This window comes from Hyperoodon ampullatus (genome assembly GCF_949752795.1).
Source record: "Hyperoodon ampullatus genome assembly, chromosome: 15".
Classification (NCBI taxonomy): Eukaryota; Metazoa; Chordata; class Mammalia; order Artiodactyla; family Ziphiidae; genus Hyperoodon; species Hyperoodon ampullatus.
The window spans coordinates 17,678,251-17,894,736 of NC_136928.1; the positions used below are offsets into that span (position 1 = coordinate 17,678,251).

The 216,486-nt window shown below is 39.9% G+C and overlaps 3 protein-coding genes across 4 annotated transcripts; 1 reads left to right on the plus strand and 2 right to left on the minus strand.

Moving 5' to 3' along the window:
• Window positions 1-36,685: 36,685 nt before the first annotated feature.
• Window positions 36,686-47,710, minus strand: TXNDC9 (thioredoxin domain containing 9). Its single transcript, XM_079721445.1, has 5 exons — window positions 47,624-47,710; window positions 44,535-44,753; window positions 42,509-42,627; window positions 39,571-39,825; window positions 36,686-37,268 (listed from the first exon to the last, which is right to left on the minus strand). Exons 2-5 carry the CDS (start codon window positions 44,721-44,723, stop codon window positions 37,151-37,153), a joined length of 681 nt encoding a protein of 226 aa, XP_079577571.1. The 5' UTR covers window positions 44,724-44,753; window positions 47,624-47,710; the 3' UTR covers window positions 36,686-37,150.
• Window positions 47,711-48,773: 1,063 nt separating this feature from the next.
• Window positions 48,774-118,614, plus strand: EIF5B (eukaryotic translation initiation factor 5B). The gene is made up of 24 exons (XM_079720395.1): window positions 48,774-48,956; window positions 72,178-72,303; window positions 72,405-72,489; window positions 73,160-73,835; window positions 75,179-75,396; window positions 75,805-75,955; window positions 81,903-81,998; window positions 82,491-82,580; window positions 84,165-84,239; window positions 88,655-88,941; window positions 99,359-99,466; window positions 99,645-99,755; window positions 102,170-102,237; window positions 102,799-102,940; window positions 109,969-110,100; window positions 110,517-110,699; window positions 110,835-110,996; window positions 111,506-111,637; window positions 112,704-112,835; window positions 112,943-113,019; window positions 113,141-113,305; window positions 114,743-114,881; window positions 116,599-116,760; window positions 117,135-118,614. The coding sequence occupies exons 1-24, from the start codon at window positions 48,922-48,924 to the stop codon at window positions 117,240-117,242; spliced, it is 3,660 nt and encodes a 1,219-aa protein (XP_079576521.1). The 5' UTR covers window positions 48,774-48,921; the 3' UTR covers window positions 117,243-118,614.
• A 73-nt stretch (window positions 118,615-118,687) lies between these two features.
• On the minus strand, window positions 118,688-179,881 carry REV1 (REV1 DNA directed polymerase; the record flags this gene model as incomplete). Of its 2 annotated transcripts, none has more annotated exons than XM_079720778.1 (22): window positions 118,688-119,210; window positions 119,555-119,657; window positions 119,942-120,098; window positions 120,205-120,425; window positions 121,063-121,183; window positions 121,872-122,105; window positions 123,297-123,502; window positions 123,730-123,892; window positions 125,016-125,118; window positions 129,712-129,884; window positions 130,400-130,620; window positions 136,163-136,282; window positions 138,478-138,632; window positions 141,101-141,229; window positions 146,578-146,686; window positions 151,061-151,173; window positions 152,564-152,675; window positions 154,835-155,538; window positions 158,288-158,440; window positions 165,305-165,473; window positions 178,343-178,469; window positions 179,811-179,881. In XM_079720778.1, 22 exons carry the CDS (start codon window positions 179,859-179,861, stop codon window positions 119,099-119,101), a joined length of 3,756 nt encoding a protein of 1,251 aa, XP_079576904.1. In that variant the 3' UTR covers window positions 118,688-119,098. The 2 variants fall into 2 exon arrangements, with proteins under 2 accessions (XP_079576904.1, XP_079576903.1); XM_079720777.1 differs by having other exon boundaries at window positions 146,578-146,683; window positions 179,811-179,861.
• Between the last annotated feature and the right edge of the window lie 36,605 nt (window positions 179,882-216,486).

Consider the following 216,486-nt stretch of genomic DNA (forward strand, 5'->3'; position numbering starts at 1 on the left):
GAAAAGCTCATAGTTTCATCGAAGTGTATATTTACAGAGGCTTCTCACTGGCTTTATGGAAAGGACCCATCAGAAAAAAGGACTGCTTGCATCCAGATGCAAAACCCAGAGCATTTTACTCTTTATACTGCTTTTCCAGGGAAAAAAATACTTCTTGGAAACACAAGTGGAAAAACTTAGCTTTTATTGCAACACGAAAGCTCATTTCATTTTCCAAGCATGGAACTAAATGTCTGTGTTGCGTAAGCACTTGAATGAAAAGAGTCTGTGTAAATACATGTGCCAATGACTTAGGAACACAGAGTTACTTTGGTTTTTTTTTTTTCAGTTACATCAGGAAAGAGCAAGAAGTGACAATAAGACATCAACATAGCATATTGAAGGAACCCAAACTCTGTGACCCAACTTTCCAGGTGCCAAAAAGGAGTCTATGTTCAGAAGGGAGTGTTGAGGCGTCACTGGAGTGTGTGTGGGGAGAGTCCATTGGTCACCCAGGACTGATCCAGTCAAACCCCTGTGGCTCCAGACACTTGGAACCATTATCAAAATGTCAGGTCAGTCCAGCACTGTGTTCATGATGCCAAGCACAGCATCCACTGCAGCATCCCTCTTCTCCCTTTCTGGAGAGCAAAACTGTGACAGACAGCATGGGGGTGTCAAGGTGTAGGGCTCGTTGGACACTGACAATCTGAATACCATTTGGGGCCAATCCAGGTTCCTAGTGGCCTCCACTCACCCTTCCTCCACTGAGCACTTTTAATTCTCAAAGCAGTGTTTAGATTTGTAAGGTGTCATGGACCATTTCCTCGTCAGTTAAACAATGTTTCTGGAAAGATGGAAATAAAGGTCTTTGGTCTTTGTAGTTCTCTCACAAGACAACCCCCGTTCCCTTTCCATGAATGTTCTCCCAGATTTTCCCCACTAACCTTGAACCATAGGCATCCCAGGTCCTTAGAGTCCTCCAACCAACCTGGAAAAGGTGCCGTGTTAACAGCCTAAGGTGCCGGGAAATGGAGGTGGCCCTGCCCCGTCGTGCCCCACCCCACGTGGTCCTGGAAGGACTGAGAACTGCTCTCTACACACACACCAGGCAGGTCTCCTCTGCTTCACGTTGTACTGTCACCCTGACCCCGCTTTTATTGCTAACTCAGCTTTCTTGCTTGCTGCCTATGGACTGAAAGGCCTTTCCAGTAGCATCACATCTTAGCCATATTCCCTCTCGCTCTCCCTCCTCACACACACCCTAGCATTGCCCCACAGGCTGCTGTGCACCAACAGGCCTTAAATGAAAATAACAGCAATGACAGTCACATACATAAAATGTTTCTGCCACTAGGACCACATTTTCTTGAGAAAAATCTAACTTTCTAGAGTCAGATATAAGGCTCCTTTTAAACTCACTTTTTGCAGAGTTGCATTTTCACATGGTCCATGAAAATACATATTTACTGAATTTGGATTGTGAACAAGGATCGCCAGCCTGGAAGGTTCGATCACTTCTCTTCACTCTCTGCAGGCAAATCCTTTCCTGGTTGAGAGAAACCTGGGAAGGAGTTCCTTCTCTCCCTTCGGCCTCTGTGCCTGCTTTCCTCACTTTGCCCATCTGGGATTCCCAGAGTTGGGAACTCCAGGAAGGCTCCTCCCCCAGTGCGAAGGACTGTCCCAGGAATATCCCGTTCTGAACAAAGATCAAATCTAAGAGACTGTGGTCTCTCTTCCATCCAAGGCTCTTGAAGCCTGTCTAGCCTTTGACTCTGCCAAGTTTAAGCTGTTAGACTTGTTGGCCCTAGATCTTTCACAGCCTCCAGAGAAGATAGGAGTTTGTTATCAAAGCGTCACTTAAGGTGGGTGGGGTTAATGAAATAGGAGGGAGCCTGAGGGTGGGGGAGAGGTTACATCTGGAAAAATACAAACACCTCTGTCCTTTGGCTTTGAATTCACAAAAAACACATCTCACATTGCCTATAACAGTTCCCATTAAATGCACACATATTTCTGTTCTCCCATTCTTTGTTTCGCCCATGCTTACAAATCCAAAAGTAACTATATACTTAAATTAAAAGAAATCTAAACATGTATAAGTATTGTAAAAAAAATCATTCTATCATCTACATAATCTTTTATAACTTGCATTTTCCTTGCAAAGTTCTTGAGTTTTCTCTGACTCCAACTTTTCTTATTTATTTAGCAGCAGAGACACAGTCATTATCAGTTGATCACCATATCCTGGATTTTTCATGCTAAATAGAGCTGAGCAGAGTTCCACCTCTCACCTGTTTTCAGTGAGCTCTTGTCCTTAGCCCATCACCCCTTATATAGAGTCCCTGGCCTGCTGCCTCTTTCAAAAAGTGTTGACTTCACCCTCTTACTAAGAGATTTATGGCTAAGTCTTACAAATTATAGTAATCATCAAAGAATTAGAAAGACCTTGAACTTATATAGGGCCTTTTATTCAAGGACGTCCTGACATTTTGCAAACATTAAGCAATATTATTTCCTGCCACACCTCAGAGGGCAGATCCTAGTTCTATTCATTTTGACATTTCTGGTCCTACACTTGTTTTTATTTGCACCAGTTTCTGGGAATGGGGCCAGGTAGGAAGGAAGGAAGGGAGGAAGGGAGGGAGGGCGGAAGGAACTGAATCTGGAGTGTTAGAAACTCTTATTCTTGGTGTGTATTTCAGGCAAGCAGAGCCACACCTTAGGCTGAATGATGCTCTTCTATACACATCTAATACCTACAGTTTGTTCCTAAATGTCTACCTCAATAGATACTTCAAGAGGGTTTATATGAAATTTCCAGGAAGGACTCCTTGCCCCAGATTGCCCAAGGGATGAGTTCCATAACTAAATGAAGGAGCCTCCTCCACGACCATGCCCTATGCCGCAGCTCTACTGAATGGCTTGATCTCCCCCAAGCAGCCCCATCATTTGCTCTCTGCCTATGGACAGGCTCCTCCCTCTGGCAGAAAAGCCCTCGGGGACAGGACTGTGTGTCATTTGTCTTTACAACCCTAGCACCTAACACCCTGCCCAACACATATGAGATACTCAATAAAACCCATGGAATAAATGGGTTGCGTTTTGGCTGACTTGTTGCTAATCTGTCTCCTCTGCATCCCCTGCCTTCTCCTGGGTCCCCTGCCCTGCCACTCCTGGAATGTGTGAGAGCAGTGAACTTGGCGGCTTCATTCATGACTGAGTCCTCAGAGACCAGATCAGAGTCTAGCACATTGTGTGTATTCGGTAAATATTTGTTGAATCAGTCAATGCATGAAGAATCTTCAATCTCACCCAGCAAGGCTCAGATTGGGCCTCCAACCTCGCATTCCAGGTTGGTTTCCATGCTGCCTGGTAGGTATTTCAGCCTGAAAACAACTTGAGAGCAAGGACTGGGTCTTTTTTCCTGTATCCCCTAAATGGCACATAAGAGGTATTCGGTAGATGTTGATAGAATGAATAAATGAACCAAAGGATATTTATGACTTGGGGAAGTCACTGACTCCGTATTTGCAGCTCAGACTTTGGGGACTGGGATTTCCTAGTTCACTCCCCATGGCGGAGATGGTGAGGCTACGAGAAGACAGGGCACTCTGAGCAAGGATCCAGACCCAGAGACCAGGAGTTCCTGAACTTTACATTTGGGGCGAGGGTGTGAGAATGCTGGTCTCCTCTCTGTTGTTGGCAGAGTTGGGATAAAAAGCAGATAAATAATGTACCCCACTAGAAGCCATATCCCTACCAAACAATGGAATCCTTTCTCTTTATTTTGTCTACCAAGGTCTAGCACACACCAATGACAACTCAAATTTATTAGAGTGTGTGAAAATTCGGGAAGGCCCTGGCCCCATCTGCAAAAACACCACGTCACCAGGGCCAATCAAACCCAGTGCCGAGGATGCACATCAGCATCCTGGAAGTTTCTCCTCTGGTTGGCAGCCAGCATGTTGCCTGGCAACAGCTCCACGGAAATGATGCACACCAATGCCCTCAGGCTCATTCAGTCCTCAGCTACTCTGTATGGACAACCTCCCTTTCACAGACCTGGCGGACACTCAGTGGGGAAGCTGGGGCGGAGTGCGGGTAAGGACAGGTATTGAAAAGAAAGCTTGTTGCACCTGTTCTTAAGTGAGACTAAATATTAGAAACAGCTGAAGATATTCCCTGCCATGCCCCATACAATTCTGACACCAGTTCTGAGGTGTGTGTTTTTTTCCATCCCAAGCAGTTCTGTGACACCAGCTGAGTCCTATAATTTAACTCAATTCTGACACTATCTACCTGGAAATCGTATCAGATCCCAAACATTAAGGTCTCAGTCCTATAAGACTGCCCTCCACCCCCATCTCCAACTTCAGAAGCCAATTTTTTTTTTTTTTTTTTTTTTTTTTGCGGTACGCGGGCCTCTCACTGTTGTGGCCTCTCCCGTTGTGGAGCACAGGCTCCGGACGCGCAGGCTCAGCGGCCATGGCTCACGGGCCCAGCCGCTCCGTGACATGTGGGATCTTCCCAGACCGGGGCACGAACCCATGTCCCCTGCATCGGCAGGCAGATTCTCAACCACTGCACCACCAGGGAAGCCCAGAAGCCAATTTTAAGTCCAGGTTGCACCTGGTCTTCTGACCTACCGGCTGTAGATCAGAAGTTCCAACGACCTCTCCTTGGGTTCCATTAATTTGCTAGAATGGGTCACAGAACTCAAGAGAACCTTATACTTACTAGATTACCTATTTATTTCAAAGGCTATAACTCAGGAGCAGCCAGATGGAAGAGAGGCTGTAGGGCAAGGGATGGGGAAGGGGTACAGAGCTCCCATGACCTCTCTGGGACCACTCTCCCCACATCCCCACATGTTCACCAACTCAGAAGCTCTCTGAACCCTCTCCTTTTGGGTTTTATGGAGGCTTCATTGCAGAGGCAGGATTGATTAAATCATTGGTTATTGGTGACTGAACTCAAGCTTCAGCCTCTCTCCCCTCCCAAGTAGAGGGGTGGGATTGAAAGTTCCAGCCCTAGAATCACCAGATTGGCTCCATTGGCAACCAGCCCCCATCCTTAGGGGCTTTCATTAAAATAGCAAAAGACAACTTTATGGTTCTCATCACTTAGGAAATTCTGAGGGTTTTAGAAGCTCCGTGCCAGGAAGGGGACAAATGGAGGGACCAAGCTAGGAACCCAGGCTTAGGCTAAGAGCCAAACATGTTTCCCCCTAGATGCGGCTCCAGGTGGCATTTGGTCCTGAAGTTATGGACAGTCTCTTTTAGGCAGGGGCTTCCTGGACTCTTCTATTCAGTCACTGCCCTACTCAGTGTTTGACCTTTCCACCACTGTCAGTCCTGAGTGGAGCTTCTGTCTTTGGTTGCTATTCATGTCTCTGGGAAATGGCTTCTCACGGACCCTGCTGATTCTTCGATGACTTCTAATTCCTCCCACCCTAAGAATCCTCGTGACCTAAGAGGGCATTTTCCAAAAAGCCTCCAGGACACTGCAGAAAAAATGACAGATATGTACTATTGTACACGTCAGAGTCCAGGAATGCTCCTTGTGGCATTTTATAAGAGGTGGCTGGCTGGATAGGGCAGGTGCTGTGTTGTGCTCTGCTAATATTACCGGGGGGAAGACTTGGCAGCTCTTCTTGCCCTCCCCTGAGGAAGGACACACAGGCTGGTCCCAGACACAGGCTTGAGGTGCAGTCTAACAGAAAGTACCCCATAGATACCGGGTGTGGCCTACACTCACTTGGTGGGCAAGCTGAAGAGGGCTTTCCTGTTTCCACATCCTGGAAAGCTCTTGTTAGTGTTTTTCTAAGAACAAAGGAAGGAACTGATCTGATCTGATGTGCACCTATAGAACCTTTATACTCATTTCAAGAGACCCTACAGTCATATAAGCCTTATCACTGCTCTTTATCATAGATTATTCAAAACACCAGGAACAATAAAATCTATGCGATTTTTTTCATACATTGAACGCAGAATTTGTGGATGATTCTTTTCTATTTCTTTTCACAGTCTATGATGCCATCCTCAGAAACAGAAGTCTACATGTAGTCGAGCATTCTCATTGCAAAAGACCATATCTTCTAGTTTTCAATAAGGTCAATGTGACAGTGGAAAGATACGATTGAATTTTCAGCATGGTAAAAGTTTGACTACCTAAAACTATCAGACGGAAAAAGGTGCCATGTCTAAATATACTGCTGGTTGCTGAAAGGAAAGCTCAAAACCTTGCTGCTTTTCTTAGTGATCGCCAGAAGAAGAGGAGTATTTTTATCAATCTTGCTCACAAGACACCTCCTGCCAGCTCTGGGGTTCAGAAAGAATTGACTTATTCTTTTTTTTTTTTTTTTTAATTTTATTTATTTATTTATTTATTTATTTATTTATTTATGTATTTATTTATGGCTGTGTTGGGTCCTCGCCTCCGCGCGTGGGCCCCCTCCAGCTGCGGCGAGCGGGGCCACTCTTCATCGTGGTGCGCAGGCCTCTCACTGTCACGGCCTCTCTTGTGGTGGAGCACAAGCTCCAGACACGCAGGCTCAGCAGTTGTGGCTCACGGGCCTAGTTGCTCCGCAACATGTGGGATCCTCCCAGACCAGGGCTCGAACCCGTGTCCCCTGCATTGGCAGGCAGATTCACAACCACTGCGCCACCAGGGAAGCCCTGACTTATTCTTAATAGTCAAACCCCAGTTCATTGAGAGGTTCTACCATGTTTGCTTTTTTGGGGGCGAAAAATCTTCTATTTTGCATTCCTCCTTTTTAATCTTTGGCTTGGCACATCCCTAAATTGTGAACTCTCCTTGTGTGTTAAGAACAGTGTTTTAATACCAATTTATAAACATGCGAGTACTCATATAAATTTAGACATGTAAATGCATGTCTTTTATTGGCTTTCCTCTTACACCTAATAAAATCTCCAAGAGAAATACTTTTCAATTGTCAAAAACTTCTATTACATGGACCTGAAACTACTTTTGCCTGAAAGTATTAGGGAGATGATCTATGAATGAAGGCTGGATCTTTAATTTGTTTCAGATTACTTCTAGTTTACATGAAGAAAAAGAATGATTGGGGATTTGAATTATGAACCAGACGTAGGTACTTTTGTACATTTTCTATTTATATTCATATGATGCCTTTTCTCCAATAAGTGTGAAATAAAATATGACCCCGTGTAACAAATACAATACAAAAACAAGGCAAATAATAAATGCCTAGGCTGACTATGGAGAAAAGCAATTCCAGGAAGCAAGTAACAACTGTATTCCTTTTAAAATATTTCTGTCCATCCATTAAATAAGTATTTACTTAGGTTAGTACCCACATTGTGCCAACCACTGGGTTTATGCCAGGAATAAAGAGTTGAATAAGACACAATCTCTGCCCTCAAGAAGCTCACTGCCAGGTGTTTACTGATATTTTTCTGACTTCTGTTGAGCCAAGGGGCTAAATTGCTGGTTCCCCCAGAGCAAACATCCAACCTCTCATGTACAGACCATAAAACTCCATAGGCTCCATTAGCCACCCTGAAACAAACTGATGAAGTAAATCTAAGTAAAGTTCTTTATTGTCCACAGGCATAGAAGTGTGAGACCAATAAAACTGTCTTATTCAGGAACCAATAAAATTCTTTTTGTGACTCATGCAGTTTGTCTCAAATATCCCAAATGTGGAAACCTGCCCAAGGGATCACCCGGTCAGACCTCACAGTGGTGGATCACCTCCCAGGGTATCAGATACTTTCACACATGCTATAGTAGCACCCTTATGATGTATAAAGCAGGTATAATCATTACCCATATTTTACAGTTGAGGAAACTGTGATCCTCAATAATAAAATGACTTAGATGACCAAAGCAGCAAGGAGCCAAAGGTCAGGTTAGGTAGACTTGTTTGCCTACAATTTTATGTCCTGTAACTCCCCAGAGAGGATAGAGTTCCTCTCTTTAATGGGATCTCTGGGAGTACCGTGATTTGGGAATCCGCATCAGTCAAGGCCACAGAAGTTTGCCTGTTATGTGGGGAACAATGGCCCACCATGATTGTATAGAGGTGATTGTCCTCCGGTGGTGGCTGGGATCCCAGGGGTATGATGCTTCCCTAGCAAGGCTGAGGAGATTGCCATTGGTCAGGGAATGCCATTGGTCAGGTGAGGGAATGAAGCACTGTGTTCTGTGCCTTGGGGATTTGCATTCAGGAATGGAGGATATTGGATGTTCTGTACAGTCTCTATAGAAGAGCATGGAGCTCCCAGGGGTTATTACCCAAAATCAGATCATGGAGGAAGCCCAGGTCATGGAGTCACCAATATCAGGTCCGAGGTGACCCTGGAAAATCTGAGATGGAGGCTTCTCTAAGTAGTAGGATTTGTTGACTTGAGAAATGAAGACCTGAGTCTTGGGCCCTCCTCATTAGCAGCCAATAATTCCAAGCCATCTAGGGCTTCTGTAATAGTGGCCACATGAGTAACCAGAGGGAATAAGAAGGTCCTATGGTCTGCAGATAATCCCTTGAGAATAACTGCCTTGTGTCTGCATCAAAAGGAGTGTGCTCAAAGCTGGCTAGGGCTTCCCATCCACTGGTTCTGAATTAACTTTAACTTAGGCTGAGATGCACGAATTGGCTGTTCTATCTTGTGATTCCCCCAAATAATATATAATGGGATCCACTAGACTTGTGGAAATGAGTGTGTAATTGTGTTCAATTCTACAATTTCTATTTGATTCTTGGTATCTTTAAAAAAATTTTTCTTTTGCTGAGACTTTCTATTTATCTGCTGAGACTCTAATTTTTTGTTTGTTTCAAGTGTGTTTGTAATTGTTTGTTGAAGGATTTAGAAATCTTTGTCAGATAAATCTAACATCTCTGTCTTCTGGGTATGGGCATCTACTGATTGTCTTCTTTCATTCATTTGGAGATCTTACTGGTTTTTGGTATGAGTGATTTTTAGTTGAAACCTGGACATTTGAGGTATTATGTTATGAGACTCTAGATCTTATTTAAACCTTCTATTTTAGCTAGCTCCCTCTGACACTGGTCCAACAGGGGAAGAGAGAGGTGCCATGTCCTTTTTTTCTTTTTTCTTTTTTTTTTTTTTTTTTTTTTTTGCGGTACGCGGGCCTCTCACTGTTGCGGCCTCTGCTGTTGCGGAGCACAGGCTCCGAACGCGCAGGCCCAGCGGCCACAGCTCACGGGCCCAGCCGCTCCACGGCATGTGGGACCTTCCCGGACCGGGGCACGAACCCGCGTCCCCTGCATCGGCAGGCGGACTCTCAACCACTGCGCCACCAGGGAAGCCCTCTTTTTTCTTTTTGGCCATGCCGTGGCATGCGGGATCTTAGTTCCCCTGACCAGGGATTGAACCCGTGCCAACTGCAGTGGAAGCTCGGAGTCTTAACCACTGGACTGCCAGGGAAGTCCCAGAGAGGTGCCATGTCTTTCCTGCTAGGTGGGAATGAAGGTTCAGGCTCTCTACTCAGTTCCATTGACACCTGGTGGGTGTTACTACTGCTGTGCAGGGGTGGAGGGTTGGTTCCCAACCAGGCCTCTGTTGACATCTCCCCAGCTGGGCAAATTAAGAGTGCCCTGCTGCTCCCCTGGCATTGGGTGCGCATGGCCTCATTACCTCTGGATAGTAAAGTCCTGATTCTCCATTAGACCTGCTCAGAATCACCTCTGTTGGAGAGAGGTGCTCATTACTGCCAGGTGGTAGTGGAAGTCCAGGTTCCTCACTTGGTCCCCAGTGACACTGTGGTGAGATCAGGACATTCATTAGCTGCATTGGGATGAAAGTACCAGCTCCCTTCCTGACACCACAGCATAGGGAGGAATTGGGGCCCCTTGTTACAGCCTGGCGATGGGGGAAGGCTAAGCTCCCCGTTCAGCCTCTGCTGCTGGGGGTGGGGCCACAGTTTTGCCTCTGGTGTTTGGATAGACTAGAGCGGTGATTGTCTAAAAGTTGTCTGTCTTGCTAGGCTTCTCCTTTCCTGGTCCTTTGGTTAGACACAGCAGGCTTCTGTTGAGGTCTCTTGAGGGAGGGGAGGGAGTTTTTCTGGGCCCTTAGGTGTTTCCAGGTTAGTGGCTTCTTCAACTTCAAGTCTGGCATATATGAAGCAAAAAACAAACAGACAAAATGGGGAAAAAAACAAAGCAAGAGAAAGCAAACGAAACCCAGGGAACTCACGGCCATGTCATTCTTCAGGTCCTGAGCCAGTCTGCCTTCTTCTCTCAACCTTACAGTTTTCTTATGGCTTATTTTGTTTGTTTGTTTATTGGTTTTTTTAACTGAAGTAGAGTTGATTTACAATATTGTGTTAGTTTCAGGTGTACAGCAAAGTGATTCACACACACACACACGCATATATATTTATTTATTTATTTAGCTGAATATATATATAAAAGAATATATATAAAGATCCTTTTCTCTTAAAGGTTGTTAAGATATTGACTATAGTTCCCTGTGCTATACAGTAGGTCATTGTTGGTTATCCATTTTATATATAGTGGTGTGTATATGTTAATCCTAACCTCTTAATTTATCCCTCCCCCCAACTTTCTCCTTTGATAACCATAAGATTGTTTTCTATGTCTGTGAGTCTACCTCTGTTGAGTAGATAATTCCATTTGTATCACTTGTTTAGGTTCCACATGTAAGTGATATCATATGATGGTTGTCTTTGTCTGGCTCACTTCACTTGGTATGATAATCTCTAGTTCCATCCATGTTGCTGCAAAATGTTTTTTAAAATATATAAGGTCCTGGGTTTTTTTTTTTTGTTTTTTTTTTTTGTGGTACGCGGGCCTCTCACCGTTGTGGCCTCTCCCGTTGCGGAGCACAGGCTCCGGACGCGCAGGCTCAGCAGCCATGGCTCACGGGCCTAGCCGCTCTGCGGCATGTGGGATCTTCCCGGACCGGGGCACGAACCTGTGTCCCCTGCATCGGCAGGCGGACTCTCAACCACTGCACCACCAGAGAAGCCCAGTCCTGGGTTTTTAGTTGTACTTAGGGGGAAAAGTAGGGAGCAGAGTGTCTATTCTACCTTCCCTGAAGTAAAGTTCTTCATTCACTTGCTTTTGAAAGAAAGGAAATTTTTTTCACATTAATATATTTTCCAAAAGGTACTTTATTTATTTATTCCTTCATTCATTCATTCATTATTTGGCCATGCCACAGGGCTTGCAGGATCTTAGTTCCAGACCAGGGATCAAACTCAGGCCCCAGCAATGAAAGTACTGAGTTCTAACCACTGGACTGCCAGGGAATTCCCAAAAGGTACTTTTCTAAAGCTTATTTTCACACTTAATATTATATTGCTACGACCCATCCACATTGTGTATAGCTGCATTCCAGGCTTGGATGATTTCCAGTGCCGACTCGTGGTCAGTGCCCTGTACTGCCAGTGTAAGGCTGCCAGGTTCATTTAACTGGCCACCTTGCCCAGTCCTCGCAGCCATGGGCCCTCCAGAGATGATCCATGACCACACAGCACAAACCCCATCGGTGGTGTTTTCGTGGTCGCTCATTCCCCTTTTCCTTCAAAGATGGAGATCTGGGGAACCTTGGGTGCCCACAGTGTTAAAGACGCAATAAGCCATGAATGTGGTCACTGGGGTGTTTGGAAATGACTTAGAAGGGTCGGGCCTTCCCAGTAAGGCCTGGAGAATCTTCTAAATTCTCTCAAAGAAAACTGCCAAAAGATGATAAGTGTTGCTTTACTGGGAAATTAAGCTACAGTTTGGCTGGTTTTATGATGTGGATCCCTAACAAAAATCAGGGAAGCTCTATTTTTTTGTGTGTGTGTGTGGTACGCGGGCCTCTCACTGTCGTGGCCTCTCCCGTTGCGGAGCACAGGCTCCAGACGCACAGACTCAGCGGCCATGGCTCACGGGCCCAGCCGCTCCGCGGCATGTGGGATCCTCCCGGACCGGGGCACGAACTCGTGTTCCCTGCATCGGCAGGCAGACTCTCAAACACTGCGCCACCAGGGAAGCCCAGGGAGGCTCTATTTTTAAAGGAGTAAAGATATGTGTGTATATGTGTGTGTGTATATATATATATATATATATATATATATATGTATATATGTTTTCTGTTTGATTTTAAATGCACAAAAAAGTAGTTAAGCTCAGTATTGGCTTATAAATCATGAAATGTAACCTGGCCCATCCACACTAAAGACCATTTAAAAGTACCTGGTTATGAACCTATTTCTACTTCTCTAAACACAGACCCTCTGTATCAAGACTCCTCAGGTCATATCTATACCTTCTAGAGTTCATCACAAGTTTATAGCCCTCCTGGAATTTAGATGTTAAAAATCTGATTAACACCTTTTGCTTGTGAGTCTAAACTCTAAATGCTCTTTTACCTCTATTATCCAGAAGCAAAATGATGCAGGTGTTACAAGTCAGACAGAACTGGGATTCACTCCTTGATCTACTGCTTTCTACCACATGATCTTGGGCAAATTTCTGAGTCTGTTTCCTTGTCTGTAAAATGGGGATAAAATCAGTACCCGTTTCCTAGGGTTGTTGTGGGGATTGCTTGAGAGAAAATATCTGTAAAATGTCAGCACAGTATTAGCACAATTAATTTATCACAATGCCCGACATATAGATGTTAGTTGTCATAAAGGAAAAATCCAACCGTCATAAATTTTGAGAGATCTAATTGGCTTTATTCAACAATTCATGAAGCAATTCACGAATCGGGCAGTCTCCAGTCTAGCAGATAGAAAGGAGCTCCGAAGAACCGTACAAGGTGAGAGATTTTTATAGACCAAAGTAAACAGGAACAAGGAAGTTATCCTGGGCATTTGCTGATTGGTAAAAGCAGGGCTATTCCCTTATATGGAGCAAAGGAATGTCTTGGAGCAGGTTAGCTAACTTGTGCTGAGCAGGCAAGCACTAATTGGGTGACCTGACCTTTCCTTTTATGGGAGAGCTGAACATAGAAAAGTAGCATGAACCACTCCATCTTGGGCCTAATCAGGTTACTTTAACAGTTGTTAAGTCAAAACAGGTTGTTGGGAAGGTTAAATGGTATATAAATAATAAAAACATCTAGGACAATGCTAGATGCATATGTATATTCTATTTCTTTAGAGCAGTGGCTTTCAATGGCAGGTCGTTAGAGCCTCTTGGAGAGCTTTAAAAACATCAAGATGCCTGTGCCATATTCCAGGCCAATTACCTCAGAATCTCTGGGGGTTGGGCCCAGGCATCATTACTTTTTGAAGCGCCCCAGGTGTGGTGGGCAGAGCAATGGCCTCCCAAAGAAGGCCACGTCTTAATCCCCGGAACCTGTGACCTGTTTTCTGGAGGTATGTTACCCAGCAGAAGGGAATCAAGGCAGCAGATGGAATTAAGTTTGCTCATCAACTGACCTTAAAATAGGCAGAATATTCTGGATTATCCAGGTGGATCCAGTATTCACAGGGGCTTTAAATGTGACAGTGGGAGGCAGATGAGTCAGTGTCAGAGACTCTGTCAGGCCTTGACGCTCATGAAGACAGAGAGAAAGGGGCCCCGAGCCAAAGGAATGAGGCAGCATCTAGAGGCTGGGAAAGACAAGAAAATGGATTCCCTATAGAGCGTCCAGAAAGACCACAGCCTTGCTGACACTTCAATTTGAGCGCAGTGAGAGCCCCGGACTTCTGACCTCCAGAACTGTAAGGTAATACATTTCTGTTATTTTAGGCCACCAAGTGTGTGGTAATTTTTACAACAGCAACAAGAAACTGATACATGCAACCAAAGTTAAGAACCACTGCAAAAAGCAAACAAACGAAAAGCCTCACTGCTGCAGGGTTTCTGTGGACTCTCAGCCGTCATTTGCCGAAATCTTTCTAGGAGTGTGGCTTTGCCTGAGAGGAAGGGGCTTGTCTCGACTGTTTCGCTGTTTCCGGTTCTTCTTTTTTATTTCTAAATTTTAAAACTTGAGATATGATTTATGTATAATATGGGAATTCCCTGGTGGTCCAGTGGTTAGGACTTTGCACTTTCCCTGCTGAGGGTGTGGGTTAGGGAACTAAGATCCCGCATGCTACATGACCAAAACAAAAGAAACAAACAAACAAAAAATTATGTGTAATATCGTGTAAGTTTAAGGTGTATGTGTCGATTTGATACAATTATATGAGGCAATTTGATTACCACCATAGTTTTAGCTAACATCTGTATCATGTCACATACTCAGCACTTCTTTTTTTGTGCTAAGAACAATTCAGATCTAGTCTCTTAGGAACTTTCATGTAATACGGAATTGTTGACTATAATCCCTGTACTGTGTATTAGAGCACCAGAGCTTATTCAGCTTCTACTTCCAGGATTATACCCTTTAACATCTCCCAGATTCCCCCACCCACTAGCCCTTGGTAACCACCATTCTACTCTTTTTTTTTTTTATAAGTTTGGCTTTTTTAGAGTGCACATGTAAGTGATATCATATATTATAATATTTGTCTTTGGCTTATTTCACTCAGCATAATGCCCTCAAGATCCATCCATGTTGTTGAAATGGCAGGATTTCCTTATTTCTCTTGGCTGAGTAATATTCCATTGTGTGTTTGTATACATAGTATATAAGGTATATGTGTATATCTCATCTTCTTTATCCATTGGCGGACACTTAGGTTGCTTTCATATCCTGGCTATTGTGAATAATGCTGCAATAAGCATGAGAGTACAGATATGTTTTTGATACCCTGTTTTCATTTCCTTTGGATCTATACCTAGAAGTGGGATTGCTGGATCATATGGTAGTTCTATATTTATTTTTTTGAGAAAACTCCATACTGTTTTCCATAGTGGCTGCACCAATTTACATTCCTACCAAGAGTGCAAGAGCGTTCCCTTATCTCTACATCTTTGCCAACATTTGTTATCTCTTGTCTCCTTGGTGATAGCCATTTTAACAGGTATAAGGTGATACCTCATTGTGATTTTGATTTGCATTTCCCTGATGATTAGTGATGAGCACCTTTTCATGTGCCTCTTGGCCACCTCAGATGTCTTCTTTGGACATTTGGGAAAATGTCTATTCAGTTCCTCTACCCATTTTTTAAATTGGATAGTTTGTTTTCTTGTTATGGAGTTGTATGATTTTTTAAATATATTTTGGATATTAACCCCTTATCTGATATATGGTTTGTAAATGTTTTCTCCTACTCCATAGGTTGTTTTTTCATTTTGTTGATGGTTTCTTTTGCTGTGCAGAAGCTTTTTATTTTATTTTATTTTAACATTTTTATTTATTTATTTTTGGCTGTGTTGGGTCTTCGTTGCTGCACGCAGGCTTTTCTCTGGTTGCGGCAAACGGGGGCTACTCTTCGTTGTGGTGTGTGGGTTTCTCATTGCGGCAGCTTCTCTTGTTGTGGAGCTCTGGGCACACACGCTTCAGTAGTTGTGGCACACAGTCTCAGTAGTTGTGACTCGTGGGCTCTAGAGTGCAGGCTCAGTAGTTGTGGTGCACGGGCTTAGCTGCTCCACAGCATATGGGATCTTCCCGGACCAGGGCTCAAACCCGTGTCGCCTGCATTGGCAGGCGGATTCTTAACCACTGCGCCACTAGGGAAGCCCCTATGCAGAAGCTTTTTAATTTGATGTAGTCCCACTTCTTGATTTTTGCCTTTGTTTTTTGTGCTTTTGGTGTCCTCTCCAAAAAAATCGTTGCCAAGACTAATGTCAAGGACCTTCTGCCCTGTGTTTTCTTCTAGGAGTTTTACAGTATCAGATCTTATGTTTAAGTCTTTAATCCTACATACAAACAAGTTCCATTCCAAGAGTTCGTAAAGTCCAATTTGTTTGTAAGTCTAACAAATTAGCCAAAGGTACCCAACTAACACAATCAGCTATATAGTACTGTACTCTAATAGGTTTCTAATACTTTTCACGCAAATAATACATAAAAGAAAAACACAAAAAATAAAACATTTAAAATCTTACAATGCAGTACCTTGAAAAGTACAGTAGTACAGTACAACAGCGGGCATCCAGGGGCTGGCATCGAGGGAACAGACAAGAAGAGTTACTGACTGAAGGAGGGAGAGGAGGTGGGAGATGGTAGAGCTGAAGGATTGTCAGCAATAGGAGACGGAGGGCAAGCTGCAAGTTCACTCACGCCTGACTTTGATGGCACAGGTTCTGGTTTCTTGTTGGATTCAATTCTATCTACCCTCTTGAAAAAACAATCCAGTGATGTCTGAGTAGTAGCTTTTTTTTTCTCATCATAGATGACACGGTAGCACTGGATTGCATTCTGAACGGCTGCTGCAACCTTCGTATGCCGTTCTACATCGGGTTCCTGTGCCTCAAAAACTAACAGGGCCTCCTCAAATAAAGAAAATCCCCTTGCCATTTTCTGTGTCATGAATCTCTTCGGTTCTTCAGTTACTTCTTCTTCCTCTTGTCTCTCTTTGTCCTTTCTCTGGGCACATTCCCATCTTTGAAAGTTCACAACTTGAAGGTTCATCTGTAGGGGACTTAACAGTATTTCAAGTTTATTTTGGTGAGTTATGTAAGGTGAGGATCCAATGTCATTTTTTTGCATGTTTTTGAAACACCATTTGTTGAAGGGATTATCCTTTCCCCACTCAGTGTTCTGACCCCCTGTCAAGTAGTTGACTGTACATGCAGGGGTTTATTTTTGAGCTCTCTATTCAATTCCATTGGTTTATGTGTCTGTTTTTTATGCTAGCACCATACTGATATAATTCTTATAGCTTTGTAGAATAGTTTGAAATGAGGAAGCATGATACCTCCAGTTTTCTTCTTTCTCAGGGTTGCTTTGGCTATTCAGAGTCTTATGTGGTTCCATAAAATTTTAAGATTGTTGTTTGTATTTTTGTGAAATATACCATTGGAATTTTGATAGAATTGCATTAAATCTATAGATGGCTTTGGGTGGTATGGACACTTTAACAATATTATTTCCTCTGATCTATGAGCACATTATCTCTTTCCATTTTTCACATTGTCTTCAATTTCTTTTATCAAAGTCTTGGGTTTTTGCTGTCCAGCTCTTTCATTTCCTTAAATTTATTCCTAGGTATTGTTTTTTTTTTTTTTTTTTTTTTTTGGTGGTACGCGGGCCTCTCACCGCTGTGGCCTCTCCCGTTGCGGAGCACAGGCTCCGGACGTGCAGGCTCAGTGGCCACGGCTCACGGGCCAAGCCTCTCCACAGCATGTGGGATCTTCCCGGACTGGGGCACAAACCCATGTCCCCTGCACCGGCAGGCGGACTCTCAACCACTGTGCCACCAGGGAAGCCCCCTAGGTATTGTTTTTGATACTGTTGTAACTGGGATAATCTTCTTTATTTCTTATTCACATATTTCAATGTTAGTATAAAGAAACATAACTGACTTTTTAATATTATTTATTGAAGTATAGTTGATTTACAATATTGTGTTAGTTTCAGGTGTACAGCAAAGTGATTTTGTTTTCTTTATATAGACAGAGATAGATACATGTATGTGTGTGTCTATTTCTTGGATTCATTTCCATTCTAGGTTATTACAAGATGTTGAATACAGTTCCCTGTTCTATACAGTGAATACTTGTTTATCTATTTATTTATGGTAGTGTGTATCGGTTAATTCCATCCTCCTAATTTTTCCCTGCCCCCTTCCCCTTTGGTAACCATAAGTTTGTTTTCCATGTCTGTGAGTCTGTTTCTGCTTCATAAATAAATTCATTTGTACTGTTTTTTTTTAAGATTCCACATATAAGCGATCTCATATAATATTTTCTTTGTCTGACTTCACTTAGTATAATAATCTCTAGGTCCATCCATGTTGCTGCAAATGGCATTATTTCATTTTTTTATGACTGAGTAATATTCCATTGTATACATATACACCACATCTTCTTTATTCATTCATCTATTGATGGACATTTAGGTTGCTTCCTTGTCTTGGCTATTATAAATAGTGCTGCTATGAACACTGGGGTGCGTGTATCTTTTCAAAGTATAATTTTCTCTGGATTTATGCACAGGAGTGAGATTCCTGGATCATATGTTAACTCTATTTTTAGTTTTTTAAGGAACCTCCATACTCTTTTCCACAGTGGCTGCACCAATTTACATTCCCACCAACAGTGTAGGAGAGTTTCCTTTTCTCTAGCATTTATTATTTGTAGACTTTTTGATGATGGCCATTCTGACTGGTGTGAGGTGATACCCCACTGTAGTTTTGATGTGCATTTCTCTAATAATTAGAGATATTAAGCATCTTTTTATGTGCTTGTTGGCTATCTGTATGTCTTCTTTGGAGAAATGTCTATTGAGGTCTTCTGCCCATTTTTTGATTGGGTTCTTTGTTTTTTTGTTTTGTTTTGTTTTGTTTTGCGGTAAGTGGGCCTCTCACTGTTGCGGCCTCTCCTGTTGCAGAGCACCGGCTCCGGGCGCACAGGCTCAGCGGCCATGGCTCACGGGCCCAGCCGCTCTGCGGCATGTGGGATCCTCCCAGACTGGTGCACGAACCCACGTCCCCTGCATTGGCAGGCGGACTCTCAACCACTGTGCCACCAGGGAAGCCCTGGTTTTTTGATATTGAGTTGTGTGAGCTATTTGTGTATTTTGGAAATTAAGTCCTTGTCAGTTGCACTGTTTGCAAATATTTTCTCCCAGTTCATAGAATGTCTTTTTGTTTTCCTTTGCTGTGCAAAAGCTTCTAAGTTTGATTAGTTCCCATTTGTTTATTTTTTCTTTTATTTCTTCTGCCTTGGGAGATTGACCTAAGAATATATTGCTATGATTTATGTCAAAGAATGTTTTGCATATGTTCTCGTCTAGGAGTTTTATGGTGTCCTGTCTTATATTTAAGCCATTTTGAGTTTATTTTTGTGTATGGTGTGAGGGAGTATTCTAACTTTATTGATTTACATGTGACTGTCCAGCTTTCCCAACATTACTTGCTGAAGAGACTGTCTTTTCTCCATTGTATATTCTTGCCTCCTTTGTCAAAGATTAATTGACCATAGGTGTTTGGGTTTATTTCTGGGCTCTCTATTCTGTTCCATTGATCTGTATGTCTGTTCTTGTGCTAATGCCGTGCTGTCTTGATTACTCTGAAGTCTGGAAGGGTTATGCCTCCAGACTTTATCCTTTTTTTCCTCAGGATTGCTTTGGCAATTCTGGGTCTTTTGTGGTTTTATGTAAATGCTAGGATTATTTGATCTAGTTCTGTGAAAAATGTGATGGGTAATTTGATAAGGATCACATTAAATCTGTAGATTGCTTTGGGTAGTATGCCATTTTAACTATATTAATTCTTCCAATCCAAGAGCATGGGATATCTTTCCATTCCTTTGAATAATCTTTGATTTCCTTTATCAGTGGAAACATAACTGATCTCTGCATGTTGGGTTTTTTTGTTTTTGTTTGTTTGTTTGTTTTGTATCCTGCAGTGTTACTGATTTCATATAGTTCCAACAGTTTTTTGGTTGACTCTTTAGGATTTTTTTTTTGGCCACACCGCAGCATACGGGATCTTGGTTCCCCAACCAGGGATCGAACTAGTGCCCCCTGCAGTGGAAGCATGAAGTCTTAACCACTGGACTGCCAGGGGAGTCCCAGGATTTTCTTTATAAGAGATCATACATATCATCTATAAATGATGACAATTTTACTTCTTCCTTTTTCTTTCTTTTTTTTTGGAATTTTTGAATTTTATTTTATTTTTTTTATATAGCAGGTTCTTATTAGTTATCCATTTTATACATGTTAGTGTATATATGTCAATCCCAATATCCCAATTCATCCCACTATCACCACCAACCCCCTGCCCCCGCTTTCCCTCCTTGGTGTCCATATGTTTGTTCTCTACATCTGTGTCTCAATTTCTGCCCTGCAAACCGGTTCATCTGTACCATTTTTCTAGGTTCCACCTATATGCATTAATATACGATATTTGTTTTTCTCTTTCTGACTTACTTCACTCTGTATGACGGTCTCTAGATTCATCCATGTCTCTACAAATGACCCAATTTCTTTCCTTTTTATGGCTGAGTAATATTCCATTGTATATATGTACCACATCTTCTATATCCATTCATCTCTTGATGGGCATTTAGGTTGCTTCCATGACCTGGCTATTGTAAATAGTGCTGCAATGAACATTGGGGTGCATGTGTCTTTTTGAATTATGGTTTTCTCTAGGTATATGCCCAGTAGTGAGATTGCTGGATCATATGGTAATTCTATGTTTAGTTTTTTAAGGAACCTCCATACTGTTCTCCATAGTGGCTGTATCAATTTACATTCCCACCAACAGTGCAAGAGGCTTCCCTTTTCTCCACATCCTCTCCAGCATTTGTTGTTTGTAGATTTTCTGATGATGCCCATTCTTACTGGCGTGAGGTGATACCTCATTGTAGTTTTGATTTGTATTTCTCTAATAATTAGTGATGTTGAGAAGCTTTTCATGTGCTTCTTGGCTATCTGTATGTCCTCTTTGGAGAAATGTCTGTTTAAGTCTTCTGCCCATTTTTGGATTAGGTTGTTTGTTTTTTTAATATTGAGCTCCATGAGCTGTTTATATATTTTGGAGATTAATCCTTTGTCCGTTGTTTCATTTGCAAATATTTTTTCCCATTCTGAGGGTTGTATTTTCATCTTGTTTGTAGTTTCCTTTGATTTGCAAAAGCTTTTAAGTTTCATTAGGTCCCATTTGTTTATTTTTGTTTTTATTTCCATTACTGTAGGAGGTGGATCAAAGAAGATCTTGCTGTGATTTATTTATTTATTTATTTATTTATTTATTTTTTGCGGTACGCGGGCCTCTCACTGTTGTGGCCTCTCCCATTGCAGAGCACAGGCTCCGGACGCGCAGGCTCAGCGGCCATGGCTCACGGGCCCAGTCGCTCCGCAGCATGTGGGATCTTCCCGGACCGGGGCACGAACCCGTGTCCCCGGCATCGGCAGGCGTCCTCTCAACCACTGCGCCACCAAGAAAGCCCCTTGCTGTGATTTATGTCAAAGAGTGTTCTTCCTATGTTTTCCTCTAAGAGTTTTATAGTGTCTTGTCTTACATTTAGGTCTCTAATCCATTTTGAGTTTATTTTTGTGTATGGTGTTAGGGAGTGTCCTAATTTCATTCTTGTACATGTAGCTGTCCAGTTTTCCCAGCACCACTTATTGAAGAGACTGTCTTCTCTCCATTGTACATCCTCGCCTCCTTTGTCATGGACTAGTTGACCATAGGTGCGTGGGGTTATCTCTGGGCTTTCTATCCTGTTCCATTAATCTATATTTCTGTTTTTGTGCCAGTACCATACTGTCTTGATTGCTGTAGCTTTGTAGTATAATCTGAAGTCAGGGAGTCTGATTCCTCCAGCTCCATTTTTCTTTCTCAAAACTGCTTTGGCTATTCAGGGTCTTTTGTGTCTCCATACAAATTTATAAATTTTTTGTTCTAGTTCTGTGAAAAATGCCATTGGTAATTTGATAGGGATTGCATTCAATCTGTAGATTACTTTGGGTAGTATAGTCATTTTCACAATATTGATTCTTCCAATCCAAGAACATGGTATATCTCTCCATCTGTTTGTAACATCTTTGATTCCTTTCATCAGTGTCTTTTCATTTTCTTCAAACAGATCTTTTGTCTCACTAGGTAGGTTTATTCCTAGGTATTTTATTCTTTTTGTGGCAGTGGTAAATGGGAGTCTTTCCTTAATTTCTCTTCCAGATTTTTCATCATTGGTGTATAGGAATGCAAGAGATTTCTGTGCATTAATTTTGTATCCTGCAACTTTACCAAATTCATTGATTTGCTCTAGTAGCATCTTCAGAATTCTCTATGTATAATATCATGTCATCTGTGAACAGTGACAGTTTTACTTCTTCTTTTCCAATATGTATTCCTTTTATTTCTTTTTCTTCTCTGCTTGCCATGGCTAGGACTTCCAAAACTATGTTGAATAACATTGGTAAGAGTGCACGTCCTCATCTTGTTCCTGATCTTAGAGAAAATGCTTTCAGTTTTTCACCATTGAGAATGATGTTTGCTGTGGGTTTGTCGTATATGGCCTTTATTATGTTGAGGTAGGTTCCCTCTATGCCCACTTTCTGGGGAGTTTTTATAATAAGTTGGTGTTGAATTTTGTCAAAAGCTTTTTCTGCATCTATTGAGATGATCATATGGTTTTTTTTTTATTTATTATTTTTTTTTTTTAGTTTCTGCTTTATAACAAAGTGAATCAGTCATACACATACATCTGTTCCCACATCCCTTCCCTCATGCATCTCCCTCCCTCCCACCCTCCCCATCCCACCCCTCCAGGCAGTCACAAAGCACCGAGCTGATCTTCCCGTGCTCTGCGGCTGCTTCCCACTATCTATCCACCCTGCATTCGGTAGTGTACATATGTCCATGCCTCTCCCTCGCCCCGTCACAGCCCACCCTTCCCCCTCCCCATATCCTCAAGTCCATTCTCAAGTAGGTTTGTGTCTTTATTCCCATTTTACCCCTAAGTTCTTCATGACATTTTTTTTTAATTCCATATATATGTGTTAGCGTACGGTATTTGTCTTTCTCTTTCTGACTTACTTCACTCTGTATGACAGACTCTAGGTCTATCCACCTCATTACAAATAGCTCAGTTTCGTTTCTTTTTATGGCTGAGTAATATTCCATTGTATATATGTGCCACATCTTCTTTATCCATTCATCCGATGATGGACACTTAGGTTGTTTCCAGCTCCGGGCTATTGTGAATAGAGCTGCAATGAACATTTTGGTACATGTCTCTTTTTGAATTATGGTTTTCTCAGGGTATGATCATATGGTTTTTATTCTTCAATTTGTTAATATGGTGTATCACATTGATTGACTTGTGTATATTGAAGAATCCTTGCATCCTTGGAATAAATTCCACTTGATCATGGTGTATGACCTTTTAATGTGTTGTTGGATTCTGTTTGCTAGCATTTTGTTTAGGATATTTGCATCTATGTTCATCAGTGATATTGGTCTGTAGTTTTCTTTTTTTGTAGTATCTTTGTCTCGTTTTGGTATCAGGGTGATGGTGGCCTCATAGAATGAGCTTGGGAGTGTTCCTTCCTCTGCAATTTTTGGAAGAGTTTGAGAAGGATGTGCGTTAGCTCTTCTCTGAATGTTTTATAGAATTCACCTGTGAAGCCATCTGGTCCTGGACTTTTGTTTGTTGGAAGATTTTTTTAAATTAATTAATTTATTATTTTTGGCTGTATTGTGTCTTTGTTATTGTGCGTGGGCTTTCTCTAGTTGCGGTGAATGGGGGCTACTCTTCATTGCTGTGCGTGGGCTTCTCACTGCAGTGGCTTCTCTTGTTGTGGAGCACAGGCTCTAGGCACACGGGCTTCAGTAGTTGTGGTGCGCAGGCTTCAGCAGTTATGGCTCACAGGCTCTAGAGCGCAGGCTCAGTAGTTGTGGTGCACGGGCTTAGCTGTTCCACGGCATGTGGTATCTTCCTGGACCAGCGCTAGAACCTGTGTCCCCTGCATTGGCAGGAGGATTCTTAACCACGGCGCAACCAGGGAAGCTCTGTTGGGAGATTTTTATCACAGTTTCAATTTCATTACTTGTGATTGGTCTGTATATATTTTCTATTTCTTTCTGGTTCAGTCTTAAAGGGCTATACCTTTCTAAGAACTTGTCCATTTCTTCCAGGTTGTCCATTTTATTGGCATACAGTTGCTTGTAGTAGTCTCTTAGGATGCTTTGTATTTCTGCAGTGTCTGTTGTAACTTCTCCTTTTTCATTTCTAATTTTATTGATTTGAGTCCTCTCCCTCTTTTTCTTGATGAGTCTGGCTAATGTTTTATCAATTTTGTTTATCTTCTCAAAGAACCAGCTTTTAGTTTTATTGATCTTTGCTATTGTTTTCTTAGTTTCTATTTCATTTATTTCTGCTCTGATCTTTATGGTTTCTTGCCTTCTGCTAACTTTGGGTTTTGTTTGTTCTTCTTTCTCTAGTTGCTTTAGGTGTAAGGTTAGCTTGTTTATTTGAGATTTTTCTTGTTTCTTGAGGTAGGCTTGTATTGCTATAAACTTCCCTCTTAGAATTGCTTTTGCTGCATCCCATAGGTTTTCGATCATTGTATTTTCATTGTCCTTTGTTTCTAGGTATTTTTTGATTTCCTCTTGATTTCTTCGGTGATCTCTTGGTTATTTAGTAATGTATTGTTTAGCTTCCATGTGTTTGTGTTTTTTACGTTTTTTTCCCTGTAATTGTTTTCTAATCTCATAATGTTGTTGTCAGAAAAGATGCTTGATATGATTTCAATTTTCTTAAATTTACTGAGGCTTGATTTGTGACCCAAGATATAATCTATCCTGGAGAATGTTCCATGTGCACTTGAGAAGAAAGTGTAATATGCTGTTTTTGGATGGAATATCCTATAAATGTCAGTTAAATCTATCTTGTCTATTGTGACATTTAAAGCTTGTGTTTCCTTATTAATTTTATGTTTGGATGATCTGTCCATTGGTGTGAGGTGTTAAAATTCCCCCACTATTATTGTGTTACTGTCAATTTCCTCTTTTATATCTGTTAGAAGTTGTCTTATGTATTGAGGTGCTCCTATGTTGGGTGCATATATATTTATAATTGTTATATCTTCTTCTTGGATTGATCCCTTGATCATTATGTAATGTCCTTCCTTGTCCCTTGTAGCATCCTTTATTTTAAAGTCTCTTTTATGTGATATGAATATTGCTACTCCAGCTTTCTTTTGATTTACATTTGCATGGAATATCTTTTTTCATCCCCTCACTTTCAGTCTGTATGTGTCCCTAGGTCTGAAGTTGATCTCTTGTAGGCGGCATATATATGGGTCTTGTTTTTGTATCCATTCAGCAAGCCTGTGTCTTTTGGTTGGAGCATTTAATCCATTCACATTTAAAGTAATTATCAATATGTATATTCCTATTACCATTTTCTTAATTGTTTGCGGTTTTTTTTTGTAAGTCTTTTTCTTCTCTTGTGTTTCCCACTTAGAGAAGTTCCTTTAGCATTTGTTGTAGATCTGGTTTGGTGGTGCTGAATTCTCTTAGCTTTTGCTTGTCTGTAAAGCTTTTGATTTCTCCATTGAGAAATGAGATCCTTGCTGGGTAGAGTAATCTTGGTTGTAGGTTCTTCCCTTTCATCACTTTAAGTATATCATGCCACTCCCTTCTGGCTTGTAGAGTTTCTGCTGAGAAATCAGCTGTTAACCTTTTGGGAGTTCCCTTGTATGTTATTTGTCATTTTTCCCTTGCTGCTTTCAATAATTTTTCTTTGTCTTTAATTTTTGCCAAGTTGATTACTATGTGTCTCAGCGTGTTTCTCCTTGGGTTTATCCTGTATGGTACTCTCTGTGCTTCCTGGACTTCGGTGGCTATTTCCTTTCCCATGTTAGGGAAGTTTTCGACTATAATCTCTTCAAATATTTTCTCGGGTCCTTTCTCTCTCTCTTCTCCTTCTGGGACCCCTATAATGCAACTGTTGTTGCATTTAATGTTGTCTCAGAGGTCTCTTAGGCTGTCTCCATTTCTTTTCATTCTCTTTTCTTTATTCTGTTCCGCAGCAGTGAATTCCACCATTCTGTCTTCCAGGTCACTTATCCATTCTTCTGCCTCAGTTATTCTGCTATTGCTTCCTTCTAGTGTAGTTTTCATTTCAGTTATTGTATTGTTCATCTCTGTTTGTCTGTTCTTTAATTCTTCTAGGTCTTTGTTAAGCATTTCTTGCTTCTTCTTGCTCTTTGCCTCCATTCTTTTTCCAAGGTCCTGAATCATCTTCACTATCATTATTCTGAATTCTTTTTCTGGAGGGTTGCCTATCTCAACTTCATTTAGTTGTTTTTCTGGGGTTTTATCTTGTTCCTTCTTCTGGTACATAGCCCTCTGCCTTTTCATTTTGTCTGTCTTTCTGTGAATGTGGTTTTTGTTCCACAGCCTGCAGGACTGTAGTTCTTGCTTCTGCTGTCTGCCCTCTGGTGGATGAGGCTATCTAAGAGGTTTGTGCAAGTTTCCTGATGGGAGGACTGGAGGTGGGTAAAGCTGGCTGTTGTTCTTGTGGGCAGAGCTCAGTAAAAATTTAATCCCCTTGTCTGCTGATGTGTGGGGCTGAGTTCCCTCCCTGTTTGTTGTTTGGCCTGAAGTGACCCAACACTGGAGCCTACCCAGGCTGTTTGGTGGGGCTAATGGCAGACGCTGGGAGGGCTCATGCCAAGGAGTACTTCCCAGAACTTTTGCTGCCAGTGTCCTTGTCCTCACTGTGAGACACAGCCACTTCCCACCTCTGCAGGAGACCCTCCAACACTAGCAGGCAGGTCTGGCTCAGTCTCCCTTGGGGTCACTACTCCTTCCCCTGGGTCCCAATGCACACACTACTTTGTGTGTGCCCCCCAAGAGTGGAATCTCTGTTTCCCCCAGTCCTGTCAAAGTCCTGCAATCAAATCCAACTAGCCTTCAAAGTCTGATTCTCTAGGATTTCCTCCTTCCATTGCTGGACCCCCAGGTTGGGAAGCCTGATGTGGGGCTCAGAACCTTCACTCCAGTGGGTGGACTTACGTGATATAAGTGTTCTCCAGTTTGTGAGTCACCCACCCAGCAGTTATGGGATTTGATTTGATTGTGATTGTGCCCCTCCTACCATCTCATTGTGACTTCTCCTTTGTCTTTGGATGTGGGGTATCTTTTTGGTGAGTTCCAGTGTGTTCCTGTTTATGACTGTTCAGCAGTTAGTTGTGATTCTGGTGCTCTCGCAGGAGGGAATGAGAGCACGTCCTTCTATTCCGCCATCTTCAACCAATCTCGGCACTTCCTTTTTCAATGAATGCCTTTTTATTTCTTGCATAATTGCTCTAGCTGGGACTTCTAGTACTATGTTGAATAAGAGTGGTGAGTGTGGGCATCCTTGTCTTGTTCCTGATCTCACAGGAAAAACTTTCCATCTTCCACCACGGATTATGATGTTGGCTGTTGGCTTGTCATATATGGCCTTTATTATGTTGAGGTACATTTCTTCTATAAATAATTTGTGGAGATTTTATCTTGAAAAAAATATATTCTGTTGAATGCTTTTTCTGCATCAATTGAGATGATCATGATTTTTATCTTTCATTCTATTAATGTGGTATATCACATTTATTGATTTACATATGTTGAACCATCCTTGCATCCCAGGGATAAATCCCACTTGGTCATGGTGTATGACCCTTTTAATGTGTTGTTGAATTAGATTTCTTAATACTTTGTTGAGAATTTTTGCATGTATATTTATAAGGGATATTGGTTTGTAGTTTTTTCTTGTAGTGCCCTTATCTGGCTTTGGTATCAGGGTAATGGTAGCTTCATAAAATGAGTTTGGAAGTGATTCTTCTTTGATTTTATTTTTTGAAAAGTTTGAGAAAGATTGGCATTAATTCTCCTTTATATGTTTGGTAGAATTCACCAGTAGAGCTATTTGGTCCTATATTTGTCTGTGTTGGACGGCTCTTGATTACTGATTCAATTGCCTTACTTGCATTATTGGTCTGTTCAGCTTTTCTATTTCCTGATTGTCTTGGTTGTATGTTTCTAAAAATTTATCTGTTTCTTCTAGGTACCCAATTTATTGGCATATAAGTATTCAAAATAGTCTCTTAGTCTAGTTAAAAGTTTGTCAGTTTCATTTTTCTTATCAAAAACTGAGTTCTTAGTTTTGTTAATCTTTTCTATTCTCTACTTCATTATTTTCCACCCTGATCTTTATTTCCCTCCTTCGGCTAACTTTGGGCTTCCTTTGTTCTTTTTCTAGTTCCTTGAAGTGTGAAGTTAGGTTGTTTATTTGAGAGCTTTCTATCTTCTTAATATATGCATTTATTACTATAAAATTCTCTCTCAGAACTGCTTTTGTAACATCCCATAGATTTTGATGTGTTGTGTTGTCATTTTCATTTGTTTTGAGATTTTTTTTTTCTTTATAACCCATTTCTTGTTCAGGAATGTGTTGTTTCCACATGCTTATAAACATTCCAGTTGTCCTCTTGTTTTTTTCCCTAGTTTCATCCATTGTGTTTGAAAAGATAGTTGGTATGATTTTAATCTTCTTAAGTTTGCTAGTATTCGTTTTGTAACCTATCATATTATCTATCCTGGAGAATATTTCTTGTGCTCTTTAGTAGAATATGTATTCTGCTACTGTTGGATGGAATGTCCTATAAATGTTTTGTAGGTCCATTTCATCTAATATATGAGTCAAGTCCAATGTTTTCTTTCTGTTTTCTGTCTGGATTATCTTTCCATTGCTGAGAGTAGGGTATTGAAGTCTGCTGCTATTATTGTATTGTCTATTTCTCCTTTCTGATCTGTCAGTATTTGATTAATATATTCAGATGCTCCAATGTTGGGTGCATATATATTTATGATCTTGATGAATTGACCCTTTTATCATATATGATGACCTTCTATATCTCTTATTACCTCTTTTGGCTTAAAGTCTATTTTGTGTGATAGAGGGGTAGGTAGCTACCCCTGCTTTCTTTTGGTTTCCACTTGCATGGAATACTTTTTACTGTCTCTTCATTTTGATCCTATGTGTGTCCTTGACCCTGAAGTGAGTCTCTTATAGGCAGCTTATAGTTGGGTCATATATTTTTTTAAATCCATCCAGCCACTTTGTACCTTTCTGATGGGTAAATTCAATCCATTTACACTTAGAGTAATTATTGATATGTAAGGACTTACTAATGCCATCTTAATAACTTCTCGCAGTTTTGTAGTTCCAATGTTTTTTTTTTTTTCTTGTTTCTGCCTACTTTTGTCAACTGGTCATTCCATGGTGATATGCTGTGTTTCCCCTTTCTTTATCTTTTGTGAATCTCCTATAGGTTTTTGCTTTGTGGTTACCATGAGGCTTACGTAAAACATAAATAAAGCAGTTCAGTGAAAGCTGATAGCAACTTAACTTCAATCACACACAGAAGTTCCAAAATTTTACTCCCTCCCTTTACATTTTTGACATCACAATTTACCTCTTTCTATATTTTGTGTTCGTTAACAAATTATAGTAGATACAGCTACAAAAATATATAACTATATATTTTAAAATAATCTTTTCCTATAATCTTTGTACTATAAGTAACTGGTTAACATACCACCCTATTACAGAATTAGAGTTTTCTAAATATGACTGTATATCTACCAGTGTGCTGTATACTTTCATATGTTTTCATGTCACTAATTAGCATATTTTCATTTCAGCTTGAATAATTCCTTTTGGCATTTCTTGCAAGGCAGGTCTAGTGGTGATAACTCCCTCAGTTTTTGTTTATCTAGAAAAGCCTTTATTTTTTCCTTCACGTCTGAAGTGTAACTTTGGATAAATTATCTTGGTTGGAAATTTTTTCTTCCAACATTTTGAATATGCCATTTCACTCTCTCCTGGTCTGTAGGATTTTTCTTTTTTTTTTTTTTTTTTTTTTTTTGCGGTACGCGGGCCTCTCACTGCTGTGGCCTCTCCCGTTGCGGAGCACAGGCTCCAGACGTGCAGGCTCAGTGGCCATGGCTCATGGGCCCAGCCGCTCCGTGGCATGTAGGATCCTCCCGGACCGGGGCACGAACCCGTGTCCCCTGTATCGGCAGGCGGACTCTCAACCACTGCGCCACCAGGGAAGCCCTGTAGGGTTTCTTTTGAGAAATACACTGATAGCCTAATGGGGGGTTCCTTGTAGGTTATAATTTTTTCCCCTTCTGGCTGCTTTTAAGATTCTCTTTGATATTTGACATTTTCATTATAGTGTATCTTACAGAAGTACTTTTTTTTTCATTGAAAAAATAAGGTGATCTATTAGCTTCATGAATTGGATGCCCAGGTCTTTCCAAAGTTTGAGAATTTTTCAGCTATTACTTTAAATAAACTTTTTACCCCTTTCTCCCTCTCTTCTCCTTCTGAAATACTAATTATTTTAATATTTGTACATTTGATGGATTCCCATGGATCATGTAGGCTTTCTTCATTCTTCTTCATTTTTGTTCTCCCCTAACTGCATTATTTCAAAATTCCTATCCTCTAGCTCACTTATTCTACCTTCTATTTGGTCTACTTTGCTGTAGATATTTTATATTGCATTTCTCATTTTATTCATTGAATTCTTCAGCTCCAGAATTTGTTTGGTCCTTTTTTATGATTCCTATCTCTTTGTTAAATTTCTCATTTTTTCATGTGTTTTCCTCATTTCATTGAGTTGTCTTTATGTGTTTTCTTGTAGTTCACTTGAGTTTCCTCAAAACTGCTATTTCAAACTCTTTATCAGCTAGATCTCAAAATTCCATGTCATTGAGTTCAGTTATTGGAGGATTGTTTTCTTTTGGTGATGATATTTCTCATGTTCCTTGGAGTTTTGCATTGTGGCTTTTGCACTGAAGTAGTGGAACCCCTCAAATCTGTACCAGTTGCCTTCAGGTGGGTTCATTGGTCCTGTTACATCTAGATTTTCTCTGACGTTGTATGGGTACATCTGCTCCACACTCCTTATTCCTTCTTGTGGTGGAATTTTTAAGCTTTCATGCCTTCTCTGGTTCTTACAACTCATCAGGTTGACCTTTGGAAACCTCTTTGTTTGCCAGAAAGTGGCACTACCACTCAAGTTTGTGGTTTCTCTCTTGCCAACAGGCCCTGGTCTGATTTTTCTGAGAATACTCTGGCCATTGCACTCAGAAACACACACAAAGAGTCACCTGCAGTCTTGGGGGTGGGGGGAAGTGTGGGTTTAGCACTCAGGGCATTGGGGGATGCCTGCGGGCCCAGTGGAAAGATCTTCAGATGAGCCTCCCAGAGGCTCATGGGCTGACTTCCTGCTGAAGTCCTGAGTGCAGTCAGTGGGAATTTTCATTCCCAGCCTCTGACTTCTCAGTGGGAATGGTATATTCAGTAATGTTTTTTATCAGACAGTTAAAAAGTTAAGATAGTTCTCAAGACTATTTCACAATGTGTAATCTGTGCTTTACATTTTATGAGCTCAGAGAACCTGGTACTTTGCTCAATATTGTTTGTTTTTACTTGGAGATCTCATTTAGAGATTTGGTTTCCTCTTCTTTTATGAAAGAGAAAAAAAAGAACATTGCTGAGGTTGCTGGCCCAGAGCAGTCCACATTTTATTTCTTGTGGAACTGATGACACAGGGAAAGTCCTTCATAAAATAAGGATTTGGGGGTGTGTTAAAAAGAAAGGGGAGTCCATGGGACTTCCCTGGTGGCGCAGTGGTTAAGACTCTGTGTTCCCAATGCAGGGGGCCCGGGTTCAATCCCTGGTCAGGGAACTAGATCCCACATGCATGCTGCAACTAAGAGTTCACATGCCACAACTAAGGAGCCCACAAGCCGCAACTAAGGAGCCCGCCTGCTACAACTAAGACCCGGTGCAACCAAATATATAAATAAATATTTTAAAAACAAAAAAAGAGAGAGGGGAGTCCAGAGGGTTTTCTCTTTCACATGTGCCTGATTAGGAAACATTTTCATATGAAACATCTGTACAATAGAATACTTTGCACTCATTAAAGAGAGAGGTAGCTCTGTATGTACTGATATGGGGAAATGTTCAAGCTATGTAGCTAAGTGGTGGGGAAAACAGAGTCCATGTTAGAGGCTGTCCTGACTTCTGCAGGTTACCTCAGATTCTCATCAACGAAAACAGTCCAGCCTGCTACTGACAACCTGAAGAGTGGCTTTCCTGTCCCTTTTAAGTTTTTCTAAAAGTATTCATATCCCCTACTTTTCCCCTTCTGTCTCATTTCATTCCTAAAATCCCCTAATATTCAGCTTCTGTCCCAATAAGAATGGGTTTTCCAGTATAGTTCCTTTTTATTATATATATTTTTGTTCAGTAATGATTCAATTTTTAAAAAGTAAAAAAAAAAATTGTCAAAAAGGATTCAACACAGAGTCGCAAAAGATACAAGGAAAAAATAAGGAAAAATAAATGGTAGATAAGGGTCTCTTTTTCCACCATCTCACAACTACCAATCTGCTCTATGGATTTACCTATTCTGGATACTTCATATAAATGGAATCATAAAATATGTAGCTTTGTGTTTGTCTTCTTTCACTTAGAATAATGCTTTTGAGGTTCATTCATGTTGTTTCATGTGTTAGTACTTCATTCTTTTTTCGTGTCTGAGTAATATTGCATTGTATGCATGTATCACAACTTGTTTATCCATTCATCCAGTGACGGACATTTGGGTTGTTTCCACCTTTTGGCTGTTATGAATAATACTGCTATGAACATGCATTTACATTTGTTTGCATAGCTGTTTTAAATTATTTGGGGAATATACTTAAGAGTTCAATTGCTGGGTCATATGGTATTTCTATGTTTAATGCTTTGAGGAACCAACAAACTGTTTTCCATGGCAGCTACACTATTTTACATTTCACCAATGATTTACAAGGGTTTCAATCCACACCCATCCTAGCACTTGTTCTCTTTTAATTTTAATTATAGTCATTCTAGTGGGTATGAAGTGGTATCTCATTGTGATTTTGATTTACATTTCCCTAATGACTAACGATGGTGAACATATTTAATGTGCTTGTTGGCTATTTGTGTATCTTCTTTGAGGAAATATCTATTCAAGTCCCTTGCCCATTTATAAATTGGTTGTTTGCCTTTTGTTGTTGAGTTGTAATTTCATGTGAATTTGAATTGGTTTTTTCCATTTGTGCAAAAAAGGCCATTGGAATTTTTATAGGGATTATTTTTAATCTCTAGATTGCTTTTGATAGTATTGCCATCTTAACAATATTGTATAATTCATGAACTTGAGATGTATTTCAATTTTTTAAATAAATATCAATTTACTTCAGTGATGTTACTTCCATCCTAACAAGTATGGAATGGTGACTTCCAAGCTTCTTACATGCTGGACCAGAAACTGGAAGTCTCCCTCTTTTTAAAATGTGTTTGCTACTATAAATCTCCCATTTACCAGTATTTTAAGGTGGAAGATCATTGACTTGAGATCTTATCTTAATATAGGTGTTTACTGCTATTAATTTCCCTGAAAATGGTGCTTTAGTGGCAGCCCATAAGTTTTGGTATGTTGCATTTTTATTTTCATATATCTCAAAGGATTTTCTAATTTATCTTGTGAACTTTCCCTTTGACTCACTGGTTATTTAAGAGTTCATTAAATTCTACATATTTTTGAATTTCTCAGTTTTGTCTTTATTTCATTCCATTGTGGTCAGAGAACATACCTTTTACGACTTTAATATTTTTTCAATTTATTGAGGCTTTTTTATGGTCTGACATATGGTCTATCTTGGAGAATGTTCCACGTGATCTTGAGAATTGTCTATTGTGTGAATGTTCTATAGATGTGTTAAGTGTAGTTGGTTTATAGTGCTGTTCAAGTCTTATTTCCCTGTGGATCTTCTAACTAGTTTTTCTATTCATTATTTAAAGGGGAGGCAGGGTCATGTCTCTGACTAGTATTGCTGAATAGTCTATTTTCCCCTCAATTGTATCAAGTTCTGCTTCAGAATTCTTGCAGCAAAATACAGAATTGTCAAGAACATGAGCTCTGTTGTGAGGTGCAGAGATGTTTATGTTGTTATAGTTTCCTGACAGGTTCTTTTCTATCATAAAATTACCCTCTTTATCTGTAATAAGCTTTTATTTTCAAGTCTATTAGTTTAGCCACTCCAGTTCTCTGACTGGTGCTTGCATGGTATAGCTTTTTCATTGTAGTTTTACCTTTGATTTTAAAGTGTGTCTCCTGTGGACAGAATATAGTTGAGTCTTGTTTCTGTTATCCAGTCTGACAACCTTTGCCTAATCATTGTTAGGCATGAGTAATAATTCACCCACATGTATTGTTACTATGTATATGGTTGGGTTTACATGTCCTTTTACCTTTTTGTCTTCTATACATGTTACATCTTCTTTGTTCCTTTGTTCTCCTTTTTCTGTTTTAAGTGAATATTTTCTAGTGTAATATTTTATGTTCTTTAATAATATTTTTCTGTATATTTTGGGAATTATTTTCTTAGTGGATACTCTAGGACTTACAGTATACATCTTGTCAGAATCTACTTTAGCTGTAGAGCAATTTAATTCTAATGAAATGTTACTCCTATAAAGCTCTATCACTTCTTCCCTTTGTTACACACATTGCATCACTATATGTTAAACATATAATACTTTCTATAATTTTGTTTTAAAGTAGCTGAACAAATATATTTTTAGATTTTTTAAATTAACCTTTTAATTCACAATTTCTTGTTAGCTTTCTGTTGTTTCATTATTGAAGTATGAAATATTTGCTCCCACCTGCTTTATGGTGTTATATGCAAATATACGTTTCCATGTTATAGGTGCAACACCACAATTATATATATATATGTATACTGTTATACAATTGCTTTTATATCAGCTGAAAGAAGGGAAAATAAGTTGTTACAATGTCTTTTATAATTTCTTACATTTTAATTGGCATTGTTTTTTGGTAAGGGTTTGAATTGTGGGGTCTCACTTCCTTTCAGATGGAAAAACATCATTTAGCATTTCTTGTAAGGCGGGTTTCCTGGGAATGAATTCTTAAAATCTGTGTGTCATTTTGCCTCCACTTCTGAAAGACTTTTGTTAGATATAAACTCTTTGGTTTTTTCCTTTGAGCACTTTGCATGTCCTTCCACTGCCTTAGGTTCTCGTTGTTTCTGATAAGTGAACTGTTAATGTGGTTTCCTTGTACATGATTAGTGGTTTTTCTTTCTGTTTTCAAGATTCTTCTGTCTTTTAACATTTTTATTCTGGTATGCCTGGGTGTGGATCCTTTTATTTTCAGAACCTGACCTTCTTGGATTAATGCTTTTCATCAAATTTGAGATTTTTAGGCACTGTTTCTTCTAATAACTTTTCTACTCGTTTCTCCTCTCTTTGTGGCACTTCCATGACATATATGTTGATGTTCCATATGTCTCTGAAGCTGTTTTTTTTCCTTTTTCCTGTTCTTCTGATTGCATTATCTATATTGATTAATCCCCACATTGGCTTTCTACTGCAAAGCTACTGTTGAGTCCCTCTAATGAATCTTTCATTGCAGTTATTATACTTTTTAAGTCCAGAGATCTCCATTTGGTTCTTTAAAAATAATTTCTATCTCCATTAATATTCTTTGAGGGAATATTATACCTTCCTTTACCTTCAGCATGGTTTTAGCATGTGTATGTATGTGTGTATATGTATCTTGATGCTTTGAGGTTTTTGTCTGCTTCCAATACCTGGACCCACTCAAAGGCAATTAAAAAAAATTTTTTTTTATTGCTTTTCTCCCCACCATGTATGAGTCACACTTTCCTGTTTATTTGTAGATCTTATTTTTTTGGTTCAAAACTGGACATTTTACATAATAGCAGTTCTGGAGACTCACAGTCCCCTCTCCAGGGCTTGTTTGCTTATATGGTTAGTGACTTAGCTGGACCATTTTGGCTAAGTCCACTTACCCTGAATTGTATGGCCTCTGATGTTGCACTACGTCACCTGGGTATATGCAGTGTTGCTGACACCTCCCCTCAACCCCAAGGACAGTAGTTTTAGCAGGGCTCTCTTGCTGTTTCTTTCCCTGCCGTCCCTGTAAGAGTTCTAGTTGGTCTGTCTCCATTGTTATCACGCTGTGCTGTTAACATCCACTAATTTCTGGTGGACCTATTATTTGACAATGCCCTGGGACATAAATTGCCACACAGTTCTAATTGAAGTTAGGTTTTTCGAGTTGCTGAGGTTTGTTCCAACTGTAGGGCTGCTCTAAACTTCCTCTTTCATTCTCTGTTGAAATTCTCACTGGCCTTCCTTTCTGCTTGTTTTGCTAACCTGGAGATCCCAGGCTCCTCTTACTTCACCCCCAACCCCACCTGAAATCTCCTTTGTCTGCAGCAGCATCCTTATGCTTCAACTTCTCTCACTCTGTTCTAAATAAAGTCAGTCCCTTCAGGGAATGCTATAGAAGCTGTTTTTACAGCCCGCTTCTCCCACTGGGCAGAACCTCTGTGCTACTCCCCCAGCATTGGGGATAGGGAGAGTAGCTGGCTTTGCTAGGAGTAGTCTGTAAGTAGAGCAGTGGGTGGTAGCCCTTGATCTTCTCTGCTTGCCTCTCCTTCCATGGAACCTCCACCCTAATCACTATTGCTCTAGTTTATGAGTATGCCAGGGCAACAGTGATTAGAAAACAGTATTCCTGGGGTAGATATTCTGTGCTACAAGTGGGGACTGGGTGGAGGAAGGAAGGCTCAGACCTCTTTAATACTGCTGCTTGGAACAGAGCTTCTGCAACACAGACCTTGAGGGAATGAGAGATGCTAGCAGTCTGCTCCTCCTAGGGATAAATTGTAGGCCAAGACTGGGAGATGAGGGGAGGAAGGGTGCAGGGTCATGGTTCAAATACCACAGAGACTCACTATTCTTACCAAGGTTGAGTATTTTCTTGGATAAATGTTTCTGTTTGCTGTGTGCTCTTATGACAATTTCCAGAGACTTTAATTTCTAAAAAAAAATTGACCAGTTATGATTGTTTCACTAGGGGTCTGTATGTCTCATGTTGCCATTTCGAAAGTGCTTCTTGATTGTTTAATACATGTCTTAAAATACAAGCAATCAAGACCCTTTAAATAAGGCAGTATGTTCACAACCTGAAAAAGCTTTCTGTTGCCATCAGTTGACTCAACAACACCATGCAGCATACAGAATACAGTTCTTTAATAGTTACTTAAATATATTCCAGAAGAGTGTTTCTAATCAATTACAAGTGCAGTCTGTTACACCAGTAAATGTTACTTGACCTCTTTATAAAGTAAATAATGCTAGGTAAGAATTAGTCCTGGAATAGTGTGCTGTATTTCTATTTCCAATCCAGTAGATTAAAAACACAATTGTGAATGGTATAAAAATGTAAGAATCATATTGTGATAAAACCAATCTCAAAAATAGAGAATCCAGACCCTACTCAGATAATTTTAGAACTCAGAAGTTTTCCTCAACTTAAACACAAACTCCACACAGAAAATATCACAGATGTTTTTCAATGTGATGCAACTGCATAAAACTCTAGAATGTGACCATTAGGAGACGAATGTACTGAAATCAACAGAATTTAGAAAACACATCGAATTCTGAAGTCAGGAGACGATTTACAAAGAATTAATCATCATCAGAGTCAGAATCATATTTCTTTCCTCGAATAGTTTTCTTTTCCAGCTTTGTGAAGTTTGTTCCAAATTTCTTTTGGCTCTGAAATGGTGGCTCCGTTAAATTTCCACTAAAAAGAAAGCAAATTTGAAAAACACTTATTCTGTATGGTTTAGTACAGCTGGTATACTAAACTGCACAAAAACCTATCCTCACTGTAACATAATAGAGTAAAATTTTCTTTAAAATGTTGGTGTCAAGGAAGAGGTATATTATTTACACTGATAGTTAATAGTTTTAAACCTTACTATGTACTACTAAATGCTTTAGATCAGCGTTTTATTTTATCATTAATTACTGATTAACATTTCACGGGATGCACCAACAAAATTTCTGACTAAAAAGCATACAAGGAAATCAGTTATTTTTATCTGTTTTGGGTATGCTGAATCTGTATTAGATTCTCTCCTGAGAATGACACAGGAAAACCATGCTCTATTTTTGATAGCCTGTTATGACTGGTTTGATTCTATTTAACATCTTTTAATGCTTAGATCTCTATAGACATCAACAAAACTCATGGAATTCATTATCATTAACTCAGAATTGGAATGGAACTCTTTTCATGACGCCTCAAGATATTCCTAGCAGCTAGATCTTGGTTTTGAAATATCATTTGCCACTGAAAGGAACCATGGAATCTTGGAGAAAAAGCCAATTCCTGTGGAGAGTATAACACGAGGCCCCCTAAAAGACCTTAAGTGCACCAGAAGGTGCTCAAAGAATTATGGGGATGTGTCAAAAGGACAGAGAAGCCAGTATGAAAGGCTCTCACTGGCCAAATCTGAGGCAATCTGAGCTTCAAAGTAAACAATAACAGCAACAGACTATAACCCACTGAATAAAAGAATCCACAGCCCATTCTAATACAGATAAATGAAGAAGTAAGTTAATGTGGGGTCTGGAGAAGTTCTTCCTTAAATCACCAGTTGGCTTGGTAGACAACTGGTTAACCAGTGCACAGTTACCACCACCAGCAATGAGACAAACCATCATATATCTCCTGATATGGTACACTGAGAAGAAAGAATACAACATCACTTCCATAATATACCTGTGGAAAACATGCAGAATCTGAATCTAATTTTGAAACAAACTGGGAGATGCTCTATAAAATAACTAGTTTGTACTCTTCAAAAATGTTAAAGTATTGAAAAACAAAGGAGGGGAACAAGTTGCTACAGGTTAATGGAAACTAAAAATACATAGTAAGTACACAGAACCCATTTTTCCAGTATGGAGGACATTATTGGGACAATGGTGGAATTTGAATAAGGTCTGTAAACTATGTATTTTGTGTTTTAATAAATTGTACTGTGGTTGTATAAAATGTTCCTGTTCTTAGGAAATGCATACAGAAATATTTAGGAGTAAAGGGACAATATATCTACAACGTCCAATCAAATGGTTCTGAAAAAAAGTTTATATATATCTAGAAAGAGAACGATAAAGCAAATATAAAATGTTGAAAATTGAGGGACATGGGTGAATGATATACAAGATTTCAAGAATTCTTTGTACTAGTTTCCACCTTATTTAAAGTTTGAAATCACTTCAAAATAATTTTATTTAATATTAACATTTTACTTAATATTAAGAAAATAAAACCTAAAACTCCAAAATCAATCACTACAATGTAGGAATGATTTATGCATGTGGAGGAAAGATTCAGAGATAAAGGAAGAAGGGAAGTAAAAAGATGAGAGAACTTTCTACTTATCAAAAGGCACTCTGACTGGAATAACTGGAAAATTTTACCTGTTATTTTTGCAAATCAAAAACAGGCACAAAACGTAAGATGATATGCTCTGATTTGTGGAATTAGATAAATTATTTGTCTAGAGAAGTGGACAAAGAGATAAGTGGAAAATGGAAGTTGGATTTTATCAACAGATGGTTTTCTGAGACTGTTTCCCAGAGTAGTAATTTAAGCTAAGCATAGAGATGAGATTTTATATGTTTTATCAGATTCTACAAGTGATACAGGAATATCTACTTTCAAACATTAGATTTTTAATGTAAGTCATTATCAATTTGATTAATCTCGTTTAAATCAGGAAGGAGTCAATTCTTCTGGAGTGTCATTTTGGGTTTCCAGATTAACAGAGAATTAGATTCCATAGGATCTGTTAGTTTGAAAACTTTTATAGTTAGATGGACTCCAAGATCCAAGGTCAATTTTATTTATAACTCTGATTTTGCTGTAAGATCATGCTAATGTACACTTTAAGAAATATGCTTTTCCTTTGTGAAAATTTTTCTACATCTCAGCTTAAAGATCTTAGTTCCATAAAATAAATGTTAACATAAATTCTCTAAAAAATCAACTGGATATGTGAATTAATATAAATTGATAGTTTACTAAAAGTTACCTGTAATTGAGAATATCAGAACAACCCAGCCTCCATTCTAAAGTTTCTGTGGTGAAGTCATCTGTATTTCCTAGGTCAGAAAATCCAACAACAAAATCTTGTGTTTTTCCATCTTTCACCAGTGCTAGCGTGGGAATGACTTTGATATGCAGTCTCTCACAAAGGAAAGGTGCTTTTTCCACATTCAGCTTCAAAAATTTGGTCTCAAGATGTTTCTTGGACAGTATCACCAAATGTCTGTCTAGTATGTTACACCTATAGATAACAACACATAGAAAATCAAAAGCTAAAAACAACAGATTTCTTTTTCAAAATAAATATTAAGGCACATCTAAGTTTTTAGTTTTTCTGAATCTCATAATTTGGCAGCCAATCTATGCTTCTATCAGATAATCTCATTTCCATTTCATAGGTTAGGTACCTCTTTTTCTACCTCTCATATCATATTCTAGAAAGTCAGATCTCCCTTAACGATACTTATAAAAAATGAAGTATTCAACTTATGCCTTAAGTAGTTCACAAAGTTGTCATGTTCATGGTTAAGAATAAAAAATTGTCATTTCCCTTATGCATGTTTCCTGGCATCTCATAGGTGACAAATCTGAACTTGACAGAACTGGGAAGACAGTTCTCAGAATTAGAAATGAACATGTGGTGCCATATTTGGAAGTCACTAAGAAAGACTGAATGGTGTCACTGAGGAACCCTTCCAACTGTGCGACTCTGTTAGTGAGAAGCATATCAAGGTTAAGGGCTACAAACATGGTCATTACGGTTCTAAAGAAATGAAAAATACCAGCAGTAACCTTTATTAAGCCACCTGAACAGTGGAAAGCGATATTTTCTTTAAATTATATTTTAAATTGGCCAGCCTTCTAGTGTTTCTGAAAGACTACTGTAATAATCTTTTGAGCAGTAGTTCTTACCCAGAGGTGATTATTACAGTCAACTTTTAAAATATGCAAATGAATGAAAATTCTCTGGGAGTTGAGCTGAGAAACATGCAAGTGATTCTCATGCCCAGCAAAGTTTGAGAACTACTGCTTTCCATGACTAAGAAACCGAATGCTTCATAGCTGGTTTTACTAGTAGGCTTTTTGGGTACTTCTTGGTATAGTTTTTCCTGAGTTAGGTTTGGGTCCACGGAGTTTCTTATAACCTTGATGCATCATCACCTCTGAGTGATTCTTTTTATATACCACCCACGTACTGCAGCAATGGGATTTTAGTGAAAAATGGTAGGGGAATAAGTGGTTTTTGAATGAAGTTCCAAACAAGGACAAATCATTTTGAGAAATACGTTCTTGAAGATTTGTACAAAAATCAACTCCATTGTTTTACTGGAGTAATACAGAATCTATTTTAAATAGGTCTGTGTCCCACTTGTCAATTAATCCATTTTTTAAAAATCTAGAAGTAGTAGTTATGGTGTAGTTAAAACAGCATTAGGCTTAAAACCTGGGTTCAAATCCTCTTTTATCATTTAGTAGCTGAGTGACATTAGGTAGGTCACTTAATCTCTCCAAGTCTTTGGTTTCCACGCATGAAGCACAGGAATTATACGTACTTACCTCAAACAGTGATTGTGAATGCTCCAGGATTTTATACAACATGAAGTATCTAGCGTACTATGTGCTAGAAACTTTGATATCTACCTATCTATATCTCTATCACCTCATTTCAATCTTGACTTTTCAGTTCTGTTTTAAGGTAAGTACTGCTGGTGCTGCATTGTTTATAAATCCATCAAGTATACTTACTGAGTACCTACTATGTGTAGTCAATGCTGCTCTATGGCTAGGAACCCAGAGCACAGTGGGCCACGACACAAAGGCAAACCCTCTGCCTTCACAAAACTTACAATCTAGTGGGCAGAGACATCTAATAAATAAGTGGACAAATAATATCAATCTTCTATTTACCTTCCTAATCCCTTTCCCACTTTCCCTTATAGGAGATTTCATCGTCTCAGTTATTTTCTTTCATCTTTATTTTCTTAGTCAATAAATCCCAAGCAATCAGTCCCTGAAAGGTGTTAACTAATAGCCACGTTGTTGGGTGATGAGGCAAAGACAAGGGCCAGGCAGGCTATGGAAATGCGAGAAGAGGGCAGGGCTGGGATCCCAGGGAATAACAGAGACTCTGCATTGGAGTGTGTGTCTAAGGGGGGCAGGAGCTACTCGGCATCAGTGAATTGCTTTCATACAATTCTAGGTCTGTTATCAAGTTATCTGATACTTAAAAAAAAAATTCTACAATCTGATTAGTTGCCAACATTTAAAAGTTTTCTTGCCAACACTTAAATGTTGGCAAGTATTCAAATTTGGGGGCTAAAAAAAAAAAGGCTTGAGTCCTCTGGTTTAAGATATAACCTCTTCTGGGGCTATTTTCACTTTGAGGGATCTGCCTCCAAAGAGAGGTTGGCAGACCTGGGTTCGTCTAATAGAAATCACTTTATTTTCCTTCCAGCCATGCCTGGTGCCCCAACTCTGCTTCAGGTGAAAGGCTTGATCAAGCCACTGTCTCCCGGTGAATTGAAGTTGAGAAGAAGTGACTGAATTCAAAGCTAGTGTTCAGGTGTTGGCCCCATTTCCAACACTGTGGCTGTATCATAATAGTAGGGACAAAAGTAGAATTCTTTTGGCATTGATAAAAAAATTAAAGTGTTCATTTCTAAGATGTTTAAAAATTAGCTAGTGAAAATGTAGTTCAGGAAATAGCCATTTCTATGGAAATACTGATCTTCTATAATTTGTACTTTTGTATGTCACTGGTTTTTAAGTTAATCTTTAATGACTGCTTAACTTTAATTCTAGTATAAAGAGACAACTTAGGGATTACTTCCTTTTATATTTTTCTTAATTCTCTATGAAGTCAGTGTATCTCTATTCAACAATCTCATCATGTTCAAGAACAGTCACTGAGGGAAACAAATTACCTCAATGTGGAGTCTCTGTAGAAATGGCAAACCACTTTTTTACTCTCCTTGACTTCTTGAAAAAAGTCTCTCTCACTAGGGATTTCTCTGTATTCCCCATGTCCTTTTGAAAGCCATTCCTGATTTGGAGAAAAGGGAAAATATCACACATTTGAAATACCTCTTTCAATATCACTTTGTATTTTATGTCCAAACCACTATAATATTTTGTAATCAAGCTGATTTTATCTTAGAGAGAAATGAATTCCTTTCGGTGATGTACTTTCCTATGTTGCTAGTGTCAATGCAAATACAGTCTGTGGGCCATGACTATCTCCACAGCATGGCTCATATTTAAGATGATTATCCGTCTTGGTAACTTAAAACATACGTTTTCTTAGAACTTCGAAAGTAAAAATTTAGACTACAAAGAGACTTAGAATGTAACCATCTACTTAATTTCCTTGCACTGAAACTATTAAAATCAGAAGCATTTGATCCAAGTTACTACATAGCTTTAAAAAATAATGCTTGTGAGATAAAGCCAATCTGTCTTTGGGGAGGGGGCGGGTACTGCAGCTCTGAAGCTCGGGAGCCCTGTATGCTTTTGATGACTAACTCAGAGACAGCAAACCTCTTCTGTACTGGCCACCAATGGGTAGTATCCTGGGAAGAAAAAGATGTTTGTCTTCACATGGTGTCCAGAAACAAAGATCCCGCAAGTCACCTAATCCAACTTCCCAAATCAATAAATCAACCCTTATCATCCATGTCAGACAGACATTTCAGCTTCTTGAACCTTTCCTGTGGCAGGAAGCTGGTCCCCTCAACTGGAAGCTTGTTTCCTTTCTCAGGAGCTGGTTTTAATAAAAGGGAGGACTGGATGTGCAGGCAGAAGGCATGGGCTTGAATCACTGCTCTACCACTTATCAGGCTATGAACTGTAATAACCTTTCTGAGTCTCACTTTCCTCACCTGTAATGTGGAGATCATAAAGTAACTATCTCATTGAGTTACTGTGAATGGACAATGTGAAAATAACTACAACAGTGTCTGGCGGGTGTGCTTAAAAAGCATTTGTATATGTACTCTCTATTCTTAGAAAAGTCTTCTCACACTGAATCACAGTATATCCAGAACAATGGGCTGTGGATCCCAGCTTGGACCTCAGATAAGAAACAGAAATTCTAATCTCCTTCACGTCAGCCCTTCAAATATCCTACATCGCCTATGTCCTGCCTGCTTCACACTGAACATTTCCACTTGCTTTTGACTTTCTCATATGAAATGACTTCTAGACTTCTTCGTCTTCTGGCTGTCCTCCTCTGAACAGTCTTCCAGAAGTGGTCCACCTAGAAAGGGGCAGGAGTGCCATCCCTGGCCTTACACTAACACAGCCGAGACTGCGTCACCAGTTTTGGTATCTATACATTTCATGCTGGCGTACACTGAGCTGAGACCTACCGGAGGCCCTGATATTTTTCTCCTTATTTCTTTGGTAAAGCTTCCATAAAGAGTTTCAACTCTCAAATACACTCCTTAATGACGCATTTGCTTTGCACACAGCTAAGTTATGACAGGCTTTCTCATAACTCCACCTGAAAGGGAACCCACTGATCCCTATTCCTCCCAGGGTTCTTCCTCATCCACTCTCTCAACCACACAAATCTGAGCTCGGAAGATGATCCTGGGCACGTGTTTCTTGTACTTGACTGTGGATTAATATACTGATCAGGCTAATTCTGAATGTGTCTTTTTTTTATGGCTCACAGGCCCAGCCGCTCCACGGCATGTGGGATCTTCCCAGACCAGGGCACGAGCCCGTGTCCCCTGCATCGGCAGGCGGACTCTCAACCACTGCACCACCAGGGAAGCCCTGAATGTGTCTTTAAAACTAATCTTTTTTCTGGGCAAATTTTTAATGGCATTAGGTACTTTGAGGTCAAACCACCCTAAAAACTACAAGTGACTACTGCAGCACAGGTATATATAAGTTGTTAGAAGCATACTGTTAGAGCAATTTCAGAAAGCAGGGCAGAGAGGTTACTTGTTTCTGCTGTTGAGCTTTCTTCAGTGCCTTGAGTCTCTTTTCTTTGAGGTGTTCCAATTCATCCTCATCCATCTGATCCAGTTTCTGAATTTCCGAATCCAAATGTTCTTCCACTTGTTTGGTGGTCTGAAGCAACTGATTCTCTAGGACTTTTGAAAACATTTCAACAGGTGCATTCGCTTCCATTCTTCTAAATGGTACAGTTCACCCTTGATGCTGAGGAGAAGGTTTACAAAGTTAGAAAAAAAAAAATAAGACAGTTTTCTCTTAGTTTCAAAAATGCTAGCAAGTATATCATTTGTAGTCCACAAAGTGTTCTGCTGACAACCAAGCACGTCATGTTAAGAATTTTTATTTAAATGTTTTAAAATTTAATTTTCAATGGATTAGAGTTACACTACTCAAAAACGATTTAGACCAAAGTTTAGGTGCTTTTGATTTAGTTTGTGTTTTACTACCCTAAAGCAAAGACAAATCTTTAAGACCATCGCCAGACCAGAAAGAAATGAATGACGAAATTAAACCTAGTGCTGTATACTGACAGTGTTCTTTACCAAAGGAAAAAGGAAGAAAAGCAGAAATGACTGTGAACAAGATAAAGTTTAACTGCAGTGAGGTTTTACACACACATACACACACCAAACTTTGCTTCAACATAGAGCAGAGTTGAGCAAAAGACATATTTTTCATCTCTGCCTAAATGATTTTCGTTTAACTCTGAAGAGAGCTCATTACAACTTATGTAAAGAACTCTGCCTGATGTTCCCTAAGCTTTAGTTTCCATTCCTGTTCTCCCATTACCTAATAAGGTCTATGAGGCCACAAAGATTGATACTGGTATTGATTTACTGACACTCAGTGTTCTTAACTTTGAGGTCAAACAATATAACACTACAAATATTTTAAAAAATATCGATTTTTTTCCCATCAATCCTCTATGTAAGATAAGAGTTTAAAAATAGAATCTAGGGACTTCCCTGGTGGGCCAGTGGCAAAGAAACCAACTCCCAATGCAGGGGACGTGGGTTCGATCCCTGGTCGAGGAACTAAGATCCCACATGCTGCGGGGCAACTAAGCCCTCGAGTCGCAACTACTGAGCCTACACGCCTCAACTAGACAGCCTGTGTGCCACAAACTATAAAGCCCACATGCTCTGGAGCCTGAGCGCCACAACTAGAGAAAAGGCTGTGCTGCAGTGAAGAGCCCGCATGCCACAACGAAAGATCCCGCGTGTTGCAACTACTAAGACCTAACACAGCGATAAATAAATAAAGAAATATAAAAAAATAGAATCTAATTCAGATTAGAAAGGAAGATCTCTCTCAATTATATATTTATTTTATATTGGCATCTAGTTGATTTATAATGTTAATTTCAGGTATACAGCAAAGTTATTCACTTATACATATACATGTATCCTTTTCCAAATTCTTTTCCCATTTAAGTTACTACGAATATTGAGTAGAGTTCCCTGTGCTATACAGTAGGTCCTTGTTATCTATTTCAATTACATATTTTAGAAGAAATGTATTATTGTTGCTGGTAGAAAATCAAATGTTTTATGGGTACCCCTGAATTTCAATTTATAATTTGCTTATCAAAGCAGGAGGCTGTTGCATCTCAATTAGTTATGTGATACATTTGCAACCACTACTGAAGCACTTTCAAAAATCTGAATAAACTTGTGAGCTTATTCACCCAGCTTCATACACGCAGCCTGGCCCACCAGACCCTCTATAAATGTTGAAGTGAAGAGAAATAGTCTTCTTGCAAACTTCGCTTCTGATTCCATTTTTCTACACATGAAAAGAAGCTTTTGAAAAGCATACTGGGGACTTCCCTGGTGGCGCAGTACTTAAGAATCCACCTTCCAATGCAGGGGACATGGGTTGGATCCCTGGTCCGGGAAGATCCCATATGCCTCGCAGCAACTAAGCCTGTGCGCCACAACTACTGAACCTGCGCTCTGGAGCCCACATACTACAACTACTGAAGCCTGCGTGCCTAGAGCCCGTGCTCCGCAGCAAGAGAAGCCACCGCAGTGAGAAGCCCATGCCCCGCAACGAAGAGTAGCCCCCGCTCGCCGGGACTAGAGAAACCCTGCATGCAGCAACGAAGACCAAACGCATAAATAAATTTAAAAAAAAGCATACTCGATTTCACCTTGTATTCCTGGAGCTAGCAGTGCTGAGAACACTGCAGATGCACAAAAAATGTTTGTCAACTGTTGAAGGAACGTGCGCGTAGCTTTTGTTCAAATTATCGTTAAGTTTCAAAAGTATTTCCGGGTTTTAAAAAAAACCAATAAATAAATAAATAAAACCAAAATGTAACTTCCTCATAAACGCTATAAAATTTTAAAGGAGTATTTAAAATTGAAAGGAGTATTTCAAATATAGCAAGTGAATTTCACACTCCCTACCTCCCAAGAAAAACGTAAGGCTGTGACTCTCAGGATTGGGGCTGGATGAGGCAGAAAACTCGACATTAAACATTGACTTGCATGTCAGACCCTGTTCTTTACCAGGGGCGTAGCGGTTGCTTATCCCTGGAGGTTTATAGGCTGAGCTCAGAATTCAAGTCTTGGATAACTGGGAGGAGAAACGATTAACAAGGGCTGCTCTGGGGACAGGTGGTGCTACCGCATTCAGAAAGGGGGAAAGGAGACGGTGCAGGTATTCTGGGAACTTGATTCTCCAAACAAGCTTCTTTTTTTCAGTTCAACTGAATGGTGGGCAGGGACTTGTCCTCAAATTACCTAACCATTTCCTTGATCCCCCGGCATGCACCCGCCAAAACAACCATGGGGCCTCACCCTTAACTGCACGCCAGCCGCTTCCCAAAAGTACCCTCGCCACTCCCTGCGCCCCCGGAGACAGATGAGGGCAGAGTTGAGGTGGTCCCGGCTTCTACGCCTCCCGGGGCGCATGCGCCAAAGCTTCCTCCGCGGCGCGGACACCCTCGCCCGAGCCGCGCCCTTCCCCCGCCCAGGCAGGAGGCTGAGCAGCCGGGTGTCCATTAGCACCGAGGTGCATGGCCGGCTTTTTCACACCACTCTCTGCCTCACTTGAGCTCTCGGTGATACCTGAGAAGTGAGGAACCAGCTTCTCCAGAAGAGCAATCCACTCCGGCTTCAGGCTCGTAGCAGCGGCGGGGTGCTGCGAAGCGACCGTCACTTCCGCCTCCTCATTGGCCGCGGCTCTCACGCGATACAATCTGCGACGCCCCAGGAAGTGGAGGGGGGAAGGGAGGGGACGTGCGTGCGGTGAGCGCTTCTGCGCGTGCGCTCCTCCCCCACCCTCCCCCGCCCCACCGCCCGGAACCGAGGTGGCCCAACCTCTCCCTTCGTCCGTGTAAACAGCCCAGAGAGCGAGGGAGCGAAGTATGCTGGAGTTTGTAGTTTCTTAGTGCTCAGCCTGGAGTTGAGGTTCTTACGCTCTGACATAATGTTACATCAGAAATGAAATAGCTACTGTCTTCCTCAGGAGTGACACTCCAATTTCGTTTCCATTCTGTTTATTGAACGTTTCCCCCTTTTTAAAAAAAGTTGAAATATAACCTATACGCCATAGTTTTTACATAGTTAACACTCGTAGTGTCATCGTCCAGATCCGGATATAGAACACTTTCACAACCCTAGTAGGTTCCCTCGCGACTTCCCTGACACACATTTTTAGAAATTGCTCTCGCTTTGAATGTAAAGATTATGATCTATTTTGCAGAATTAATGGGTGTGTCCTTGTTTTATGATTTCTGGTTTGTTTGGTTTTTTTGTTTTGTTTTTTTGGTAAGTCATGGACTCATGTTCTGGATTTCTCTATCTCCCTTGGCAACACCTAGACAGCTCACCAGGGGTTCATTGTGGTTCTTTACTGAACTTCACGCAGCTCAGAGTACAAAGGGACAGAGGTTAAAGGTGGAAGGGAAACCGAAAGTCTACTCCTGAACTGAGATCCGATTCCCCAAGTCGGCATTCCCCACAGGGAGAAGGCTGACGGTGGAATTTTCAGCCTCATTGTCCGCCTCCGGGTTCTAGAATCTGGAAACCGCACGGGCGTCGGTGCACGGCTGACGCTTGCGGGAAGGAGGCGCTCGGGCTCCTGCCTGGCGGGCGGGTCAACTGGAGACGCTCTAGCCGAGGCGCGGCTCTCAATGAGCCGCGCCCTGCGTCCACACGCCGAGGCGGCGGGGCGATGCGCTTGCGCACTCGGAGCTCACACCATATGTGCCCTGTCCCAGTGCGCGGGTCTGTGGAGAGCCGGGTGCGAGAGGCGGTACCGCCGTGGGGGACGGAGCCGAGCGGAGACCGAAGTCGGCCGGGGGACAGTGGGTCTGTGAGAGACCGAATAGAGGGGCTGGGGCTACGAGCCCCGCTGACACACGATGGGAAAGAAGCAGAAAAACAAGAGCGAAGACAGGTAGCCAGTGTCGGCGTCCCAACGGCGGTGGCCGGCGCGGCTGAGGGGGTCGCGCGGGTCCCGTGGGCGCGCGGCGGACCGGGGTCGAGGCTCGAGAGCGGCCCCGCGGGGCACCGGCCGGGGCCTGCAGTGGGTGGCGCGAGCCCGAGACCCCAGTTCCGGGCGGGCGGGGAGGGCCTCCGCGGCGGGCGGGTTCCCAGCCGAGACTCCGTCCCTTTGCCGCCCTTCGCCCGGCCCGGGAGAAGGGGTGTCCGGCCTGAGGAGCGGGGCAGTCGTTTGGGGTTCGAGGCCCCGCGGGCCAGGGCTCGCGGCCTCGCGGGGCCGGGGGCGGCTCAGCCCGCGTGGCCCGGAGGTTGGGAGTTGTTTTCGTGGCGTTACTCTTGCTGGGGGTCAGGAAGAGTTCTTTTTATGTCTTTGTACCTGTGAATTCTTGGCGAGAGAGGGAGTTGGGATCTGCTGTGTCTCCAGCCAGGTGTTCCCACTCTCTGAGCCGCTCAGGTGCGTTGGAGTTACCGGGAGGAGCGTAGCAGCAATCTCCCTTTAACTTCATTTAATTTGGGTACAGCTTTCAATTACTTAAGGGCTGATTGTCCAGACTCCATGCTTTTCGCGTTCCTTCTTCCGGCCTTTTGGTCATTTCTTTGCTCTCTAGCACCTCCCCTAAGAAAGGAGGAGGAGATGAAACAAACCAACCAGGGTCGGTCTTTTCTAACCATTTAAAAGACTTCTGGGGCGAGGGAGCGTAAGGGTGTATGTAGAGTTGCGTACCCCGAGATTATTGGAACATTTCTGGGTGTCATATTCGGTTGAGTTCTTTACCCCTTTTCATTGAAAGGGTTTTACTTCCTGGGAGTGAACAACATTTGTTACTTTTCACCTTTCTGTACTACTCACCAAACTTAGTTCAAATACTGGGGATAGTAAGAGAAATTCAAAAGACAAAAACAACCTGTGATAGTTCATTTTGACTCAAAACGGATATGTGGTCTTGAAGTTAAAATCAGATTACCAGTTGTGAGTTGGAATCCTGGGTTGTGTCCTCACTGGCCTTCACCTATCTGATGAATGGCGTTAAAAAGACACCAAGGTGAGTCTTGTGTTTCAGTTACAGGTCTATTGGAGGAAGTTAATTGGTTTCAAGAATAGAACTTATTGTTAATCAAAGCAGATAAATAAGAAAGAAGCAGAATTCTGGGGTGATTTAGTGGGAGAGAAATTTCTGTGCTTTTGACAGGATGTTTTGGTGCCTAGGATACTTTTTTTCTTCGACCTTATACAAGAAATAGAGATGAGTGTAATAAAGCTTCCAGTACCAGTTACCCAGCTTCGACCATTGTTGTCACATGACTGGCCCTGTTTCATCTCTGCTGGATATGGTAAAGCAACTCTCAAAATCCTTTCATGTGTAAATCCTTCAGGTGTATCTGAAAGATAAATACTTGAGGGAAAAAAAACAACCACAGGAACACAACATAAAACACAATCACAATGTCATCATTAAGCCTAAGGAATACTAGCAGTAATTTCTTAAATATTATCAATTGTCTAGTCAGTTTTCTGATTTCACTGATTCTAATTAAAATTATGTTTTGTGTTTTTTTTTTTCGTTTTGTGTTTTACAATTGGTTTGTTTGGATCAGAATTACAGAAGTTTGTTTTTTAGATTAAAAAATATTTATGTATATGTTATTTTAGCTACAGTTCTTTTTCAAGCTCTTTCACATTGGAAAAAAGCTCTCTCCTATAGAGGAGAGATTTATTTTTGTGCGTGTATTTTTAGAGAAAAGTGAACGTCTTTTCCTAATTCATAAAGATTTTCATGGATGACATAATGCTTAAATTGCAGACACTAGATCCTGCTAAATGATTGGTTTGATAGTATAGAAGGAATGCTACTGGGTTTTTTTCCTCTCTGACTAAATCTGCAGTGTTTACTTTTTGGCTCGTATTGAAGGAAAAATGGTGGCAGTGTAATGGAAAAACACACTTTCTCATAAGCCAATATCAAGTTTTCTTGTTTGTTTTTTAATGCTTCATGGACTCCTCCCACCTCTCCTTCCCTTCCGAGCTGTCCTAAGCCAGACATGTTTCTGCTCAGGAAGAACTGGGTGAGAAATGAGCACCTGCTTATTAGCTATCAAGTTAAGGCCTTGAGCCACTTTTCAGTTCTTGGAAAGAACATAAAATACTTGAGTGTTTTAATCCTTATATTGTTATTTTAAATTCTTAGCCACTCAGTGTTCATTTAAATTTAGATTTTACTGTCTAATCTGAGTAATTTTATTCGGATTACATATGTTTTATTGGTGACTGACCTTTGTTTAAACACTGAGTTCTAGAATCTTGTTTCAGCTTGTGAAATTCTGAGAATAAGATTTTGATAGGTGTTCAGCAAGTTTTCTTGCCTTTTTCAGTTGACTGGGGTAGGATTCCATCACAGATCATATAGACAAAATATAAGGGCAATATTTTCATTTCTTCCTGTAACCTTCCCAGTTATCAGCTTACATAATGGGACCATATCTTATGGGATCTTGTGTGCTGTAGCAATGTGTTACCATTTCCATTTATACAACACGATGAATGTTCTCTTACTGATGTGTGCAGAGAAAAAATGATCCTGATTATCTAGTTTTTCACAATTAGCCTCCAATTCTTCATTCTGATCCTTTTTTTTTAATCCCCCAAGTGTGGTAGTTATATTTTTCAGGTTGTAAGGAATGTGGTAGGTTGTAAGGAATGTGGTATGTTACCTTAATAAATGGGATTAATACATTTATACCCCCTCACAAAGGATATAGAGAGAAGGAACATCTTTATTTCACCTATTTCACAGTCAGACATGAAGGTGGGGATGTCATTCAGGAATTAGGAGGTCTTTCAGGATTGAGTACAGGTATCTTCAGCTATGATTCTCTATGCTGGTGGTGAGCTAGTATAGTAGCCCTTTGTTTTTAACTACACATAATGCTCCTGGCAAAATTCCTCCTTTTGGGGGAGTTCTGGCTATCTCTGAGACAGTTGCCTACATTTTAGATTTTTGTCCTGGTGTCAGATATTCATCCTAGCCAGGTATGATCAGGGTGTCGGGTCCCTCTCCTGTGATAGAAAGCATGGTGATCTGCTTAAGGAACCTGTCCAGAGGAGCTGTGAGCATAGCAGGTACTCTAAAACATCCCAGAGAGGAAGTAATCCAAGTGGCAAATAGTTCAAATAGTCTAGTTCAACAAAGGAATTTATTTCTCATTTGAATATATTTGAATTAATAATAAACTATCTGCATACATTAGATCAAAAAAAAAGATGTATAATCTGAGAGTTCTCTTGGCTTACCTTGTTCCTACATTGATACTTTAGGTAATCAATATGTGGAAGGACGGGAGGAAGTCCTAGTTTGCCATAAATGAATAATAAGAAAGCAGATGATAAACTTGTTAGCTTACAGAAACCTCTTCTGCCTTCTCTACTGGTGATCTCTGGGGAGCTGATGTAGCTACTTTTTTTTTTTTTTTCTTTTTTGCAGTACACGGGTCTCTCACTGCTGTGGCCTCTCCCGTTGCGGAGCACAGGCTCCGGACGCGCAGGCTCAGCGGCCATGGCTCACGGGCCCAGTTGCTCCGCGGCATGTGGGATCTTCCCGGACCAGGGCACGACCCCGTGTCCCCTGCATCGGCAGGCAGACTCTCAACCACTGCGCCACCAGGGGAGCCCGATGTAGCTACTTTTGATGTTACTTGCCTACTAATTGTGCTTTACTTAGCCTTTTAAGTTTATTCCAATCTGGCAGTTGATCTATACGTTGGGCAAAGCATTATTTAACTGAGGAACTGAGTGTCTGCTTAGCTTAGAAAAGCAGTTCTCAAACTTTTTGGTCCTAGGACCCCCTTACACTCTTAAATTACTAAGGAACCCAGAAGGCTTTTGTTTATGTGGGTTAGGTCAATCAATACTTACCATATTACAAATTAAAACTGAAAAGTTCTTTAAATATATTGATTTAAAAGTAAAAATAACATCACATTAACATAAATAACACTGTTAAATAATCATTTTCAAAAATTTATGGAAAGAGTGGTGGTAAACATTTTGTAAACGTTTACTTTCTGGCTTAGAAGATAGCTTGATTCTTGTCTGCTTGTGCATTCAATCTGTAGCAATATCACACATCGTGTGGCCTCTGGAAAACACCACTGTACAGTTGTGAGGAAATGAGAATGAAAAAAAGGTTAATAGCCTCGTAGTACTATGTTGAAAATAGTTTTGACCCCTTGAATTAGTTTAGACCCCCTGATGGTGTTGGGGGGAACTACTCTGAGAACTGTTTATTTAGGGATTCCTAAACCAGATTTAGGCATTTGTGAGACATTTCCCAAGCCTTTTGACTTCCATTCATGTTTGTCCAACAGGTGCTTAGAATGTTTGAGAAGCACTCAGAGGACAACTTAAGACATTTGTGGGTATGTTCATGCTCTTGATATTTTACCCACTTATGATTTTTTTTAATTTTTTTATGTAATAGGTGAGTTTATCAAGGTCTATTAAAAGTCTATTGGGACTGATTTTAATTGGGAGTCCCATTAAGTTTTTAGATTATTTGGTACACTTACATCTTTATGGTATTGAATCATTCCCTTCAAGAAATATATTGTCTGTTTAAGCAGTTAAGTGCCAGCTGTTGTTCTAGGTGCTGAAATGTAGTGATGAACAAATTAGTAACATGACATGCTTCTTTATTTGGTTAATTATCAGTAAAACTTTATTATTTTCTTCAGTTGAACCTTTAGGATATTTCTTGTTTGGTTTATTCCTAGGTGTCTTATAGTTTTGGTTGCTGTTAATGTAGGAAAACTTTTTCAAGATGGTCTGACCAACTTAACTCTCTCTTATTATTAAAAGTAGCTGTTATTAAAGGATGAGACCTTAATTGCAATTTGGTTATTAGTTTGTGATAATATATAACAGAGGGGGAGACCAGGGAGAAAAATTAAAGACATTACAGCAGCATTCAAATGTTTTAGTTAGTGACACACAAATGACTCCTTTTTCCCTCCCTTTCTAATTTATGCCTTGTGTCAAATATGTACTGTTAAGAAATTTCAAATCAGGTATTTTGAACTATTGAAATAATCACAGTATACTACTTGCTCTAGCAGTAATCGCAGTATTTACATAATTTTAATAATGACACTTAATGTAGAAGAAATAACTATGCTGTAACCAGTTTGAGAATCTGGAGGAAGGGAAAGGTATAAACATAAAAGAACTACTTTATAACGTATAGAAGAGGAAACAGATTTAGCATAATAATGTGCTTGAGGCTTAGAGCCTCTCAGCTGTTAAGCCAAACCAGACCCCAGAACCTGTGGGGTGTTTTTTTTGTTTTTTTTTTTTAACTGTGCTGTACTAGCTGATTTAAGAAATCCTGCTATTCCAAAATGTAGACTTTCCAAAGGATCTTTACTGGTGAAGCAACTGTTAAATAGGAACAGTTTAACAAAGGAGGGAGAATAGAAGAATGACAGCCGTTGTCCATAGGTCAATCAGTGCCAGAATTTCTTTAAAAAATGTTTCTCACTTAACCTTAGTTGAATAACTGCCTGTCTCATAGCCTTTCTGTTTAAAGTGAAAACAGTGATGATTTAATGGTTTCATTCCTTCCCATTTCAGACATGGTATATAAAATTTCAGGTATATTTTTTCAGAGGAATCCCTACTTTTCACCCAGGTAGCAGTCATTGTTTAGAATCATTGGTTTTCAAATCTCCCTTTGGTGATAGAAAGATACTTTCTATTGAGATTTAAAATAGTGTTTGGTTTTTCTGTTTTTGAAACTTCCTTCATACTGTAAACTTTATATAAACAGTCTCTGAAAATACAATAAGTACTGTGTTAATTAAATTTGTGTCATTAGGTTTCAGGTACTGAGCTCTGATGAAAGTAATAGATGTGATTGATGATACCATAGTAGTTGGAATTTTTTCTAAGTCTAGAATCACATGTTCTAAGAATTCATTGTATGGGTGTGCCACATTTTATTTACCCGTCCATACGTCAGTTAATGGATTCAAGGTCGTTCCACTTTTTGGCTGTTACGAATAATACTGCTAAAAAAATCGTGTATAAGTTTTTGTGTGGACTTGTGTTTTCAGTTCTTTGGGGTATATACCTAGGAGTGAAATTGCTGGGTCGTAGAGTAACTCTATGTTTAACTTTTTTAGGAACTGCCAAGTAGTTTTACTTTTTTTTCCAGGAACTGCCAAAGCTGCTGCTCCATTTGATATTCCAGCCAACAGTGTGTTAGAGTTTCAGTTTCTCTGCATCCTCATCGACACTCGTTATCATCTGACTTTTTGATTATAGCCATTCTAGTAGGTGTGAAGTGGGATCTTATTGTGACTTTTGGTTGGTCTGCACTTCATGATGGCTTAAGATGTTGAGTATCTTTTCATGTGTTTATTGGACATTTGTATGTCTTGTTTGGAGAACTGTCTATTCAGATCCTTTGCCCATTTTAAAATTGAGTTCTGTATTATTGAGGAATACGTTCTTTATATACTCTAGATACAAATCCTTTATCAGATATGATTTGCAAATATTTTCTCCCATTCTGTGGGCTGTCATTATTTTCTTCCATAGGAGGTTGTTGTTTCACTTTCTTGGTGGTGTCGTTTGTAGAACAAAAGTTTCTAAAAAGTCTGATTTATCTATTTTTTCTTTGGTTGCTTGTGCTTTTGGTGTCAGATCTAAGAAATCATCACCAAATCTAAGGTCATGAAGATTTACTATGTTTTCTTCTAGCTTTACAGTTTTAATTATTACATTTAGACCTTTGAGCCATTTGGGGTTAATTTTTTTATATTGTCTGAGGTAGGGGTCCAACTTCATTCTTCGCGTGTGGATATTCAATTGTCCCAGCACCATTAAAAAAAAAAAGACTATTACTCCTCTAATTCCTTGATCAGATCAATTGACCATATGTGTAGTATTTTATTTCTGGACTCTCAGCTCTGTTCCATTGATCTGTATGTCTGTCCTGATGGCAGTATCACACTGTCTTGATTACTACAGCTTTGGTATTAAGTTTTGAAATTGGGAAGTGTGATTTCTCTTTGTTCTTTTTTGAGATTGTTTTGGCTATTCTGGGTTCCTTGCATTTCCATACAGATTTTACAATTAGATTCTCTCAATTACTGCAAAAAAGGGGGGGCAGCTAGGATTTTGATTGAGATTGGATTTCTTCTGTAGATTAATTTTGGGAGTATTGCCAATGTTCTGCCTTGAGATCCATGAACATGGAATGTCTTTCCACTTATTTAGGTCTTCAGGTTTTCTTTCAGTGATTTTTTGTAGTTCTCAGAGTACAACATTTGCAACTCTTGTAAAAATTATTCTGAGGCATTTAATTTTTTTTATGCTATCATAAGTGGAATTATTTTTTAATTTCATTTTCAGATTGTTTATTGCTAGTGCACAGTTTGAATACAGTTGATTTTTATATATTGATCTGTTCTGCAATCTGCAATATATTAACTTGAATGTTTTTTTGTTGTGTATGTGGATTCCTTAGGATTTTCCATGTACATGGTCCTGCCACTGCAAGTTCAGATAGTTTTCTCCTTCTTTTCCAATCTAAATGGTTTTTATTTCTTTATCTTACCTTAAGCTCTGGCTAGATCCTGCTGTATAGTGTTGTATTGAATGGGGAGAATGGACATTCTTTTCTGGTTTCTGATCATGGGGTGGGGGGGAAGCTTTCAGTTTTTTGCATTAAGTGTGTTAGGTGTGTCCCCCCCCCGTCCCGTGAATGGGTGTTGGATTTTGTTACATTGCTGTCTCTTCATCTGTGAGATGATTATGTGGTTTTTGTGTCTTATACTATTTATATATGGTGGATTACATTAATCAGTTTTCATATGTTGAACCAACTTTGCAATCCTTGGATATATCCCAGTTGGTCATGGTGTGCAATCCTTGTTATATGTTCTTGGATTTGGTTTGCTAGTGTTTTGTTGAGGATTTAATTTTTTTTTTTTTAACTTTTAACCTTTCTATGTACTTGTTTGAGGTCTTTGGATAAACTGCATTAAATTGAATTCTTACTAAATCAATTTGATAACATCTTTAAGAGTTTAAAGTTACTTACACATTGCTTGTGATTAATGATATATTTGGTCTTATTTCAGCCATCCTGGTTTGTTTTTTATTTGTGCCAATTCTGCAATGCTTTGTTTCTATTTTTCCCCCTTCTTATCTTGGGTTAGAGTTTATACATGCTGTTTCTATTTTTTTTTAAGTGGTTTGACTTAAAATTTTACCTTGCATATACAAAGTCAATATTTAAAGTCCTGTAAAACAGTACAAGGTCAGTAGTACTATTGTCTGGTATTTTGTTTTATAATCCCCCACTTCAGGTCAGTGACCTTTTACTTAAGGTTGGATGTTACTTAAAGGCATTACTTGTCAGGAATGAACCTGGGGGGGGGGGGGGGGGGGAAGGCACATACTTACTGGATTATGCATTGTTCTCTTAAGAATTTAAGAGAACAAAACAACTATGAAAAGTGATTTTCTCTTTCAGACATGTTAGTAGCTAATAAGTCTTAAAAAATGAAATGTTGAGATTAAAGTTTAAAATTTTCACTTTTTATTATAAAAATTTCAAGCACACAGAAAAGTTGAAGGAATAGTATAATGAACTCATATATTCATCACCTAGATTTAATCATTACTAGTATTTTGTCCTCATTTTTGCTTTATGTATTTTATTTTATAGACATCTTGACATTTTCTCTCTAAATGTTTCCTTATGTAACCATAATACCCTTATCCCACCTAGTGCAGTTAACACAAATTCTCTTATATTTAATATCCAGTTCATACTTCAGATTTCCAACTCCACAATGGCTTTTCAAACCAGCTTGCAGAGGAGGTTCACCCTGCATTTCATTTTGGTGTAGCTCACAATGTTTAAAAGTCATACTTTCATTATAGGTATCTGGCTAAAGTTATTCTTTTTTTTTTTTTTTTTTTTCTGTGTAAGTCTTCTTTTCACGTTCTCACTCTGAACTTAGAATTGTCACGACTTGGTTATCTCAGACTATTGGTAATTAGAATGGAGGGGAATTATTAGAGAGACTTGTAAGTAGCAGGTGCATTCTGTGCTGTTGTTTGGCTTAAGAACAAAATCCTTTTGCAGGCCTACAAACTTGTCACTCCTGAATGATGACTGAAGTGCTAAATTATATTAGTTCACTCCCATTCAGGTTGGTATGAAACATGTAATCCGTTTTTTGAATTTTTTTTTTTTTTTTTTTGCGGTACGCGGGCCTCTCACTGCTGCGGCCTCTCCCGTTGCGGAGCACAGGCTCTGGACGCACAGGCCCAGCGGCCATGGCCCACGGGCCCAACTGCTCCGCGGCATGTGGGATCCTCCCGGACCGGGGCACAAACCTGCGTCCCCTGCATCGGCAGGCGGACTCCCAACCACTGCACCACCAGGGAAGCCCTTGTGAAATTTTTTTGAGGCTAAATTCATATAACATAAAAGTAACCATTTTAAATGTACAATTCTGTGAGATTTAGTACATTCACAGTGTTGTGCAGTCTTCTCTGTCTAGTTCCAAAACATTTTCATCACCCCCAAAGGAGTTCCTGTATCCACTAAGCAGTTACTTTCCCTTTTTGTCCTCCTCTGAGCCCTTAGCAACCACAAATATGCTGTCTTTTGATTTACCTATTCTGGATATTTCATATAAATGGAATCATACCGTGTATAACCTTTTGTGTGTGGGTTCTTTCATTTTGCATGTTTTCGAGGTTCATCTATGTGCAGAATATATCAGTACTTCATTTTGTTTTTATGGCTGAATGCTGAATAGTATTCCACTGTGTATATATTACCACATAATGTTTATCCATTCATCCGATGATGGATGTTTCAGTTGTTTCCACCTTTTGGCTGTTGTGAAAAGTGCTGCTATGAACATTTGTGTCTAGATGTTTGAGTACCAGTTTTCAGTTCTTTTGAGTATGGTATATACCTAAGGAGTGGAAGTGGTAGATCATCCTATGTTTAACTTTTTGAGGAGCCACCAAACTTTTTTACAGCGGCTGCACCATTTTACAGCACCACCAGAATGTACAAGGGTTCTGATTTCTTCATATCTTTGCCAACAATTCTGTTCCTTTTTTTTTCCATTAATAGCCACCCTAGCGATTGTGAAGTGGTGTCTCATTGTCGTTTTGATTGGCATTTCCCTGGTTACTAATGATGTTGAACATCTTTTTATGTACTCATTGGTCATTTGTATATCTTTGGACAAATGTCTGTGCAAGTCCTTTACTCATTTTTAAATTAGCTTGTTTCGCTTGAGTTTTAAGAGTTCTTTATATATTCAGGATACTTGATCCTTATAAGGTACATGATTTGTAAATATATTCTCCCATTATGTGGGTTGTCTTTTCACTGTCTTGACATAGTATCATTTTTACAAAAGTTTTTAAATTTTGATACAATCCAGCTTACCTAATTTTTGTTATTGTTGCTTGTGCTTTGGGTACTGTATCTAAAAATCTACTGTTAAGTCATGCCAGGCTGTGAAGATTCACCTATGTTTTCTTCTTAAGAGTTTTATTGTTTTAGCTCTAACATTTAGGTTATAACCCACTTTGAGTTAATTTTTTTTTTTTTTTTTTTGTGGTACGCAGGCCTCTCACTGTTGTGGCCTCTCCCGTTGCGGAGCACAGGCTCCGGATGTGCAGGCCCAGCGGCCATGGCTCACGGGCCCAGCCGCTCTGCGGCATGTGGGATCTTCCCGGACCGGGGCACGAACCCGTGTCCCCTGCATCGGCAGGCGGACTCTCAACCACTGCGCCACCAGGGAAGCCCTGAGTTAATTTTTGTATATAGTGTGGGGTAGGGGTCCAAAGCTTCATTCTTTTACGTGTGGAGATATAGTCCCAGCACCATTTGTTGAAGAGACTATTTCCTCCCCTATTGATTGGTTTTGGCACCACTGTCAAATCAATTGGCCATGGATGAATGGATTTATTTTTGGACAGTTTTATTCTTTTGATGTTTATGTTTATCCTTATACCAGTACCACATTGTTTTGGTTATTATAGTGTAAATTTTCTTAAATAAAAAATTTCAAACGTATACAGAAGTAGAATAGTTTAATGAACACACCTGTCCATCACCCAGATATTACTGATTCACAGATAACCTTGTTTCATCTGCATCCTACCCACTCTCGTCTTCCCTCTCCCCGTTGTATTGAAACAACCCCAGACATTTATAAATATTTCAGGAGGTTACATAATCAATTATAAGAAAGATTTACATTTTAAATGTAAATTTTAAAGAATGGTACACTTCCATTCACTTGGAAAATTCACATACAAAGGATCCTTGTCTATGTTAGGTAAATAAAATGTAGTTGTAGTTTTCTCTCAGTGGGATTTTTAAACTGGTGTTTGAATTTATTATTTCAGAAAATTCAATTTGGAAGTTTTACTACGATCAAAATATAGTAATTGTTATGGTGGTACACAAGGTTTTCATTAAGCCTCAGTGATGAAACTGGTGAGCCTTTCTAATTGTATGAAAATTGTGGTTGCCATTCTAAAATAGGGCTTTTTCTTTAGTAGTGCCTGTTAAGAATGTGTTACCTTCCCTGCTGGTTGCTAGTTGTAAAAGGTAGGGAGGTGGGGACTTCCCTGGTGGTGCAGTCGTTGGGAATCTGCCTGCCAGTGTAGGGGACACGGGTTCAAACCCTGGTCCGGGAAGATCCCACATGCTGCGGAGTGACTGGGCCTGTGTGCCACAACTACTGAGCCCGTGTGCCACAACTACTGAGGCCTAGAGCTCATGCTCCACAGCGGGAGAGGCCACTGCAATAAGAAGCCCGCGCACTGCAGTGAGGAGTAGCCCCCCCCACCCCACTCACCATAACTGGAGAAATCCCGTGTGCAGCAACGAGGGCCCAGTGCAGCCAAAAATAAATATTTATTTTTAAAAAAGGGAGGTGAGTGCTTCCCTGGTGGCGCAGTGGTTGGGAGTCCGCCTGCCGATGCAGGAGACATGGGTTTGTGCCCCGGTCCGGGAAGATCCCACATGCCGCATAGCGGCTCGGATCTGGGTGAGCCATGGCCGCTGGGCCTGCGCGTCCGGAGCCTGTACTCCGCAATGGGAGAGACCACAGCGGTGAGAGGCCTGTGTACCGCAAAAAAAAAAAAAAAAAAAAGGGAGGTGAATTGAGCACACAAAAAGGAGTTTTCTGTTCTCAAAGGAGCTTACATTTTAATGTAGCAAATAGGCATATGCACAGATAATACAGTGAGGAGATGAAGGGAGAATGTGAAGTTTAGGTTAAGTATGGGAGTGCTACCCTTGAGATTTCAAATTTGCCTCCTAAAGTTATTACATATGTCTTCCAGATCCCTTTCTAATTAAATCTGCCATCAGGAGAGCAAGCCAGATTGGAAGGAATGGGAGTGTGCTGTATGTTTCTGTCCCTTGAGTAGCAAGGGTTGATGATAAAGAGTATCCAAGATCTTCAGTTGCTTAGCTATTGCCTGCACACAGGTGCAGTCAGACCATTCTAATGATGGTGTCGTTCAGCAAGTGAGAAGTACCCTCTCCTGAGAGTAGTTACCTGCATCAGAATTTTATTAATATTTGTTTGGTTATGCCAGGTGTTACAAAAGGAAATTAGGTGGGAAGAATCCTTTAACAGTGATTAAGGACCAGAGTTACTTTTACGGAATACAAAGATTATGAGTTCACTATCTGTGAGTGCCGAAAGTACACAATTTAATCAATTAATTTAGAACATAACTTGTGTCCTTAAGGTGTTAATTGAGAATGTTGACTTAAATTATTAATATTGCTTATATATATATATCTTCAGGCCCAAAACTAAGTATAAACTTACCTCTTATGCAGTTATGAAACCCTAAATACACTTATATCAAACAGTAAAAAATATAAAAATTCTTGAAGTTCAAATTTGCAGCATTGATGTGAATGATAGTGTTTTGTTGATTCTAAACCAGTGCTTCTCATATTTTAATGTGCATGTGATTCACCTGTGGGTCTTGTTGAAATGGGGATTTTGATGTAGTAAGTCTTGGGTGGGACCTAAGATTTTGCATTTCTAACAAGGTGATACTAATGCTGCTTATCTTGGAATTATTATTTTGAGTAGCAGGATCTAAATCACCATTTTATTGTGAAAGTATTGCCTCCTGTAATGGACTTCTTTTGAGTTCAGCATGCATATACTAGTAAGAACTCAGTTTTTCTAATCTTTTTCAGTATGAACTAATGATTTTCACCTTTGTTTTATAGCACCTCTCTTGGCTAAAACGTTTAATTTATATATTAAGTCTGCTTCTGATCTTTTTTGTCAATGTGAAACAACTTAGTGGAGGTTTGTAAACAAAAGCTTTGGTTGATATTCTATGACAGTGAACTGTGGTAAAGTGTCTATCCATATGATTCATGGAATTTTCATCTTAAATCTTTATTATCATATTAAAATTAAAACAAATTAAACAGATAAAAGTTACTGGGGAGAATTTTGAGTCTTCTGAAATTACCCACAACCCTGCGTTTCCCCCTCCTAACCCATCTCACCTGCCCCCTTCGAGGGTACTCGTTCCGGTTTGAAAAAGCTGCCCTAAACTGATTTTATAGTTAAACACATTGGAATCCATAAAAATGTGTGAACTTAGATTATGTATATTTGGAGGTCTACAAGATGATGCTTATACTTGCTTTTTTATTCTTACCGCTTCAACTATGAGGTATTTAGAAAGTGGAGAATTAGGCTGAATTTTGTGGAAGGTAATAAGTACATTCTGTTTGCTTGCATTGTACAATGCAGTATGGTTTCACATGCCTTTTAAAGACATCAAGACCCAGTTCATAAGGAAATTTTAAGCTCGGAGGGCTTTTTTTTTTTTTTTTAAAGACATGATTGGGTACCTCTGAATTTATTAATGGGTTGTGGTGCTTAAGATAGAACTCCATTGAGGGAGTGGGGAGTGAGAACTGTTGGGTTCTGTGGTTGTGCAAATGGTGAGAGCTAGTGAGGAGCAATGACTGCTGGGCTTTTCCCTCTTTTGTCTTGTTTTTCCTGTTTGTATATGTAACTGTTGTCAAGGAGTGCTGGGTAAAAAGAGATGGAGGTTGGAGGAAAGAGATGCCAAAAGGCATCTTATGGAGAAGGCAGGACTAGATTTCCCTGTTTCCTTTATTGCTACTGGCACGGCTGGGATAGAGTTAGGAGTATAGAATGGGATTCCTCCTTATGTTTTTCCTCTTGTTTGGTCTTATTGAGCCTGTTTCAGGGGGAGGAGCAGAAACCAAAGTAAAGTGAAAACAGTTAGATATCACCATGTCTTCCCTCAGTACTTATAGATTACGAACAATGTTTTTGTTTTTTTCTTTTTGGTCAAGTTGGGGGTGGGGAGAGGAGAAGGACTGGTGTGGTTTCTACTTCTGTAGGCCCTGGTATCCGTTAGGAACAGAAAGAAATATGTGAGTGCTTCAGTTATTATTGTATCATAACAGGTCATCCCAAACTTAGTTGTTTAAAACAACAAAAATCATCGTCTCTCGGTTCTGAGAGTTGACTGAGCTCAGATTGGTCTTGCTTGGAGGTCTCCATGTGGTTGCAGGTTAAATGATGACTGTGATGGAGTCATCTTAAAGGCTACCTCACTTGCACATCACTCACTTCTGGTGGTTGATAGTCGCTGTTGGTTGGCACGTCAGCTGGAACACCTATCCTTGGCCTCTCTATGTGGCCTGGACATCCTCATTAGCTTGGCAGTGAATGTCTCAAGAGCCCGGAAGTAGAAGGCCTGGGCTTAGAAACTGTAACATCATTTCTGCCATATTCTGTTGAGTAAACAGTCACACAGTCTCATATTAAAGGGGAGGGGCATAGACCCCCACCTCTCAGAGTCAGAGAAATTTTGAGCCAGGATGTAAGACCTACTCAGAGGGTAAAAATAAAGAGACATTGGAGAAGAGGGGTTGGTAGGAGAGAATCCTAGGAAGCTTGGAGATTTTGAATTGTGGAATAATTTGGGAAAGGGTTGGATTTCCTATGTTCTTGTAGAACTTAAATCAGACAACTTTTTAGTGGAAAATGTCTGTCATTAATGAATGAAATTTGCCAAGTTCAGAATTGAGAGGAGATTTGTAAACAAGTTTATTTTTCTTTTACTTCTTTACAGTGAACTTTTTTTTGTTATATTATGTGTATTTAAAAGGCTTTAGTGTATTGATCTCAAAGTGAAGTGTCTCATTTTTTATTTTATTTTATTTTATTTTATTATTATTATTATTTTTATTAGTTTCTGCTTTATAACAAAGTGAATCAGTCATACATATACATCTGTTCCCACATCCCTTCCCTCATGCATCTCCCTCCCTCCCACCCTCCCCATCCCACCCCTCCAGGCGGTCTCATTTTTTATTTTTATATATGATTTTTGATTATTCCAAAAAGCCAAGCACCAAAGTTGATCATCATGCCTTTTACATACAATTAATAAAGAAATACCATGTTTTTAAAAGATTCCTTCATAGTAATGTCATTTTAGTTACATATTACATTGTGTTAATAGAAATTAAGGTAGTATAAAAATATTATATGTTGATTCTTATTTTCATAACTTATAAAAATGGGTAAAATGACTTATATTAGGTATATGTAATTTTAACCTTAACTGTTTTCAGTAAACTGATAAATCCATTCTGTAACCTCTCATCCGTTTTTATAGTATCCCTAGAAATTTAAATTCTCTTCTTTGAAGTGTAATTGACATAAAATACACTAAGTTAAAGTGTGGAGTTAATAAGCATTGATAAATTATACAGTTGTGCTTCTTTCACCACAATCATGATATTGAATATTTCCATTAAACCAAAAAGTTCCCTCATGACCCTTTGTAGGCAGTCCTTTCTGGCCAAAAATCACCATAGCTTTTGTGTTTTGTGGGGGGTCACTGTAGTTTTCACTTTTCTAAAAATTCCTATAACTAAAATCATAGAGAATGTAGCCTTTATTGGCTGCCTGGGTTTCACGTAAAATAATCTCTTTTGAGATTCATCCATGTTGGTGTGTGTAACATTCTTTACTTTTATCATTGAGTAGTATCCTTTTGTGTGGGTAGATGACAATTTGTTTATGAATTATCTGGTGGTTGGATATTTAGGGTTTTTTTTTCCCAGCTTCTTGTGATAATGAATAAAGCTGCTGTGAACATTTGAGTACAAGTCTTTGTGTGGACATATGTTTTCGTTTCTCTTAGGTAAATACCTGGGAGTGGGATTGCTGGGTCATATGGTAAGTGTGTATGTTTAACTTGAAGAAACTGCCAAACTGTCTCTTCCAAAGTGGCTGTGCCAGTTTTGCATTCCCTCTAGAGGTGTGTTCCAGTTGCTCCACATCCTCTCTTAATATTATCCAACACTTAATATTATCAGCCCTTCATTTTAGTCATTCTGGTGGCTATGTAGTGGCATCTCATTGTGATTTTGTTTACATTTCCTTATTAGTTAGTGATACTGACCATCTTGTCATGTGTTTATTTCCCAACATTGTATCTCATTTGGTTAAGTGTTGAAATCATTTGTCCATTTAAAAATTGTGTTCTTTAATGTTGGGTCATAGGAATTTTTTTTATATATTATAGACAAATCTTTCATCAGATATATGTATTGCAAAAAAATTTTTTTTCTCAGTTTGAGGTTTGCCTTCTCCTTTAAACAGTGTTCAGTTTTGTTAATTAAACTTCTAAGATCATTATAGATTCACACGCAGTTGTAAGAATTAATACAGAGTGATTCCTGTGTCTTTTATTCGGTTTCCTCTAATGATAACATCTTGTAAAACTGTACAGCATCACAACTTGGATATTGACACCGATACAGTTCACTGATCATATTCAAATTTTCCGAGTTTCACTTGCACTAGCACACGTGTATGTTTGTGTTTAGTGTTATACCGTATTATGACATGTGCAGATTTGTATATTCACTACCAGTCAAAATACAGACCATCATTGCAAGGATCTCTCATGTTGTTCATTTGTAACCGTAATCATCTCCTTTCTGTGCACCTCCCCTCACTAAACCCTAGTAACCATGAATCTTTACTTATATGAATTTTTGAAAATAAAAAATTTTATAAGTGGAATCATGTATGTATATAACCTCTGGGAATTGGCTTCTTTCCAGTCAGTCTGATTTTCTTGCGATCCATCCAAGTTGTTGCATGTATCAATAGTTCATTCCATTTTATTGCTGAATATTATTCCATGGAATGGGGATGAACCACAGTTTATTTAACCATTCACCCATTGTGAAGGACGTGTGGGTTGTTTCCAGTTTTTGGCTGTTGCAAATGAAGCTGCTACAAGCATTTGTCTACAAGTTTCTGCATGAGATAAATTTTTTATTACCCTGGGATAAATGTGCATGAGTGCAATTGCTGGGTCATATGGTAAGTACGTTGTTAGTTTTCCAGGAAAATGATAGACTGTTTTCCAGAGTGGCTGTACCAGCTTACATTTTCACTAGCAATGTGTGTGTGATCCAGGTCCTCTTCATCTGCAACAAACACTGGTTATTATCACTGTTGTTTGGGGAGAGGATATTCTGATGGTGTAGTGATATCCCATTGTGATTTTAATTTGCATTTCCCAAATGGCTATTGATGTGGAACATCCGTTATTTGCCATCTGTAAATACTCTTTAGTGAAGTGTCTTTTCATGCCTTTTGTCCATTTTCTAATTGGATTGTTTGGGTTTTTACTGATGTGTTTTGAGAGTTCTTTACATAGTCTAGATACTAGTTTTTTTTTTCCAGATATGTAGTTTTCAGATATTTTCTTCCACTTTGTGGCTTGTTTTTTAAATTCCCTTCATATGGTCTTTTGCACAGCAAATATTCTAAATTTTGATGAAGTCTAGTTTTTTTTGGGGGGGGGTTGTACCTTTAATTTCAAATCATAACTCCTTGCTTAGTGCAAAGAACTAATAAGTGGGTTCAACAAGGTTGCAGTATACCAGATCAACATAAAAAAATTCAGTCACATTTTTGTATATTAGAAATGAGTATTTGGAAACAGAAATTAAAAATACCACTTCATATTACTTTAAAAATTAAATACGAATTTTGTGAAAATTGCAAAACACTGATGAAAGAAATCAAAGAAGATCTAAATAAATGGAGAAATATGGTGTTCATGGATTGGAAAACTCAACATAATAAAGATGTTGGTTTTCTTTAAATTCACATACAGTTAATGCAATTGCTATTAAAACTACAGCAAGACGGACTTCCCTGGTTGCGCAGCGGTTAAGAATCCGCCTGCCAGTGCAGGGGACACGGGTTCGAGCCCTGGTCTGGGAAGTTCCCACATGCTGCGGAGCAACTAAGCCTGTGTGCCACAGCTGCTGAGCCCGTGCTCCACAACTACTGAAGCCCACGCACCTAGAGCCTGTGCTCTGCAACAAGAGAAGCCACGGCAATGAGAAGCCCATGGACCACAACGAAGAGTAGCCCCCACTCACCACAACTAGAGAAGACCCGTGCACAGCAACAAAGACCCAACGCAGCCAAAAAGTTAAAAAATAATAATAAAATTAAAAAAAATTACAGCGAGATTCTTTTTGTAAATTCACACAAGAATATTCTAAAATTTATTTGAAAAGTTTAAAGGAATTAATAATAGATAAAACAATTCTGATAATGAAGAATAAAAGGAATCACTCTGGTTTCAAGACTTTTTGTATAGCTACCTTAATCATGACAGTTTATTAGTGTCAGAAGGAAAGACATAAATCAATAGAGCAGAATAGAGGACTGAGAAGTAGCCCCATACAAGTATAGCCAAGTGGATTTTGATAAAGGTGCAAAAGCAATTTTATGTATATAGGATGGGTAGTTGAAATGTTGCTGGAGCAGTTGGATAACCATAGGCAAAAGATCAAAATACAAAACATTAAAATACCCAACTTTTGGAATATTACATAGTTAAAAATCTTCATGGGCTTCTCTGGTGACGCAGTGGTTGAGAGTCTGCCTGCCGATGCAGGGGACGCGGGTTCGTGCCCCGGTCCGGGAAAATCCCACATGCCGCGGAGCGGCTGCGCCCGTGAGCCGTGGCCGCTGAGCCTGCGCGTCCGGAGCCTGTGCTCCGCAACAGGAGAGGCCACAACAGTGAGAGGCCCGCGTACCGCTAAAAAAAAAAAAAAAATCTTCAGGACCTATGAGTTGGTGCAAAGTTCTTTTTCATGACACCAAAAGCATAAAGAAAAAAACTTGATAAATGGTACCTTATGAAAATTCAAAATTTTTGCTCTGGTTAAAAAACCCTGTTAAGTGGATGAAAAGGCAAGCTACAAATTGGAAGAAAGTATACGTAAACCACATATCTGACTGATGACTCATAAAGGGCATATAAAGAGTTCTCAAAACTCAACATTAAAAGAAAATCCAATTAGAAAAGGGTAAAAGATATGAAGACACATTTCACAGAATGTATATGAATGGCAAAGTACACGAAAAAATGTTTAACTTCACTAGCCTGTAAGGAAATGAAAAGGAAGACCTTGATATCACCACACATCTATTAGAACAGCTTAAAGGAAAAGTAGCCGTAATGCTAAATACCAGCTGGATGTGGAAAAATACTAAATACTGGATGTGGGAAAAAAACACATCTCCATTCATTGTTGGTGTGAATATTAAATGGTGAAGCCACTTTAGAAAGTAGTTTGGCTGTTTCTTAAAAAAACTACATATGCAATATTTTTAATAGCTTCATTTAAAAAAAATTTTTATTTTTGGCTGCATTGGGTCTTTGTTGATGCGCATGGGCTTTCTCTAGTTGCAGCGAGCAGGGGCTACTCTTTGTTGTGGTGCATCGGCTTCTCACTGCGGTGGCTTCTCTTGCTGCAGAGCACGGGCTCTAGGCGTGTGGGCTTCAGTAGTTGTGATGTGCGGGCTCTAGAGCACAGGCTCAGTAGTTGTGGCGCACGGGCTTAGTTGCTCCGTGGCATGTGGGATCTTCTCGGACCAGGGATCAAACCCATGTCCCCTGCATTGGCAGGCAGATTTTTAAACACTGCGCCACCAGGGAAGTCCCAATAGCTTCATTTTTTAAAGGCCATTAAGTTATAACATTTTTTCTGTCCTGATTATGGAGGAATGTGGCCTATGAAAACACTGAGTTGAATACCATAGAAAATTGCCTTTTACTTCTGGAAGTCTGCAGTAAGTTTAGAATAAAGGATTGGGGCTGGAAGGGCAAATATTAGTAAGAATACTGTAGCTTTGATAAAGGAAAAATGATCTGCAGAAAGATGTACCTACATAGAAATACTCTTACACATTCCTTAAAGGTTTTAAAGCTTTCATTATCAGCATGACTGGATTGTAGATTTGACTCTTGGTTTACTGAAATCTTTAAGCTGTAGTATGTAATGGGTAGGTAGAAAAGTAGGGCTGAAATGTAGGTAGAGTATAGTTTAAAGTCTCAAGTTAAATAACATGTTATGTGTCACTTTCATGACCTTTTGTAATATGGTTGACATTTTAGGACATTCTCTTGAATCGGGTAGGAAGTTCAGTACACATTGAAAGAGCACTTTAGAAACCATGGTAGGTAAGACTGTTAAGCATGTTGTTATATCATTGATATATTTTGTAGCTGTGTCAAATAATTTTCAGAAACTTGATTACTGTATTTCCCATTTTCTAGGAAGTCAGTACAATTTTGGTGTCAGATTTGGGCTTGAGTTCCTGGTATGTAACTTTCTAGCTGGATGCCTTTTATAAAGTATCATCATCTTTAAGTTTAATTTAATAGAGTTGTTATGAGGATTAAATAACATATAGTATGTCTAGTAATTGGTCAGCACAATGCCTGATAAACAGTAAGCACTCAGAAGTTGTTAATTTCTATTACTAGCCATAAGAGCTTTTCAAACTCAGCAGCATACAGATGTAGTCCAATGTTTTGTTATTCTGGAGATGTTTGTTAGTGAATACTGTGGCAGTATAGCAAATCACAAACTATTTTGATGAGATGAATATAGTCAGATGAGGGCTGGCAAGTTTTTGGAGGTGAGGTGCCAAGCATCGATCATTAACCACCTTCCCTTGTCACCCTATCTCGGAATCTGCTGTAGTGTGGAATATTGGCAGAGCTGCCTTTGGAGATGGTACTGGTTGATCTCGTGCTGCTGGGCCGGATGGTTGATGCTGGGCTAGACTAAGGTTTCTGTTACCTGATGAGACCTAAGAATTATCCTTGATTCTTCCCTCCCCCTTTCTATATACAACCAGTTGGTCATTTGTGTTGCTGATTGATCTCCTTAGTATTTATCTGACTCATATATCTTCATCTTGCCTGCCACTGCTGCAAGTCAGATGTGTGTTTGTCATCCCAATTAGCTAGAAAAGCTTCCTACCTTTTCCTGCTTCTTAACTAGTTGGGATTCTGCCCTATCATTTATACCAGAAGTAGCTTTCTAAAATGCAAATTTGATTATGCCAGCAGGGTTACTATCTTTGACTTCGGAATCAGAACTTCTGGGTTCAAATCCCATCTCTGCCTTGTGTGATCCTGGACAAGTTCTCTGTGCCTCAGTTTCTTCATTTACAAAAAAAAGCAAAACCATTCAAATCTGACCTGGAAAGATTGCTAAAAATACGCTGCCTACCTCCCACCCCCAGTTTCTGGTTCCCTAGATCTTGAGTGGGCTCAAGAAATCAATAACCTACAAAAAGCTTCTCAGTTGATTCAGATACCTTTTTGTGAGTCCTCTTGAGGCACCATGCATGTTATTACCTTTAGGTTTTTGTGCTCGTTGTGTCTGATATATGCACCCTCTTTGCCTGGTTAACTTCTTTTTCTCCGTCAGTAACTTGGGTCTAGGTTTCTCCTCTGCTAGGAAGTGTCTGACTTTCTCATTCTGGATTTGGTGCTTTGGGAAGTCACCACCAGTACAGTGGTTCAGTGTTCTATGATCCCCCTCAAATACACTGTCTAAAACGTAGGACAGAATGGAACACATTTCAATTCTGGTCACCTCTAAAAGCATTAAATTCCTTTAATTCATGGCATTTAGCATTTTGCAATTCCTGGTTTTTTACTCGTTTGCGCTCTCTCTCTCTCTTCTGTGAAGCTCCTTGAGGATAAATTCTGTGTCCTCGGTGTCTTGTTACATAATCTTTATATTTATCATATTAGGAATTATCTTTATTGAAGTGAAGCATCTTCACAACAAGGCATCCACCAGTGGAGGCCCTGTTGCGTGAGGTCTTTGTTTTCTGATTGTATCATTTATTTGAATTCATATACCTTTTCTACTTGTACATCTCAGACTGACCTCCTTTGTTTTCTGTAGGTTTTAACTGGAACTTAGGTTGGTTTATTACTCCAAGTAATATTGGTAGATGGAGGACATTGTGGGATGGAACCAGAAACGAAACCAGGAATGTAAAAGATTGTGACCAGGTTTGGTTCTGGATTTGGGGGTATTTTATTTACTGAATCATCCCTAATTTATTTAGATTTGGATGTGTGGTGATGTTTTGCTGAAAGCATTCAAACTTTGTGCATCTTGTTTTCCCTTTGGTAAAATGAGATAATAGACTAGATGAAAGTTCCTTTCAGCTCTAAAATTTTTGCTATTCCAAGTAAAAATGCAAAGGTTTCCAAAGATTTGGGTGTTATTGATAATCAATTAATAAGAATCTTTTTCTCTTTTAACTTCTCTTTATTTTATAAATAATTCCATTCAGACACTCAACAAAAAAAACTTTGGTATCAACAAAAGTGAATTTCCTTTTCCTTTCTTTCTTTCATTTTTTTTCTTTTTCTTTTTTAGGGTTACTTGAATACAAGCATGAATTTCCTTTTCTTGATTACCTAGATTTTCTTCCTGGAGCTGTTCATTATAGCTCTTTCTGGGTTTGAGTGTAACTCAGACTTTATTGAAGCAGATACGGAGAGGCTTATGAGTAGTTATAACTCAAGTGTTGTCATGAAAGAACTTGCCAAGTGATTTTTCTCAGTGGGCTGCTAATGCATGAAAAAGGCTAAAGTGAAAAGAAAATTCTCTGTAAGTGAATGTGACAGATTATTTTGCTCTGGAGTAACATTTAGGTCTTCTGTGTTTTCATTTAAGTGCCAAGGATGACATTGATCTCGATGCCTTGGCTGCAGAAATAGAAGGAGCTGGTGCTGCCAAGGAACAGGAACCTCAAAAGGCAAAGGGGAAAAAGAAAAAGGAGAAAAAAAAGCAAGATTTTGAGTAAGTATATTTTAAATATATTTGATTTTTATTAGCTTTGGTACTAGATTTACTTATTAAACTAATTCAGTACCTCAAAATATATTTTAATCCATTTCTAGTGAAGATGATATCCTGAAAGAACTGGAAGAATTGTCTTGGGAAGCTCAAGGCATCAAAGCTGACAGAGAAACTGCTACAGCAAAGGTGAAATACAGATTGTTGTTACCTGTTTATGCTTCTTCATAGCTCCAGTTTTAGGGACTGCTTTTGGAAACTTTTGAGCAACGTATATATGTTAGTTGAAAGTTTCCATAAAATTTGATGCCAAAGGGGGAAAACAGTTTTTAGGGAATCAATAATGCATTTTAAAACCTTTCACAGATATAAAGATGCTTTATTTGGGAATCTAAAGGTATTTTGTGATATGTTGTCTGTTTATAAAATTGGTACATTTGGAAATATAACATTTCCCAACTCTGCCTGCAGTTTTCTATATTATTGATACTTCTTTCCATCCTTTGAAATTGGATAAGCCTCAGAGTAATGAGAGAGGGATGGATATTTTTTCTTTCAATTTTCCCCTTAGACTTTTTATGCCATTTGAAGAAGGTAGTAAATGTGGACTGGTGATTAGTGTTTGCTTCAGAGCACGTGGATTCTGAAATTTACAGTGAATATGAGATGTACCTGAGGCCTAGGCTAGCTTCTGGTACTTGCTTGAGTTTTATATTCTTGTAAAAACGACCTTATTTTAAAATTATTTCGTTAGTTTTTCCATGTGTACTTAACGAAGTACCTGACTTTGAGGAGTTTCAATTATTTAAAAAAATTAAGTATAACTCTGTTAATATTTCTAACAATGGAAACTTTTTAGCCAACAGAAAATAATGAAGAGGAATCCACCTCAAAACAAGATAAAAAAAAGAAAGGCCAGAAAGGCAAAAAACAAAGTTTTGAAGATAATGATAGTGAAGAATTGGAAGATAAAGATTCAAAATCACAAAAGACTGCAAAACCCAAAGTGGAAATGTACTCTGGGAGTGATGATGATGATGATTTTAGTAAACTCTCCAAAAAAGCTAAAGGGAAAGCTCAGAAATCAAATAAGAAGCGGGATGGGTCAGAAGAGGATGAGGATAACAGTAAAAGAATTAAAGATGGTATGAGAGTACATTCTTCTGGTGAAAGTGGTGATGAATCAGATGAATTTTTGCAGTCCAGGAAAGGACAGAAAAAAAATCAGAAAAATAAGCCAGGTCCTAATGTAGAGAGTGGGAATGAAGATGACGACTCATCCTTCAAAATTAAGACAGTGGCTCAAAAGAAGGCAGAAAAGAAAGAGCGTGAGAGAAAAAAGCGGGATGAAGAAAAGGCAAAACTGCGGAAGTTGAAAGAAAAAGAAGAGCTAGAATCTGGTAAAAAGGATCAGAGTAAACCAAAAGAATCTCAAAGGAAATCTGAAGAGGAAGCTGTAAAATCCAAAGTGACTCTTGATTCTGGAGCACCTCCTGCCTCTGAAGAGAAGGGAGAGGCTCCCACAGCTGCAGAAGGTTGGTAATAATATCGAGGACAGGGGAAAAGGCTTGGATTCATCATCGGCCTAAGTTTTGATCATTATGCCCCAAAGTCATTTTGTTGTTTGTCCTTGGTTATAAAGGTACTAAATTGTAAGAAACTTAAAAAAAATTAGGTCTAAGTACTCTTTTAATTGATTTTCATTGTTAAACATTTATGTATGTAGTATAAAATATCTTTCAAATGATTTGTGCACAAACTAGGATTTTTACGGAATTTCACTGTGGAAAACAATTCTTTTGTTTGTTTTGTTTTGTTTTGTTTTGTTGAGGTACGCGGGCCTCTCACTGTTGTGGCCTCTGCTGTTGCGGAGCACAGGCTCCGGACGTACAGGCTCAGCGGCCATGGCTCATGGGCCCAGCCGCTCCGCGGCATGTGGGATCTTCCCGGACCGGGGCACGAACCCGTGTCCCCTGCATCGGCAGGCGGACTCTCAACCACTGCGCCACCAGGGAAGCCTGAAAACAATTTTTTGCTGCTGATGAAGACGGGAAGTTGCCCAATGCAAAATTTACTCTTCTTTTTGATACCTCAGTGTGAGATAATATGTGAATTCTTTCCTGCTTTTAAAAACCTAATTTGGTCTATGAAATGGAAAAGTAACATGCTGAAATTAGTTAACATCTTTTAGGCAATACTGAGGCACATTTTTGTACTGGAACCAATTAGCAAAAAAGAAGCTTTCTAGTTAAATTTCCCCCTTATTCAGAATGGAAACAAAGATCAAATGACTTAACATAATTTTTCTTTAGACTAGGAAACTTTTAATGGGAAAATGGACATAGCTTTTTAACCACTCAAATTTTTACGGTCTGGACATGTTTGAAGAGAACCATCAAGAAAGTAGCTTCATAATCTTTAATTCTTTAGCATAATGCTATAGAGTTCTTGGAATATATTTATATTTTTGTATTTTGTTCTTCTAATGTCTATCCCCTTAAGGTAGGCACCATTCTTGTCATCCCCATCTTACAGAAGCAAAACTAGCTACAGAATTTAGGAATTCAGACACCATGGATTTAGAAGATACATTAGGTACCGTATATCTTCTCCCTGATGACAGGATCCTCCTGTCTTCTTGAATCCCTCAGGACAACTCAGAGTAGCACCAGCGTTGTAGGCTTCTAAGGAGGCCAGCTGGGTTGTTCGGAGCTGTTCTGGTTACTCAAGTGCTCAGGAGGCCTTGATACCCAAAGCCCTTAGCCTGCTGCTGGCATCAGCCCTGGCCCATTATGGTTCCTGCATTCTGGGGTTTGCTTACCATTACTGTAGGAAACAACTTTAAAAATATTCTTTGCCTCTCTTCTTTTTTTGGTAGATGACAATGAAGGAGACAAAAAGAAAAAAGATAAGAAGAAAAAGAAAGGAGAAAAGGAAGAAAAAGAAAAAGAGAAGAAAAAAGGACCTAGCAAAGCCACAGTTAAGGCTATGCAGGAAGCTCTGGCTAAGTTTAAAGAAGAAGAGGAAAGACAGAAGAGAGAAGAGGAAGAACGGATAAAACGCCTTGAAGAATTGGAAGCCAAGCGTAAAGAAGAGGTATGTCATTGTGAAGTTGCTGACTTTGACTTGGTGTTTTACTTAAATCTGCTTCTCATAAAACATCTCTAGCTTTCTAATTCTAAAAATTTCTTAGTTGCATGGTAATTCAGTTACATTATTGTTCAGATATAAATAATAAGATGAAGAGGTAGAGAAAATCCTACCTTATTTCCTCAGGTACAGACAGGAGTTGCTTGTGCATCATTGCCAACACATAGTCAACTCTCATGTGATACTAATTAATACTCATTAGGTACAACATTTAAAGTACTTTCATTTGGAAGCTCCTAACATAATACTTTGCATGTATCTCAAGAGCTTTGTTAGAAATTTGGGTTGTTTATGTTTAAATTTTGTAATTCATTAAGCTAATACATTTTTTGTCTGATACATATTCTTTTATAGGAAAGATTGGAACAAGAAAAAAGAGAAAGGAAAAAGCAAAAAGAAAAGGAAAGAAAAGAACGCTTGAAAAAAGAAGGGAAACTTTTAACTAAATCCCAGAGAGAAGCCAGAGCCAGAGCCGAAGCTACCCTTAAACTTCTACAAGCTCAGGGTAGGTGGTGTTCTTAATTAACTGAGTGCTCTAGAAACTTCTCTCATGCAGTTATATCTCTATAATGGTCAAAAGGAGAATTGAATTGAATCAGAAGGAGAATTCTATGAAAATGCTGTGAAAAAGTCCAATAATAATGTAAGGAATAGGTGAGATAATTTCATTATTTAGGGAGATGACGTCTATACTGTGATAAAAATTTGTGTGTAAATGATAGTATATCTGTAAATGAAAATACAAAATAGTAAAATGAGTCCCCATGTAGACATCACTCAGTTTCAACAATTATCACCATTTACCATTCTTGTTTTGTCCCCCCTCCACCCACTTTTTTCCCCTGGAGTATTTTAAAGTGAATTCCAGATGCCATTATTATTTTACTCACATTTTACTTTAGTATGTATCTCTTAACAGATAAGGACATTTTACTTTTTAATATAAGTGTAGTATGTATTATTATATTAAACAAAGTTCCTTGATATCTTGATTTTGTCCGTGTCTAGTTTTTTCCACTTATCTCCAAAATGTCTTTTATAATTGATTTGTTCAAATCAGGATCCAGATTAGATTCATGTGTTGTATTTGGTTGATAATGTCTGTCATTGGTACCAGTACCACCCCTATTTTTGGCATGGATTTATTTGTTGAAGATACTGGATTTTTTCCTAGAATTTCTCCTATTCTGGATTTCTCTATTTGCATTCTCCTGGTGTTGGCTAACTTATTTCTCTATACCTTGTAATTTTATAGATCTAGCAGTTTGGCTACTTCTTAGTGGTGCTTTACCACCTAAAGTGCCTCATGTGAGGAGGCACGTGATCTGCTTGCCTTCTGGTGATGTCAAGATTGATCAGTGAGTTTAGCTATTGGCAGCCTTGTCCATTAGAAAAGTTCTTCATTGACTTTTCATCTAATAATTTTAGTTCCAATTGGTGATCATTGCCTATATCCAGTACTTTGTTAGGAATTGCAGAATTGTGATAATCTGTCATTCTTTCTGCATTTATTAGCTAGAATCTTTAAAGAAAAGCTTTCCCTGAAATACAGTTCATGCAGGAAAACCAGGATATATGCTTAATTCTTTCCCTTTCTTTACTAATTTGCAAAATAATAAATTGATGTCCCCTTAACCTCCAGAGGTGACCAGTGAATTTAATTTTGTTTTGGATGTATATAATTTTATCTTAATGGAGTTTTGTACAATTGATATGTTTTCATCTCCTAAAGTCATTTATGTTTTTGATACTCAAATGATACCATCTTTGGCTAGCAGGAAGTCATTCAGGTTGGTCCCTGTGAGCTTTTCACTTGACTACAGTATTCTTCGACCTCTTCCTTGCTTTCTAACACCACGAGATGTCCCAGGCTCACCTTGCACATTTTCTCCTCTAGACCTTGAAATCAACTGTTTACCCAAGGAATCTTGGTTCCTTTTAGTTTAGAGACCATAATCTGAACATTTAATCAGCTATGTTTTTGACAGGTAAGATGATTTAAAATAGTGTCTTTGCTCCTTTGAGAAGAATATTTGGGGACCTCTCTTAATGTCCTCATAATATTACTATATTATAGTAATTTTGGTGCTTATGCTATAATTAAAGTAAGAGCTACCATCTATTATTATGTATTTAGTATATACCTGATGTTACCCTTGACATTATTTCCTCATAAATATCTTCATTCCCATGATATAGATGAAAAAATGGAGACTCAGAAAACAGCTTGTCCAAGGTCCTAGAACTGAGATTTAATTGGTCTGTGTGACCAGCTCTTTGTTATGCATTATATGGTCAGCTGGGAGCAGTAAATGTAGAGAAACACAGCACTTAGATGTCAGAAAGTCTTATCCTCAGTTGGGGATAGAGCTTTTTAAAAAGCAAAAGCAAAGAACAAACTCGAATACAACTAGCACCCAAATATCAGATTTGACTTGTGGCTATCTGACAGGCTAGAAGCACTCATGGAGAAATTGGGATAGGACCACGTAGGGAGTAATTTGCCAATCTCAGAAATGCTGTTTTGTGGAGTAGTTTGACTTGTATTTACAAGATTAGATGAAAATTATTTAAAATGGTGAACTTGGCATCAATCTTTAGGACAGGCTTGGAAGAGATGGTCTCTCAAGTGGCATCTCTGGCCCTAGTCTCTTTTCTTATTCTTCATAGTGTTGCCCAGTTTTTGCCCTCTTATGGGTTCCCTATTGTCTGTTAATAAAAGTGTCCAAACTTCTTAGCCTGACATTAACGGCCCTCCACAAGTGCATTCATTGAAAAGATACTACATGCTACGTCTCACCATATCTTTAAAAGCCGCCTTGTTAGGTAAATATTATTTACCACATTCATTACCTAGAATAATATAAAACTTATTCATTGAGCTCAAAATGTGTTCTTAGTGTATGTATCTGCAGATATTTTCAGATAATTATGCTGAATTGTGTAGCAGGTTACCTTTTCAGTCCGTTCCATAGCCTTTAGCCTGTAACTACTAAGCATATAGCAAGTACACATTCCCCTAAAAGACACAAACTACCAACATGCAAAGAAATACATAACCTGGGTAGTCCTATATCTATTTTAAAAATATACTCCTATATCTATTTACATTTTATCTAAGTTAAAAAAAATTTCCAACAAAGAAAACTCCAGGCCTCTATGATTTCACTTGGGAATTCTAACAAATATTTAGGGAAGAAATATTGCTAGTTACGAACATTATCTTCCAGAACTACCCAACTCATTTTATGAGGACAGCATGCCCTTATATCATAGTCAGACAAAGACATTACGAGAAAGGAAAACTGCAGACCAATATCCCTCATGAATAAAGATGCAGAATTTTTCCACAAAATATTAGCAGTTTGATTCCAGCAATACAGTTGACCCTTGTACAATCTAGGGCTTAGGGGCAACTCGCCATGCAGGCACAAACCTGTGTATAATTTTCTAGTCGGCCCTCTGTATCCACGGTTCCGCATCCACATATTGAACCAGCAGTGGATCTTCTAGTACTATAATACATATTTAGTGAAAAAAATCTGAGTATAAGCATCTGTGTAGTTCAAACCGGTGTTATTCAAGGGTCAACTATATAAATATTTATGTGCATATATTTATGTATATTTATATTTAGGGATATTCTATCATGACCAAGTGGGTTTTATCCTGGGAATGCAGGGTTGGTTCAGTATTTAAAAATCAATAAATAGTTCACCATATTAATAGACTAAAGAAGAAAATCTACATGATCATCTCAATAGATGGAGAAGAATCATTTGACAAAATTTACCATTCACGTATAATAAAAATTCACAAACTGATACTAGAAGGGAACTTCTTTCCCTGATATAAGACATTTACAAAAAACATACAACAATTTTCAGTTACTGGTGAATGACTGAATACTAATAAACACTAATATTGTGATTAAGGCAAGGATATCCACTCTCATCACAATCATTGCACATTGCACTGGAATGTCCTAACTCAGGCAATTAGGCAAAAAGAGAAATAAAGGCATGCAGACTGGAAGGAAGAAGTAACCTGTCTATTCACAGATGACAATTGTCTACATAGAAAATCCCATGGAATCTACCCCCCACAAAATCCTACAGCTAATAAGTGAGGTTAACAAGATTATAGATAAGACCAGTATGCAAATATCAACTGTATTTCTATATGCTTGCAATTAACAGTAAAAATAAAAAATTGATGGTACCATTTACAGTACCCCCCCATAAAAGTAATTGAAACACTTAGTATTTGTGGAATCTATATGCTGAAAACTATAAAACACTGATGAAAATAATCAAAGACCTGTGTAAATGGAGAGATGTTACATTCATGGAGTGGAAGATTTGATGTTGTTAAGATACCAGTTCTCCTAAACTGATTTGTAGATTTAGTGCAATCTCAATCAAAATTGCAGCAGAATATTTTGTGGATATCTATAAGCTGTTTCTAAAATGTGTATGAAAAGATAAAGGAGTTAGAATGGCCAAAGTATTTTTGAAAAAGAACAAACCTTGGAGGACTCACTATCTGATTTCAAGACTAACTGTAAAAACAGTAATCAGTACAGTGTGATACTGACAAAAGGATAGACAGATCAATAGAACAGAATAGGGCTTCCCTGGTGGTGCAGTGGTTGAGAGTCCGCCTGCCGATGCAGGGGACACACGTTCGTGCCCCGGTCCGGGAAGATCCCACATGCCGCGGAGCGGCTGGGCCCGTGAGCCATGGCCGCTGAGCCTGCGCGTCCGGAGCCTGTGCTCTGCAACGGGGGAAACCACAACAGTGAGAGGCCCGCGTATCGCAAAAAAAAAAAAAAAAAAAAATAGAACAGAATAGAGTCTACGTATGGTCAGGTTTTTTTTTCTGTCATAGGAAAAGACAATTCAGTAGATAAAATATGATGTTTGCAACAAGTGATGGTGGAACAGTTAGACATTTATTGTGTAAAAAAAACCCTCAAAACAAAAAAACTTAGTCCTAAATCTCAATCGTTATATAAAATTTAACTCAAAATGGATTGTAGATGTACATATAAAATATACAACTAAAAAACTTTTAGAGGAAAACATAGAAGAAAGTCTTTGTGAGTTTGTGTTAGGCAGGGAGTGCTTAGTTACAACTTCAAAAGCATAATCCATAAAAGGAAAAAATTATAAAATTGAAGTCCAGTTAAAAACTTCTGCTGTGCAAAAGACACCACTGAGAGAATTCAAAGACAGTACCTGAAAGTCATACGTGATAACTGTGTGTGTGTGTGTGTGTTTGTGCGCGCGTGCATAAAAGTTGGAAGAGACACTTCACCAAGAAACTATTCAATATAAGCACATGGAAAGACTGCTCGACATCATTAGGGAAATTCAAATTAAGACCACTATGAGATATCACTACACATTTATTAGAATATGTAAATTTAAAAGAACCCAACATCTGTCTTTACCAATTGCTGGTAAGAGCAGTTGGAACTCTCATATATTACTGGTAGGAATGCAGAATTGTAAAGCCACTTTAGAAAACAGTTGGCAGTTTCTTACAAGTTTAAATACAGTTGACCCTTGAACAACATGGGTTTGAACTGTGTGGGTTTATTTATAGGTGGATTCTTTTCCAATAATAAATACTACAGTAACTCCACAATTTGTGATTGGTTGAATCCGAGGATGCGGAACCATGAATATGGAGGAAACATGGATACGGAGGGCTGACTATAAGGTATATGCAGATTTTCGGCTGCGCGGAGAGTTGGCAGCCCTGACCCCCATGTTGTTCAAGAGTCAGCTGTACATATTTATCTTAATGTCCCATCATTCCCACTCCACAATATTTACCCCAGAGAAATGTTCACAGAAAAATCTGCATGCAAATGTTCCTAACAGCTTTATTCATAATTGTCAAAAACTAGAACTCAAATGTCCTTCAGCTGTCTGTCGAATAAGGGAACTGTGGTACATCGATACAATGGAATGCTGTTCGGCAATAAAAAGAAATGAAGTACTGGTACATATAGTAACGAGGATGACTCAAATCCATTATGATGATAGCCAGACTGTAAAGTGTTATTTCTGTGACTTTCTGGAAAGAGCACATGTTTTGGGTTGGAGAACAGATCAGTAGCTGCCAGGGGCATAAGGATGTGAATAGGGTTTAACTTCCCAGAGCAGCACAGGGTGATGGAACTGTTCTGCATCTTCATTATGATGGTGGTTGCGTAACTACATGCATTTGTCAAAAGTCATAGAACTGGACACCAAAAAAAATGGAATTTAAACGTATATAAATTTTAAAATACCTTACATTAAAAAGAGGGTTTTCCATGAATGTTCTTTTATATTTTAGGGTATGTATCTCCGAGGTGAATAAAATGTTATCTTAAGTAGTATTTCTTAGGTGACAAGCAAGTAGTATAAACCCTGAAATTTTCCATTTTTATCCCTTAGGTGTTGAAGTGCCATCAAAAGACTCTTTGCCAAAGAAAAGGCCAATTTATGAAGATAAAAAGAAGAAAAAAACACCACAGCAGCTGGAAAATAAAGGTTTGCATACAAAGTAGCCCGTGATTTAGAAACAATTTTGTTTGCCTTTTCCCCCATAAGCTTCAAGACAGAAGTCTTAAAAAGAAATCAACAAATCAGAATTGCCTACTGAAACTTCCTATACCTTGTTTCTTGTTATTATCATTCTCAGCTGATTCAAATGACACATTAATGGAAAAGTACTTTCGTTTGAAGAATGTGGATCCTATGCTACGAATAACTGTTCTTAACTCTGAAAAGCACAACTGTCATTCTTATGTTTTCTGTTTCCTTCTCAACCTTCTGTAATTTTACATTCTATTCTTGAGCAGAAAGAAAAACTAGTTTCCTGTTTAACAAAACAACAACACATAGCTGATATTTAAATGTTTTCTAAACTTGCTAAAGAATTTAGGTTGTACTACTGGTTTTTATTCAGTACTTAACAGAGTATCCTAACAGAAATTATGCACTGAAAAGTATTGTTAACTTGGTTTCTGTTCCTTTTTTCAGTATGTGAACCAATGGAATTAAGTGCTGCTGTAGAAGTTGTGGAACAGGGAGTACCTGAAAAAGAAGAGACGCCACCTCCTGTTGAACCAGGTCAGTAGTGTTGACTAATTAATTCCTATTAAATATCACTGATGTGTCATAAGTTGTCTTGGTTATTGTTAGTTTGGGGAAACCAAATGTCTGGCAGGATGGCCTTCTTCATAGTTCTTTCTTTTCTCTAAGTCATTTCATTTCCACTGAAAAAAGTGTAGAGGTGAGACTTGAATCACTTTTGTTCTTTACAATAGTGTTGGTAAAATGTTTTGTAGAGAGGATAGAGAGAGGTATTTGGATTTTCTCTGATGTTTTTATTTATGGGTCAGAATTCTTAAGTGGTACCAAGAAGAACTAAAGTTCTTTATTTAATCCTTCGGAAGCAAATTGGAAGCATTTTTAATTAGAACTTTTATTAAGAGTCATAAAAATTGGCATTTTAAAATCTTTAGAGGTCAGCTTCTGTTTACTAAATTAGTAAGAGGATTCAACTTACTCATTTTGTGTGTGTGTTTTGAGATTGGAGAAGATCTCTGGATTTTTTTTTTCTTTAAGATAAACATTGTTCTAATTCATGAGATAGCTGTTGCTAGGAGAGCTAGAGGCTGGCTAAATGTATGTTTCGTAAAATCAGGAGAATCTCCAGTGTTTAAAGACAGGAATGGGAGCAGCTTTAGAGAATGTTAAGACTGACCCACGCTGGTGAAAGGTATTACTGATCCTATTCTTCTTCCCCTCCTATTCTCAGTGTAAAAAGGATCATTTTCCTGGGCACACCTCAGCTTAACAGGATGAGATTAGAGAAATTCACATTATAGACTTAACAGCAGTTCCCTATTTTAGGTGATATTTGTAGCACTAGAAAGAATTGCTAATTTAGGAGGAGTTAGGAGTATGTGTTTCTGACTCATTTCCTCCTCAAGAAGGCATATCCAAACTTGTTGGCAAATAGTAATTATGACAGGGAAACAAATACTACAGTGTCCCAATCTCATCTTCCTTTCATTTGAGAATAATTTTGCTTGATTAGATTTCAGTAAAAAGAGTCATTTTTGTTAATGAGAGTTTAAAGTCTGTAAATTCAAAATTATACCTTTCTGGCTATTTTTTGGGTTGTAAGCACAACATACTGTTCTTATTTTCAACTGGAATAGAAGTGTAGATTTGTACCTCCAACTATGTAATTTAAGTTGTATTTATATGTATTTGTAGAGGTTAAAGCAAAATAAACAATACATTCTTCTGTATAAAGTATAGGTTGAAGATCAAAAAGAAGATATATGTGAAATTTCTTTTATCCTCAAGAACTGAATGCCATCATTTACCCTTTTCAAGATCTAAAGGAACATTTCAATGAGTTGCTAATATTTTAATTACCTCAGATATGAAATCTGCGTTAAGTTTAATATAGTGTATTCAAAACACGAGGAAATTGTGAAGCGTTTAGTAATAGTAGAGGATTTAACACGCTAGGTATATTGAAAACTAGTTCCAAAGGTAATGAAATTGTGTACATACTTTTTGCATAACTAAAACATTTATTTCTTTATGTCAGGATAGTTTTCTACATATTTTTTTTTCTAAAAGCAATCTTATGTGTCTAGATATATTCTGTGTCTTTAATGAAAATTTTATTTACAGAAGAGCAAGAAGAAACTGAGGATGCTGGATTGGATGATTGGGAAGCTATGGCTAGTGATGAGGAGAGAGAAACAGGTGAGTAGCTCATAAGCACACATTGATAAGTCCAGTGGTTATTGGAGGTGTGTATATTAAAGAAATGGTCTCCCGCTAATGAAAGCTGTATGAACATTCCTGGGGATAGAGACCAGTCTTGCTCTCTCCATTGCCATGGTTCCTAAGTCCTCATATGGATCCTGATTTTATTAATAAATGGTTTTTCAGAAAGTCGTTTGTAAGATAGTTGCCTAGGCTTTAGAATACAGTTTTTCTCAGAGTGATAATGTTACAAACGGGGATAAGTTATTAAAGCTAGCCTACCAAAGAAACCCCTTGAACTTAAAATATAATACAAAGATAATACAAACGAATAGTTTAGTTCCTAATCACTGTGAATAAAGTGTTTTTGTCATTTCTTCCTATCTTTTTTAGGGTTTGATTTGCTGGCTTTTCGCTAACTTTTTGTTTTTTTTTTTTTTTTTTGCGGTACGCGGGCCTCTCACCGTTGTGGCCTCTCCCGCTGCGGAGCACAGGCTCCAGACGCTCAGCGGCCATGGCTCACAGGCCCAGCCGCTCCGCGGCATGTGGGATCCTCCCAGACTGGGGCACGAACCCGTGTCCCCTGCATCGGCAGGCAGACTCCCAAGCACTGCGCCACCAGGGAAGCCCTCGCTAACTTTTTGAAATGAATATTTGGCTCTGTTTTTTCAGTCGTTTTTTAAAACTACAAATTTTTCTTTAACCTTGGCTTTAGCCAAATTCTGTAAGGTCTGATATGTTGATATTTTAAAATTTCTATTTTGATATATTAACTTTTACCTGTGATTTATTTAGAAGTATATATATATATATTTTTTTTCTTGCGGTACGTGGGCCTCTCACTGTTGTGGCCTCTCCCGTTTTGGAGCACAGGCTCCGGACGCGCAGGCTTAGCGGCCGTGGCTCACGGGCCCAGCTGCTCCGTGGCATGTGGGATCTTCCCGGACTGGGGCACGAACCCATGTCCCCTGCATTGGCAGGTGGACTCTCAACCACTGCGCCATCAGGGAAGCCCAGAAGTATATTTCTTAATTTATGAACGTGAGGACTTTACGTATCTTTGTTACTTCATTGTGATCAGAAAAATACATGGTTCTGTCCTTTGAAATATGTCGACTTAACCAACCATTTGTTGGGTTGTAAATTATTATGAATGTTTCATATGTGATTGGAAAGAGTTTATATTCTGCATTAGTTGGGTGACTTGTTACCTATATTTTAGTTAAGTTTGCTGATCATTTTGTTCACCTCTTATGTTCTGTTCTGAGTCTTTTTTCTGGTGTGCTTTTTCTCTCTCTCACTGAGAGTTGTGTGTTCAAATCTCCCATCGTGCTTGTAGATTGTCTATTTCTCCATGAGTTATATTAATTTTTGCTTTATATATTTTGGTGCTCTATTATTAGATGGATGTACTCTTATATCTTTCTGATGAATTAACTGTTTTATTGTTTTATTTCTAGTGATGTCTTTTGCCTTAAAGTCTACCTTATCTGATATTAATAACTATACCAGCTTTAATTTACATGATCTTCTTCTGTCTTTATTACACTTTCTATATCCTTAAACAGCATATAGTTGAGGTTTTAAATCCAGTTTGTCAATTTTTATATTTTACCTAGAGTACTTAGCCCATTACATCTAACATTTGATAGTTAATAAAGTATATTGATTTTATATTTATCATCTTATTAAGTTTTTCTTATTTGTTCTGTTTCTTTTTCTCTCCTTTCTAACCATCTGTTGGATTGTTTGAATTTTTTCTCCTTTCATGAGCTTGGAAGTTTTGTACTTTTCTGCTTACTTTTATTGGTTACTCTAGAGTGTTTTCACGTGGATTTTTTTTTTTTTCCTTTCTCTCCATCCTCTCACCCAGTATTCCTCCTCCCAGTCCTTATCTCCTCTCACATCAGCCCCACTAGAAGATGAGGACTTGATTTCTCTGTTCCCTGCAATGCCTGGGGCAGTGCTTTGCACATTAGACACCCCAAACAAGGATTTGTGCAAGAATAAATGGATGGATGGGCAACTGCTCTGTGTAAGTGCCCACCCCTTCCTGATAGATGCCTTTTAAATCCTCACAAAAGCTGAGAGGGGCTGAGAGGGGCTGAGGGGGTTAGGAAAGTTGTCAGAGGGCGGGCAGCTGTCCTTACGTGGTGGAGCTGCATCTGGAGCCGCCTGGGCCTGATTCCAAAGCCTGCCTCGTCCCCTCTCCCTCTACGGATTCCATAATGACACGGCTCCTGCCCTCAAATCTGATGAGAGACAGAAACTAATGCAGAAATTTAAAAACTGTGCCTGGCAAATAACAGGCGCCAATAAACACGTTTCATTGTTGAAGGAGCGAAGCCCTAACAGTGGTGTGCAGACATTTCTGTGGGGCCCAAAGGAGACACCTACGTGTGTTGGATGAGGGGTGAGAAAGGGGCTGTAAAAGACTTCTAGAGGGGGACCTTGAAAGGTAGGTCCTTGCCAGGGGTGTGGGAACAGCACGGAGGGATGAAAAGAAAGCAATCTGAGAAAATGGAAGACCTTTAAAAGCCACAATAGGGAATACCCTTAGTGTTAAACCTCCCCCAGGCACCCCCATGGCTCCAGCCCGAGATCAGCAGATAGTGCTGGGGCCTGACAGGCTACAGAGCTGGCAGCAGGTTGGGGGACTACGGCCGCACAATGGCTGCACTCTGCCTTCCCCCGCTCTGCCCAACCTGGACCACCGCTCCTTGGCCCTCCGACTGGGCCTAACGTGGATCTTTGAACTATCACTGTCTACTATTACCTTCTTTCCAGGCAATGTAAAGACCAAAGAATGCATAAACAACATTTAACCAATTCTCAAATTATATACCATTGTTCTCATTAATTTTAATTCTCTGTTTTAAACCCCATAATAGCTTTTTTTAAAAAGCAGTCAGTATATATTTAAGTTTACCCACATTCTTAGCTTTTGTTGTGCTTCATTTTTTCCTGCACCTCTGACCTTTATTTGGGATCATTTCTTCCAGCCTGAAGAATACCTTTTAGAATTTCCTTCAGTATGAATCTGTTACTGAGACATTACATTTTTGCTTTTCTGAAAATATCTTTATCTCATCTTCATTCTTGAAGGTGACATACTGAATGAGGAATTCTTAGTCATAATTTTATTAATACTTTGAAGATATTAGTCCCTTGTCTTGGCTTTTACTGTTTCTGTTTCAAAGTCAGGTACCAGCCTAAATTTTTCATGTGTCTTTCGTTTTCATCAGTTTTATTATGATGTGGCTAGGTTTGTTTTCTTTTTTTTTATTCTGCCTATATGTTTTTATCAGTTTTGCAGTGTTATGAGCCACTATTTCTTCTCAGGGATATTAGTTAAGCCTATGATAGACCTTCTTATTCTATCACTGTATCTTTTCCTCTTTTCTGTATTTTTTACCTATTGAGTCTCCATGGTTCATTGTAGATTGTTTCTTCTGATCTGTGTTCTGGTTCATTAATTTTCTCCTCAGTTGTTTACAACTATAGAAATAATTTGATGTCAAGGTTGGTGTTTTCTTCCTCCAGAGAGAATTTATATGTACATCTACCAGGAGTCTGAGTGAACTAGCAATATAGAGTCATCTTATTCCACATGTGGAAGTTAGAGAATCTGGAGGTGATATGCCAATAATGGGGAGGCCCTGTTTACTTCTCGTTTATCCTTACTGCTATGGTACAGTTTTTTAGGATTTCACCCCACAATAAGGGTATTACCCAGTGTCCATCTCCCTCGCCCCATGGAAATCCTTGGTAGGCCTGAACACCCAATGCCTGGACCCCTAAGCTTTGAGGGGCCACTAAGAGCTGCATAGCTTTTCAGCTGCCTCCTCCAGGATCCGCAAATGACCCCACGGGGAAGAAAGTACCAGGCATCGTGTCCACCTCCCTGGGTTTCTGTCCTCTCTTGTATCCTAGCTTAGTAATGCTTTTTTTGTTTATTAGCTTAAGTATGGTTAATGCATTAAGTTTTTACTGTTAAATGGCAGTCTTCATTGTAGCAATGTAGACAGACACTTTGCATTTATGATGTATGAAAATATTAATTTGGAATTAATGCTGTATTAAAATGTTACTCCCTGGGCTTCCCTAGTGGCGCAGTGGTTGAGAGTCCACCTGCCGATGCAGGGGACACGGGTTCGTGCCCCGGTCCAGGAAGATCCCACGTGCCACGGAGCGGCTGGACCTGTGAGCCATGGCTGCTGAGCCTGCGTGTCCGGAGCCTGTGCTCTGCAACGGGAGAGGCCACAACAGTGAGAGGCCCGCGTACCAAAAAAAAGAAAAAAGTTACTCCCTTATTTAGTACATGTTCAGTATTATTTTTCCTTTAAGGTCTCTATCTTGATAGAAATCTCATTTTTAACTTTCATTTATTTCAAAATCTCTTTTCCTGAAAGTAGGAAACACGGTGCATATAGAAGTAAAAGAAAACCCTGAAGAGGAAGAGGAGGAAGAGGAGGAGGAGGAGGATGACGAAGAGAGTGAAGAAGAAGAGGAAGAAGAAGGAGACAGTGAGGGCAGTGAAGGCGACGAAGAAGATGAAAAGGTGTCCGATGAGAAGGATGTGGGGAAAACATTAGATAAAAAGCCAAGTAAAGAAGTGAGCTCAGAATCTGAGTATGACTCTGATGATGATCGAACTAAAGAAGAGCTGGCTTACGACAAAGCAAAACGGAGGATCGAGGTATTGATTTTTCCTCTTCTCTTTCCTCCTTTCCTCCCCACTCCTCTGTGAACTTAGAACTATACAACTAAAGGCTTTTATTGAGGAACACTTTTAAAAATACAGTCTCAGAGTGGTATCTTTGTCCAGTTTTTGTGGAGACATAATAGGTCTTTAACAGTGGTCTAACCCAAGGATCTCACTCTTACCTAAGACAGAATGGTGACTGCTTCATCATTTTTTTTTTCTTCCAAATTTTAATGTGCTCTTTGAGTGCCGGTTTATTGGTATACAGAGGTATTCTGAGCTTATGCCCTCTAGTTGAGTTTTTGCCTTATGTATTTAGGTTAGTCATTCTGAGGCATCTGATCCCTTTAGTTGTTTAAATCTGGTGGACTAATGAGGCTTCTGTCAATATTTAGTTAAGTTCACATACCTAGCCGGCTTACTGTTTGGCCTGCTTAATGAGGTAGACTTCTACTAGGCTTCAAGAGAAAGTTTTCTTTAGTTATGTCAGCTTAGCATAAATAATACACTAAAAACTACTTTAGTTCGCTTTGAGGATGCTAAACTATTTTAAAGCTAAAAACTGTTCTTAGCTTTCCTTTTCTTAATCTTTTCATATGTAATTCTAGTTTTTAATCTTTGTTTTAATACCTATATATCAGTATTTGCCTTTTCCTTCTGTAAAGTCTAGATAGGAATAGATTTTCTGAATCTCTAAAGGACTAACAAAGTCTATCATTTTAAACTGGGGTTTCTCAACCCCAGCACTGTTGACATTTTTGGGCTGAATAATTCTCTGCTGCGGGGGACTGTCCTCTTCATTTTAGGATGTTGAGCAGTATCTCTGGCCTCCTCCCACTAGATCCCCTCCCTTCTCCTGCACATGTCTCTGCTTCTTCCCCACAGCGTCTACTCAGGCCAACTTCCTTGTATACCTATGTGTAAGAGAGACAGTTTGTGTACTGTGTTTGATGATTTAAAAACAAACAGAATGGGTGTAATCAGAAAGTAAAAGTTCCCCCATTATCTCACTCCCCAGTAAGATAACAAGAACTACCCTTGCTAATGAATCTGTTTATGAGCCTCATGTTAAAAAAATTCATTAAAAATTAGATAATAAATTTTGTGGATGCATATTTTTTCCCACGTAACAATATGCTATGGGCCTCTTTAGCTCAACAGTTTTTAAACAGCTTGGTTGAGATATGATTTATGTACCATAAAATTGACCCATTTTAAGTGTACAGTTCAGTGACATTTTGTAAATTTACAGAGTTGTGCAACCATCACCACAACTCAACTTTAGAATATTTTCCTCACCCCAGACAAATTCCTTGTGCCAGTTTGCAGTCATTCCCCATTCCTAGCCCCATGCAACTACTAATCTGTTTTTCTGTTTCTAGAGAGCTGTCTTCTCTGGAAACTTCATTATAAATGCAATCATATAGTATGTAGTCTTTTGTGTCTGGCTTATTTCACTTAAGCCTATTCACCTGTGTTGTTGCTCTATCAGTACTTTGTTCCTTTTTACTGACAAATAGTGTTTTGTTGTACAAGTATACCACATTTTATTACTGTCCATTCACCAGTTGAAGGACATTTGAGTTTCCACTTTTTTGGCTATTATGAGTAGTACAATTATAAACATTCTGATATGAATCTTTGCATGGAAACATGTTTTTATTTCTTTTGGATATGTTCCTAGGAGTGAAATTGCTGAATCATATGGTAAATTTGTGTTTAACTTTTTCAGAAACTACTGAACCATTTTTCAGAGTGGCTCTGCAACTGAAGATTTTTATTAATTGAGGGTTCTAGTTTCTCTACATCCTCACTAATACTTGTTACTGTCTGCTTTTCCATTATAACTGTTCTAAAGAATGTGAAGTAGTATATCTTATTGCAGTTTATTTTTTTTTTTAATTTTTTTTTGCGGTATGTGGGCCTCTCACTGTTGTGGCCTCTCCTGTTGCGGAGCACAGGCTCTGGACGCGCAGGCTCAGCGGCCACGGCTCACGGGCCCAGCCGCTCCGTGGCATGTGGGATCTTCCCAGACCAGGGCATGAGCCCGTGTCCCCTGCATCGGCAGGCGGACTCTCAACCACTGCGCAACCAGGGAAGCCCTTATTGCAGTTTTAATTTGCATTTCCATGATGTTGAACATTTCTTCATATGTTTATTGGCCATCCCTATAATCTTCATTGTTGAAACATCTATTCAAATTTTTGTCCATTTTTAAATTTTGGAATTTGTCTTTTTATTATTGAGTTGTAAGAGTTCCTTTCATTTTTTAATAGTTTCTTTTGAAGTGCATAAATTTTTAATTTTGGTAACATCCAGTTTATTAAATTTTTCTTTTACTAGAGCATGCCTCTGGTGTTATATTGAAGAAATCTTTGCCTAACCCAAGATCATGAATATTTTGCCCTGTGTTTTCTTCTTAAAAATTTATACTTTTTGTTCTTGTATCTTTAACTCTATGTTAAGATAATTTTTTTGTATGGTGTGATGTAAGGGAGTAACATCATTTTTTAATGAATTTAACCAGCATCATTTGTTTAAAAGACTACTTTTCGGGCTTCCCTGGTGGCGCAGTGGTTGAGAGTCTGCCTGCCGATGCAGGGGACACGGGTTCGTGCCCCGGTCCGGGAGGATCCCACATGCCGCGGAGCGGCTGGGCCTGTGAGCCATGGCCGCTGAGCCTGCGCGTCCAGAGCCTGTGCTCCGCAACGGGAGAGGCCACGACAGTGAGAGGCCCGTGTACCGCAAAAAAAAAAAAAAAAAAAAAAAAAAAAAGACTACTTTTCCCCCATTGTGTTGCCTTGTCATTTTTGACAAATCAAGTGATCAGAAATGTGAGAGTTTATTTTTTGACTTTTGAGTTCTGTTCATTCATTTGTATATCTGTTCTTACGTCAGTACCATACTGTTTTCGATTACTATAGTTTTACGGTAAGTTTTGAAATTGGGAAATGTAAGCCTTCCAACATTATTCTTTTCCAGATAGTTTTGACTATCCTAGGTCACTTGCTTTTCCATACAGATTTTAGGGTCAGCAGTTTCTGCAAAAAGTCTACTCAGACTTTGATAGAGATTGCATTGAATCTGTAGATCAGTTTTATGGAGAATTACCATCTTATTAATATTAAATCTTCCAATCCATGGAAATAGGCTGTCTCTCCATTTATTTATATCTCTTAAAATTTCATCCAGCAGTGTTTTGTAGTTTTCAGAGTATAGGATTATTTATGATTCTTTTGTTAAATTTATTGCCAAGTATATTTATTGTTTTTGATGCTCTTGTGAATGGAGTCACTTTATTTAATCTTCCATTGTTAGTATAAAGATGCAGTTGATTTTATAGATTGATCTTGTATCCTGCAACTGTACTGAAATTTTTTTATTCCAGTAAGTTTTCATGGATTGTTTAGGACTTTCTATAATCAGTGTCATGTCATCTATCAAAGACAATTTAATTCTTCCTTTCCAATCTTACTGCTGCATATTTCTCTTTTTTTGCCCTTTTTCCCTGGCTAGACCAATACATTGTTGAATAGAAGTGGTAAGAACAGACATACTTGCCTTGTTCCCAGTATTTGGGGGGGAAATGTTCAGATTTTCACCATTAACTATGATATTAGCAGTGGGTTTTTCACAGATGTCCTTTGTCAGTTTGATGAAATTCCCTTCTTTTCCTAGTTTGTGGTGAGTTTCTGTTGGTGAGTGGATGATAGATGCTTTTTGTATATTTATTGAGATGGGTTTTTCCCTTTTTGTATTAATATATGATGTATTATGTTAATTGGTATTCAACCAACCTTGCATTCCTGGAATAAATCCCACTTGATCATAGTATATAATCCTCTTTTTTTTTTTTTTTTGCGGTACGCGGGCCTCTCACTGTTGTGGCCTCTCCTGTTGCAGAGCACAGGCTCTGGACGTGCAGGCCCAGTGGCCATGGCTCACGGGCCCAGCCGCTCTGCGGCATGTGGGATCTTCCCAGAGCGGGGCACGAACCCGTGTCCCCTGCATTGGCAGGCGGACTCTCAACCACTGCGCCACCAGGGAAGCCCTATAATCCTCTTTATATGGTACTGGATGTTGTTTGTAATATTTTGTTGAGGAATTTGTGATCTATACCTATGAGGATATGGATCAGTAACTTTCTTAAGATGTGTTTCTCTGGCTTTGATTTCAGATTAATATTAACCTCGTAGGATTAGTTGGGAAGTGTTCCATCCTTCTCTACTTTCTGCAAGAGTTTGTGAAGGATTATATTATTTCCTGTTTTTTTTTTCTTTTCTTTTTTTTTTTTTTTTTTTTACAACTTTATTGGAGTATTCATCAATATAGCATTTTTGGGGGGGAGGATTTTAAAATTACTAATTCAGTTTATTGTCTTGTCATTTTCTTTTTCATCTTGAGTCATTATCAGTAATTTTTGAGTTTCTAATTATTGTTTTTCATCTAAGTTGTGAGCATAACGTTGTTCATAGCATCCTTTTACAGTCCTTTAAGTTTCTGTAAGGTCAGTAGTGGTGTCTCTTTTGATTCTAATTTTGGTGATCTTTGTCTCTCTTTTTTTTTTTTTAATTGGTCTGTCTGGCTAAAGGTTTTCCATGTTATTGAGCATCTCAAACCAACTTTTGGTTTCATTGGTTTTTCTTTATTTTTGTTTGTTCTCTTTTTAGTTGATTTTTTATTCTGTTCTTTATTATTTTCTTTTTAGTTTGGGTTTAGCTTCCTCTTCTTTTGCTAATTTCTTAAAGTGACAACTTAGATAATTGATTTGAGACCATTCTTTTTTTTCTCCACATCATATAGGCATTTACAATTACAGATTTCCCTCTAAGGTACTGCTTTAGCTGCATCCCACAAATTTTGACTTTTTTTGGTTTTCATTCAACTCAGATTTTCTAATCTCACTTTTACTATTCTTTGATCATGCATTATTTAGAAATGTATTGTTATAATTTACAAATATTTGTGGATTTTCCTTATTTTCCTTCTGTTAATTCTAAATTCTGACCATTGTGGTCAGAGAACATACTTTGTATAGTTTCTATCATTTTAAAATAATTGACCTGTTTTATCTTCTAGCATATGGTCTCTTCTGGAGAATGTTTCTTGTGTACTTAGGAAGCATGTGGATTCTGCTGTTGGTGGGTCTGGTGTTAGTTAGGTTGGTTTTGTTGATACTTCTGTTCAAATTTTCTATACATTTGCTCATTTTATGTATAGTTTTTCTATCCATTATTGAGAGTGGGCTATTGAAGTTCCCAAATTCATTGTTGAATTTTATTTCTCCCCTCAATGTTTTCAGTTTTTTCTTTATATATTTTGGGTCTCTGTTATGTTTGTATGTGGTTATACTTGTTATATCTTCTTGAGGATACAGATATGTCTCTCTTGTCTCTAATAAAATTTTTGTCTGTTATTAACATAGCCATGAATCTCTCTTATAGTTATCATTTGCATGGTATGTCTTTTTCAGTCTTAATGCTTTCAGTTTATGTCTGTGTCTTTGACTCTAAAGTGTCTCTTGCTGACAGCATGTGCTTTAATCTTGCTATTTTATCCAGTCACACCATGTGCCTTTAAGAGCATTTAATTGATTCACATTTAAAGTTATTATGGGGAACTCCCCACCAGTCCAGTGGTTAGGACTCTGCACTTTCACTACTGAGGGCCTGGGTTAAATCCCTGGTTGGGGGACTAAGATCCCACAAGCCACTTGGTGTGGGAAAAAAAAAAAAAGGAAAAAAAAAGAAAGTTGTCATAGATGTGATGGAATTTTCTTCTCTCATTTTGCTATTTGTATTCTACATATTGCATGTCTCTCGGGTCTTTCTCTTTTTTTTTTTTTTTTTTTTTTTGCGGTACGCGGGCCTCTCACTGTTGCGGCCTCTCCCATTGCGGAGCACAGGCTCCGGACGCGCAGGCTCAGCGGCTGTGGCTCACGGGCCCAGCCGCTCCGCAGCATGTGGGATCTTCCTGGACCGGGGCATGAACCCGTGTCCCCTGCATCGGCAGGCAGACTCTCAACCACCAGGGAAGCCCTCTTTCTCTTTTTTTAAGTTATTTTCTTCATGGTTACTCTAGGCATTACAATATGTATCTTATTATTTTCTATTATTAGTAGCTTAATTCTAGTTAAAAAAAGATTTTGTTCCAATATAGATCCATTTCTTCTTCCTTTATGCTATTATTGTTACGTATATTATGTTTATAAATGTTACAAACCCAATAAAACAGTGGTGCTATTAATGTCTTATTTGATCTTATATCTTTTAAAGGAATTCAGAGAAGAAAGGAGAAAAATATTGATAGTCTTTAATATTAGCCTAAATATTAACGTTTCTAGTATTCCTTATTTCTTCCTATGAATTTGAGTTTCTGCTGGTGTCATTTCTTTGCTACAGTATAGCTCCAGTGCTTTCCTCGCCTTGCCTTGGTTCTGTCTTTGTAATATTTGTTACATCTTTATCTGTTATAAGATCAAGCATACAACTTTAGAATTATTTTTGAAGTTATCTTTTAAATCAGCCTTTAAGAGAAGAAAATAGAAAAAGGTAATTTTTACTGTCTTTTATATTTACCTGTATAATCATCTTTTACCGTCACCCTTTTTTTCTTCATGTGGCTTTTAGTTACCATCTGGTATCATTTCATTTCATCCTGATAAACTTTCTGTGATATTTCTCATCACGCTAACCTTCTAGCAGTGAATTCTCTTAGTCTTTTTAAGTATGGGAATTCTTTATTTTACCTTCATTTTTAAAGATAATATTGCTACATGCAGAATTCTTGCATGACAATTTTTTTCTCTTGTTTAGTCCTTTGAATATGTTACTTCATTGCCTCTGGCCTCCATTGCTTATGATTAAAATTAAGCTGTTACTCTTATTTGGGTTCCCTTCTACACAGTGAGTGATTTTTCTCTTGCTGTCAAGATTTTCTTTTTGATCTTGGCTTTTATCAATTTAACTAGGGTGTGTCTTGGTGTGGCTATCTTTTGTATTTATCCTACTTGGAGTTTATTGAGTTTTTTAGATGTGTAGATTGATGTTTTTTGTCAAATTCTGAACATTTTCTGCCATTATTTCTTCAGATATTCTTTCTGCCTATTTCTCTGTCTCCTCTCCTTCTGGAACTCCACTGGTGTACTTGAGGGTATCCTGCAGATCTCTCAGGGCTCTGTCCATTTTTCTTCATTCCTGTTTAATTTCTATTAATCTATCTTTAAGTTCTTTGGTTCTTTCTTCTGCCAGGTTATAACTACTGTTGAGCCCCTTCAGTGAATTTTTAAATTTGTTACTGAGCTTTTTAACTCCAAAATGTTCAAGTTTTTTTTTTTAATAATAATTTTTTTCTATTTATTGATGTCCTCTTTTGATGAGTCATCATCACACTTTTCTTTCAACATGGTTCCCTGTTTTTGAGTCTTTGCCTGATAAGTCCAAAATCTGGGTCTCTCAGAGGTAGTTTCTGTTGACCACTCTGAATTCTGTTGGCTCCTACAAATGTGGTAGTTTGGGTTTTTTTTTTATTTTTTATTTGCCTAGTGAATCAGGTGGACTAATTCTGTTATGTCTTTGGCTTCTATTGTATGCAACTGCTGATGCCTCTTCTCAGTTTTGTTTTCTTTGTTTTTGTTTGTTTTCATTTTTTAAGTTCTTGTTTTTATTTTTAAGCCTGGCTTCCTAGGGCTTGCCCTGGGTCAGTGTCTTAGTGTCAGCTGTGGTTTGTCAGTGGTTGTGCTCAAACACTTTGAGTCAGTAAGGCTTTCACCATTTGCCAGTGGATCTGGTAGTTTTCTAGTCCCTAGTGGTTTTCACAAGGCCTCTCATTGAGCCAGGAATGAGTAACTCACCAAGGACCTCTTTGGTCTCTTCTGACAACCTTGTATGGGGCACAGCCTTCTGGACCATGGAGATTAGTAGTATCTTATCAAAGCCTGGTTTGTCGGTCTTGTTCCACAGACCTCCCTGTTAAATGTCTGACTGATCTTCCTGGTTATCTCTTGTCTCACCAGTATCAAGACCTTAGTCTAGTTGTGATTTTAGTTTTATCTCTTTGTTTGCCATTGGGGTCACTCCTGTTTTGTCAGTGCCCTACGGTGTGAAATCCCCTGTCCCTCTCTCATATCACTTCTGCCCCATGGAGCTGTGGGAGTGAGAGGAGTGTGATGAGCAACTCCAGTCTTAAACTCCACAGTTGCTCTTACTGATGGTCAGTAGATTTTCTTGAATTAAATGTTTCTCAATTTGTTATATGCTGTTGGCCAATTTCTAGAGTCTTTAAGTGGCTGTTTTGACAGTTTTGTCTAGTTGTATCTTTTCTTTTTAGGGAGAGGACTTGCTGAGCCTCCTCATTCCCTCATTTAAGAAGCCCTGCCTCACAACACCTTTTAACAGCTCCATATTGTATTCCATTTTATAGAAGGATCCTAATTTAACTTTGTATCCGTCTGCTTGGGCTGCCACAATAAAATACTGCAAAAATACTGCAAACTGGGAGGCTTAAATGACAGAAATTTATTTTCTGACAGTTTTTGAGGATAGAAGTTCAAGATTCAAGAGCTAGCAGGGCTGTTTTCTGGTGAGGACTCTTTTCCTTACTTGGCAGGTGACTACCTTATTACTGAGTCCTGACATGGCCTTTCCCCTGTAAGTGCTGAGAAAGGTTTTTGATTTTCTTTTATAAGGACACCAGCTCTATTGGATTAGGGCCCCACCCTTAGGACCTCATTTAACCTTTCCATTACCTCCTTAAAGGCCTTATCTCCAAATAAGTCACATTGGGGGTTTGGACTTCAGCTTATAAATTTGGAAGAGATACAGTTCAGTCCATAACACACTTCATGGTTCTGAAACCTTGCTATATACTATAATTTTCTGACATTCACCACAGACTTCCTAAGTAAGACTCTCCATTGTGGATAGGATACCTATATGATTCTATGCAACCAGATAGGTATCAGCCCTGGGGTTTTGGAAACACTCATTAAGAAATCCTCCACTAAAGATTAAGTGGTTACTGATTCTTGCTATTATAAATACTCCAGTGAGCAAACTGTTGTACACCTGCATCTCTGTATACTTGTCATTGCTTCAGAGCAGATACTTAGAGGTAGAATTTATGAGTCCTGGTCTATATATACTATATTGCCCTCCAGAAAATTTCAGCATTTCATCAAGTATGGGAGAGAAAGGCAGTTTTCAGCCACATCAAGTTCTAACTAAGGTCCCGTTTGCTTTTGAGTCGTACATGTTGTGAAGCTGTTGTGTACTACTCTTCGCTAATAAACACTTGTGTCTCACTTTTGACATTCCAAAATGTCTTTTCATTACAGTTTCTATAGAAAGAATCAGTGTCTAGTGGTAGAAATGAAAGAGTTCTTAGAAAAATGATTTTTTAGATGGAAAATAGTGATAGTTTTATAAATGACATTGCTTCAGACTTTTTGTGGAAGTGTTATTTCATTTGAATGCCAGCTTTACTGTACTTCAAAGGCTGTCATTTTATTTATTTATTTATTTATTTATTTTTAAATTTTTTTGCGGTAGGCGGGCCTCTCACTGTTGTGGCCTCTCCCCTTGCGGAGCACAGGCTCCGGAGCACAGGCTCAGTGGCCATGGCTCACGGGCCTAGCCGCTCTGCGGCATGTGGGATCTTCCCAGACCGGGGCACGAACCCGTGTCCCCTGCATTGGCAGGCGGACTCTCAACCACTGCGCCACCAGGGAAGCCCGGCTGTCATTTTAAAGAGGAACTGCTAGCTTGTGTTTTGTTTGGTTCTCAGAAATCTGAAGTATTTAGAAGTAAATGATACAGTAAATACATTGTAGTTCAAGGACAGGCTTTCTCATGCTTAGTGGTTACTTAGGAAGGTAGGAAGTGTCATTTGGATGTGTTAGGCTGAAGCTTTCAGTAACCATGTCCTAACTGAAAAGACATAGCATTTGTACACTGGATACAGTTTTGAAATATATTGCTTTAAAATTTTTAACAATTCTTAAGTTCTAATGAAAGTGTTGGAATGCTAGTGTATACCTCTTTTTATGTAAACCTCCACGTAAGTTAGAGGTTGTACTATATAGTAAGAGTGACAAAATGATCAATTCCTTTTTCTATTCATTATATTCCATTAAATTAACCATGTACAAAAGTGTTCAGAAAGTTTGAGCCAACACTTTACACTATTCTTATTCATAATTAGTAGTGCTGCTCAGAAATCTATTATAAACAGGTGTCTCCTTGTCCAAAGGTTGTAAAGTTCACATTGTAAAATGCATTAACATGTAGTTAAAGCAGCAAAACAACGTGTATGCAGGTTGTGGCATTCCCTTGCAAAGGCAAAATAATTTAAAGGAAGATGGTACTGAGGGTTTGAAATAGTATTTAATTTTGTGTTTTTTTTTTATTCCTAGAAACGGAGGCTTGAACATAGTAAAAATGTAAATACAGAGAAGCTAAGAGCTCCTGTTATTTGTGTACTTGGACATGTGGACACAGGGAAGACAAAAATTCTAGATAAAGTAAGAAAATGTGTGCATTGATATATAACTTTTTTGAACAAGTGAATGATACCTTATAAAAAGCTAATAGAAACCATAGCACACATGGGCAGTTCTGTTTACAAGTTGCTGTTTTCTTATTGCTTTTGCTTCTTTTTGCATTTTGAAATTTGAATCTGAATCTGCCATCTTATCCCAGCTCCGTCACACGCATGTACAAGATGGTGAGGCAGGTGGTATTACACAGCAAATTGGTGCCACCAATGTTCCTCTTGAAGCTATTAATGAACAAACGAAGATGATTAAAAATGTAAGTACACTGTATTTCATGTGTTTTAATCTCTGACAAAATTAAGGTATAAATTATTTCAAACACAGAAAGAACAGAATAGTACAACAGACCCATATGCTCACCATTCATAATTAACATACGCCATCTTGCCCTTCAGATCTCTTTTTTAAAGACATAAAACATTAAATGTTGTAGGAGTCCTTCCCTCTTGCTCCAAGAGGCAGTCACTATTATGAAGTGAAGTAATCTCTAAATGTTGATATTCCAATCCCATTATCTGATTACTTCTATAGAGTCCTCATCTACTATTTGGTCATTAAGTGATGGGATGTGGAGGAAAGGCAGAATAAATGCCTGATCCTTCACCTTTATTTACCAGCTCTTAAAATAAAGAGTGATTGGTTTGGTTTGCTATTATATTATTATAAACTCATGGATTTCAACATACTTACTGTGTTTCTTCTTACCTTTTTATTTTTTTTTAATTTTTGGCTGTTGGGTCTTCATTGCTACTCATGGGCTTTCTCTAGTTGCGGCGAGCAGGGACTACTCTTCGTTGTGGTGCGTGGGCTTCTCATTACGGTGGCTTCTCTTGTGGTGGAGCACAGTCTCTAGGCGCGCGGGCTTCAGTAGTTGTGGCGCACAGTCTCAGAAGTTGTGGCTCGCAGGCCCTAGAGCACAGGCTCAGTAGTTGTGGTGCACGGGTTTAGTTGCTCCATGGCTTGTGGGATCTTCCTGGACCAGAGCTTGAACCTGTGCCCCCTGCATTGGCAGGCGGATTCTTAACCACTGCCCAACCAGGGAAGTCCCTATTTACCGTGTTTTTAATCCATTTCGGTTATTATGGTGCTGAGATAGTTCCATCTTTGCCCAATGATTGGCTTCTGAGTCTTTTTGATACAGTTCTAGCAGTCTTATTTGTGTTTGGTTACATCGTGCTGTCTGATGTAACACATAGCACATTATTACATGCTGGTATCTCTCTTCATTCCTTATTTAGTCTCAGTTCTGTGTATAGAAAGGGTCTGTGAGCTTATCAGTCAGTTTTTGTTTTGTGTGTTTGAAATTATTTTTTGCAGCTTGTTTTCTGGTAGATTGCTGAAGAAGGAGTAATGGGAATAATATTACTTGAGTTTTTTGAATATTTAAGAGTTACTTTGTGGCCTTCATCCTGGAAAGTTAGTTGGCTACATGTAAAATCCTTGGTTCACATTTTCTTTCCTTAAGTATCTTGACTGTTACTCCAATTTCTTCTCACATAAAGCATTGCAGGTTTGATTACAAGCTGGTTTTCATCCTCGTATAAGTTATGTAGTCTTTCTGCATTGTGCTTTTGGTTGTTCTGGGTCAGTTTTCCAGTTACATGGTGTTCCATTTCAGTATGTAGTTTAAAATCTTTATTTTAGGACAGTTTTCTTGAATTACAGTTTTCTGAATTTGTAATTTAAATTTTATTTTGGTTGTTTCTATCTGTTACTTCTCTGTGCTAGTCACTGGGGAGTTTATAACAGCTTATTCCACCAGTTTCCAGACTCTAAATCTGGTGTTATTTTAGCACATAGTTAAAAAGCATGATTTTTATTAGGGCTGTATGAAAGTTCTCAGGATAACCTTTATATGGCAATTGTAATTATATTGTTTGTATTCCAGGCAGCAAAGTGGAAATAATTATGGTGAACTTTGATCTAAGACCACCAGAATGCAAAATTGAAATGTTTTGCATTTGAATCATTTTGACCTAGATCACTGGATAAGATTTTGGAAAATCATTTGAAGATTGACAAAAGTATAGATAAGCAAAGAAAAAAGTTTTGTGTGTGTATATGTGAGAGAGATTTGTTAGTCAGTGCTACTCTTGAGATTAAAGGAGGATGTGCATATCTGGCTTGTTGTAATGTTGTTTCCATTCATTTGTTTGCTTTTGTCCAGAAAATCAAGTGTTGAGGATACTATTTGAATAAAGCAGGGTATGAACTTATTCTTTAATATTTTAAGTTGATGTGGTAAATTTTCTTTAAAACATGCTTTGAGATATTTTTCAGAGTTTAGAATTGCTTTAAAATTGGACCAGATACATTTTCCAAATACGGAGAACCTCTTCTTCTGTGTCAGCTTTTTATAAATAATCACTCTCGGATGACTACTCTGTCATTTGTTACTTACTAATAATCTGTTCAGATTTAGACTACATCATAGTTATATAATTTTACCAAGGGGAATATTTTCTCATTTCAGTTTTTTTTCTGAAAAATTCCTTTTGATATTAATGAAAATATTAACTGTTGTGCTTTGCTGGTTGACACACTATTTTAAAACAGTTCATTTGGAAAAGGAAGTGATGTTGAAGTTTTCGTGGCAGAATAATTGTTTTGTAAAGAAGCTTTCATTGTTTTGGCTTTGTTAAGCTCTCCACTTTCCCCCACCTTTTCTAGTTTGATAGAGAGAATGTACGGATTCCAGGAATGCTGATTATTGACACTCCGGGGCATGAGTCTTTCAGGTAAGAATGATTTGTGTCTTTTGTCATCAGGCAAACTGCTTGAAACCATTAAGTCTCAAAGTTCAGTGAGTGAGGAGTTCTAACTAGTCACTAGTCTTGGGGTACTGTTTTGAGATCTGTGGTCCCTGTAACTGCCAATCCTCATCTGCCTCACTGATTTAGTAGTACTTTATTTGGATACTTGTTTTTTGTAGAGAGAAGTCTTTTCCACTTTGAAAGAGCAAATCCTAATACATACCTGGTCTATCTCCTATGAAACCCATTACAGGTGGAATTTTGTCCTGTTACCTCTTGGCCATGTTCCTTAGCGCAAAAAACTTGGTCAGTAAAATTGGCAGAAATAATGGAGTAACTTCTGGAACTAAGTCATTCCAACTGATGTCAATTCACTGTCAGATAAGCATTTGGCAAGTTAAGGGCTAATGGCACTTGAATTTAATGCATGTACTTCATTTTGTTCTTTTTTGTTTAGGTTTTACAAAGAAATTAAAATTTTAAGTTTTAAAAATAAAAGTATTAATTGCAAGATTTCTATTTATGCATCTTTTTCTTTTCCAACAGTAATCTGAGAAACAGAGGAAGCTCTCTTTGTGATATTGCCATTTTAGTTGTTGATATTATGCATGGTTTGGAGCCCCAGACAATTGAATCTATCAACCTTTTGAAATCTAAAAAATGTCCCTTCATTGTTGCACTCAATAAGGTAAGCTCTGCTTCTGAAAAATTAAGTTGTGAAATTATGCTTCTTATTTTTTTGTGGTTAAAAAAATGTAGTATAACTTTCATGTAAGAAAATGCACTTATGCTAAGTGTACAGTTCAATGTACGTTGACAGAATTATACGCACATTTAACCACCATCATTCAGAATATAGACTTACCTCCATATTCCCAGAATGTTCCCTCATGTTCTTTTACAGTCAGTGTGCCCCTTCTGCACCCCCAAACACACCAGCCTTCTTTCTGCCGCCATAGACTAGTTTTGCCTGTTTTATAATTTCATATTAATGGAATTATACAGTGTATAATCTTTTGAGTCTGGCATTTTTCACTACTCATGTTAATATAGATTTATCCGTGTTGTTGCATAGGTCATAGGTTGTTCCTTTTTATTGTTCAGTAATATTTCATCATCTGGCTAATACATCTTAACACTTGATCCATTTACCTATTGAAGGATTCTTGGATTGATTACAATTTTAGGTTATTAGTGAAGCAGCTATAAACATTTTTACACAAGTCTTTGTGTAGACGTTTATTTTCCTTTACTTTTAGTAAATATTTAGGAATAGAATTGCTGGGTCATATGGTAGGTATATGTTCAACTTTATGAGAAAATGACACATTTTCCCAAAGAGATTGTACCATTTTACATTTTTTAACCCGCAATTTGGAAGAGTTCCAGTTTCTGCACATTATTGCCAACACTTAACCCTTCCTGTAGCCATTCTAATGAGTGTGTAGTGCCAAAGTATACTGGTTTCATTCCCATGATGACTAATGGCATCAAACATCTTTTCATGTACTTGTTCCATCTCTCTCTCTCTGTCTCTCTGAAGTATCTATTCAAAATCCTTTGCTCATTTTTACTCGATTGTTAGTTGTCTTAATTCAGTTTTAAGAGTTCTTTATATTGTCAGTAGAAGTCCCTTGTTGGTTATGTGTATTGCAGATATATTCTTATAGTCAAGGACTTAGTTTTTCATTTTCTTAATGAGGTTTTTGGAAGAGCAGCAGAAATTTCTAATTTTAACAAAATCAATTTATGAGAAGTTATTTTTTTATATAATTTGTCGCTTCTGTTCTATATAAGTAATATTTTCCCACCCCAAGTTCATGAAAAATTTCTCCAGTGTTTCTAGATATTCAACATTTAGATCTATAATGTTTTTAAGTTAGTTTTGTGCATGGTGTAAGGTAGGGTCAGGGTTAACTTTTTTCCAAATGTATATCTACTTCAAAAACCCCTTGTAAAAACATTATTCTTTTCCCCATTGAATTACTTTGCAGTCTTTGTTGAAAATTAATTGACCATGTAGGTACATGTTTGTTCTTAGTATTTCTCTTCTCTTCCATTGACCTATATGTCCATTCTTATCCCACTGCTACCCTGTCTTGATTATTGCAGTTTCATAGTAACGTCGTGAAAGCAGGTGGTGGTTAAGTTCTTCAACTTTTTATTTCTCAAAATTGTTTTGGTTATTTCAGGGTCCTTGAGTTTCCATATAAAGTTTAGAATCAGCTTGTTAGTTTCTTCCTTCTGGGATTTTTATTGGGGTTGTATTTGTAGATGAATTCTGGGAGAATGGACATTTTAACAAAATTGAGTCTTCCAGTCAGTGAACATGATGTCTGTCTCTACATTTACTTTACATTTTCTTGACAATATGCTACAGTTTTATTATCTTGTGACCTTTTAAATTCACTGATTAGGCCTAGTAGCTTTTGTAGCTCGTGTGGGAGTTCCTGTATACGTGATTATGTTATCTGCAAATAAAAACTGTTACACTTTTTCCCTTATCTGTATCCTTTATCAATTTATCAATGATTTTCTTCCTTATTGCACTAACTAGACCTTCTAGAACAATGTCGAATAAAAGTGGTGACAGACACCCTTGTTTCTTCTCCGTACTTACCATTAAGTATGATGTCAGATGTAAATGCACTTTATTAAGCTGAGGAATTTCCCTTCTATTCCTAGGTTGCTTAGTATTGTTTTTTCTTTTAAGTCTGGAATGGTTGTTGATTTTTGTCAGATGCTCATTCTGCACCTCTTGATATGCTTATGTGGCTTTTCTCCTTTATTCAGTAACAGCGTGAACTGCTGTTGCTGTGGGGGTGAGGGGCTTTACTTTTTGTTATCAGGACTTCATTGTTTTTAGAGCACTGTAAGGTTCACAGCAAAACTGAGGGGAAGGTACAGAGATTTCCGGTATACCCCTGTCTTCACACACGCACAACCCCCTCCGTTCCCAGCGTCCTCCACCAAAGAGGTGCATTTGTTACAACTGATGAACCTCCTTTGGACACATCATTATCACCCAAAGTTCATCGTTTACATTGGGGTTCACTCTTGGTGTTGTATACTCTATGGGTTTGGACAAATCTAGAGGAGACTGACCACTAAGCCTTCTTCACAGCCACAGCTTCACTAGAAGACCTTTGTAAACTGAACCCTTTCTAAGTTTGTCACTTTTTTTTAAAGGAGAGATAACAATTTTCATTAAGCTCTGATCTGTACCAGTTGCAGAGATAGGGTTGTTTTCTCTCCTTTCTAAGTCATGAATCCTGTTAAATAGCAATAACAAGAATTTACTGAGTGCCTAGTAGGTAATGGGCACTTGGCATATATTACTTCCAACTATTGTATTAACTTTGGAGAGAGAAGATTTCATGGGTTGCTCTAATTCAGTTTGAGCTTATAAGTTTCCAAGTCTTTTATTATACAATGTACACACCTAGTAGACCATTTCCTTCCACTTCATTTTGTTAATTTTGTTTTCTTCTAGGAGTTTAACTGTTTGTGTTTAATCCAGTTTCTCTAATTTATGAAGGTCATTTTCGAATCTTCATTTATTTTCTAAAGTTATAGTTACTTTGTTCAAACGCAGACATGTCCTCCCTTAGGAGTTTTCTACAAGCCTATGCTTTTGACCTCTGACTTGAGCGTGGATTTGCCAGTGGTGGGCAAATCTGGATTAAGCAAGCACGGTGACCCTAAGATTGCGGTCTTCGTTATATCTTGGAAATCTCCATTTGCTCTTCTTTCCTAGAACGTTTCTAGTGAAGCTGACAGTCTAACAGGATCTCAGTCTGCTCTTCCTCTGCAGGCACTACCTTAGTCACTTGCTCTTTCTAGTTTCGTTACTGTCTCCAGAGAAACTACATCCTAGGAGCTCTGAGTTAGCAGAGTGGGACGGTGGTTAAGAGCTTGGCTTCCAGGGTTTGAGTCTTGGGTTCGTATCCTGGCTTTGGTATTTCAAACTGTATAAAGAGGGTCCTTAATTAGCCTCTTTTTGCCTGCAAAACAGAGCATTACTGGATTTTTGTAAGAATTAGAGGTGATAAAACGTCAAGTTTTAAGACTAGTATCTGATCAAAATAAGGGTTCAAAACAGGTTAATTATTATTACCAGGTGGAAAAGCTGTGACATAAATATTTTTATTCTTTCTGTAAATTTGCTATATCCTTATTTTTAAAATTGAAGTAAAATTTATATATAGTGAAATGCACGGAACTTAAGTGTGAAATTGAGTTTTGATAAATGTATATACATCCTTGTTACACAGCCCAAATTAAGACATCAGACTTTGCATCACCCAAGAAGTACCAATATGCCCCATTGCAGTCAATCCCCAGCCCCTCATAGCAACCACTGTTCCAAATTTTGTGCCCATGGGTTAGTTTTGCCTGTTTCTTGAACTTCATGTAAATCAAATTTGACAGAATATGTTCTTTTGTGTCTGGCTTTTTACATTTAACATTATGCTTCTGTGATTTCATCCATGTTGTTGAGGGTGTGAGAAGTTTGTTGCTATTTAAAAAACATGTCTTCATTTTTTAGAGCAGTTTTAAATTCACAGAGAAATTAAGGGGAAAGTACGGAGATTTCTGATATACCCCCTGCCCCCACCGACGCATAGCTTTTCCCATTATCAATATACCCCACCCAAGTGGTACATTTGCTACAATTGATGAACCTATACTGACACACTCAAAGCCCGTAGTTTACCTTAGAATTTACTCTTGGTGTGGTGCATCCTGTGGGTTTGGACAAATGTATCATAATATGTGTCCACCATTATAGAATTATACAGCCTTTTCACTGCCCTAAAAATTCTCTGTGCCCTGCCTATTCATCCCCCCACCTCCCACCCGCTGGCAACCACTGATTTTTCTACTGTCTCCATAGTTTTGCCCTTTCCAGAGTAGCCATATAGTTGGAATCCTACAGTATGTATGTAGCCTTTTCAGATTATTTTCTTTCACTTAGTAATAAGGATTAAAGTTTCTTCCGTGTCTTTTTGTGGTTTGATAGTTCATTTCTTTTAGCACTGAATGATAATCTGATTGTCTAGATGAACCTGTTTATTTATCCATTCATCCACTGAAGGGCATCTTAGTTGTTTCCAAGTCTTGACAATTATGAATAAAGCTGCTGTAGACATTTGTGTGCAGGTTTTTGTGTGCACATAAGTTCTCAACTCCTGGGTAAATAACAAGGAGCATGATGGCTGGGCCGTATGGTAAGAGTGTTTAGTTTTGTAAGAAACTGCCAAACTGTCTTCCAAAGTGGCTGTACCATGTTGTATTTCCACCAGCAGTGAATGAGAGTCCCCGTCACTCCACATCCTCACCAGCATTTGCTGTTGTAAGTGCTTTGGATTTTGGCCATTCTCATAGGTGTGTAGTGGTATCTTGTTTTAATTCGTATCTTCCTGGTGACATAAGATGTGAAACATCTTTTCATGTATGTATTTGCCATCTTTATATCTTTTTTGGTGAGGTGGTTTTTGTTAAGCATTTTGGCCCATTTTCAAATTGGATTCTTAGTTTACTTACTGTTGAATTTTGAGAGTTATTTGTATATTTTACATATCATTCCTTTATCCAGATGTTTTTTTGCCAATATTTTCTCCTAGTCTGTGCTTTGTAATGTCACTCTGACTCTCTTTCACAGAGCAAAAGTTTTTAATTTTAATTAAGTCCAGCTCATCAGTTCTTTCATGGATCACGCCTTTGGTGTTGTATCTAAGAAGTCATCACTGTGGCCAAGGTCATCTGGGTTTTCTCCTGTTATCTTCTAAGAGTTTTAGAGTTTGGTGTTTTACACTTAGGTGATTGATTCTGAGTTAATTTTTTTGTGAAGGGTGTAAGGTCTGTGTCTCTATTCAGTGTTTTGCCTGTGGACGTCCAGTTGTTCCAGCACCATTTGTTCTTTACTATTGATTTTTTAAATGTTAAACCAACCTTGCGTTACTGGAACAAATCCCACTTGGTCATGATATATTTCTCATATATTGCTGGATTTGATTTGCTAATTTTGGGGGGGGGGAGATTTTCATGAGTGATTTTGGCATGTAGATTTCTTTTAATATCTTTTGTCTGGTTTTGCTATCAGAGTAATGGCCTCCTAAGATGAGTTGAGAAGTATTTCCTCCTCTCTTTTCTGAAAGGGTTTGTGTAGAAATGATATTATTCTTTAAATGTTTGATAGGATTCACTAGTAAAGCACCATCAGCATGGAATTTAAGTTTAGGTTATTTAGGTTTTTTACTTTTGTCAGTATAGAAATTTGTGTCTTTCAAAGAACCAGCTTTTGGTTTTATTGATATTCTCTATTGTTTGTTTTGTATTTCATTGATTTCAGGGTTAATTTCTATCATTTCTTTCTGCTTACATTTGTCTTCATTGTTCTTTTTCCAGTTTCTTAAGAAGGAAGCTTAGATGATTGATTTCATATATTTTTTTCTTTTCTAATACAAGCATTTATAAAGGTATGCTTAAAAGCACTGCTTAGACATACTGTGTTTTTATTTATCATTTAGGTAGAAATATTTTCTGAATAGTTTTACTTGATATAGAATTCTAGGTTTAAAAAATATTTTTTTCCTTCATCATCTTCATTTTCTGGCTTTTATCTCTACTCATTCTTTGTTCCCCAGTATGTAATGTGGGATTTTTTGATTGCTTTTAAAAAGACTTTTTCTTTAAGAGTTTTGTCAGTGAGATTATATAATAGTTTTCTTTATATTTATCCCACTTGAGTTTGACTTTCTTAGAAAGTTCTTGGTCATTACTTGTGCAGTTATTTTTCTGCTCTCTTTTCTTACTCTTTCCTTGTTTGTTTGATAGAATTCTAGGACTTTACTTCTCTTAATATTGTCTCATAGTGACTGAAGTTTTTGTCTTTTCTCCATCCTTTTTTCTCTACCTGCTTTGGTTGGGATAGTTTTTATTTGCTTTATCTTCAAGGTTGCTGATCTTTGGCAATATGTAATTTGCTTCAGCTCATCCAGTGATTTATTTTGTTTTCATTTCATATTATATATACATATATATATATATATTTTAGCTCTACAAGTTATATGTTTTTCCTTTAAAGTCATTGAGTATATTTATAACTATTTTAAGGCCCTTGTATGCTAATTATATATCATCATTGTCATTTCTGGGTCTATTTCTACTTACTGATTTTCCTTTTTGATAGCATTCAGATTGGTCTACTTTTTTATCACCCTAGACTGAGCCAATAATATATTATGCCTTTTTGTTTGTTTTTACTCTTAAATAATCTTCTTTATACCCATTTATCATCTTTTGAAAAGTGAAGGAAAATAGATTATTTTCTATATTTTTCATGTCATTTTCCTGGTGATGGTACTTGGCTGTAATTAATCCCTTTTCCTGCATACTACTTAACATAACCATTTTGGAATTCCAACATATGTTAATGTTCCTAGGATAATTCTAGTTTTTCATCTTTTGCAAGAAATGGCAGCCTCTCATGAACTGGTTGGAGGCTGGTAGGCAGTGTGGCACTTCAAATTTAAGAGAGGATGCAGTTAAGCAGACTGTGAGGGGCTTTTGGTACAATGAAAGTAATACACACTCTTCCAGATATGTGTGATATACATTTGGAATTTTCTGGAGCTTTAAAATTAACCTTAATTAACTTCCTGAGTGTTGTGAATGCTTTAGAGATGTTTCTTATGAAAAATACTTTTCCAGATTGATAGGTTGTATGATTGGAAAAAGAGCCCCGACTGTGATGTGGCTGCTACTTTAAAGAAGCAGAAAAAGAATACAAGAGATGAATTTGAGGAGCGAGCAAAGGCTGTTATTGTGGAATTTGCACAGCAGGTAAGAAAGCTTTCCCTTCTTTACGAAGAGACTATATATCGTAGTATATTTTTTCTTCTTTTACATTGTCTTTATAATTAAGTCACTATTTTCATTAATACTGGTTCTGTTCCCCTATTAATGGCAATTAGCATTTTCATTCTTTTCCCTTCTCCCTTTTCCTTTTAAAATCTTTATTTCAAGACCTCTCTTTGTAGTCTGAATGTTTAACTTTTAAAAACCAAATTGACTTGGAAAGAAACTACTTTTCTGCAGTATGGTTAATACCTCCAGGATATACATGATCTAAGTGTTTTTGAGGAACTTTCAGAATGAAGAGCCATTATTCATCCAGCTTCTAGTTAAGTCATTTCTGTTCTGGAGACCTCCTTCCACCACTCGGCCTGTGGGGATAACTTTGCTTTTTATGTCTCTAGGGGTTGAACGCAGCTTTGTTTTATGAGAATAAAGATCCCCGCACTTTTGTGTCCTTGGTACCTACCTCTGCACATACTGGTGATGGCATGGCAAGTCTGATCTACCTTCTTGTCGAGTTAACTCAGACCATGTTGAGTAAGAGACTTGCACACTGTGAAGAGCTGAGAGCACAGGTGATGGAGGTACTGGTCAGCTTTTCAGTTTATTCCCCACCACCCCCAAACAGGGTTCTTGGGTGGGGATGTTTACTAATTCAGATTTAATCTCAACATGGTGCATTGTAGCCTATATTTCACTCCCTTTGCAATGTCTCTTAGGTTAAGGCTCTCCCAGGAATGGGCACCACTATAGATGTAATATTGATCAACGGGCGTTTGAAGGAAGGAGATACAATTATTGTTCCCGGAGTAGAAGGGCCCATTGTCACTCAGATTCGAGGCCTCCTATTACCTCCTCCTATGAAGGAGTTAAGAGTAAAGGTAAGTCAGGGTGGTAAGCGTTGGTACGTGTGGACTTGCACAGTGTTTAAAAATTCTACTGAGGTGGTTTCCTCACTTCAAGAGCCACCTGGCTTAATACACAACACACAACCTTCACTGGTTTTATTTTAGGTGTCTTCATACAGGAGGGACCATCCGTCAGAGTAGAGATGTGTGAAAGTCCTTGTTTACCAACTAAGTTTCTCATAAAAATCAAAAGTACATTGTTTTCGTTCTACACTGGTAGCTAGTTACTAGTATGTTACTGGTTTGTATGCACCTTCTGTTCTGTGACTTGTCTTTTTACTCATTCTGTAGTAGCTTGAGAAACAGAATTATTTAACTTTAATGTTGAATTTATCAGTCTTTCATTTGCACTTATTGCTTTTTGTATCTAGTTTAAAGAAATCTTTCCCTGTCCCAAGGTCATGACAGTATCATCTTACGTCGTCTTCTGCCACTAACCACTTTTCAAATAAATGTGATAACAAATGTTTTGATCTCTGTAGAACCAATATGAAAAGCATAAAGAAGTAGAAGCAGCTCAGGGGGTAAAGATTCTTGGAAAAGACCTGGAAAAAACATTGGCTGGTTTACCCCTCCTCGTGGCTTATAAAGAAGATGAAATCCCAGTTCTTAAAGTAAGTTATTTCATTTTTTCCTCCAAAGCTGTTTTGAGTTGTACCTTGTGTCAGTAGAGCACACACTAAAAATGATGAATAAAATGGGCATCTTTGTCTTTGTGAAGACTTATCTGGTGGTTTCTTAACAAACAGTTGATGCTTTTAAATTACTTCAGTTTGTATAATCATGAATTGGCATAAATAATAATTTATATATATTCAAGTTAGAACATTTTATTTAAATAAAAAATGAACCAGAAGCTAGAAGAAGTTTATTCCTTTTTTTTTTTTTTTTAAAGATACTCAGCTGTATAGATGGAACTAAAAAAATCTATTACCAGGTTTTAGGAGTCATTTTAAAGCCTGTCTGCCTATTTTCAGGAACAGATGGCACAGGTGAGCCCAGCGGAGTTTCACGAAAGCAAACATTGAGACATAGTTATTTATTCTCTTGCCAAAGGAAGATACCACTGTTCCCAGCACATGGCTCTTCTCCTGTGCTGGGACCATTATTCTTTAGGCAGCACCCAGTCACTGTCACCAGGTAATCGGCCCCCTTAGGGCCTATGAGAACAGGGCAGGCATCCCTCTGGCCAGGCTTGAGTATGGGTGGACTTGTGCATCTTTAATGGCATCGACATGGTTGTTTTACTTATTTCTGGTCAAAATCTCTTCACCTTCAAAGGAGTGATGATGGAGTAAAGGGCTGCTGAGATTAGGGTGTTTCATCATTAAATACCTTTGGGCTACTGTAACATATTACATTCACATAGTACTGTTTAAATTTAGAAGATTCTTATTTATCATGTCATTTCATTCACCCATCTACTCTGCCAAGTGGTGCAGAGGTTAAACACATTTCGACATTAGTAAACCTAACATAGAGGTGAAGTGGGATACAGCTCAGTTATGGCCCCCAAATCTCTCCTTCCTTTCCCGTACAGGTTCTGCCATGCCTTGCCCATCCTAAGCCTTGGTTTCGTATTTTCATATGAACACCTAATCAAAAACAGAAACAGTTTAATTCTAGGCTGCTGAGATAGAGATGTATTTATAACGTTGTCAAATGTAATTTCTTTTCAAGGATGAACTGATCCATGAGTTAAAGCAGACACTAAATGCTATCAAATTAGAAGAGAAAGGAGTCTATGTCCAGGCATCTACACTGGGATCTTTGGAAGCTCTACTTGAATTTCTGAAAACATCAGAAGTGCCCGTAAGTAATGGTACCCAACTCCACGAGAGTCAGTGGTAGGCATTGTTTATGGTGCTGTTCCTGTTACCCAACACAGGCAGTTAAACTAGGAAACTCCCTTTTTACAGTATGCAGGAATTAACATTGGTCCAGTCCATAAAAAAGATGTTATGAAGGCTTCAGTGATGTTGGAACATGATCCTCAGTAAGTAATTTCTCTTCTGCTGTAAAGGCTTTTATGTTGCCTATCTATTTTATTTTAGTGGAACTGTTATGACATGGTCTGTGTTTCATTGAATGATCTTTGATGTGTTTTAACCTTTTAGGTATGCAGTAATTTTGGCCTTTGATGTGAGAATTGAACGGGATGCACAAGAAATGGCTGACAGTTTAGGAGTTAGAATTTTTAGTGCAGAAATTATTTATCATTTATTTGATGCCTTTACGAAATATAGACAAGACTACAAGAAACAGAAACAAGAAGAATTTAAGTAAGTTGGTGATTTTTACCTACTTTGGATCTTTGGTAATAAAGTTGATTATTTGAGGATTACCAAATACCAGCCAGGTGTGTAGACAACAGGAGCGTGGCACTGGCTTGTCTCCTGGAGGCTGCATCCTCAGGTGGTGTGTTATACGCCACAGATTTGGCCCACCTGAGACACTCTAGCAGTGTGTGAACCAATCCTCTCTGTAACATTTCTGCTTAGTTTTTAATTTTCAACTTGGCAGACCTAGGTTGTGTTAATGGGTGAGTAGTTGCTACATCTGGGGACTTTATCTTGCTGGAGTTCCTCATCTGGGGTTGCATGGAATGGAGGTAACACCATGAGAGTGTGGAAAATTAGAAAACGAAAGGAGGTGAGGCATTCCTTGGCAGTTGTCATTCCTTGAGCAAACCTGACAGAGCCCGTGGTGCTGGGGAGCCCTTGTCAATGGACCTGACCAGGTCCCTGCCTCTCGGAGCTCAGGGGAAGACAAGCGAAGAACACATGAGAAGTTGGGATAAGCGCAGGATGAAGCAGGGAAGGGCCTAGATAAGGCGAGGAGAGGTGTGGATAGTAGTGTGGCGGGAGGCAGCTCAGCTGGGGAGAGTGAAGCGAGCCGCCCAGACACCCAGGAGGTGTCAGGTGGAAGGACAACACCGGCCAGCAGGGCCGCGTTCAGAGGTGGAGGTGGCCACAGTGACCCTCGGGGAGGGTGGCAGGAGCTGCGGTAGAGAAGTTGGCAGCACCCATATCCCGTAGGACCCCGTAGGCCACGGGCGGGGTTTAGGGGGCTGCTGGTTAGAGCCTGTCAGGAGGCCCCCGTAGTCCAGGCAGGACATGGTGGAGGCTCAGACCAGCGTGACCAGAGGGAGGGACGGCTCAGTCTGAGGTACATTTTTAAAAGTAGACTTGTCTGGTAAATACTGGGATTTAGATTGAGGTGTGCTCACTTTAGATCCTGAAACCTGAAGGGGAAAGACTGAAGTTTGATTAAGAAAATGCTACAGACCATTTAAGCATTCTAAGCATATGCGATAAGCAGAGAAATAGTGTCCTTTTTGATCAACTGATTTGGGAACGTGGTAGAGAAAAGGAGGATGTGGTTTGATGCCTGTGTTGGTCCTCAGAATAGGCCTCACACGGGCCCCAGGACACACCTGACGGTGGATTCCACCGAGGCACCCAAGCTCCATCTTCAGGGGCGGGGCTCAGCCTTTGGTCAGGGCCCAACGTGCTCCTGTGATGCAGCTGCTTTGAGGGGAGGGAAGAGGATGGAGAGAGGGTGCAGCACCCTAGGGACCCCTGAGCGCCAATGTGCGGTCTTCCTGCTGCTCTCAGCTGAGGGGAGAAGCAGCCTCATATTCACCTGCATTTGCTTTTTTATGCTTCGAAATGATTTTGTAAGCTTAAAAATTCTTGGGTTTTCTTTTTTCCTTTTAGACACATAGCAGTATTTCCCTGCAAGATAAAAATTCTGCCTCAGTTTATTTTCAATTCTCGAGATCCGATAGTGATGGGCGTGACTGTGGAAGCAGGCCAGGTGAAGCAGGGGACACCCATGTGCGTGCCTAGCAAAAATGTAAGTTCTGGTTGTACTTTTTAGAAAGTGTGTCATCTCTTAAAGCAGTTCTGGGAGTCCAAGAGTGATAAAAAACTGAAATCAAGCAGAGCTTGTCACCTCCTGTAATTTATACAAACTCAGTATCAGTGTTCCTTAATCAGTGTTGATTCTCAAGCACCCGGTGTCAGTGCTTTAGGTAATGAAAGTTGCAGAATTATTGCCTTTCAAAAGTTTTTGATGTTTTGAGTCTGGGGGAAAGCTTAAAACATAGTATAATGGACACTCATGTCTTTCCTCTAGATTAGCATCATAGCTAAGAAAAAATAACATTAATTCAATAAAATCCTGTAATTCACAGTTCACATTCACTTTTTACCAGTTGCCCCAAACGTCTTTAGTAAGCTGCTGCTGACCTGGCCCAGGGCTCCTTCAAGGCGCACTGCATCTGGTTATTAGTGTTTTAGTCTCAATTATGAACAGTCTGCCATTCTTTTTAAAGAAGAGTCCAGAAGAGCAGTTCCACAGATGATTTCTCAGCTTGGGTTTGTCTGGTTGTTCCCTTGTGACTAGATGCAAGTTAGAATGATTGGGAAGGCTACTGTGCACACAGGTGCTCCTGCGTGCCTCTGCATTGTCACACGGGTTGTCACTGTCACAGTGCAAACTCGGGTGATCAGAGAAGGTGCTGTCAGCTCAGCATCGCCATCAGAGACAGATCTTCGCCCGCTGTACTGACTCAGTCACCTGGGGCACTGAGAGTCCCTGTGAGCTTCCCAGTGGCTCTAACCACATTGACAGTCCTCGCCTGAGTAATGACATGGATGGTGGCAGTATTGTGATCCCCCTTCCCACACGCTTCTGTAAAGAACCTTCTCCCCCCCGGCCTTTTCATTAGGTATCTTACACACGCCCCAGTTATCCAGCGTTTGGTCACTGGGAGCCCGTTCAAGCTGCCTTGTGTCCTTGCACATAGCACTTGGGGCCCCTTCTTCCTTTGTGGTGCAGTAAGGTGCTCCAGGCTCATCTAGGACTTGGCCTGCCCCAGACTTGGGTTCCTTTAGTGGGAGACAGCACCTGACGTCCTCCAAGTGCTGTGACTCACTGCTTCTAGGAGTCATGCTTCTCTGCCAGTGGCTAAGCTAGGACACTGGCAGCCGTGATCTCCTGTGTAGCTTTGGCCAAACCAGCTTACCTATTTTTACTGTCACTGCCCTGTATCTCTTCACAAGACAGGCAGCAGAGTGGGATGTTGTCGTTGTTGCCTTCCCCAGACTGTGACTGAGGTCAGGTCGCTCCCAAGTCGCATCCTCAGAATGAGCAGCAGAGTTCTCAGCACGGCCGCCAGGGCCCACACAACGGGTCCCTGCCTCTCTGCCTGCATCCCCATCACCCCAAACTCATTTCTGACTCAGAACTTCTGTGCCTGCTGGTCTCTCTTACTCTGGCAGCTGTCACGTGGAAGGGCAGGGTGGAAACACGTCGGATGGACAGAGCACACGAGCGACCTCCTTTTGTCCTCACAGCCATCTTGTGAAGGCAGACGGGGTGCAGTGGTGTCACCCCCAGTTCTCCAGTGAGAAAAATCACACTGCGGAGAGACCCAGAGACCGAGGTGATAGAGGGGCCCAGGCTTTGCAGCTGGCTCATTCGCTCGTTACGTCAATTGTCCAGTCCGGGCGCCTGTGACTGCCACGATTCCTCTGCCCACATCGTGGTTTCTGTTCTTACTTTACAGTTTGTTGACATTGGAATAATAACAAGTATTGAAATAAACCATAAACAAGTGGATGTTGCAAAAAAAGGACAGGAAGTTTGTGTCAAAATAGAACCCATCCCTGGTGAATCTCCCAAAATGTACGGAAGACATTTTGAAGCTACAGATATTATCGTCAGTAAGGTAAGTATCTCACTCAGCAAGTGGCCCCTTTTAAGAAAGGGGGCCGTCAGCTCTTCTGATGGCCTTTACTCAGGAGCTGAGGGCGTTACATTTAGAATCTGATGGGACTGGATTCTTCGTTAGGGCTTGGCCTGTAGCCTGGCCTCCTGACAGAGTGCCCGCTAGGACTTCTAGGTCAGATCCCCAGCAGACAGATGTGGTACTGGCATTCTGCTCCCAGAAAATGCAGGCAGGCAGGCTCTACTTTGGCAGTTTCTGCCTGACCTTTCCATTTGTGATGAGCAGGATCTGGTAACAAGCTCTGGGGCCACATGCTCTTCTTTGGCACTTGTTTGTCACACTGTTTTGTTCACTGTGTGCCTCGGGCCTTACAGATCAGCAGGCAGTCCATCGACGCCCTCAAAGACTGGTTCAGAGACGAGATGCAGAGGAGCGACTGGCAGCTTATTGTGGAGCTGAAGAAAGTGTTTGAAATCATCTAGTTTCCACACGGGCCAGGAACTGGAGGAGATGCAAAATGACGCTGTGCTACTGCCAAGAAAAGCAAGGCAAGAAACGGAATGACCTATCTGAAAACCGCTGAACTAAGCATAGAAGGAAAAAAATAGGTGTATAAGATGTTTTCCATGAGAAACCAAGAAACTTACACTGGTTTGACAGTGGTCGATTACACGTCCCCACAGCTCCGGCGTGACTGCTCGCCCATCCACGCCTTTCCCTGTCCTCCTCTACTGGCTGCTGTTTTAAAGGTTGCCCTTCCCCAAATTTGGATTTTTATTACAGATCTAAAGCTCTTTCAATTTTATACTGATTAAATCAGTACTGCAGTATTTGATTAACCAAGCTTCTGCAGATTTTCTGATTCTTGGGACTTTTTTGAGGTAAGAATACTTATTTATGCATATCCTTCCCACCGTGGTGGTTTTTTTTTTTTCTTTCCCCCATGCGTTCTTCTGCCATCTGCCCTTAGGGATTTTTTAAAAATAGAAAATTAGGCATTCTGATATTTATCTGCTTTGTGTGAAACCATGGTGTAAAGCAAAACTGGCTGCTATTTACTGCTTGTGTGGTCACGAGAGTCCACTGTAATCAGCACAGTTCTGAACTCCAATAAAGAACCCAGACGTTGACCCGCGAGCTCTGCTAGGCTTCATGTCAGCGTAGCTGCTCTTCTGAGTCTCCATCCCCGTGCAGCTCATTCTCTCGAACTATTTTGTTAACTATCATACCTTGTGTACTAGCACATGTTAACATTAGGAATTCTTATACATCAATCTTGGTCTATTTTGTCCTAGCAAATTCCATCATGCATACATTTTCTGATGAGACAATCAATAGGGTGTTGATTACCTGTTTGGACTTAGTGTAAACAGTAAGTTGTTACAGAGATATCATAATGGTTTCTTCATATTAGTAATCTGATTGTAGCTAGTTTGTTATGGTTTTCCTGAAGAATGTGGGAAGTGGGTCCCTGAGGTAAGAGATCTATTAGCATCAGAGAAATTCTTCTGGCGGATCCCTAATATCTGACTACCTATTTATAGCACAGTGTTGAATGAAGTCAGTGTGGGGTGTTGGAGGAACATTAGAATTATAAACTATATTTTTAAAGTGTTATGGCATAACATACAGCATAGAAAAATACTTTTATATACATCTGAAAATCTGGACCATTCTTCATTATATTATTGAAGTTTCTCAAGGGCCAGTAGAGGCAAAGACAAAAACCTCTAAACCATCTGGGGGACATAATTTTTCCCAGGAAAAACTTAATCTTGAATTGTGTGTGTGTTCTAATTCAAAAATATGTAAATTCCTCCACTTGGAAGAAGTAAAGAAGATTTGCTTAACGTGTTCCTGTGTTCATGCTTTGGGTCAGGAGTGATCAGAGTATTGGGAAGCTTTCTTTACCCTTGCTTGGAACAAGTAGAACACCAGTCTGGGCCCCCTCGGGCATTTCAGAGCTTAGCATGAAGCGTGTAACGGTCCGGCCATAATAGTTCAGGATTTGCTTCCTAAAGGATTCACAAAAAGGAGCCTGTACAAAATATACATACAGTTCTTTATTAAACAACTGTAAACACTTCACTGTAAAAATCCATAAAACTTTATAAACAAACATTTTGTAAACAATCTATGCTACAGTAAAAGAATTAACAGTTATTTACATGCAATACTGACAAATTTGGCACTTATTGAAAAGAAATGTACAAAAACACTTGGCTTAAAAAGAAATTTAAAATTATAAAACTCAGAGCATTACTATCATGCACTTTGCAAATACCTCACAAGCACTTATGGCACAGCTAACGGAGAGCAGCAGGCTCCCTGGTAGTGTTCACGTAACTTTTAATGTGCTTCCGTAAGTTTGCTGTAAAACCACCTGAACATTGTCTAGAATAAAGTCAAATGCCATATTCCAAACCGACTCCACCGACTGCTGCATCAACCTGCAGGTGAGCAGAGACAAGCGATCAGGAAAGACTGATTCCTTCAAGAATCTGTTTAACATATATATTGATATTTAGGGTTTAAGAGTTTTAACGTCTGTATGTAAATACACTCAAAAACGTACTTCTGTGGTTTAAACTATATAAACCTTGAGAGGAGGAGCAATCTCGTTTTGAGCCTTTTTCACTCCCCAGTCAATGTTATGGCACTTCTTTCTCTGGGCTTCCCTTTTCAGGAACGCTGAGGAGCACAGCTACCGTAACTGATGGCCTCACCTCCCTCCAGGAGCTGTGGTGACAGACATGCTGGTTTTTTCCCTTTGGGTAAAGCACTGAATAGTTACCTTTTCATGTATTTTATAACTAGGTCCAGTTTTTCCAAATCTTTTTCCTCTATTAGATCAGTACAGTATTTCACAACTTGCAGAATGTCTTCTTCCATTGGATCTAGAGAGGGGAGAAATCTCAAATGAGGACCAACTTATGCTTTTGAAGGAGAAAGGCAGAGATCTGCAGGGATCAAGGAAACTACGTGCTACCATAGTGACTCAGAGCTGCCACCCGAGTGGGCTGTGGTAAGGAACCTTTCCAAGCCGCCCCCAGAGGTCAAAATGTTGGGGGTGGTGGTGGCTGGTTTACGCTCATTCGATTTAGGAGAATAGTTCCTCTATAGAGCTGAGTTCACGTTCTGTAGTCATAGGACATCACGTCTCAGTACCAGCCAGGCCAACCTGAAATGGTAGTTATCCATTCTCTGAGCAAGGTCTTCACATCACTGAATTCCACAGCTCCAGCTAGGTTGGGTGCTGGGGGTCTAACACACCCAGAGGGCTCAGGCTGCAAACCAGAAAGGCCAGCAACACCTGAAGTGGAAGCAGAGAGTTCTCCCTGTTAAGAAAACAAATGATAGAAAGTGCTATATTTACATAACATCGAGTACATAAACATCCGATGAAGGAGAAGGTCAAAGTTTAAAAAGTATGAAAGAAATTACCAGAGGTTTCTCAGAGGCAGGACCTCCATGTTTTAGAAACCCATCAACTACCTTCTGTGGACTGCCACAGGCCCCTGGCAGAGGTTTTGCAGGACTGTTAAGCAGCATGTTTTTCAAAGGGCTCTGAATCTTGTTGGGGGGACTGATGGAGCTTTTTTTCTTGTTTCTTTTCTTTTCTTTCACCGCTGCTGGTTTTAGCTGCAGTAGCGGGTTCTTTGGCACTAAAAGAAGATGGACATAAGATCCACAACACAACATGCCTGGAGAGCAGCACGGGCCCCTTCCTCCTCCCAAGAGCAGCCCTGAATGCACACACGCACGCACGCACACAGCACAGGGCTCCGAGGGAGGCAGCAAGTGACCGTGGCCCCGCAATTCCTAGGGTTGCTCAGCCACTTACTAGTGACATTTGGGACCTGCCCGTCTATACGGGGCTCAGAGCAGTCAATGAAAACAGGCGAATTCCTTCCAGCAGTTCAGCAGGCAGTATTCTGTTTTCATTTTAAATGTGGTATTTGTGACGCATGTTCAGAAACCTTCAGATTCTGGGCTTTAAACCTACATCCTCTGAAGGATCGGTCTCAAAGGACAACTGGCTTGACAGATAATCAATTCAAAAGATTTCTGGGTAATAGCTTGTTCAGACTTTTAAGTCAAGAAGCTACAGATACAAATCCACCTAGGACTCTGACAGCACTTAACCTGTACTGCATACTAGTTCTGTTCCCCTGATGTGAAGAGCACTGAACATGACTAACAGCTTAAAGACTTGGGCCATCATATATATACGACAACAATCAAACAACAATTTCATTTCTCACATCTTCACTTCTGTTACGTGTCACTTGCAAAGCTTACCAGATGTGCTGGCCTGCTGCAGGTGAGGGGTGTTTTCTCCCTGCCTTTGTCTTTGATCATAGGCTGCTTTCAGCTCCTTTTGAAGCTCTGCTGGAAGGGCCGCAAACACCTCAGGGTCCACCTGGTGGAAAAGAGAAAGGTCAAAGTCAAACCTGAGCTGACTCTATATACAGGTGGCTGGTTTATATTTTTCACAAAATAGACTTTATTTCAAATCATACTTTCCTGATCTGTATGAATTAGGTCCTCAATATCAAAGCTCATTAAATCCTCACAAGGTTATAGGGTGAGAATAAGGAGTACAGCTTTGAATGTGAATTGACTTAATTAAAAAACCAAAACAAAAACACTGTGCAGAACGACCAGGGCAAGAAGCACTAGTAGGAAATGAGAAGCAAAACGCAAGAAAACAGGCACATATGTGATGTTTTTCTTAAACGTCAAACTCTGATTGTGTTACTGTCCCTAGTGTACAGCTACATATCTTCACCCTGGTACTCGAGTGTGGCCCAGGGTCTTCTCAGGCCAATGAAACGGCAGAGTGTTTCTGTCTTTGGGGTGGAAGCTGTAAGCGCCCACACCCCATAGCCTCCCTCTTCGCTGCCCTCTGTTGTCCATACTTGGCTGCTCTGTCAGTTTGTGTCCCGCAGGTGATGTGGAGACGGGCCATCCCTCCTCCCCCAAGGGACGGAGTCAGCCACTGGGAGATTAAGGGGCAAGGGAGAAAAGGAAAAGAGAAGTGCCCTGAGCTGGGAGCCAGATGGCCGAGGACATTCACACTATGGTAGAAGGGCCTCAATTCAATTCACCTGTGAAAATGCTGGAAGGGCTATTACATTAATTCCCCCATCGCTGTTAGATTCTTGAGGTTCCGGTATTTGTAACAAAACCGTCCCAGCTGGCTGTGGCAACACCCCTGCGCTGTAGCCGTTTACCGCCTCTCTCCTCCTGTCGCCAGGCGGCTGCCCCTGCTGCGCAGCACACACTTGCTCCACCTGCTCCCGGAGATCAGGTGGGAGCGCTTCCAAAACAGACTGATCTAGCTGTAAGACAGCAGACAGATGCTGAGATGATGCACTTCCAGAGGTCATGCCCCCTCTCCTTCCCACTGCAACACCATGGGTAGTGGACACAGGCGCAGACCACCAGGCTAGGAGAGCCACCCCCAAACCAGCACGTTTTTGAAACATCTTGGTCTTTCGCCACTGATGCCTGGCTGGTCATGCGTGGACTCGAGATGACAAGGGCAGGCCCCTGGCCGGTACCCCAGGGTCAGCTCAGCCAGGTCTCCTCACTGAACCTGCTGCACAGGGACAGACAGACAGGCCGGCCCTTGTCAAGCTCAAATCTTAAACTCTGCCCAGGGGAAGCGGCCAGTGCCTGAGGCACACGTCCATTTCTGGGATGAGGTAAAGAGTCCTGGGTCACAGCTTTACCTTTCAGACAGGAGACTATCTGCCCCAAAATATAAATTATATTCGTCTGAACAGCAAGCTAGGAAAAAGGGATTCTAGAAGCTCAACTCTCCAGCCTACACACTAGAATCCTCTGCCCATCCATCCCTTTGAAAACAAGCGATTGCCACACGCTGGTAGGCCAGTCTTACCTCGCTAGGAGCCACCATTTTGGGGTAACTCGCCAGCACCAGGGACCCAGTGCAAGCACTTCCCAACTGCCCCTTTCCCTGGCCTCATAGCCAGCACATCCCACTACTTAGGGGAACAGAGAAAACTGATTTTCCCAACAGAGCTTAAAGTGCTACGTAAAGTTTCCAAGAAGCAAAAATGCCAACAGCATACCACGTTTACAGACCACACCAATGGAATTAATAGCTGGTGTTAAGGAAATCATTCACCCTATAGAGAGAACTGTTTGCAAATGCTGCAAGAGAAACCTTTGACAAAAGGCCTCTCCTACTGAGCAGCAAAGCCGTGCTGTTGACCAGAGCTGTGTCCACGTGATCACAACTGTGAGAGGGAGGTACAGAGGCTGCCGACGGTGGCAGTTCACAGAACGGGCTTTCTCGTCCATGCTTTATAACCCGCGAGAGTCGCAAATCTTTGCAAAAGCACAATCTTGCCCTGAACGTGTTTCCCATTTGGAACTAACACCATGATCCACCCTGTCAAGCTGCCCTTTCTCCTTTTCTTGGCTGTACTGATAACTTAAAAACATCATTCCTACTGTAAAACTACTTTTGCACTGACATCATATTTACAACTATAAATACATACCTGGGAAGGTGATGGGACCTCTATACTCAGGTTAAGTCTTGATTTTAAACTGATGGGAGAATGTAGACCATTCCATTTCCCTGAGGACTCGGGTCTGCTAGTAGTAACAGGACTGACACTTGATGTCAGATGTGAAGACAGAGATGGCAAGAAAGTGCAAGTTCTAGAGGCAGATGAAATGTCCAGATCCATAGCAGCCAGAAATACTGAAAATACAGGAATTGACATAAAATAGCCTCTTCATGGGGGGGGGGGGGGAGGAAGGGTGCACTTTAATCCATTACAGATAAAGCTTTATTACTGACTCATCATAATTCAGAATGTCGGGGCATTTCTGAGATTCACAGGGAGCAAGGCTGGACGACCTGTACACTAACTTCACACTCCTGACGGTATAAGCTCCAAAACGAGAGCCACGCTGACGACCACTGACCTTCCTTGTGCTCCTCGTCTGTGGGCTTCTTAGCTTTCTGAACTTGGAGGAGGTCAAGGACAGAGTGTGACCCAGGACAGGGGCTTGACTGAACTGCCGGGCGACCGGGACATGCAGAAGGGTTTGGATTAGTCGGAACCAACTGATTCACATGAATCCCAACCTAGAACCAGAATAAAATAGGTTTCTAGGAAAAAAAGTTAAATTCAAACAGCGTTTTATACAATTGATTATAAAAACGACTTCTATACTAGCTATACTAGCTACTCTCAATTTTAGAGTATCTAATCTACCCAAACATAATCTCTTCAAAATCAGGAACTCCAAAAAAGTGGAATACTGTACCCACTGAAGTTCTCATCAATTGAGTTTTTGTGTTTGTTTATTTTTGGCCACGCTGTGCAGCTCGTGGGATCTTAGTTCCCTGACCAGGGATTGGACCCGGGCCCACGGCAGTGAAAGCGCCGAGTGCTAACCACTGGACCACCAGGGAAGTCCCAATTAAGTTTTTTAAATAAAACTTGAACGAAGTTTAACCAGGGGACAGTCTACTTGCAACCTTACTTTACCTATCATTTTCGTCAATAAAAACCAGGCTTGGGGGTGGGGCGGGCAGTGGGTACGCGGCAGGTATCTGCACAGGTAAGCACCGCCCCCTGCCCATGACAGTACCCCAGGGAGGAGTTTCATCACTGTTGGCTTAGTGGCTTTAATCCTTCCACAGCACCCACACCAAGCGAGTAACTATCCTTTACTCACACACAACCTACAAAGGTTAATCTTTAAGAAAATGAAGGCTTTTACATTTTTGATGCCCTCTCACTGATCATGCATCCTCACGTGCCCACGGTAAACTCCCCCTTCCAGATCATCGTTTATCAGACATCAGAACAAACTTCTGATGAAAAAGAACCTTAAAGGTCAAGAAACATTTGCAGCTTCACACTCCCCCCAGCCCCGTCTCCTTCTGCGGGAACCAGAGCAGGAAGCAAATAACGCCTGTTAAGATAGGTCTTTGGTTGTTTAAAAGAAAGGCACTATAAAAATTCAAGATATGATACTTATTATTCTAAGCAGAAAACAGATTTCAGAACAAATGTGAATTCTTAAATAAGGAGACCAGCTCAGATGAGAAAGTCGTTTTTCAGTTTCTCTTCTTATATTACATCAGTGGAGCTGAAAAAGCTGCATATAAACCCCCTAAACCGCACCATGACCACCCTCCGATCAACCCTCAAATAAGAAAAACATTACAGAAAATCCTGCTTTAAAATGTTACTACTCACCCCTCTCATATCCGAAATGTTGAGTTTCATTGTATGAAACATGTTTAGTGCAGCCTTTCCAATTATTTTTGCACTATCCGTTGCCTGGTCAAGAGTCACAGTCCTGTAAGTGATAGAACTTTTTTAAAGGAACAAAAGCTACATTCCATATGTATTCCCTGGTACCTCAGTAGTATGGAACGGTTTAAAGAGTTAAAGTTGTAAAGCAAGTTATCAGAAAGTTTAAATAAGTATTAAATATGATCCTTAAAAAAGCAGGACATAGTCTTCCTTCAAGGAAGCCAATCATGCTAAATTAATTACATTGGCAACAAGTGGGAAAAGAAAAATCATCAAGAACATTGGGACTTTCAGAGAGCTGGTCAACCAAAAATAAGTTGAGAAAAATGTTTTAAAGAAATGTACTTCAGTTAATGTATATTCAAATATAAGCATATTATGTTGCAACTAAAGCCTGAGCAGTAAGTACGTTTTAGATTCCCAGAGATGTTTTAGGTTGCAAGATTATCTATGTTGAGGTACGGTTAATACTCAGAAGAGAAAGATGAATCTCCCGGATTCTCCTGACTCTATTTTCAACATGTGAATATGCCCAATACATGGGCATGCGGATACAGAAATGTGTGGACACCTCTGAGGAAGGAAGTATGGTGGCGCCCTGTCTAAAACCCAGATAGACAAGATGCAATTTTTACATCTGTAAGAACTCCTCAAGGGGGACCAGAGAATGTGCCAGCAATATCAGGTGCCCAAGACTACATTTACCCTTTTTTCAGTACTATGAATACATTATGTATTTATCTATGAAAAGTACCTATCTCTTTAAGGAAATTATTTGCAAAAAATTTCCATTGGTTTGCTACCTAATGATTACCTTAAATTTATTTCACACAGATAAATAGAGAGTAACTTAAAAGCAAGATTTGTAGAGGACCATAGTGGTTTAAACACGTGTTTATCTTCCTTTCCAAAACAACACTAAATGGACTTGAAATTATTTTTGGAAGGTGTGAACTCTTAAAAGATAGCAAAGGGAGAGAAGACAAGAGGAGAGGGAAACTGTCAGCCGTAATTTAGAAAATACTCAAATGCCTGCTAAATGCCTAAAGCAAGGCACCAACTTTGAGATAAGCCAGTCTATGCTACAGAACCTCAGAAGAGCTCAGCAATGAGAGGTGTCAGGTATGTCTGAAAGGAGGGGGAGAGAATACATGCGAAGCAGGCTCTCACAGCTGGCCATCCTCCTTCCTGGACGGCTTCCCAGAGATGGGAATGTTGACACAGAGAAGCTACAGGGGGGTCAGGCACAGCAGAGGAAGAGCGGGGCCCCTCGCTCGGAAGCAGCACAGCACACCCGTTCCCAGCCAGACCCCTCTCCTCCTGAGTAACCAGAACACCAGCTGTCACCGGTCCATCTTCTCACCCACCCACCCCCTGGGCGGAACATCTCACAAGAAGAACCACAGACACTGCCAGCTGGTTGTGGGTAACCAAAGACCAAGCCCCTCCAGCCGCCCTCCCGGAGTGGAGTGAAGCCCCCTGGTCTGCGTGTCCCACTAAGAGTCCAGAGGCTCCCACAACATTTCAGCAGTTCATATATAAACAGCCAAGAACTATCAGATAGATAAATGCTTGAAGAAAATCTCTGATACAAAAAGACAGCAACCAAAACAGGAAAAAAGGAACTCAGAGAGACAGACGGACACTGGGGGTAGAAGAGCATTTACGAGGTAAGAGAGAGAATTCTGCATCTGTGAAGAGATACTATAAATAATGTCCAAAGAATAAATTCAAACACTCCAATGTAAAACGTCAGTACTGACAGACGTGATAAATTTAATACCGGCAAAGTACCTGGCACAAAGACAAACGGATACCATCCCAGAACACCTGTGATAAAGAGAAGATCCTGAAAGTTCCAGAAAGAGCAGATCTCCTATAAAGAACAGGCAGTCAGAAGAGCAGTGAACTTCTCAACAGTAACCCTGAAAAGATGACGACAATGGAGCCTTTAAACGTCTGAGGAAAAATGATTTCTAAGACACGTTTATAACCTTTAAGTCGGCGAACCACTGAGCATGAGGATAGACAGGTTTACACCCATGAATTCCTTCTCAAGATATGAGGAGACCAGGGATCTAGGAAAACAGGGATCCAACACAGAGAAGGGACACCCCACGACTCCAACTTTTCAGCAAGTCTTAAACAAATTCAGACCGGAGTAGCAGGTTGGGGACCCCAAGAGAAAGGCCTTCAAGAAAAGAGATCAAACCAGTAACAGACTTGCTGATGCGTTAAAACACAGTCACGGCGGAAGGCAGTCTGGGGATAAACTCAGTGGCAAATTCACAAAAAAGCAAGCAAAACGAGATACTCAGTAACTCCAGGAAAAACATATTCAAGAGGAAAGAAAATGTGATCCTAGTGGACAATATGGACCAGCTATGTACAGTATGCACATGTCATAATAATGGGACAGTGGAGAGTGACTGACCGAACCAAAACCCACCGACCTGACTGCAGGGTGCGGGGGGGCAAAGGAAAGAAACACGTCTGGGGAGAAGAGCAACAGGCAGTGGAGGAGAGAAGGGAGAAAGTCCTCTTCTACAGGAGGAAGTCAGGCGAACGTTCTGCAGGGCTCGAGACAGAAACAGCAGTTTAAGTATATATCTAGAAATGTGGATGTAAGTATCAGAAGAAACCACAAAAAGGTTGAAAAGTATGGTGCTCAGAGCTGGGGAGAGGTGCAAAGGACTGGAAGCTGTATTTGACCTTTTCAATTAAAAGTTTATCACTTTTAAATATATATATTATGTATTATATATAGATATATAAAAAACATATATAATATATATATATACACACACAATTCAAATTAAAAACACATATACAGAAAAGAACTCCAAGAAGGAAGAAGTCTTTTCCCAAAAGGAAAACTGTTATAAGAAAAATTTTCCTAAGTGATAATCAAGCCACAGATCTCAATCTACATGTGGCTCTTTGACTTATGCAACTTAAATTTTGTCATATCGATGACAGTATCAAAATGTGCCTGTGAGTCACATGATTGCCATGTAGCTTTTGATTAAGGCCAATTACAAGAGATTACAGAATAATTATACACTTCTGAGTTTCCTAAACCACACAGGACTTCAGTTTGACTACAGCACGGGTCCAGACTACTTCTGGGAAGGGCCAGCTGGAAAATAGCTTGTACTCTGTTGTCTCTTTCACCTATTCTTCATTTTTCACAATCTCTTATATACAAATCATTCTTAGCTCCCATGAATCATGTAAAAACAGGCCACAGGCTGGATTTGGCCCACAGAAAGTAGTTTGCCAACCCCTGAATTAGAGGAAATACAGGATCAGTATTATAATATTTCATAACCTCTCACCTGAAGCATTTCTTATGCAGTTACAATACCACCAAAACGTTAGGCTTAAATTAATGGCTTACAATTGATCTACATTTTATTACATTTATAAAATTACACTTGTTTCAATTAATCACGTGCTATTTATGCCTTATGATGTCTCATCCAAAGATATTTATTTTAAGGGCATGGAAAAATGTATATATACTTTATTGCCAGCAATGCAGGCAGATTTTTGAACTGTCCTGTGTTAACATCTGTGGAAGAAATGATACTGTATCTGAGAATTGCTTCAAAATAACTAGGGGGAAGGAGAGGAAGGATGGTGCAGGTGCCCACCAGCAATTGTGGAGATCAGGTGATGGGTACATGGGGTTCATTACACTGTTTTCTCTACTTAATGTTTAAATTTTTCAAAATAAAACTTTTTTAGAAGTTAGGACAAAAAAGAACAAATACCAATAACAGCAAGCAGATATGTGCTTACCAAAAAAGCTGAATATTATCCTTGAATTGGGGGAAATAAAGTACAGTTAAAATCCCAGTTTTTCTTAATGCTGTAATTAGATTTTTGGAATATCTGGATTTTCCAAAAAGGATTAAATGAAGGCTGATTTTCTTATTGTGCTTAGACAGAGGGAGGCCCCTAGGTACTGCTGAATGCATCACAACATACAGTTCTAAGAAACTGTAAGATATTTTAAAATGCACAGACAGCAAGAGGAAACTACTACACTGTATTTTAATTTATCTGTCAATCAACCAAAGCTTTAAAATACAGTGTACTGTGTAGTATAAAATGGCATACAAAATTAGGTATTTTCATATTGGCCACAAATCTTACATGAAGTTTTATATTAGTGGCCCTCACATTAAAAAAAAAAAACAGGGTTTTAAAATGCCTTCTACCAGTTTCCAGAGACTACCATAATCTGATTAATCTTTTCACAAAAAGAAATTACACCTCCCTAAATGAAGTAAATGTCTCATTGAAATCATTTTCTGAATGATTACACTGACGTTTCCCTGCAGAACCCTTCCACTAAGTCCACAACCACCTCCCTTTCTGTCCCTGCACTGACCTCAAGACCCCAAGAACAGTCTGCCCCGGTCAGGGACACACGGACAGGCTGGCCTGGAACCTGGCAAGTCAACGTAGTTCTGACAGCCTTGGGCTGAGACCTGGCTCCGCAGAACGTCCAGGAACATCAGCGTTTTGCAGATTTTAATTCATACTCTTGTTTTTTTTCATTTTCCATTAATTGTAATAACCTGCACTGAAACATCAATATCCAATATCCTTTATAAGGTAAGCTTACCTGGTGATGTTATCACAAATTCCATGGCCTCCAAATTTCGCAGTTTCTACAGGGGCCCCCGGCTTCCGTACCATGATCTTGAGAGTCAGGCGTTTACCCTTCATGCCAGCAGCTTCAAGCCGCCGTTGGATTTCTTCTGAAAGACTCAGAAGAAAAGCTTCTGCTTCTTTTGGCTACAGAAAGACAAACGTAAAAAAATACCCTCCGTGTTATTTTCCTACATGCCTAACAATTCTTCTCAAGTAGATTAACTTTCAATATTAAACGTGTGTATGATTTAGTGCCCTGCTCTTGTCTACTTAAAAACAGACATTCTGCCGGTTCTGGGAACGGCAAGAGTTTTAAGACTGAATTTCAAGCATCAAGAGTCTATGGTCTAGGGCTTCCCTGGTGGCGCAGTTGTTGAGAGTCTGCCTGCCGATGCAGGGGACACGGGGTCGTGTCCCGGTCCGGGAAGATCCCACATGCCGTGGAGCGGCTGGGCCCGTGAGCCATGGCCGCTGAGCCTGTGCGTCCGGAGCCTGTGCTCCGCAACAGGAGAGGCCACAACAGTGAGAGGCCCGCGTACCGCAAAAAAAAAAAAAAAAAAAAAAAAACCAAAAAAAAAAGAGTCTATGGTCTAGTTGGAGAGACAGGACTATGTGAAAATATAAAGAATATAAGGTAAAACCTGTGAAGAGAGCAGTACCTGGGTAAACCTTATTCCATAGTTGATCTCAGCTGAAACAGATTTTCTTTCCTTTTCAGTTCGAACTGGTCTATCGTCCAAACCACGGCAGAACCTATAAAGCATCTGACCTGTTTTGGGACCAAATTCTTTCTGGAGTCTTGCCATGGTCATATACTGCAAGTCTCCACAAGTTCTAATTCCCAAAGATGCCAACTTGGATTCCATTGAGCGTCCAACTCCTAGGAAAGGGACAGTTCTTTAATTCTGCATATAAGCTATTAAAAACAATTGAGCATTATGAAATAACTATTCATGCACAAACAACTAATTTAAAATAATCTCCCTTAAAATTCTGAAGTGACATAACTGAAGCATCTCATAGATTAAGAATTTTTTTTTTTGGTTGGTGCAAATCATACTAGTAAAGTTATTTCTAGAAGCTACTTCTCAATTTGGACTCTACCTATAGGTGAACCAGAACTTTTCAAGTGTGTATGACTAAGTAAGTTCTCCAAAAAGTGTGATTTTTATTTATTACTGAGTAAAAAAGTTTTCTATCTTATTTACAAAATCAACTAAGTTACAGACTCGTTTAAGCTAATCTATAGTATGACTTACAGACATACTAGGAGACTCAGGAGTGTTACGGATTCTACTGACTTCGGCGAGGGCCAAACTTCTCAATGGTTCAGCCACATTTTCTCTGAATGGGAACTAGAACAAGAGGTCATGACAGAGGTCCAAGCACACGTCACTTGCTCTCACACTGGACAAAGTGGCACAAGTGACGTGGGGATGAAGGTTCCTGAGCAAAGTAGCAGCGAGGGGAGGACAGACAGATGTCTTTTACCAGCAAAGATTATCTCCCTGGAAAGGCAGTCAGTGTCCCGCAGCTGGGCCAGCGTGCAGCAGCCCCTCATCACCGTCTGCAAGATGCAAGGCTGGAGCCTCGCCCAAAGGATGCTCATGAGCTCTGTTGCTCTCCATGTGCCCAAAAGCTTAACGAAGGTACATGTGTCTGGGAAAGCGATTTAAGAGTAACCTGGGGGAACTAAAACTCTTATTAAAATGGTCTAGGGCTTCCCTGGTGGCGCAGTGGTTGAGAGTCTGCCTGCCGATGCAGGGGACGCGGGTTCGTGCCCCAGTCCGGGAGGATCCCACATGCCACAGAGGGGCTGGGCCCGTGAGCCATGGCCGCTGAGCCTGCGCGTCCGGAGCCTGTGCTCCGGGGCGGGAGAGGCCACAGCAGTGAGAGGCCCGCGTACCGCAAAAATAAAAACCAAAAAAAAAAAAAAAAAAGGTCTCCACACCATGAGATCAGTATTGTCCATCAGTGAGGAAGACTGCGGTCTGGTCTTCTATAGGATGTTACCAAGGAGCTCAGAGTGGAGTCTGGGGTCGCCTACCTGTCACCGTTATTGTCACTTCTGGCTCCAGTTCTCTGAGTGGCCCTAGTGGGGGAAGGAGCGTTCTCGTCCAGGTTCTGCCAGGAGAACCTCTTGGAGCAGTTACACAGACGCACGGTTAGGAGGGAGGTGGTCAACTTTACAAAAGGTCTGTGACCACAGAGGTGGGCGAGACAAGTTTAACCCAAGAAAATCTGTCCCCATTGGAAGTCAGATGAAACGTGTTAAGGGTGCTGTACCCCATTTGTGCCATTTTCAAGTTCAAGTCAGAACAGAGAACAAGCAAGAATAGCAGAGTCTGAGTCAACAAACAAGAGAACCCTCCAGAGGAAGACCATTCACAAAACGACGAAATTCTAAGTGAAACCTATTGGAGTATTTTTCAAGATGGGGAGGAGGAACCCAACGAAAGGGACAAATCAGATATGAGGGTGGCCAAAGCCAGAGAGGCACTCTACGCAGCTGTTCGTGTTCAGGGAACGCTTTCTGTCTCTATTTTTTTCCGTCCCATCGTTGCCCCAACTCCCCACCCTCAAGATGTGATCATGTTCTTTCCCTGACACATCTGGGCAGCCAACCTGTTCTCCCTGATTTGCAAAATCAGCAAGAGGCAATAATCCTGCATTAACTGTGTGTACTGGGATGGGCAGGGGGAACCTGTAGATTTTGAGAGTCTCTTGAGTATACCAGAACACAATTACCATTCACTAAGAGGTACAGAAGAAAGACGATTACATTAAATAGCACCAAGTTAACCACGATCAACCTAATCTAACTGAACTGTCCCTCTAGGGAGGAAGAGAGGTTCCTCTCCATTACAAGCTCGTAAGTTGAGTGGGGGAAGGAGGCATGGATGGTCTACCTCTAACCCCTATGACGTTTGCACAGGCGGGGAAAGTTAGCTTGGAATCAGCACCAAGACCCCGAATGGGTGCTAGTTTGATTGCTTCGTGTGAGCGTTTTTAAGGAAAGGAGGCCCCTCTAAGGAGGAAGTAACAGGGTCTTGAGAATCAAATTGAGTGCAGCCACCTAGAAAGGGAACATGAAGGAAAATGTGCTAGCGTAGAACCAAGGTTCTGAGAAGGAGAGAAGAAAAATGAAGATGTGGAAGCTGCCAGTCAAGCCACTGGACGAAGATGTGGCATCTGTCCTTGAAGGGGAACGACGACCCCAGACTAAGAACAGCCAGGAATGCCTCCTCCCGGCACCCGGACCTTGACAGTCCAGAGACGCAGAAAAGTCAAGTTCCAAAGAATCAACCTTTGCCATCTAAGTTAGCACCGTTCAACAGAACCTCCTGTGGTGATGGAACCGTTCTCTTCTGTGCTGCCCAATTCAGGAGGCACCCGCCACACGTGGTTAACTGAGCACTGACTGCAATGTGGGCAGTACAACTGGGAAGATGAATTTTAATTTTATTTAACTTTAATTAATTTAACCTAAAATTTTCTAGCGTCACTTGGCTAGTGGCTCCCATATCAGGACAGTGTAGATGGTCATGTACACCTACACGGCCGCGGTGCTTATCTGACACGAGAAGAAAGAGCTGGAAACCTCAGAGTGGGTGCACACACCCAGCAGAGGATGGACAAGGGGCAGAATCCCACAAGCCAGGGTGGAAAGCCTTGTGAAGAGCCACAGAAACAGTGGAAAGAGCGACCACATTTAATCAGTTGTTGGGGACAGTCCATTCTTTCATTAGCTAAACAGATCTCGCTGGGTCATTTATATGCCAGCACAACATGCAGTCATTACTCTGTGGCGCCTTCATAAACTTACTAGTGTGTGTTCCCCTTTTACGTGGCTGTAACAATTGTGTGCTGTGTGCCAGGCACGCCGTGTGCTCAGCCACCGGTCAGGGCACACAGGGACAGAGGCAGCTGGCGGGGGACAAGGGGGGAGGCGCGTTTAACTTGGACCCGCTTCTGGTTATTGGTTACAGAGCAGAACTTACTCAAAGCATGTGCCACAATATGTTAACAGTCACCATGTATTCATCTTCAACTATCTTTGGGAAACGACAAACTTTTAACAAAGATGAAGAAGCTTCCTTCTTGTACGAATTCTCATCAGAACTTACTACTGAGTGGGCCCCTCCACCGCACAGCGTTCCCGCGTGCATGTGGAGCCTGCTTTCAAAGGGACAGCTTGTACTTGAGATGGGTCACCATTCCAGGGCAGGAGTAACAACAGAAAAGGCTGACGTTGTACACACTGAAATGTTCTAAATCTTCCTGACAATAAATTTGGGGATTTTTATAAAAGTCAATAGTCTTACACATGAAACTCTCTCCAGCAATTCTGGGCGGCCACAGGCTACAAGCTGGTTCTGACGGAGAGAGGAGCAGGTGGATCGCCAGGGGAAGCCGATCCTGGCCGCCCCCATGTCCCCCAGATTTCAAGGTTCTCTTAGGAACTTCAAGGCTGTGCCTAAGAACTCAACCAGGACACGTAAACCCACAAGTGCCCTTCAAACAGTAAAGTCCTTCCAGCCAGGAAGCAAATGAAGGTGAAAGGTAAGATGACTAGGTCAAGGAACTAAAACTAAAACCTCTCTGTTTCTGTGTAAAAAAAACCAAACCAAACAAACAAACAAAAACTTACAAAAATGATGCAGTACAAAGATGGCGCTGTGGACGGAACTGTGTCTCTTCAAGATACCTATGCTGAAATCTTAATTCCCAGTACCTCAGAATGTGACTGTAACTGGAGAAAGGTCCTTCGTAAAGGTAATTAAGGTAACAAGAGGTCATAGAGGTGGGCCCTAATCCAGTATCACTGGTGTCCCTATAAGAAGAGATCAGTACACAGACGCACAAAGAGAAAACACCAGTGAAGACACAGGGAGAAGACGGTCACCTACACGCCACGGAGAGAGACCTCGGGGGAAACCCAACACGCTGGCAGCTCATTCATGGACCTCTAGTCCCCAGGATTCTTGAGGAAATAAACTGCTGTTGTTTAAGCCACGCAGTCTATGGTATTTTGTTATGGCAGCCTCAGCAAACTAATAAAGATGCCAAAGTAATGATAACTTTGAACTCAAATTTCACATGCACTTTAAAAACACTGGTTCCTTCTTATATAAAACTGCAATAAGACATGTTATTAAAACTCCTAAATTGTGTTGTCTAATAAGGTAATTTGCTAGCATGATTTTATAAGGTTACTCTTCAAATTTAACCTCAAACTGACCATCAAAATGTCGTATTTCACATTTCTGATACTACCACATTCTTGGATGTTATTTACTAGGGAGTCAGGAGGCTTCAGAACTAACCCATCATAAAATGGCTTTTGGGTCATTTAATATTTTTGGCCTATAACAGAAATTTCTAAGTTAGTTCAGATATACCTTTCTTAGGCTTAAGAACATGCATCTAAAAATACCACTAAATCCACTGTTAAAAGTGTTAAAACCTTTAACAACAAATGAATTTAAAAAAACCTTTCACCAAAAGTATACTCTCTTGAACTTTCCCACCACAAACACCTGGGAGCTTTGTGAAGCTAACGCAGGCTGCTTTACAAAAACAGGAGAGGATGATCTGAAATGGTATCCTGGATTACTATATGGCTCAGAGAAATTTCTTAGAAAGAGGTACCTACCATAGAAAGCAAGTCTAAATATTTAATAATTGTGAAATGAACTGCCCTACACACAAAAATTACATCTGTTCAAGGCCCCAAAAGGGCAACCATTTTCCAGTTACAATGAATTATACTTGATTTCTCCAAAGAGAAAGGTTTTTACATGCTAGGTTAGCTAGCCACACTACACAAGAAAGTAAAATAACTAACCATCCTGCACGTTAGGTGAGCAAGGTATGCCTTTTTGGACATTTTACTTCAACCTGAGTTAACAAAATACAATACTTCATTTTAGGTTTTCTTCTTCCTAATATGGTTTATACATTTTCTACTTTTAAAACTGTTTGTTTAGTAAACTCAGAAAAGTATCACTAGTTTGGAAGGACAATTTTGTAAATAGGGGAATCGATTTTCAAAACTTTATCTTGGGTCTAGAAGTACACTACTTCAATTGTGATTTATTTAAAGGACCAAAAGTCAATTTCATCATATTCTTTTAAACATGACTTCTTAGAATTCCTTGATCTTGGCACTTGAGAAATACTTAAATACTTAAAAGTAAAACGCACGAGAGGCAAAACTAAAATGTTATATTAAGGTTCTGATAAATCAACTGAAAGGATATTCATTGTGGAGTTCTAAATTTTGTTTCCCATGGCACTCAATAAAAGATTAAAATTTTTTAATTCATTTTTTAAAAAAGAAAGAAACGTTTTACATCTATGAAAAGCACTAATGAATACTTACAATAAATAAAAGTTAAAAAGAAACGATTTGTATTTACCTGGCAGATTAGTAACTAGCTGACCTCTGATAAAATCATCCACTTCTTCCGGTTTTAGGTGGTACTGGCCGTCCGGCTTTGCTTTCCTGGTTGCCATTCTAGCCAGGAGAATATTAGAACCTATAAATTTTTTTTAAAAAAAGGAAAGAAAGAACGAAAGAAGTCATTCAAGAAATATTCACAATTATTTTCAAAATTTCTTAACAAAGACATCTACAGACAGGTTACCTATCAAATTTCTAAAGAGAATGAAAATAATGTGCAACTTTGATCATTTCAAACACAGTACAAAACTGGCAGGATTCTGTTAAGTATTACAGATTATAACCAGCATCGCTCCTGGACAGATGTTACCTTCTGTTCCAAAACACGTGACATTTCAACATCTCCTACCCAGGTAAAGGAATAGAGAAAACAGTCCTAATCTAAGACTGGAGGTTTATAGGAATTGTGGGCAATGATCAGTTCATTTTACCAACCAATGTTTATTTGTTTGTTTGTTTTTGGCCGTGCCATGTGGCTTGCGGGATCTTAGTTCCCTGACCAGGGATTGAACCCAAGCCCCCTGCAGTGGAAGCGCAAAGTCGTAACCACTGGACCACCAAGGAAGTCCCTCATTTTAGCAACCAATGGATCCACGTTTGGTAGAAATAAGGCCAAAGAAATGCCATTGGACTTGGGGAGGAGAAGCCCAAAGAACCAGATGTCTCACTGTATGATCAGAACATGTGGAGTAGAAACTGAGGGTATGAGCATCTTAAAAAAGAAGACAGACAGTGACAGTGAGGTCCAAGGTGTGTGAATGGACACAGACAACTAACGCAGAGCAGAGGGAAGGCTACTGGAGCCCGAGAAGGTATCAGGCATCTGAGAAATACCTAAATGGGGTCAGACGAAGTTCTGTGAAAATAATAAAATCTCCACGAATTACAGAAGACTTCTATAAAGCACATATCTTAGTTTTACAGGAGACTTACATTAAAAACAGTGTGTTTCCCTAGGGTAAATGTATAGATATTCATGAAGAGAAAAAGTACTGGAAAGGCACACTAAAATGATAAAAGTGGTGAGTTCTGAAGACAAGAGGGCTGAGAAGTGGAAACATCATTTGGGATTTTTGTCTTAATTATGTGCTTGAACTTAAAAGGACATATTCATGTCATCCCACTTGTAAATTTAAAATAAATACAATTTACAACAAAGAACTAAACCTCTGCCTGACAGTGGACCCCAGAAGGCAAGTCCTACACGAATGCTGAGAAGAGTGTGCAGGCCGCACATCAGGGAGCCAAAGGGCAGCCTGCCCGTAACCGGAGGGACGCTGTGAATGTGTTCCTCATGCTCTGTATGTTCTGCAGCTTATGACGTTCTGACATCTTAAAAATCCCTCCGACGGGGAGCGCCTGCCCTCCCAGGGCTGGTTAATCCCTAAAGACAGCAAGCAAGTTCCTGGGGGTGCGCCTCTCACACCCACGCCAGACACCCCAAGAGAGGCTCATCAAACTCACACACAGACCCCAAGAGAGGCTCTGGCCAAGGATCTCCCCTCACTCCCGCTTCTGCCTCCAGACCTGCACGTGGCGCTCCCGCACGAGGCCCTGCGTGGGGCTGCACGCCCTGCCCTCCTCTCGGGAAAGGCACGTGGTAAAGATCTCCTATGGGTAGAGGCACTGGGCTCGTTCAGACAGGAGGGACACGGGGAAGCTCAGGGTGACAGAGGGGGCTCCAGAGCACACAGCTGCGAGAGTCGACAAGAGGAGGACCGATGATGGGAAGGGCTGAGGAAGCAAACACTGGGCTTAGAGACAAAAGAGATCAGGGCTGGGGGGAGGGGATAATGGGGGGGGTGGATGAGTCAATAACAGCAACGTGTGGCCCCGAGTGAGTGAACACAGGGCTGGCTGAGCGGTCCAGGAAGCTTCAGAAAGTAACTGAGTTACCACAAGACGCAACAGCACGGAACTCCAAACCCCTCTCACACTGCACTGCCTTAAATACCTCGCCTCTGTTCACTTGAAAAAAATACTGTTGACATACATTGTATCCAGTATTCCCCATTTTTGAAGACCAAGAAATATTCCAACTTGTTTATTCCAAAGATGTTATCAATCATTTACTTACGTTTCCAACACTTTCATCTCATGCTTTGCCCAACTGTGAGGCCATGCCGAGAACCGTTTCAGAAGTGGGAGACCTACGCAGTACGGTGATAAAAACGAAACCTAAAAATCACTCCTAAAAATCAAGCGGTATTCAACGATCCCAGAGCACTGCTTTGAGGAAAATGAGTAGTACAAGATACGCTGGCTACTGACCGATTCCCACAGAGGCAGCGCATTTAGTCTGGTCTTTGATTTCCGTGCGGACAGCGTTTGCAAATTCGTCAGGAGTGAGTCTGGTCTCTGCGAGGATTTCAGTGATGTCTACCAGAGCTTCATCACAGCTGACAGCTTCGATGCTATGTGTGTAGCTGCCAACACAGAGCAAAGGCACCGAGTCACAGCCACAGCTTAACATCAAGCAGCCACATGTGGCAAAACAGGCTTTCCTATGGTATCTTTCTTTGACATTTCCTTACAAGACTTAAAATGCTAAAAATATTAGCATTTTAACTGAACTGGCCCAAGCGCCCCTATTTAGTCACTTAACTTTTAACTGCAAAGTTAATCAATGTTTTCTTTTTTTCCATATTAACTACCAAAAATACAACAGAAATGACCATTTCAATTTCCCTATACTGAGAATACCGTTGTAAACCTCTGAATATTTGAAAAGTAGTAAGTGAACTGGAATTGTCACAACATTTAATTTCAAAAATGTTCAAACACGATTTACCAGAATCCTTGAGGAACAGAAAAAATCACGCAAATCAAACAAGCAATTGACAGTCTCCTAAACAAAAACGCCCAGGATACAGTAGGATATGACGGCCAATCACCCAGATGCCTGTCCAGAAGGACACCAGCAACACTCCCTGCACGTGGAAATACTTTGGGTTTTGATTGCTGTTGTTGTTTGGTCATGATCTACTCACACAAAGGACTGTTTCAATTCTCCATAGAAGAGGAAAAGGAAGAGAAGAATCACCATGTGGCTCTGATGCTACTTAAATATGTGGACCACAAGGCCAGCAGAGGCCTCAGGACCAGAAATGGATCTTCAATAATCCACCTGGTAAAGTACCAGGAGGGCCAGGCCTTGCCTCTCACTACACCTTACTGTAGGTTACGAATCAGATTAATTACCATCAACAATCATTTAAGAAGTGAGTGTTTTGTTAGGTTTAACTCCAGAGAGAAATCTGCAAGAGCAGAAGGGTATTCCTGATATGGAAGCTGCTCTGAGGCATGGAGAATATGAAGCAGAGGCAGGATTTCCAAAGGTGGAAGGAGAACAAGGAATGTTTTTCCCCAAACAACAGCCATGTGCCACTAACAATGTCTCCACCCACTAAAATTATATGATAGCGTCCGCCAAACCCCCCGATCTGAGGTGCAGGCTGGTTGCCCGCTCCAGGGCCTCCGTAACCAGAACACGCGGCACCCAGCTCGGCCACCCGCTCCCAGCCCACACGCGGCGCTGCTACTGACCGCAACTTTGGGACAGGACTTGAAAAGCACCCTCTCCACCTGGGAACACTGACATTCCCACATTGGGGTCTTAAGGACAGCTGTGATTGTAACTGGCTCGTCATTCAGCCCTAAGTCCACAGACTGATGCCAGATAACTTCACCTGCCCCTCTGTGCTTCTCTCTCCTGCTAAAGTAAGCTCCTCAAAGGCAGAGCCTGGATCTGACTCCACTCTCACAGGACTGGCAGCATCAACAGTGGTTTGCCCTTGGTAGACACTCCATCAACAGGTGTTCAAAGTAACGCGTAAGAAAGGAGGGAAGAAGTGGAGATAGAGGCAAGAGCCTCCCTCAGAACATCAGCACAGCCCAGGGGTTGGCGGACCCTGGTCTGCTGTCTAGAGACCTGTTTGGGTGAATAAAGACTGACGGGAGCACGGCCGACCCCGCACCTCGTCTGTGACTGCTGCCACCGTCCACGGCAGGGCTGAGCACCTGGGACAACGACCTTACCCGGACTTTTATGGAGAAACTATGCCAACTCCAGCTGTAGAGCATACACGGCCTGACGTCTACTTATCTAAAATTTTGAGTTTTGAATTAACATTCAATATACCTACACTGTAAATATTCTAAAAATTAATCTCTTTCTCTCAAGCCAACTAATCACCCACCTTGAAACTACAGCTGACCCTTGAACAACACCGGTTTGGACTGCACGGACCACGTATGCCTGGATTTTGTCAGCAGTGAACACTGGAGCGCTACGCGATCACCGACACGGAGGCGCCCCGGGCGCAGAGGGCAGCTGCCGCGACACGTGGCCCTCCGCCGCCCAGAGGACAGCACCGCACCACCCCAAGTTGTGCAAGCGCCAGCTGTACTGCTAGAACCTTTTATCAAAACTAACTTTTGGCATCCCTCATGATTTTAGAGGACACAGGGTTTGACAAAGTCTCTACTTGTTAACGTATAGTTCTCATTTGAAACTAAACCATAATTCAAATGTAATAAAAGAGAATAACCCGGTTAAAAACTCCAATCCTTCAGCCGTCTGGTTCCACAGAGGGAAACCTGGAACCGCTGACAAGAAGTCAGGCAGGCACCGAATCAGACTGACATCACCGCCAGGGAGCAGCTGAACAATCCCAGCCGTGCAAACACGTCCCCGAGGCCTGAGCCCTGCTCCGGGAGGTGCTCGTGGGAAGCAGAGGGGCCGTGACACCAGAAGGCAGAGGATCAGGCTCCCGGGAGAGAGGAGCGTCCAGCACAAGTGCCCCCGACAGGCCTGGGGAAACCGTACCCTCTTCACCATTAGGTAGAAGTAGTAAAGGAGCAGACGGGAGCGGGAGCGCAGCACACGACGTACCTGGCCAGCGTCTCATACATCGTTCGCGCAACTTCCTTATACGCGTCAAAATCATAGGGGACAGCCTGAAGGTTGGGACAAAGCTGCTTTGCTTGCCCGAAAAACATTCCATTCCTAATGCCAACTTGTCTAGAGAAAGAACAAAATACAGTGGAGGTTAGACTAGGAATTTTTAAATGCCAAATCAAATATCAAATACTGGTAGTATCTCCCCAAGCCACTGATACACAATTTTCATTTAACTCCATTTTCATGAGGGGTAAAAAAAAAACAGGCATTAAGACAACTTACAGGTTTGTTTTCCCCCAAAAGGAAACTGACAAGACTGTCTGATGCGTGTAAGTGACATGTGCAGATGTGCCCAAGTACGTTATTCAAAGGCCAGGTTTGGCTCCTGCCTCTGTGAAGACGTCTCCTGAGACTCAGACCTCTGGCGCCTGTGCAGAGATGCCAGCACACCACACGCCGGTGATACCACAACCACCGCAGAGCAGGAGCGTGCTGTCAAAACGGTCTGCTTCCCCTCACACGTGGCCCGGTTCGGCCAGGGCTCAATCCCCCGAAGACAAAGAATATAAACAGCAGAACCACACAAAACAGCGCTATGCGACAGACAGACACAGTGTACTCATCCTATTACCACCCAATTCCCAATTGACCAATTCCAAGCTCCTGCGGTGGCTCCACAGTGGCTGAGATGCCAACAGCATTGGACATGGTGGGACATCACTCTGGGCAGGGGCCAGGGTTCCAGAACTTTGAGGGACCTAATTGAAAATGGTAAATTTCAAATCTTTTGCGTGTCTCCACGCCCCACTTACCTGTGGTAATTTGGAGCATTCAGCACAAAACTGTAATTATGGAATTATACATAATGAGTATAATTCCATGTTACTACTATGCAATGAATCGAAAAAAAAATCTTACAGTAAAAACACAAGCAGATAATAATAAGCAGTGTTTCCCCAGATTACATACTCATAGGTGTAAGTACATCAAATGGTTACTTGATACATCTACCCAATAAATATTTACTCAGTGCTCACTCAGTACGGAGGTGTGCCCTGTGGCACAGAGGCCTGTGGCGCCTGCCCATCCCAGACCACCAGTGAGAGCCAAGAAGGAAGAGACTCCGCCAAGCCATTCAGATGAAAGAAATGCAAAAGGACATGCATTTTTAATGTATATAAAAACAATAATAGATCATCAGACGGCAAAGCCCAGAGCAGATGAGAAATATCTAGTAAGAGGGAAAAATGACAGTAAAGGAAGAGATGATTAACAAATGATGGTGAAGAAAACAACGCTTTCATTCATTTAACAAAAGTTTATGTCTCGGGCACTATGTGAGTACAGCGTATCCCATGACATCCATGAGGATGACCTGCGCTGGCCTAGGGGAGGACGGATTCAAGGTGACGGACCTGGTTCGTGAGGCAGGGAAGTGTGTGCAGAGACGTGCACAAACAAGCTCAAACGTCCCAGTAGTGCCAGATACAGAGGTTCAGCATGTAACAAAGCTTAAGCTTACATATTAAAGCTAAGTATTCATTTTTAAAGGAATGTCTTACATAATTCCTGTAAGCACAATACTCTTATATTTACAATAAATTCGTTTTCAAATTGTTCACTTACACAAAAGATTTCAGGGACATATTACTTATTAGAAAAATGTAATACATCAACTTATGTACTCACGCATACCTACACCTCACAGAGAAATGTTTAGGAATCACTAGACACTGTAAGGAAGTTATGAACAAAAAAAGGGTAAACCTCAGAGGCTTCCCATAACTAAGGGAAGCAAAAGACCTTGAGTTGGTGGTTGGGAAATTAGACTTGTTTCATATAAAATAAATGAGTAGGAATTCCCTGGCGGTCCAGTGGTTAGGACTCATCACTCTCACTGCCAAGGGCCCGGGTTCAATCCCTGGTTGGGGAACTAAGATCCCACAAGTCATGCGGCACAGACAAAAAAATAAAATAAAATAAGATAAATAAATAAAATAAAATAAAATAAGATAAATGAGTAAAGACAATTACAAAACAGCTTGAAATAACTTCACTACAGTGACATTTATTCCTCTCAAATGAAGTCCCAGGCGGCAAAGACTACCAGTACTTCATAAGCTGCAGAAACAGTTTACTCCCAGGTTTAAAGTGAAGGCAGCACACTCCTTCTTCCACGTGCTATATGCTCAGACAACGGTATTTGGTGTTGCATTAGACAACATTAAAAAAAAGTAACCAGTAAATCACTGTCACTGTCAATTCAATACAGCAAAGGACATCCATACCACTAATTAAGGACTGTAAAGTGGCCTTACAAAAGCACGTGAAAACAGAGGTTTAGAAATGATTTGCTCTTAAAAATTTATGATTCTAGGGTATTTGTATATCATTACCTATCTGTCTACATTATTCACCTTCTAACTTACTATGTATAAAGCTGGTTCTCTATGGTAAGTATGAGCACATATTCTGACCTACATATACGCATTCTACCTTCCTGACGTCTACCGTCTCATGTTCACGTCCCATCCTTTGCTGACCCCATTATTATAAAGTCTGTGTCTTCTGAAAACTCACCAGTGCCTAAAGGTGGGATGACCGCGCCCACAATACAGTCCCCACGCCAAGCCCAGAAACATTTCTGTGATCCAACTGTGAATATACTTATTTAAAAAAAAACCTTCTCACTTAAGGAAAATATAACTATTACATATAGCCACCAAAAAAAAAGGGTATTCAAGAGACCTTCATTAGGAATAGCCTTCTAGAAAATGAAAAATTACAATTAAAGGACAAAAACCCCATTGCTGTGGGTTTCATGTTTTTCTTCGCCAACTAAAACAAATTCATTTTCATCACTTTCTGCATCTCCTTAAAATAAACATTTGCCCTCTAAGCGACACTCAAATGGCTTGCTACACAGCATTTGGCCCTCATATATCGTCACCCCAATTATTCTGTAACACATTCAGCTTGACAATAGCCATCTGTGGTACAATACAAAGGCACCATCCAAACACCAACAGAGGCCCGGACCCCAGACATATCTGTGGCTACTGGACTCGAAAGCCACCAGGAGCTGGCAATGCTTCTAACTTTGAGGTGGCCTTGGTGCTCACTCTCCAGCCAGCGTCTAACCTGGGCCGCCGGGAGAGAAGGGAGATCCTGCGGAGGCAGTACAGAAAGGCGGTGCTTCCGTTTCACCAACAGCAAAATCCAAAGACTGAGCATGTGTTTCTGGGTTTCATCACACCCTCCAGATACAGGACACGATGCCCAGTCATCATAAGCACGTTGTCTGTAACTCAGCAGGGGGAAAAGACTAGCCTACTGAGCACAGCGTAAAATCAGCTCTAAACTGCCTGTGCTAATAAAAACATAATAATGCAAAATGTATTTAGATCTGACATATCTCTTTCATTAAAGTAAGGTTCAATTCCTTGGCTACATTATCAACTAACAATGAAAAAGATTAAAACATAATTCTGTCAGTGAGAAAGGCAAAGTTAGTTCAGGAGTAAAAGTCTGACAAGTCATAAACAGAAAATAATTTAAAATAATTTACGGACTTCCCTGGTGGCACAGTGGTTAAGAATCCGCCTGCTAATGCAGGGGACAAGGGTTCGAGGCCTGGTCCGGGAAGATCCCACATGCCACGGAGCAACTAAGCCTGTGCGCCACAACTACTGAGCCTGCACTCCAGAGCCCACGAGCCACAACTACTGAATTCAGCCCACGCGCCTAGAGCCTTGCTCTGCAACAAGAGAAGCCACTGCAATGAAAAGCCCGTGCACCACAACAAAGAAAAGCCCCCACTTGCCGCCACTAGAGAAAGCCTGCACACAGCAACAAAGACCCAACACAGCCAAAAGTAAATAAATTTATATAAAAAATTTTTTGTAATTATGCATGTTTGAATATAATCCTTTTTTCTTAAATATCCTTTTTATAAAATAACAGGCAAGATTTAAGCAAACTACTCTGGTTAGATGATGTTGCGTTGAGATACTTTTTGTTCAGACTGGACTTGCTTGAATAACCCCAACTTTAAATCAAGACTGTAAAATGTTATATATATCAAGTCGTTGTATGCGGTTAATGTTACATGTCCATTATATCTCAATTTTTTAAAAGTATGGATGACTGGGCTTCCCTGGTGGCGCAGTGGTTGGGAGTCCGCCTGCAGATGCAGGGGACGCGGATTCGTGCCCTGGGCCGGGAGGATCCCACGTGCCGCGGAGCGGCTGGGCCCATGAGCCATGGCCACTGGGCCTGCGCGTCCGGAGCCTGTGCTCCGCAACGGGAGAGGCCACAACAGTGAGAGGCCCGCATACCGCAGAAAAAAAAAAAAAGTATGAATGACTAAGCCATAAAGACACTATCTAAAAAAAAAAAGGCTGAAAAATGTAGCTGATGTGACTTGACTCTATTTCTATAATTAGTAAATACTTTAACACTTGCCAACAATGTGTAAATAAATGCTTGCTGTGCTATAAAGGTAAAAATGTTTGTGTTCAGTTATCAAGAAAGAAAAAATAAAGAATACTCTTTTAAATTAATCACTTCAGGGGGCTTCCCTGGTGGCGAAGCAGTTGAGAGTCCGCCTGCCGATGCAGGGGACACGGGTTCGTGCCCCGGTCCAGGAAGATCCCACATGCCGCGGAGCGGCTGGGCCTGTGAGCCATGGCAGCTGAGCCTGCGCGTCCGGAGCCTGTGCTCCGCAACGGGAGAGGCCACAACAGTGAGAGGCCCGCGTACCGCAAAAAAAAAAAAAAAAAAAAAAAAAAAAAAAAAAAAAATCACTTCATTATTACTCCATTTTTACAGCTATAATAATCGAGTTTTAAAAAACGATTAATTTTTTTAAAGTATGAGGAACATATTATATGTCTGTTTCTTCTAGTACTGAAACAGCTGGTTGTAATTAGGATTAGTGATAACAGGTTGACAACACTGCAACTTTAAGTGAGGAGATGATTAGTCATGCCATTATGGAACTGTTTAGTTATAACTTAACAGGCAATCAAGTTTCAACATAACTTTAAAAAAAAATACTATTAGGAGGTTTAAATAACAAGGGATTTTTCCCGGTGCTAAAAGGGAACGATCAGAGTAGATGACATTAAGGCCCTCTCCTATTCAAAAATATCTAATTCTTTAACTCTATACTTCAAGAGACAATGGTTTAAAAATGACAATGTCCAGCTTCTTTTGGTTTCCACCATAGGACCCACTGGCTCATCAGGACACTAAGGTATTTATTTAAAGTTATCTAGCATTTGTGAAGGGAAAGAAAAGGAAACTGAAGGGATTAAGGCTAGAAAGATTTCTTTCCATAACATGTTTCTAACATTTAAGTCATAAGCTTGACCAGCATGTCTAAATCCACTTCAAAAGATTATATTAAAATGATTAAGTAAATTAATTATTCATTAAGTATTACAACACCCTTAATTTCTACATACCTGGCTTCATAACTACAAGATGCGATTTCAGCCTTTGACAAAACAGAATCAATTCCATTTGTTTGTGCGGAATCTTGGTTCTCCCACATTGATGAATCTGGTATTTCTGCTTTAAAAATAAAATTTAATGATTGTGAGTTAAAAACTGATTTTCCTTAACTTGCATTCAAGAAATTTGTTTACCAGTCCTTTCATATTAAATGTTCAATAAATTCCAAATATAGTTCTCTCCATTGACATTTATCCCCTTATTTAATAAAAGAAAATCTATAACTCTAAAATGGTTTGCCTCCAGTATAGTCTTCACCAGCAGTCAGACATAAACTCAAAATAAATCGAAAGAGTTGTTTTAACAATCGTTTTAAAAAACATATACCAAAAGATAAGTATAAAATATCCCTTTAAGTCTGTTGAGATGGACAAGGATGAAAAGTGATCAGGAAGATAAACCCCCTCCTACAGCCTCAAAAGGATGACACAGCTCTCTGGAATGGGAAACAGTTAGTGGGAAATATAGTAAATTTCTCTGAATGTTCTTAAAAACTATCTGCAAAACTTAAAGCTAATTAACATTTTCAACAAACATCAAATTCCTACAAGTCATTTGATCAAAAAATAATTTAAAAGGTCATATACCATAAGAAGTTCCATCCTAAATCTAAGCTTTTTCTTTTGAAAACACATCAGGTAAAAGAGCTTCACAGTATTATCCCCCCTTTCAGGAAATTCTACTTTTGAATTAACAATGCATGTGCAATTAAAAACATTCAAGTGAGATGAGACTATCAATTGCTTTATAGACTACAACTCTAGCCTAAACAGTAGAGCTCACACGTAAGTCTTAATATCCAAACCAAATTTACAGATTCACGCAAGAATATTAAGGCACTCAGTCTAGAAAGCCTACAGACTGCACATCACGTAACGTCACTAGCAAGTGAGAAACAGATTAAAACACAACTTCAGTTATGTCTCTTGGGATACTACTGACCTCCAAGAAGAATATGCTTTAAAAACATCTATTCTCAGTCATAGTTCTACTATTCTGAACAAACAATCAGTAAAATAAGACTAAGATAGCACTTCGGCTAATTCTAGACAAATCTATTTAGAGTACAGTGTAACAACACGTAACTAACAAACCCAGCATTTATCTATTTCTTTCAGAGACATAAGGTTCCACAAAAAAATCAGCCAAGTAAAGCACCAGCAGGTAAACATGGCAGAGTGTCTGGCTTTACAAGCTGTAACAACTCTTCCTGGTTTGACCTCAGTAATCATCATCTTTCACCCAACTATGAAACCCACACAAGCAATTCTGGATTCTGGCACCCATACATACGAAGTATAAGTGCAAATCAAACTCTGAGGATTGGCATATCAATGGGGTCAAATTCCACTTGCATCCAAAATAAAATCAGCGGAGTATACAATCTGAGCCATGATTTCTGATACATTGTGACTAACAGAAGCTGTCCTAGGACAAATTAAAGACAGAACACAGAGCAGACAGCCCAGTGTTCTGAAGGGTTTTTGGAAGGCTAAATATCAGCTTTAATAGTCCATTATTCTAAGCTGAAAATCTGTAAGAATTTTGGGGCTGTCAGTATCACAGTTCAACAGGGGCTGCTACTAAACCAAAAAAGAAGAGCTGAAGCCTGAACAGCCAAAACCAGCTGCCTTTCAAAGGTGCACCCGTGAGTTATGCCTTGTGAGTTATGGGGAATTAGGTGACTTATATTCAAAGGGCTAAACAACCTAAGAACTTCTTTTGAAAATCATGGAAAAGTCATGCTTGTGGTGAGAACAGTGTCTGTGGTCCCTGCTCCCAACGCCCTGCCTGGGGTGGCACCTCGTGTTCTCTCCTCTGGGTGGGCTGACCTGGTCCACAGCGCGGCAGGGTGCGTGGTCCCTCCACGAGCGGAGTGAGTTGCTTCATGGGAGATTCAGGGAAATGCAGGGACACACTGTCCTCACTGGAGGGCAAAGTAGAGAACTGCTCATCAAAACTCGACAAACTAGACGGGCACATGGAGAATGTGGAGGAACGGTTGGAGAAATCAGAGGCCAGGACCCAAGTCTGTGAAAAAGAAATCGCTGAGAATAAATCTATGACTAACACGATTTTTAAAACTGTCGTTCTTTAGAATGAGCACTGAAGTTGTTGGAAGGGATAGGAGACGTCTGCATTCTGGAATTCAGGAAGGGAGAAAAGCCCCCAACCATGAAATTCTGAGTATAAACGGATTCCAAATTCAAGATCGTCAATGAGAAGGCTCGCTGCTAAGTACTGCTCAGGAAGCAGCTGCCAAAGAAGCCAGGGATGGAGAGCCCTGGTTACACCGGTCTGATTAGACAAAGAGTCTCTGAATATGACAAGTAAGAAACTAAGTTGCGATAACGGGCTAAAGATGCTATTTGTTCTAATACTTTGCCTAGACGTACAATCCTACTGTACAGAAGGCAAAGATTCTAATTCCTAAACTGATCCTCAATATTTTAAAATTTGGTGTCATATCTAATAATAGGAGCCAGAGAAAGAAAGATCAGAGAATAACAAGGAAAGAGGAACAAAAGCATGGAAAAAACAAGTTCCAAGTATAAGCCTAGCTGCAACCAAACTTTGTAACAGAGGACAATCTATTCATGTGATATGTAGCAAATATTTTGGTAAGATCCTAATGGGTCAAAAGGCTTAGGACGTACATTAAAGTGAATGATACCAAGTTAAAGAAAGAGTATAAAATACAAAGTATCATATTCACTTTTTCTAGTGACAGGAAAATCTATTTTTGACAGTTTTCAACGGCAAGTGAAATTTCAATACTTTTCCTAATATTTACCTTCTGGTTTACCACTCACACTTAGAGGCAGAGGGAATGTGAGTTATAAAAGGTCATTACAATGTTATGAAAACCCAGTGGCTACACTGATGAACACAATTAAGTAACCAATGCCAGAGTTCTGTTTATAAACTGTTTATGGTCAGATCATTTGTGATGCGAGGAAAAGACGTAAGAGGACCAGCTCTCTGCTGCTCTAAGGAATGTGTACATGTAGACTGTAAAGTAAGGACACGTGTGCAAACACAAGATTCCACCCATGGGAGGAGCTCTGAGCACCGAGTAACGAGAGATGCTATGAACGGTATACACAGGGTATTATCCTTCCCTCTTTAATGTTCATCCAATACTTTACTGAGTGCCCAATGCGTGACAAGTACTGTGCATTCCCTTAAGCTACTTATTTGTTTTCCAGAATTTTAGATTTCATCTTTAAAATAATACCACACAGAAAAGACAAAAAGAAAAACCAACCTGCCACAAAACCAAACTTCTAATACTTAAGAAACTACCCATATTGTCAAATACCATAATATAACTAAATCTCAACAAGCTCAGTATTTCCTAACCTCAACACCTACTCACTTCACACAAAACACTAGAATCCTAAAAATTCTCTTAAAAGATTTAATGACCGGGAAAAGCTTTAGGAAATCTGCAGAATACAGGTACACATGAAGCATAAAGATGTATCTATAATTATTTCCCTTTGTACCTACAGCGTGTAAACAGATGACCACAACCAGCAAGAGGAATGTAATCCCGGAAGGTTCGCAGAGATGCCCACCGGCTTTCCTTTTGTCTTAATTTCATTAAGAGCATTTCTAAAATAAGCCCAAAGTTTTATAATTGAAAACCTGAGACCTGAAATAACTGGGACAAAATTTAACTGCATGCCTTCCATTCTACTGCATATCTAATTTCTATTTCCGGATTAACATTTTTTTTAAAAACTAATTTTAAAAAATTCTGGCTTTCCAGACATCCATGAGGAAACTGATCAATGCCAAATAATTTCACTTCTAAGCAAATATTTCTCAGGGAATTTAATGGGGGAGGTGGGGAGAAACATGAAAATCTTAACAGCACTGTGATTAGTATAATTTATGATTTTTGTTTATTAATAGCCAAAATTAAGAGAAGCAAGAAAAAAGTTTCTCATATGAAATAGGTTCAACAAAGATATGGGGAATGACTGCTGGCATTTATCTTCTTATTCCAGTAAATTAAAGCCTTACTGTTTCTCACTCCACTGGCTCATCACATCTTCAGCAACACAAACTTTAGTGCCCTTACTGAGATCCGTGACCAACTTTCAAGTTGGAGAGGCTTCCACAGAACGATGTCCATGATTTTCATCCCCAATCTAAATTTATACAAAGCAAACTAATCACACCTTTTAAAACATTCTTCACTCTTTCCCAGGAAAGTAGCGTTTCCCAGGAAAGCGTAACTATAAACCACCCATTTGTACTGCTTTCGGATTTTGCTTTAAGATGTCACTGACACCCTTAAAACCCTTGAATGAAAAAGCTAATTACTTCAACTCTGCTTTTAACTCTGTAACAACGATACCAAAGCAAAATCCAGAAGTCTTCAACAGGAGCACTCTGACTTCAAAGAGGGCTCATTATCTGTACCTGCTTTGCCTGTCAGGATTTTATTCTGGTACCACTGCCACTCCAACTGGGGGTTAGCACCAGGGCGCAGAGGTGCCCTGCCACTGCCTCTGTTGCTTGTGACGGCCACCGGCCTTCCTGTAAGGAAAGAAAAAAAGCTAAGTACAGGAACACTGACAATCAAGAAATATGACATCCCTCTTTAGCTTTAACTTAGGCATTAATCCCTAAAAGAGCCAAAATCTTTGAAGTTATGCAAAACTCATCTATTGATAAGTTTCTCTGTACCCCCCCAAAAGTAAACTATTTATGACAATTTTGATGCATTTATTCAACTTAAAAGCAACACTATCACAGCTTTATATGGTTTTTGTCTGGTTTCTTACAGTAGAAAACAGGCAACTCAGATCCTAGATTTATACTGGCAGGGTGGGGAGAGAAAGAAAAACTAACTGTATCTAGATTTTTAATATTTCTGGTATCAGAAAAGTAAGGTAACATCTAAACTAATCTTCATTTTTACAGCAAGAAAAAAAACTAATTAAATGTATATGTAGAGGAATCACAATCTGACTTACTATATAATCAAAGGTGAGTATATATAGTCCCGAAATTTTTGGTTTAGTTATAATATCTTTCATGCATCGTTTCCTTATATGTGTTTGTGTTAACTTACAAGATAACTCTAACTGTGTAAAGCAACAGCATGGATAATCCATGTGTATATATATATACAAGCACATATTTCACTGAATGCATTTGTTGTGAGGACAAAAAAAAAAAGCACTAAAAAGTCACTCATGGGCTAAAATCAACTCTTTACAGTCTAAACACTTCTATCAGAGCTGAAGCAGCAACTGCCCGTGATAAAAATAAAGCCCTAGTATTAACCCCGGCAGTTTCTACGCTCTCCTTAAGGGAAAAATTCACTCTCAGAAGATAGTACTAATAGCTATCTCTTTTGGGCACAGAACTCTCAAAAATCGAGAATAAATATTTTCAAAAGTATTGACTAGGTCACAAATACCTAAAATTTCCATTAAAACAAAGACTGCACAGATGACAACATATTTGAGCAATATTCAATAATACAAAATTATCCTACAACCAAAAAGTGGGAACGTTCCCTAGCATCAGGACAGTTAATAAAGTTACTCATTCAAGAGAAAGCATAGTGACCCAAGTTGCAAAGACATATGCTACCATAAAATCTCCATTTATTGACAAAGTAATAATAAATATAGATAAAAATATAGAAAATGCCCAAAGCAGGTCCCTATCTACATTAGTCTTAGATGTTCAGCTGAAGAGGAATATTCTTCCCTAAAGGCCTGGTCTCTACAGGGAGGAAACAACTTTTCTAATTTCCCTCTTTCTTGATAATGGAGTCCAGAAAATTTGGAAGTAGGAATTGATTTTGCCAAGGAAAATTAGAATAAATATTTCTTAAAGAATACTTTGTGACCCCATAGAATAAATGTTTATAACAGTATATCAGTTTTCTTAATACATAAACAAGAATACAGACCTTTGAGATCTGGTCTATTTCGTATACCCACTGATACAAAGAAGCAATCCATATCAACATGCATTATACAGCTCTGATGTCTGGGTGAACTCAATACTGACATATTTCCTAGAAGGAAAAACAGAATGTTCAAACCCCAAACTAGTTTTTAATATTTTAAAAAAATCAGGTCTAGTTAATTTTAGAATTACATTTTTAAATGCTTACAAGCAGAATAAAGTTTTTTAAAAAATACAGATTCCATAATAGATTACTTCTATCACCTCAAGAGAAATCAAATTTCAGTTTCTTTGGCTCTAGAAATAATTCAGAGGTACAAATTTAGTTTCCAAACAGAATTTAAAATCAATTGTGAAGACATCATGTTTTCCTAGTCTATATTCTAACAAGTCTCTAATTAAAAGTCTGTCTAAATGCTTATCTCCAAGTTACTTCTGTGGGCTGAATGGTTTATAAACATGTATAAAGATGTTTTCATATATTTAGTTCCAGAGACCTAAGTCACTTTAGATGATTACTATTCTATGCAGTAACAACATTCCTTGGTAAGACAGCAGTAAAAACTGCTACTGTTATTGACTGCTCTGTAAGTAGGTGTCAGGCACTGTTTTCAGAGGTTTACATGTATTAATTTATTTAAATTCTCACTACAACACTATGAGAGAAGTAAGCTTATTATCCCCATTTTGCAGATTAATAACTTGAGTCATACAGCCAGTAAGAGGCTGAGCTGGAATTCAATCCCAGGCAGTCTAATTTCAGAGCCCCATAAGCCACCACACTTGTAAAAAGTGATGACCTCATAAAGGAATTTTCCTCTGCTAGATTTAAGAATAACAGTACTGAGGTTAATCTTCATAACAGGCTTCCAAAAACTTACATTTACTCCCCAAAATGTTGAGACAACTCCATTTACCAAATTGTGATTGTGAAAGAGTTTACCTTGTTCTCACTAGGTGCAGGGCACCGGACCTTTGTTCCTATTATCTGCCTGTACTATCACTTGTGTGCCGACAGGAAACTGAGACTCAGAGAGGTGAACTCACATGCTCTGCATCGTAAGAGTGGCAGAGGCAGGATGTGGACTCAGGCTATTACCTAACTCCAAAGCCAGGGACTTCCTTGCTACCCTCTATATTCCCTCGAGAAATCATTTATAAAATAAATCTTAACAATTATAAGTCTGCTGTATAAAAGTATTATACACACATAATGTAAACAACTCAAAAATAATGGTTTTAAAGATTCAAGTCATACAGAATGCAAATACTAAAAGCCTACTGAATGCTTTCATACAATATAAAAATCTCTCGTCTTATTCCCATTCATAGAACTGATCCATAATAGCTCTTTGAAGCTTTCAAAATTAAACGACCTTTAGGTAACAAGGCCAAGGCATGATAAAAGGACAATCTAATACCTATAACATTATTTTGAAATATCTCATAAATAACAAAAAGCATTTGGAATACATCAAACAGAGCAAAACATAACAGAAAAAACCCACATGGAGAGGTTCTACCACACTGTGAGAGAACCATGAGCTTCTCTCTGCACCTCAGTTTCCACAGCCATAAATTAAAGGGTAATGCTAGATAATCTCTGAGATCCCGCCCCAGGGGGAGCCCATGTAATCCATAAAAAGCAACTAAAACCTCAAGCCAGATACCAATTTATAATGACAGGCACAGAAATACAGCCTGTTATTGTTGGTTTTGTTTGGTTTTGATGACAAGAAAACTATTTAAAAAACAAAATACAATTAACCAACCTACTTATATGTGAAAATACTTAATCTCACTAAAAGCTTACCACTATAATTATAATAGCTATTATGTCAAAGTTATTTAATTATTGATAAATCATTATGATGTAAGCTTTTAAATATTAACAGTTACTCTTACCAAACCAATTCATTCTTACAGGAGTTTAAGCACTGAATATAAAATACGTTATATTTTACAGTTCAAAACTTCAACAACTGATAAGGTCTACAGGAAGAATGAATGCTCAGAATCCCAACCTCATTACTATTTAAATTACCTAGAAATGTTCACTTAGCCACACTCAAATCTTATTTTGTAGAAAATTTTTAGTAAGAAAGCTTTCTATCATCTGTTACACTCACTGTTACTTACATAACCTGCTATTCCCAAAGACTTCCATGTTACAAGACCTTAGTACTGACCAGAATACCAGTGACAGATGAAGAACAAAATGATCAAGCATGATTGTTTCTTAAGAAAACGATTTTAGTAAGTATCTACCTGGGTCAGTTACAACAAATGCAGACCTGCCTGCTTTCATTTTTTTTAACTTTTCCCTTCCTGGAAAGATACCACTACTTTGTCTCTGCAGGGTACTGACAAACTCAGTCAACTCGCACTTCCACGTGGAAATGTGGTGCAGTCTCGAGCGCGAGTAGAAGTCCGAGATGAAGTGGCAGGGTCTGGGTGGCACAGAGGGTGCCGCCTCGCTCGGTGAAGGGACGGAAGAAGTGCTCTTTGTGCTTGAAGGCCCCTGAGCAGTGCAGTGGTGAGCACCATTGACTCGAGTGCTGCTGTGCAAAGGTGACAGGGAGAAGGAATTAGTTCTGTGCGGATTCCGCAGAGCATCTGTGCTTCTGGTGCTTTGCTGGGACTGTTGCACAGCGCAGTCTCTGGAGCCGCCGCCGCTCCTCTCGGCTGCTTCCTCCTCATGGGCAGGGTCGGGGGACAGGCTGCTGGCAACACCGCTGCCCCTGGGCACCAGGCAGTCCTGTGTCTTTAAGGCACCATTAGAGCTATGAGTGTGTCCGTTGCAAACGGCACTGCCATCTCCGGGATGCGGAATTCCGTTCTGTTTCCTTCCTGGGAAGAAGGGCTCCGGCTCCACAAAACCCAAGTCATTATCTGCATCTCCTTCATTCCAACTGTTCACTCCATTGACTCTGACTTCATTTTCCGTCTCAATCTTCTTAATTATGTGATTTCTGGGGCAGGAAAAAAAAATCTGTTTAAATGAATAATGTCTGACTTCAGGCTAAAACAATTTTCCATTTAAACACTGTCTTAGTGGTACACACTTTAATATTCCCTCCACCAAGTCTGAATGATTAAGTCACACATTTTTTTCATTATTGCTCTTCTAATAAAAGATAATTCTTTGCTAAACTGAAGGAGCAAGGTAACCACGAAAATTCTAGCACATTAACAGCCTATCAGGTTTTTGGTTTTTTTTAAATTTCAGACACTCACAGAGAAGAAAATAGAATAGGATCTTTTTCAGACTGAAGAAAAATCCAAGAAACTGTTTTCAATTATTTTTCCCACTATAAATTAACTGTAATCTGTAAGCTTTAAATACCCAGTTTGTAGCACAGTGTCCGGCATTTACTAGGCAGTCAGTAAGTATTTGCTAAATTAATACAATATGAATAATTCCCGTAAAAATGGGTAAGAAACCTTATTTGAATTCTTATTCCTATTTTTACTTTCAGTTTTATGTAAGGCACTGTTCAACACACTAAATCCAATACTGCTACAATCCTGAGGCTCGTTACTTTCCCCCAGGAAATGACTGACAGACTATATTCACTAATCCATTAATAGGGTCAAACTGTTGCACAAGTAGATAAAAAGTAAAAAAAGTCAGGTCAATGTGTATGGTTAATTCAAAAAAATTCATACCTAGAAAAATGAGGATGTTCGCCCTACTGACAAGGGAATTAGCATTTCATTTCTAAGAACAGCATTATTTAGATGCCAGGGTGGTAGGTCCATGGCAATCTGGACCAAGTGTCCTGATGACAGGTTTATAAATGCAGTAACTATGACAAATGTTATGTTAAATTCACATCCTGGCTCTTCTAGATGTCTGCTTGGTAATGCTCTGTAATAAAGACAACGTTCATTTGCATTCAAAAGAATCACTAAGTAACAAAAATCTGAATTACAAAGCAGTAATTCATTCTACTTAGAAAAGTCCACAGCATTAGTCCAATCACAGTTCAGGCTCCACATGAGGGTGCCACATGCAGCACCAAGGCATAGGTGAGATGACCACGGCAGTACCAGGTTTAATCTAAAGTTCCTGCTCCTAATACCAACTGGGTATATTAGTCATGACAGCCTAACTGCACAGAAAACCACGCATGAGCTGGATGCGAAACAGCACCACCCATTTCTGGGTTGGCTCTGGCTCTGGCTCTGGCTGACCATCTCATAGAATCTGACAGCCAAATCTGAGTAGGTCCTATCCTCACAGACGACCCCACCAGTGAAAGAGGAAAAGATGACCAACGGGAAACGATTAAGAGAGGAAGGAAAGAAAACCTCATTTGATATATGTCAGAGAAAGTCTGGCCCTTGAGATAGAGAGCAAGGGAGCAAAAAGTCACATAAAGGAATTTCAAAGAAATTTATAAAATGCACTGAACATGCCAAAAATAAAGAACACAGAAAGCAACAAAAGTGAAGTCAGAAAAGTCTTAAATCTAGTTTTCTATGTCATAAATATTAAGGTTTTTTTTACTAGCAACACATGCAACAGAAATGCACACATTGGCAAGAAAACATACTGCTCATACCCATTCTTTCTGCACTACGGTGTTTTCAGCCCAGACAAACGGACATTTATAAAGTAGCTGTACTAGAAATATATTACGAGTGGATATACATTTACTAGGCAACAGCATAAATGGATCAATAATTTAAATCTAATAGGTAAATTCTTCCTAAGATCAACACAAAGAAGAGTTTCAAAAAAACACACACATATGTATTTTCTTTTATTAGTGAAGTAAGAAAAAAATGAAGTTGTATATTCAGAAGCTTTTCTGATATTACTTGTACACCTTGATGGTACTAAAAAAACAAAATTAAATGTTTTAGGTAACATGAAAAACAACTGAATACACTTATAAGTGAACCTATAAGTTAAAGAACAAATGACAACAAAACTACAGAAGGTAGTGACACTGGATCATCCCAAGTTAATTAGACTCCTGGTCTTTTGGAAAAAATATTATCAAACTCCCAAAGCAAACAATTTAATAAATAAGGGGAAGGCTAATGATGATGAACCATGATAATGAACTACTACCTGATACACAAGTTAAGGCAACACACCAATTAACTGTGAAGCCAATTTACCCAGGATTACTGCAATTAAAGCTTAAGTCAAAATATTTTAAAAAATCAGACACATGGAATAAAGTCTAGATTCACCTCTAACTCTATAACCTTGAGGGTCATCAACTAAATTTTAATTGATATAAAATATTTACCTATTTAGAATTGTTACTGATCTAGAATTTTCCAAAAATAACCTAGAAGTGTTAACATTTTCATTACCCGTCTTTCTATGCAGTAGCACACAGCGAAACTGTAGCTGGAGTAGTTAGTTCAGTTTTCGAGAAAGCAATATTCTATGGCAAATTACTTGTGTCAAGAATAATTACTGCCATGAAAATCCATGGAACATTTTACTGCTAATAATTTAAGATCCATTGGTTTAACATGGGAATCTAATGACAGTGGAAAAGCTTTCTTGTTTACATTTTATTTATGAAACTGTCATGATAAAAATAATTTTTAGGTAAGACACGCACCCCTGTACTTCAACAGGATTAATATAGATGAATAGCCAGTTTTTATATTTGTTTCTATCTTCAGCAGAGCAGGGGCCATTCTCACTGCTAAAAACCAGCTGTGTAGTCTCCCCAACCTAGACAAACTTACACCCTGTCGTTGAGCTGTTTGGTGACGCTGCTGGGACCTGGTACAGGGTCCTCAGGTTTGCACACAGGATTAAAGTTGAGACCTTTCTGCGTGGAGGATTGCTTGCTGTACAGCTGATACGGAATGTAGGACAGGAGTCGTCCGGCTTTGATGCTAGAATAAAAAAGTAACACCAATTTAAGAGTTTAATACTTGGGGAAAAGGAGCTTCACAAAAAATCAATGTTCTCAGTGACAGGAATATTTCACCAACAATAGGCCATCTCTTTTTCTAGTTTATTCCTTCTCCCTTTGTTTTAGTGGTCCTAAGACAATCTTCCTTATTAAACACTTAAGAATGAGACCTTCTGCCCATGAAAAGGCACATCTGAAATTTTAAAAACTAGTAGCCAACCATCTCATGTTGAGGAAAAGAAAATAGACTATAGAGTACGAGGAGAAAAACTTCAAGCACAGAGCTGGACTAGTGGATACTGTAATCGTCATGACTTTAATATTTAACCACAATCCTTCCCCCCCCCCCAAATTCACACAGAATCATCAAGATCTCCTCAAATCCTATCTCACATATTAAATTTTTCCAGAATAAGGGAACTGGATGAGGATTCCCAAGATTCATGTTAGGTCTATTAAATGTGAAAAACTGTAAAATAAAAGGACAAAATAAAGAATCTCAACTTTAAGATTAACAAGTAATTTATACTATCTTATGTGTGTAAGAGCGACAGAGACAAGGCCACTTGAAGACAGAACTCTGAGAGGGCAGAAGCTATCATATATATCTATATATCGTCTTCCAAATGCTCACTATATGTGCATCAAACACCACCTGTAAAAACGAGGGGAACGGCAGTATTATAATACTAGATTAACTGACACTTCCCAATGCCTATTATACTTCAGAACTAAAACTGATTTGATTAAACTGAGTTTTGCTTTCTAATAAACTGAGTTACACATACGGTTACTGTATCTTTAAAAATAGCATTTTCAATTCAAATTTTAAAACAGCCAACTAATATGCTTAGGCTAACATCCAAATTTTAAAACAGGCTCCTTAAGTATCAGGAAATATTTCAAAGCACATGTGTGGCTTTAAACCTAAAATATATATTAAGAAAGCCATCCTTTAATTATTTAGAAGAAAAATAATACAGTAAAATACTTTTCTTATTATCTGACAAATCCAAGAGTTTTGACATTTTTATTTTCTCAAAGCACACTCCACAGAACTTAAAAAAAATGACTGAATTGGCTTAAAACAAACAAAACCAATTTAAAATATTAAGTCAACAATTATGAATACAGAAAAACATACTGATGATATACCCTAAAAATGAAACTATACCATATTATAGACTATGTCCTTTATGTAATTATATCAATATACAATCCCACCTAAACTGCCTTCAGCTTTAGGTGGAATTACTAAATATGCTAAACTACTAATTTATGACAGTTGATAACATACTAGTGACAACACACTTCAATTTTCATTTATCTAAATAAATTTACCATCAGGCTAAAAGTTAGTTTTATCAAGATTACAGATTACATTCAAATACTAGAATTAAAATCCTAAAATTAGACCATCTATTACCTTATTTTTTAAAAAATTTTTTATTGGAGTGCAGTTGATTTACATACAATGTTGTGTTAGTTTCAGGTGTACAGCACAGTGAATTTTACTTTATTCTTTTATCAAACTAACTTCACTTCCTTTAGCAACTGGTCTTAACTGCCTGGCTACGGACCTTTGTCTTCTTATTTATTACCTATCTTGCCTGCTCTCCCACCCTCAGAAGCAGAGGGACTTAGCCCTAACCTTAGCCTTCTGCCTCCTTCATGACACACAGCACAGCTGTAAGTAAGGGGTAAGTGGAGACTGAAACTGTGCTCAATATGCCAGCTGCACAGCTGAAGTAAGACCAACGTGCAATGAAGCCAGGACACGCCCCATTATCATGCTGGCTTCCCCCATCCTACTGACAGCTTGCTGGGTGACCCAGACACTACAGGTGCTCTCTGTGGTCTAAACTGACCGTACATGACTCCTAACAACAGCCATGTCACCGAGCAGAACTTAAGGCTTACAAAACTAAGTCTGTGGAGACTGATATACAATAAGAGCCAATTTAAATACTGCAGGTCTCTAATCAGACATCCTCAGAGATGCCCAGTAAAAGAAACTAAAGCCCAGTGCGCTACAGAAACGTTAGACAAAAAATTCTTTTAATTTCAAGCCCAAACCACTATACATCTGTGTATATTCTTAATTATCCCTGATTATCCATTTATCCATCTACAGATATATGAAGAGAAACATTATCTGATGGTATTTTTTTTTTTTTTTTTTTTTTTGCGGTACGCGGGCCTCTCACCGTTGTGGCCTCTCCCTCTGTGGAGCACAGGCTCCGGACACGCAGGCTCAGCAGCCATGGCTCACGGGCCCAGCCGCTCCGCAGCATGTGGGATCCTCCCGGACCGGGGCACGAACCCGCGTCCCCTGCATCGGCAGGCGGACTCTCAACCACTGCACCACCAGGGAAGCCCCTGATGGTATATTTTTAACAGATCTTCATTTACAAAGTCTCTCAGGGATTCATTTCTAACATTTTCTAATTTCACTGCTTATCCTAAGCACAAAGGAGCTGTATTCATATTTTCTACCATTCTTCTTACAAAAAAAAAAAAAAACCAACAGAGCCAAACATCAAAACCCATATTTCAAAACCAAATGGAGCTTCACTTTACCAAAAGATATAACTACATGGTTTCTTTATATACTGAGCTTTCTTCCCATGTACACTGAAAATAGATTCTGATATATATGAAAGAGCTTACATTCTATACAATGTATCAGGCACATACTCATTGCATGTGAGATATTCACTTACTTTGAGGAGTTTTAACTCTTGGTTTGTCATATACCCCCAGTAAAGTTATCTACAGCAGAACTTTGTTCTTCAAATCATTTCCTATTTCCTATGCTGAAAATGAATTTACACTGCCAGTTATAACCAGAGTCTGGGAGATTTTGCAAAAATTAAGATACAAGAAAAATCACTACATTTCTATTCCAAACTTTTTATTATAACTGTAGCAACAGCATCTTCTTTAGATGAAGCAATTCTGCACATCAAATGTTTGTATGGTTCCAGTCAACATCCCAGTCGTTCTCTATTAGAAAAACCATATCTGACACTGTATACCCATGTGCCCATCCATTCACGCACCTATCCTTCTTCCTCATTCAAAAGTGGATTTAAGGCAAGAAAGGATCTAACTATGTGCTAAGGACAAACTGAGCTGTTTTTGCCTATTATTCTACCATTAAGCAAACATTATTCTTTACGCATTCAAAATTAAAATTCCCTTTGCCACCACCTCTCCCATTACCCAAACTTTCCAACCACTCACCAAGATCCCACAAGCTCAGAAAAGGAAATAACAGCTATGAACATATGTATGTAACTTTTTGCCCTTCATCCTTCAGGGTCCAGATTGCTTTTTAATTTTTACTACAGATACTGAGAGAGTTAAGCTATTCATATTCATTCTTTAGCTCCTGAAGACCAAGACTCTATTTTCTAATAAATATTACCTACAACAAGTCATGGGGTGGCGGGGAGACTGAAATGTGTACTGGTTAGTTGGCCAAGTAAAAATAATTTGAGAAGAATTCTGTAGTGCTGTGAGAGAAAAAAGTAAACGACTCAAGATTAATTTTTTTAAGTCAAATCTATACCGGAAACTAGAATCACACACATTTTCTACGAAGAATAAACTGAGGCAAGACACAAAAATAACATAAGGGGAATGAAAAAAATCATTAGATAAAATTGCAACCAACTTTTGAGTTGAATAAGCACTCTAATATTGACCCTGAGTGTAATTAGAAACAAAGTTTCAGTCCATAGGAAGTATGAGATCTTCAGAGCATCACAAGCATGTGACAAACGTGCTAACATTACAGGTGGGAGCTTAGGAAGAAAGGACACACTGACTAGGAGCCAGTTACCCCCCACGAGAAGACCCGAGTTGGCAACAACTGGACCCTCTCATCTCACAGCAGAGCCCGTGAGAATCCAACCACAGGAGGCAGGTTCCCACGCCACAGAAGACTCAGCACAAAATGAACGAGAACAAGATGGACTTGGAATAACTCAGGACCATGTTTTCAACTGTGCTCGGGCCTGATGAGGCAGTGAGGTGAACCACAGCAGCTTCTATAACTACTTCACACTTCAAATTTCAATGTAAAATTGTCTGAAGAAAAGGATTAAGAGAAAAATTTGAAAATCACTAACTTATACTATACTGTACTATATACAAACATAAGATTTACAAAGCAAAGCCTTCAGTAACATAATCTCAGACCTTAAACTAACGCACACAGGCTTCCCATTAAAGGACTCCCCTGCCTCTCGGAAGTCATGACCCCATAATCATGCCTATATTACCTCGAGTTTAATGGCACCTACACAGACACCAGGGAATTCTAATCAAAGCAAAGTAATCATCCTGCACACTTATAAGTGGTAGTCACTTTTCAAACTGCTCAAACTAAAAACAGGAAAACTAATTATAGAAGAGAATATCATACATCATCCATTAAACGGCTAATGTTCAAATTTTTAAGTATAATAAAATCTCATTAAAACACTGCTGAGAAGGAGAAAAGATGAACAAGACTGGGATTAGAGTGTGAAAGAAAACAGCACTGCGATTTAACGTGGAGGAGCCCATGCTTATGACATCGTAGACACAAGGCATTTATTTCATATATTAGGGTACAGCCCAGACTGAACCATTTCCACATAGGCCAACTCACCTATAACAACTTAATTAAATGGCAAAGAGCAGACCCAAATACAAGTCAGAAAATCTGGGTTCTGAATTCTGTCATTCTTAGGCAAATCAGTTAACCGTATTAGCCCTGCCTTCTCATATATAACATAAAGCAAATAAGCCACATAACCATGATTCCAAAGTCACTTCGGTTATTTAAAAACAGATAATTAAGCCTGACTTCAAAGTAAAATAAAATCCATTAAGGTGTATTTTATAACTTGTAACTGTCTCAGGTGCATTTTCTATTGTATTATCTCTCTAGCAGCATTCAGCACAAAAAAAGAAGAATAGGTATAAAGAAACAGCTGCAATGAAGACCACCATTTTCTAAGCAAGTCAAGTCCCACCCAGCAAGAGCTCTTTTCACCACCACTTTCCTTACCCATGGATCTCCCCCACCCCCTCCAAAGCCAAAGTAATATCCCCAGATCAAAATTCTTGCCCTGGCACAATGAACGGATTGTCTTTAAGTGACAACACACAGTTAAACTCTGGAATGATACTAACTTCTTATATCGAAAACGTCACAATTTATTTTTAAGAAGACACACAGCTAAAAGCTAGGTTCATTAATCCTATATAATGAATGGATAGTGGCTGGGTCCTGGGAACATAGCACAAAGATGTTCTAGGGATGGACCTTCAACTTAATCTGCCAAGGCTTAAAAAACCCTAATCTATAAGAATATTTGGCTTTCCGGAAGACAAATGCACTTTTGACCTTTTGGAATTTATTTTCTGATACTCAGTGATGTTTATAGAATAAAAATAAAATAACAGTAGCTTCTTACATATTATGCCTCTGCAAAGCACAAGGCATTGTGCTAGGTAGTTTGCACAAATTATTTCTAGTTGTCACACAACCATAGTGGGTAGACAGCAGCCTTCTGTCTGAGGAAGAAGGTTTACAAATGAGGAAACAAGGTTCAGAATGGCTGCGTAGCTATTCCCATTACACAAGATCACAGGGACCCTGAATTGCTGAGTTGGGATGTGAACCCAGGTATGTCTCCAGAGCCCAAGCACAGCCTTTCCACTATAATACATTGCCTCTCACGAATCTTTGCTGCTATGTCTGCTATACAGAGGAACAGAACAATTCTATTTAATTATTTTTTTTTAAAATTTTTGGTTGCGCCACGCAACATGTGGGTTCTTAGTTCCCCAACCAGGGATCGGAACCACACTCCCTGCACTGGGAGCATGGAATCTTAACCACTGGACCGCCAGGGAAGTCCCGAAACCTAACAATTCGAAATCTACTGAATGAATTAATGGAAGGTGTCAGAATTAATGAAATATAGGATAAGAAAAAAGCTCGGCAGTTGACTTAAAAAATAATAATTTCCAAGTTTCTTTCATTAACACTCCATTATACAGTCTGACCATTCTCTCATATACTGATTACAATCTATTCATAAAATTGACTTTAACACTTTCACTTTTAACTTTCATAAAGCTAGCAATCACTCATATATATTATATATGAATCACTCAAGTTCTGGCTCATCACCAAGGTTCTAGATGACATATTTAACCTCAGGAAGTTAGTACGAATGGCCAGCACTGATTTACAACACACCAATTTCAAACCAGCAGCCAAGGAGCCATACTAACTGAAAAACAGGTACTAATAATACTGCAAACTGCCGCCCACTCCTAGTATTCCGGGTCCACGTTCTCCTGATCTTCCTTCTTCCCCCACAGCGTGTACAGACTTTTAACATATGACGTAAATTTACTTATATACTGTTTATTATCTGTTTCCCCTTATAAAATGTAAGCTCCAAGAGGTGAGGTAGGGATTCTGTTTTGTTCACTGATGTATTTCCCAAGTACACAGAACACTGCCTACTGGTAACAGGTGCACAAATATTTGCTGAGTGAACACAGCATGCTCTGTCAACCCCTCCCATCGCTGCTTCCTGCCGCTCACCTGAGTCATCTCCCCTAACTCCTGGGAGCTGATATTGCAAGAACACTAACATCAAACCCCAGACCACCTGAATCATCATGCGAGGCTAAGGAGCACAGTGGTGTTTCTTAAGACATGGATTACTCTTCACCCTTAAGTTAAGAGGCAATGCAAGTCAGATAAGGGTTTATAACAGAAAAAGTATTCCAATTTTTGAAACTCATTAATTTAATTAAAAATTAAACTTACCTTTCCACAATCCATTCTGGTCGAATTACTTTTTCTCCCTTTAACTCTTTAATTTTGGCATTAGGAAGATTTGTGGCAATGATGTGTGTTGTTTTGGATCTGGAATAATACACATGATATTGGCCTCCATGCAACATCATTAGCTTTCTCAATTCCTCAGCAGATGGATCTGTAAAATTAATAATAAAACATGTTAAAAGTTTTACATTAAGAAAGTAAAGCCCTAGCTGAACGATCCCTTAAACAGGATGATGTAAAGAACGTATCACTGGTACACCTTCTCCTTGGCTGTGTTGCCAGTAAACAAAGTTGGGAGGAAAATCACAAAGTGATAGAGCTATTATGCCTTAGCACATCCGACTCTCCTGGCTGCTAAAGGCACAGTCAACCAACACAAAAACATCTACTGCCAAGAAATGCCCAGAAAAGCAGATAGGCACCTCGAGTAATGAATTAAATACTGATAACAGAGCAAATATTTTAAAAATTTCGACTACGTTTAGCTATATTGACCTTGACATTTTTATCTTATGTTTAAAAATACTTACTATGAGCACACTTACTGTAGAACTTATTAGACTTTACTCCTGTGAAGCTTAATAACTTAAACTTTTATTTAAAAAATATAAGGGCTTCCCTGGTGGCACAGTGGTTAAGAATCTGCCTGCCAATGCAGGGGACACGGGTTCGAGCCCTGGTCCGGGAAGATCCCACATGCTGCGGAGCAACTAAGCCCATGCGCCACAACTACTGAAGCCCGCGCACCTAGAGCCCGTGCTCCACACGAGAGAAGCCACCGCAATGAGAAGCCCGCACATCGCAACGAAGAGTAGCCCCCGCTTGCTGCAACTAGAGAAAGCCCACATGCAGCAACAAAGAGCCAACACAGCTATAAATAAATAAATAAATAAACAAACAAACAAACAAACGTTTCTTTCAAAATATGTAAAAAGATGATTGGCTTAAAAAAACTTTTTAAATAAATAAATAAAATTAAAAACATAAGAAAAGTTAAAAAAATCTTATTCAGTTTCCTAATATGAACTTGCATCAAAGCCAAAAAATAAAGTTAACCAAAACAAAATAAGAATTGCAGACCAAGAAGCATTGTTTCTTTCCCCCAATTTTGTTTCAAATTATTTTATTCTTTTTTTTTTTTTTGCGGTACGTGGGCCTCTCACTGTTGTGGCCTCTCCCGTTGCAGAGCACAGGCTCCGGATGCACAGGCTCAGCGGCCATGGCTCACGGGCCCAGCTGCTCCACAGCATGTGGGATCTTCCCAGACCGGGGCACGAACCCGTGTCCCCTGAATCAGCAGGCAGACTCTCAACCACTGCGCCACCAGAGAAGCCCCAAATCATTTTATTCTTAATAAAACTATAGAAAAATATCTTAAACAAGAATCAATGTGGTTTATGCTTTCCCATAAAAAAATGTCTGACTCACTAAAGTTATGTTATGACAGGCATTACTAGTATTACATGAAACTAATTATTTTCAATAGCTTCTCTATTTCTTTCACCTATTAATCTAAGGGAAACTCTGTACCACACTTCTCCCAGCAACAGCTGTACCTGGGGGTGAGGCTGGGGGTGGCCTCCACAGGAGTCTTGTGTATCTACTTTGTTATTCAACCAACAGATTTTCTTTAAACACAAATAATACAGGTCCAAGTATTTAAATAAGTACTTTTATTATAATAACTATCTAATTCAGTGAGTTTTGGTCTTTATAAGAAGAAATATGTTCCCTCTATACCGATTTTGCTAAGAGTCTTTAACATGAACAGATGTTGAATTTTATCGAATGCTTTTTCTGCATCTATTGAGATGATCATGTGGTTTTTGACTTTTCTTTTGTTAATGGGGTGTATCACATTGACTGACTGTTTTGTGTATGGTGAACCATCCTTGTGACCCTGTGATGAATCCAACTTGGTCATGGTATATGATCTGTTGTGTTGTTGGATTCAGTTTGCTAATATTTTGTTGAGAATTTTTGCATCTATATTCATTAAAGATATTGGCCTGTAGTTTTCATTTCTCCAAAGAAGACACAGAGATGGCCAACAGGCACATGAAAAGATGCTCATCATCACTAATTATTAGAGAAATGAAAATCAAAACTACCATGAGGTACCACCTAACACCAGTGAGAATGGCCATCATTAAAAAGTCTACAAACAATAAATGTTGGAGAGGATGTGGAGAAAAGAGAACCCTCTTACACTGTTGGGTGGGAATGTAAATTGGTGCAGCTGCTACGGAGAACAGTATGGAGGTTCCTCAAAAAACTAAACATAGAGTTGCCATATGATCCAGCAATCCCACTCCTGGCCACATACCCAGACAAAACTATAATTCAAAAAGATACATGCACCTCTATGTTCAGAGCAGCACTATTTGCAAAGCCAAGACATGGAAACAACCTAAATGTCCATCAACTGATGAATGGATAAAGAGATGTGGTATACACACACACACACACACACACACACAGTGGAATATTACTCAACCACAAAAAAGAATGAAATAATGCCATTTGCAGCAACATGGATGGACCTAGAGATTATCATACTAAGCAAAGTAAATCAGAAAGAGAAAGATAAATATCATATAATATCACTCTATGTGGAATTTAAAACACGACACAAATGATCATATCTTAGAAACAGGAACAAACTCACAGACACAGAGAACAGACTTGTTGTTGCCAAGGGGGAGGGGGGTTGGGGAAGGAAAGATTGGGAGCTTGCAATTGCAAACTAGTATACATAGGATGAATAAACAACAAGGTCCTACTATATAGCACAGGAAACTGTGTTCAATATGCTGTGATAAACCAAAATGGAAAAGAATATATATAACTGGGTCACTCTGCTGTATAGGAAAAATTAAAACAACACTGTAAATCAACTATACTTCAATAAAATATATTTAAAAAATGAAGAAGCAAGCAAGCTAACAAAGCACATACAGACATGCCAGGTTTGATTACTTCTTGTTAAATTCTTACAGTGTAGAATTCATCTGTTGTTACTGACTGCACCTACTGGAGCTGCTCAGTAAAAATATGTTAACCTCATATGCAAGCCACATATATAAATTTTTCTAATTGCCTCATTAAAAATAGTAAAAAATTAATTTTAATGTTTTTATTTAACTCAATAAATCCAAAATATTATCATTTCAGCATAATCAATATATAAAATTGGGACATCTCACACTCTTTTTCTCATACTAAGTCTCCAGAATACAGTATATATTTTGCATTTACAACACACCTCTATTTAGACTAGTCACATTTCAAATGCTTATTAACAGATGTGGCTAGTGGATACCAAACTGGATAGCGCACTGGAAAGAGAAATGAAAACAACTTTCAAATAAAATTAATTCAAAATTCATAATTGAAGGTTTTCAGGAGCTAGGGATCACAGAAACTAAACTAGAGCATCATCATGACTTCACATACAATAGTGGAAACTGAACATCTGGCCAGTCAGGAATCTACAGTTTACTTACTTTCTCTCCCTAAGATTAAAGCATTTGCTGATAAATAAAACTGATAAACCTCTAGCCAAACTCATCAAGTAAACAAGGGAGAGGGTCCAAATCAGTAAAATCAGAAATGAAAAAGGAGAAGTTACAACCGACACCACAGAAATACAAAGGATCCTAAGAGACTACTATGAGCAACTACATACCAATAAATGAACAACCTAGAAGAAACGGACAAATTCTTAGAAAGGAACAATCTCCCAAGACTGAACCAGGAAGAAACAGAAAATATGAACAGACCAATTACCAGTACTGAAATTGAATCAGTCATTTAAAAACTCCCAACAAGCAAAAGTCCAGGACCAGATGGCTTCACAGGTGAATTCCACCAAACAATTACAGAAGAGTTAACGCCTATCCTTCTGAAACCATTCCAAAAAGTTGCAGAAGAAAAAACACTTCTGAATTCATTTTATGAGGCCACCATCATCCTGATACCAAAACCTGATCCCGGTGGCTCAGTGGTTAAGAATCCGCCTGCCCATGCAGGGGACATGGGTTCAATCCCTGTCCAGGAAGATCCCACATGCCGAGGAGCAACTAAGCCTGTGCGCCACAACTACTGTGCCCACGTGCCACAACTACTGAGCCCGTGTGCCACAACTACGGAAGCCTGTGCACCTACAGCCTGTGCTCTGCAACAAGAGAAGCCAGCGCAATGAGAAGCCCGCACATGGCGATGAAGAGTAGCCCCCGCTCGCTACAACTAGAGAAAGCCCACACGCAGCAACGAAGGCCCAAGGCAGCCAAAAAAATACTCAGTAGACACTGTCATTCTAGTAGCACCAATATACATATATCAATTCTATTAAAAAACATCCACCTCTTTGTAGAACAAAATAAAACTGTCATTTACTGCTTTATAATAATAAGCAGGTAAAAAGAACTGAGGAAAGAAAAGTAACATTAATTTAGCACCTATTCCAATCATGTACTTTCCATACTTCATCTCACTTAATGCTCACCACTGGTGATTCCAAGATTGGAATTCAACAACAGAGTCTTGGCATCACAAGTTCTCTGTGAGATGATTATTGTCATTTCAATGTTATTCTTACCAAAAACAAAAAACAAGCATGTTCTGGATAATTTGGATAACCATGATTTCATTGCACAGGTTTTGTTTATGAAGGTATTGGTGTTGTCAGGGACTGCTTTAAATGTCATGTGCTAATGAAAAGAACAGAAACCAACTTAAGGTGCAAATGATGCATCTTCATCAAATGAAGACCAAAAATGTCATGGTACAATGTTCAAATGCTGATTATGTAGTGACAGAACAGACAACATCAGTGGGGGGAAAAGGTCATTAAAAAACACATTTGCTGGATATCCACATGCAAAAGAATGAAGTCGGGCCCTTATAACATACACAAAAATTAACTCAATGGACTAAAGACCTAAATGTAAGGCCTAAAACTATAAAACTCTTAAAAGAAAACACAGGGGAAAAGCTTCATGACATTGGATTTGGAAATGATTTCTTAGATATGACACCAAAAGCACAGGCAACAAAAAGAAAAACAGATTAAGTTAGACTACATTAAAATTCAAAACTTCTGTGCATCAAAGGACACAATCAACAGAAGTAAAAAAGCAACCTGTGGAACTGAAGACAATATTTGCAAATCATCTATCTAATAAGGGGTTAATAGTTAGAATATATAAAGAAGTATTTCAACTCAACAACAAAATAACCCAATTTTAAAATGGACAAAGGACCTGAATACACATTTCTTTAAAGATGATAAACATATGGCCAACCAACATATGAAAAGATGCTCAACATCACTAATCATGAGAGAATTGCAAATCAAAATCCCAATGAAACATCCTTTTAAACCAAAATTCCTAGCTCCTCAGCATCCTGAATGAGGTTTTTATAAAGGAGACCAACTTCAGATAAAAGAGGACTGTAGGGCTTCCCCGGTGGTGCAGTGGTTGAGAGTCCGCCTGCCGATGCAGGGGACATGGGTTCGTGCCCCGGTCCGGGAGGATCCTACATGCCATGGAGCAGCTGGGCCTGTGAGCCATGGCCGCTGAGCCTGCGCGTCCAGAGCCTGTGCTCCGCAACGGGAGAGGCTACAACAGTGAGAGGCCCGCGTACCGCAAAAAAAAAAAAAAAAAAGAGGACTGTAACACAGCAACATTTTCAAGTTTTAATAAATCTAAAAACAGGTTCTAAAATGCATCTTATAGGTTGAACAACATATACACCTTTCTTTTCTGTTACATGTATCCTTTCTTGACAAAACAGAAGATACATCAAAGAACATTTGATCAACAAGAAAATAATTTTTACTTAAACTGTATTTCTCACTGAATAGGACTGTGCAATTTTAAAAACTTACAGGTATCTTGGAAAGAAAGCTTTGCAAATCTGTAACACTCACAGTCCATAACACTCCTACTGTTAATTTTACAGAACATTCTTTGAGAATATTCTGTATGCAATCAAATTTTAGCATTAACTAAAACCAACCACAGAAAGTAAGAGACAGGTAAGCACAGAAAAGGTAAAAGGCACATATTAAACACTGGACCACGATTTAGGCCTAAAGCTCCACTGTGAAATTCCACCACAGCAAACGCCATCACGTAACATCAGAACAACCGCTGAAGACCATGGTGACGTCTCTGGGCACAGCTTATAAAAGAGTTTTGCTCATCTGGTTAAAACATTCTATAAGCAAAGTTTTAAAATCTTGTGCAAAAGCTTTCTGTGATAGATCTCTATTGAGAAAACAGTCATCGTGTGTACCATTTCATCCTGCATGTCCAAACAACTTGATTAAATCTTGGCTGTGTCACATACATGCTAGAAAGAAGCCAATGGCTGCTTATACCTCCTTGGGTCTTACAGTAGTTAATATCTTTCATTATTTCATTTGAGTCTCACAATCCTATAAATTAGAAAGATAATTTAGCATAGTTTACTGATGAGGAAATAGAGGAAAATTAGATGACTTGTGCACAATCACCTGGCTATTGTGCAGACCCCTTTGTCTCCTGACCCCTGGCCAATACTTTCTCCAGTAGCCATGCCTACTCTCTTTTCCCCTCTCCTCCCTAGGTACAGCAGACTTAACAAAATTCAACTAAAAGCCACATACACTCAAGCGAGTAAAAACCAAAGAAACGTCTCAAAAGCCTGAAGAACACATTTTTGAGTACCTAATAGGTGCAAATACCTATCAGACACTGGCAAAATTACAGGGGGTGGTAGAAATTAATACAGTAAGTCTCTCCCATGTAGGAGGTTAAATTCCTACATCCCTGGATTCACACCATCAGTCTCACAGGAAACAGGAGGAGATACTTCCAGATAATTCCTGGAAGGTATCCATTTCAAAAAATTAGATTAGAGCATTAAATGGACTCTTTTCCTAAATCACCATATTCACATGCTCAGAAAATTATCAATGTTAAGGTTACGTTTTCAAACAAATCCCTACCACTTCAGATATAAGTCTGTTATACTTGTATATCCCCTTGTTTCATTTTGCAAATCATACCCAAGCCTCCCCTGCTTTTCCACAAACTTCAGCAGTGCCAAAGTCACCAGACCTGGTCTCTTATCCACCTACTGAAAAAAGCAGAAAATTACCTCAACGCCTCTTTCCATATTCACTGTCCTAATCCAACTCCACAGAAGAGCAATTACAGCTTCAAAAGCACTAGCTCACCCGGAGAGCTTTCACCAAAATAAACATGTCCAGGGCCTATTTCCCAGAGATTACAATTCAGTAAGCCTAGAGTGTGGCCCATTTTTTATTTAAAAACTACCCATTTAAGAAAACTGAGTTGAATTAGCATATGAGTGAACACATTTTAACATTCAAACATCAAACACATTTTGTGTTTGATGTACAAACACAGAACTCTGTTATTCATTCGTAGGCTCAACTAATATTTATTGAGAATCTTACAATGTGCCGGGCAGGCTTCTAGGCCCTGGCACTCTCGGCTGTGCTCCACAGCACTTTTATCTCACTGGGCAGACAGAAAGTAAGTCAGATAAATACCAGTTTAGGAGCAAATAAATTCTATGAAGAGAAATGAAGCTGGATAAAGGATTAGAAAGCAACTGGGGGGCAAGATACATGTATTTTACATAAGGCTGGTCAGGGAAAGTCTCCTGGAGAAGGCAACATCTGACAGAGCTCCCAGGGATGAAGCCCTGGAGGAGGAGCTAATGGAGGCCCCACAGTGTTCTCTCTGATCCACATCCAGCCAGGTTCACCACACACAACGGTCTTTCTGACTCCCCAAAACTCAGCACATAAGTAAGACCTGGCAATACAAGACAAAACTCAGGTGTCAAAAGTAAATGTTTCTAGCAATAATGCTATGAAATGTATATTCTGTGGACCAGTTTAAGGAAAGAGGCAAATCTAATTTAACTGGGTCTCAATGGATGAATATGACTCCAGTTCACAGAAGTGAGGGAAGGAGCTTTTCATCAGAGCAAGAGCACAAACAGCAGCACAGGAAAGAGGAAGTACAAAGACAAATCTAAAATATCAGAATAATCCTGTTGACCAAAATTAGAGGATATAAAGGTGAAAATGGAGGTTAGGGTTAGGACGAGAATACCTTTATCCATTTTCATCTAAAAAACACCTTATTTATCCAAGACCAGTTCAAAAAGTCAGTTCTTCTATGAAGTAATCACTCTAGCCCTCAAAGGCAATTACTTCTATGTTGCCACCCACTTGGCTCTGTTCATGTCTAATACCCAGAGATGACGTTTTTGTCACAAAATCCACATTCTCCATCACTGTCATCTCTGTTCAAACACAGTACCTAACACGCAAGCAGCATACAAAATATATTCGTTGAATTAATTCACATAGAGTAAAATGGGATGAAAGGTCCAAAGATTGGAAAACTTAACAGAGTAAAGATGTCAATTCTCCCTAAATTGAGCTATAGGATTAATGTAATTCCTATCAAAATCTCAGCAAGGTATCTATTTTGTAGCCACAGAAAAGCTTCTTCTAAAATTTATGTGGAAAAGCACAGGCCCTAGAAAATAGCTAAAACAACCTTTCCAAAGAAGAATAAAATGGCAATGATCACTGTACCCAGTATTATGGCTTACTATATAGTACAGAGGTACAGTAATCAAGACCATGTGGTACCGGTGAAAAGACAGACACATATGTCAATGGAATAGAACATGGAACTCAGAAACAGACCCACCCAAATATGCCCAACTGATTTTTTTTTTTTTTGAAAACTGGGCCAACCTTTTTTTTTTTTAAAAACCCACATTTGTTTATTTATTTATTTATTTATTGGCTGTGTTGGGTCTTCGTTTCTGTGAGAGGGCTTTCTCTAGTTGTGGCAAGTGGGGGCCATTCTTCATCGCGGTGCGCGGGCCTCTCACTATCGCGGCCTCTCTTGTTGTGGAGCACAGGCTCCAGACGCGCAGGCTCAGTAGTTGTGGCTCATGGGCCTAGTTGCTCCATGGCATATGGGATCTTCCCAGACCAGGGCTCGAACCTGTGTCCCCTGCATTAGCAGGCAGATTCTCAACCACTGCGCCACCACGGAAGCCCCCCAACTGATTTTTGAGCAAAGTACAAAGTAATCCAATGGAGAAAGAATGGCCTTCTCAACAAATGGTGCTAGCAAGTGGATATCCACAGGCCACAAACAACAAACAAAAATATTCAAATGGACCATGAACTTAAAAATTAAACAGAAACTTATAAAATTTTTAGAAAAAATAGGAAAAAATCTTTGGGATCTAGTGAAAGACAAACCACAGACTGGGAGATAATATCTGCAAACCACATATCTGACAAGGAGTAGTATCTAGAATTATAAAAAGAACTCTCAAAATTCAACAGTAAAAAACCAAGCAATCCAATTGGAAAACAGGCAAAGGACATGTACAGACATTTCACTGAAGAGGATCTACAGGTAGCAAATAAATACAGGAAAGGATGTTCAACATCTTTAGCCATCAGGCAAATGCAAATTAAAACCACCATGAGACACCACTACACATGCATTAGAATACCTAAATTAAAACAAACAAAAAAACCAACCTGTCTGTACAAAATGCTGGTGAGGATGTGGAGCAACTACAACACAAATTAAAACCACAAAGAGATATTACTACATACCTATTAAATTTTTAAAATAAAAATCACTAAATTCTAGCAAGGACACAGAAACTGGATCACTCATAAATTGCTAGCAGGAATGTAAATAGTACAGTCACTGGGAAACAGTTTTGCAGTTTCTTAGAAAAAAACGAAACATGCAACTACTATATAACCCAGCAATTGCACTCTTTATGTTCACACAAAAACCTGTACACAGGTGTTCACAGCCAAAAAGAGGAAATAATCCAGAAGTTCTTAAATGGGTGAACGGTTCAAGTGTGGAACATCCATACCATGGAATAAAAATGAAAAAACTACTGATACACACAACAACTTGGATGACTCTCCAGCGTATTATGCTGAGTAAAAAAGCCAATCACAGAAGGTTATATACTGTATGTTCTATTTACGTAACATTCTTGAAATGAAAAAAGTACAGGAATGGAGGCCAGACTAGTAGCTGCCAGGCTGAGAACAGAAGGGGAGTCGGTGTGGCTCCACAAGGGAGGCAGGAAGGATCCTTGTGTGAAAAGGTTCTGTGTCTTGACCGTATCACTGTCGGTTTCCTGGTTGATACAGCACCATCTTCTAGAGCAGCGGTCCCCAACCTTTCTGGCACCAGGGACCAGTTTTGTGGAAGACAGTTTTTCCATGAGGGGTGGGCTGGGGGGTGGTCCGGGCGGTAACGCGAGCGATGGGGAGTGGCAGACGAAGCTTCGCTCGCGCACCGGCCGCTCACCTCCTGCTGTGCGGCCCGGTTCCTAACAGGCTGCAGACGGGTATCAGTCTGGGGCCCTGGAAGTTGGGGACCCCCACTCTACAAGATGTTACATTGGGGGAAACTGGGCAAAGGTTCATGGTCTCTATTTTTTCTGCATGTGATTCTACAGTCAAAAATTTGTTTTAATTAAAAAAATGAGATGGAAGGCAAAGAAGTTATTAATCTTCAAAAGGAAAAGATGCTGCTTGGGAGAAAAAGAGATGAGAGAATGGGTTAACAGAGGCAGAGTAGCCAGAAGATGGGGGAACCTTATCTCTAAACTCAAGTTCAAAGCTAACTGTGTTGGAAGGGATGTGGGTTACCAAAGAGAAGTTCAGATGGCAGAACTAGGAACTTTAAAGGAATTAAGAAAACTTGGAACATCAGTTAAAGTCTATGAGGAGCATGAGTAAGAACCACCAACAACACAGTATTCCCTACTTGTCTCACTGCATCTAAAGCACTATTCTTTTCTTGCTGATTTATCACAGAGACTGTTAGCTTCTGTTTTATCTATAAAGCTTCAAAAGTAGTCATCACTAAAAGTGAAAATTTTTCTAAAAAATTGTATCACCACAACTTGCATGTCCCTATGAAATTCAACATAAAGGAACTTTACTTCAAGAATTATAATGTAATCCTAACAAGAATAAAAATTAATATTATCTCTATCTTAAAGAAAAGGATAAGGGGCTTCCCTGGTGGCGCAGTGGTTGAGAGTCCGCCTGCCGATGCAGGGGACATGGGTTCGTGCCCCGATCCAGGAAGATCCCACATGTCGTGGAGCGGCTGGGCCCGTGAGCCATGGCCGCTGAGCCTGTGCTCCACAACTGGAGAGGCCACAACAGTGAGAGGCCCGCGTACCACCAAAAAAAAAAAAGAAAAGGATAGGGATAACAATAGGTCCAAAAGAGAGAATGTCTTACAGTCACATAAAAATGAGTGATGAAGGTAAATTAGAATTCCAGATTCTCAACCATGGTAATGATTACTACAATATTCATTTTTTTCTCCCTCACACAAAGAATCTTCTTTTCTTCCTCTTATGTAAATAAGGGTGCCCTCGTAAACTAGGGACTTCCAAAACTTGCTGATGTAACGAGCAATGTTTATTTCTTTTTATTAACATCTTTAACCTTTTATAATGCATCTCAGGAAGGTCTGTGGAGCTTGAACGTTCTAAGATGCCTAAGTAGAAAAGGTGCATGTGAATTTTCCCAAAGTTGCACCACCATTCGTTTTGAGATAACATTCTTAGACTAAACTGTCAATCACGCCTGCTAAAACTCAACCAGGCAACTGCGTCAGCCAAATTACAACTTCACTTTAATCAACAAGTAGCCCCTGAGTGGTTATACCCATCACTGTAGAGGCACCAAGGACACAATGGTGATGAAAATGTGGAAATGAAGCTCTTGCTCTTGTCTAGTGAACAGGCAACTACAATAAGATCTAATGAATGCCAAGATGTGAATAAATACAAGGCGCCAGAGCCCCACAGAACCTTGAGAAGCCACCCCCACCAGCGGCAAGACAATCAGACAACCGAGGGGGAGTGCTAAACGGAGACCCTAAACACGAGCGGCTATCAGCCGACTGAGAAGTGGGGAGGAAAAAACGTTAACCGACCAACACAAATATTTATAGCCATTCACCTCAAAACACACAAGAAAATGATCTTAAGAGGAGAGGACTCCTCAAGAGAATAAAAAGAAAACTTTGGCAGTAAAATCTGACAGCCAACAGACAAGTGGTAACTGACGGGGCAGATCAGAGAAAGATAAGATCTGAAAGATGAGCTGGCTGTGTGGAGACCCAGAAGACACTGCTTGGTGCCAGTGAAACCAAGAGAAACTCATGAAAACACAGGCACTGGGCACCTCCAAGAGTGGGCTTGTGGACAGGTTGTAAAACAGGAAGCTCACGGCTGAAACTGTGAGTCAGAACTCCAGAACTCCTCTCCAGCTCACAGTGAAACACTATCCTGTCCCTTCCGGATACTGGACTCGAGGACAACAGGCACAGCAGGAGGGGAGAAGGGATGGAGAGGAGGAAAGAGCACAGCAGGGGGATTAAATGGCGCTCTGTTCCCTGAACGGTGAGGTTCCGGGCCCTCTCCTTCCCTCCCGGCGGCCAGGATGCTGGCAGCTGGCTGTACACCCTTCTCTAGGCAAGAGTCTGGGAAATCTGACACACACACTCCACCCCCTCCTCCACCAGCCCAAAAGGACCTCTGGATAATGGCAGCTGAAGATTCACCAATGAAGTGGCCCTACCAGATCCCCCTCTATTGAAGCTCACGGTTTACAAGCCCCATATGTGTGATGAACTGTTTAAGCAGGAGGATCCTAATGTTTCATTTTAAACCTCACTTGACTTTAAAAAACTATGTGCTTTGATAAAATTTAAAATAAGACAATGGCAGGCACAGGACGAGGGAAAGGAAACGTGAAGGAGGGGTATCTAAGCAGAGGGTTTTATTTTTACCTTTTTTATACACAAGATAAATAATTAATAACAGAATTTAAAACAAATCGCTCCCAATCCTAATAAAAGTACATGCCAAAATGGGGTACCTAAAAAATAAAGAGTACTCAACCTGTATATCCATTAACATAGATGGCGACTCCACTAAAAATTGTAGATGAAGCTCCATCCTTCTGTATAGCAGCATCTGATCGAAACTGTTGCTCCAATTTCTGGACCTTGGCAGCCATATACCCACCCTAGAATTAAAGAAAAGGTAAACTAATCACAAAAGTTTTATTTTTCTTCCCACCCTCTCCTTTTTAGAAAGAAATTTATATTTAAAAAAAATAATAATAAAAAGGCCTTACTCTGTGCTAGTAACCAAGGTAGAAGGATGACATAAGGTATAATGATAAACATGAACCATAACGCAAGGCAATAAAACATGCAGGTCAAGGGAGACTTTTCCCTCTGTCAACTCAATGTTTAATAATTCTATCACATTGTTACAATGGTAAAAGTTCCGCTAAAAGAGGGAAAGGGTTAAGTCAAGGTTAATAAGTGTAATGCCACAAAATATTGTTCTTATCTGCAAAATCAAGCAAAAGTTATACCAAAGCTTAAATCAATTAAAAATTTGACAAGTGGTCCGTAAGAATATATTTTGACTGGCTTGCACTATCTTCTGTGTATGGGAAGCTTAAGGTTAATAAATTCAAGTAAAATGAAGCAGTTTGACAAACCAGTAAAGTCTTCCATACATGTAGATAAGAATACAATAAATGATTCAGTGGCTAAATTCTGGATCTAATCAATCTATTTGGTAGTACTACTAATATTCATAACACCAACCTCAAAAAGAATATAAAAACATTATTATTTTTGCTAAAGACCTTGACAAATCTATGAATTCAGCCACACCTTTCCTGAACATCGAAATAATTAAGGTTAATCGATTAAGACTATCAATTTTACTTTATCAATAAGGTCTTTAGAATAAAGCTGTAGGTGTCTAGAAGTGGTATATATTTTTTTCCAAAATGGAAATGACTTCATTGTTTTTGATTATTCAAATATTACATGCTGTCAATTTTTTTTAAGAAAATTTTAATTAGCTATGATCCCATTCATTGCTAACATTTTGGGATCTTACTTTCAAAGTTATTTCTGTGCCTCAGAACACAAGAGGTTTTACACAAAGAGGATCATACATAATAACAGTCCTTTATAATACACCCTTTTAGTTAAGGCCATCTTGCCAGCTTAAGAAATATACAGCTAAATGATGGGTGTATACTGTTCCATGGTATAGAGATAATCCCCTATTACTGGATATCTACGTTTTTACTGTTTTTCAGTATTATTAGCAATGCTGCAATAAAATTATCATACAATAAGTTCTGTGCACCAGAACATTTATTTCCTCAGGACAAAATTTCTCAAAGTTTAAGCTTTCAATACATTGTGAAAACACAAAGAGTTGGTGTCTAAAGTGATTTACAATTTAGAAAACGCCTTCAACCACATTATAAACTAAAAGAAGAATGAAAAATACCTAGACAGTTCAATATAATTATTTTTATTCTTTGAAAACACACCCATTTTTCCCAGTCATTCTCAGCTCGCTTCCTCCATCCACCTCGTCTCATGGTGGAGCTTCTGTATTAGGGGAAAAAAGAAATATATCAATTTCATAACAAAAGGTACTACTAATTGATATCTTATTTCAATATCAAGAAAAATGAGAAATTAAAATAAATTCAAATGTTCAATTCATAAAAGTTCAAAATATACTGAGGAACCTTTTTCCAAAGCATATCATTCTCTGGCTTCACAAGTGAAATTTGTTCCCCCCAAAACTCCTTACGGGTAAGTATCAGCTTTTAATTATAACTATTTTAAATTTTAATTTTAACAGGAAAAACTTTTATGCATTTCTGGGCATCAATCCTAACACCTTCTTACGTAAAACATCACCAAATCCAACTAACATACTGTGCTTACTTGTTAACATTAATTAGTGTTAATGGAACCTAAGAAAACATTTTCCTTCATGCACTACCCTATAATATGGCTCTTAAATTCTGTTTTTGCTATTACATACTGCACACTTAAGAGTACAGTCATAGTGTAATTCATCTATTATGCAAAAATCCTAAAAGAAGTCAATCAAAGCAACTAGGGGACATGATGCATAAAGACTATCACCAATAATAAATTGGCAAATCTGGCATTCTCCTTAAGGCAACACATGACCAACTATACCATGAAACCACCAAAATGGCTCATCTCAAGTGTCAGCTGGCTTAGTGGTGAGAAAGGTATAAATCAAAGCAGGCATTATATGAAATTCCTTGTGAAGTCAAATTCTTCTAACCCAAATGGCTACATCTTGGGACATGACTGCATTATTCTTCACAAAATTAATATGATCTCCATTTAAGTATTTTTCTTCTAGTAATTATACAGGTTAATATCAAAGGGTTACCATACACCACTGGAGATACATTATCCAAGATAAACTGGCTTTGATATGCTTTAAAAAAATATTTTCTTGAATAACACCTTAACATAGCCACACTTTATCCACACACATCAGCAGATATTTTCTTTCAAATATTTCTATTCTTAGTATATACAGGATTTATAATTTCTCCTTGCTGACTTTATATTAATTATGAATTTTTACTGTCTACTCTTAATAGGTGACTGAAAGACATGTGCAGAGAGTCAGAGTTGAGTCCAACAGAGACACAAGGGGCAGGTGGAAAGGGGTGAGAACAGGAGGCGAAGTGATTAACCCTGATCAGGTGCTGTGGATGCTGGGGGAGAGAAGGGCTGCCTTGCTTTGTTTTGCCTTTTTAAGTTTGACGAAGGTAAGGGCATGGCCACCCAATGTGTTCACCCTGAGTCCCAGGACTGCCATCAGTGCTGTTCAATACTTCTGATTTCAAGAGGCTCACTTTGTCCAGTCCCTCAAGACCTCTCCCTTATCTTAAAGGAGTCTGGGAAATGTGTTAACACACAGTTCTTGACTTCATATAAACTCTGACTCTGCACATCTGCTCTTACAAGTAAAGAGTGTGGGAGTTCTGGCCACTGTACACTAAGAATGCATACTCACAAAAGTTATCTGCAACTATTAATCTGCTAAATGAACATAAATTAAAGGATAAAATACATTTAGAAAGTTTAACTCATCTGGCCATCTACTTAAAAGCCTCATTTATTTAAGATCTACCAGGTACCTATTGCAAAAGGCCAATATGAAAATCTTTATCCATAGTTTAATGAGGGTAGACCAGTATGAAACAAAATCATTTTTAAAAAAACGTTTTAAAGGTTCTTCCCCGATTCCAAAGTAAAACAGCTATCCCAGCCAAATGTTTAAAGTTCTGAAAAGTGAAAGGAATGGAGGACTGAAGATGTAATTTCATCCAATTTCAAAGAATTTGACCTATGTACAGCAAACTCCTATTGGTCCAGGATTCAATTAAGATCAAGAAAAGGAAAAAAGAAATAAACATATTTCATTTTACACATTCAAATTCTACTTTTGAGAAAGTCCCATAACAAACAGTGAACTAGGTAATTTGGACCTACCCTCCCGCTGAGGAGGAGGAAAGCTAGACAAAACATAGTTTTAAAAAACTGCCTCAAGACATAGAAGGCCTAGCAAATAATGAAAAATCACTGAGCCAAGATTCAGCAGATGACAGAGGAGACCTGCCACCTCACATCACCTCCCCAAACTGGGAGACCCTTTCCCTCTGAGTCATTTGGCAATTCTCAAGGAGTGGCTGAGAACAAACACAGAGCTAAGGCAACAACAGCTAGGGCTCTCTTCCTAGGACACAGCTCTCACACCTGGGCGCAGGACCCCAGGATCAGAGTAAACTGGAGGCAGGCCGACCAGAGTATCCTGTCACAGGTCATCTCAGTCTCTGAAAGCAGATGCAGGTGACCCCGGGCTGCCCCATGAGTGCCCCACGGCACCTGACAGAAGGAAATATGGATCCTCTGAAGATGAGACAACTTCCTAAACGTCATATATTTCTACAAATGAGTTTGCAAATATAGTATCTACTACACAAATAAAAATCACCAGGCACACAAAGAAAGATCACATGAACCAACAGAAAAACAACAACAAACAGACCTACAGATACTCCAGATATGGAATTTAAGGTAGACTTTAAATTAATCAAGCTTACCCTGCTCAAAGAGGGAAAAGACAAATTTCAGAATATTGCTAAAGAACTGGAATATATTAGAAATAACTAAACGGTGACTCTAGAATTGAAAGATACTATATTAGAAATTAAGAACTTAATAAATAGATAAAACCAAATAAAAGCATAACTGGGGGCTTCCCTGGTGGCACAGTGGTTGAGAGTCCGCCTGCCAATGCAGGGGACACAGGTTTGTGCCCCGGTCCGGGAAGATCCCACGTGCCACGGAGTGGCTGGGCCCATAAGCCATGGCCGCTGAGCCTGCGCGTCTGGAGCCTGTGCTCCGCGACAGGAGAGGCCACAACAGTGAGAGGCCCGCGTACTGCAAAAAAAAAAAAAGCATAACTGGAATAAGTCAGAAGAAAATGTCCAGATAAAGCACAAAACGACAGAGAATATGGATGGGAGGAGAAGAGACACAGGGGGTACATGAGAAAGTCTAATTTAAATAAATTGGAGGGAAAGAGGAGAAAAACAGAGTTATATTTAAAGAAATAATGACTAAAACAGTCTAAAACTGATTAAAGATATCAAGCCACAAATTCAAGAAGCCCAATGAGCCCCAAACAGGAAAAAATAGAATCTATATCTAGACATATAATAGTAAAACTATGAAAAACTGAAGACAGAAAAAAAAATCTTAAAAGCTGCCATGGGTAGGAAAATCAGAGATTCCATTCAAAATACTCAAAGGAGCAGCAATTAAACAGACAGCTGTCTTTTCAACAGAAACAACAGAGCCAGAAGACAACAGTGCTGAAAGAATATGATTACTAACTTAGAATTCTAAACCCAGAGAAATATTCAGTCAAGAAAGATGAAATAAAGGCACTTTCAGGCAAATAAAAAGAGGTTAATGCCACCAGCAAACTTGTCTAAAGGAAATTCTAAAGGATATCCCTTAGATAGAAGGAAAACTCTCTTGGGTGAACAATCAAAAATACAGAAAAAAAAAAACCCAACAAGGAAAACAATAAACATCTGGATAAACCAATGTTAAAAACGGACTGAATAAAACTACAATGACAATCAATCTGTTACTGGTTGTAGCATAATACACAGCATACGTGAATCAAAAGATTATGAATGAAAGACTAGGGGTGAGGGACTTATTTCTAACCCAGGCTCTGCCTCTACCTGGCTCCATTAATCTCTGGTACATCTCCGCCTCTCTGAGTCTCAATTACTATCTTGTCCGGCTCTCTCACTCTCAGACGTTTGGGTAGTTGACTACTAGAGTTCCCCTTGGTGCTCCACACAAGACACACGGGAGAACTATTGTCAGAAACCAAACATAAAAAATTAAAACTACTGTATTCACATACGTTAGTAATGTACTTCAATTTCAGAAATTTGATTATGTAACAACTTTGATGTTCTACATGTTTGTTTATATTTTAAAAAATGTATCCCAGAGAAGATTTAAGGCAGCTTGTCCTATCAAATCCATTTAAATAATCTATATATAGATTAAGATGGCCTATGACAATGGATCAGGGGTAAAAACCTAACTGTAAAACTGGTCTTTGCTGAATATTAGGAGTAGCAATTAATCAGCCCTGTCACTGCTGGATGACATCAGTTGTGTAACTTTCTTCTGTCCAACAGCAGATGCTAGATAGTTCAGTTAGGGTTAGGGTTGTAACCCTAACCCTACACAACGTTCCAAATTACAATGTATCCTCTTGACTAACCCTGCTCACCAAAAAGAGAATGCCCTTTAACAACAAGCCATCCAATTATCAAGCCAGACTTGCAAATAAAAATTGCCTTCTAGCTTTCAGATGAAACTCTTGCAGACTGGGTTCCCAGTCTAGTTCCACAGTGCGAGATGGCCTTGAGGAAAGTGATAAACATTTCAGAGACGGTAATTCATAACCTAAAATAACCTACTAACCTCGTCTTATCCAAGCATTAATGTAGAAGCCAACTTCTGGGTTTTTAAAAATTAGTTTTAAAAAATGGATAAAGAATGAATTCAGGGCTTCCCTGGTGGCGGAGTGGTTGAGAGTCCGCCTGCCGATGCAGGGGACATGGGTTCGTGCCCCGGTCCGGGAAGATCCCACATGCCGCGGAGCGGCTGGGCCCGTGAGCCATGGCCACTGAGCCTGCGCGTCCGGAGCCTGTGCTCCGCAACGGGAGAGGCCACGGCAGTGAGGGGCCCACATACCGCAAAAAAAAAAAAAAAAAAAAAAGAATGAATTCATGTATGCAAAAGTACCCTGATTCCTAGCATTTAGGGTAGTCCCTGAATAAACATTAGCTACTGCTATACAAATCTACCCTGCTAGGCCACAGAGTGAAAATCAAATGAGACCACCTATGTGGAAACCGTTTGAAGACTACAAAATACAAACGTTGTTATTTTAAACAAGCTATCTGTGGTCTACAACACAATAGATTCAGTGACTCAAGACCTGGGCTCTAATGCCAGCCCAACTGCGCTGCCTGGCTACATGACCTGGGATGAGTCCAACAGCACCGTGGACTCCTCAGCTATAAAACAAAGTCTGCTTAGTGCTCCTTGGAATCCCACGGGCTGTGAACTGTAGTCAGGGTGGATGTGCGGGAGGAAACAAGAGTTGGGGGTAAAAACAGCAAGCAGGGACAGTTCCACTCCCTAAACCCACTGCAACTTTAGCAACCCTGCTTTTACAAGTTTCAGATTACTTGGGGTCTGATTAAGATAGTCTTAAAAGAAAAAGCTCAAAGTGAAAAAGACTGAGGAACTTCCCGGGAGGTCCAGTGGTTAAGAATCGTCCTGCAAAGCAGGGGACGCCAGTTCAATCCCTGGTCAGGGAACTAAGATCCCACATGCCGTGGGGCAACTAGAGAGCCCGTGCAACGCAACTACTGAGCCCACACGCTCTGGAGCCCGCGCACGGCAACAAAGAGCCTGCGCGCTGCAACTAAAGATGCTGTGTGCTGCAACTAAGACCCGATGCAGCCATAAATTAATTAATTAAAAAAAAAAAGATTGGGCTTCCCTGGTGGCGCAGTGGTTGCGAGTCCGCCTGCCGATGCAGGGGACGCGGGTTCGTGCCCCGGTCTGGGAAGATCCCACATGCCGCGGAGTGGCTGGGCCCGTGAGCCATGGCCGCTGAGCCTGCGCGTCCGGAGCCTGTGCTCCGCAACGGGAGAGGCCACAGCAGTGAGAAGCCCGCGTACCGCAAAAAAAAAAAAAAAAAAAAAGATTGAAACCAAAACCAATGAACTAAAAACTAAGTCTAAAGACTTCGGCTCTGTTCTGTGTTCCTATATGTGACTCTACAAAATGGGCTGGATATGTCCCAGCCCTTGAAAGGTTCTAAGCTGAACGCACCTGTACCTATTAGGCCTGAAGTAATGAAATTAGAAAGACACCACATGAGAGGCATCAGTGCAGTCCCACCCCGCCCCCCATGTCTACACAGAACAGCAGCTGCCAGAGGAGGCAAGTGCAAGGCAAACAGGAGAGCAGCTCTGTGAGCCCAGGGGCCGTGGGTGCCCACAATGCAAAAGATTTCCTGACTCTCCCATGCTCTCCACAGGGATGTTCAAAACGCTATGAAGAGTGTCAGGAAGATCTGGCTTACTAAAAACTATATGGAAATTATTGATGCACACTTTCCCACAACTCAATTTCATATCTGCTGGCGCGCACTATCACCAGTTCACTCTGGACTTCCAACGTGCATCTTAAGAGGTTAGTCAAATCCCACTAAAAAGAACTTCATTCTGTCTTCTTTACTATGATTACTGGTGGATTTTCACATCTCCCCACAGAAGGATACTAATCACCAAGAGAAATCATTTTCATGCAAAAGTGCTATTTATCTATTTGTTATAGAATTATTAACATTGTAAGGTTCTGAACAGTTCATCACACATCAGAAAAATTCCCACTACGTACCCAGAAAATGCCCAAATACATATTCGTCAGTGTTAAGCTGTTGCTTTCATATTCATAACTCTCAAGGGTATTGACTATTAATTAAGTAATGAAACTGAGTGGCTTTTATTCAGTCTCATTAATCTAGCCATATGTACATGTACGGGTTTATCTTATCTTCATTTAACAGTTACTTAAGAAATAGTTGCTGACTGTTGGTGGGAATGTAAATTGGTACAGCCACTATGCAGAAGAGTATGGAGGTTCCTTACAAAACTGAAAATAGAACTACCATTCGACCCAGCAATCCCACTACTGGGCATATACCCTGAGAAGACCATAATTCAAAAAGAGTCATTTACCACAATGTTCATTGCAGCTCTATTTACAATAGCCAGGACATGGAAGCAACCTAAGTGTCCATCGACACATGAATGGATAAAGAAGATGTGGCACATATATACAATGGAATATTACTCAGCCATAAAAAGAAATGAAACTGAGTTATTTGTAGTGAGGTGGGTGGACCTAGAGTCTGTCATACAGAGTGAAGTAAGTCAGAAAGAGAAAAACAAATACCGTATGCTAACACATATATATGGAATCTAAAAAAAAAAAGGTTCTGAAGAACCTAGGGGCAGGACAGGAATAAAGACGCAGACATAGAGAATGAACTTGAGGACACGGGGAGGGGGAAGGGTAAGCTGGGACAAAGTCAGAGAGAGGCATGGACATATATACACTACCAAATGTAAAATAGATAGCTAGTGGGAAGCAGCCGCATAGCACAGGGAGATCAGCTCGGTGCTTCGTGACCACCTAGAGGGGTGGGATAGGGAGGGTGAGAGGGAGACGCACGAGGGAGGAGATATGGGGACATATGTATATGTGTAGCTGATTCACTTTGTTATACAGCAGAAACTAACACACCATTGTAAAGCAATTATACTCCAATAAAGATGTTAAAATAAATAAATAAATAAATGGGCCACACTCTTCAAAATGTTTAAAAAAATAAAAGTAAACAAGAAAAAGAAATTTATGAGAAAAAAAAGAAACAGTTGCTGAATGAACTGGAATACTGAAATGAATACACAATGGAAGAATGAATGTGCATATTATGGTAGCATACTCATCCATGAATGCTACACAAATGCAGAGAAAACAGCACGCAGCCACACAGACCATCACCAGGCAAGGCCAAAATAAAGCAAGTTTACTTGCAGCTCCCACCACATCGCCGCTCAACACCTCTTTTTTCCTTCTTCAGGGCCTCCTTCTCTACCTTAGTTAGCTGTCAATTCTCTGCTAATAATTAAGAAACTGCTTAATAACTGGCTTAAGGTATGATCCATCCCAGGGACCTGTGTATTTAAAAGGACTTCTCTAGGACCATTCAATGAGGGAAAGCACCGTCTTTTTGACAAATGAAGTTGGGAAAACTGGATATCCACAGGCAAAAGAATAAAGTTGGACCCTTACCGTACACCATATACAAAAATTAACTGAAAATGGATCAAAGACCTAAATATAAGACCTAAAACTATGAAGCTCTTAGAAGAAAACATAGGAGAAAGCTTCATGACATTGGATTTGGCAATGATTTCTTAGATGACACCAAAGCATAGGCAACAGAAGAAAAAAATAAATTGGACTATACCAAAATTTTAAAATGTGCATCAAAAAGGCACAATCAACTGAGCAAAAGGCAACTCACAGAATGAGAGAAGATATTTTAAAACATCTACCTGAAAAGGGACTAATATCCAGAACATATAAAGAAGTGCTACAACTTAACAATAAAAAACAAATAAACTGATTAAAAAATGGACAAAAAATTTTAATAGACACCTCTTTAAAGAAAATATACAAATGGCCATTAAGCCTATGAAAAGATGCTTAACATCACTAACCATCAGAGAAATGCATATTGAAACCACCATGAGATACCATCTCATACCCATTAGGATGGCTACAATCAAAAAAAAAAAAAAAACAGAAAATAAGTGTTAACGTGCATGTGAAAAAACGGGAACTCTTGTGCACTGTTGGTGGGAATGTAAAATGGTGTAGCCATTATGGAAAATGCTATGGTGCTTCCTCAAAAAATTAGAAATAGCACTGCCGTATGATCCACCAATTCCACTTCTGGGTACATACCCAAAAGGCTTGAAAGCAAGGTCTCAAGATATTTGTACACCCATGTTCACAGCGGCATTATTCTCAAACGCCAAAAGATAGAAGCAACCCAAGTGTCCACTGATGGATGAATGGATAGACAAAGTGTGGTATATACATAAAGTGGAACACTATTCAGCCTTAAAAAGGAAGGTAGTATTAAAAAAATAAATAAAATAAAATTCAAAAATTCAAAAAATAAAAAGGAAGGTAATTCCAACAAAGGCTGCAACATGGACGGACCTCGAGGGCATTATGCTAAGTGAAATAAGCCAGTCACAAAAAGACAAATGCCATATTATTCCACCTATATAAGGTATCTAGAGTGGTCAGATTCATAGAGACAGAAAGCAGAATGGTGGCTGCCAGGGACTGGGAGGACAGGGAGCTACTGTTTAACGGGTACAGTTTCAGTTATGCGAGGTGAAAAGCATTCTGGGAAGACAGATGGTGGTGATGGTTACACAACAATGTGAACATACTCAATGCCACACTTAAAAATGGTGAAGATAGGGGCTTCCCTGGTGGCGCAGTGGTTGAGAGTCCGCCTGCCAATGCAGGGGACACGGGTTCATGCCCCGGTCTGGGAAGATCCCACATGCCGCGGAGCTGCTGGGCCCGTGAGCCATGGCCGCTGAGCCTGCGCGTCTGGAGCCTGTGCTCCGCAACGGAAGAGGCCACAACAGTGAGAGGCCCGCGTACCACAAAGGAAAAAAAAAAAAAAAAGGTGAAGATGGTAAATTGTATGTTATATGCATTTTACCACAATTAAAACTTTTTAAAATATATTTTTAAAAATAAGCAAAGAAAGTTTAAAAAAAGGACTCTGACACTGGCAACTGGTTTCACAGGGACTGGCTAGCTGCAGGGAAGGGGGTAACCGGGATGTCCACTTAGGATACAAAGCTCAGAAGCAGGCTGTTCTTCTCCAGGACACTTGTATAGCACATCTGGGATTTTTTCCTGGGGAGGGCAGTGGGAGGCCATGTGCAAAACTAATTTACTAGGACCAAGTATCCTCCTCACGAGACTGACAAAGTAAACGAAGTGCTAGGACACAGTCACTGACAAAGTTTAACAAAGCTGCTCCACTGGGCTCTCATCTGTCCTTAAACGCGAAAGGCTTCGACACCAGATAAAACAGCTGTTTTGAGGTTTTGTTTTGGTTCAACCTTAGAGACCATCATTGTCTAAGGCTATAGTTCTCAGACCACTGAAGTTATTAGAGCACAATGGAGATTCTTGAATTTCAAAACCTAGGGAAGCAGAACCTTCTTCTAGACCCACCTACATACTAGTCAGGTTTTGACTTTGAAGAGACTTTCACCAAGGTATTAAAAACAACAATCAGACACCTGTGTGAAGGGTATTATTATGCCTTTGTAACAATCTTTTGTCTTCACCATATACTGGTTTTTAGGGATTCTAAACCAAGCTGACAGTTTATATCGTAATACAGCATGTATTTCATGTATTTAAAATACCTTTGAAAAACATAAAATGTCAAGATATTTAGACCAAATATTATTCCTAGTCTAATAGAACCCTTAAAAAAATTTTTTTTAACCTGGTCTCTTCACCTTCAGTATACTGAAGCATTTTCCTATTATCAATTTTTTTATGCACAGTTAAACAATTCCTGTACTATATGATACCATTTTGATCAACACCAAACAAACACAGACTTCAAAGAACTTTAACCCACCAAATAAAAGGGGCTACAATATACACAGCACTCTCTAAACAACAAATTATACATGTGGGTACTGAAGCCTTTTCTAGAACCTAGTCTGATCTATCTTTTCTTGAGGCATTTCTCTATTATCCTCCAAATTCATGATTTGTGTTTATACACTGCTTTGCGTGTTTTCGGTATTCAGTCTTGTTAAGTGTTCCTTTTCAAAAATAGTTTTTCCTTCTCGATTTATAAAAGCACTATATGCTTACTGCAGAAAACTGAGAAAATGCAGGAAACAGAAAAGGGAAGGGAAAATTACCATATTCCCACCTTCTTTTAAAAAATTCACCTGTTGACTGACACTTTACATTTCCTGTTTTTCAGTACTCCTTAAATTTTTAACATTTAAATTCTAAAAATTTCAACACACCACTATATCTTACATTTCCATAGTGCTTTTATTTTTCCAAGGGGTCCTTACATACCCTATTTATCTTGGCAACACATCCATGGAGTAGGCAGGCCAAATACCAGCTATTTTGCACACAGGCGCCTTCTAAGGTAGAAGGGCTAAGATAAAATGTCTGATAAGGCCGCATGGCCGGTTTGTGATACAAAATCACACTTACCTTGTACAAACCTGTGTCTCCAAATCTTCAGTGGAGAAACAAACAATGCTATCAGTATAATAAACTCCTGAAAAGAACACTCCTACGGAATTGAACTAGCCTAATACAATTCAACAAAACAGATGCTTCGACCCTAGCGCCTGTCTGGGTCAGAAACAGTAGCTGCCATACATGCGACAGAAGGACTAAGGAGGAAAACAGGTCCAACAAACAGCTTGCATCTAGACCCCAATTGTACATGTCCATACTCATGAGAAGTAGAGACCCAGAGACACTACCAACTTTAACTGACCTTTTAAGCAGTCAGATCTTAGTTCTTTCATGTGTGGACAGAGGTGGACCTGGCAAACTCTAGTCTCTTGCAGTTTTTTAAATGTATGATTCTATATATCTATCCATTTTTTAAAAAGGCTTTTAAGATGAAAGTACACATATTATGCTACTCTGTCAAAAAAAATCAAAGGCTATGCACAGATGTGGCTATACAGTAAAGAATTAACCCTGCTCAAAGAGGGGTCTGGCCTTTACTCTTGGAATGCCCTGCCTGACAAATGTCTGTTTATGTAGGGGCTAAGAGTCACTCCAGATAGTCTAACAATGTGATTTGTGATTTACGGTGGAGGCTTTGGACCATGCACTACCAACCTTCTGAGAGGCTGGAGACGGAAGGTCAACCTCATCTATTTGACCAAACTCCAATAAAAACCCTGGACACTAAGGCTTAGGTGAGCTCCCCTGGTTGGCAATACTTCATGGGCATTGTCAGTTGTCATTAACAGAAGTCACCTCCATCCCAGATTCCTGTGGTGATGACAACTCAAAGTTCCACACGTGGACCTCTCCTGTGTGCCCCATGCTTTTGGCTGGTTTTAACCTGTAACCTTTCACTGTAATAAATCATAACCACGAGCACAACAGCTTTCAAGAGTTCTCAGTCCTTCCAGTGAATTACTGAACGTGAGGGTGGTCTTGGGGATCCCCAAACTCTGGAGTGGCAGAATGACAACTGTCCCCTAGTGTTCAGTCTCCCTTTCTTTTAGTAAAAGAACACCTCTCCCACCCCCTCTTAGTGGGGAGCAGGGTTGCCAAGAGGCTACATTTCCTCAGCTCCTTTAAATCAGGAGTGGCCACGTGATTAAGTTCTGGCCAATGAGATGCGAGCAGAGTAACGTATACAAAAATCTGTGCCATGTATCCTTAAAGGAAGCTGTTTACTTTTTTTGGAATGCAGCTGTGAGGTAACTTGGCTTCAACCAAGAGAATAAGGACAATACCCTAGCGGATGGCTAAGCAAACAGAAGGAACCTGGGCCCCCGAATGACCTAAAACAAGCAGGAGTTCATCAGCTGTGAACCGCCACCCCCATCACAGCAGAGAGAGCTACTTCATCACTCTCTGCATCACTGCGCTCTCAAGTCTCTGTCACAGCTTTGCACCGTGGTACCTGGTTAGCCTGCACCCTAATGAACCTAAGTGGATTTCACTGTTTTCATATTATGACTTAGAGTCAGTTATTTCAATAAACGACACAGAAATAAAAGGAGAGACAAGCAATAAGATACATAAGAAAAATGTCTGGATACACAGGCATCCTCCACTTTTCAAAAGCTTACTTCGCACTGCTTCGCTCTTACGAAAGACCTACATTAGTACCTGTTTCCGCTAACCAAAAGAAACCCCAAGATGATTTTCACTTTTACAAAACAAAAAGGGCAAAGCAAAAACAGCATTCAGCCTGTCTTACAGCAGCCTGCTGCAGAGGGAGCGTGCACCCCGAGCACCTTGGTACCGCCCAGTCCTTGCCCAGGAACCTTGCTCAGCATCTCAGCATCAAAAGCCCCTATGGTTTTGGACTGTGTCACTGTCTGTGAGCACCTGTGCTTTATCTTAGTTTATTCTGTGCATCCGTTAGCAAGGTGAGTCCTACGGTAATGGTTTCTTTGCTTTTGACCATTTTGGCTTAAGAAAGGTTTCACAGGAACACTCTACTTCCAGGTAGCAGGGGAAACCTGTATTAAAACTGAAAATGTGGGCTTCCCTGGTGGCACAGTGGTTGAGAGTCCGCCTGCCGATGCAGGGGACATGGGTTCGTGCCCCGGTCCGGGAAGATCCCACATGCCGCGGAGCGGCTGGGCCCGTGAGCCATGGCCACTGAGCCTGCGCGTCCGGAGCCTGTGCTCTGCAACGGGAGAGGCCACAGCAGTGAGAGGCCCGCGTACTGCAAAAAAAAAAAAAAAACCCCGAAAATGCATAACATCTGTAATGTCCCAGTTTGAGGCTGATCTTATTAAAGCAAATGTTCTATCCCAAACAATTTAATATAACAAATTTCTCTCTATCCTCTTGGTTATTCATAACAATGAAAATACGCACCCCTCCCCCGCTGCAAATGACTGATCCAACAAAATCAGTCATCTGAAAACAAGCGGAAGGAGGCGTTCTAAAAGAATCACTAATAAATTTCTTCCCTGTAATTATAGATTTCCATAGATGGGAAAGGAAATGAAGACACCGTTTTAATAAAGTACAAAGAACCTCCTTCTCTGGCTTTCCAGGGTGCGGCAAGATGAACTCCTATCGCTCATTAAGTGTCTCCACCAGGATGTCCCACGTGCATCTCAAAGTCAGCATGTCCAAAAGTAGGGATCAGGCTACAGAGGAAAAGAAAAGAATATTCTGGAGATAATATGATAAAAAAAGAGTCCATAAGAGGGAGGAAAAAGCCAGTGATCTTCACTAAGGAGAGGCAGCACAGTCTCATAGGAAAGCCAAAGGGTTATCTGAAGAAAAGTTCAAGGTTGCAATAAATCAAAGACTCCAAAGGCCACAGCAGAAGTAAACAGGGACAGAACTCAGCTAGAGAATAAAGGAGGTAACATCAAAGAGGGGGCTGTATCCTGAGCAGCAGTTCTCATTCTTGAGCCTTCACCAGTATCACTTAGAGGGCTTGTTAAACTCATTACTGACCAGGGGATTTTTGCAGAATCTAATGCCCGTGGCGGGCAGTTTTTATGTTGGCTGGCCAAAAATTAATTCCGTTATTTCACTAACACTTTGTGGGTTTATTACATTCAATAGTTATACCCTACACACCTGTAAAGTCTTCTAATTTTTGTGAAATGTTGTCTTCAATCCACTCTTCTGTGGAAGAAAAGGAGCCTTCTCCAACATCGTGAGCTTCATTTTCACTTTCCGTATCAGAATCAATCACTAAGTTTTTTTTTTTGTCTTTTTGTTGCTCTAATATTCACATCGTCTGAATCAGAACTATATTCTGAAGAACTATCATCTTCTGAGACATTAGTATATAGGTTGCTCGGACAATCAGAGAGTATATCTGCATAAAATTCACTGAAAAATTCTTCTTCACTCAAAATTTTGCAATACATCATTTTTGAAAATTTTACGTTTATAATATACACAAGGTTGGAACAAAAACCTGAAGGAGCAAAATGTGAATGATAATGACAGTCATAAGTTGTATAATGAACCCGTGATCAATTTTAAGCTCCAACAACTTCGCGTGGTGATGTTAACTGCATCACTCTCTAAAAATGTACTGATATGTCTCCGGTCAATAATGTGTTAAAATCGACTGCTGGGCCCCACCTCCAAGTTTCTCATTTTGTAGGTCAGGAGTGGGGCTGGGAATTTGTATTTCTAAAAAGTTCCCAGGTAATGCTGATGCTGCTGGCGTGAGGCACATACGTTGAGAACCACCAATTTTGCCTGTAGTGTATGTACCTAGAGTGGTCACCGAGAACAGAGACAAGGACCGGAGAAGTTCAGAGGTAATGAGACAGTATACTATGCAGAAAGAATGCTGTTACAATATGCACTAGTAGAAAGAATTTCACAACGGGCGTAAAGGCAACTCCCCAGTTGGTCTGGGAGGGAGATCTCTCCTGTCCTTTGCCTCCCACTCCCTCTCCCCCCAAATCCCAGGTCTGATCTAACAGGTTACCCCATATTCACTGAGTATTTACTGTAATTTGCAGTTTTCAAGATGAGCGAAGTGTAAACCACAATCCAAAGTTACCTGTTAGAGAAGAAAGATTTGCACAGAACTACAATCAGAAGCCAACATTAGAGGCACTGACAAAACACAACAGACCACACAGAAGACAGCAGTAAAGCTCACCTTGGAGACGAGATCCAAGAAGGCTTCACTGCAAAGGCGGATCTGAGCTGAGGGCAATGAGTAGGATTTGAACGGGCAGAGGGGAGTGAGGGGGCGAATTCAAGAAGGAAATTCATGAGCAAAAACATGAAAGAGAAAAAGATGTTTAAGGCAACATTCTGGGGCTGACACAGAGACAGTGATAGATGAACTAACAAGGTAGCTGAGGGAATGTAACAGAAAGCCCCAAATATCATACTAAGAAGTTTGAACCCTCCTTTGTGAAAGTCAGGAAAGGAAGTGTGAACTTGTTTATATAAATGATGGGGGATGGGATGGCTGCACACAGATGGGAAAGGTTCTGGCTCCCGAGCCTCATCTACACCAAGATTTATTAACATGTCTTGGCAGGAGTCCTCATCTCATGTATTGCATCCACACAATGCATTAGATCTCCAAACTCACAAGGTAAACCGGCATACATGGTGGCATACAACTAAAAACAAATCCTTCTGAGTAACTGCAATTCAAAAAATATGGTCAAACTCACTCTTTTCTAGATCTGCTATCAGTTCCATCTGTCACGAATCTCTTTTCTCACAAATCCTTATGGTAAATGTAACTGCAAGTGAAAATAGAGTAGAATGTTGAAGAAACTGCCACTGCATTACCTTCTGGCCTCTCTTCCCTTGCTTCATGCCCAGAACCCCCTATCATATATTAAAAACAACAACAAAAAAAACCCCACTACTTTTTAGGATGATATGACATTTTAAGGAGATGCTACATTCTTCAACAGACACTTAGAAGTCATCATTATTTAGCACTCTATGCCTGAATTAATAGACGCTAATTCTGAGAAACACTCAGTGAGCTCCAAGAGAATGTAATAACCTTTAAGTGACAATCAGAAGTAAGATTTTCTACTGGGCATAAGCAATATGCAAAAAAACATTATTAACCTTCAACACTGTAAACTTGAACAGCTAGTAACTTCAACTCAAGATCTAAAATTCAAAGTGGCAACTAAGCTACTGCAACATTTTTTACAGCTCTAACAACAAATACATTATCAACACCTCCACTTTCATTAAGTTTAGATTTCCTTTCAGTTAACAGTAGTAATAACCTAAGCCTAAAATTACGAACTCAAAAAGAAATACCAAAATCAAACTTTTTGAGCCAAAATTATTGTGCTTTTAAAAAAATACCAAAAAGTATGTAGTTTATAACCCTACCTACAACACAATTTACGTAAAAAAAAAATTCACTCAAATGAACATCAACCCAGGTTTCAAATACTATTATACCGATAAAAAAAAAACACTATAATTTTCAACAGAAGGCAATCTTTCTACATACATATTCAAATGCAACCTGCTCCAATTTTTAGTATGCTGGAGATCTCTGAGCTACTACTACAGAGGTGTGTTCTAGTTTGAACTGTAACAATTGTGCATCTGTTCTCACCTCCTCAGCTACTGTTCTCTAATGAACAGTGTGGCTGGCCTTTGTCCCTGGTTCTTGGGAGACTCTAAACCCTTGGAATTTCACAACTGATAGGAGTCTCCTTGTTATCCATGGTGGACCCCTGGGACGCATCTTTTTATTAACAGGTGACTCCCAGTAAGCCCCTCATTTCAAGATGGGGCTAGCCATGCTGGAAAGGCCAACCAAGTGATTAGAGGGTTGGCTTTGAGCCACATGCTATCAGCCTGACCTCCTGGAAAAGGAAGGGGTTTGGAGATGAAATTCGACCTTGTGACCCATGACTCAATCAATCGTGCCAATGTAATAAAAATCCAATAAAAACTCTGGACCCTGAGGCTTGGGTGAACTTCCCTGGTTGGTAAGCATAAACTGATACAGGAGGATGATATGCCCTGAGCACACGGAAGCGTCATGTTTGGGACCCTCCCAGACCTCTCTTTGCATCTCTCTTCCTTTGGCAGGTTCTGGTTTGTATCCCTTATAATAAAATGATAATTCTAAGTACAGCCCATTCCTGAGTTCTGTGAGTCATTCTAACAAATTATCAAGTCTGAGGGGGCTGTGGGAACTCCCAATTATGTGGCCAGTTGGTGAGAAGTGCAGGTGGCTTGGAAGCCCTGGAGCCTGCAGCTGGCACCTGAAGTTAAGGGGAGTCTGGTGGACTGAGCCCTTAACCTGTGATGTCTGTCCTAACACTGAGTGGTTAAGGCCAGAATCACACTGTGCCTATAAAATAGGAGATACTGCCCTACCTCTCTTCTCAGGACTCTATGGCAGCTGAATGAGAAAAAGTCAAGCAAAAGCCTTTTTAAGGCATAAAGCATTAGAAAAAGTAAGGGACTTTTTTGGTTATGCTCTCAAAAATGTTAAAGAAGAAATTGTTAAAATATTTTTTAAATTCAGGATCGTCCAGCTTAAATTTTTAAAAAGGCTTAAAATAGGGACTTCCCTGGTGGCGCAGTGGTTAAGAATCTGCCAATTCAGGGGACACGGGTTTGATCCCTGGTCTCAGAAGATCCCACATGCTTCAGACTAGTTAAGCCTGTGCGCCACAACTACGGAGCCTGCACTCTAGAGCCCGCGAGCCACAACTACTGAGCCCGTGTGCCACAACTACTGAAGCCCGCACGCCTAGAGCCTGTGCTCTGCAACAGGAGAAGCCACTGCAACGAGAAGCCCACACACCACAACAAAGACTAGCCCCACTCGCCACAACTAGAGAAGCCTGCGTGCAGTAACGAAGACCCAATGCAGCCAAAAATAAACAAAAAAATAAATTTATATTAAAAAGGCTTAAATAGCCAGTAAGTCATTTAGAAATACAGCTTATTATAAGATAAAATTGAGAAATTTGATGAAAAGCATTTAAGAGTAAGGAATCTAAATCATAATTTCAATTACGTAACTAAGACTAGTGCCTAAATGGTAAAAACATATTAGCAATCTCAAGTGTAGAAATGATGGAGTTTAGAAAATGTAAAATTCAGCTACTATTTTCTGACTAAACTTCCCAAGAGCTCGTTTTAGTCTTGGTTCTGATCAGGCATGACTGAAAGCAATAGACAACATTCTGGTTACTCAGGTAGTGGGCTCAAGTAAAAACTGTTCACACCACAACCAACTTCTTTGCCCATCCCTAACTAATCTTTTAATTTAAGGATAAAGCCACAAGATCTGATCTTTAAAGATCAGGTCTTTAAAAAACTTGTCAAACCATCCTATGTGCATAAGACAATTACCTGCTTACATGAATGAGAAAGCATAATTTCTAACTACATTACAGAATCATTTCTATTACTTTAAAGCCAATGACTAAAAAAAAAAAACCTCATGACTTTAAATCACAAGTTTACATGAATATATCGCTCAATTCTCTACCCTCTTGAACATAAGATACTAAGCATACACTGGTCTTACCCTGCATGATGAAGGGGGCAGTTTAGTGTAACAGAGAAAAAAATGGCTTTAAAGTATTAAAACAAACAAACCCACCCCACAAAACCCTAGATTCTGGTCCTGTTTCTCCTTGATCATCAGATGATTCTCTGGGTCTCATTTTTCCTCCAGGAAAATACAGGGGCATGGCCTACAGAATCTATAGGGTTCATCCTAGCACTGGCATTCTGAATCTACTTAAGTGTTGAGAAGTCAACAACTCATAATTTAAATATTCTTCATATTTTTGAAGTGTCACAAGTAGATGTCAAAAATCATTAAAACTTACCATCGTGTAAAAACGCTCCACACCAATGAGTCCTTCCTTACTAAAAACAAAAATAATCAAGAGTCGCTCCATGATCGGCAGAAACACATGTATTTACTTGCTACCTGAAATTTCTTTTAGGCTTAAGCAAATTTAAAGACATTCATGTTTTCCTAAATCTGAGGCATCACATCTATTATATGCAAAACCTTTTCAAACTAATTACAAAGCTGACCTACCACGACACACATGATGCTGACTTATTTTTAATGATTTAATAAGGAAAAAATGATTTTGCACATCAACCTATTAAAATGTGTCACACTCATAAAAAATACAGACATTTAAGTATAGTAGAGATGGTCCCTAACTTATGATGCTTCGATTTACAATTTTTCGGCTTTATGGTGGTGCCAAAGTGATACACGTTCCACAGAAACCGCGCTTTGACTTTTGATCTCTTCTGGAGCCAGAGATATGGGTACAGTACTCTCTTGTGATGCTGGGCAGGGGCAGCCCCACAGCTCCCAGTCGGCCACGCGATCCAGAGGAGGAACCACGGATACACTTACAGCCATTCTGTTTTTCACTTTCAGTAGAGTACTAAATAAGTTCCACGAGATGCTCAACACTTTATTATAAAATAGGCTTTGTCTTACTTGATTTTGCCCAACTATAGGCTGATGTAAGTGTTCTGAGCACGTTTAAGGTAGGCAAGGCTAACCTATCATGTCCCGTAGGTTAGGTGTATTAAATGCATTTTTACTTACAACATTTTTAACTTACAATGGGTTTACTGGAAAGTAATCCCATTCTAAGTTGTGGAAGATCTGTCGTAGTTAGAGCCAAAAAAAACAAGAAAGAAAAAGAAAAGAAAAAAACAGCCATAAAATGATAAAAATGCCAGTAGTCAAGAAGAACAACACATAAAATGTGATGAAACACAACGCAAGTTTCCAAACAGAAACTTTGTTTCTTCTTGCCTCATAGCAAAGTGGTTGTGACCTTGGGTTATGGAATCAGGTGGAAGCAGACTGAAATCCTGGCTTCCTTCTCACCTGTGTGACCTGCCCAAGTAGCATCATCTCTCTAAATCTGTTTCTTTAAAACTGTGTCCACCTGACCCGGTGGTTGTGGAGATTAAATGAGACCCTGCACTAAGCAAAGAGCCTGACACACAGTAAATATTTAATGATTTAGCAATTATTATTAAACTTTGTAACAAATGTTACACAGAGCAGTATTTTGATTTTTTTTTTAAAGTTTAAGGCCCAAAGTTTAGGATCCTATTGACTAAAGTTCAGACTGAGAAGTGAAATAAAACAATGCTCCTACAACGAGGCATTTTACTAAGGACAAGTGGACTATGTAAAGATAACTGGTATTATGCAAGGGCGATCACCACAGGCAGCTTAGTTTCTACCAATACAGTTTGGGGGTGGGCAACCCATAATGAAAGAAAGCAGAAATTGAACACACTAAAGATGGTAAAACATCTTTCCTTTCCCAACTACTACAGGACTCAAACTTCAACTGTATCTCAAGGATTTCCCTGTCTTCAGCCTCCAGGAAGTCCTTTCATCACCACAATTACATCTCTAGCTAAACTTCAAAGAGAAATATATAAAAGCCACTCCCGTGGGCAGCTGTTGAGATAATCACTCTTAGCATCTTCCACAGATCTAAGAATAAAAAAGCTGACTTACACATTAAGACCGAATACCGGTCACCATTCTCAGCAGTTTATTTTTTAATCCTTTCTAGACATCCACAAAATGTATTTATTTTAAAAAGGAGTTCCATAAATATAACTTTGGTAGCCAGAAAAATTCAGTAAAAGTAATAAAGGTAAAATTCAATGCTTGCATTTTTAATCTCACACAAAAACACAAAGTCCTAAGTGAATACTCCGAGCTAATTTCAAGTACTGGTTTTCAAAACTGTGAAATAACCCTGTTCTAAGAACTTTATATACATTAACTCAATTATTTCTTACCATAATCGTATAAAGTAGGTATTATTGTCCCATCTTACAGATGAGCAAACTAAGGCACCAAAAGATATTAACTAGCCCAAGGCCACACAATCAGTAAATGGTAGGAGCCAGGATTCTGACCCTGGCTGTCTGACTCCAGAACTAATGTTTAAATCAACTATACCACTCGTTCACTTAACAAGTTTTATTGAGAGCCTACTATGTGCCAAGCACCCTTCTAAGCACCAGAGACAGAGCCATGAACAAGTCAGACAAGGCCTCTGCCCTCCAGTGGGGGAGAGGCTTTGGAACAAACAAGACTTATGGGAGAAATGGGTAAGTAAGTGAAGAGTATATCTCTGCCTCGTAATAAATGCTATGAAGAGAAATAAAGCAAAATGAATCAAAAGTGACAGAGGGGCTGGCTTCTACTGTAGGGATCAGAGAAGAGATCACTCTGACGTGATGACATCTGAGCAAGATAACCACCAGGAGGAAGGGGTGGCCCAACAAAAAGAACAGCAAGCATAACACCCTTAAGAGAGGAACAGTTTGGTTTGTTCGAGAAACGGCAAAAAGTACTGATTCAATTCTAAGGGTGACAGGAAGCTTTTGGAGGGTTTTCACCAAGAGAGTGACGGTGTGATTTATGTCTTTAAAAAGATCACTCTGATTGTTATGTGGGGATCAGTCGGGAAGGGAGCGACAGAAATAGGGACACCGGGGAAGGCACTGTTGCAACAGTCTAAGGGAGACATACTTGAACTCAGACTAGGATTCACGTACTGTTTATAAGCAGATGAGATACTAAAAGGACAGCATGCAACCTAATTGCCCCTGAAAAAGACTTTTTTAATATTCCTCCTTCCTCATCTCCCATAGATTCTTTTTAATATCCATGTTAATGCTTTAGTGGGAGCTGTTATAGGAAGAAAGTAAGATTAAAAGGTATTTCCTTCATTTATAAATGTTCTATTTAATATACTCCAGGATTTATTATAATATGTCACATACACTCATACACTATTGAGAAGCAGAAAGAGCTTTACTGCTCTTTAGTTTAGGGATTATTCATTTATTTGGAGACAAGAAGAGGTACCTTATCACCTCTTGTGATTAGCTTTCTTCTCATGCTTTGTCTCAGCACATCCCAGCTCATTCTAGGCTGTGAACTGCAATAAAAAGGTATACCACAGGGAATTTGCACTTACGGAGCACCACTGTGTACCAGGGACTCACTAGATGCCTTACATTTAAGAGCTCATTTAATCCTCAGTTACCCAAGGTAGGAAATATCTTCATTATACAAATGAGAAAAAAAATCAGAGATATTAGTAACTTAAATTGTCCAAGGACACACAGCTAGTAATGGGTAGAGCTAGAATTTAAATCTACATCTAACTCTGAAGTTCTTATCTTCCTACTGCAGCAGCTATGAAAGAAAGGACTATAAAATATACATTACATGTAGTCTCTCTTATTAGTGACTAGCTTGCTGCTGGTGGGGTTTCTTTCTCTTACACAGAATCTGAGTTTTGAAGTTGGGGTTGGAGAAGATGGAGTGATCTTATATATTCAAACACATTATTTTGAAAACATATTTACTACTTGAGGTTTCAAAGAAATTACTCCTAAAAGAGTGATTCCTGCCTTTAAAAAAAACCACAAAACTTAAATACGTATCGTTTACCATGAAATAGGAGTAATGTTCTACGACAAGTTTGGTACAGATTCTGCCCACAAAAGACCTGGAGATAGAGAAAAAGAGGATACGGATAAAAAGAAAATCATCATAACACAGAAGTGGCAAATAAACAGCCTAAGAATTGAATGGACATCCTTCTAGACCAGGGAAGGATCACTGGAAAAGAGGGACGCCAGGTGCGCTTCCAAGGGTCTAGGAAGTACAGGGAGGGAACTACACGCCCGCAGCATCTGCTCCGGCTAAGACAAGGCTACGTGGGAAAGCTGAGATGGAAGTCTGGAAAGCAGGTAAACGGTATACCCCACAGGACGGGTTACCGCGAAGTCCACAGGAAGAACCAAGGTTATCCTCTGTCCTACCCTAAAGAGGAAATGGCTAATTCTGGAAGACGATAGTGGAGAGGCCGGGGAGGCAGACAGAATTAAGAATCGCTACATCAAGTCCTTACCAGTTAGTTACAAGCCCTTTGATGATATGTGCTAGTCTCGTTATTTTCACTTAAATGATACCATTTCTATGCTGGACGTGACCTGAAAAAATGTAGAAGATAGAAACAGCAGGCTTACACCACCTGCAATTTTTTTTTTTAAATCAGGTGGGTGGGGGTCAACTAATGAGTGATACACTAAGGTATTTCTTTACAAAGTGGGTTTCGGTAGAAAGAGCAGGTGAAACATATAAGGAAATGCCCCTTTCCGTCTGCACAGGTGCTGAATCATTTTCACAAGGAGTGAAGTGGGAAAGGGGCGCTTGCCAGGACAGTCGGGGAAAGGAGCTCTGCGTACCAAGGCAACAGATAAGTAACAAGGAAAAAATAAGTGAGTAAAAATTGCCTTCGGATAGTCCGACACCGATGCCGGGATCCAACGCGGGGCGGGTGGGTGGGGGGATGCGGGGTCACGGGGAAGACGCCGCGGCGGGAGGCCGGGCGGAGCATCCAGCGCGTGGCCCCGGCCGGCAGCCCGCGCGCACGAATGAATGGCGCGGTCCGAGCGGGGCCGGCGAGCAGGGCCGCGGGCGCGAGTCGTCGGCGCGGCGCCTCAGCGGGCGGCCGAGCGCGGGCGGCGGGCCGGCCGCGCCATGGCGGAGGGGGAAGGGGAGGTCACGCGTTACATAACCCGGCAGCGGCCGCGCTCCGGGCGCCGCGGGCCGCCCAGGCCGCGAGACCAAGGGCCGCGGGGGCCGGGCCGGCGCGCCGCCCCCGCCCCGCCTCAGGCCTCCCGCGCTCGGGCCGCCGCCCGGCGACTCGAGGCCGGTCCCACCCCGCCCCCACCCCCGCCGCCGGCCCGGGGGTCGCTCACCTTCCGCGTTACCCCAGACCACCATGCCCGGGCACGGCCGCCTCCTCCGGCCTCGCTGGCCCCGGCGCCGCCGCCGCCGCACGGTGCCCTCGCCGGGGGCGGGGAGGAGGGCCGGGTAAGGAGTCACACCGCCGCACCGCGGTCCACACTCGCCCCACGCTCGCAGCGGCCGCCCTCAGCGCGCCCGGTGGCTGCTCTGTCCCTCCCCCTCCGACGGGCGCGCGCGCCGCGGCTCCGCCCCGCCCCTCCCCCTCCGGCGGCCGGCGCGCTCCCAGGCTCCTCCCCGCCCTTCCCCGCCCGCGGCGGTCCCAGCCCTGGCTCGCGCTGCGCAAGCGCCCGCCTCGCGCCTAGCCCCGGGCGACCCCGAACCACGGGCGCAGCGCCCCTCCCAGGCCCGCCCGCGGGGGTCAGCGCCTCCGCGGCACGTGACCGTCTCGCTCGCGGGGGCGGAGAGAAGCGCGCCGCCCGCCCTGCACCCCAAGACCTGCGAGCCTCCCGCTGGTGTTGATGCGCTGTCCTCGTCTCTGCGAGTCCCCGCCCCGCGCTGCACTCCCCAGTCCGGGAGGACACTAGTTCAGGGACCCACCATGCTTAATAACCCTGGAAGATCCGTAAAACACCCAGGTCCCCCGCCACGAGCGGTTGACTTACAGTGACATCTAGTGGAGGAAGGGACACACGTGAACTGACACTTTGCTGTGTCAGGGAACTACCGGGAATCAAGGCCCACAGAGGTTAGTGGGAATGAACGCTGCGCCTCGGGGTTTAAGCGTTGCCAGCTGCCGCTGGGGCGCGAACACCATTCGCTGTGCGATGAGTCCCGCCCTGCATTGCACCTGGATATTCGTAAACCTGCGGCAGGTGTCCCATCCCACATGCAGCACTGGGATAACACGCGAAAGCAATTTGCTACTACTGTAAAAACAAACAAAAAACCATACATTATGTGTGCTTAAATGCAATTTTAATTGAGGGCCTTCTGGCAAAAGAGAATTGTTCCGTAAGGACCATTTTCCCCCTCTTGGCAATGTCGGTTTGCCCGGAGATCCCACATCGCTATTATAATAGTATTTATTGTTGTAATGCACAAACATGAAGCGAACCTCCCTGCAAAGGCTTGACACTTTTCCCCCTTTTTCCCTTACCTGAGAGACTTGAAGAGTTTGCAAGTGCGTAGGAAACAATTAGTACTCTTTTCAAAACCGATTTTGCAGAGCTGAGGCTCGTTTACTGGTAATTCAGAGAATATTCAGATGACCTTGTTTCTTTTTTCAAGCCCCTTCGTTTTTGCCACTTTATAGACTTCTATAAATGCACTTCAACCTCAGTATTCTTGTCCCTAACCCTACAAAATCACGTTGCATGCTTTTATGAAACGTCATAATTTAATACAAACAGCGTCATTTCAAGAGGCTCACAAACAGTTGCCAGCAACATCAGGGTATCATCTGCTGAGATGCCACACAAAAACAGTGGCAGCCCCTTATTAATTATGGTTTTTTTTTTTTTTTTTTCAGTACGCGGGCCTCTCACTGTTGTGGCCTCTCCCGTTGCGGAGCACAGGCTCCGGACGCGCAGGCTGAGCGGCCATGGCTCACGGGCCTAGCCGCTCTGCGGCATGTAGGATCTTCCCAGACCGGGGCACAAACCCGTGTCCCCTGCATCGGCAGGCGGACTCTCAACCACTGCGCCACCAGAGAAGCCCTTAATTATGTTTTTTTTAATGCATCTCTCTAAATGTCAGTATTCCACTAACATGAAATGGCAAAACTCGATTTTCAAATTGAAGAACGATCTGTGGACTCTACTGGAAAAAATACCGTCGTATTTCAATGTTTTCGCACTCTCTCCTATTTGAGTCAAAGGTTCTTGTTGTTGTTATTGTTGTTTTCTTTATTTTCTCAAGAAAGAAACACAGACGCTGAGCTAACTGACCTTGACAACACCTTTACAGAATATAGTAAGACGGTATTAACTGCGCTTTAGTGCAAATTAGTAGGCAGGCTCCGATAAGGGAAAAAAAAAAATCAGGTTGCTCTCTAGATACAATAGGATAAAAAGAGAGATAAAGAATACATAAATAAAATGTATACAAACCCCAGAATCTTTGCTAAAGTTTTCTTTTCGCCCATTCTAGAATATTCTGTTATCACCTACATTCATTTATTTATTTCCATTTATTCTCATGAGGACTGTCTTTCCCAGGCTAAGGGGAGTTGGCCTGACCTTTGGGTAAAGCAGCTGAGATGTCTACTCTGGACTCCCACACATGGGGGAGAACTTTGGGGGGCACTGCACCTTATTCCTCTTTTCTGAACTTTATTAAAAATCATTTTTGAAACGTCTAATATTACTGACATCTCAAGATCCTATGAAAGTGCAGACCCGTGACCCTTGCAGGGACAGCCCTGGGTAAGGACATGGATCTGTTATCTTTTAACCTCCATATCCAGCAGTAAACTTTTGTCGGAAAGATCCACATCTAGTCTCTCAAATACCAAAAACAGAAAAAAAAAGAACATGAAACCACTAAAAAACAAAGATTTGTACTCAAGTCCCTTGGGTGAAATACACACTGTAACTCGTGCTTTGCTCTTAGGAAAGCATGATCTTGATGATTGTTACAAGGCAATATATGCCTTTATGTTATAAGGCAATTTATGCTGAAAGACGAAATAATAACAAGAATGAGCACAAGCCCACAGAAACTTAGAAAGGAAATTGGAACCAGCATTGGCTTACCAAGACTTAATTCTTCTAAACACAGTATCTGTCTTTACAGAGTAAAGACAGTCCACGGACAGGTATATATACTGTCGGCCGTCCATAAGGGCAGGATTCCATCTGGAATTGGCTGAACCTGCTGATGCAGAACCCTGGATACATTAGCCTGACTGTACCACACTATTTTATATAAGGGACTTGAGCATCTGGGGATTTGGGTATCCATGGGGGTCCTGGAACAAATCTAACATATTTAAACAGCATAGTTCCCATACTTCAGGATGATTCAATAATTAGTTATGATGAGCATTCTGAATGCCAGTCACTGTCACGTCAACAGTGAACAAAATGCACGTCCCACCCTCAAAAAGTTTCCAGTATAGTGAGGGAAGCAAATAAGTACCACGTACCTGCCAGATAGGCCCAGGGCTGCTTCCAGAGAGTGTTCTATGGAGCACACAGGAAGGGTGTCCGGGAGGCTTCCTAGAGAGAATGACATCTCAGTAAGGACTAGGAGACTAGTGGGGTACCACTGCCCATGAAAGGAGCAACATCTGTAAAGGCAGAAAAGGGATGGAGAACAGGAAACATTCCAGAAACTTCGAAGTGTGAAGTACAGAGGGGGGATGGGGGGTGTGCTGAAAAAGGAGGTTGGAGAGGTAAGAAAGGGTCAGAGCATGAAGGGCCCCACAAAGTATATGAATGGGTTTTGACTCTATCCTGAAGGCAGTGAACAATTAAAGGGCTTTAAGGGATAAGGTGACTTTAGAAAGTTACTCTGCTGCATGGAAAATAGTTTTGGGAGGCAGTCAGGAGGACTTGTAATCGTCCAGGTGCCCAGGGGCAGCCCAAGAGGAGGCAGGGGGTTGGATTTGACCAGGGTAGGGGTTTTGCAAAGCAAGTATAATGAAAGAAGAAAAGGGCAAAGAAGTCGAGGACATATGCAAGGGAGGAATCACACTGATGGATCATGGAACTTAGTGATTTTTTTTTCACAGCATGAAACACTTAATAGTTTTGTTTATTAACTAGGTAGAGCCAAACAACTTAGTATTTGTGACATAACAACTTAGTAGCCATTTGAAAAAAAATAATACACATAAAGTGAAAGCAAAAATAGTGTTTTGATTCCATTCTTAAATAACCATTGTTACTTACTAATGGGAACTTTGTGCCCGCTGGGCAGTGTAAAACTTCTCAAACTGTGGGATCGGATTGGGTACTGCCACCCTCATTTCCCATTCCACATTGGCAAGAACCATTCATACATATTGCTATGTACCTCATAGCCCATTATACCAAGAGGTAGAGGTTGTCCCACTACTAGTGATACTGAGTTAAATCACTTGGCTGGGTGGTGACAGCCAGATCTCTATGTTGTAAAACTACATTTTCCCCTATGCATGCCACGAAGTAGTACTTTTTACCAAGTGCGTATTCTCTTCAACAATCTTTTCACCTAGTGGTTTCAGCATCCATTGATGATCCTGAACTGAATCAACTTTTTCACTGGGTTGCAAAGGAGTGACTTTCTACTTCCGACATTCCTTACACATTTATTAGCTAGCATTTTTCTTCAAAGAAGAACTGTCCCTTATCAACTGGGGATAAACTATCATTTCTCCCTAAAAAGGAGGGCAAATGCTTCATTCTTTCCCTATAATTACTAATTTTCATAGAAAAGTATTGTCTGAATAGTTACCTCTAATGGTGGTCAATGAGCTTTTTCTTCCTGTTTCTCCTCCTCTTCTTGAAAAATTCTAATGAACTCCTAAGTTTTAATTTACTTATTGTAATCTTGAGATTGATTTTATATATATATATATAATATATATTTTATGCACAAATGGTCCCAGATTTGGCCCCTTCAAGTTCACACCTACCACACCTCCATTAGTTATTTAAAGTTGTTGTTTTTTTTAATCTAGTAAGGTTACCACTATTACCCTTCTCCCCCACCCGACCCCCCAGGTTTTCTTAGCTATTCTTGCTTGCTAATTTTTCTATTCTAAGAACAACTTGTGTAGTTCTGGGTGGAGGGACTTGATATTTTTATTAGGATCTCATTAGGCATATATAAACTTGGGGAGAATGTTTGATGGTGAGTCATCCTATCCAAGGACATGGGACATTTTTCCATTTATTCATTGTCATATTTGAATCTTTCAGAAGTTTCCCAAAATTTTATGCACCTTTCTAATGGGCTATTATTACTTTTTTTTTTTTTTTGGCTGCATCGCACAGCATGCGGGGATCTTAGTTCCCAGACCAGGGATCAGCATAGATTCTTAATCACTGGACTGCCAGGGAAGTCTGGGAATTCCCTATTCTTATGTATTTTGTTTTTGTATTTTTATTGCTATAGTAAATAGAGTCTTCTTATTTATTATGTCTTTTTATACTGGTTATTGTTTATATGAAGGCTGTTGATTTTTGTATATTAATTTTATATTCTACTGTATTAAAATGGCTATTATTTGTATTGGTGTTTTTCATTGATTTTCTTGTGTTTTTCATAAGAGAAACATAATATGAAAACAATAAAAAATACATAATATGAAAATAATTTCATAGATATTATTTTAATTCTTCTTTTACAATTTTTATTTCTCTAATAATTTTTCCTTGTTTGATTGCATATATACAATGGAATACTACTCAGCCATAAAAAAGAATGAAATGATGCCATTTGCAGCAACATGAATGGACCTGAGATTATCATACTGAGCAAAGTAAGTCAGACAGAGAAAGACTAATATTGTATGATATCACTTATATGTGGAATCTAAAAGAAAAAGATACAAATGAACTTATTTACAAAACAGAAACAGACTCACATAGAAAACAACCAATGGTTACCAAAGGAGAAAGGGCAGGGAGGGATAAGTTAGGAGTTTGAGATTAACATACACACCACTATATATAAAATAGATAAACAAGAAGGTCCTACTGTATAGTACAAGGAACTATATTCAATACCATGTAATAACCTGTGATGGAAAAGAACCTGAAAAAAAGTATTTGGATATATAACTGAATCACTTTGCTGTACATCTGAAACTAACACAACATTGTAAATCAACTCTACTTCAATAAAAAAATAAAATTAAAAAAATCTCTTTATGGTCATTTTTCTGAGATTTGGAAAGGGATAATGTGTGCTCAATCCAGAGTTTAACAGGAAGTCTTCTTGTTTGATTATTTTTAAAATTAACAAACGATTATTTTTCTGGTTTGCTCAGGTCAGTTGTTCTTTCCTGATGCTTGTATCAGATGTTTCAGAGTGTGTGTATTCTGACTGAGATCAACCAATAATCTGAGTGATAGATTTTTCTTCCTGCTTTCCTCCTCTCCCTTTCTCTAAATCTTCTTCTCGTGCATGAGGTAATGTATTTTATTTATGAATTGCCTGGGAACACTCCCAGCAGTCACGAGCCAGGAAGAAGCATCCCATAACCATTTAAAACTACAAGGAGTGTTTCCTTAGACAATGTGAGCATGTGTGAGTGTGTGGGGTCTGTGTGCATGTTTGAATTTGAGGGTGTGCACTTATGAACATTTATTCTCGGGTTAGAGTAGGAAGTCACAAAGAAACATACAAATGTAATTGCATTCCGCCTCCATTTATCTTAGGCCTCAGCTGGGTGGGAATTCCGAGGGAATTTGGAATCAGAACAGAGGGGGGTATCCTCACATCACACACCATCTCAGGAGCTCTGGGGAATTTGTAGGGTGGAGGCCAGGAAGCCTCTTCTTGTGGATTTTTATAGCTGATTCCTGGAGCCAAGCAGCCACAGGTAGAGAGAACTCTTGCTGGGCTCCCTCTCAGGGCTTTTCCAAGCCTTGTGAGATCAGTCCCATCCCTGCCCTGAGCTCTGTGACATAGGCCTGTGTCCTTGCAGTGGATTTCTCTATCCAGTGTGAGTTGACTCAAATTGGTTTCAGTAACTTACAGCCAAGGATACTTAATAAGATTAAAGATCTGTGTTTCACTGATCTGCAAGGTTGAGCCAACTTTCCTTGGAGAGATAAACATCGTCATAAAGAACCAAGGCCAGGGCTTAGGACCAACTTAGCTCTCAACTCAACTTTCCTGGGAGGCCAGCAAATTCCTATGACCTCAGACTATTCGTGGGACTTTAGCAGAACTTGATCTCAGGGACTCACCATGTCCCACCATACGGAGAAAGCAGCATAAGAACATAGGCTCAATTTATCAGCACTCCCCTTTTCCCTTCACTAGAATAGTCAGCAAACCCAAGGAACATTCTAAATTGCTGTGGATCTTGGGCTTAGTGGGAGAGGATGACAAATGTACTCTTAACTAGAATGAGAGACAGGAGGGTCACATTTCTGGATTAAAAGTAAGTGCACTTCCCCAAGTTAATGTCCTAAATGATGCTATATATCTCATTTTCGGACTGTCTTAGACGAGGTCTTTCTTAGGGTCTGTCTATAACTAGAATCCAACATATTAGGAAAGCCCAAGGGGAAAATACAACCAAAGTTACATACCAAATCAGCAGGAAAACTGAAAATAAAGCACAGGGACTTTTCCTGCCCACTCTGACAACAATGAGTCCAGGGACCTGCAGGGACCTTGAAGGATGGAGTCTGTTTCTTGATTTTATTGGAAGATTTCCCTTTTGTAGATGTTCCAGATACAAATACTGAAGGAAAAACAATTAATCCACATGTGAAAATGATGACCTAGGCTGTTGGTATTCAAACACAAATGACACTTTACATGGAGACGCAGTTCTGTTGTAGAAACATCACTGGACAAGCAGTCAGGGACCAGGTTTCACCTGCGCTGGTGAGCTGCTTAATTTTGGACAAATAGTTTAACTTCTCTAAAGCTCAAATTCCTGGTCTGTACAATGAGAGGACTGTAATAATGTTTTCCCTAGTTCTAACATCCTATAAAAACCTTAATTTTTTGAAAGTATTATTTTATAGTGGAGTGTAGTTGATTTACAATGTTGTGTTAGTTTCAGGTGTACAGCAAAGTGATTTAGTTATACATATACACATATCCTTCTTTTTCAGATTCTTTTCCCATATAGGTTGTTACAGAATCTTGAGTAGAGTTCCCTGTGCTATACAGTAGGTTTTTGTTGATTATTTTAAATATAGTCGTGTACGTAGGCTCATCCCTAACTCCCCAATTTATCCTTCCCCTCCACCTTTTCCCTTTGGTAACCATAAGTTTGGAAAACCTTAATTTTAAAGGTTTAAAAATTGAATAAAATGAATTGGAATGATGGTTGTATTATGCGGTCCAAAATATTCCGAATAATACATTTAATTTTAAAAAGCTAAAATGGTTAAGAAATATATTCAATTAAGGATAGAAAGAACAATACAGAGGGCTTTTGTTTCTGTCTTTTTTTTTTAAGACACGAGGAAGTCAGAATAAAGATAAGGGGATTATAAAAGACAAGCAGAATTAATCATTATATGAATTTAATCAGGGAAAGATTAAAAAATCAAGAGGCTCAATATTGCAAGCAGCATTCATAATCATCAGCTTTTAAACCACATATACAAGACATCAAATATTTTCACACAGGGGGAAAAGGGGGCTCAGAGTACAAAAGGAATAAAGAAAGACTAGATTTTGAAAAGACAATTTCATTACTCACAAAGGGAGAGAGTGAAGAATTGCCAAAATCTAGGAACCACAGCTGATACTCAGGAGACGAGTGAAAGGGTGGTGATAGCAGAAATGATTAACAGGCAGAATGCGTTTCAGCTAAGCAAAGCACCAGGCTCAGATATTATTGTCTCAAAGGTGTTCAACAAAGAAGCAAAGATACAGATAAAACTTGAAAAAAAATTATGGGAAAAAAAATCCCCCAATCAATGTGAAGAAAGATTCCAAAGTAGGAAGAAGCAGAGTTACCTTGAAGGGAAAACAACCAACAACTGAAAGATGAAATCAGAATATACAGTAGTCTAGGCAAATACAAAATCTATCGTGGGGAAATGGCCAAGAAGGAAGCTATGGAAAAGTAATTGGAATTTTGAAAAGCGCAATTTGGTCTCATTTTTAGACACAAGCTTAGTCATCCGTCACCAAACTTTGGGCATTTCTGGAGGTTTATTGCTGTAATGATGACGTAAAGCTGATGCCTGGGCTGTTCTATACACAGTGATTTTTAGTAAGGAGTATTTGAAAATTCCTGCAGGGGAACTAATTTCAAATGCTGAGTCAGAGGCTAGGAAGCTGCCCCACTTACGAGCCAGGAAGAGGTAGGAAGGTGGCTCCTCAATGCCCTGGGACTAGAACACCACTGCTCCGAAAGCCCGGATTCCCAGAAGGAGACTTGGGAAGGACAGCAGGAAGAAGAAAATTGCGAGGAAAGGGGCTTCTGGGGTGAATAGCATCTGTACAACTTGGTTCCCCCTCTTTAGCAAAATTCTTATTCTGGCCTCCAAGACCCTGTGCTCACTGGCCCTGCTTCCTCACCAATGTCACTTTGTCACACTCTGTCCTTTGCCCACCACTCTGCAACCAAACTTTGTGCCTTTTCCTCAACTTCACCTCTGGCTCTTTCCCTTATCTGTTCCTCTGCCTGAAATGCTCCTTGTACACTCTCTGTCGGGCCAGCTTCTGCTTGCCGTTCAGGTCCCAGCTCATCACTCACCACCGCAGAGTGACCTTCCATGAACAGCCTGCCCGAGTTGCCGCCACCACGCCTTCTGTCCACTTTCCATCACGACCCCTACTCTGTCGTGTGTCTCCTTTCTTATCACAAGCCCAAAAGGTCTCCATCATGCCGCCCTCACTGGAGCATGACCTCTCTGAGAAGAGGGGTTTGGTTGTCTGCGTCCTGCAGGCATTGGCTTCCTGCATAAATGAATGATAATTACTCAGTGCCCACCAACTCTTCTACCAAGTATCCCTTGTCTCTCCATCTTTATTCCCATGACTGTAGTGTTAGGACAATCCCTCATCCCTTCCCTCTTAGACAAGCACGACTACTTCCTAGATAATTACCCCATCCCTTTCTCTGGCCCTTGCCACATGTTAGTTTCAGATGATTCTTCCTAAGACATCATCTTTATGACTCACCCTATGATGAATTTGTCAACAGTCTCCAGCCAAAGACCACTGGGGACATACCTGTAGTTAGCAGGCTGGGTTCTATTACTCACTGTGGAGAACACACAGTATGGGGGTGGAGGGACTCTCTCAGTCAGAGTGTGAGGAAGAATCTACTATAAAACTTGGCTTTCTGGGCTTCCCTGGTGGCGCAGTGCTTGAGAGTCCGCCTGCCAATGCAGGGGACACAGGTTCGCGCCCCGGTCCGGGAAGATCCCACCTGCCGCGGAACGGCTGGGCCCGTGAGCCATGGTCGCTGGGCCTGCGTGTCCAGAGCCTGTGCTCCACAGCAGGAAAGGCCACAACAGTGAGAGACCCGCATACCGCAAAAAAACAAAAAAACAAAAAAACTTGGCTTTCGGTGGGTGATTTGGAAGAGGGTTTAAGGAATTGGGGGTATACTCTAGATTGGATGTCAGAAGCAGGGGTCATTCTATGATTGCTTGTCTCAATAAATCTTACCTGTGGGGAGAGGAGACCAGAAGGAAGATAAAGCTGTAATTGGTAAAGAAGCGGCTGTCACTTGTTTGGCTGAGAAAGATGGTGTCTGGTACTTCTTGAGTGGCAGAGTAGCCTTATTTTTTCCACACTTAAGCAAAATTATGAAGTGGCCTTGCTTTGTCTCGTTTCATCATGGTCTCAGAGTGACGTCTGAGAATGGGATTCTGTGAGATTGTTTATATCTACTAGAAGACTAATACTCCTCGCTGTGAGAGCCAGGCCAGCTTCTGAATGTCACGGGCTGCTCTTTTTTCTTTATTTCTCATTCCCTCTTGGTCAAGGGCAGATGAAGTCAGGCCACCGAACATCAGTCATGACATCCCCATTTCTACCCTTGCCCAGATTTTGTTGATTATCATCAGAAAAGTGTGCTTGGAATGTAGTCTGTGGTTGACCAAAGGTTACTCTTTCCTTCTTCTGTTGTAGGATGAGTTGTTGAAATTCTGATGTGCAGTGGCTTCCCAGATGCATTTAGGATTCTGGACAGAATACATCAGCCAGTTGCAACACAGGCGATTATCAGAAGCAGAATGACTATTAGTCTTTGTTATTGGGCTTGAAGCCAAGGGCCTAGATTATGAAACCCAGTCAGTGTGAAAGTGTGTCCTGTAATCCACCAGAGTCTGTTCAAGAGAGCCGGGTGCCTTTTTCCTTTAGTTTACTCAAAACTGTTCTACTTACCCTGCAGTGTTTATATAGGTGCAACCAAAGTATATGCTAGGGCACAAACTCCCCCATGGTTGGTTAGGAGGAAATCAAGGGCTGTATAATTTTCCAAGATAACTCTAGATACTGAGTTTAGACTAGCTCTTTGGGTTTCTGGATCAGAAGTAGTGTCATTTATGACTTCTGCTAAAGGTAGAGACAAGTTTCAAACCACTTTTCTAACTGTTTTATCCCCATTATGGTAACCCCTCTGGAAGGTCTCCCCAATCATTTGTGCTTGCTTCATTTTGAAGGTTTCTGGGTATCTTTCTCAAGGATATAGGATCCAGGGGCTTCCCTGGTGGCGCAGTGGTTGGGAGTCCGCCTGCCGATGCAGGGGACGTGGGTTCGTGACCCTGTCCGGGAAGATCCCACATGCCTTGGAGTGGCTGGGCCCGTGAGCCATGGCCGCTGGGCCTGCGCATCTGGAGCCTGTGCTCCGCGGCGGGAGAGGCCACAGCAGTGAGAGGCCTGCGTACTGCAAAAAAAAAAAAAAAAAAAAAAGGATATAGGATCCAGTAGAAGGATGGTGTTCTAAATACCTGGACATCTCCATCAACTACTCTGAATAGACAGGATTGGTGACTGTGTGGTACAGAGGGATAACCTTGATGTCCATTTAAGAAGTTGTATCCTAGTGGAGCACAGATAGAATTGGGAGTCTAAGTGTCACTCATTATACTAGGATTGAGCCGCTACTGTGTACCTTAACATGGACACATTCCTTGAGTGAAATTAAATAGTTCTTATAAGGCAGGCTGAAGTATCTCTGAAGAGAACTCTCGTGATCAGGATAGCCCTAATATTAGTGCCTATTCCTGGTTGACTAGGCTTTGCTAATAGGACTGTAATGATCTCAGCAGAAACATTTCGTTGATGGAGGGTCAAAGTTCAATTTTTGCAAGATTGGAGGTTGGGATTAATGATGCAAGGGAAACTCAAGTGCCAGAATGGGTCTGTTAAAGGGAATTTTCCTTCTGAAAAATGCAAAGGAATAGCTATTACATGTTTGTCAACAGGTCAGTTAAGGGCTTACAGATCCACCAACCCAGTGGATTCAGAGTAGCAGCTATGTTCTGGGAAAAACATATAAGAGAGTTTTGCTTTTCTGTAAGGGGTAGGAGACCACAGGGAGTTAGAAATAAAAGAGTGAAGATAAAAGGGATTAAATCAGTGTTTTGGAAGGTGTTAAAGGGGCCACATTGTACAGTAGAGTGAAAGGAAATCAGAAAATTGTTGAAGAATATGAAAATTCACCTTGTTCCATCATCTTCAGTGGAAGCTATCCATTTCTGAGGTCTATCATTTGTCCCGTCCTCTTGAGGGGACACCATCCATCTCTGAAGTTGGCAACTTCTGGACGATTCCCAAGAATCCTCAGTATAAGGTCTCAGATGGAATGGATATCCAGTATTCAGGAGGAAGTGATGTATATCTCTGGATCTGGGGAACATGAATCCAAGAGCCAATACCTTGGCGTTTTATTGCTGTGTTGTAAACGGTAACTGACATGGTCCTTTCCATTGAGGCTCAAGGGCGGTTTTTCTTTGGTGCTTTTTCCAGACTAAATCTCCAGTTCACAGACCTTGCAGAGGCTTTTTGGGTTGGGGGGGGGTTGTTTTGGAGATGCGGCTCTTACTTGTTGATGTTAAATCTGGAAGTACCTATGAGTCCTTTGCGATAATTAATCATATCTGCTTGTAAGAATACTAGTATATTAGTTTCCTAGGGCCGCCATAACAAGTACCACAAAATGGGTGGCCAAAAACAACTGTAGAGAAATTTATTCTCTACAGTTCTTGAAACTAGAAGCCTGAAATCAAGTTGTAGGTAGAGCCATGCTCTTTCTGAAG

What these genes read in the sequence shown, in the direction of transcription:
- TXNDC9 (XM_079721445.1), bottom strand. Translation starts at nt 44,723, where the DNA reads ATGGAAGCGAATGCACCTGTTGAAATGTTTTCAAAAGTCCTAGAGAAT. An exon ending in AAGCTCAACAGCAGAAACAA is followed by an intron (nt 42,628 to 44,534) that starts GTAACCTCTCTG and finishes TCTCCAAATCAG; the next exon opens with GAATGGCTTTCAAAAGGACA. An exon ending in TACAGAGACTCCACATTGAG is followed by an intron (nt 39,826 to 42,508) that starts GTAATTTGTTTC and finishes TGTTATCTATAG; the next exon opens with GTGTAACATACTAGACAGAC.
- EIF5B (XM_079720395.1), top strand. Translation starts at nt 48,922, where the DNA reads ATGGGAAAGAAGCAGAAAAACAAGAGCGAAGACAG. An exon ending in CCGGGGCATGAGTCTTTCAG is followed by an intron (nt 102,238 to 102,798) that starts GTAAGAATGATT and finishes CTTTTCCAACAG; the next exon opens with TAATCTGAGAAACAGAGGAA. An exon ending in CAGATATTATCGTCAGTAAG is followed by an intron (nt 116,761 to 117,134) that starts GTAAGTATCTCA and finishes CGGGCCTTACAG; the next exon opens with ATCAGCAGGCAGTCCATCGA.